Here is a 288,358-nt window from a genome sequence, read left to right on the forward strand (position 1 = left end):
GTGAAGCACTCTAAAAGTAAGTTCGATCCCCCATTCCCACAGACTGCCACTCTGGGTCTCTAAGCAAGACCCTTAACCCCACACTGCTCCCTTGGCAACACACAATGGCAGCCCACTGTGTCCCCAAGGGGATGGGTTAAATGCAGATAACTAATTTTGTTGCTCTGTACTTGTGACAGTGGAATGACAATAAAGTTTAATTATTTTATTATTATTCATTAAAACATATCAATGCCCTCCTGTACAAGCCATACAGATAGCACCCAATTAGTCAGATGGTTAAAGATTCCGTTTATTGTAGCTCATCACTGGTAGTACAGATGAGTATCTGATCAGGAATCCAAGCAAAGCAAATCAAAGATTTGCAACACTAAAATGATGCACTTGCAATTATTCACATTTACAAAACTATACCTCAACACACACTCAAAATTGATGTTTTTGAACATAAAACATCATCCTTTCTTTAACCAGACCTGAGTTGCTCTGTAAAAAGATAAATGATTGTTCTGTTTTCCTGCCATTCAATATCAAACATCCCTTGGGTAAGCCATTTACTTCATTGGGTAAGGGCTGTGCTTACCAGGGCTTAAAACGTCCAATCTTCCCTAGATCCTGTACCAAAATTTCTATGCTTAACCGTGGGTTCATGGGTCCAATGGAAGCTGATAGTACCCTGGGAATAAAGGTACACTTCCGTAACTCCAAATACCCCAGGGTCCATTTTAAGGATTTTTTCTCCTCATGAGTCAAAGTTTTATCCAGTTGGGCTTTTTGACTAGATGTGTATCTTTTTGGGGTTCCGGAGCTTGAGTATGCTGGGTGCCAAGACCCCTAATCCCTGAAAACCCAATTTCCATTTTATAGACCCTTCGTCCTTATGATACAGGAAAGGTTCTCACAAATAATTTTTACAAGATGAATCAAGTGTTAGTTAGTTCAATCTCTAACGTTCTGCTCTCTCTGCTTTTTCTCATAGTAGCTTCATCTGGTCTGTTCCTGTTTGGCTGTGACTCCATCCTGGAGAGAAACATCAGCTGTGCTGCTTCCATCAACTCCTTTGTTTATAGATGCTGGAGATCAGCCTGTTTTTCAGTGTAGTCCTGTTTTTCTGACCGTGACTAACTGGATGTGCTCTCTTCATCCTCTGACATGGGAGCTGGCTTGGAGCTCGTCTGCCTGGCTGTGTGTTTCCTGAACGAGGCCGCCTTTTACAGCTGCTTTTTGTGTCTCTGCTTCTGTCTCCTTGAACCCCAGTCGGCCTCAGCAGATGGCCGCCCACACTGAGCCTGGTTCTGCTGGAGGTTTCTTCCTGTTAAAAAGGAGTTTTTCCTCTCCACTGTCACTACAAGCATGCTTAGTGTGAGGGATTGCTGAAGTGTCAACGGGTTGATGCAATCAACTGGTTTTCCTTAGATAGAAAACTTTTAACCAATCTAGCTGTATGATCTGGTTGAACTGGAAAGTTCCTTGAGATGGCATGTCGGCGCTATAGAAATAAACTGAATTGAATTGAATAAGTGAGGTTTTCCTCTCCACTGTCGCTACAAGCATGCTTAGTGTGAGGGATTGTATTTGAGTCAATGCAATCAACTGGTTTTCCTTAGATAGAACACTTTGAATAAATTTGACTGTATGATCTGGTTGAACTGTAAAGTGCCTTGAGATGACGTGTTGTGAATTTGGCGCTATATAAATAAACTGAATTGAATTAAACGGTTTATCAATTTAACAGATCAAAAACCGCACCTACCTGCCACCATTTTTATTGTACATAAGATACTGTATATATAAGTCACCTTAAAACTCTCCTTCATTTTTACCATCCACCGTATACATCTGGATGCACCGTATACATCTGGATGCACTGTATACATATGGATGTTTACTTCTGGATCTTTCAGAAGTTTGAATTTGGAAAATGACCGGACTTTTTCTGCATTTTCATTCAAATGCAGATGGGTTTAACAAACGGAGAACATACTTTTATTTCTAGTTTACACTGTTTTTAAGTTACAAGATTCACCGAGAGATTCAGTTTCTGATTGCACAGGTTTCTGTCAATACTTGTCCTCCATGAAGGTGGCAATGACTGTCTCTTTGGATACTGTTTTTATGTTCACAAGACTCATATTATGCCAAAAGAGGATCAGTTTCTGGTCCTTTCCCATCCCCTTTAGAATTCCAGAGTGCCTCTTGTATATTTCACTACGAAGCTTTAGGATCAATAAAAAAAAAACTTGCACATTTTCTTAAAGTTTGGTCATATTCAGAAATCACACTTCTGAAAGTACTTTGAAAATTAAATTATTACCTACTGTTCAATAAATTATAATTTTTTTTCATTAAGAGTAATTTTCATTTTTACTGGAGGCATCCATGTTTGTCAAAGAACACTACTGCCACCTACTGGTTTGTGACGTCACGGTGCGGTATCGGCTGTTGATCAAGTCCCAGTGCTGTATCTGGTGTTTGTCACAACGCGCTATTATCCAAGTCATCTTGAAAACATTCTTCTTCCAAATGTTGGCTACATATTACGTGTTTTTTCTCTGGCCAGAAGTTCGATGGCAAATCCTCCCTCTTCAAGTTGGCAATCCAACGACCAACCCGTCCGTGGAGGATCAGGAATCAGAAAGGTGAAATAACACTTTTTTTTTTCACTTTTACCCGATGTATTCCAACATCCAGCTGCCATGCACGTGGACATTGTCAGTTTCACTATAGCTCTGGTGAATTTCAATGGTGAAGTCCTCTGGAAATCTTCAATAATTGTTGTTGATTGCAGATGTGTCTAGTAGTTCCCACTGATTTTGCTTGTAAAGGGGGGAGAATGGCGCTAGGCTTACCGCACCGTGACGTCACTGTGAACGTATTAGTTTTAGGTATAAATAATGATCCATTGATCATTGCTTGCTGACCAGAGTTTTCCTTCAAATCTAAACATGTAATTTTGTTATGGAGTACCTCTGAGACAGCTATGCAGATTAATAGGAAAAACTGTTCCAGAAAAGTTAACCAATAAGTGCATTAATAGAGAATAACCTCTATTAACGCAGTTATAACCTCCATTTACAGATGGAGGCAGAAAGCTTTGGAGCAGCCTGGTGGTTCCATTTTTTTTCATGCCATTATTGTTTCTATGGTACAAGTTTATTGAATTCATGGAGAAGGTATGAAGAGTTGTTTAAATATTTAGAGAATGCAAGTAAGGAGGGATTTTAAAGAGTCCCCACAGAAGGTGTTCTTCAATCACATGAGGTCCTCTGAGATCTGGATTAGGATTATTTAAACACTGGCCATGAACTCTGCTAATGCTGAGTCTCAGGTATGCCCAATCTGAGACTTTAAGTTTGATCATCAACTTCTGCTTAGTAGAAAAACAGGCCGTTTCTGGACCAGCGAGCAAGTAGTTTGACTTCCTTTGTTTGTATAGATTGTTAATATTGCTGTGGCGTGACCTCAAGATTAATATATATGAATAGTAAAAATATGAGCAAACATTTAAATCAAATGCACAACAAATGAAATAAAAATTATGCAACTAAGATAAGAGTTGACGTTCATGAAAAAGCAGATGTCCATATTTACCGGAGTCAGCAGTTTCTGCACTTCTAAGGCTGAAAACTTCTGCTCAAATGTAAATATAATATAATGTAAATCATCATAATGCATCAGACAACTCCATCCACTTCCACACAAACATCTAAAACCCACCTAGAACTGGGCCAGGAGAATTAGCATATTCCACATCACTACTACATGTTTAAGTATTATCATTAAGAACATCCTAAATTACAAAGATAAGAAAACAACAGTTGCCTTCTTTTATCAACTACCTTTATTATCAAAAATCACCGTAAATGCATACTGGAATTCAGTATTTCTCCCCTTTTAAGCTTTACAGTCAAATGTTATTGGACACATCGTCATATTACAGACTAGCTTTAGTAAGGATATCAGCGGAGAAAAAGAAGAAGGGAATACATTGGAAAGCAGACTAACCAGAAACAGATTATAAAAAATAAAAAAAAGAAAGACCATAATTCCAGGTTTCTGGAGAAATGCTTAGGAATTCTTCTGTGGAATCTTCATTGTCACCTGAAATCAGAGCAAAGCAATAATTATAAAAGGCAGATCATACATTTCATCACGCATCACTACTAATGCATTATATTGCCTCAGATGGGAGTTTCACTAAGGTTTTGTTTTAAAAAAAAACATCTTTCTGTAAATAGGAACAAAAGGCTTAAAAGGAATATCTCCATTGACCTTTGTATATTAATCTTCCAGAAAGCTTTGATTTGACCTTGTGGACCTGCTGTAGAGATCATACTGGATTTGGTTCTGAATTCAGTAAAAAGGAACAACCTGACACCCAAAACCCATGCCAGATGAAAAGAGCCAGTCTCTCAGTAAAGGAGACATCCCTAACAGAGAGGGTGGACTCTCAAAAACCTACAACGCAGCGATACAATTGAAACGTCTTCAAACTTGGAACATTTTTTTGTTTTTTTAACTTTAACTTTTTAGAATGATTGTGACCTGGATGACTGAGAATCTCCACCAACACCCCAAGGCTGGTTTGGACAGAATGAAACTTCCCGTCCACCGAGTCTGAGGCGTGAAGAACCGCAGGTCCAGGGACCCGCTTTGATTCAGTGAGGTCCAGCTGGACCTTTATTTCCATCTTCTCCCAAACTTTTCCTGAGACTCACGTCGTATGGAAAGTTGTTCGATTTAACATTCAATAATAGGATAGAAACTAAAACTTTATGTACTCCGAAATGTATTCTTTATTTTGTCTGTATGCATTTGTTTATTATTCATTGATTGATTACAAGAAATGTTTATGTGTTTAAATATATAATGTTTTGCTTTTTTAACACTGTAATTAATGTATTTTGATTATTTTTGTGGGTTTCTTTGCTGTTATTTAACAACCTTTTTTATTTAGGGCTATAAATATATCTTAAAACAAAGTATTATATAAAAAATAAATATTTCTTCAAATTAATACATTATAAGTAAAATAAATATATGGATACCTCGGAGCCCTTTATAGTAAGGGTGTGCAAAATAATCGTCATATCGATGCATCGCGATTCTAATTTTTGTGATCTACTGCATCGATTCTTGCCTTCAAGAATCGATTACTAAAAAAAAAAAAAAAAATGAACAAATAAAATACATGAATGGTTGGCGCACATCAGCCAAACCAAGTGGAATACAACTTCCAGTCCAGCAGATGTCGCTGCGGATGTGTTGACGCCCGCTGCTTTGTGTCACAAGCATTTCCGGCCGTGGGATACTGCGACGAGTCATAATAAAACATGGAGGACACTATGAAAATTCGCCCCGCGGCTCCATCACATTTCAAGTCAGATGCTTGGATGCATTTTGGCTTTAAAAACAAAGAAGGTAAAAACGAAATTGATATGATGCACGTAATTTGCAAAAGGGGAAATATACAGTTGAATGTTTTCATTTTATTGGTTTAAAGGACCACTGAGGCCATGTAAACGGCACTGATTATTCTTATTTTGTTCTTTTAATGAATTTGATGAATCCTAAGATCTTTTTGTCAGTGTGTCCAGGCCAGTAATAGTAATATTTGTGTCCAGTATTTGTTTTCATGGCAACACCTCCAAAAGTCGTTTCAATAAATACAGCTATGTATGAATTCAACTGCTTTCAGTTATGTATCAATTGAAGACACGATCCAGATCATACCCAGCCAGTCAGCCACTGGTAAGGGCTGTATCTTTTTCTTACAGTGTTCAGTGAAAATATCGCAATGCATCACAATATTTCAAGTATCATGATGCATCGTGATAGAATCGCATCGTAGCATGTGAATCGTGATTCGAATCGAATCGTGACTTCTTTTCCAATACCCACCCCTACTTTATAGGGTAAGTTACAGTTTTTGAACCCTTCCACACACCTTCCAAATGGACTTTGACAAATGTTCCTAGTGAGGTATAGAAGCTAAAGAATTGTATCCAGTCATTCAGAAAAGACACAGCTACATGCTATACATCTTACGTTGGTATTTGACCAATTACACAAGCCCTTGAATGATATATTACCTTCTGTAAATAAGTAGAAAAAAAAAGTTAACAAGTCAAGAAAAAAAGGCAAAAAAGCTAATTGAAAAGTTAAAAAGTTAATAAGCCTAGTTAACAGTTCTATTTAGGTTTAGAAACTAAAAAAATTAAGGAGCCAGTATCAGCAATAATGCCTCTAAGGTTATGTTTACCTTTCAGAGAGCAACCTTGATATAAGTGTCTTATGTTCATTATATTAAGCTTTGTTAATGCTTTTATTTGTTTTGATTTTATAGGTTTCTTTTGTTGCTTTAAACTCTTTTGTTTCAGTAAAACTCTGGTGTTTTAAAAAGCTTTATCAATCAATATTATGGAAGTTAAAATGTTTATTTCATTCTGAACATTTAATCCCGTTTCCCATTAACATTCTCTTCAAGTAGTAAGGTTTGATGGTTGTTTAAGCCATGTTCTTTCTTCACTTGGTTTATTATTAAAACATATCAGTCTAGTTATTGATAGAATTCTCTAAATCTTGTTAAACTGTCTATCTGTAGCTTTCAGGACTTTATGTCTGTGTTGGTTACTTACTGTTTTAACTTCTGTGTAGGCCTCCAGCCCATACTCGCCTAGCTCTCTGCCATTCCCTGAGGCCTTGTAGCCTCCAAATGGAGCCTGGGGTACAAACACGTTGTAGCAATTTATCCTGTTGAGAGGGAGGGGGAAAAAAAGTCACTTTACCTCCATATTATACTCACAGTGAGAGTGAAAGTATGTACAACACTTCTGAGCACCAATTAGTAATCATCAAGGAACTTTTGTCAATTTCCTTTTTTGTTTGCTGGCCTTTGTTATATTCCCCGATCCAATCAGACTGAGATCTGGACTTTGACTAGGCCATTGAAAATCCTCACTTTTCTGATCAGAGATTGAGTTTGCTATCATTGTCTTTATTACCAAATTTCTTCACACCCCTGTCATACCTTGCCGATTTAGACCAGCGTATGCCTGACGGACCAAATAAATATGGCAAAAATGGTGGCATACGTCGGATAAGCTATAGGTCAGTCAGGCACATGTCAACATATGGCAAGTAGTGAGCCATAAGTTACAGGTAAGTTATTTGATCGTTGACACACGCTAAGTGTCAGTTACTCATAAGTCGTGGCGTCTAGCACATCCAAAACATATGAGTAACCTGTGCATAACTTCTGCGTAACTTATCAAGAACTCATCTGGTCTGGTGATTGGTTAAATGCATTGGTTAAATTTTGTGGGGGAGTGTTGGCTTGTGGGTTAGAGCAGGGAGCTTGTGCTCTGAGAAGGTTGCAAGTACCCGGTTTGATCCCCACAGCTTCCACTATGGGTCTCTGAGCAAGACCCTTAACTGCAAACTGCTCGCCAGGCGCTGCACAACGGCAATAAGCTTAATTAACAAATCAGGTTGGCATAGTTAAGACTTAACAAAAGGTTCACATACCAGACTGTCCCGGCCCGGAGCCCACTGGACACATAGTTGGCCTTATCAATGTCATTTGTGAAAACCGAAGCTGCGAGTCCATATTTGGTGTCATTGGCTCTGGTTATAACCTCCTCCAGTGTCTTAAACTTCAGAATCTGCATCACTGGACCAAAGATCTGAAAGACAACAGAAATAACAACCGTTCTCAACATGGGCCGAAGTCTTTAATCTAACTGGATCATCTCATTCAGTTGTTTCTCTAAATTGCCTCTCTAAATGTACTGAATGAAATTACAGAGAGCTGCTAAGGAACCGAGGCAGGTTTTTAATACGCTGCATCCTCAGTGGACTGGTTGTATATTGAACAGTCATTCTTGAGCGTCCCATTCCAGCCATTTCGGACGGCCCATCAGTATATTGCTATAAAGTTCTTGATTTCCAACTTCAATCAGAGCTGAATGCCTTCATACTGCTATGAGGGCATCATCTGTAAAGACATAGACAGGATTGGGGTATTGCAGGCTAACAAAAGAAGCCAAACAAACCCCACTCCAAAGGGGTGGACCCGTTCTTCCGTTTCAATTTGCATGTTTCTAAGCCAAAACGAGACTTTGCTGGACTACTGTATAAAGCCTCGAGCACACAGCAACATTTCAGGCATTTTGAATTGAAAAAGCTTCCTGGATGGGAAGCAAAACTTCTTCAAACATGGAAGCAAAGTCCAGTGGATTGTTTGTTTAACTTTTTTGGAATGCCTTATATGTGTTTTTCATATATATTTAGGGCTGAGCACAGAGCAGGCATTAATGCATGTGAGGCTGTACTCAATTATTTACAAATTGGATTGGATGAAAGAAAATTGTGCAGTTTATCATTTCTGAATTTCAGTGCTGCAAATATCCAAATTTCTCCCTAGGGCTGACTTTCACTATAAAGACTTATCCTTCTGTTGTGCATGAAAACCAACGTGATTTAAGTTGCTCTCCTTTTTTTAACTTCCCCCAACACTGACCTCCTCCCTGGCAATAGTCATGTTGTCCTGGACATCACCGAACACTGTGGGCTGTATGAAGTAGCCTCTGTCTGCAGCCACTCCTCCTCCACACATCAGCTTTGCCCCTTCTCTCTTCCCACTGCTGATGTAGCCAAGAATCTTGTTGAACTGCTCCTGATCCACCTTGAAAGTGTCACAGAAGAAAGAGAATCACTTACAGACTATAAGCCTGGGCATACACTGTGCGATCTTTTGCCCCTTTCGGGCCGATTCTCCACTGGCGTGAGAATTTTTTCCATCGGGCCGACTTTCAGTCTGATTGTGTCCTGTAGTATACAGGGGGTAGCTAGGGGCGATTAGCCTCTCACGACCACCTTCCAATCAGGAATCGTAAGGTCGGGAGAAAATCAAAAATGTTTGAAATTCAGTCGGCCGTCGTGAGGTGTTGGTGGGTAAAGCCTGCTGCTGAAGCAGAGCTAAGAGCCGATTTACAAGAACCGCGAGCACTGGACATGTGCAAGCAAGGGAGTAGTTCTTCTTCCAGACGAGTCCGACCAGTGCCGTCTCTCTGCGCTGAGTCCGACGTGTGGTTTTTTTGACATGCAGTGTGAGCAGGTAGATCGCATCAGAGCGTCGGGTCGGACAGTGGAAGAATAAACATCGTGAGCTGGGAACTGTCAAACCCTGCCGTTTCGTTATATAGTTTCAGTTGTAGCTGCGTGCAACGATTAAACATTTGGCACAGTGTATGCCCGGCTTTAAGCCATGAACACATGAAGACCTGGAACCAACTTAAAACATCACAGGAAATGGCGTTACCTGAGGGCCCTGCTCAGTCTTGAAATCAAACGGGTCTCCCACCACTCGTCTTTTAGCACGCTCCACACTACGCTCCACAAATTCATCGTAGACGTCTGCTTGGACGAAGAGTCGAGAGCCAGCGCAGCAGCACTGGCCTTGATTGAAGAACAAGCCCATGTGGGACTGCTCCACGGCATTTTCCACTGGAAAAGTGTTAAAAGATCATTAAACAGCAGCATAGATGAGATCACAGTAGGAATGCACTCAGTAGAGACATGGATGCATTTTGTTAGCAGTGGGTAGACTTTAACAACCCAACAGACTTTTCTTCATGTGTTTATTTCAAACTGGGCGGCCCTAAGCAGCAGAGCTGCCCTCCAACAAAAGCCAGTTGATAAATCAAAGGATATTTGATAAGAAAAGGGTTTGGCAGGGAGCCGCCTAACTCTTGAAACAGTCCAGATTAAACATAAATCCACAGCTAATGATATGAGCTAGCAATGGGCATGAATTGTTTTAAAAGGGGGCTTCTTAAGTCGGGTTCTCATTAGAAATAACCTTTACGACGTCGGAGCAAATGTGTGCCGCTGAATGTGTGCATTGATGACTGAAAGACATCTTCTGCCTCCTTTTATCTGTTTACTACAATGTGTTGAATTCGTGTTAATAAAGACATTTCCCTCCGTCTTAAAGATTATGTCGGTCCATGCATTCCAGAACATGTTCCCTCAGAGCGCTGAAGAACAGAATCCACTAAGCCACAGGTGTCAAACTTGTTCCAGAAAGGGCCGTGTGGCTGCAGGTTCTTTCCAACCAAGCAATAGCACACCAGAATCCAGTCATCTCATCAAGTCATCATGTTCAGATTGGACTCCCTTGATGAGATGCATGGATACTGGTGTGCTATTGCTTGGTTGGAAAGAAAACCTGCAGCCACACGGCCCTTTCTGGAACCAGTTTGACATCCCTGCACTAAGCTATCTGTTCACAGAAGCCATCTGGTTGCAATTGATCTTTAATGATGCCATAGAGCAGGGGGTGCTGTGAAATTGACCATAAAGGCATAAACTCAACTGCTGCATTGTAGGTTTTTGAAAGCTGAAACCTGAGTCCACCCCCTCTGTAAGGTTGGTTTTTCTTTCTTAACATGGGTGGCTTCCTTCACACCCCTCTCAAACCAGCTATCTTCTTTGTCCAAAATGTGAACATTCTGGTCCTCAAAAACAAAGTCCAGCGGGTTGTTTTTTTAACCTTTTTTTGGAATAACTATGACCTGGATGCATCCCAACCATCCCTTCACTGGTTTGGTTCTGAATGTCAAACTCAAAAATCCAAAGAGGAGACAGTATGAAGAACTAAACTTTACAGAGAAGACAATCCACTTGACTGCTACAATTAATGAAAACCAAAGAGCGAGATGAAACGACATGCTGCTGTTGAGAGCACAGAGTCTGGAGAATACATACAGCTGGCATCAGACAAAACGATGTTCGGACTCTTCCCTCCCAACTCCAGCGTGACTTTCTTCAGGTTACTGCTGCCTGCTGCCTGTTGGATGAGATGGCCCACCTGACAGAGAAAAACCAGGAGCTCAGCATATTTGGTGCTCATTAAGTTTAAAAAAACTTCTCTAAACCCAAACTACAGTCATCTGATAACTTAGCTGCTCTGATATATTCTTTATAAACAGAGGTCAAGGTTAAACTGACCTTTAAAGGAAAAGTCCTCTCATATTCAGAATTCAAACTTCTGAAAGTTCTTTAAAAATGAAATTATTCCATCCTGTTCAATAAATGATCAGTGTTTTTAATTCAGAGTAATTTTCATGTGAATGTGCTTTACTGGAGGCATCCATGTTTGTCAAAGAACACTACTGCCACCTGCTGGTTTGTGACATCACGGTGCGGTATCGGCTGTTGATCAAGTCCCAGTGCTGTATCTGGTGTTTGTCACAACGCGCTATTATCCAAGTCATCTTGAAAACATTCTTCTTCCAAATGTCGGCTACATATTAAGTGTTTTTTCTCTGGCCAGAAGTTCAATGGCAAATCCTCCCTCTTGAAGTTGGCGATCCAATGACCAACCCGTCCGTGGAGGATCAGGAATCAGAAAGGTGGAATAACTTATTTTTTCTTCCCTTTTACCCGATGTATTCCAGCATCCAGCTGCCATGCACGTGGGCATTGTCACTTTCACTATAGCTCTGGTGAATTTCAATGGTGAAGTCCTCTGGAAATCTTCAATGATTGTTGTTGATTGCAGATCAGTCTAGTAGTTCCCATTGATTTTGCCTGTAAAGCGGGGAGAATGGCGCTAGGCTTACCGCACCGTGACATCACTGCTGGAAGATGGCAGGAGGGAGGGGCTACTATATTTGGGCAAAAATGGCCGCTCCCAGACTCACTGAATGTGAGAAAATTTATTATTTTTATTTTTTTACTGATTAACCCTAAATTCATTAAATCACTGCAAACGTATTAGTTTTAGGTATAAATAATGATCCATTGAATATTTCTTGCTGACCGGACTTTTCCTTTAAAATCTTCCATTGAAAATCTATGGCAGTAAGCCGTTTTATTCTAAACTAACTGAAGACTATCACTGCAGCGTCCCCTACTGTCCCACTGCCTCACTGCAGTGTGGGATGTTCAGTGGCATAAAAAAAAAAACCCTGCATGTTTAGGGTGATATTGTAGAAAGTAAATAAGAAGAGCTCAACTCATCTAACCTTAACTCATTTCATCTTTACTCCTACGTTAGTTAGTTTTTTTTTGACTCAATTAGGAGTCCCACCTGAGATTACAGGTTGGGCCCAAACTCTTATTAGAAAAAAGCAACATAAAGTATTTTTTTTTTATTCAAACAAACACTGAGATTTAAATGTTAGCACAATGATTTAAAAAGCCTCTCCCACCCAGCATTATGTCCTGATTGGTCCTCTTGCTGCCATTGTTCCTAAGAGATTAGATTACCAGCTTCATCTCACACTAGTGAAAATCTTCAATGCTGTAAACTGATTCAGGAGGTTCCAACAAACAAGCATGGATGTGCTGGGATGGCATCACCACACAGATCTCTGGGGGAACTTTATGGCTAAAACTCAAATGGTAGTAATGCATAATCTTAAAAACAACAAACATTGATTCTAGGAATGTGAGAGATCAGAAGAGGATTAGGATTCAGCTTATCTGAGCAGCAGGTGTTATGTAAATGTTTTGCAGTAAAAGAAACAGAACGGTGTATGGCAAGGACAATGAGGAGAACTTTTTGTCTGATGTGTTTGCATTTAGCAATCATCTGACCACCCAGAATACTGTTGTGGAAAATTTTGTGCATGACTATATGTACAATTATTTAGTACAAGAAATTAGTATGTTTTAGTTAGTGACCTTACATTTCTGTCTAAAGGAGTGAACTTCTGTTAGAACCTTGCAAACAATACCTTGTTGCTTTTAAGATATATGGTGTCAGATTTATTACTCTGGTTATTAAAATGCAATAAGCCTTCAAATAAACGTACAAAGACAAGATTGACCCTCTCTTTTTTGTTGAAACAGTGCCTAACTTCCTGATAACTTCCATAACAGCACAACACACAGTGTAAACATGTGGACATCAGGTATAAAGTGCTCAGACTTAAGAATTTTCAGAGGAAATAAATATGGTGTTTCTGCACTCAACGCAGTGCACCTAAGAATATCTGAAGGAGACATTCTGACCAATATACCTCTGTGGATCCAGTAAAGGCCACCTTGTCCACGTCCATGTGGCCTGCAATGGCTGCTCCAGCTGTCGGTCCCATTCCAGGCAAGATGTTGACCACACCTTCAGGAAAACCCACCTGAACAAAAAGAACACTTATTCAGTTTATTTCTATAGCGCCGACATGTCATCTCAAGGAACTTTCCAGTTCAACCAGATCATACAGCTAGATTGGTTAAAAGTTTTCTATCTAAAGAAAATCAGTTGATTGCATCGACGCGTTGACACTTCAGCAATCCCTCACACTAAGCATGCTTGTAGTGACAGTGGAGAGGAAAAACTCCTTTTTAACAGAAAGAAACCTCCAGCAGAACCAGGCTCAGTGTGAGCAGCCATCTGCTGAGGCCCACTGGGGTTCATGGAGACAGAAGCAGACATAGAAAAAGAAGCATAGATACAAAAGGCAACTGTAAAAGGTGGCCCCAGCCAGGAAACACACAGCCGGGCAGACGAGCTCAGAGCCAGCTCCCATGTCAGAGGATGAAGAGAGCACATCCAGTTAGTCACAGTCAGAGAAACAGGACCACACTGAAAAACAGCCAGATCTCCAAGATCTATAAACAAAGGTGTTGATGGCAGCAACACAGCTGATGTTTCTCTCCAGGATGGAGTCACAGCCAAACAGGAACAGACCACATGAAGCTACTATGAGAAGAAGCAGAGAGAGCAGAACGTTAGAGATTGAACTAACAAATACCGCAGAATGGAAGAATGGAGATAAAGTGAAGCAGAATGACGAAATGAATAAGCAGTCTAAGCCTACAGCAGCATAACTATAGAGATAGCTCAGGATAACCTGAGCCACTATAACTATAAGCTTTATCAAAAAGGAAAGTTTTAAGCCTAGCCTTAAAAGTGGACAGGTGCTCTGTTCGAAAACCTAGGACGCATCCTTAGAAGGCCAGATTTGAAGGCCGTTTACGTCATAGCGCGGCGCCGAGGTCTGGTCGGATTCCAAGAGTCCTCGTTATGCGGCCTTAAAATGCGTCCTTCTTTTTGCCCGATTTGAAGGACGGGTCTGATGTATCCTCGGTATTCTTGGATATCCCAGGATTCATTGGGAGACCAAGCAAGCTGTGATCAGAGGAAATGTCACTCGGCGCCGAAAAGTGGTGAAAATTGGAAGTTCAGTTTAATATAATACAAGTCATTTAATAGTTCCGTCTGAGATTAATGAAAATATTTGTTTTAATGGTTATAGAGTCAGATATGTGGCGGTAATGTTTGATTTATCTAAAGGTTTTAATCTGTTACTGATTAAATGGGTTTGGCTGGAATTTAAAGACAGATTCTAATATATCTGCAGTGTGGGAACTATAAATCTGATAGGAGTTTTATTTTTTTTATTGCTGTTTTGCACAGTATGCTTAGTTAAATATTTTTTGTTGTTGAATATTAGAGATTTTGCAGATAGATTTTTTACACATACATTGTTTAGATTAACTTATCTTTCGACTCCTTTTATAGAATAGAATAGAAAATCCCTTTATTTTCCCACAATGGGAAAATTTACAGCAGCAGAAAGATTATTGAAAATGGTCACACAAATGAGGACCTTAGAAAAATGTATAAGAATAACATAATAGGGAAGAGTTAAAATATAAACAATACAATACTGTAAAGTGTTTTAACAATATAAAACTGAAGAATAAATAACCAATATGCAGCTATGGACATTTTTACAGTAATGGTTATTTGAAAATAGCAGCAACATCAGAGATGTGCAGAATGACAGCAGCAGGTTATTTAACTGACTAAGGTTTCTATCATTACATTTGATTTTATTTGTTCCTGCTCCCGCTGGTTGGAACCTTTATTCCTCTCTGGATTCTTGTGAGTGTAGTCTTTGTTCACTTCAGAATAAAAAATAAATAAATAAACAAACAGTTTTGAAAACTTCGGTTTTCATTCTTTTCCTGCTTTGTGTGTCAACTTTCACGGTTGCTAGGCAACAGAGCATACGGCGGTAAAAACCAGCCGAAGGGTGGACCTGTTTGAATTCACATCCAAAACTCTTCCGGTCTCCTTATTTTCAAGGACTTTGAAGGATCCAGTCTAGGTAGACCGCGTCCTTGGAGGATGCAGCCCACGATTTCGAACAGAGCCAGGGTGTCTGCCTCACGGACTAAAACTGGTAGTTGGTTCCACAGGAGAGGAGCATGATAACTAAAAGATCTGCCTCCCATTCTACTTTTAGAAATTCTAGGAACCACTAGCAAACCTGCAGATTGAGAGCAAAGTGCTCTGTTAGGAACATAAGGAACAATCAGATATCTGATATCAGATGGAGCTTGGCCATTTAAGGCTTTATATGTGAGAAGGAGGATTTTAAATTCTATTCTGGATTTAACAGGAAGCCAATGAAGAGAAGCCAGGATAGGAGAGATATGAAAGAGGTTACACACTTGTTTGGCAACTACTTTCTCAAGAATTTTGGATAAGAAAGGAAGATTGGATATAGGTCTCTAATTGACCAAGTCATCTGGTTCCAAAGACGGTTTCTTAAGCAGAGGTTTAATTCCAGCAACCTTAAAAGCCTTTGGTACAAATCCCTGTAACAGAGATAGATTGATCACATCTAAAATGGAGGAGGAGATCAAAGGGAATACCTCCTTAAATAACCTGGTTGGAACTGGATCTAACATACAAGTTGAAGGCTTAGATGAAGACAATAGTTTTGCTAACTCTGAAAGTTCAACGCAAAGCAGTCTAAACCTGGTTCAGAGTTCATGACTACCTCAGACACTGCCCCACCTTCCACAGACAAAACAATCGCAGAGAGAGGAGTGCTTATGATCTTATTAATAAGATCAATCTTATTTATAAAGAATCCCATAAAATCATTACTTCTAAGAGCAGGTGGAATGAACGGTTCAACAGAGCTATGGTTCTGGGTGAATTTGGCAATAGTATTAAAAAGAAATCTAGGATTATTCTTATTCTCCTCTATTAATGGGGAGAAATATGTTGCTCTTGCTTTACAAAGGGTCCTCTTATACAGCAGTAAACTATTTTTAGACTAGGTAGGATTCCCGTAGGCATGTAGACCGCCATTTTCTAATCCAACCACCACATGGGTTCATTTCCCTAATCTCAATGAAGAAAAATAAACTCTGAGAAATATCCTCAAAAAAGGAAAATCTTCATGTTTGATCTGATTCAAGTGTAAAAATTAAAAAGCAGGATACCTCTTTAATGAGACTGGCCACGTAGAGAGCTGTGAGAGGAGTTTGCTCAGCAACCTTCATCACAACTGTGTTTCCCGTTGCCAAGGCCGGACCCAGTTTCCAGGCTTGCATCACCAGAGGAAAGTTCCACTGTAGCAAAGGGAAGAAAAACATGGATCAGTTTCAGAAAACTGTTGATCCATTCTCTTTTTAAAACATAGCTTGTTTGCATGCAATGGGAAAAATAAACTTAAATCAGCAGAGAATTAAGCCTTAGCAAATCTCTACATTTCTCACAACAGAGTAATTTAATATGCATAATTTAGTTACACAGAAGGCAGATCTCTAATTTCATCACAGATTAAACACGAATGTGACAGGTGTGCTGTTGCAGCTAAGCATGCATAAAACCCACACATACAGGTATAATCTGTCCACAGACTCCAACAGGTTCATGTCTGGTATAGGTGAAGTACTCCCCATCAACAGGGATGGTCTTTCCCTCCCACTTGTCTGCCCAACCGGCATAGTACCTAAAGAGAGGAGGTTTAAAACAGCTTCAGGTTTGAAGAACACTGCTATTCAAAGATAATGCAAAGGCCTGTGTGTTTGGAAAATCTAGTTTCTCTTACTTCATATATTCATTTATGCAATTCACTCACTATGAAAGCCTGCTTCATCTGCAAGGCCACACAGTTCCCCTGAGTGAGGGGTGTTTGCAGACCAGACATACAGTACCTTCTCATGGTTCATTTATAACATGTTACTGCTTAACCAAAGTGTCTGTAATTTGTTCTGACGCTGACAACTTTCCATTATTGTAAGTAAGGGGGAACGAACACTGCCCAGGCAGAACGGGGCTGATTACGGTGCAATCAGGGCCAAATGATGAACTGTTCTCTCCTTGCAAAGATGAAAATAAAGTGCTGACTGAGTGAAATCCATCAATCTTGGTTTATTTAAAGGAATAGTACACCCAAAACATTCCAACTACAGCCTGTCTGACATCATAATTGTCATTGATTTTGCTTGTAAAGCGGGGAGAATGGCGCTAGGCTTACCGCACCGTGACGTCACTGCTGGAAGATGGCAGGAGGGAGGGGTTACTATATTTAGGCTAAAATGGCCGCTCCCAGACTCAGTGATCATGACGAAAAATATTATTTTTAGTTTTACAGATTTACGCTAATCTCATTAAATCACAGTGAATGTATGAGTTTTAGGTATAAATAATGATCCATTGATTACTCCCTGCTGACCGGACTTCTCCTTTAATGTCCACAAATCATGACAGAAACATTTTTAGTACAAAAATTGATGTTTAAAAAGGAATTATATGAGACCAGCCAAGGGCCCATCAAGAAAAGTGGGGAAATTTTGAATGGCTACTGCTGTGGCTCTTGTGTTTTGGGGGAATCGGGCAGCCTGAAAGCAGCGCTCTGAGTCACATGACCCATTTAGTGACAGATCTGATGTCACACAGTGAAGCTTTAAATATATCCTTGGCTTCAGAGGAGGTATGAGCTTTGGCAGCTTAGAGTAGCTGTGAGGGGTGGGGATTCAGGCAGGGGTTGTGCTGACCCCCCAGGTGGCCTGAGCTTCTGCTTGGTACCCTGTGGCCTGGCAGGAAGGTGTTGGGAGGCTGGGTGGGGGTGCACCGGTTACTAGCACCAAGACATGTCTGGCCTGGATAGATTTGGGGGTCTTACTTCCTCCACCAACGTCCAGCAGAAAGAACACCAAGCATAGCTAACAACTGTGGATGGAAATCTGAAACCTTTTCCCTAATTAAAAACCTCATTTCAGTCCCTTTCACGTGCCTTAATAAATCATAGGGAGAGCATTCAGGGCATCGGGCTCCCTCCACACACACAGCTGCAGTCACTGCTCCACTACTGGCTGCTGTAATCATTCCGCTCTCTTTTTATTTACACCCTTCATCTTGTTCTTATGTGGTCTTAATAATAATAGCTCCAATTGTTTAACACATTAATAATAACACAGCAAATCGGACGTTTCTGGAAACAGTCACACTTCCATAAACAGGGCTATGCTGTGGGACGTCTGTATTCTCCTTCATACTCTGCATGTGCAGATAAACAGATATTCTTTCTAAAAACGAAAACTTCTATAATACAGCAGTCAATTTACAACTGGTTTGTTAAATTAACATGAAACTTGAGAAGAGAATTAAAAAACACAAAGCATTGACATAAATATCACCTTTAATCATTTTCCAAAAACCAGCTCAGCTCATTGTTCTGAATTTCTCACCTGAGACATTTCACAACCAAAGGTAAATCAGCCATATAGGCGATGGCATACGGCTTCCCGTTGTCCAATGTCTCCAGTTCCTGAGGCAAGAAAATAGTTTCATGATCAACTGCTGCTTCTTAAACAAACTGCATATAATCTGCATCATATTCAGGCTTTTAACACAGAATGGTGTTTAAAAAAACATCATAAAGTTATAGAAGTAATTATAATGAAGGTAATTCTGGTACAAAAGCTAAAAGTAAAAAAGTCACTTTCAAAAAACTATTTTCCAACAAATAAAAGTGAGCATTAAACTGGAACATTCTCCCACACTGTTTACATTAGATCACTACTGCACTTTATGAAGTGGAAATATTCATTTCACTGCTAAGCTGCTGCTTATTAAATTAATTCACATCATGTCATCTCAGGTCACTTTCCAGTTCACCAGATCATACAGTCAGATTGATTCAAAGTTTTCTATCTAAGGAAAACCAGCTGATTGCATCGACTCAGCGACTCGAAGGCAATCCCTCACACTAAGCATGCTTGTAGCGACAGTAGAGAGGAAAAACTCCCTGTTAACCAGAAGAAACCTCCATCAGAACTAGGCTCAGTGTGAGCGGCCATCTGCTGAGGCCGACTGGGGTTCAAGGAGACAGAAGCAGACATAGAAAAAGAAGCAGAGATATTTTACTGTCTGAAAGCTGAACTAAAATGTCTAAGAGGTCTAGGTCTAACATCCAGTCTGCTTAAGCAAATCTTCCTTAGAAATAAAAATAGACAAAGGGAAAAAGAAATGATTGGTGCTGAAACAATTAATCGGATTAATCCAGATTAATCAACTGCTGAAATAATAGTCAACTAATTTAGTAGTCGATTGATCGTTAAATTGAGTATAGAGACTATGAAACATGCTTTTAGCTGACAGAGTGATTCCACATAGAGCAGTAATTATTAATTTAAAAAAAATATATATATATACAAATTTTGCATTTAAGATAAAAAAAAGGTTTTCATCTGTCAATATCCTCTATCCAGAACTCCTCAAGTGGAAAGGTTTTAGTTTCACCGGATTTAATGTTATAAAAAGTCTTTATTAAGGAACCTTTGGCTATCAAATTATTGATCAAATTAATCGATTTGCAAAATAATCGCAAGTTGCAGCCCTAGAAATTATAGATTTTTGATACTGCATATCAAACAATCTTGTTTATTTCACTTTCCTGCATCAGGACTTTAGGATTTCTGACAGTTTCAGAAACTTTTAGTAGTCATATGTTCCAGTTTCAATCTTACTCAAAATCTAAATCAATAAAAAAAAGAAAAATTGCCTTAATAATTTTCAGATAAAGAGAAAAAATATATTTTTGTGTTAAAAATAAAAAAAACAGCAACTCTTTAGAGATAAGTGTTGAGGTGTGAACAGACAGTACTGGAGCATACAGAGGAAAGTTTCCAGACATCAGTATTTAACTAGCTACTTACAGCGAGGTAAGCAGAGTCTCTCTCAATAGCATCAGCTAGTCTGTAAAGGAGCAGACCGCGATCAGACGCGTCCATACGGCGCCACGGGGAGCCCAGCCTGAAGGCATCACGTGCTGCTTTCACTGCCTTGTCCACATCGGCCTGGAAAGGGGCAAAGGATTTATTCTGTTTTCTGCTAAACACTGAGAGGATTAAAAGAAATGCAGAACAAACAACTCTATACAAAAACCCGGAGAACAAGAATAGATTTTTTTTCATGCATATATTCCCTTACAAAGGAATCAGGTGGTAAGTCAGGAAAAAGGCATTTCTGTCCTGCCAGCATTACCTTATCAGCCTCTGCAACCTGACAGATGACTTCTCCAGTGGATGGATTGATTGTAGGAAAGGTTTTCCCACTCACAGCATCCTGCCACTCATTGTTGATAAAGAGCTGAAGCAGAAAACATTGTAAGAAATCTCACATTTTCTACAGTAACATTTCCAGTGAGGTAAAATAAAGGTTCCAGTGAAACAGGAAACACACCGATTACATTTCTGTCGATAAGAAAACAAGATAAGAAAATGGCCTTTTAACAGCCCCCCCCCCCCCCCCCCCCCCCGGGAGTGGGTACAGGTTGTCCATGTGCATTTACTTATTTTATTTATTTATTTTTTTTTAAGCGGAGAGGTCGGTTCTTTTCAGAAATTCTTGAAAATCCTCAACTGTACCTTTAACATTAAAAATTGTGTCTTCCACATTAGGACCGGCCTTGGGTCCCCACAAAACCTGTTGTTCCTCAAACGGTTAGAAACTATACCATAAATGGTCCTAACTAGGTAACATAAAGATGAAAAACGTGTTTAAATCCAGGAACAATCAGCTTTTAGTGGCAGCGGGAACAGCTCATTGATGCGTTTCTACCCGGATCAAACGACTCGACAAGCGACCCACGTTAAAATCTCCTCGGCTCTGATCGGCATGCTGCGGGAACACCACACCCGGGTTGACCCGCTAATTTACTTGACACCATTGAATGAAACGTACGGACGTCGACACACCGCACCAGTGGCTTCTGTTTACATTTGATAAACATGGAGCAGCTCTGATGAGAGGGATCAAGACAGATAATAGAGTGAAGCAATAAAGCACACTGACTACGCCCTGGCTTTATTCCATGCTGCTCTACATTGTTTACTTTCCTGATATTTGTCACACTGGTGACAGCATCAAAACTAACCCAGTTTTAGGAGGCAGCATTAGGAGGTCAGAGGCCATGCAGCTGCCACCCAGATTTTTTTGCCAAATGCCGATTGTTAGCTGGTCGACCCGTGTTAGAATAAACAAGCGTTAAAGATTTCAGGGGGACGGAGACTATACATAAACTTTTCACGCTATGCCTATCGGGACTTTCTCTTCATTTGCCACTTATTTCTATGGCCAAACCCTGACTGTTACCAACACGTCTAAACTTAAGCTAAGCTTAATTCACACCTTAGTCCTTAACACAACCCCATCCCAAGAAGAGACCTTCTCCTCATGGGGTCCAGTCATTGGCCCCCCATCAGGGACTATTTTTGGGAAATTGTCCCCACATGGTAACCAAAACATGGCCCCACACTCAATCACTCGCTCACTCCTAATAGTCATGTTTTTGGACAGTAGGATGAAGCTGAAGCACCAAGAAAAACCCCACAGACGTACCGGGAGAACATGCAAACACCAGGCGGATAAACCCTTAGCTGGGAACGGAACATAGGAGCCCACCGCTTCAAGGCAACGATGCTACAACCTGTGCCACCGTTCAGCCCAAACAAATCGATCCTAACATTTTATCTTATTTATGTATTAGTTTTGAATTTCTTGGCTAACTTAACCCCAAGAGAGGTTTTCTATCAAAGAGTCTGCTACCTTACATCTGCATAACAACACTCCATTTTAATTCTTCCTGTAAAATTCTGTGGATATAAGCTTTTTACCCAGATTCTGGTTAACGCCAGGGATCTTTAATCATGTAAGTCACCATTTTTGGTAACTTGGCTATAAAAACCACTTAGTAGAAAATACGGCAATGTTATTGTTTGTAAGCTCAATAAAAAAGGTAAACAGCCAATTCTAAAAATTAAAAAGTTAGGCTAAAAAGTGGAAAAACTGTAAGTTCCTGTATCAGCATAAATGCTCTGATGGTTATGCTGTAGTATAAAATGTGTTTCTTTCTTTCTGCATTTGTTTTTTTTGTTTTTTTTCCCCTGAATTTCTTATTGAAGCCCTCTCTGGATTTATATTTTTTTTTACCATATTAGGGCAAGTGACTGTTTTTAGTCATTATTATCATCATGAATATATATATATATATATATATATATATATATATATATATATATATATATATATATATATATATATATATACATATATACACACAGGTGCTGGTCATAAAATTAGAATATCATGAAAAAGTAGATTGATTTCAGTAATTCCATTTAAAAAGTGAAACTTGTATATTATATTCATACATTACATACAAACTCATATATTTCAGATGTTTATTTTGTTTAATTTTGATGATTACAAATGACAACAAATAAAAATCTCAAATTCATCATATCAGAAAATTAGAATATTACTGAAGACCAATAAAAACAAAGGATTTATAGAAATGTTGGCCAACTGAAAAGTATGAACATGAAAAGTATGAGCATGTACAGCACTCAGTATTTAGTTGGGCCTCCTTTGGCCTGTATTACTGCAGCAATGCGGCGTGGCATGGAGTCGATCAGTCTGTGGCACTGCTCAGGTGTTATGATAGCCCAGGTTGCTCTAATAGTGGCTTTTAGCTCTTCTGAATTGTTGGGTCTGGTGTATTGCATCTTCTTCTTCACAATACCCCATAGATTTTCTATGGGGTTAAGGTCAGGAGAGTTTGCTGGCCAATTAAGAACAGGGATACCATGGTCCTTCAACCAGGTACTGGTAGCTTTGGCACTGTTTGCAGGTGCCAAGTCCTGTTGGAAAATGAAATCTGCATCTCCAAAAAGTTGGTCAGCTGCAGGAAGCATGAAGTGCTCTAAAACTTCCTGGTATGTGGCTGCGTTGACCCTGGACCTCAGAAAACACAATGGACCAACACCAGCAGATGACATGGCACCCCAAACCATCACTGACTGTGGAAACTTTACACTGGACTTCAAGCAACGTGGATGAAGTGCCTCTCTTCTTTTCCTCCAGACTCTGGGACCTTGATTTCCAAAGGAAATGCAAAATTTACTTCATCAGAGAACATGACTTTGGACCACTCACCAGCAGTCCAGTCCTGTTTCTCTTTAGCCCAGGCAAGACGCTTCTGACGCTGTCTGTGGTTCAAGAGTGGCTTGACACAAGGAATGCGACAGCAGAAACCCATGTCTTTCATACGTCTGTGTGTGGTGGTTCTTGAAGCACTCACTCCAGCTGCAGTCCACTCTTTGTGAATCTCCCCCACATTTTTGAATGGGTTTTGTTTCACAATCCTCTCCAGGGTGCGGTTATCTCTCTTGCTTGTACACTTTTTTCGACCACATCTTTTCCTTCCCTTCGCCTCTCTATTAATGTGCTTGGACACTGAGCTCTGTGAACAGCCAGCCTCTTTAGCGATGACCTTTTGTGTCTTGCCCTCCTTGTGCAAGGTGTCGATGGTCGTCTTTTGGACAACTGTCAAGTCAGCAGTCTTCCCCATGATTGTGTAGCCTATAGAACTAGACTGAAAGACCATTTAAAGGCTTTTGCAGGTGGTTTGAGTTAATTAGCTGATTAGAGTGTGGCACCAGGGGCCATCAATTTTGAACCTTTTCACAATATTCTAATTTTCTGATATGATGAATTTGAGATTTTCATTTGTTGTCATTTGTAATCATCAAAATTAAACAAAATAAACATCTGAAATATATGAGTTTGTATGTAATGTATGAATATAATATACAAGTTTCACTTTTTAAATGGAATTACTGAAATCAATCTACTTTTTCATGATATTCTAATTTTATGACCAGCACCTGTATATATATATATATATATATATATATATACACAAAAGTAATATGGTCTTGTTCTGTCCAATAAAACTATTCAGGGTTAACACTATAAAGGGTTAAGGCTGACTGGCAGCACTGCAGGTTTTTTATTTTTAGGAACGGTGGTCAGCTGCCTTCCTGTTTCCAGTGAAAACTCTCCTTCTCACTGAGATTTACTGCTGAAACCCCCAAACAGCTCTGATCCTGTGATTAAAGTCATGGGATCAGGGACATTTATCACAGGATCATTTCACTGAAACTATCACTCCCTAATCCTGTAAATAAATTGAGGGATTGTTTACTTCCTATATACAGCCAGTAAGCAAATGTCTTGAATAGCATCAGTTTAAACTAGAACTAATCGCTGTTATCTGTCATGTGGACGGCTGGCCTTCTTCCAGGCAGCTTTGAACACAAACCATGGTGAGTTACTGATTAACTCCCTAGCTTTCAGTCCTACTGCGCACAAATATGGGGCTGAATGCCCACCCTGAATGAACGCCTGTTGTACCGTTTCTGCATAAAAAAAGTTTTAATTTGTCAAGATTTTATTTGAAACTAAAATCCAAATATAGACCAGAATAAAAACAGATAAACGCATGTGAAAAGTGAATTCAATTGATGATAAATTATTACAACTGCGTAACATTTCAAAACAGTACATCATGTAAGCCTTTTCTTCAGTGCAACTCCTGCTGTTTATATTGATAACTGCATATTCCTGCTACTTTGTCATTTCTTATTCCAAAAAAGTAAAAAAAAAAAAAAAAAAACATAAAAACAATCCACTGGACTTTGTTTCCAAGTTTGAAGACGTTTCTCTTCACATCCAGGAAGCTTTATCAATTCAAAATGTCAGAAATAGCGTTGAGTTCCAGGTTTTATTCAGTAGCCCAACAAAGCCTGGTTTTAGTTTAGAAAACATGCAAATAGGAACAGACGAACGGGTCCACCCCTTTGGAATGGGGGTTGTTTGGTTTCTTTGTTAACCTGCAATGCCCCAAACCTGTCTATGTCTCTGAAAGGGGGGGTTGTTAAAGGACAAGTCCGCTCATATTCTCAAACTTCTGAAAGTACTTTAAAAATGAAATTATTACATACTGTTCAAAAAATGATCAGCGTTTTTCATTTTTAGTGGAGGCATCCATGTTTGTCAAAGAACACTACTGCCACCTACTGGTTAGTGACGTCACGGTGCGGTATCGGCTGTTGATCAAGTCCCAGTGCTGTATCTGGTGTTTGTCACAATGCGCTATTATCCAAGTCATCTTGAAAACATTCTTCTTCCAAATGTTGGCTACATATTACGTGTTTTTTCTCTGGCCAGAAGTTCGATGGCAAATCCTCCCTCTTCAAGTTGGCGATCCAACGACCAACCCGTCCGTGGAGGATCAGGAATCAGAAAGGTGGAATAACTCTTTTTTTTTCACTTTTACCCGATGTATTCCAACATCCAGCTGCCATGCATGTGGGCATTGTCAGTTTCACTATAGCTCTGGAGAATTTCAATGGTGAAGTCTTCTGGAAATCTACTGATTAAAGCTAAATTCATTAAATCACCACAAATGTCTTAGTTTAAGGTATAAATAATGATCCATGATTATTCCTTACTGACCGGACTTTTCCTTTAAAGGGAATTGTTGGCCTGGTTCGGAGGTCGGCAACCCGCGGCTCCGGGGCCGCATGCGGCTCTTTAGCGTCCCGCTTGCGGCTCCCTGGACATTTTACAAAAAGTTCTCAAACTCTTTTTTTTTTTTTATGGTGTGCAGAAGGTCAAACAAAAAAGTATTATGTTTTCCAATGCTGTAAACATTGGTATAATAAATACATTTAAATGATAGTTTGCGTCAAAGCCATAGAGATCAGTGGTCATAACTGGCAGCCAGTGTGGCACGGTGCCAGGCTAACAAAGCTGCAGGTGTGTCTCGGACCCAAAGGGAAAAAAGGAAGATAGCTGATGAGAAGAGAGGATATAAAGAATTATCATTATCAATGTGGAAGGATTGCCTGCATTTTTGCTTTGTGATGAGAGGTTGTCAAAAAATAAAAAGAAACATTTCCCTGGCCATTTCCAGGGAAGGCTAAATATGCAGCCAATCACAAAGTTGGGAGAGAGAGAAAAAGTGGGATTGCAGAACTTCTGGTTAATTAGAGGAGAGCAAAGATAGATTTAAGAAGTGGATTACATCTCCAAACTCAACTACTGCTGCTAGTTTGGTTGCAAGGATGGAAAACCGTCCACAGATCTAACAGGTAGAGCTCTGATGCTGGGATGGGAACTTTCTTCCATTTTTCCCCAAATCCTAAACATGTAAATCACACCAAGGAGCGCTGGGATGGGGGATTTCAGGGTTAGAGAGCTCTGCTCTGATGGATGTCAGTTCCTGCTTGGTTCCTCATGACTCCATCAGCTCTTCCCAACAGAAACACGTCCTCCATAGAAAGATTCCATAATCCAGTTTCTATAATTTCATCAATGCAACCAAAACTTAAACCGCGCGGTGAAGCGCCGCACAGTGAGAGCGTTCACTGCTCCTCCCTCACCTCATGCTGCCATGTGACACTTTCTCCAGGATAAACATTTAATCATGAATGAAGCTTATTATATATCTAAGCCGACATAGTCCTTTTCTATAGTGGGATAATACACTTAGAGCCCGTAGTGCCAAACCAGGCATATATAAGACTTTTACATGTTTGTGGCTCCAGACAGATTTATTTTCTCTTTTTTGTCCATTATGGCTCTTTGAGCAGTTTGGGTTGCCGACCCCTGACCTGGTTGAACAGGCGAGGTCTTCTGCTCTCCTGTAAAGCTGTCGCCATGATAGCAGGAAGGGATGAACTCAGTTCCTGCATTGTACGTTTTTTAAACCTGAAATCTGAGTCCACCTCCTCTGTTTAAGGTGGGGTTTCCTTATATAGGTATAAAGCCTGAAACTCAACGCTATTTCTGACATTATGAATTGAAAAGCTTCCTGGATGGGAAGAGAAATGTCTTCAAACTTGGAAACAAAGTCCAGTGGATTGTTTTTCATTTTCTTTTTCGGAATGACCTCGATGACTGAGTACCATCACTTACATTTTATGCTGACTGAAGCTCCGCCCCCTACGGTGCTATTAAATTATATGAAAAACACTAAACTAACCACGTTCCTCTCATGTTATAAACGTAAACAGCTACAAACTCTTCCTTCTTTCCACTTTATGGTGTCATGTTTTTATCAACCTAACGTGACTCAGTAATCCTGACTCTGAGCCAATCACCTGAACCTGATCACCTAAACCTGATCACCTGAACCTGATCACCTGAACCTGATCACCTGAACCTGATCACCTGATCCGCAGTGTCCTGATCACCTGGACATGATCACCTGTGTCCTGATCACCTGTACCTTATCAACCGTGTCCTGATCAGCAGTGTCCTGAATACCTGAACATGATCACCTGTGTATTTATCAGCAGTGAGCTTTCAGCTCTACCGCCACCTGCTGGGGGAAACGCCCACCTTTTCCACCAACAGGTGATCTTAGAGCTGGACTTTGAACCTTCAACCTCTCCGCTCAACGAGCTTCCTCAGAAATAACCCAAGTCAGATAAAAGTCAGTTTCCTGCTGAGCATTAACTCCTTATTGAGTTGCATTCATTATTGCGCCTCTGTTTGTGAGTTTCGCAGCGTTCAGCAGCTGCTGACTTTACCTTGTTATAATGGACCTCCGGCTGGGTGCTCGGAACAGGAACGGCGGTTCCATAGAGGCGGGCAGGCGGCCGGATCAGGCGGGGAAGCAGCGGGGAGAGCACGGTGCGGAGCATGCTGACTTTCCCTGCAGTCAGGCTGAATGTGGATCAGTGCAGATTTCACTTTGATTCTTCTTCTTTGGAAAAACAGGCTGGAGTTAAAGCGAGGGGATTCTGCTGCCCCCCTGTGGACAGGCAGCGCAGCTCACTACTGACTTTTAAAGGCGCAGTAGGAGATCTTTTCTGACGCATTTTTAGCATGTGGCTTAAAGATCTCCCCACAGCCGCTTAGCAAGCAGTGAAATAGAAGGTCTGGAAGTGAAACTAAAATAAATGGTCCCAACTACAGTGAGAAATCAATGAATAACCCCAACCAATCACAAAAGACGGCCTGTTGTACACGATTGGTTCCTGACACGTCAGAACACCATGGCTGGAAGCTAGCCACGCAGCGAGAGATTGTAGAAGGTTAGTTCTGACGCATGGCTGAAGAATCTCTAGCTGTGGGTCTGATGCGCATCGGGCCGAGCTACTCTATCCTTTCTTTGCCTGGAACAATGGCAGCTATATTTGCTGCGATCAGTGGGTAAAAAAATAGTAAAATAAAAAAAAACACTGGAATATTTAATCACATTTAAAGTATGTGTATAAGTGTGTGTATGCATGTGCATATACACACATGTACATGGATATCAATATGCAGATTTGTGCATACCATTGAGGTATGTATTATTTACTTCCCTCTGACATCATTGATGACCACACTAAAAAACAAAAGAAGAAGTTCCAAACAGACAGCAGCAAATCATTTGAAAAGAAACCATGCAAAGAGCAGTGTTGCCAACTTAGCGCTTTAGTCGCTATATTTAGCCTCTTTCAGACCCCTCTAGCACTTTGATTTCTAAAAAGCTCCTAGGGCCTAATCTAGCGACTTTTTTCTGCTACTGGAGACTTTGGCGCCAACATCTAAAAGCAGCGAACTCTGCTCTCCAGAGCAAGTAGATTGGTAACCCCGCCTCCTGCTCTCCTCTATCTTGTCTGCTGTCATGATTCATGCAGCTATTATTTCATCCAAATGAAAAATGGAGAACAGATAAGCAGATCATGGCTTGTCTACAGTGAAAAGAAGGACTGGGTTATTTACTTTGGCCTTTTTGGAAACACAGGAAGGAGCAATCAGCTAAGTGAGCTTAGTGCTTGGAAAAAATCTTTCATTCCTTTAGAGACAGCATGAAAAGTCAGCTGAGTACAAAACATGGAGAGGAAAACCAGAAGAAAAGGGACAAGAAGAGAGGGACAAAACCTAGAACAGATAATGGATGTCTATTCTATTAACATTTCTCTATCTGTAGAATGGGTCTGTTTTATGTGTTGTCTTCTTAATTCAGAGGGCCCCCTGCCTGTCTTTGCCTAGGGCCCCACATTTCCTTAATCCGCCCCTGATAGTTTACATATGCTGTTTATTCAGTAATGTTTTCCAAAGCTCTAATTTCTTCACAAAGTTTTCCCTCGAGCCCTGTGGTCAACAGTCCGCCGCTTCAAATAAAATACGGCGCTCAGTGCTGAGGAAGCCGGTTAGGGGAGCAGGTCGACCTCCCCAAGATGGCGCCCGTATTTTCTGCGCCGCGACTGTCAATGCGGAGTCTGCTCTTATACAGGTAAAAGCCAGTAAATTAGAATATTTTGAAAAACTTGATTTATTTCAGTAATTGCATTCAAAAGGTGTAACTTGTACATTATATTTATTCATTGCACACAGACTGATGCATTCAAATGTTTATTTCATTTAATTTTGATGATTTGAAGTGGCAACAAATGAAAATCCAAAATTCCATGTGTCACAAAATTAGAATATTACTTAAGGCTAATACAAAAAAGGGATTTTTTAGAAATGTTGGCCAACTGAAAAGTATGAAAATGAAAAATATGAGCATGTACAATACTCAATACTTGGTTGGAGCTCCTTTTGCCTCAATTACTGCATTAATGCGGCGTGGCATGGAGTGGATGAGTTTCTGGCACTGCTCAGGTGTTATGAGAGCCCAGGTTGCTCTGACAGTGGCCTTCAACTCTTCTGCGTTTTTGGGTCTGGCATTCTGCATCTTCCTTTTCACAATACCCCACAGATTTTCTATGGGGCTAAGGTCAGGGGGGTGGCTGGCCAATTTAGAACAGAAATACCGTGGTCCGTAAACCAGGCACGGGTAGATTTTGCGTTGTGTTCAGGCGCCAAGTCCTGTTGGAACCTGAAATCTCCATCTCCATAGAGCAGGTCAGCAGCAGGAAGCATGAAGTGCTCTAAAACTTGCTGGTAGACGGCTGTGTTGACTCTGGATCTCAGGAAACAGAGTGGACCGACACCAGCAGATGACATGGCACCCCAAACCATCACTGATGGTGGAAACTTTACACTAGACTTCAGGCAACGTGGATCCTGTGCCTCTCCTGTCTTCCTCCAGACTCTGGAACCTCAATTTCCAAAGGAAATGCAAAATTTGCTTTGGTCAAAAAACATGACTTTGGACCACTCAGCAGCAGTCCAGCTCTTTTTTTCCTTAGCCCAGGTGAGACGCTTTTCGCGCTGTTTATGGTCAACAGTGGCTTGACACGAGGTATGCGGCAGTTGAAACCCATGTCTTTCAAGCGTCTCTTGGTGGTGGATCTTGAAGCACTGACTCCAGCAGCTGTCCACTCCTTGTGAATCTCCCCCACATTTTTTAATGGGTTTTTTTTTTCGCAATCTTGACTAGGGCGCGGTGATCCCCATCGCTTGTACGCTTTTTCTGACCACAGTTTTTCCTTCCCTTTGCCTCTCTATTAATGTGTTTGGACACAGAGCTGTGAGAACAGCCAGCCTCTTCAGCAATAACCTTTTGTGTCTTTCCCTCCTTGTGCAATGTGTGGATGGTCGCCTTTTGGACAGCTGTCAAATCTGAAGTCTTCCCCATGTTTGTGTCGGCTTCAGAACTGGACTGAGAGACCATTTAAAGCCCTTTGCAGGTGTTTGGAGTTAATCAGCTGATTAGTTTGTGGCAACAGGTGTCTTCAAAATTTAACCCTTACACAATATTCTAATTTTGTGACACACGGAATTTTGGATTTTCATTTGTTGCCACTTCAAATCATCAAAATTAAATGAAATAAACATTTGAATGCATCAGTCTGTGTGCAATGAATACATATAATTTACAAGTTACACCTTTTGAAAGCAATTACTGAAATAAATCAAGTTTTTCAAAATATTCTAATTTACTGGCTTTTACCTGTATGTGTGTCAAACTTTTACGGAATCCATCGTAAGTATTCTGGTCTCAGTCCGGCAGGCGGCGCTATAACTCATTAAAGCGGATGTTAGTGACCCGGAAGAGGAAAGAAGGAGTCAGCGGCCGAAGAAGAAGCTGCGCTATCTGAAAGCTCGCTTAAAGCTCCTCAATAAAGTAAGTAACCAGCTGTTTGAGTGATTTACTCCCATCTGAAGCACCTTTAGCCTTCATACTAATGAGAAGTGTTAGTTTATGGTCTCCCTGTTATGTATAAATACGTTAACTGATAAAAAACAACTTTGTTTTTATCAGGCTGGTTTGGCGTCGGTATTAGCCCGAGTGGTAATCCTGAGTATTATGGGATTCTGAGGGTTTTTATGAACATCTCTGCTGTCAGTGATGATGATGATGTTCAGCAGCTTCATCCCAGTATCCATGCTAGCTGCACTGATCTCTAAACCTGCCTGGATTGTGTTTTTGCAGCATGGCGGTCAAGTCCGGGGAGGAACGGCTGAAGGAGATGGAGGCTGAGATGGCTCTGTGAGTAGCAGACCTGTCCTCTGATCATAGCCACTGACATACACCTCCATCAACTGGTTTCAGTTCACTACATAAAGCGTTCAGTTCAGGGCTATATGCAGAGCTGTAGCTAGAAAATGTTAATAATAATGGTGGCCAGGCAATAAGCATGTAGACTGAGGGATGGCAGAAGCTCTGCATCAATCTGCACTTTCCAACAGGAACAACATCCATGTTTTCTAAATAAAGACAAACTATACTCAACAACAGCCTAACAAATATATTTAACATCCATGCTGTCTAAATTAAAGGTGTAGTGGACAAAATTCTTTCAAGTTTCAGATGTGGGGAGAACAACTTACGGTAATCATTTAAATCTACTCATGTCTACATTAAATTTATTAATTACTGTTTTTAAAGTTATTATTTATCTATGATTTGACTGAAGACTCTTAGATGACTTGCAAAGACATCATTTTCTCTTTACTCCATAAGACAAAATCTAGTTCTGAAAACAGCATCAATTCTGTATCTTTTTGTGTTAGTATGTCGATGTGCATAATTAAAATACTTTAATAATCCCAGAGGGAAATTACTTTTGTTACACGCTCCAGTTACAGTTTTATATATACATATATACACACATCCAACTATACACGATAATAAAGTTAAACATAAAAAAGATACAATATATACACATATAACTCTTCTGTATATATATATAAAAAACTAAATCCAAGTACGGAGCGGTGTAACTGCAGAGTGTTGCTTTCGCTCATGCACACTAGTTGATGATTTTTTGTTTTCAAGTAACTTAAGATATAAAAAAAATAAAATGTTAAATAATTTACAACAATTCACTTTAGAGTATTACTGCTGCTACCATCTGAATTAGAGGAAAAAATTGTGGAGGTGGCCAATGATTGGCTAAGGGTTTCCATGGCCACCCCTGGCCCCCCATCTAGCTCCACCCCTGGCTATATGTAGCCTCTAACTCAACGCTATTTCTGACATTTTGAATTGAAAAAGCTTCCTGGATGGAAGAGAAACGTCTTCAAACTTGAAAATAATGTTTAGTGGATTTATTTTTATTTTTATTTTTTTTACTTCTTTGGATTGACTATGTCCTGAATGACTAAGAATGTTCACCAGTTCATCTACTGGTCATTCTCCTAACAGCCCTCCCTTTCCTCACCTCCAGAGACACCATTGGTCAACTATGACCAAAGGATTTAGCAGTGATGCACGTTTATTTACAGATTTTTTGTCTCACAGTCTAAAAAACATGCAGCTGGCACTGATTAGCGTCCGCTGACCTCACACACAGAAAAATGTCGGCAATGATAAGCAGCTTTTCAGAGAATTGGGTGGTTCGAGATAAAACTTTAATTCAAGTTTATTTATGGTGTCACTTCACAACACAGTTAATCTCAAGGCACTTCAATTTAAATCATTTAGACAGATTGGTTAAAAGTGTTCTTTTGGAAGGCCAAGCGTGATCCCCAAATGCTGTCTTCTGTTGAGGAGTTGCCTAGTGTTGCCACCAGTGCAGAGCTTGCTTAGCATTGGTTGCATCGGGATGGACTGTGACTTGATGACTTTAGACAGCAGATTTAAGGCACGGAGCGCATCAGACATCTGTCTAAGATAAAAGTACAAGATAATATTCTGCAGCAATGACAGAAGGTTGGGCTGAGGAAATGGGAAATGTTCCACAATCTTTACAATCCATGATAGAAGTCTGATCTCACCTAAAGAAGTATCCTCTCTCATACTCTTAGTCATGATCACTGATAAAAAACGAGTCCAAGATCAGAACCATAAATTTTATTAAAGCATCTGAAAACAGGTTCACAGAAAATTAGACTTCTCCCCTTTGGTGGCGGGAATTGCTTAATATTCTTGACTTTAGTGATGAGAAATGGCTAATAAAAGCCACAATAACTGTGTGGCTTGAAGACAATTCAGTCCCAGCGCTGCGTGTCACGAGCCCGTGACATCATCATCCCCCCACCATGGACTGGGAAGAGGCTTCCCAGTTTTCAATGCAGCAATACAGCAGATTCTGCAACAGCTTTTCCATCAATGCCATCAGACTGCTGAACTGTTGGGGGGTGGAAAATAAAACATAATCAAGTCCCGAATGGAGACTCTGCATCACACTGAACATCAGGCCATATATCAACTTCTACTGCATGTTTGCACCATATAGAGTTGTCTTAGCACTGCTCTGAACTTCCATATCAGTGCGTTTTGCACCATGTTTTTCTCCCACGCTGTTTACATTCGATCACTGAAACACTTTATGAAATGGAAATGTTAATTTCACTGCTTAGCTGCTGCTCATACACTGTCTGAAAGCTGCACAAAACAAAACTTTGTTTTGTATTCACCCGGTTTAGAAAAAGACAATAAAAGCCTTCTAATGTGAAGGCTAGAAACCTGGATCACTGTTCAGGAAACTTTACTAATCTTTGCCAATCTGTGGTAAGTTCTGATGAAGCAGATGGATATTCTGAAGCCAACAAACTAGGATGGATTAAATCAGATTAGTGTCGGGCAGTATTTGGCCCAGAAGATAAAATCCAGCCTGTCAAACGTTCACATGAAGTGACCAAATCAGAATTTTTTTTTTTTTTTTTTTTGCCCATGTCCAACCTGTACCTGGTGTTTTCATGACAGTCTGAACAACACAGATCCAAAGTTAGTCCAGTGCGACCCAGGCCACTCGGCTCCTGAATCCAATACGTATCTGATCGTTTCAAATGTGACCGGCTCGCATTCATCTGACCCAAACGCCATTAATACTCAACAAAGGTCCATATTCTGTGTCTTGCTACGCAGAAGCAGGAGGAAAAAACAACATCCATGGCGGAGGATAATGTACAGAGCAGTCTTTTTATTTTTTTTAAACCATCTTTTTAAGGTTGGGAAAGATCGCTAGTTGCATTCTAGCGCTACCATCCATGTTTACTTCTGTAAAAACAGCCCGCTAGCTTGTGACATCACTGCGCCCTCTACTGCACATGCAGGACACTGGCATCTTATGACTGCAGTTCACACAGGAGATCTCATACAAGTCACATATGTTTGGAAATGTGAACGGCACCGCAGAAAAAGGTGGATTTCACAAAAAAATTCAGATTTGAGCATCAAGATTCGATTCAATTTGACCTATAAAATGGGCAATATTAAAATAACTCTAGACCAGACCTAGAAGTTAAGTATAAAGGAAAATATCTTTGCTACCTGCAGAGCTGTTTGTCTAAATAGGCTGAGATCTACATGTAGGGAGGGGCTATTAGATTTCTATCAATTAATAATTTATTTTATTTTTGAAGATTAATTTTTTGGAAAATCTGGATTTTTTTTTTAAAAATTTTCACTGATCAGAGTGACATCAGTTCATCACTTATAACTGTACGTATTTTACTATACTATACTGTGTGATTCCACTAGCTGCAAATTCTAGAACATGATTGTTTTAAAACATTTTTCAGTTTTAATTGTGTTGCCTTTAAAATGAAGGTCACCTGATTGATAAACCTAAGCGAGGGAGAAAAAAAAAAGATTTCTCAGATTTGCTAGGAAAAAAATGGAGATTAGCCTTTTTAAACCATGTTGCCCAGAGAATCCGAACCACTTCCCAAAGCAGTCATGTTGTACAGCTGGGAAGGTGGGGCTTTTTTTCTACTCCTCCTCTCCATGAAGCATCAAAGCTAACATCACAAGCAAACTTGCTCTCTAACATCCAGCAGAGGCTTCCTTAGATCTGCTGAAACCAGGCTCTCAGCAATAATGACCAGTTTGAATGATTTCTAATGAAAACAGACCTGCTGGGTTTTTCCTTTCCGTAGAACCTTCAGTAACCGTACAAATGATTTCCTTCTTTCTCTGTAACTCTTTGTAGTTTTGAGCAGGAGGTCCTCGGTGGATCAGGGAGTCCTCCTCTGATGGAGTCCATACCTGTGGCCTTGGCGGTCCCTGCTGTGCCGATGGTGCGACCCATCATAGGAACCAACACCTACAGACAGGTAGGTCCTGAAACAATAACCATCCCAGTTGGTTCAGATGCAGGTTTTCTGTCTTTTATCAAGATTAGCTGCATTTTTCATCAGTTAAGTTTAGGGGGGAGTATCAGCATGGGTGCTGCGATACGATATGCGCCACGATACTTGAGTCATGATTAGAGACAGCCCATTTTCCCCCATTGGTTTATAGTATTTTTTTTTATATATTTATTGATATTAGGAGGTAACAAATTTATATTAAATGTGGAACACAAAAATCACAATATATTGCCCAATTGTTTTTGTTTTTTTTCCCACACCCCTTATCGAGTTCAGATTTTAGAGACCAGTTCGGCAACATGGATCCATTTCCTGTTTGTTTTTAAATGGAGGAGGAATCGTCTTCATAGTGGAAGATGACCGTCACCACTGCAAAAAAACAAAAGAAGCTTACTGTTATAAACCGTTAAAGAACAGTGGAGAATAAATCAAGTCACTAGTAGTTACATTTCACACCTAAAATGTCTTTAAACTCTCTGCTCTCCTTTCTCGTAGGTCCAGCAGACATTAGAGGCCAGAGCCGCTAGTTTTGTTGGTCCTCCGCCGCCTGCATTCGTGGGACCAGGTATTATCTTTACTTTAACTCATCAGATCAGAGGAAACAGGAAAACCAGCTGAATGTTGGAAAAACTACATCATATCTCAATCTTATTTTTACATTTGATCACTGTTTATAGGTTTTATCATTGCTGCACTTTTTAAGAAACTAAAATGTCTTGAGAGCTTTACTGAATGAAATCTCTTTTTCTATACGCCGTGTGTACAAAAAGACAATAAAGTTTGTCTTAATTTAAGCTAGAGGCTGAGGCAGGCAAGGCAAGCAGGGAACAGTCAGTGTAAGAGTTGAATAAATGTCTCTAGATTCATTATTTTAGTGGGAACTCGACATTAACATTTCAATCAAGTTAATTACAGGGTCTGTAATTAATTAGAATTAATCATATTTAAATAAATTCAAAAACCCCTTTCTCTCCTATAATTGAATAATTATATAAGAACAACAAATATATACGGTCTTTTTAATCTGACTGTTTACATCATTTTCATCAGATTATTCGAAAGACTGTAAACTGAAAGTCTTCTCTAAAAGTGACCGTTCCATGAACATTCATTAAACTAGAGCTCCTTCCACTAAATATTGTAGAAAAATATCTAAACACGGCGACCAACATGGCCTGGAAACAGCCGTTTCTCAACATGAGTACTTGTGCGTTCTCGTGTGCTCGTGAAACCATCAGCCCACTGCTCCAATTCACAAGAACAGCAGACCGATAACGGACAAAGCGTACATAATTTACCCAGCATGCATCAGGGCAGACTTGTCCGTTTTCCAGACTGACAGCTGTCCCAGCATGCACTGCAGCAGCTTCCAGGATAGCGCTCAGAGGATTAAGTTAAAGGTTCACTTTTCTTTTGCTGTTCTAGAAAAGTTTTTTTAAGATCATTTGAGGCGAGAACATTTTACTTTAAGCTTCATTTAAGTCCATTTACTGATTTATTGCATAATTTAAAAAAATAGATGTTTAGAGGACCGCAGCGACCATGAGATTTCAGAGGCTAACAGCAGATGGGCTAACGTTAGCAGCAGCTCTCTGCATAGCCGTGTGTAAAGAACCGCTGGCTCTGCTAGTGATTTCTGTTTCTCTTTATTTGGCAAAATATTTATTTGATTTATGTTTATGTGACTGAGTTCATTATTATTCCCCCAATAAATGAAAAACATCATTTATTATTATCTAGAGCCTATTAATAACAGGAGGTGAAATGCAGCTCCAGACGAGCTTTGAATGTGGTGATGTCATCAGTACGCTTCTGTTCCAGTTAACACAGATCTATGCTGCGCGCTCCGTTCTCACAGTGTTCAGACTTTTGTCGAGGACGTACTTGGTGAGGGTAAATCAAACAAGGATTCTTCCTCTCAGAGGGAAACACAGCAGCATGGCGGGGGGGCAATGAGTGAAATGGAGTTCTGTCAAACTGACAGACCGTAGTAGGCACGTTTGTTCAGCCATGTCTTTGTCCAAAAACGACGTCGCCTTTTCTTTTTAGGGCTTTAAGCACAAATATCCAAGGCAGCATGTTTCACTCTAGTGAGCTTCATATTCCTCTTCTACTGGTTTGGCTTCTGGATAGACGAGTCCCAGTAGCGCCATCTCACTGCGGCGCTGAGTCCCACCTGGTTTTTAGACGTAGAGTGTGAGCAGGTAGATCGCATCAGAGCGTCGGGTCACAGTGTGAGAACAAACATGGTGAGCTTCATCTTACCGTGTGAGCTACGCATTAAAGTTCCTGCCCTAATAAATAGATAAATATAAATGGCATATTTTAAGCCTGTTTACCTTTTGATTACCAAATTAGATCCTTTAAATAATCAGTTAAAGGTATAGTGAAGGATTTTTGCGAATTTTTTTAAAGACCTGCCCTCTTCACTTTAAAAAAACAGAGAGAACGCGTGATAGAGCGTGCATGAGCCCATTTCTCCCCGTGCACACTGTTTAATAGTTGCTGTTCTCAAAGCTCATACTAGCTTACTGGGTCTGACCGCCCTAACCCCTAAATCCCTCCATCACTATATAGAGCAGGGATTATATAGTGGACTTTATAGTGAACTCAGTTAACTGACCGTTCAGACAGATGATCAGTATTTTTTTTAATCCCCCGTTGGTCACGCAGAGGAATGACCGACTGTTATTGAGATGATCCACCTGGAAAAACAACATCCTCCACTAAACCTTTATCTATGATTAACGTTGCCTGAGGAGTGATGGGTGTGCAGGTTGGAGAACCACTGCTCCATGTTTCTTTGCTTTATTCCAGAATCGCTAACCAACCTGGAATGGTCTCATTAGCTGATAGAAATACTTCTGTAACTGAAAATGTTTCTCAGTTTATCGATTCAGATGCTTGGACAGTAAGACACACAGCTGGTTGGTTTGATCCTGCTTCCTTCAGGCGCTAACTATTCACTCATCATCTGACTTCTCTGTCCCAGTTCCACCAGTCCGCCCCCCTCCACCTCCCATCATGAGACCAGCCTTCGTTCCGCATATACTACAGAGACCAGGTAGGATCAACGCCTGCTATATTAATGTGTCTGTGAGTCAGAGTGATGATGAGGAGGGATTACAGGAGAGTGAAGAGAAACCGAGGCTGTCGGGCCTGAAGGATCAGATTCTTCCATTAAAGCTGATGTGATGCATTTAGGGAACAACGCAAGGCTCGGACATCATAGCTCTGTAGAAATTTAGTTTTCTAACACATTTTCCTTTCCATTAATATACAGCCTTTCTCTTTGCCAATAACCCTGGGGGGGTTTATCCTGCAGGTCCATGACTGCCTGTCAGATATCCGGAATCTTTCCTGGCATATTTTTAAAGGAATAGTACACCCAAAACATGATTAGCCTTCTTTTTCTACTCACCCCCATGCTGAACAACACTCTGGAGTACTTTTTTGATATCTCAAATGCATCTGGAGATCTGGGAGGCTTCTTGCTGTCTGCTGACATTCAAATAATGGAGGTCTATGGCGCCCGAGGCAGAAAGGTCCATAAAAGTCCACAAAAATGTGTCAATATTCCTCCATACTGCTCGTCCAATGTAATCCAAGTGTCCTGAGTGGGTAGCGTCCATAATTTACTCGAAACGAAGTCATTTAGAATGTTTTTAGAGCATAAACAGTAGTGTATAGGATTTCCTGAAAGCGCGCACATGCGCGATCACGATGCTACGGAAGCCGGCAGACCAAACCAGCGCATTCAGCTCGGCAAAGAACTCATGCTCTTTCTCAACACTGAAGTCCTCAGACATTTTTCTTTCGTTGTTTCTTTCTTTGCACAGGTAAACAGCACATTTCTTCTTCTACGCTTGCATTATTGGAAGAGCAGACGCTGAATGCGCACTTTCATCTGGTTTGGTCTGCCGGCTTCCGTAGCGTCATGAACGCGCATGTGCGCGCTTTCAGGAAATCCTATACACTACTGTTTATGCTCTAAAAACATTCTAAATGACTTTGTTTCGAGTAAATTCTGGATGCTACCCACTCAGGACACTTGGAATACATTGGACGAGCAGTATGGAGGAATATTGACACATTTTTGTGGACTTTTGTGGACCTTTCTGTCTCGGGCACCATAGACCTCCATTATTTGAATGTCAGCAGACAGCAAGAAGCCTCCCAGATCTCCAGATGCATTTGAGATATCAAAAAAGTACTCCAGAGTGTTGTTCAGCATGGGGGTGAGTAGAAAATGAAGGCTAATCATGTTTTGGGTGTACTATTCCTTTAAACGACTTTGTTCTCATTGGTCTCCTGAAATGTTTTTGGGGTTTTCTGTTTGTAGCAAACAGAGTTTATATTTTGGAAGTTATTCTGGAGGTTTTTCTTTTTAATCTTTGTCTCACTTTGTGCTGCTAAGGTGGTCAGAGAATGCCAGTGATGAGAGGTCCTCCTGTAGCTCCTCCCATCCCTCGACCTCCTCCACCTCCTCCCATGATGGTTCCTCCGTCTATGCAGGGCCCCATACCTCAGGGGCCAGCACCGCCCATTCAGCACATGCCAGCGGCTGCCCGGGTCAGAGTTCAAGCCTGCAGAACATTACTGTTGATAGAACTTCCCTTCATTGTAATCTGATTACTAAAAGCTGACCGGTTGCTACTGCGTTTAGGTGGGGGACATGGTCGGTGTCCCGATGGGGCCCCCTCCTCCTCAGAGACCAGCAAATCCTTCCTTGGCCAAACCCACGCCGTCTATCATCCAGGCAGCGCCCACCGTTTACACGGCTCCTCCAGCTACGGCGGTCCAGAGGAAACCGGACGCCCAGGCCCAGAGACAGGCCAGAATGGTGCTGGAAGCGTGACGGCGTCTGATCCCAGGTCTGCTGGAGCGGCTGCTTCACTCTCCTGGTTTCTGTTTCAGGAAGAACTCGCAGCACGAGTGGCCAAGCAGCAGGCGGCCGTGATGGCAGCAGGACTGCTGGACAAGAAGGAGAGGGAGGAGAGCGGCTCTGTGATCGGCCCCAGCAAGCCCGACCCTGAGCCCCCCCACACCGAGGTGACGGTAGGTGTCTCAGCTCCACCGTGCTTTATAGAACCAGAATGTTGATTCAATTCTATTCGGTTTATTTCTATAGCTCCAATTTAAAATTTAAAAACCAGCTGATTGCATCGACTCATTCACTCTTCAGCAATCCCTCACTCTAAGCATGCTTGTAGCGACAGTGGAGAGGAAAAACTCCCTTTGAACAGGAAGAAACCTCCAGCAGAACCAGGCTCAGTGTGAGCGGCCATCTGCTGAGGCCCACTGGGGTTCAAGGAGACAGAAGCAGACATAGAAAAAGAAGCATAGATACAAAAGGCAACTGTCAACCAGCTCCACAGGCGGCCCCGTCCAGGAAACACACAGCCAGGCAGACGAGCTCCGAGCCAGCTCCCATGTCAGAGGATGAAGAGAGCACATCCAGTTAGTCACAGTCAGAGAAACAGGACTACACTGAAAAACAGGCCAAGCTCCAACATCTAGAAACAAAGGTGTTGATTAGTTCAAAGGAAGGATGTCGAAACCTAAAGGAAAACCAAGAAGGTTTCCGGATGGAGTCGGAGGACATGAAGGTAGCTGGTGTGACAGAAACAGATAAACTCAGCAGGGTTCGATTTAGGCAGATAGCAACTCCTGAAAGGTTGGAGACAGATGGGTTTTATCACCGCCTCTAAAGAGAAAAAGGTCTAAAACAAACAGAATAAACTGTGTGAAAAAATAGCTGTAAAAGTTAGAAACTGTTCTGTGGTCATATCTTCTCTGCCTGAGGTCATTATGCGATGTTTGGTTTTTTTTCCCAGCCTGTGGAGAGTGTTACAGAGGACAGAAAGAGAGGAAAAAACGAGAAGGTGAAGAAGTGTATCCGCATCGCTGCAGGGTCGACCTGGGAGGACCCCAGTCTGTTGGAGTGGGAGCCAGGTAATAAAACCTGCTGCTGGTTCAAAGCTACCACTGTCATTTTATTTACATTTTTATCTACATCAACCACAAGCAGCTAATATGGACGCGTCTCTAGAACAGGTTCTAGATAATAAAGGGAGTTTCTTTATTGATCAGATTTGTTATTTATTAAAATGATAGTTTTACTTGTTACGCATAAAGTTCAGCTAATGAACCAGTGAGGAACATTATTCAGGGAAGTTACTCAACATTTATGGTAGCGATGACACCTGAGGCGGCACACAGTCGCCCTCCTTTAAACCAATCTTATCCTCATGGCCTTGAATGCACGGTCCGTCCAGACTCCATCTTTGTGGGTCTTTAAAGCAAAAGTCTGGTCATTATTTATAGCTAAAACTAATCTTTGCTGTAATTGAATGAATTTCTAATGAAGACCTTGATCAGGGGTGATGATCCGAATGTTTCTGAGTTCTGGTTTCTACCTTCTGCTGCTGATCCTGTTCTGTTGCAGATGATTTCCGTATATTCTGTGGCGATCTTGGGAATGAGGTCAACGATGACATCCTGGCTCGAGCCTTCAGCAGATACCCATCATTCCTCAAAGCAAAGGTAGGATTTTTATTCATGTATTCACATTATCTTCCAGAACAAATGTGATGAGACTATAGAAAGTTGTGATTTCACTTCACAGCAGGTCTCACCTCCTGATCTGATCTGTGTGAATGAATGTCTGAATTCAAGGCAAAAGCCAGGGACTATAAATATAGAACTAGATAAACCAGATGGGACAAAGGTAAAATAGCTCCTAAGCAAAGGTTTAATGTTATGTTTAATATGAAGTGTTTATGAACATTGTGAATGTAAATAACTGTGAAAAATACTAATAAACACTTAAATGTTAAATAAAAGGAATGCATTGATTGTCGTCCTCAGGTGGTGAGGGATAAACGGACTGGAAAAACAAAAGGCTACGGCTTCGTCAGCTTCAAAGATCCAAATGACTACGTTAGAGCCATGAGAGAAATGAACGGTCAGTCTCCATCACTACAGCAGTTTGTTCCTGATTCATTTCCAGGACACGCTTTGCTGCTTATGCCACATTTTTTTATATGAAGTCAGGATGTGATTCTCCAAACCTCCTCTTGTTCTTCCAGGGAAATACGTCGGGAGTCGACCGATCAAACTGAGGAAAAGTATGTGGAAAGACAGGAATATTGAAGTGGTCCGCAAGAAACAGAAAGAGAAGAAGAAGCTTGGCCTCAGATAATGTTTAAGCTCCTGGAGGCGCGTTTATGTTGGAATGACTGACCTTATGAGTGCTAATGCCATCTCAGCTCCGGGGGAGAACTGTGGTGTCGATAAAGGTTTGGATAAATCAAAGCTCTGCGTCGGTTCTCATAAGGATAGCAGCTCCTGCTAGTGACTGTTTATAGAGATGTTCCCTCATCCTGTGTGGAAATCCGCTCATCTGCACCCTTTATGTCAGATTAACTGGTTGTTTTAAACTTTCAAATAAAACTGTATTGTCGTCACTGTGTGTCTTTTATTCTAGTGTGCTGCACGCCTGCATCAGTGTCCAGGTTTGGCTGAATTAGCTCAGAGTTTCATAACGCAGAAGAAAAAACTGGGAAAAAATATACTCACTCGATTTTTATTGTTCAATAAATCTGTTCTTCCTTCAGTTAAAAATAGATATATTTAAAACTCTTAAGCCTGAAAGTAGAAGACAGCCCATGGCAAACTGATTTTATGAACAAAAATAAAGGGAAACCTAAAAGAGAAGGATCCAATTTAATGGAACGAATTTAACGAATGCCGTGAACGAATGCCTAACGTTGAGGGAGGATACTTCCTCTCACAAAACGTCTCACAATCGCAGCAGTCTGGCTTTAGGATGGCAGCTTTATCCATAAACATTTTCATGTTATGACCCAGCTCAGCTAAGGGGAAGTAACATTTAAAGACCAGATGTAATTCAGTTGATAATTTTAATGTGTTTTTGTCAGTTTACTTCAGAACAAATTGGGAAAAGGGAACTAAAGGAGTCAAGAAATACAATCCAAAAAAATCCAAAGCTTAATCTAAGGTTCTTGAAACTCCAAATGAAACTCCAATGACCCAAGGCCACGAAGTCCCGGTAAAGCAGACACAATCAGCACTTAGATAAACATCAGGAGGAACTCTGAACAAAACAGTTGAACCGAATAACACAACCAACATTAAGGGGTTTACATTGTAAATTTACAGCTATAGAAACTATAGAGCCCTGAGGAGCAGCTCTCCTTTGATTGGTTGGACAATCAGACCATTATCCAATCCAGATGAGTCTTGCAACAGGAAAGAAAATGCAGGAAATAGGAAATGACAGGAGGACTGCAAGTTCCCTTAGTGATTCAAAGTGGACCGCTCTAGCCTATAGGGGCTGATGAGATTTAGGGGCGCCATCTTGGGGCGGTCGACTGCTCTGCTCAGTGTAATGTGTTGACCAGGCACAGAATCAATTTTAGTTAACTAAAACTCGCTGAATATTGAACTAATTTTCACATTGTTTTTTTCTGAAAAGTTTAGAACTATAGTTATACCAAATGGTTCAGTGCATTTAAATATTCTTAATGTGGTTAAAAGTAATATAATATTCAGACAGGATGTATGTATGTTGCAAATAACAGCCACTCATACATTTTAACCTTTTTTTTACTACCATATACAAACACACAGTTGTACGCAAACATATATACACACACACACATATGTATATATGCAGATATATATTCAATTCAGTTTATTTCTATAGCACCAAATTCACAACACAAGTAATCTCAAGGCACTTTACAGTTAAACCAGATCATACAGTCAAATTGCTCCAAATCCATCTGCTGAGGACGACTGGGGTTCAAGGAGACAGAAGCAGACATAGAAAAAGAAGCATGGATACAAAAGGCAACTGTAAAAGGCGGCCCCGTCCAGGAAACATGCAGCCAGGCAGACGAGCTCCGAGCCAACTCCCATGCCAGAGGATGAAGAGAGCACATCCAACCAGTCACAGTCAGAGAAACAGGACTACACCAAAAAACAGGTTGATCTCCAGCATCTATAAATAAAGGAGATGATGGCAGCAGCACAGCTGATATTTCTCTCCAGGATGGAGTCACAGCCAAACAGGAACAGACCAGATGAAGCTACTATGAGAAAAAGCAGAGAGAGCAGAACGCTAGAGATTGAACTAATACTACTAATAAAGTAGACAGGGTGTCTGCCTCACGGACTAAAACTGGTAGTTGGTTCCAGAGGAGAGGAGCCTGATAACTAAAAGATCTGCCTCCCATTCTACTTTTAGAAATTCTAGGAACCACTAGTAAACCTGCAGATTGAGAGCGAAGTGCTCTGTTAGGAACATAAGGAACAATCAGATCTCTGATATCAGATGGAGCTTGGCCATTTAAGGCTTTATGACTTTTTCACAATTTTTCGGCCTCTTTTATATGTTAATATTACCGTTTTGTGCTTGTCCCACACCCAGACTTTTGATTTTCAATGATAAAAATGATAAAACATTAGAAAAAATGTTTTAGAATACCGTTGAATAAAATATCAGTAAAATAATGAAACTATAATTGGAGTATTTTATGTCATACAACTGTTTATCTGATTTTCTTAACCAATTGTTGTTGTCCCACACTATTGTTGTAATTTCCACCACAACACTATAATGTCCCTTTAAAAAGTTTGTATGAAAGTTGTTTGGGTAGTTGCATGGAGATGAACAGTGACATCACAGCAGTGACATGGTGGGATTTTTGACTTCATCCATCAACTTTTGAAGTAAAGCCAAGGTAAATATTGCTTGAAATGAAAATATTTTTATTGTATGTAATTTCCAAACATGCTGTAACATCAACTCAGTTTGGAAATTAATTGTTATTATAACACACATAGCCAGAGTTCTGATGAAAATGAAAAATAGAGATCATATCTCTCCTATCCTGGCTTCTCTTCATTGGCTTCCTGTTAAATCCAGAATAGAATTTAAAATCCTCCTTCTCACATATAAAGCCTTAAATGGCCAAGCTCCATCTGATATCAGAGATCTGATTGTTCCTTATGTTCCTAACAGAGCACTTCGCTCTCAATCTGCAGGTTTACTAGTGGTTCCTAGAATTTATAAAAGTAGAATGGGAGGCAGATCTTTTAGTTATCAGGCTCCTCTCCTGTGGAACCAACTTCCAGTTTTAGTCCGTGAGGCAGACACCCTGTCTACTTTTAAGGCTAGGCTTAAAACTTTCCTTTTTGATAAAGCTTATAGTTAGGGTGGCTCAGGTTATCCTGAGCTATCTCTATAGTTATGCTGCTATAGGCTTAGACTGCTAGAGAACATGCTTCATTCTATCTCTATTCTCCCACTCTGCAGAATCTGTTCAATCTCTAACGTTCTGCTCTCTCTGCTTTTTCTCATAGTAGCTTCATCTGGTCTGTTCCTGTTTGGCTGTGACTCCATCCTGGAGAGAAATATCAGCTGTGCTGCTGCCATCAACATCTTTGTTTATATATGTTGGAGCTTGGCCTGTTTTCCAGTGTAGTCCTGTTTCTCTGACCATGACTAACTGGATGTGCTCTCTTCATCCTCTGACATGGGAGCTGGCTCGGAGCTCGTCTGCCTGGCTGTGTGTTTCCTGGACGGGGCCGCCTGTGGAGCTCGTTGACAGTTGCCTTTTGTATCTATGCTTCTTTTTCTATGTCTGCTTCTGTCTCCTTGAACCCCAGTGGGCCTCAGCAGATGGCCGCTCACACTGAGCCTGGTTCTGCTGGAGGTTTCTTCCTGTTAAAAGGGAGTTTTTCCTCTCCACTGTCGCTACAAGCATGCTTAGTGTGAGGGATTGCTGTAGAGTCAATGAGTTGATGCAATCAGCTGGTTTTCCTTAGATAGAAAACTTTGAATCAATCTGACTGGATGATATGGTGAACTGGTAAGCACCATGAGATGACACGATATGTTGGCGCTATAGAAATAAACTGAATTGAACTGAATAGAATAATTACAACAATGTGATAATATTATAAAATAACACTTTTTTAGATAACTTTTGACATGTTTCTAACTATAATTTACATGCTAAGCATTTTGCGGTGCATTATTATTTATTATTATGCTTCATAAAGTTTTTAAAAAGAAAGTTTTGTTGTCTATATGTCCATTCATTGTAATTTCCACAGAAACCAGTAATTTCCACCACGCCATTTGTTTTTAAATAAATTGTTACAAAATTCTAATCACTCATTAAAACTGTCTTCATAACTTAAGAGATAATGTTCCACTTTAATTAAAAACACAAGTATTTACACCTTGAAATGTATCTTGCGATTCCAATGCTCTATTATGGCGAACATAAGATTCGCGTCTTGTCCTCATCACAATTCATTTACCTAATCCATAAATGTATGTGTTTTACAATAAAGGCATGAACAGTTAAAACCAAATATGAAATTGTTCTTCCAGTAAAAAACATTATGTGTATCATAGTATTTTAGAATAAAAGACAAATATTTATATGTGATGGAAATTACATTTGTACCAGCCGAGTTGGGAAATCTGTTAAAAAAACAATTTGTCTTTAAAAAAACATTTTTTTCTTATGAATCTTCAAACTAGACTAGTTATGCTAACAGATTAGATTGTGAGAATTTATAGTTTATTATACTTTTTGTCTTCAAGTTTGCAAGGCCAATAGTGCACGTTGTTAAAGAATCACCCATATATATTTAGTTATATATACACTGCCGTTCAAACGTTTGGAGTCACCCAGACAATTTTGTGTTTTCCTGAAAAGTCACACTTATTCACCACCATATGTTGTGAAATTAATAGAAAATAGAGTCAAGACATTGACAAGGTTAGAAATAATGATTTGTATTTGAAATAAGATTTTTTTTTACATCAAACTTTGTTTTCGTCAAAGAATCCTCCATTTGCATCAATTCCAGCATTGCAGACCTTTGGCATTCTAGCTGTGAATTTGTTGAGGTAATCTGGAGAGGTTTCACCCCACGCTTCCAGAAGCAGCTCCCACAAGTTGGATTGGTTGGATGGGCGCTTCTTGCGTACCATACGGTCAAGCTGCTGCCATAACAGCTCAGTGGGGTTTAGATCTGGTAACTGCGCTGGCCACTCCATTACTGATAGAATACCAGCTGCCTGCTTCTGCTCTAAATAGTTCTTGCTCAATTTGGAGGTGTGTTTAGGGTCATTGTCCTGATGTAGTATTAAATTGGCTCCAATCAAGCGCTGTCCACTGGGTATGGCATGGCGTTGCAAAATGGAGTGATAGCCTTCCTTATTCAGAATCCCTTTTACCCTGTAAAAATCTCCCACCTTACCAGCACCAAAGCAACCCCAGACCATCACATTACCTCCACCATGCTTAACAGACAGCGTCAGGTATTCTTCCAGCATCTTTTCATTTGTTCTGCATCTCACAAACGTTCTTCTTTGTGATCCAAACACCTCAAACTTAGATTATTCTGTCCACAACACTTTTCCAGTCTTCCTCTGTCCAATGTCTGTGTTCTTTTGCCCATCTTAATCTTTTTCTTTTATTGGCCAGTCTCAGATATGGCGTTTTCTTTGCCACTCTGCCCTGAAGCCCAGAATCCTGCAGCCGCCTCTTCACTGTAGATGTTGACACTGGTGTTTTGCGGGTACTATTTAATGAAGATGCCAGTTGGGGACCTGTGAGGCATCTGTTTCTCAAACTACAGACTCTAATGTACTTATCTTCTTGCTCAGTTGTGCAACGCGGCCTCCCAATTCTTTTTCTACTCTGGTTAGAGCCTGTTTGTGCTGTCCTCTGAAGGGAGTAGTACTCACCTTTGTAGGAAATCTTTAATTTCTTAGCAATAGCCTTCATTTCTAAGAGCAAGAATAGACTGTCGAGTTTCAGATGAAAGTTCTCTTTTTCTGGCCATTTGGAGCGTTTAATTGACCCCACAAATGTGATGCTCCAGAAACTCAATCTGCTCAAAGGAAGGTCAGTTTTGTAGCTTCTGTAACGAGCTAAACTGTTTTCAGATGTGTGAACATGATTGCACAAGGGTTTTCTAATCATCAATTAGCCTTCTGAGCCAATGAGCAAACACATTGAACCATTAGAACACTGGAGTGATAGTTGCTGGAAATGGGCCTCTATACACCTATATAGATATTGCACCAAAAACCAGACATTTGCAGCTAGAATAGTCATTTACCACATTAGCAATGTATAGAGTGTATTTCTTTAAAGTTAAAACTAGTTTAAAGTTATCTTCATAGAAAAGTACAGTGCTTTTGCTTCAAAAATAAGGACATTTCAATGTGACCCCAAACCTTTGAACGGCATCCTTCGTCTGACTAGCTTAAACCAGCAGGATAGGGTAGAAGTTCGACCGCACCAAGATGGCCGCCATAATTCCTGCACCGCAATCGTCAATGCGGGGTTTACTCTTTATAAATGTCTATGATCTGTACCACAGGGAGGACATTGTGCTGGTCCTTAACTTCCTTTATTTTAACATGTCCTTAATTTGATGGTGAAATTGGGGGGGAAAAAAGTTCCTCGCTCTGTTTCACAAACCTCTCAGTGTTGTTCCTTATTTTGCATCCTGATGTGAAAACCAGAGAGTTTATTCCTCGATCAGCCCCCCCCCCCCAAAAAAATGTACTGACACTAAAGAGATCAAACTTAATATATAAGTCAATACTTTATTATAAACACAAAACTACAATTTCCAACAGCAAAGGGAAACATATTTATTGTTGAATGTTTTACTCAGAAAATAAAAATAAACCAGCTTTGCATTTCCAGATGAGAATATGATCAATTGCTCATGTTGCTTCAACTGAACCTCCCATCAACTCTGCTACTGCGGTCCGTCCGCTGAAGACGACATCGTTCACAGAAACGCCATCGTATGCTGAGCCAACCAGAGACAGCGGCAGATTATTGGTCCTAATGAAGCCACGGATGGAATCTGGAAGAAGGCAAACAGACTTAAAGGAAAACTCCGCTCACATTCAGAATTCAAACTTCTGAAAGTATTTAAAATATCAAATTATTACATACTGTTCAATAAATGATCAAAATAATTTGAATGAAACACTCACCTATTCTCTGAAAGTGGCCGAGGTAATACTGAGGTATGCAATCCTGTGAAGACAGACAAAAAAACCCATCAAAGGATAGTAATAAATGTTGAAGAATTTAGGATTCATATTTTAGGAAAGCGTTAATCCTGATGTACCGTGTGAAGCACCACATTACTCCACCGGGGGGCGCCACTGACTCCCAGGTGGCAGCGAACCGCCTCGGTGGCGCGTGTTAGAAAGACCTCTGTTGTTACTTCCTCTGGATGCCCAAACTCATTCTGGAACCAGGCGCCCCCCATCATGACCTAGGAGACATGAGGGGAAGATATTAACATGTAGCTGGAGCCGTCTGAGGGGAAACCTCTGGATGTCTGAACCATCAGCTGTTTAAAGGTTAAATATCTCCCTATATATACACCCCACCCCTTCACCTTTCTACATATTAATGGGTAACAACCTCAAGCATATATTTTAGGAGGAAAATGATTCATGCAGCTATTATTTCATCCAAATGAAAAATGGAAAACAGATAAGCAGATCATGGCTTGTCTACAGTGAAAAGAAGGACTGGGTTATTTACTTTGGCCTTTTTGGAAACACAGGAAGGAGCAATCAGCTAAGTTAGAATGGGCTTAGTGATTCAAAATTCTTTAAGTCCTTTTGAGACAGCATGAAAAGTCAGCTACATTTCCAATATGAAAAGAAAAAGGGACAAAAGAAAACAGAAAGTAAAACAGCAAGAAAAGGAATAAGAAGAGAGGGAATAAAGGTAGAACAAATACAGTGTGTCTATTCTATTTAAAATTTCTGTATCTGTATAATGATCTGTTTTATGTGTTGTATTCTCGATTCAGAGGGCCCCCTGCCTGTCTTTACCTAGGGCCCCAAATTTCCTAACTCCGCCCCTGGCTGTTGGCACCAAACAGACCCTCAGAGCAACATACAGCTCAGTTTCTTTAATTGTTTATTGATTTTCACTTTCTTATAAATGCAATCACCACCTGTTGCTGAAATGCTTAAAGAGAGCAACACATTTTCCAAGTGCAGACGACGTCTAACAAACTACAGACTGAACATGTGCGTGTTTGTACCGTCAGTCTTGTTGACTGTCCATTGGGTCTGTTGTGCTGAGGGAAAGGCACAGAATCGTAGACTATTCCAAGCAGACCCGGGTCTTCCCATGAAGGAATAAGGTGTCCGAAACCCTGAAAAACAGCATGGATACAGTCCATGTGGAAGACAGTGATTAAAAAACATTCAAAGCTCCAGCAATACCTTTCATTTCTTAACAAATCAAAGGATTGAAAATGCGGCACAGCCAGTTCCTAAATAATGATCCGTTTGTTCTCCATCTTCAGAAAATGAGATATTAGGTTATTAAAAAACAGCAATGTTTACATTTTCCTGTAAAACCCCTCATTTAGATCAGAAACTGATAAATTCATCATAATGAACCATTTGTTTCTAAGAGTAGTTTAGTTTCTCTGCATCTCTTTTTGGTTCTATTGGTTTAAGGTCAGAATTGTGCTTTATACGACACAATCTCACTGATGAGGACACAGATAATGTGTGTGTGTGGGGGGGTCACCTATTTGTCCAGAACACCAATTTTGAGGCCATTCCTCTCAAGATTTGGACAATAAATCAATAATAATACATTTTCCCCTTACCATTGCCAGGATTGTAGCCTAAAAAGGCCTAAAAACTCCTCCCCAAATTCAACTTTTATAGCTCTTGAGCCATATGGAGGAGAAATAATGTTCTGGGCTCCATGAAATAATACACTCTCTAGTTTTCCCCTGTACATTCTGATTTACTGTGTGTATTTGGTTTCATGCTTCATAAAACAGCTCTGACTGTAACAAAACAACGCTCGCCTTGATTTTCTATTTAAAAAATAATTAAAGAATTTAATCCCTGCAGGCAGGAATGAACTATTTGACCCAACAGAAACGCTTTCTTATAACTCAGGCAAGCAGCCTTCCAAATCTGATTGGAAAATCTACAAAAATAGTATTTCTATTCTATAGTATAGCACTAGGCCATGCCACCACAGCTGCATACTTCAACATAGAAACATCAGTGAGATCTCTTTGGAAATATAACACTTAGAGGAATCAAACTAAACTACTAAATCTTTCAAACACACTTTTTTATTGAAAAAAAAATTATATAAAAGGCAAAAAATCTGAATACAAAATCTGTAGAGAGTCATCTTGAGTTATCTTTGAAATATTAGGTTCCGCCCATATAAAGTATTTATCATTGTAAACAGCTGTTCACATTGATTGATGTCACTCCCATGGAGCTGAGTTTTTACTGGTTGGAATAGCAGGTCTGACAAGGAAGTGAAAACGTTTAAGCATTACTGAAGCCGATTGGCTTTCTGCTGTTCCATCCTGCCCCCATTGTCCTGTAACTGGTCTAACAAGGTGTCAATCAAGCCAGGACTTCCTGTTTGAACCTGTGGTCGCATTGAATGCATGTCACTACCTGATCCGTCCTACGCAAACAGATATACATCCGGGTGTCCATAAATAATATAATTATGGTACTAAAATTATTTACTCCTATCCTTAACGTTCTAAAGAATGCCAATACACAACTTTAAAAAATTTTTTATAAATTTTTGAGATAGTTTGGATTTTCTTCATTAAACAGCTTCTCTGAAGTCATCATCGGACATGCTCTGACAAAATCTGATTGAACCATGTTTATCTGCAGTTTACTTGTTTCTTTCTTAAGACTACGCCCTATATACCATAATCTTAACACGGAAGGAAAACCTAAAACTCCAAAACACTAGATTTAGGTTTGAAACCAAAGCCGAAAAGTTATTTATTTCTTCAGAAAATACATTATCAACGTTTAACACACTATATTTTATTACGCTTACTATAAAAAAAGGTCATTTCAGTCTTTTTAGCCAAATAAAATCGATGGTGACCCAGATGCATCTCTGGATTCCCAAGTGAGCTGATGGCGAATGACAGATCAGGTAGTGAGATGCTTCTTGCAGCAGGGAATTTGAGTGAAAATAGCTAAATGTGGTGGCTTTTTTTTTCTTTCCTGGAGATGAGAGTTATCCTGCAATATTCGTACCTTTTTGGATTTTATACGACATTCAGAACCATCATTTTACCAGATTATCTTTTTTCTGGCTGATTCAAGCAAAAAGAGATCAAACTCGGAGGGAAATATTGGAGATTTCCCCTTTGGAACAACTAAAAGGTAGGAACACAAACTTTATGACTTTTGTTTATCTCTCACTTTTTTCTGGTTAAAATGTGCAGCATGCTTGGTATCGTTGGAAAGAGGAGAACGAGAGCTTTCTGTAGATGTGTGGACATGCTATGTTGATATTGAAATACTTATATGTACATGCGCTGAAAGTTCAAAAGTCGCCTCTGGGTCGCTGGCGGGTAAGGGGAACTCAGGGAACTTTAAATCGCCTTTCAAAACATCCAACCCATGAACTATCTTTGTGAATTGGAAAAAAACTTTGTAAAACCACAGCCTGAGAGGGACCATATCATGATGTCATAGCTCCTGTGTCTGTTGATGTGAACTAATTGGATGCTTCGTGTGATTGCATCACTCATGCAGAGGCCTGTTGATCATTCATTTAGGCCAGCTGTGTGAGACCCTCACCGTTACAGGCAGGATGGAGCCGTCGTACTCCAGACTGACCACAGCCACCGTCACTGCTGAGATGTCCTGCAGCTGCTCGGTAAGACTCCGGCAGGACGGGGGGAGTACGCAGGAAAGGGCTGCAAGGACAGAAAGACAGAACAGCAGCTTTAGTGTCTTTGATCATTTCCTCCTGGATCTTTGTGTTCAGTGTTTCAAAGCGCAGCAGAAGGTGTTTGATCTCTGATCATGAGGATTTATCAGGCCGGCGTTCCTGAAGATGAGCTTGTTAACAGCTCTTGAAGGAGAACTGAAATGTTGCCCAATAAAAAGCCACTTGCCTTTGGCTGGTAGAGCAGAGATGACGTGATCAGCTGAGATCTCTCCATCTTCTGTTTTGACCTGCACACAAAGTTCAAAGGTCAAACTGATGTGAAAACAGCTTTTTTACAGTTAGCTGAGTGTATCTGGTCAGGCTTTTTTATCTATCTATCTACTAAAGAAAGCAAAAAAAATAAAACCAGAACCAAGTCTTTGGTTTCCATCCCTCCAATTACATCATCAGTTAATTTATAATAAAAAATACTTTAGAGGAACTAGAATAGGCAACAGCAAATACAAACTTCCCTGACTAAAGTGATTGTGATATTTTTACCTGAACTAATAATTGAAGCCTTTTGCTTGGGCAGAAAATGATCTGACTGTATGCTCTGGTTGAATTCTCTGTAAAGTGTCTGCAGATGATATATGTTGTGAATTGGTGCTATAGAGATAAACTAAACTGAAATGATCCGTCAGAAAGTTACTTTTACATAAACGTATTTTAGCCAACAGGAATCATAGATTTTAATAGACTGTCTGACATCATATTTAGGGCCATTCTCAAATCAGTATTTTTCTCAGCTGATCTCTTTTTTTCTTTATAGCACTAGTGGGCAGGAAAGGGGGAAGATACATGTGGCAAAGGACCACAAGTCCAATTCGAACCCGGGTCGGCCCCGTCACGGACTTAGCCCTACGTATATGGGTCGTGCGCGCTAACCACTGCGTCACCTGCACTCTCCTCAGCTGTTCTCTTGAAATGAAAAATTGTTGGAGCTTGGCCTGTTTTCCAGTGTAGTCCTGTTTCTCTGACTGTGACTAACTGGATGTGCTCTCTTCATCCTCTGGCATGGGAGCTGGCTCGGAGCTCGTCTGCCTGGCTGTGTGTTTCCTGGACGGGGCCGCCTTTTACAGCTGCTTTTTCTATGTCTGCTTCTTTCTCCCACTGAGCCTGGTTCTGCTGGAGGTTTCTTCCTGTTAAAAGGGAGTTTTCCTCTCCACTGTTGCTACAAGTATGCTTAGTGTGAGGGATTGCTGAAGAGTCAATGAGTCGATGCAATCAACTGGTTTTCCTTAGATAGAAAACTTTGAATCAATCTGACTGGATGATCTGGTTGAACTGTAAAGTGCCTTAAGATGACGTGATGTGAATTGGCGCTATAGAAATAAGCTGGACTGAATTGAGACTCCTGATGAATTGCTGTAAACGACCTGGACAGATCTAAATTCAGACGTGTTGGTCCTCCAATGACTGACTGACATCCATCAACACCAAACCCACAGATGTTTCCTCTGCAAAATAACACGCAGCTTCTTTTGGCTATTTAAAAGGACCATTTGTGAGAAAAGTTGTTCTTTCCATACATAGGACATTTCCAAAGATTCTTTTATTGTTTCATTAGTTCAACAGCTGTTGATTAAAGGGGTCCTCATGCAGCACTGGAAGATCCCAGGTCTTCCTGGGATTGCTAATCAGGGTGCGTACTGCCGCTGCTGTTAGCATCAACTGGTACATGAAGGGAAACACCTTCCTTTATACAAAAATGGCCGTTTAAAGCCACATGACTGCATGCTTAGACTCACAGCAATGCTGAAGGCGATCAGAACTCACCGAGTGTTTTACACACTGACCAACAGACTAAGATACAGAAGTATTAAGAACAACTAAGAAATATAAGTGGAAGAAAGAAGTGGGAGCCTAGTGGTTAGGGCGCTGGGCTTGGATTCCAGAGGTTCTGAGTTCGAGCCCCAATCCCAAAGACTGTCACTCTGGGTCTCTGAGCAAGACCTTTAACCCCATAGTCCCCCCCAGGCGTCGCACAATGGCAACCCACTGCTCCCCAAGGGGACGGGTTTAATGCAGAGAGTTCATTTTGTTGCTCTGTACCTGTGAGAGTGTAATTAAAATAAGCTGGAAAAAAAGGGTGCTATGAAAACGTGTAGCAGCTACAGGGAGACCAAATCAGCGGTTTGGGGTGAGGCTGGAGTCAGTTTACCAAGAAACACCAGATCTAGACCTGAACTAGAAATGTCACGTTCCTCCTGTCCTCAATCAGACACAACGGCAGAACAGCAGTACCTTGGCTAAGGAGAAAAAAAGCTGCTCAACGGTACAAAGTCCTTTTTTTACAGCTTGGCACCAACTCAGCGCACACTCCCAACTGTACCAAAGGCTGGATCATGGACCTTGGGAGTTCCTGTTTCTGATTGGCTAGACCTGATCTGAAGCCCAAAGAGACTCTATGGACTGTTGTTAAGAAGAAGGTGAGATACACCAGAGCAGAGAAGGCAGCTATAAAAACAACCTGGGCTTTAATCAGAACCACACAGAACTGCATCTACCACAGAGATGGCATCCGTCTGTGATGCATGGCATACAGAGAAATGGAAATACTTTCAGGAATGTGACATTTTGTTCCAAATGTGAAATTCTATTTTCTTGAAACGTGGAAATGTGGATTTTCTTTGTGAACCAGTCCAGTTTCCGTCAGGCTTATCTCTGCTGTGGTTAAGAGGGGTGCAATGGGTGAGAGGCGGAGTCCGCCCTGGGCAGGTCGCCAGTCCATTGCAGGCCAACCAACCATTCACACACGCACTAACACCTGAGGACAATTTAGAGAAGCCAATTAACCTAACAGTCATGTTTTTGGACTGTGGGAGGAAGCTGGAGTACCCGGAGAGAACCCACGCATGCTCAGGGAGAACATGCAAACTCCATGTAGAAAGATCCAGAGCCAGGAATCTAACCCGGAACCTTCTTGCTGTAAGGGCTACACGGTGGAGCAGTGGTTAGTGTTGCTGCCTTGCTGTGTGTGTGTTTGTCTCTGTGTTGCCCTGCCATGGACTGGAGATCTGTCCAGGTAGATAGGCACCGCCTCCACCGCGACCCTGGCAGGGACTAAGCGGGAGAAAATGGATGGATGGATGGATGCACATATAAACTTTATTTTAAAAGGATCATTGTACAGTTTGAACATAAATGGCAAAGATGCTTTAATCACTACGTACTTTAGAACCTGCTATCATGGGATCCCTCATTATTAGAAGACGCTGTTTTATAATTACTAAATGTGCCTTTTAAGCTCTAAGCTGGGAGTCTATCAAATATTGTCATTCTTTCATGACAATCTCCATGACAATGACTATTTTGGCAAAGATGTCATGAAAAATAAATAATGAAAACCTTTTATTTTTATACTTGTTTTTCTACTCTTCCTACCAACCTTCCATCCAGATGTTGTGGGGATCATTTGTTTCACAGCTGCATTCTTGTGAAGCTCCACTCTGCCGCTTTGTTGGAGATACTCAGTGATCGCTTCTGGGAAGGTTTCTACTCCCCTCCTTAGAGACCACTGAGCCCAGGACTCCTTCTTCGCTCTCTGGGCCAAATTACCAGGATGGATCACAGGAGCCGACCCTGTGGAGGTTTCAGACCTGTCATCTTCGTTCAATCAAACTTTTCAGATAACATACAGCAAATAAAAGTTCCCTGTTTGCTAAACAAACAGGGAACGTAGCTGTCATTATGCTGCATTCACTGGCAACTGGGAACTTTCATTTCAGATCTTCCATAAAGGAATGAGGAAAAGGTCCACAATAAGTTGGACTTATGCAAACCAGCAGCTTAAGCCAGACATACACTGTATAATTTGTATAGTTTTTAGACGTACAGTGTGAGCAGGTAGATCGCATCAGAGCGCCGGGTCGCACAGTGTGAGAACAAACATTGCGAGCTGTGATCTAACAAAGTACGACGAAACGCTGCGGTTTCATCATAAAGTGTGAGCTGTAGCTGCATGCAATGATAAAATCCTACAGTGTACCCCTGGCTTTACAAGGTAAAGATGAATGCTGGTTATCACTCATCTGAGATGTTTTAAGACAATAAAAGAGGGATGTTTAATACCTGCTGTAATATAAAATAATTGATCTACATTTTGAGTGCTATGGTAACTCAGCATCATAGAGATTTAAGAACTCAGAGAATTAATTGATGTACCTGAGCTCAGCAGCATGCCCAGAGTCAGGGAACCTCTCTGCTGCTCAGCGTTGTAGAGGGCAGGGAAGCAGGAGCGCACACTCAGCTTCTTACAGTCACCCGCAAACACACCCCGACACATGCTGTCAATGGCTATGTCTGCCACCTGAACACAGAGGAAACAAGATCTAAGGAAGTTATTTAAAATGCAGGGAAATGCAGCTGATCAGGCCTGAAATGTGTCTTATTAATCTGTCATAATGGACGCCTGAACAGACACAGCTTCTGCAACAACATATTAAAAAACGGGTCCCAGCGTTCACTGCAGGATTCTTTTCTTTACCTGTTTGACCAGTTTTGCCACTAGGAGAATCAGTGCAGTCACATGGACGTATGCTTAACACCTAAGAGGAAGTGGACTAATGTTTCAATGAACTCCTCTAAGAGATTTGCATCAGCTTCAAATACTTATTGCCGAGGCTCGTACTGACCCAGGAAACAGCATTCCTCAGGCATGAGAGGCTTCAGCTATAAACCAGCACATCTGAAGCAAGGCCAGCTGACAGCTTTGCTAGGGCTCAGGATAACACAGCCCCCCCTACACCTTCCTTTTTTAGGATTGATAAAGCATTATTGAACTGAATTCTGAATTGAACCCATTTAACTAAAGGCCTAAAGCATGAGGAACGCTCAGCTTTCATACCAAAAAGAGAAGAAGAAAGTACAGAAAAGATGCAGATGTATAAAACCTTTCATTCTACTTCCCCAAAGCAGGTGTGTGGGTCACCAGGTGTGGACACTTTTCGGGCCACTTAAGCAATATTATGTCTTTAAAGGCCAGTTTCAGTTGTATAATTTGTTGTATTTCATCATTTTATCTAGAAAGTGCACATTGCTCTAGTTTTTTTCTCTGTTTTTTTCTAACTACACCCATCTGTTTAGCAGTTTTAGCCCCTGTATAAGCTTGAGTTTATACAGGCGCTGAGTGAGTGGAGTGGCTGTCTGGAGTTTAACACAGGCCCCCCCACCTTATTCAAATCAGACAAAATCGGTGTCAAACGTTTGTGCCGGTTTGTGCAGCAACATGTTCGTTTGTGCCGCCACCATTTTAAAGATATAAAGAGATGTTTCTAGAGGTCATCAAAGGTCAACCAGCCCCCCCACTTTCTTCAAATTAGTCATGTTTGTGCTGCCAAACCAGCACAAACGGAGCCGAGTTAATTGAAATTTTCTCTAGAAACATTTCTTTATATCTTTAAAATGATAGAGGCACAAACGAAAATTTAGCTGCGCAAACGTAGCACAAACGTTTGACATCAATTTCATCTGATTTGAAGAAGGGGGCTGGTTGACCTTTTGACCTTTACCTTACCATTAATACCTGTGCCAAACCAGCACAAACGGAAATTTTTGCTGCACAAACGGAGTTGAGTTAATTAACACCCATTTTGTCTGATTTGAAGAAGGTGGGGGGGCTGGTTGACCTTTGATGACCTCTAGAAACATCTTTAACCTACATGATCTGTAAAGCTGAATCCAAAGAAGCAGTCAAGCTCTCCTCACCTCCTTTCCAAGCCTCCTAGAGACGAATGAATGGATGGACTCGTCTGCTTCTTTTCCTTTTTTTACCAGGAACTCCTTCATTAAACTGAACGCCAGTGGACGGGAGAACGGAGGGACTGTTTGAAAAATTGTCCTGAAGAAAACAAATAAACATCAATAAAAACATAGGGAGAACGTGATCGATCTAATTCTCTACCTCTCTGAGCATCTCTTTACCTCATCTCAGAGGGCAGCCGGTGAAGCTGTCCGTTGATGTACAGGAACCGGTTCTTAGAGGCATCATGGCTGTAGGAAACTGGAAGAATTTCTCCATCCAGACCCAGAGCTTCCACCTGCCACACAGAAACAAGTCATTATTAAAACAACAGCTGTAGATTCATTCATCAGTTCAATGCTGTGAGCTGCAGGCAACATCCAGGGTTCATTTATTGATATTGATTACATTACATTGATTACATACATTATTATTGACATTGATTTATTAATTTCACCTTTCTCTAAAATCCTTCTTTAGGTTTTTTGCTTCTGAATTATTTACTTTAACCTTTAATAATACAAAGAAATAAAATATTATAATTTTGGGGGTGAGAATCCTCAAAATGTAAAAAGGATCTGCACCCAGAGAAACACACCATAAAGTTAGGAAACGCAGAACAGGTCAGAATATTCAAGTTAAAGGAAAAGTCGCCAATATTCAGAATTCAAACTTTTGAAAGTTCTTTAAATATGAAATTATTCCAATAAATGATCAGTGTTTTTAATTCAGAGTAATTTTCATCTGAATGTGCTTTACTGGAGGCATCCATGTTTGTCAAAGAACACTACTGCCACCTACTGGTTTGTGACGTCACGGTGCGGTATCGGCTGTTGATCAAGTCCCAGTGCTGTATCTGGTGTTTGTCACAATGCGCTATTATCTAAGTCATCTTGAAAACATTCTTCTTCCAAATGTTGGCTACATATTACGGGTTTTTTCTCTGGCCAGAAGTTCGATGGCAAATCCTCCCTCTTCAAGTTGGCAATCCAACTCTTCTTCACTTTTACCTGATGTGGAGGGAGGTGTTACTATATTTGGGCAAAAATGGCCGCTCCCAGACTCTGTGATCGCAACGGCAAATATTGTTTTTATTTTTTTACTGATTAACACTAAATTCATTAAATTACCGTGAACGTTTTAGTTTAAGGTATAAATAATAATCCATTGATTATTCCTTGCAGACTGGACTTCTCCTTTAACTTAGATGATGCCACGTGTCTAAACCCTCATCCTGTGAGGCTGTCATCTCCCAAGGATCAAAGTTTACTCCTTCCGTTCCTGTTACATAAATCCCTCCTGATCTGTTTATCAAATATAAAACAAGTGGCGTTACCATGGTTTCCTCCTTTGGATCTAAAATCCATATAGAAAAACTGCAGCAATAAGCAGCCTTCATGGGTTAATGATGCAAACAAGCAGCAGGTGCAACATAACCACTGAGGTGTTACCAACCATATTGAGTGTGTTGCGTCCCACTGCTCCGGCGGGTCGGATCCCCCTCGGTCCCAGTTCAAAGACCGCTCCATCGGACCGCCTCAGCGACCAGAGCCAGCCGCCAAAACGACTGCTGGACTCCAAAACGATTACCTGCACATTGATGGCAGATCAACACATTTTAATGTTCTGGGATTACTACACAAAGCATCATTTCTAAAGTCAAGAAGTTTGTTTAAACAAAAATCTATTCAGAGGTTAAAAAATAAGCTTTGTTGAGATCTTCTATTTAAGAGAGAGGTGTTACTTTATCCATCAATCCAACCAACAGCTAACCCAAACCTATTCAAACCCCCGCTGTAGGTACCAGCTCTGCTCGATCCTGCTTCCTGCCAGTGACGTTACGCTACATGATTGGCTGAACGTATCATTGTGGTTGCCCGGACAACGATAATAACATCACGCACGCCCGTGTGCCGAGTCAGAGCATCTGTAGCATTAGCGTGCCTAATGAGTTTTACCTGATTGATAAAAAACTGAATAAATCTGTTTCTGGGGAACAAAGTAACTGTTAGACCCTGATATGAATGGGGAGAGCTGGGTAGCACTGTGGCTAGCTGTGCTCAGTAGCTAACAGGTTAGCCTCTTTTAGCTCAGTCAGTTAGCCATATTAAGCTACACTACTTTTCAAGCATATTTAAATATATATATATATATATATATTTAGTTAGTTACTGTACTCCAAAATTCAATATTTTTATCACAGATATTTTCTGAAAAATGAGTTCTGCCTTTATTATTAATGGTCAGAGTATCAATTTTAGCCCCCCTCTGTCCTGGGCCTGGGACAATGAACCAGTTTGTCCCCCCTGTCAGCGGGCATGATCCCAGTTTTCCAAAATAGGAACCATTACCAGGATGTTCTTCCTGTTTCTTCCAGAGGAAACTCAACCCTGAGGCATGATGTGAAAAAACACATCCATAACAGTGAAACTACTGAACAGCTACAGAGGAACAATGAACCACGTTTATTTAATAACAATCTGGATGCTTCTTTCTTTCTAAATGTATTAATTTCACCGTTTTCTCATATTGGTTTTATTCCTGTTTATTTGACAGTGAAAGGTTTCACATCATCAATCACATCAATGTGGAAGTTTTCACTGAGATACTGCCCTAAATCAATAAGGACTTTATGAAACGAGTGTAAAACTGGTGTTTGCTGCGTTACCTTGGTAACCTGGGGGTTCTTGCACAGGTAAAACGATGCGGCCAAACCCCCAATGCCTCCTCCAAGGACTGCTACTGTTTTCATTGGCTGACTGAAAAACAACAACATCTGATGAGAACAGAGCTCTGCAGCGAGTCGACGCCTGGCAGGGTGTGTCGTCTAAAGAAGGCATGATAACAATGATAGGAAGAGCAGTTGCATTATCAGAGGAGGGCTTCTGGCAGCCAACCGTCAGTCATGCTGTCCACAAAGTTCAATTCAGTTTATTTCTATAGAGACAATTCACATCATGTCATCCCAGTCAGATTGATTCATAGTTTTCTATCTAAGGAAAACCAGCTGATTGCATCGACTCAGCGACTCGAAGGCAATCCCTCACACTAAGCATGCTTGTAGCGACAGTGGAGAGGAAAAACTCCCTTTGAACAGGAAGGAACCTCCAGCAGAACCAGGCTCAGTGTGAGCGACCATCTGCTGAGGCCGACTGGGGTTCAAGGAGACAGAAACTGAGAGTCAGTCTGATATGGTGCTGGAGCCGACCGATCAAAGATTTCCATTCTGTCACATTCCTCTTCCCTTAGGAAGAAAAAAAAACCCAGGAGCTCTTAGAGACGGTCATGCCTTTAAATAACAGCACTGGCCTATGAGCTCGCTGGCGTCATTTCAACAGATCTGCGTTCCAGCGTGGTTCTGCAGCTTGGTCCCCTGCATTGTTCTGATCCAAACAATCACAGAATGAGCGTCTGCAGCAGAAAGCTGCTGGATGCTCTATGTCTCACTAGGTTCTGTTGGACAGCGCCGCATCCGTCAGCAAAAACAAAGCATCTTACAGTCAGGACAAAATAGAACAAACTGGGAAAACAAAAGCTGGAATAAACACACAGAAGAATAATAAATCATATTTTAAGGAACCTGAAAACATGTTGGGAACATTTGGAACATACATTTAGGAAAACAGAGGAAAAAATATTGGAACTGATAAATAAAAGACAAAACTCTTCACTGAAAGGGTCTGTGGAGGGAAATAAACAGAGATCATCGGCCTCCATCCGCCATGAATGAAAGATGTACTTCGTCTAACAGAGCTCAGCAGATTCTCAATCCAAAAAAGTTAAAAACAATCCTCCGGACTTTGTTTCCACGTTTGAAGACGTCTCTCTTTCATCAAGGAAGATATTTCAATTCAAAATGTCAGAAATACGTTGAGTTCCAGGTTTTATACAACAGCCCAACAAAGCCTTGTTTTGGCTTAGAAAACATGCAAACTGTAACAGACGAATGGGTCCGCCCCTTTGGAATGGGGGCTGGAAACAAAGACCAGTGGATTGAACTTTTTTGGAACAACATAACCTGGATGACTGAGAATCTTCTGCAGCATGGTGAGCTCAGCAGATGTTCCTCGGCCACAGCAGACGGTCATCTGTCCAATCAGACCAAAGCCGAACCCATTATCATCATCATCATCATCACCACCATTATCATCATCACCATCATCATCATCATACTCAGCGGCAGAAGCATCTAATTAAGAGAAGATAATCCAAGCTGGGACGCTAAAGTTGGTCTTTGATTCGTATTCCCTGCTGTTGGATTTAAAGGCTCATTTAACAACTTTAGACCTTTGAACAGTTTGGCCCAAATCTAAAAAATGCAAACAGTCTAATTCAAACAGTTTGATAAAAATGATGAATGTTTCTTCATCAGCTACTTCAGTCTACATCAGTTATCTAACCGTCACTTGATTGTAAAACATCTGAACAGGAAAGCTGATCAGGCCTTTCCACATTCATGACTGTTTTATGTCTTAGATTTCCTCCACATGTTCATCTGCTGGGAGACTTTATGTTCTCAACTAGAGCTGATCTTCCTTTCAGAATAACAGGGGATATTTAGTCTAAACATTTCTGAATTCATTTTAAACAGTTATTTTTTATCTAACATTTTATCTTGATGTCAAGGATTCACATGCTGGTTAAATAATCTAAGCTGTGAGTAATGTCTAATATCATCCAGAGGCTTTTTTAGTCACTAAGTTATAACAGTTGGAAGCTGCTATTAAAGATCTGAGTTTGCACCCATAGGTTATTTTTCCCAATGAAAAAAAAAAAAAAAAAAAAAAAAAAATATATATATATATATATATATATATATATATATATATATATATATATATATATATATATAAATAACTTTAATATTAAATAATTTGTCGTCAATTTTGTGGTTATGTTGCACCTGCTGCTTGGTTTTAGTTTTCCAGTTGAAGTCCTTCTAATGAGACAAACTTTTTCCTTTGTTAGTTTTCTTCATTAGAAAGTCGCCTTCAGATGGATGGAGGACCGAGACCAGAGCAGGACAAACTGCAGCAGATCAAAGGGACCGGCGGTCAACAGATTAAAGAAAAACACCGACACTCTAAGTAATTACTGCAAAGGCTCAGAGCTGGCAGACTGTCAGCGGCTGCATCATATGAACTTTAAAAAAGCTTCATATTCGTCATGTTTTACCTTTCAGTGCAGCAGCGTCTCCCTGACCCTTTGGCAGACTGCTGCTTACGGAACTCAGCCTCTTCTTCTTCTCTGTGTGTTTGAGGCGGTGGGCGGAGCCTCTATCAAGCTCCTTACCGCCACCACCTGGTCTGGAGGTAGCAGAGAAAATTAGCCGGAAATAAAAAAAATTCCCTTAGGTGTCAAAAGTATTAATGCTTATAACTCCAGTAGAAGTATAAATCCTGCTGTTTAAAAACAGCTTTGTAGAATTTTGAGGATCAATTTTATGGTTTTTACTCAAATAAAAGTGAAAAATATACATATATTTTTTAAACTAGATTATAAAAATAAAAGTATTGGTATTTGGTGAACAACAAGTTGGGGCAGCACCAACCACAAAGAAATGAACTGGCTGGATGAAACTAATTATTTTCATGGGTTTTTATTTTTATTTTTTAAATACCAACAGGCTATAATGAAAATGAGATTAAATCAACCTAAACTACTGGGTCTATTTTTAAAATCAGGAGTAGAAAGTAAAAGAATGTCTAAAAAAGAATTACTCCAAAGTATAGATAGCCAATATTTCTACTTAAGTAAGGAAATTAAGTATTTGTACTTTGTTAAGTGAAACCTCTGCTCTCCAGAACTCCTGAAGGGGTTCGGCTTAAATCCTCTGGTTCTCTGCAACTCTTCTATCACACTATTTCCTTACAGCTATATTTCTAATCAACTTTCTTCTTATGTTCTTTGTGATTGATGATCATTAATAACTGGCCACCAAAGCTGTTGTTTGAACTCCACACACCACAGATTCTCTTTAGTAAAAGGAAAAAACTTTTAATAAAATCCAAAGTCGGTGTTTTCCAGCTCTGGAAAATTGAATGTTGGTTTCTCTTCATCTGTAAGCCATGGACTCTGAAAACATCCTTTAGAGTGGGATGATTAATCTAAATGGAGTTTTCAGATTTATTTTATTTCTTCTTTCTGAAATAAATACATTTCTCAGTGATATTGCTTTCAGTCTGTAAGCTGTTTGTGCTGCTGGAGCAGAGCCCTGTCCATGATGTATACAGATCTTTCTGTTTTTCTTTCATGCTCATCTTAATCTAATCTCTGTTTAACAAACAAAATGGAATAAGAATCTAAAATGTCACCTTCATGGATTCACCAACTTCAGTGACTTTATTTCACTTTGTTCTGAATAGCTATGAATGTTCAAACCTGGACAAAAATACAAGGCAGGATATGTAATGCCAAAAAAAAAAAAAGTAAAAACCAAACTGTTCCCAAACTCATGCGTGCTGCTGCCCCCAAGCAGCATTAGCTTCTGGTCCAGGATGCCTTCTAGAAACCAAAACATTACTCTACCAAATATATAAAGAAAAAACAAATTTTAAAATGTTTTAGTTGGTTTATCCCTTTTAAATTATAATTACATATGATTGGCATAAGAATACCATAAGAACTCAACATTTTCAGCATTAGTTTCCAACTAAATAAGGATTGTTCAACCATGTTTATAGTGCAAAAATAATGGTGCAAAAAAGGCATTAATTTGAAAATCTCAGCGTTTGCACAGTTGTGTACTTTTAAGTTTAAAACATTATAGAAGTGGTTCAATTTGGCCATAAAGCTCAGATATGTGCATGTCTGAGACAGAGTCCAGTTTAGAGTTCAACAGTCTGATGGCGACGGGTGAAAAGCTGCTGCAGAACCCGCTGGACCTGCAGTGGATGCTGGGAAGCCTCTTCCCAGAGGGCAGCAGGGAGAGCAGTCCCTGGTGGGGGGGTGAGGGGTCACTGATGATCTTATGATCAGTGATGTGGTGTTCACACACCTGGAGAGGTCGTTGGTGATGTGAACCCCCAGGATTTTGGTGCTGACCAAGCATTGGAGGCGGGTTCTTCCGGACGAGGATCTCCTTCATGTTCTCTACATTGAGGATCAGGCTGCTGCCGCTGCTCCTCCTCTCTGTAGCCCAGCTCACTGTCGACTCTGATGACGCCCACCAGCAATGTGACATCTGCAGACTTCATAATGTGATTGCTGGTGAACCTAGGGTGTCGATGTGCAGACCTGACCTATGGTCGGTTTATGTACCTTTAAAGTTGAAAAGCCAAAACATGAAAATTGCTAGAAAGACATTTCTTTGCCAAGTGAGTCAAGGGGAGATATTCCTTCAAATTCAAAACTTAGAAATTCCCACGAAGTTTATGATAAACAACATTGAAAGAAAATCTTCAGAGCATTTTGTTAAATTTCAATACTTTAAATCATCAAACAAATGTTAAAATTAGCCAAAGTGAAAAACTAAATATGGTTCTGAGACCACGACTTCTCTTACAAAGTGAAAACGCTTTTTTAACGCACTCCTTCCAATATAGGAGGTTATTAACGCAGCTGTTATCAGATCATTTGAGATGCATTCAAATCGACAACAATAGGGTTATTAGGAATGAACGTGGTGTTCAGGGCCAGGCTAAAACATCTAGAATCAATGTAAGGATGAACTTTGATTAGGCCCAACTATAACCTTAATTTCGTTCTTTTCCCTCAGTTAATCGGCTGTAGGAGTAAAACCTCAGCCTACTGCAACTAAACTGATGGCGGGACATTCCAGAAAGTTAAAAAACAATCCCCTGGACTTTGTTTCCAATTTAAAGACATTTCTCTTCCCATCCAGGAAGCTTTTCAATTCAAAACGTCAGAAATAGGGTTGAGTTCGAAGCTTTATATTCCTCCATGCCCGTCTCAAACCACCTGTCTTCTTTATCCAGAATGTGAACATTCTGGTCCTCCAAAGAATGTCCTCTGTCCATAAGGTGTAGATGTACAGCAGAGTCTTTTCCAGAGGAGGGCGCTCTTCTGTGTTGGGCCATGCTTCTGTGGAAAGGTTGTTTTGTTTCTCCAATATAAAGATCAGAGCATTCCTCACTGCATTGAACTGCAGACACCATTTGGTCTTAGGGTTTTGTCTTTAGGATGCACCAGTCTCTGTTTAGTTAGAAAGCCATCTATGTTAAGAAAGAAAAACTAACCTTAAACAGAGGCGGGGGGGACTCAGATTTTAGCTTTCAAAAACATACAATCCAGCAATAGAGTTGATTCCTTCCCGCTATCATTGCAATCCGAACCACTTTACAGGAACAGAAGACATCACCTGTTCAGCCAGGCCAACTTTTCCCTTTAACGACCCCCCTTTCAGAGACATAGACAGGTATGGGGCATTGCAGGCTAACAAAAGAAACCAAACAACCCCCATTCCAAAGGGGTGGACCCGTTCGTCCGTTTCTATTTCCATGTTTTCTAAACAAAAACAAGGCTTTGTTGGGCTGCTGGATAAAACCTGGAACTCAACGCTGTTTCTGACATTTTGAATTGAAAAAGCTTCCTGGATGGAAGAGAAACGTCTTCAGACTTGGAAATACAGTCCTGTGGATTGTTTTTAAACGTTTTTGGAATAACTATGACCTGGATGGACTGAGAATCTTCACCAGCTAATGTCGGGACGTTTCTCCTCAGCAGACCGAGAGCCGGAGGCAGCAAAGCAGGCCCAGACCATCATACCGCTGCCGCTGTGTTTGTCCCTTAGTGCTTCATCATCAGGTCAGTGTGAACCAGGCTTTTTCACCATCATCTCTCTCAGATCCCACTTTAACACGAGCTCTGTAACGGCTGAACAGAAGAAAATCCAGCTTGGTTTCAATACGTTTCTTCCTCAATAAATAATAAAAAAACAAGGATTTTTGGGAGGAAATGTAAAGCAAGAACAAAAAAGTCAATCATAGCCCTGAACAGCGTATAACTAAAAATACACGTTAAAATCCAAGTAAGGAGAGCAAATAAAAAAAAAATCATTTAAATGTTCAGGAGTCTAAAGACTAATCTGAGAGAAAGAAAAAGTAGCTGAAAATTGAAGAGAACCTTTAAAATTTAAGGAACGTTCCAGATATATTAGTCCACCACTGATCACCTGATCACCCCTGTGTGTTAGCATGATGCTAGCCATTAATAACAGACACCTCGATGGTTTCTGTTAAGCACAGCTTCTCCTATTAGCAGGGGCAGATTTACCAGTAGGTAATACTAGAGTGATGCCAAGGGCCCCAAGTTCCTGGGGGCCCAAAAAACTTCATTTACATGTAACAACTATTCCTTATTGGTGCACATTGTTTTTGATAAAAACCCTTTCTCTAAAATGCCATCAGAACACTTATAATGTTAAGTGTGTCTCAGCCCCCCCCCCTTCAGCGTCCACCATATTGGATCAGTCCATTTGCTGCACATGTTCAGAAAGGTCCAAACAGACAGCAGCAAACCATTTGAAAACAAACCATGCAAAGAGCAGTGTTGCCAACTTAGCGCTTTAGTCGCTATATTTAGCCACTTTTCAGACACCTCTAGCACTTTGATTTCTAAAAAGCTCCTAGCACCAAATCTAGAGACTTTTTTCTACTACTGTAGACTTTGGAGACATCTAAAAGCAGCGAACTCTGCTCTCCAGAGCAAGTAGATTGTTAACCCCGCCTCCTGCTCTCCTCTATCTTGTCTGCTGTCATGATTCATGCAGCTATTATTTCATCCAAATGAAAAATGGAGAACAGAGAAGCAGATCATGGCTTGTCTACAGTGAAAAGAAGGACTGGGTTATTTACTTTGGCCTTTTTGGAAACACAGGAAGGAGCAATCAGCTAAGTGAGCTTAGTGCTTGGAAAAAATCTTTCATTCCTTTAGAGACCGCATGAAAAGTCAGCTGAGGACAAAACATAGAGAGGAAAACAAGAAGAAAAGGGACAAGAAGAGAGGGACACAACCTAGAACAGATAATGGATGTCTATTCTATTTTCTCTATCTGTAGAATGGGTCTGTTTTATGTGTTGTCTTCTCATTTCAGAGCCCTTCCCTGCCTGTCTCTTTGCCAAGGGCCCCAAATTTCCTAAATCCGTCCCTGCCTGTTTATTTTTTAGCTGAAGTGTTGTGTTGCTGCTAAACAGAGGGATTTTCTTCTGATCACCTCCAGTAGAACTGGGCTTGTTGTTAAAGATGATTTTTAGACCTTTCTTATAAATAGACATTATTTACAGCCCAACAAACAGAAAAATGCAGTTATGTTCGGTTTGTTAAAACTTATTGGGAAGCAGCTCTTTAACCTTCCAGAATGTCTGTCTGTGGAAAAAATAACATCTTGATGTAAACATTTAGTTTTCCTGTCATGCGACGCCCAGCATGATGTCCAGTGTGAGGTGAAGAAGGGACTCGGCAAGATGGCTTCTCACACTGAGCCTGGTTCTGATGGAGGTTTATTCCTGTTACAAGGGAGTTTTTCCTTTCTACTGTCGCTATAAGCATTGAAGAGTCAATGAATTGATGCAAGATAGAAAACTTTGAATCAGCCTGACTGGATGACCTGGTGAACTGGAAAGTGCGTTGAAATGTTGTGAATTGGCGCCATAGAAATAAACTGAATAGAATTGTGAGTGAAAGCCGCGTTTGAAACAAGTAGGAAGAAAGGCAGAGATCTGATGTTTGTTGACTTTGGTGTGCAAAAGTATACTCTTTATTCGTATTATATATCCAACTTTATTTTGCCCCGACCCTTCCCCTTCACCCAGCCCCCACAACCAGTGACATTCCCATGTCACCAGTTACTGTCACTGTTACAATAGCCAATCAGAGCTTACCTGCAGAAAGAAGGCAACCAAACAAAGAAGAGCAGAAAAAAATGTTACTTTCAGTTTGTTTTTCTTGTTAAATAGTAATAAATACATTGAGATGCAGTGGTTCTTACTTTATCCTTTTTTTCTTAAGCACAAGGGTTAAAAAGTTTTTCACTTGTTTCTATTTGTTTTTATTTCATTTCTTTATTGATCTGTGTTGGATCTTTAGCAGCAATCCAGACCAGTTGTCATGGTGATTAGCAGCACAGAGAGGAGGAGCTGTCTGGAGGAGAAACACAACAGGAGAAGAAGGAGATCAAGAAGAGTGCAGGGAGTGGATGAAGGATGAGGAAGAGAAGGAGATCCGTTTTGAAAGCTGGCAAGGCATCACTGTCCCGTCGCCTTCTCCGCCCACCTCCACCTCAGCCGCCGGCGGCAGCAGGCGGGCCGCACGGCGACAAACCGTGCTGAACAACAACGCATGTTCAGCCTTTCTCTCTCACAAACCAGCTGCTGTCCTGATGCGTAGACACTTATATATATATATATATATATATATATATAAATAACTACATATATATATTTATATTTTTAAATCCAGGTGTTTCATAAAGAAATGATGACTGTTATATCCAGGTGGGGCGTTTTGCAGATGAAAAAAACAGATGTGTGTGTGCGTTAAGTCTGCTGATAGACGGGGATGGAAATCTAAATCTTATAACGTTAAAAAACAATTGTTTGTTTGTTGAACAATGCTCCAGTATGGAGGAGAGTGGGAAAACAAGGCCCCCTTCATCCCGACTTAAACAAGAAAAAAAAACAACACAAAACTCCTCAAACCTTAGAAAATTCAAATAATATTAATCAAGAATATCTGTTAAAACACACTTATCAATCATTCCTTACAAATTACAGCCGTAAGAACAACAAACAAAGCAGGATAAAAGGAAAAGTATTCCCAGCATCCTTCTCCTCCTTTCTCCTCCTCTCATGCAGAAGAAATCATCTCCTCCAGCTCAAAATTCACCTGTTTGTCTCTGAACTCTGGCTGTATGTGTGTATTTGTAGTAGTTGTAGTTAAAATTGTATGGCTTTAGGGCATGGTTCAGGTTTTATCAAGAGTTGGCCGGCCCTTCGTCTGAGTCCGGCCTCCCTCTGCCCCCTGCAGCAGGGTTATTGTTGTTGGAGGCAGGGTAGTAGTCCTCTGAGGGCGGGGCTTGAGGCCCTGGGGCGGTGGGGGCCGTCCGAGTCCGGAAGGCAGACAGTCCGATTGGCAGAGTGAGGGGCAGAGATGCAGAGCCAAACTGAGAGGCCTCCATGGAAGACACCGCCCCCAGGTGGTGCAGCCCTAGGGACACGCCCACATCCATGCTGTCACTCATCTGGGGAGAGGATCCCTGCTGACCCCCGCCTCCACCCATGCCTGTCTGTCCGCCCTGCCGTAGTCCCCGCCCACCGTTTCCGTGGTGAGAGTAAGTCGGGTGCGGGTGGTGGGGAGGGTCCAAAAAGTGGCGCTGGTGTTGTTGGGTGGCAGCTGGTTTGTGGAGCAGCAACTGGGTGTATGCTGGGTCCTGACCCCCACTTCCACCATCACTGCCCGGCCACATCCTCATCTGCTGCTGGGAGGGAGCCTGTTGGGGGTAGAACCAGAGGGAGGAGACACGGTTCTTATCTGGGTCGGAAAATATTTACAATCCTAATGATGATCATGATAACATTTCTGCCATTAGCGCAAAACAAACAACATTTTACCACTTCAACCAGTAACGAGGAGCAACTGGTCCAATTTAGCCACACGCTGGACTTTTTATCTGTGAGGAAAACTGATCCATAGCGGTAGCACCATCCGTACATAGATCTGCTGGGACCCTGCGCACACTACTGACGTTACGTTACATGATTGTAAAACATTGTGGTTGCCCAGACAACGATAATAATATAATGCAGCGTCTGTGTGCCGAGTCAGGAGCATCTCTAGCGTTAGAGAATCTAATGACCCATGAAGTTTTACCTGATTGATAACAAAACTGAAAAAATCTGTTTCTGTTGAACAAAGCAACTGTTAGACCGTGATAGAAAGAGCTGGGTAGCGCTGTGGCTAGCTGTGCTCAGTAGCTAACAGGTTAGCCTCTTTTAGCTCGCTCAGTTAGCCATATTAAGATGAACTACTTTTAAATTTGTGTCAAAATCAACCGTCATTTTCTACAAGTAGGATAACTTTTTCTTTGTCTAAAATCTCTACAAAAGTCATTTTCAAGATGTTCCATTTGTCCTTCCTGCCCTCAGATCTTAATAAAACAAATAAAAATAAGCTGAGACTTTTTTTTATCACCTTCTTAAATAGCAGAGCTCAGTCTTAGAAGGCAGAACTTTCCTTCAAGACTGATGATTGTTTTCAACTTTGTTACTTTAGATCGCCAATAAAATTTAAAATAATAGCAAATATAGGTAATATGTTGAAACTCCAAAATAGATTTGATCCTTAAGAAACAGGTGCAATACAGTTTGTCCGAGTGGAGTTGCCATATGATGACGTCAGAAGAAGGAGCGGGGCCCCGTGCAGATCTGTACCTACACCGTTTCACCCTTGATTTTACTTTGTAAATAAAGACCTAAATAATTTTTTTTTCTTCCCTTCAAATATTAAGAGTACTAAACTCTAATGTGTTAAAGGTTAATAATGTATCACCTGAGAAAATAACTGCATTAAAAACCTGTTTCATCACTGGTCTGTGCTGGAAAGGGGATCCTACGCTACTTCCCGGAGCTAACTGTTTTGGTTTTGGATTTGAACAAAAATCAAGTCTTTTTTAGTTTAATTTTTTCCTTTGGTGTTAACATTATGTTATATAGCGAGTAATCTAAAGAAAGAAAGAAAACTAAAACACAGGTAAACATGGTGTAATTATATTTTGCTGGACTGCTCTGAGCATGTCTGATGATGACGTCAAAACACCAGTTTAACAGAGAAAATTCTAAAAAAAAGTCACAACAAAAGATGAAGTTTATCATTCTTTTGTAATTTAAGCATAGAAATAAGTACTTTTAGTCCCATAATTACATTATTTATAGCAACCTGGATGAATATCTGCCTGCACATGTGCAAATGAGCTGATGGTACGGATCGTAGTGACACTCATGTCAGAAAGATGAGTGGCACTATGCCTCCAGAAGCTAACGCTAAGTTAGCATTAGCTTTAGCTGAGTGTTTTGCTCTCTACTGCAGAGTCTGGGTGGTCTGTTCCACTTGTTGTTTCTATGTCTGCTTCTTTCTCCTTGAACCCCAGTCGGCCTCAGCAGATGGCCGCTCACACTGAGCCTGGTTCTGATGGAGGTTTCTTTCTGTTCAAAGGGAGTTTTTCCTCTCCACTGTCACTATAAGCATGCTTGGTGTGAAGGATTGCCTTTGAGTACATGAGACGATGCAATCAGCTGGTTTTCCTTAGATAGAAAACTTTAATCCATCTGACAGTATGATCTGGTTGAATTGTAAACTGCCTTGAGATGACATGATGTGAATTGGCGCTATAGAAATAAACTGAGTGAATTGTTGCCCTTAATAATAAATATTATTACCATTGATAATAAATAGTTCTTTGTGTGGTTGTCAGCGCTCATATCATTCCTCCATCTTTTAGTGTCCTAACAGTCACTCAACTGCTTAAATCACTGTAAGTGAAACTATTTCAGCTGTGAGTCTTTTTCTTTCTCTTAATGAATTTTATTTAGTTTCCACCGATTCCACCATTCAGAACTCCACAGAAATAAATGCTAATTTTCTCCTGCTGCTCATGCCGAGCCTCTGACCAAACACTGTTTTCTTGACTAATGTGTGTTTTTTTTTTTTAAGTTGGATTTTTGTCAACAAGTAAAATGATTTAATACTTTTACTGTTTGGGAACTTTAATTGGACATTTTTTGAAACTCTCCTGTTTAGTGGTAAAACGGTCACTTGTTTCCAACTGTGCTTCAGTATTTTGATAAGTACAGAAGTTCGATGGCAAATCCTCCCTCTTCATGTTCGTCCATGGAGGATCAGGAATCAGAAAGGTGAAATAACTCTTTTTTTTTTCACTTTTACCCGATGTATTCCAACATCCAGCTGCCATGCACGTGGGCATTGTCAGTTTCACTATAGCTCTGGTGAATTTCAATGGTGAAGTCCTCTGGAAATCTTCAATAATTGTTGTTGATTGCAGATGTGTCTAGTAGTTCCCATTGATTTAGCTTGGAAAGCGGGGAGAATGGCGCTAGGCTTACCGCACTGTGATGTCACAAAATTTAATGTTTTTATTTTTTTACTGATTAACGCTAAATTCATAAAATCACCACAAATGTCTTAGTTATAGGTATAAATAATGATCCATTGATTATTCCTTGCTGACTGAGGTTTCCCTTTGAAGAAGAGCTTTAAGTTGTGGTTGAGCTGTTCTTTCAGGATAGCTGATAGCTTTTAGCTAGCCATGGCTGCAGCATGCCTACCTGAGGACTGGTCATCTCATAGTCTGAGTGGGTGACAGCAGAGTTGTAGTAGCGGTTGCTGTAACGGTAGTTACGGTTGTCATTGGAAGAACCACTGGAGCCACCTGCAAACAAACAGGACTTACATCAGGGTCATTGTTGTCTTCATTAAACCACATCCATCTTTTAGCTTGATTGAAAACATTTCTATCCTGAACCAGTGAAGCCAGGCAGCCTCAGAGCTCCCTCTGGCTGTTCATAAACCACCAGCGGAGACGCCGACATGCAGCCCAGCTGATAGCAACATGAGCAGAAATATGGAAACATCAGCCCTGCTGATTAGTAAAGGAGGTGGCGACAGATAAAAGCAGCATTAATGCGTTCTTAAAGTATCTGATTGGTTTTTGTATGGATCTATGTCAGAGACCTGATTCTGCTTAAACTTTTCCATCCAGGATCGGATTTTCATACATTTTCCTCTCAGCCGCAGCAGCACTGTGGCTATTTCATGGAGTCATTCCTGCACCAGAGGTCAGGCAGAACGGGCAGAGTGTGTGGACTTTTACCAGAGCTAGAAACAGAGCTAGTAGTGGAGGTTGAATGCGAGTGGTCCATGGCAGGAGAGGTGGATGTAGATGAGCTCGTGTTGGTTCCTTCATCTGTCGTTTTCTTGAAGAAATTGTGCTGCAGGGCGTAAAATGGCGTAATTCGGCTTTTAGGGTCGTAGTCCAGCATGCGCAAGATCAGATCTGGAAGAAGGAAAAAAAGCACCATCAAATGCATGACCGCTTTGGATGGAAACTACATTTGGTTTGATCAGAATCCTGATAAAAGGAGCCACTGTTCTAAATAATCATGCTGAAGCCTGCACTGCCCACTTTTTAAAAGTTTTTTTAAAAGTCATCTCAGTAAGAATGGTTATATATGAAAACAGCTTTCAAAATGAAAGGCTCCCACTTTAGTTTACCTTCTGCAGCATTTTGAATCCATGTGATCACATACCTTTAAACTTCAGGTAGTCGCAGGGGGCGTGTCCTGGCTCTCCTGCCCTCCGCCCTCCTGGGCCTCCAGTCTCTACACCTAAAATCTCATGAAGACGACGTGTAGCTGGAGGTTTATATTCCTGGAGAACACAGACACATTAAGGGATTTTACTTCCACAGAAGTTCAGCCTAAACCTTTAGATGCTAAAATATTTTCCTCTCTAGATAACAGAGCAGCTATTATCTTAGCATTTGGCAATGATTAATAATCGGATAGTCAAAGGTTCCTAAAAGAAGACTCAAATTAAATCAGGTTCTCTCTTCATCCTCTGACATGGGAGCTGGCTCGGAGCTCGTCTGCCTGGCCATGTGTTTCCTGGACGGGGCCGCCTTTTATAGTTGTCTTTTCTATCTCTGCTTATTTCTTCCTGTTCAAAAGGAGTTTTTCCTCTCCACTGTCACTATAAGCATGCTTGGTGAGAAGGATTGCCTTTCAGTCAATGAGTCGATGCAATCAGCTGGTTTTCCTTTGATAGAAAACTTTGAATCAATCTGACTGGATGATCTGGTGAACTGGAAAGTGACCTGAGATGACATGTGTTGTGAATTGGAGCTATAGAAATAAACTGAATTGAATTGAATTAAAGGCACATTTTACAGTCACTATAATCAAGTTAGCGATTAATCGATCACTAACTCGATCAATCTGATTTACTGTTTCAGCCCTACTAAGATACGGATGGTTGAGTCCTAATGGCGTCCTAAAGCAAGGATGCGATCAGCAGCAACTAAGCTCCAACCCAGAAGCCTCTGAGGATGCATATCTGAACTGATCAGACTGTGATGATCCATCAGAGGTCAGAACCACTGCTATCATGGCCTGATTCAAAGCTGTGCAGCTAAACTAACAACATGACTTCAACTCTGGAATCTGAAAAATAGTATTTTCCTCCTAGAGTACTTTTCTATTTCATAAAACAATAGGTGTCAGAAGGGAGTTTTTCCTCTCCACTGTCTCTAAAAGCATGCTTAGTGCGAGGCATTGTCTTTGAGTCGATGCAATAAACTGGTTCTCCTTAGACAGAAAACTTTGAATCAGTCTGATCATGTGAACTGGAAAGTGCCTTGAGATGACGTGTGTTGTGAATTGGTGCTATAGAAATAAACTGAATTGAATTTGAGATATATGAATATTTAGATAAATAAACATAATAAAATTTGGGAGGGAAGGCAGATCAAAACCATTCTCACCTTCTTGACATCCTTGTTCTTCTTCACGGTCCATAAGCCATCTGACAGCTTGTCAAAGTACTTCCTGGCTTTAGGAGCTGCATCCAGCATGTGGCTGGGTGGGACCCCCAAGACCTCCACAATCTTGTTCATCTGGTCGACCTGTTCAGGTGAACGAACACTAAGGCTCAGTCTGGTGGAGGGAAGCTATGATGCAGTAGAAAAGGTTCAGACTGTTTCATCCACTTACCTCGTTGGAGCCGCTGAAGAGAGGCTCTCCTGTGTGCATCTCTACCAGGATGCATCCCAGAGACCACATGTCGATAGCCAGGTCATACGGCATTCCCAGAAGGACCTCAGGAGAGCGGTAAAACCTGCTCTGTATGTACTGATAGATCTGGGGAGAAGAGACAGATGGAGATGGATGGTTGGAAAAGCCCACAGTGACGGAGGCCGGCTGCTTTATCCAGTTTTTAATACAAACAATAATCTACTTTTTATTTTTATTTTAAAGCGCTCTGCAACAGATGAGCAGCAGAATGTAGCCGAATGTGAGCAAGATTTAATGGAGGAGCTCTAGTTCTACTCAGTAGGGGCGGGCAGACAGTAACCAGGGAAACAAGCAGCATGTATGAAGGCTGAGTATCTGCAGGTGACCCAGGAATGGAAAGAGACCCCAGTGCTTATTGGGAATAAGCTGATATTAGACTGAATGAACTACATCTTGTATTTGCCACCAGGTGTTTGTCTAGGACCAGCCTTAATGTTATTGATAGAAATATATAATCCAGATTTAAACCATTTCCTAGAGCTGTAACAGATAGAGCATCCAAACTCAGCCCCACTAATGCTCTGTTCTGGTAATACTTTGCTGTGCGGCCTGTGGATCTCGAAAGGCTCCAATGAAACCAGTGAACCCGGAGAATGGGAGACATGATCTCTACTGGGTTTTTATCCTCAGACAGAAGTTCTGGTTCTGGTCCGGAATTACTGACATGCGTAGAGCTTATTAACACCGACGAGGCTGAAGCTCAATGCTCAGAAGCAAAGGTGTCATTAGGTTTGGATGAAGCTGTCAGAGTTTAATGGAAACCACAGAAACCTCACAGCTCAATATGTCCCAGATTTTAAAGCTGACCTACAGGACTATCTAAAGGAAAGTCCGCTCATATTGAGAATTCAAACTTCTGAAAGTTCTTTAAATACGAAATTATTCCATCCTGTTCAATAAATGATCAGTGTTTTTAATTCAGAGTAATTTTCATGTGAATGTGCTTTACTGGAGGCATCCATGTTTGTCAAAGAACACTACTGCCACCTACTGGTTTGTGACGTCACGGTGCGGTATCGGTTGTTTATCAAGTCCCAGTGCTGTATCTGGTGTTTGTCACAACGCGCTATTATCCAAGTCATCTTGAAAACATTCTTCTTCCAAATGTCGGCTACATATTACGTGTTTTTTCTCTGGCCAGAAGTTCGATGGCAAATCCTCCCTCTTCAAGTTGGCGATCCAACGACCAACCCGTCCGTGGATTATCAGGACTCAGAAAGGTGGAATAACTCTTTTCTTTTTTCACTTTTACCCGATGTATTCCAACATCCAGCTGCCATGCACGTGGGCATTGTCAGTTTCACTATAGCTCTGGTGAATTTCAATGGTGAAGTCCTCTGGAAATCTTCAATAATTGTTGTTGATTGCAGATGTGTCTAGTAGTTCCCATTGATTTAGCTTGGAAAGCGGGGAGAATGGCGCTAGGCTTACCGCACCGTGACGTCACTGCTGGAAGATGGCAGGAGGGAGGGGCTACTATATTTGGGCAAAAATGGCCGCTCCCTGACTCAGTGATCGCAACGAAATTTATTGTTTTTATTTTTTTACTGATTAACGCTAAATTCATTAAATCACCGCAAATGTATTAGTTTTAGGTATAAATAATGATCCATGATTATTCCTTGCTGACCAGACTTTTCCTTTAAAAAATAAAAATTTAATCAGGGAAGAACCAGGTTGCAGCTCAGCGAAGCACAGGCTCATTTTTATTGCTGTTAATGAACACATTTAATTGGGAGGAAACTGAGCTCGTTATAAATTCAGGACCTGGAGGACAAAAGAACCAGGAAGTCTGTCACCTAGCATGCAACGCTTAAAGCAGTTTAACGCCTCCCCCCACCCGGATGGGAGGACTTTAAAGAGAGGACGACTCTCACCCTCTGTCCCAGCTGACAGGAGGATCCAAAGTCGACTATTTTGATTGCAGATCTTTTGGGGTTACACAGAAGGATATTCTCTGGTTTCAGGTCGCAGTGGATGATTGACAGCTCTGGAGTTGCCAGGAATAACAATGCTGAATGCAGAAAAAGGAAAACATGATGCACATATATTAAAAACAGAGTTCTTTCTTCATCCATCCATCCATCCATCCATCCATCCATCCATCCATCCATCCATCCATCCATCCATCCATCCATCCATCCATCCATCCATCCATCCATCCATCCATCCATCCATCCATCCATCCATCCATCCATCCATCCATCCATCCATCCATCCATCCATCCATCCATCCATCCATCCATCCATCCATCCATCCATCCATCCATCCATCCATCCATCCATACTGGATTATATCGTCCTCTGGTTCTCAGCTGCTCAGTTTGACTGTTTTTTTTTTTTTTTTACCATTTCAGATCTCAACTTTCAATCATTCTGGTTTTATTTGAGTCTGTATTCAGTTTAAAACGGGCTGCGTAGTCTTTAGGAGGTGGTCTGTGTTTCCTTCCACCCACCTGTGCAGAGCTGCTGTGCAAATTTCCTGGTGAGGTTGAGAGAAACTCCTCTGAAGTTGGTGTTCCGCAGGAGATCATACAGGTTGTAGCTCAACAACTCAAACACCAAACACAGATGGTTCCTAAACATAAAGTGACGCTTCAGGTGGACTGCACAGAGACAGATTGACAGACAGACACAAAGATAGATGGGAGAAAAGGATGCAGGTTAAGAGACGCAATAAGCAAGGTGGGCAGAACTGTTAAGCATCAGGAATGGTTTCAGCTCTAATGCTGACTTAGAACCGCCTCTCTCTGTGTCCACAGGTTTATAAAAATCATCAGAATTTGAATACAAAACACTTCATTTCGTAATAATTCTTGAATTATACAAGTGTTATATAATCTATTTCTTTTCAGTTTTAATCCGTGTGTTTCAGGTGCCCTCCTGCTCTTTAAAAAGGGGGCTGCAAACCTTTGATTACTTATTAGGCTCCACATGTTTGACCAAATGCTTTGGAAAAGAGCTTTAGAGTTGATTCAAAGCCCCCCATCATAAAGAGAGCACCAGGAACGGCCCTAAGCTGAGTGAATGGAAGCAGCAGGTCGGCTGCTCTGGTATTACAGTTTCAAGCTGCAGCCACTAGGTGGCAGTATTGCACCGAGCTGTAACCCAGTAAGGCAGAATCAGATGCTGCCAGCAGCCAGTGGCCCTCACTCTGGTTCAAAGGGTCAAATGAAGTCATGAAGTGGTCGGTGAGGAAAACACTTTAAAGGACAAATCCTTTCAATTCTCAGCTTCAAATTATTTTCTATGAATGTTTCTCTTTCATTCCAGGTTTGTCTGTTGTTATTCAACCTTTTCTATGCTGGTTTGTCTTACATGGTAGAATCTATGATGTTTTTTCTTTTTCACACTTTTAGGTATAAAGATTTAGAAAAGCTGAGGAGCAGCTAAACCTTTATGGATCCAAATCCAAGAACTGGGAGGAACTTTTTTTACCTGAACTCTGTGAAAAACTAAAAGGTGAAAACAGAGCCTTGACCGCAGATCCAATTTAATCTCAAAATAAAACTCCCCACATGGAAAAGCTGCTAAGCAACAGGCTCTGAAGTGGATTTCATATATTTTAAGCATTAGAATTGAAGCTCATCATCAGAGAAAGCTGAGATAGTAAAAACTCTGTGTTATTAAAAGCAGTAAATAAACTAAGCAGCAGCTTAGAGCCTTTTTCAGGCGTCCCCACTTTTACAATCTGACTGGACTCTTCTAAAGTCGCCAGATTATTGGCAGGAACTTGGAGGCTGCAGCGATCATAACTCATCTGGTTCTACATTTCTAAACCAGCTGAATCCTTCCCAGTTAAAGAAGCCAACCCTGCATTGACCGACCAGCTCTGTTTGAAGCAGCCTAAACCCCTCATGCTGGATGCTCTCTTACCAATGTAATATTTCATCTCCGTGTCATGCTTGTTCATGAGCTCCAGCAGGCGTAGTTCAATCTGTGCCTGGTTTAGAAATGCCTTCTTGTTCTTGATGATTTTAATGGCGACCCACTCCTGCTCGTGGTGGTCGTAGGCCTTCACTACCTGGAGACAAACAAAAACACAGACCATGTGTTTTTATTACCTGCTAAAGAGATGTGGCAGCAGTGGTTTCTACGGAGCCATAAATGACGGCGTAGGCACCAGATCGGCAGATATGGCAACCCCACTCGGACAAACTGTATTGCACTCGTTTCTGAAGGATCAGATCTATTCTGGTGTCTCAACATATTATTACCTATATTTGCTATTATTTTACATTTCATTTGCGATCTAAAGTAGCAGAAAGTAGGAAACAATCATTGTCAGTCTTGAAGGAAAGTAGTGCGTTCTAAAACAGACTGAGCTCTGCTATTTAACAAGGTGACAAAAAAGTTTCAGCTTAATTTTATTCTTTTTATTAAGATCTGAGGGCAGAGGAGAACAAATGGAACGTCTTAAAAACGACTTTTGTAGAGATTTTTGACAAATAAAACAAGTTATTCTACTTGCAGAAAACAAACTCTTGTCGTTAAGGCAAAGTTAAAAGTTATGTAGCTTAATATGGCTAACTGACTGAGCTTAAACAGGCTAAGCTGTTAGCTGCTAAACACAGCTAGCCACAGCGCTACCCAGTAGAACTTCGCTGCGTGATGTTATTATTGTTGTCTGGGCAACCACAATTTTTTACATCATGTGGCAATGTTCAGCCAATCATGTAGCATAACGCCAGTGGCAGGAAGCAGGACCAGAGCAGATCTGGGATCTACACCAGCAAACCAAATTTGGGAAGAGTTGCATTTCCATAAGTGGCTTAAATCATTATCTTCAACATTTCAGAGCAGAGAGATCGCCACAGCTTCTGTAACGCCTGCTATTCAGCTGGCAGCAGGTTGAAAAGCGGAGGTGGTGTCATTAGTTTAAGGTTAAACAGTGGAGCGACGGGGCAGGTTCCTCCCCGAAACAGCTGCTGTGGGCCCTCCCATCCGATGCTCTCACCTGTCCAAAGGAGCCCTTCCCAATCAGTGAGTCGATCTCATAGCGGTCCAGCCACTTCTCTCCGTTTTTCACTATGTAATCGTAATTGTCGTCATCATAGCCGTCATTGTAAACTTTTTTCTCCTTTTTCGTGCTGCTATCCTCAGGAGGGACTTGCTGGGCCCGCCGCTTCTTCTTCGTATAGTATACCTGTAAACATGAGCAGAAGTTAGGCAGCCCCGCCTTTAAACCAGGTCATTAATGATCACTGATCTGAAGACCGTCAGTAAACCTGACAACCTTATCATTTAGGAATCACTGACCCAGAACCACATAAAGAGCTCATTTCAAAGCTTCCTCAGAGCGAAACTGGACAACCAGCGCTCGCATTAGCAGACCGTAAAACTCTTAACAGATCGTCAAAAACCGGACTTCATATCAGAATCAGCTGCTTCTGTTTCCTACCTCATTGATGTGCTTGTAAGTTTTGATAAGGTCAACTGAGAGTTTCCTCAATGGGGCGCTGGCAGGGTCTCTGAAACTAGGGGGGATCCTCCGCTGGAGTATGGTCATATCAGACAGCACCTAGAGAGACAGAAACAGGTGGAGATCAGACCACATGGGACCGGTGGAGGGAAACCAGTGGTTCTGGTACCAGGGTGGACGTTTCTACCAGGAGACGACGGCACACGAGGTCAGAACCTACAGTCCTGGCCAGTAAACCTGTCCTACTGAAACGTTTTGGCAGAAATCAGGCCACCTGGTTTAGGATTTTTGATCCGTTTGCTTTTCTCTGTAAAACATTCAGTCCAAACTCCTAAGCTTTGCTGGAAGTTTCTTTAGAAGAGCTTGAAGACCAAACTTGGTGAGGAACATCTCGTTCTTCTCCTCTCTGTCCATCCTGGATGGATTGAGATCATCCGATGTAAACAAGCCGCATGGAGGCGCTTCCAGGCTTTTTAATCCTCTACTGTCATGAGATCATGGTCACAGGAGTCCACACTTATTAGGTCAAAGAACTGGGACAGGTCCAAATGTGCCGTGTCCTGGATGACTCAGAACCTCCGCTGGCAAACTGGGACAGGTTCTCTGTATCCAGCGCCTCATGACACGGCAGGAAAGAGCTGCTGAAGACCCCTCTGCACTTCTTTGTTGAGGGGCTTTAGAGATCCTCTGATGTCCTATATAGACGTCTGGCGATGACATCATCAGCAGCCGCTTCATTGGTCCGGCCGGGTGATGGCAGGAAGTAACGTACCTGGAGGGGTCCTCATCTTCACTGTTTTCATGGTGTTTTCTTCTATTGCAGCAGTTGAGCTGGATGGGAGCTCTGAAGAAACGCGTCGTTTCCGTGTCCCTAAAGGCCTGAACACCTGAGGCTCAGAGCTGAAACTAAGGGCCCTGTCACACCTGGCTGATTTATCCAGTGTGTGCCTGACTTTCCACAATCTCCTAAAACACTGGCAAATGCTTTCTATAGATTTTTTTCAATTTTTGGCATATAAACAAAGTATTAATAACGAGTCCAGAACTTGTTTCCAATGACAGCCTGACTTATGCATAACGCACCGCAGCGTAACGCCATGAAGCGCCCTATCTGCATAAAAAGATTTATTTGATCATATTAACCTAGCTGCTGTTTACCAACCGCCAAATAAAAAAAAAAGAATAAATAAAAAGAAGGAAGGTTTTTGGTGGCAGCAGATTCAGCATCATGTCTGCTAGGAAGTGTGTTGGTGGTGGGCGTGAACGCAGGAAGGATCCATCACCCTCACCTTCTGGCTCACCCTATGATGGGGATGAAGTCTGGAGGAGAACTGACGGTTTCCTCCTGTGAATCTCCTTAATACCAAAACGCTGCTAATACGCCATTATACAGTAGCTGGAAGGTAGAAACACGTTCAGCGCTCGTCTGGAACACGTCAGATACCTTGATATGCATTGGAGAGAAGTTCTGGATAAGTTACGCTGAAGTTACTCAGAGGTTTAGGATAAACTAGACGCCACGACTGATGAGGAACTGAGACTGAACGGATGTCAACCATCAGATAACTGATGGCACACGTCGGGAAATTTTGAACTCCCTCAAAATTTCTCGATGTGTGCCAGCATGCTTCAGCTTGTTTCATTGTGCTCATAACTTATACAATACGTACCCATAACTTATCCTACATATGGAAGCATTTTTGCTAGATTTTTGCTACGTCAGGCATACGTTGGTCTAAATGGTCAAGGTGTGACAGGGGCTTAAAGACCTGAGCCTGTGAGGCTCAGAGCTGAAACTAAGACCAACACGTAAAAAGCAGAAGTTGGTTCCTGGCATTCAAGGAAGGGTGGGACTGACGAACCTCACAACAACGTTAAACAGGACCACCTCCTGCTTGAAACTGCAGAGTGGACGGTTCTGTGTCTGTAGATCATTAACTGACCCCATCCCCAAAACCAAAATCACACTGTAGATCCTTTACCTGCTGCTGCTCGGCCATGGAGTGGATGGAGCTGAAGGAGGGGTGTGTGTGTGTGTGCTGGCTGGTCATGGCTGGCTCAGCGAGGGAGAAGCCCTGGGCAGTGGAGGAGGAGGAGGAGGTGGAGGAGGAGGAGGAGGAGGTGGGTGGACATCCTGAGCTGCTTGCACCTGTGGAGAGAAAAAAGCGAAACCCTGAATCCTCCTCTGTTCTAACTCAGCTCCTACCAGCCACTCGTCCCACAGACGTCTGAGAGGGAACGTTACAGGAAGCGGCACGGATGCAGTAGCCGTCACCATTAAACGCTTCTTTAAAATGGATTTGCATGCAATTGTTCGTCGAATCATTTGCGCATTCAGCAGCCGTGCTGTAAGATCACGTGAAGCGCATGCATCGCCGCTCCCTCTCCTCCATCTGTGGGTAACATTTAGCTTATTTCATGTTTAAAGTGAAACATTTGTCATTGTTACTTTTATCATGTGAGTGGCAGCTAAAACAGAAAAAAAAACAAGTGAAACAGCAGCTAATATCGGGGATCGATTTGACCAATGTCAGTGTCGCCATCAATAAAGCTAAATTAGCTCCAACTTTGTTTGGTTTAGTGGTTAAAAACTTATCTTCCTGCTCTCTACTCAGAAACTCAGGAAAGAAAAAAAATATATATATAAAAAGGCAGGAGAAGCTTCAACTTTGATTGGAAAATGTTAAAAATCTAAAAATTTCATGGAAAGTTTATCCTTAAGATGGTAAAAACATTCAAATCTGCAAGGGGAGTGTTGGCCTAGTGTGTTAGAGCAGTGCGGTGAGCAAGACCCTTAACCCCCGACTGCTCCCCGGGCGCTGCACAATGGCAGCCCACTGCTCCCCAAGGGGAGGGATCAAAATGCAGACAACGAATTTCCCCATTGTGGCCCCATAAAGGGATTTTCAAACAACTCGGAGGAGTGAATAATGGCCGCACATGCCAAGGATACAACAGACCCATAAAAAAAAAGTTTTATTTTCTGATAGAAACGTCTCTGGGCGTTTTAGTGTCCACATCACAAACCAGCAGCTGGAGCATGATGGGTCCATCATGACAGGCCTCCTCCACCTTCAAATAATCCGGACCAACTGGACTGACTCCAACCATCTTAAAATCATAGACCTGACATATATTTTGGAAGATGATCCCGGTTCAGCTGGAGGTTTCTTAATATTAAAAGGGAGTTTTTCCTCTCCACTGTCGCTACAAGCATGCTTAGTGTGAGGGATTGCTGAAGAGTCAATAAGTCGATGCAATCAACTGGTTTTCCTTAGATAGAAAACTTTGAATCAATCTAACTGGATGATCTGGTTGAACTGGAAAGTGCCTTGAGATGACATGCTGTGAATTGGCGCTAAAGAAATAAACTGAATTGAAATGAATTGAAATAAGGACTGAAAATGGGGTCTAAATGTAACCAACATCCCCGTATTTGGCTGTTATGATTCAGCCCCATTGTTTAACAGCAGTCTAAACCAAACCTAGAATGCATTTTGCATTTGGCTTGGCTGAACAGGAGAGGTTTTCTGTGCCCCTGTAAAGGGGTTGGGGTTTTTAGTAACGTTTTGAAATGAAAAGCTTCCTGGATGGGAAGCGAAATGTCTTCAAACTTGGAAACAAAACCAGTGGATTGTTTTTTACTTTTTTGGAATGACTGTGACCTGGATGACTGAGAATCGATAGGAGACGAACACACTTCAAGCGTTTTATCGCCATCTAAAGGGCTGGAGGGAGAGATTTAGCATCTTACTCTTGAAAATTGTGTTTTGTTAAATTGCGATTATTTTGCAAACGCAATTAATTGGCCAGCCCTATTCTGAACCGTCACCAAAGCCTCTTGGCAATACTTCCCTATTTGACCTGCAAACTCTGGGGAGAAAAGGCAAACATTATCTGACCCCCAATGATCCTTAGTTTAGTTCTAGCTGTAGAAACTGAAACCATCTTCTGATTTTAAAAATGGTCGTCCTAAAACAGAAACGGGGGATGACTGGATTGATCCAATATGGCTGCTCCTTTAGGCAGCAGCTTAATACAGCTCTCTACCCCTCACCCCCCCCCCACTATGGACTGGCTTCCCTGCTGCCCTCTGGGAAGAGGCTTCACAGCCTTCTATGCAGGTGGAGCAGATCATTCTGCAACAGCTTTTTCCCACCACCATCAGAAAGCTTAACTGATAAAAGAAACTCTAAATCAAGCAACAGATTCTGCATCACACTGATGACACCAAACCAAAAAGAAATTAACTAAAAAAATGTTTTTATACTGTATTTTGCACCATATATATTTATCTTTGCACTAGGAGTCTGAGAAAAAATCTTTTTGGTGATATATCGCGTTTTTGGCTGCCCGATATAATATCCATCTTTCAGTTCCTAGTATTGTTTTTTTTTTTTTTTTTTTTAAATATGTGACCTAAAACAATGATAGAAAATGGGCTACCTCTGTGCCGCCACTCTTGCAGGTAGCACTGGGCAGCCCTTTTGCTGTGCGCATAGCGCCATATCTGTAGTTGAGGCGGTCACAGTGGAAAACATGGACTGACTCAAACCCCCAAACAACATGGATACCAAAATACCTAAATGATCATTATCTTCTGATGAACATATACAGCACTCGCTTTTTTTTATCTATAAATTAAATTTTGACAGAAGGGAAAACTATTAACATATAGTGATATTGCAATATTGTAATAATACTGCATCGTGACCAAAGTATGGCAACACCCATGCCGATACTCATCCCTACTTTGCACCGCTCTGAACTTCCATATCAATGCATTTAGCACCATGTTTTTCTCCCACACTGTTTACATTTAATCACTGCTGCACTTAATGAAATGGAAATGTTCATTTCACTGCTAAGCTGCTGCTTATTTCACTGCCTGAAAGCTGCACATAACCAAACTGTGTTTTATATACACTCTGAGTACAAAATAACAAAAAAAGCTGTCCAAGTCAGCAATGGTACGTGGCTGCTGGCCTCTCTTCTTTCTGAATAATGTATTTTTATTCTCTCTAGATCCTCAGTGTCCAATCCAACATTTTACAAGTTTTACAAGTATTTTTTTCTAAGAGAAACTACAACTTTTTTATGAGCAGACACGTAGCATCTCAACATGACTCTGCTCTACCTCCTTCAAAAAGCTTTACGGACTAAAAAAAAAAAAACAACGGATGAAAACTGTCCTGACTCCAACAGCCGATGATAAAACTAAATTATTCATCTCAGGATCTTTCTCTTCCTCTACATTAGCAATGGATTGTTCACAATGTTTTTGTCCTTAAGTAGAAATCCTCCATGAATATTAACTGGTATGGGTATTTCTACATGCATTCAGACTCCATCCAGCCTTTTGGAGATACACCGGAAACAAAAGACCAACTTTCCTCCTTGGCATGTCTGTAGGTTTAGCAGAGCACCGGTCGTTCACCGTTTGTCTGTGTCAGGTGTGTTAAAAAAGGGATGCATGGAAAAGCTGTAGGGCAGTGGAGCACCAGGACCAAAGATTGGAAACATGGGACTTCCTCCTGCACATCTGGGAGAAACACTGAGGTTGCAAAAAAAAAAACCTTTCCAAGGAAATCATGTCTACAGTCAGATGGATGAATGAACCAATGATGCAGAAACAGTTATTCAGCATAGAAAATACACTCAAGAATTTAGCTGCGGTTTTGGTTTACTTCCTGCAGAATACTGAGCCTTGTGCTACCTTCAGACCGCATGCAGCAGGAGCAGCAAAAACGCGCGTGCTGCTTCGTTTTTGATGCTTGTACAAGATTAGTTCTGATACGCGGCTGAAGCATCTCTGCTGCTCTGGCTGCGTGGTCAAAAAGTGGGTTTGATCCTATCCTAGACCCTGTACACTAGCGGCGTACCCCGTGTAACATGCCCATCAGATGCTCAGAAGCTCATGAAGCACTGCACCTACTGCTCAAAGCGCTGCAGGACCTTTTGCTGCGCCTTGATGTGCGTCAACCATTGACTTTGGATGTAAACTAGCTACTTCTGCTGCTCGCAGTCTGAAAGTAGCATTATGGTCCAAAGATATCAATGCATAGTTCCTGTAAGAATTAATCATGTCTTCACTGTCATCCCATCAAGCAGCAGCATAGCTGTGTAACACCAGAAACCAAACTGTTTTAGAACTTATCTGGACCAGGGGCGTCTGGGCGGGAATATCAGATGAGAAAGAATAACTTACAGAAACAGCAGCTGCTTTCCAGCTCTTTAACAACGAGCAGCTTGTTTCTCAAAGTGGCATCTTCAGGTCTGCTTGTTTCCTTGTTTTTAAGAAGAGATTAATAACCTGATGGCAACAGGTGTGTCACAGATTTCTTTATTAAATCTGAACCACAAACTACGACGCTTGAGGAGCTGAGAATAAAAAATATTTAAAGATAAAGAAGGTTTTTATTCTTTAATCCAAACGGTATATATTTCCTGCAGTTTTGCCCAAATCACTGCTCTAAGTGAGTTTGTTTACTCCACTGAATAATCTGATCACTAAACTGTTGATTAATACAATGGCTACTGAATCTGCAGAGACAATTATCACATCAGATGATCATGGTAGAAATCTTTAAACTAGGACTTGTTTCCCATCAAAGCCTTTTCTTTTCACTTTGCTGGTTTTAATGATGGATCATCAGGTGTCCGATGTAACCAGCAGGTCCTGAGATCATCATGTCTACAGGACGACTGAGGAGCAAGCTAAACTTAACTTTGGACTGGACGAGGCAGGCTGTGCACCTACTGCAACACTGAAAAGGGGTCAGCAAACAAGCAGCCAAAACAGGACATGTGAGGCCTGCTGTCCAGCTCGTATTACAGCTCACCTACTGACAGGAAGATTTACAGCAGGCAGGGAGCAGCCGCATGGAGACGGCTGAAAAAACGCATCCCCCCAATTATATGAAGAGTGGTGTCTTTAAACTGCCTGCAGAAAAAGATGTCTGCAGGTGTGCGAAAGAGAAAAATGACAGCAAAAATTAGCTAGGAAGGAATTAGATGGGGAAAGATCTTCTGTTTTTACTTTGAACCAAAAAGGATGCTGACACAAACAGTGACGGCGTCCTGTAGCATTAACCTTTTCAAAACATGGTGTGGATCGTGAAAAAACACTCAACCGCCTGAGACAGCTGACGCGTTGGCCCTGAAACCAAATTTAAATTGTTTTCATATCGTAGTTTTACCTTTGGATCGACACTACAGATCGTCTTAGTGAAGCCAGAAGAAGAAGAAGGATGATAACAGCAGAGAAAACACAGCAATTCAAGGAAACATGAAGGATTTCCAGAACATGATAAAGTTCACAGAGCGGCATGTGGGAGGGTCTCTGAAGAAAGGAAACAAAGTGCTGGAATCAAACAGACCAAATGCTGGGAACTTTCACAGAACAGAAACCTGTTCACACTGCTAAAGCTAATCTGGTTTAATGGAGCTGGTTGGGATGGCATGGGGTCAAACTCCAGTCCCAAATGCACTGGTTTACCTTCAAACAAACACATCCTGAATCTAATCAGAGTTTTCAAGGCAATGTGGCGGGAGAAAGCAAAAGGCGGGGCCTTTAGGAGGAAGCACTGCAGGTTTTCATTCAAAAACTCCACCGGAGCTTCTACTACGTCTGCTGAACACGTTTCTCTAAACTTCTCCTCTTCATCTTATACAGGAACAGGTGAAGAATGTCAACAACCTAAAGAGTCCATTCCCACCAAATAAATAACTCAATAAAAAAAAGGCTTTAGAGGCAGATTAGTGTTGATTATTTTGTAAGTCATTTAGAAACCTGGTGTCTTCAAACTTTCTACTGAACATTTTTATCAGGGAGCAGAGAAATCTGCCTGTTTGTCCAAACAGGATTTTGTTTATTTAATGAAAATTATCATGTTTATGTTGACAGGTGAGCTGCTTCGCATTCTGTTGGCAGAAATGACACTGCTGGAGAGAGAGAAGATCTGCCTAGTACTGAGAAATCTGGACTGTCTCTTTAAGAGACTCAGGCACATTCACAGCACTTCCTCAATCTGGCATGCCTCTTCCTGCACTGCCATTGGTTAAAGGCACCTCCTTCCCTGACAGCTCATTCGTTGTTGGTATCTAAGGACTGACTAGCCATCACTCTATAAATAAACCCGGTGCTGTCTCAGCAACCAGGCCACAATACTCATTAGCTACTTCTCTCTCTTCTCTGCTTCTCTCCTGCCAAGCAAGTAGCTTCCAATAGCAGGCCTGGCTCTCAGCAACAGCCTGACATACCCTAGCAACTCAACCCATCCTACCAGCCACCCTCTCCTCCCCCACCCTTCCCATTCTCTGCCTCTTTTTCTCCTATTGTGATCAAGCTCGCCTTTTTCCACCCATTCTCAGCTGCTTCCAGCCTTTCCGTCCAATACACGCTTTTACATGAACTCGTCCTGCTCTGTCCGACATATTTTCTTCTTATAAATGTATCAGAGTCGTGTTTGAGGGCAACATGGAATAGTCACATCAGTAGGAAATTGTACAGGGTCCAGTCGTCAGGCAACGCTGCCTTGAAAGAAGTTTTTATTTAGTTGCATGTAAAAATAAACCAGTTCGTATAAAGGCCGTTTTATGCCGAGTGGACAATAAAACCTAAGAAACAACTCGATTATTCTAAATAAAAGTTATATTTTTTGATTTTCTGACTCTAAAAAGGTTGATATGGATTTATATCAAAGCTTTATACAGAGGAAATGTTTGCATTATAAAACACAGGAAGAACTGGTCAAAGCCGGAAGAAACAGCCAGTCCAAAACTTGACAGGATGCTTATTTAGGCCAGCTGAGCTGGACAGCTTTTGGCGAGGCTTCGGCCTCCTAATCTGAACCATAAAATGTCCTAAAACCAAGGAAATGATGGAAGTTATGCCTGGGGTGCATCTTTAAGGTTTACAGACAATTATTTCAGATTTTTGTCACAGTTGTCAGATTACACTTTAATTTGTATGTGATAAGGGAGCAGAGATGCAGCAGGTATTGGCATTTTGATCCAAACATTCAGGGATAATTCAGACCATGATAACAAAACACCCTTTATAGTTTAAAGGAGGATTCACTACATGTGTTTTAAGAGTAGGCTTAAAGCTTTTCTTTTTGATAAAGCTTATAATTAGAGTGGCTCAGTTTGAGCTATGTCTATAGTTGTGCTGCTATATGCTTAGACTGCTGGAGGACATAGGGACCCCTTTTCATCATTCTATCTCTATTCTCCCACTCTGCATAATCTGTTAGTTCAATCTCTAACGTTCTGCTCTCTCTGCTTTTTCTCATAGTAGCTTCATCTGGTCTGTTCCTGTTTGGCTGTGACTCCATCCTGGAGAGAAACATCAGCTGTGCTGCTGCCATCAACACCTTTGTTTATAGATGTTGGAGATCAGCCTGTTTTTCTAGTGTAGTCCTGTTTCTCTGAATGTGACTAACTGGATGTGCTCTCTTCATCCTCTAACATAGAAGCTGGCTCAGAGCTTGTCTGCCTGGCTGCGTTTCCTGGACGCCTGTGGAGCTGGTTGACAGTTGCCTTTTGTATCTATGCTTATTTCTGTATCTCTGCTTCTGTCTCCTTGAAGCCCAGTCGGCCTCAGCAGATGGCCGCTCACACTGAGCCTGGTTCTGCTGGAGGTTTCTTCTTTTAAAAAGGGAGTTTTTCCTCTCCACTGTCGCTAAAAACTTGCTTGGTGTGAGGGATTGCTGAAGAGTCAATGAGTCGATGCAATCAGCTGGTTTTCCTTAGATAGAAAACTATGAACCAATCTTACTGGATGACTGGATTTAATTGTGTCTGTATTGTATTATAAGTGTCCTGAGATGATGTGTTGTGAACTGGCGCTATTTAAATGAACTGAATTGAATTGTTTTGCTCATAAACATGTTTCTTACTGGAAACTCACATTTTCTAACAAAATCCACACAAACAATAAAAACCCAATGACAATAATACAAAGGACACAATCTAGACAAAAACGAAATAGATCTGAATCTAGTCTTTAGCTTCTCTATCCCACCATCATGAGAAAACCATGATGGCAGAATTAAAGGAGGCGAGACGACCAGCGCTTCCAAACCATCTCTATTCTCAGTGAGGTTTGCTTTCTGTTCAGTACATTTCATCATTGAATACTTGAGTCCAGTGGAGGCCTTCTCCCAAAGACTTAAATGTTCATGAATGATAAAAAAACATGGGATTTAACAAGGACACACATACCCAACGTCCAGTCCCCTCACGTTACGTAGAACAAAGCAGACTAGAGAACACTAAAGCAGAGATCTCCACCAATTAGCTGGTTTCCCAATCTAACAATGGAACTCAAGCTTGGTTATTCAGTGATTGGGAACGCCATATATGGGGGAGTTTATTGTAGTTTCTGTTTCCATCACATACAACATAAAGTCTGAGAAAACTGCCCATAGTATACAATGAATTCAGTATTAATTTAGTAAAAATGTTTTTAATGTACGTTATTAGAAAAAATGTATAAAAAAGGTTCATACAGCTTAACGGGGGGCTGTATGGAAGTAAATCTGTGTCGCTGGGATTTGAATTAAAAATGCCACTGAAATTTAAATGTATGTTTGTACTTACTGTTTCAGTGTTAAAATATATTCAGAACACATTTTTGACCTAAAAAAAAATTCATTGTCATTATTTCTACACAGTAGAAATTTCATTTGTAATTGTCTCTTCAAGCTAAAAATTCACATTACTATTTCAAAGTGATACATTTTCAATACTTATTTTTCAGTTTAATTTTTGAGTGTTAAAAAAAAATCTGCATATAAAAAAATTCAACCTTTCAAAATTCAAACTCAATATTTTCAGCCTCCTGAGATTCAACTGGCTCTATTTCACTGTCTTAAATAACGCTAACTCAACTACAGAAAAATGAAAGTAATAAACTCACCGTTGAGTTAGCGATAGCTTGCATGACCGGCTCCGTCATGCTGGTTTTCCTTCAGTATGAGCGCCACAAGCGTCACGTCACGTGACTAAGAAACCGTAACGGGATTGGCTGGGTGTTGGACGCCACAATCCATTGCTAATGTCTGTGACCTGAAGTAACCCTTCCCTTTTTACACTGAATTTAGACGCCGAATTTAAGACAGTGAAATAGAGCCAGTTGAATCTCAGGAAACTTTATGCAAGAAGTGTTTGTATGAACAGGTTCTTCAATCGTTCGTTAAAGTTATTTAGGAGAAAATGTCGCATTTACCGTTTTTCTCCTACTTCTAATCTTCTCTCGGGTACAATCAAATCTTATTAATTGTCCAGACTACACAAAGGAGTCTTTTTCAATCAGTAAGCTGTTTTCCAAACCAAGTTTTTCCCTAAATGACTACGTTTGTTTTACTTTACTAAGCAATTGTTCATTTTATTAGGCCACATTATTATTTTATTAGGCTACACTATAACATTTTATGCAACTTTCCAATTTTCAAAGGACACTGGTTGAGTCTGTTGTCATCTTGTCCAAAGAGAGAACAGTCAGTGATTCTATGTGAGATGAAGCTACTACTAAACTAACATCTGGAACAGAAAATGCATGGAAATCTCATTGTAGGACTTTCCTTTTGCATTAATTTCGCTCCATTGCAGCGCCTTGGCTTCATTATTACACTAAATGTGGATGTTTGGGTCCGTCTGACTTTGTTAAATAAAGAGTTTTGTTCTCAACATTTTATAAAAACCATGAAATAATAACCTGAATAAAAGCACAAATCTCCTGAAAAATCTTGTGTGAATGTGTCTGTGGGAAAAGTTAATCACTTCCTTTCTTTATTTTGTTTCCAAAACATTGGCCATATTTCTGAATAACTAGCTTTAGTTAGCCACGCTGAGGCTTAAATACTGTTAAACCTTTAGAATGAATAAATCACTGAAGTAGAACCCATTTGGCAACATAAAGTAGACTAAAGCCTGGATTATGCCTGATGCCTTATGTTATTTTTGGTCTTGTAACTATGCCAACAGTTCCACGTGGAAAACCATGCAAATGATCCTACAATAGAGAATATAAATATTATAATTTTCAGGATAATAATCAGATTATGAAAAACCCTTAGAAAGACAAGATTGTCAAACTTTGGATTTAGAGGAGGCTTTACAGATGCTGGTAAGGCCACACGCTTCCTTCCAACCAACCAAAGTTGGGGTGTAGCGGGGTCACTTTGATCATCAGGTCTAGAAGCAGCTGAAGCATCTCCATCTCTAGAGCTTAAAAACAAAATGACCAGGTGGATCCAAATAGTCTCCTCCACAATCAGATCATTATGAGGCAGCCATTGATGCACGCCGCCCACCCCCCACCCCCCACATGGATGAATTTGAGCAATCCTCTAAAGAAGAGCAACCTAAAATAACAGAACTCACAAGACAAGATAAATTCAGTCATGAGAGGAAAAAAAGACCTTAAATGAAACTTTAAAGCTCCGCCCGCCAGCCTTTCAAAAGAACATTTTACAGACGCTTTTCTGCAAAGCTCCCAGCAGAACTTTAAATCAACAGGAGAACGGTCATTTAAAGGTTGCATGGTCTGGAGAGGAGTGAGACACACCTGTGAGGGTGTCACCAGGAAAAACCGTCCCAAACGCCAGGGAGAGGAATTGGGCTGCACTTTTCAGAGACATGCAGAAGCCAGAACAATGAAACAGCCTTAAACAGAACGGTATCTAGGTCCTCGGCTCTTTAATTGTTTTTATGTGTTATTGAGTATTTCTAAGTTGTACTTGATAGTTACAACAGCAACCCTTCTTGTTAAATTTTCCATGTGTAAGTACTTTATGTAGATTTTTTAAATACAAAAATTGTATATATAGTACATATCAAATGTTGCCATTCTATTTAATTGTTCTGCTGGATGTGCGTTTGTTTTCAGCAGTCTTATTGCTGTGACAGAGTGCATACATACACAGTAGTGCCAAAATTATTCACTCACTACTCTGGTGAGTAAACTTGCCTGACCTCCCAACCATTAGAACCCCTTTGGGATGAAATAGAGCAGAGATTGAGAGCTTGTCCCAAAATCACTCTATGACCTATATAGCATCATAGCATTCCTACATTTGCATGATATAGACCAACTTTATAACACTGCATCCAAATGTCCACCCATTAAAAGCCTCACCCAAAGCAGACAGAAGTTGGTTAATGGAGCCAAGAGGAGGAATATAAAACAGATGATCATCACCTGTGTCAGTGGATCATCATCTCAAACCACCCTTTCCCACGGTTACATCGTTTTAACACTTCATATTTACCAAACTGATCTTTAGATGCAATAAAATCCAAAGCTGTGATGAAATCTCAGCTAATCAAGTAAAGTTCTGTGAGTCAGAGGAGTAACGAGATGTGGCATGAGATAACACAAAGAAAAAGTACGAAGATTTCTCCCCGTGGGGTGCCTTCCTGTGTGCTACAGTTAGCGCTCAGTCACAATAAATCGGAAAAATAAAAGCACCGTAACAGATGAACGGGGAGAAGACCAGAAGATTTTCATGGCTGAAAAATCCATCGTACAGCTGTAGAAAGTACGATCTATCACAGCATAGATCTTCGAGTAACAGATCCACACAGACGCTCAGTGCTTATATTAAATAAAACACATAAACATACCTAAATAAAAAAAATAATAAACCAGGACTACAAAGTCAAGAAGACTAAAACCTTTTCCGCAGGTTGTCTTTCAAAATGAAATGCTGGATCTAAAGATGAAGGCAGGAAGAGCAGCAATGTTTGGTGGCTGAATTAAAATCGTTACAGAGGTTTTGAATTTAAAGAAACCAAATGAACGGGAAAACTGTCAATCTTTGGGCAGAATAAAATGATTGTGGATCTTTGCAGCAAGTTTCTCTAATAACTTTAGATGGGATGGCAGCTTCTGGTTTTCCTAATAGAAAGCTCCAGACTGAAACCAACCTTCTGGAACTTCCCTACAACTTTGTTTTTCACCGTTCTGAGCTCTGCTGCGCCCTGACTAACAGGTGCCACTTATTAAACACACTTCAGGAGAAATAAACCAACACCTATCAGGAGGGTGTCACCTGTAAGAACGTTACAAAGCTTTATTGCTGGGAATCCTGTTTTAACAGCTCTTTTTCATTTATTTCCTGAGGGAATAAACTGATCCAAACTGCATAAATCTACGGCAACAATCATTAAAGTCAGCTAAAAAATATATATATATATATAGAAACATGCTGCTGATGTAAAAAGAAAATGGGTGTTTGGAGTATTTAATGCAGATCATGTCAGGAACTGAACAACCAATAAAGAAAATCTCTGAACACTGACCCAGATGTGGGATTTCAGGTTAGAACCCCCCCCCCCCCCAACCGTCACAATTGATCTTTTGGTGTCGAAATGTCTTAAAAAAAGAAAAACTGACAAAAGTCTGGCAGCCTTTCATTTGAAGCCTTTTTTGTGGTTTCTATGACCCTGAAGACTGAGGATTAACAAAGGAAAACCCCTATAAAGTTAAACACTTTGTTTCTACATTAGCCAACACCTGAAAAAAATATCAAATATAGCTTTATAAAATAATCACAGGGTAAACAGTCCATATTCTAATGAGAGTCCTAAAAATCTGTTCCTATTCAGGCAAGCAGCTTCTCCAGAATGACAAACAGTCTTAGATGACTTTAACGATCACAATCAGGACTAGAAATACAGCTGCTTAGTGTTTTAGTGGTGAGATTTTAATGTTTAATCCATTGTTCAACACAGAAGACAATAAATCCAGATATTTAAAAGCAAATGAGAGATTTTCTTCAGTAAATTCCCAACATACTAATAATTTTGGAAGAGGAAGGCCCTTCACCACAACAACATCACCATCACCAATCAATTAACCCATTCATAGAATGATCTAGCTTGGAAATATTGAATATTTTATGCATTCATATGTTTTAACAAAAAAACAACAAAAAGAAAACTAGAAATAAACATTATTTACAATTTCCAAAAATTTTTTTCCTTACATTGGACAGCCTTAATGCAAATCAGAAAAATGAAGATAAAAGAAAACTTGTGATCTCATCAGGAAGGCCACGAGGAATTTAAAAGAAAAGTCTGGTCAGTGAGAAATAACCGAATGGATGATTATTTTTACCTAAAACTAATACGTTTTTGGTGATTCAATGAATTTAGCGTTAATCAGTAAAAAAATAAAACCAATAATTTTCGTTGCGAAAAAATCACGCAATATGTAGCCGACATTTGGAGGAAGAATGTTTTCAAGATGACTTGGATAATAGCGGAAAATATTAATGCATCCTTAAAACAGGCCTGCTATTTTCTTTCTACACAGAGAAGCTGGCCTCGTCTTTGACTATGTTAGTTTTTTTGATCATCTTTAATGTCAAATTGATAGAAATTACCAGAATTATCACCCAGAATAGAACTAAAATGTTGGCAAAGTCAAGACCAATAAAAAACGGCTCCATTGTTCTTGGGATTTCTAGTACAGGAAGTAAAAGAGGGCCGGCAGAAAGCGGGCCGCTTGCTAAAGAGTTCACCAAGTAAAAATTAGGTGAAAATGAAAACTTTGCCTGAAAATGCCAAGCAGTGTTGTTGGTAAAAGAACAAAAAGGTTTCAGGCATGGCAGTAGTTGGGATTTATGCCATCAAAATACCCTGGCTTGTTTTTATTCCACATAAATGCTTTAGGGCTGAAACAATTAATCGGATTAATCGATTATTGAAATAATCGTCAAATAATTTCCTAATCAATTAATCATTAAGTGGAGTATAGAGACTGTAAGACATGCTTTCAGCTGAAAGTGACCCACTTAGAGCAGAAACTATACCAAGATTGTAAAAAAAACATCAGTAAACATTTTTGCATTAGAGATAAAAAAAAAAAACTTTTTCGTCTGTCAATACGCTCTATCCAGAACTCCTCAAGTGGAAATGTTTTGGTTTCAACTGGTTTAATTTCATAAAAAAACTATTCTTTAAGGAACCTTTGATTAACTGATAATCAGTCGATCAAAAATAATGAACAGATAAATTTATTTCCAAAGTAATCGTCAGTTGCAGCCCTAAAATGTTTGCCAAGCTTCACTAAGCTAACTGCTGGCTCTTATTACGTGTTCACACATACATCGTTGTCTACTAATCTCTCTTCGCTGTTTTTGCTGAAAAAACTAGAAAACCCAGACAAATTGTTTCACCTTAATATCTGTACTCACAGAAAAAAATTTGAGAATCCTAATAGTGATCCGGAGGTGCACCTTAAGTAAGTACAAGAGTTAAAATAGGTGAATAACTTTTTGCGAGGCAGATCTTTTAGTTATCAGACTACTTTCGTTTGGAACTAGCTCTCTGTTTAAGTCCATGAAGCAGACCATGTGTGCTTTTAACATTCCTTTCTGATAAAGCTCAGAGTAGCTTAGGTTATCTTCACTCATTTCTGTAGTTCTACTGCTAAAGGCTAAGACTGCTGGAAGACATAGAGACCATTTTTCCTCATGCTCCTACCTTCTACTACTCTTCAATTCTGCATAATGTACGTTGTTTCCTCTTTTAACTGTGTTTTCTCTGCGGTAATTCTATCTGGTCTGTCATTCTGAGACATTTTCCTGGGGGCAGGCTATAAACTGAGCTATGGTGATACTAACTAGATGTTTCTGAATGGATGACATCAAAGAGGCCATCTCATGGAACTAGCTACACTTTATGTACAAACCACATACTACACTTTTATGCACATATTTTTTTCTACTGAGAATGTTTAATATCTCTCTGTATTAGGGATGGGATTTCGGTGTAACAATCAACATATACCGAATCGAACCGAAAACAGTGACCACGAAACCGTGAATTGAACCGAACCGTGGATTTTGTGAACCGTTCCACCCCTACCCTGTATATAAATTGACAATAAACGTTGTCAAAGTCAAATCTTGTAAAAGTGTCAATTTTGTTATGAAAGTGTGTCCTCCAATTATTTTGCCGCAATTGGTGTTCCGTATCCTCTAAGTGTTTCTTTCAGTTCAATGTAGTTTATATCTATAGCGCCAATTCACAACACATGTCATCTCAAGGCTCTTTACAGATCATACAGTCTAAGTAAATCCAGTTGATTGCATCAACTCATTGACTCTTCAGCAATCCCTCACACTAAGCATGCTTGTAGCGACAGTGGAGAGGAAAAACTCCCTTTGAACAGGAAGAAACCTCCAGCAGAACCAGGCTCAGTGTGAGCGGCCATCTGCTGAGGCAGTTTCATCTTCTAGACTTCAACAGTCTCAGAGCTGATCTGCTTGGCTCCTAAATGAAAGCACTAAAGGGAACGTCTACTCCCACCAACTTTTCTTCCAAATAAAGTTCTGGCAAGTCAATGCTGCAGTGTTTGTTTTGTGGGTCTTCAACTCCAAGTCGGTTTTGGGATAAACCTGCTTACACTGAGCCTGGCTCTGCTGGACATTTCTTTCTGTAAAAAAAATGAGTTTTCCTCTCTACTATCGCTGCATGCATGCTGGGTGTGAGGGGTGCTGCAAATTCTACGACATAATGCCAGTTTGCTGTTCAGCAGCCATTTATGCTCAACCAGGAGAATTGAATGCTGCAACAAAATGACTTGATAAGATCAGCTGGGTTTTCTGCAGCCCCCAATGTGACTAAATTATAACAATTCTGCAAAGATGAATGGGAAGGCATGTCACAGTAATCAAATTATTAGCGAATAACTAATAAATGCTCAAAAATGTATGCTAGCATGCTTTTTAGTATGTTGTTCTTGTTTCTTGTTTTCTTTTACCAAAGAGACTGGAAGACAAAAGGTTTGCTTCCAGTGTATTGTTCCCCACTCCCCCCTCCCCTTCTAATTTCTTTACTGTAGCGAGGAGTGAACTCGTGGCCCAGGTACTTCCAATACACATTCCCTATCAGTACCTAAGAGTGTAGAGAGCACCATTGCATGCATAAGAAACTGTAGTTGAGATTTGGAAGAAAAGATATTGAATTGGTTCCAGAGGCGAACGTGAGAGCCGGTGTGTGGGAGCCCTTTAGATGTGAGCGACTGACTGGTTAAACATTTAATCTTTTGGAGTTGGTATATCTAATTTGTTATTAAATAGTGGGAGCTGAAGGCTGCAATACCACAAACATGCATCCGCACCTAAAACGTGATAATTCAATACATTTTCTGAGCTGGGAAGAAAATTAAAAAAAAAGACAACTGACCAGTTTATCTTCCTGACAAACATCGTTCCATAGATGATGTAACTGACACACGAAATAAACAAGCAAAAGGGCTGTTTGATTTTTTTTTTCCATTCACATTATACCAATGAAAATTTGTGTCTAAACAACAATATTATAATTTATCGTGATAATTTCTCCGACAATTTATTGTCCAGGAAAATTTTGGTAAAAGTCAAAATTAAGGGGCAATGGCTTTGTTAGACAGGGTCTGCCAAAGCCATTGCCCCATTGGTTTGATTTTGTTTCTAATAAAACCTTAATTTAAAAGGTTTGAGGACCCAAATGCAGAGGCAGGTAGGCAGAGGTGAGTTTTTTGTAGATTTAAAAGAGGTTCAAAAACAACTGAGGCAGGAATCCAAAAATCCAACATGAAAAAGTAAAACCAACCAGAACCATGGAGACATCAGGGGAAAACCATAACAAAGTAAGACGAGGTATGACAAGGAACCAGCACTGAGGAACTGCAAAAAGAGAGTATTTATGGGAGATGAACAAAGAGGAGTAACGAACTGACTGGGAGCAGGTGTGAGGAGAGCAGTCTAGAAAGGAGCTAGGGAAACAGGAGACCAACACAAGAGGGCAACAAATAAAAACCTAAGAACTGAAATATAACCAGAAAACACAACAAAATAGGAATCAAACCAATAAAACTAGAAAACATTGATCAAAGTAAAACTAAATACTCAAAAGAAAACATAACAGAACCAAGACTGTGACACTTCCATTATTCTGGACTAATAATTAAATTGCCTGATATTTAGAAGGACTTAAATGTGGAAAAACATGCAAACAAAAAGAAGAGAAAAGGGCAAACACGGTTTCAATAAACTGAATCAAACTGAATGGAGGCTTATGCAGGAAAGTTTCGGCTCAATAAAGGCACGGATTGGGTCAGGGATGACATCACTAGTCACAGCACAGACATCATAACATCTACCTGCCCAATGGTTGAATGCTACGGCCTAATGTATATAAACCCACTGTAGCAAGCTAGCATTTTGTAGTTAGCATTCCCTCAATCATCCTCTGGCTCGTACTCTTTGGAGATACCGCTCCACGGCTTCCCAATCTGTCCTGGCATTTCCCAGAATGCATCACACTGCCACCTTCTCTGATTATTCCTTCATTTAGATTCCAGCTACTGCTTACAGCAGTTCAGGTGTGAACCACTCTCATTCAGAATACAACCTCAATCCTGAGGTTGGTGGATTTCTGATCATGATATTCAGTTTTATTTTAGAAATATATGCTCATTGAAATAAACCCACTGAAAAGAAGTTCAGCCGTATCAGAAAGCAGACCAAAGTGTGAAAAATATTGCCGACCTGAGAGGAGCAGATCACAGCTGATGGGCCCTGAAGGTTCTGTTCTTACTGTCTGTCACTCTAAACCAAATGATGCAAACCGAAAAAAACATAACTGTGCGTCAACACTGTCTTTTTTTTTTTTTTGCTCTTTGCTTCATTTTGCAGATAAATGTTCAGAAAGAAAAAACAAATTAGCACAACTTATCCCTATATAATTTAAGCGTTAACCAAGCAGCTCAACATTTCAATAAATTATATTTCTTAAATAAAAGAATGTAACCTTAGGAAGCACCGCTGGGACAAAAGAAGCCGATTCTGATATCATTACTAACTTCTACCCATATGTTATATTTCCCTGCCATTTCAGCAATGTTAAAGAGCAAATGCTTCACTAAAGAACCACAGTACTGTACTGCTTAAACATTATGGTCACATGACCAAACAAACAGCATATGGTTTTCAGAAACTGGTGCATAAACGGTTATTTATTCCTGCCTAGTTTTACTCATCAGGCCAACACTGCAATTGGATATTTGGTCAAAGTCGCATCAATGGGGAAATATTAGGAAATAGTTTAATAATAAGGGGGATTGGCGGCCTAGTGGTTAGGGCATAGGGCTTGGAATCCTTGTGAGTTTGAAACCCACTCCCACAGACTGCCACTCTGGGTCCTTAAGCAAAGACCCTTAACCCATGATTACTCCCCGAGCGCCGCACAGTGGCAGCCCACTGCTTCCCAAGGGGATGGGTTAAATGCAGGGAGATCATTTCTCCATGGTGAAATCAATAAAGTTCAATTTATTATTACTTATAACACCGTGTAACAATACAGTGTAGGGAGGGAGGAAAATTAACGTGTATCGAGTACTTATATTGAAAAGGAACAAATATTCTTTTTTTTTAATACTTTGTGAAAAGAGGTGATAAATTCAGCAGGAAAAACAATCAACTTTTGGGCTGTGGTTCACCAATGACCATTCAGTCAGCATGGTACAACATCGAAGTGTTTTCATGTATAATTTCCATAGATGAGGAGTATGTGGATAGTAGCTTTACACCACTCTAAGTCTCTTTTGTGTTGATATGAACATGGATTTTAAAGGAAGTCTGATATTCAAAATGGGAACCAATCAGAAAAAGAGCCTCTCTATCTCTCTCAGATACAAACCAGGTACAGCAAAGCTGTTGTGATTGGATCCAGGTCAGTCCACCCACCACAGCCCTGTCAAACACAGACCACCATACATTAACACTGCTCAGCCTGAGCTAGCTGCCCACTTCCACTGCAACATTCACACACCAGGCGGATTTAAAGATGGCAGCAGAGCAGCACAGAACCGAGACCGAAGGAGACAAAAGCCAACATGGTGTTTGTGCGACTTGTGTGTGTACTAACTTTTGTTTTTACGAAGCAGAGCTGAAGTGATCCAAGGCTCCGATTGGACCATCCTGCAAGAAGGTACAGTCTTGTCGTCCACTGATGATGACGTGACAACCATGGGAGAGCTTGGCAAAGGTTCGGTCCAGACGAGAAATAGTGTCAATGGAAATGCTCTGACGGAGGGGCAGAGCTTGTGGGGGGTGTGGGGTGGAGGAAGGTTTCCAAGCCCAGAGTTCACTTCAACACTTTACATCCAACTAAACATTTCAAGTCTGAAACGGTGGGAAACGATCCGACCAGTCCAAAGGCACCTTCTTCTCTTTCTCCCTCTCCCAGTTTGTGTGTGACGTCTTTCTAAGGCAACCAACAGGTGTACAGGCAGCTTGTCTCTCTGAAGTAAAAATATAAAAGATGTAATCTCTGTTTTATGTGGATTTACACTATAGATATAGATCTCTCACTCTACATATATATTGTTTCTCTGTGGATTTGGGAACTATAGGGAAATAAAATATTTGGCTTGTAAGTTTAGCTTTTTGTGGTGAACTTGGCAGTTTCATGCATTCTGTCTGTGGGTGGGAGCTTCCATGTCGCTGGTGTCTTATCTTTTAGATAGTCAAAAGAATAAAAAAGCAACCTTTTTAGGGTGGTAAAAGTTTGACCAAACAATAAATAAAGGCATAGATTCTAGTTGCTGATATGTTCACTCAGTCCAGGGTAGATTCCCAATCCAGAGCAGGTTTACTGAGTCCACTGAGCCTAAAGGAGAAGATCCTTTGAATTTCTAAGGCTACATGGTCAGTATGGTTTCCAGAAAAAAAATGAAAAAAAGACCAGATGGGATCAATCTTTTTTTACTCCTCTTTGAAGATTCTAGGTTCTTTAGCTCTAGGTTGTGTTGGTGCTATCCAGGCTTGCCCTGCATTTTGCCAAACGGGCTGAGTGGGCAAGTGCAATAGCTTTTGGAAAAGAAAAGGGTAAGGGGGGAGTCAGATTTCCTGCTGCCTGCTTTTACCCCATCCCTAACACTAAAAATAGCTCTGATACTGGGACTTTCTGGGAGACTGCTTGCTTGGATTAATCCGAAGACCCAAATGAATCCACGAAGCTCCGTGTGGGTGTGTGGGTGGGTGTCCACTCACTCAGCTTTCATTCACACATTCAAACCCTGCGCCGGGAGCACAAACCCCGCTGCTGAAGCGATCCCCGGATGTTCTCTGTGAGCGACGCTTGCATAAACCCATGTAAACAAAACCCAATCCGATGCAAGTTGTTGCTACCAGCGTGGAAAGAGTTCCCCTCGCTTCCACGGTCACGAACCTCGTGAAAAAAACAGTCTGCCGCTCGCGATAGTCCAGTTCCTGGGTGTGGAAGCCCAGCAGAGTCTGCTGGGATGAGCCGAGCCCCAAACTCCGCCGCAGTTTTCAAAAATCAGCCGAACATCAAACAAAGTCACGATCTGAGGTAATCATCAGCACGTTAATCCACGCAGAAACAGCAGAGCTGCCTTCAGGGAAACAAAAGAAACCAAATCCAGACTTCCTGAGCTCGCTGCTCCGGGATGAAGCTCCTCCGATCCGGAGGCGGTCACTTTATTCCCTCCGGGTGGAAACCATCACAGGGCGGTCAGGAGTCATGCTTCTCGCCCGTTTCCCATACCCTGCTCCGCCGTAGACGGAATCTGTGCTGCTCTGCCATCCGGCTCCCCCACCCTGCAAAGGGACCGTACCACTCCCCCGCAGTGGGGGTCGGAGCGCCGTCAGATGAAGCAGCGTTTGGGGAAGTCATGACTTCCCGATAAGCAGGCGGAGGAATGACACGTTAGACGATGAACAGAAATGATTAAACTAAAAACAAGTAAAATGTAACCGCGGAGAAATAAAGCGGCATCATGAGCGCAGCTAACGGGAGGTATGGGCCCCTCTGGCTGCGGTAGTCCGCTCCAAGCAAACCTCTCCCGTTCTCTCCATTTATAGTAACAGCGGGATAAATATACTGGAACTTTATATACAAGCATGTAGGAGCTCTGTCCTCCTCACGCTCAACAACCAGCAATCTGGGAAGAGGACAGTTAGACGTTAGGCTGATTAGGTCTGAATTTAGACTTTTCCTGCAATCTCTGGGAAAAGAGAGAAAATATATTTTAAAGTTTTGGATGAAAGGTTTGTTGTGGTCTCTGCTGTGTAAAACTCCCCCCATAAGTCAGACACCTGAGACAGTTTTTTAAATGTTTTTCCAATTCAAAAGGAACAATGTGAGACAAAACGGACAACAAAAGAAAGCGCGCATGTGACAATGTTTCACTTTGTTCAGAGGACATTGAACTTCCCTGTACTCGGTTAGATACAGCCTCTACCTTCAATCACCACGCATCCTCCCTCGGCCCTGTTGCTACCCGGCGCCAAGGCAACTCCCACCCTATTGGCTGCGGAAAGTCCCGTCCCTCACTGTGATTGGGTGATGACCAGGTCTGTGGGCGGAGCTCTCAGCTCAGTTTCCCCCATGTCTGCTTTAACGGCGCGAGTCAGGAGCGACGCGGAAATAGTTTGAAGATATCAGGTAGAAATGGAGACGGAGGGGGGGCTCCTCTTTAGTGACTCTACAGCTCAGATGTTTGACTTCTCCTCACCAACCAGCCAAAGCTAGATGTTACTGTTGCTATCCGAGCTCTCCATCTAAATCAGGCCCAATGCTGCCTGGGAACAGCTCAGCGGTGTCATCAACCAGCTGACAGCCGCCTAGAGCTAAACTCACCCTGGACTGCAGCTCAGCCTGCACCCGCCAACAAACACCTGCCACCTAATATCCAGGCTATTTATGTTCATGGAATAATAAGGAAAGTCAATTTATGGAACTTTACTGAAAATACTGCATATGACTGCTGAGCCAATAAAGAGCAGGCTGTTTACATCCTGCTAATAGGGGTTTAACTGTTAAAAAGGATTGTAATTTTTTTAGCTGTGGCATAGAAATATTTAGTTTAATGCCACATTTATATTTTTTCACAGTAATATATTACTTACTGTAATAATAAGCCAGTTTATGGAACTTTACTGAAAATACTGCGTATAACTGCTGAGCCATTAAAGAGCTGGCTGTAAAGATCCACCTAATAAGTGTTTATTTTAACTGTTAAAGATTAATGTAAATGTTTTAGCTGGGGTATAGAAATGCCACATGTTTATTTTTTTTTTTACATTAAGTTAAACATAAAGGAGAAGTATGTTACTATACATCATTAAACTATACAATGGAAAGTCTGGTGTTCAAAGAACAAGAACAAAAAAATTAAAAGGTTAAGAGATCTGTGGTTTATCAGTAAATACAATTAAAACCAGATACAAGCATCCCTGGGAATAAAATCTGTAAAGATAGAAAACTTTTTTGAATAATTTTATTTTTCACAACCAATAAAAAGTAGTTCTTAAACTAAGACTAATTCACTGCAAGCAACTGATAGTTTTTAGAAAGTCTATTTTTATGGGGGGGTATATCAGAGACGTTTAAGTGAATAATTTAAGAGGACGGATGTGGTTTAGACTTCATAAGAAATTTCTTTTTTTCTTTTTAAAGTATATTATTAAACTTCTTTTGTCCATTAGAATGACATTCTTCAGGACACTAGCTGGTTAATGAAAATAGGGGTCAGCTCCACTCCTAGTCAACTTGTTTGAATGAGAAGAGGCATTTGAATAATCCAACTCCCCACTACATAAACCAAATGCTACGTTCAGACCGCACGCTGCAGAAGCAGCTAGCTTACATGCAAAGTCTATGGTTGCCGCGGCTCAAGACGCATCAAAAGGTCTTGCAGAGCGGTTTGAGCAGCCGAAGCAGCACCTTACGAGCTTCTGAGCATCTGACACGCAATGCACTGCAAAGCATCAGCTGCTGGAGTTGGAAAAATTTAGGTTTTTCTGCTCGATACGCCACATCAACCAATCAGAGAGAAGCTCCGCCTCACTACGTTGCTGTTTTTTCAGACGGGAGGGAAAGACCGAGAAAACCCGGGAATTCTTCAACAATAGAAGAGAGATTGATCATCGCTGTTTGCTCTCTTTGGGTTATTTCTGTTATCAGTATAGAGACAGGAGCAGGAAGGACCCTGACTGGAGGAGGATTAACGAGGAATTCTGGCTCTCTGGTAACTTAGCCAGGCTTCTATGATGGTAAACATAACACTGTCGATCTACTGCTGCTCAATAAATGTGTTTATTTAGAGGATGTATGCAGGAAGTGGTGGAAGGAAAGGGTAGCTCTGCCCAACGCGCATCAGAACCACTTTTTGACCATGTAGCTAGTTCAGCCGCGCGTCAGAACTAAACTTGTACAAACATCAAAAATGAAGCAGCACACACCTTTTTGCTGCTTCTGCTGCGTGCGGTCTGAACGTAGCATTATTGTCTTACCTCTACCAAGGAGGTAAGCTGATTGTTTGATTTGTAGAATAGCAAGATTACAAAAATAGTCATGAAAGGTTTCTCTGAAATGTTTACCACAGGGGTTTACTATTGTCAGATAATAAAAACTAGCTGCTTGGTGGGTATCTGCGCTCTCTGAGTACTTTCTAATTTGTTCTGTTTGTGTGTATGTTACTGATGAGAGGGTATTCACAGGAAACTACAGAGGGTTTCCCCCCCGAAAGGTAACTTCAGTCTCTGATTCAGAAACTGCTTTCAAAGAAACCACAGGACTGGAATGACAAATAAACAAAGACAGCAAAGGATTGATCAAGAAAAATGCCAGCTTAGATTTAAAGGTTTTGCATAGTTAAACATTCCCTCATACAGGCTGTCATGAGCGATGCATGGAAACACAGAGGCACCTCCAAACGTCAGGCTTCCTCCATGTAAACCTGCAGCATAAATCATCCATAGTTTGCTCTATTTATCCTCAAAAGGTTTCTGCTTTAGCAGTGAAAAAAAAAATTATTTAATCTGTAAAATATCTAATTTCATGTTTGTTACTTATTTTGGTTTCCTTTTATGAAAAGTAAAAAAAAAAAAAAAAATATGTAAATAAAAATTCAATAGCTTCTGCCTTTTTGGGGGAATGCTTCCATAAAATGCTGTTCTTCAATTACTGAATAAAGTTTAGTATTTCCCTTCACGGATTTACTGATTGGCTTCTATTAAATCACATTCAACTGTACTAATGGCCAGACAGTGGAGATTACAACGCTAGTTGGAGGAGGCAAGCAGACTCTGAGACTCACGTGCCTTGCAGCAAAATTCCACCCGGCAACTACACACTGTACCATGGCAACAGCCCTGCCATTGGTCCCCCGTGCGTTTTCAAATGACCAATAGAATGGCCAGCCGCGGGTGATGCTTGTTGCTAGGTAAACATGATGCAGAGGAAAGATAGAGCAGAATTACCATGCAACTACTGCAGGGTGCTTTCAGCAAGAAGTGGAGGAACACTTTACACGCGGAGATAACCTTCTCCTTCTCAGCACTTGGTGGAGCCACAGAGCCGAAAGCAAGAGCAAAGAATGACACAGGCAAATGGAATTAAAACAAGACTGGGCAATTGATGGTGACAGTTGTGCTGCCAGCAGAAAGTTACCTTCACAATTTAAAGGAAACATTTTTACTAATGCACACACACATTATATATGGTGTATGTGTGTTAAAAAAAAAAAAAAAAAAGTGCATTCAAAGGGGGGAGTTCACACATTGCTGATTTTTGAATCTCCCTAGGAACAAAAGTGAACTTGGCAACCTGGGTGATAAAAAAAGATTAAACAAATATTTCAATTTTGAATTAAAGAAAACAGGACATCCTCCTAAAATAATTAGTTTCACCTCATTTTGTTAAAACTCAGAAAACATTAGTGAGAGAATTCCCTTTTCTGTCGACCAGTTTCTGACAGCGAAGCTTCTCTTCCTCCCTTTTTAAGATGTTGTGTCACAAGCAGCCTTTTTAAACAGTCACATAGCAGGCAGGCAGCAACAGTCGGAGAGTCTGGAACTGAACCCGAAGGCTACTTCCAGAACCAATCCTCCATGAACGGGTCATCCGACCTGCTGCCCGCACAACACCTCCTCTGGGAGCTGCAGTGGATTCATTTTAAAAAGTTTATATTATTCTTTATTATTATATTATTTTTATTTCTTACCAAAACATCAATATAGATAAATGGGAATATAAATGAATTTGAATAACTTCTGGCAAAGTGGGTCAAGATTACATCATTTAAATTACATTTTTAAGGTGAAAATGTAAATTTCTACAAACAACTGAAAAACTGACTTGATGGGAAAAAACAAAACTTTGATAACAGTGTTATGGAAAGCGTAGTTATTGTGTTTGTTTATTTTTTCAGGTTGTACTCAGACCAAAAAAGTTCAAAAGATTTGTTTCCAAGTTTGAAGACATTTCGCTTCCCATCCTGGAAGCCTTTTCACTTCAAAAAGTCAGAATTAGCGTCGGAGTTTGAAGCTTTATATAGTAGCCCAAAACTAGTTTTGGCTTAGAATGCACCCCCCTTCCAGAGCCATAGACCAGTATCAGGTATTGCAGGCTAACAAAAAAAAAAACTACTACTTCTGGTCCCATTTAGGGGCAAATATAGCCGCCATTGGTAGAGGCAAAGAAAGGATAGTTTAGCTCCATCCAACGTGCATCAGACCTACATTTCGAACGCTCAGCCAGAGCAGCAAAGATGCTTCGGCCGCGCGTCAGAACTAAACTGGAACAAGCATCAAAAATGAAGCAACATGGGTGTTTCCGCTGCTTCTGCTGCGTTCAGTCTGAACGTAGCATTAGAAGTGAGTTTTTTTCCTAATGACCAATGCCAACACAGATTAGAGTCTAACCCATTCTGATATGTGCTGCAGATAATTGGGCAATTTTCTTGAAGTCAATGTTGCTTTTTCTTCCCCCATTTGCAAGATAAAACTTGCACAGTGATAACAAATGTTATATACGTCTACATTTCAATAAGAAGAAACCACTGCTAACTAATCAAACAAAACATTAAGAATGTAAGGCAAACAGAGGGAGCATCACGTCATCTCAAAGCATGGCTTCTTAGCGCACCCATGAATCAGCATATCGGCTGATACCAATATAAGAAGGGAAAAAACACAGACACTCATAATGGCCAAATAAATCGACCGGCCGAACTATCAATCCATCTCTACTTAGAAAGATTTTACTTCATAAAAAGTACACCACTACATGCTGATGAGCTAATATGTGTTCTCTGTGGACCTCAGAGGCAACAAACTGCCAAAGCTGCTGAAAAATGGATTCTTTTCATATTGAAGAAAATAGATTGACTAAAAAAAACTTCATGACACCTGTTGATATTCTTTTTTCAGAAAAACAAGCAACCTCATAATGATAGGATTAAACATGTATGCATTCTTCCCAACATCACGTTTGGCTCAGACTAAAAACAGGTAGAAAATAAGGAGAATCCGTCAGAAGAAAACTGTGGGGTTACTTTCACCGAGCAGGAAGGCTCCAGCTAGAAGGCTGAAATATTTCAGGTTAAAATGTAACATGTGATAGCAGCCAAAGTGACTGTAGCGCAAACGGTCCTTCTGGATGGAAAAATCACACAGACAGATGTTTGTTTTGGTTAAAGATGCTCAATAATTGATTGCTTCATCCACAGATTCTTCAGCCACATTGACCTTCTTTTATGTCGGTTTCTTTACTGGACTCCTTGATTTAGTGGAAGCCGGCGTAGGCACCAGATCAGCTCGGGGCCCTGCCCCTTCTTATGACGTCATCATATGGCAACTTCACTCGGACAAACTCTATTGCACCTGTTTCTTAAGGATCGAATCTCTTCTGGAGTCTCAACATATTATTACCCGTATTTGCTGTTATTTTACATTTCATTGGCGATCTAAAGTAGCCGAAAGTAGAAAACAATCATTGTCAGTCTTGCAGGAAAGTCCTGCCTTCTAAGACTGAGCTCTGCTACTTAACAAGGTGACAAAAAAAAAAGTCTCTGCCTATTTATATTTGTTTTATTACGATCTGAGGGCAGGAAGGACAAATGGAATATCTTGAAAAATGACTTTTCTAGAGATTTTAGACAAATAAAACAGTTATTCTACTTGTAGAAAACAAACGGTTGTTGTTGACACAAAGTTAAAACTAGTATAGCTTTATATGGCTAACTGACTGAGCTAAAAGAGGCTAACCTGTTAGCTACTGAGCACAGCTAGACACAGCGCTACCAAGCTCTCCCCCTTTATATCAGGGTCTAAGTTACTTTGTACACCAGAAACACATTTATTTCAGTTTCTTTATTAATCAGGTAGAACTTCATCTGTCATTAGACACACTAACGCTACAGATGCTCCCAACTAGGCACAAGGATGCTGCATGATGCTATTATCGTTGTCTGGGCAACCACAATGTTTTACATCGTGTAACAAAGTTCAGCCAATCATGAGGTTTAACGTCACTGACATGAAGCAGGACCCAAGCAGATCTGGTACCTACAGCGGGTTACCATCTCAGCAGAGACTCCCACACTTTCCTCTCCCAGCCTGAGGTGATCCAGTTCCAGCCATGAGACATGGTCCTCCACCAGCATCCTCCTGGTGGGATGGTTCTGGAACTCCTGCCAGGGAACATGTGCAAAAGAGGTCTGACCTGCCACTTCATTCAACTCCTCTCAATATGGAAGAGAAGCAGCTCTACTCCTCGCCCCATCTTTAAGGGACAGTCAAGACAGTCTTTTTAGCCACTTGTATCCAGGATCTTGTTCTTTTTGGTCATGATCCAGATTTCATGGCCTAAGGTGAGAGTAAGAACATAGAGCAACCGATAAATGGAGATCTTTGCCTTTTGGCTCGGCCCTCTCTTTACTAAACAGACTGTCTGCAACATAGCAGCAGCTTCACTGATCCATGGGCAGGACCCCAAGATGCTTGAACTCCTCATACTTCAGGCAAAAACTCTCCTCCAATCTGAGGAGCACTGCCATCTTCTCCTGGTCAAGAACCATGGCCTCAGATTTGGAGGAGTGGTTCATCATCCTGCCCCAGTGCTGCATCTCTTGGCAAAACTTCTATCGGTCCCCAATTTAGCCCCCATCTGGTCCTTGGCTGCTCCTAGAAATGTGGTCCATGGAACTTTTGAACAGGAGCGATGACCAAGGATCCAAGAAGCACCGGGACCAGGTTCCACTTTATGCTGCCCCTGGTAAACGGCCCCCAACCCCGTACTTCTGGAGCACTTCTGGGCGTCCATTGAAACACAGTGGATTGCCTTCTCCAGGTCCACAAAACACCCATGGACTCAGATTTGCATTAATCCCTTTAGTTTTGTACAAAAAAAATTATTTAAAGGTAAGATCACTATAAGCTTAAAAAATGGGTATGCTGGTCTGACAGAACCCTGGGGCTAAAACAACTGTGCTTCTCCTGAAGCCCAGGTTCCACTCTCCTGTCCAGCATTCCTAACCCTGCTATAGACCTGCAGAGCGAGGCTGAGAGGTGGGACCCTCTGAAGGTGGAACACACCCTCCGGCCCCCCTTCTTGGAAAGGGAACCCTGGTCTGCCAGTCCAGGTAACTGATTAAAACTCATCTTCAGACCAGAAGAATCGTCTACTTTCCTTATAGTGCTTCTCACTGATGCACCCAGTTGAGCCAGAAAAGGTTTATAACAGCACAACAAGTTGGGAATCACTGAACTACTTCCCAATGTCTACATCAGGACAAATTATTTCAAACATAATTCATCTGAAAACTTTTGCTTAGAAATAGTGTGAATATTAAGAGTTGAAATAATTAAAATTAGGCTAATAAATTATCTTTATAACTTTGGATTACTCCGATTGTGGATAATACAAAAAAAACAAAGACTTTTGACCCAACAGAAAGAAGAAAAATGTCCGTAGACATGAAAAAACCTGAGTCTGAATTAAAGATAGGATGGCACGTCGGCCAGCTAATATTCAAAGGCCTTCTTCCAGAGCCACCATCTCCTCCATTGTTATATTAAACAGCAGAGGGAGTGAATCTGCTAAATACTAGAAGCGATTTTTAATTCAAGTTCTCCTTTACCTACTGAGAGCACAGGCTGGGGTTCCTAAGAGATGCCTAAGAATTACATTTCCACCGTTTCTCCAATGAACAACACAAAAAGGATGGCATTACTTCCATTCCCACAAAGAACAACATCCGACTGTCCGATTTTGTAAAATGCTATAACAGACATGCCTGTGAATTAAATTAGTGACAGAGGAAATCAACGTTTACAGATGTTAAAATAGATATGAGAAAAAGGGCAACAAACAGATCAGGAAAAGTTAGGCTATCTAACACTATAAAGTTTGGGGTTTTCCATTTACTAATCCTTGTTTATTTAAACCAAAGTTTTAGGATATTGACTTAAAAAAAAAAAAATGTATTCTCCTCTGAGCAGAAGCACATAATGCTTTTCTTGGTTTGGAACCAAATACGAGAAACCTATCAAAGCCACGCCTGTCATCAGTCCACTGATGGCGGTCTATCAACCCGAGCTCCGCCCCGCTCACATACATCATGTGGGGTTCTTGTCTGTCATGTTAATCAATGAGAACTGTTCTACATCCACCACTACTCCTCCACACGTCACCATCCACGTACGTCTTCTCCGTCCGTCACCGTCAAAATATGGAGCCGAGCTACATTATGCTCCACTCAATCGCAATCGTAATTGCAATCGCACTAAACAGGAAAAACAACGTTGAGAAGATCCGGTTTGTCAAACTAAAATATAGTAACGACAGTCCAGTAACTACAAATTAGGGCATAATTCTTATATATTCCCAAAAACTAAGGTTGTTTAATTTAATTATATTTAAACTATTTATACTTCAACATACCAGGAGGCCGATTTTCATCTCTTATCAAAAAATTTAATTTATACTGAGAGGTTTAAAGTTTTATCAAATCCAGTCAAAGCAAACTTTTTATTGCAGGAAAGGATGAAGAAATGCTGAGTTTGGAAGTAGATAACAAACATAGTTATATTAATTATTACAGTATGGAATAATTACATATCTAAAGTACTTTCAGAAGTTTGAATTCTGAATATGTGAGGACAAAACTGGTGACAAAACATCTCCTCTAGAGCTTCGGTCTCCACTCAACCCCTTCCCCATAGTTTTCTTAGCGTAGCAGTTATAGCACAACAGCCTCATGACTGAGGATCAGCAAGACAGAAACGCTGGATGAGAGTTAAAAAAAAAAAAAAAAAAGATATGGGAATGTTTTCAAAGCCTAACCTGCCAGCTGCAGTGTGGGCAATCTGGATTTAAACCTAATAAATCCAACGTTTTTCGCAGGACTTCTTTTGGAACAATTTATCGCCCAGCGAAATGGGCGAGTTCTGATGCGACTTATTTGTCCCCACAATGAGGTTTACTTAACTTTTCTACCACACAAGACTGACATGTAGATAGATTCCTAAAAATGTTATCAGCTCAGATGAATCAAAATAACTGCACTGAAAATTCAGATATGTGAATAAAAAAGGCTAATTGTAACAAACGAGAAAATAAAGATAACCAGACTGCACATCAACACGTCTTTAGAAGGTGAACTGAGAAAACTAAGGCCCCGTCCACACGAAGCCAAACCCTGGCCTAAACGCACAAATTTTTCACCAAACCAGCCTCTCATCCATACGAAGCCGGCGTTTCGGGGGTCTGTAAACGATCTTTTTTTTATTAAGCCTTCAGAGTGGGAAGATTTTGAAACGCTGTTTTCGCGTTTCCATCTTTAAGCTCTAACCGCATTTTTTTTCTTACACACATGCGTCATAGCGTCGCCTCTAAACACGCATGCGCGACACAGTATCACAACAACAATGGCGCCGTACTGTGTTGAATGGTTGCTGCTCATGCTACTCACCCTGCTGTCGGGCTTACAACAGAATCTTCTTCTTCTGGAATATCTCCAGGAAGAACAGAGCAATATCGACCACATAGTTCAGCACCTGAATTTGACTGAACCACGAAAATGGACCCGCAGGGCAACCATGTATAAATATTAGTGCGCATGCCCAACATTTCGTCACCCGTTTTTGCTTTGGCACCACAGCGCCACTTACAGGCCTGGCATACATTTTGCAGCGTTTTCATGCATTCGTGTGGACGATCACATTTATTTTACGTCTCCGTCTTTACGACAAACGTTCTGGAAAATATTAGTGTTTCGTGTTCGTTTTGACTTCGTGTGGACGGGGCCTTAGATTCAGAGGAACATTTATGGACTACTGGCACATTTCCAGTAAAAAATCCCTTTATTCCTGAATAAGGCTGCATAGTACATAACATTTAGATACATTTAGTACAAACTATGGATATTTCAAAGAGTTGCTAGCATAAAATCATAAGGCTAAAAAACTCATGATCAGTGATATAAAATCAGTCGGAGGATGTTAGGGCCATAGACTAGGATTGATTTGAATTCTTTAAATGTTTTCTGATATCTTTCAGATTTGTTGGAAATAAGCAAAACAAAGAGAAAAATTTAAAGGAGCTACAATATGTTCAATCTAACCCATGGCCGCGGAGTTGTTGAGAGGGAGATGAATTATTAATTATGAATATTTTGGAAAATCATTTTGACTTTTTAATTTTACCTTTATGTGTATTTGGATTTTAATTTCATTATTTTGAGGCCTAATCAGCTGTCGTTGGGCAACGTCAAGCAAGCTAGAGCGTGGTTCCCCCTCGCAGACTAGTAAATTTACATCGTCTAATGACTGAAACGAGGAGGAAATATGGCACAGAAACGCATTTCACATTCGTCCGTTTTTGAGAGACTATCTCTACGACCTCAGAGCGCACCTGGACATTTGGACACCTGTAACCAGGCAGGGCACCCTGCCTGTAGGTAGAAGTAAGAGCATGGAGCTGCCATGCACTTTAATATCTATTCATGCAGTTTAACATAGTATTTTAAGTTTTATTTTGATCTTGTGTTCTTTGTGTAACGGATGAAGAGAACCGTTCAATAATGTTTCAATAGTATAATAATATAATCATTTCCTTGTGGTTTGCGTAAAAGGATTGTGGAGCAAATAGAGTCACATTTGACATAAACACTCAGTTTCCTGCCAGCTGACAAAATTGACGCTGTTATAGTGTTATTGTGAAATATAACTAGTAGCGCATATATTCACCTGAGAAATGATGATGTCTGTGTGTTACAGACCCTCTCAATCCATTTACTTATTTATTTTTATTGTATTTTAAATATGGCTGCTCAGTGGTCAGATTCCCGGCCCGGGGTCTTTCTGCATGGAGTTTGCATGTTCTCCCTGAGCATGCGTGGGTTCTCTCCGGGTACTCTGGCTTCCTCCCACAGTCCAAAAACATGACTGTTAGGTTAACTGGCTTCTCTAAATTCTCCTTAGGTGTGTGCATGAATGGTTGTTTGTCTCTCTGTTGCTCTGAGATAGACTGGCAACGTGTCCAGGGTGTACCCCGCCTCTCGCCCGTACACAGCTGGAGATAGGCACCAGCACCCCTCGCACCGAGGGGTGCTACATGATGATGTAATAGGCCTATAGGCTCATGGGTCTTTTTTTCCACAAAAAAAAAAAATAAAAAATACAAAAATTTTCACAGCACCCCCTATTTAAAAGTCCTCCCAGTGATCCTGATCCAACCTGTGAAACATTTGATCTTTTCTGCTTTTTTCGCCCCTCTTCCAAAGAACCTTCTGTATTTATGTTGATGGTTTTTAACAGGAAATAGCAGAAAACTAATGATAAGCATATTAACTTAATCACTGATTTTGTGTTGTTTCTAGTGGATTGCTTTGGCCATGACTGCAACCAGCTGGTATTCTTTCAGTATAAAAACTCTGCAGAACTGAACGCTTCCACTGACTCTGTCTGATTTACCAACAGACAAAAGCTGGTCCTCATTTTAAAGATCAGGGCCAAAACAGCAGAAAGTTTCATATAAAACAAAAGGGCCAAACCACTTTCTATCCTCTGACCAGGGCCAAATTTAGGAAATGTGGGTCTCTATGCAAAGACAGGCAGGGGGCCCTCTGAACTAAGAAGACAACACATAAAACAGACCCATTCTACAGATAGAGAAATGTTAATAGAATAGACATCCATTATCTGTTCTAGGTTTTGTCCCTCTCTTCTTGTCCCTTTTCTTCTTGTTTTCCTCTCTATGTTTTGTACTCAGCTGACTTTTCATGCTGTCTCTAAAGGAATGAAAGATTTTTTCCAAGCACTAAGCTCACTTAGCTGATTGCTCCTTCCTGTGTTTCCAAAAAGGCCAAAGTAAATAACCCAGTCCTTCTTTTCACTGTAGACAAGCCATGATCTGCTTCTCTGTTTTCCATTTTTCATTTGGATGAAATAATAGCTGCATGAATCATGACAGCAGACAAGATAGAGGAGAGCAGGAGGCGGGGTTACCAATCTACTTGCTCTGGAGAGCAGAGTTCGCTGCTTTTAGATGTTGTCTCCAAAGTCTCCAGTAGTAGAAAAAAGTTGCTAGATATGGCACTAGGTGCTTTTTTTTTTTTTAATCAAAGTTCTAGAGGGGTCTGAAAAGTGGCTAAATATAGCGACTAAAGCGCTAAGTTGGCAACACTGCTCTTTGCATGGTTTGTTTTCAAATGGTTTGCTGCTGTCTGTTTGGACCTTTCTGAACATGTGCAGCAAATGGACTGATCCAATATGGTGGACAATGAATATTCTAAGCGTTCTGATGGCATTTTAGTGAAAGGATTTTTATCAAAAACATAATTAATGTGCAGAAATAAGGAATAGTTATATTAACCATACATGTAAACAGAGTTTTATGGGGCCCCCAGGAAGTTGTATTGCCTAATGGTAAATCCTCCTTCCTCTGACAACACTAGGAGCAATGAGAAGTCTTCCCTGAGGCGTTTAAGGCAATAAAACACAACTATTAGTTAGTAATACTTAACCAACCAGCACATCCTAGTGATCCAAATATACCTTAATAGCTACACTAATATAAACGCTGCAGATGTGGCCCATTTTAAAACTCAAAATCTTAACCTAAACTTTGAAGTGCATAGAAGCGACCTATGATGGGGAAAAAAACACACAAAGAAAATAAATTGTAAAGGAGCCAAATGAGTAAAGATGAGGAGCCCTGATTGATCCAAACCTACATCAGCATCTCTGTGTGATGGGAGGAACCATCTCTAGGCAACAGTCCTAGTTCCCAGTCCTCCCAGCCTGGAGAGGGGCTGGGCTGATGCGGTAGCTAAGCTAACGGCTAACGCTAGCTGCCATAGAGGATAAAATGATGGATGTCCACCATCCACAAAGAAGAACCAGGATGCTGGAGTGTGTTTGACGGCAGTTTTAACGCTAAACAGGAATCATAAAGCAATTCCCAGCCGATCGCTGTCCCCCTGAATTACAGCCCCACATTCATCTATCCATCCATCCATCCATCCGCCTCCCTCCCTTTTCCTCCGCCGGCATCTGTCTCAGTCTGACAGGACTTCAGCTGGCGGCTGAATGCCGCTCCTATCGCACAAACCGATCAACCTTTTTCCTGATCAGACCACAGCGTCCATCAAACCCGCACTAACCCCGCAAACAGGACGCAGGGATGCGGGTATTGCTGCAAAGCTCCGCGATGCAAACGGCATCAGATGAAACCGTTGATTTCAAACAGCTCGGTCATCCTTATTTCCATAAGCAGTGATGAAGCCGAACACGCCTGTTCGGACCGTTCATCTGACGGCGGCCGGTCGGCCGTTTCCCTGCCTACCTCCCGGCTACTCTGAGCGACCGCTCTACCCCTGACATAAGCCTGCAGGTCAGCCCTGCTCTGCAGAGCAAAAACCCCGGAATGACCCCCAGATTCTTACCTCAGGCGGTGTGTCGAACCATGTTCCGTGGAGCAGCCATCTTCGGAACCCCTCTCTCCCTTCGTCCACACGAACCGAGCCCCCTCCTCCGGGTCAGGCGTTCGTTTTTACCAGTAGAAATCCAAACCGAATAAAGCTGTGGTTTTTGCCGTGATCCTGGCTATGGTAGTCTCCAACCCAAGTATGGTATATTTTCTCTGGAGCTCAGGATGTCCCTCGACATGGACTTATTGCCGGTGCCGCACAGCTAGTAGAGCCCAGAGGTGGGCTGCCCACCGCTCTGCCACCGACAGCTCCTTTATTCTACGGACTTCATTCAGCTCAACAAGTCTAACCTCTAAAAAATAAACCACATATTAAGAACAGCGAGATAGGTCTTGGTTAATGACCCCGTCCGCCTTCTTATAGCTTTAAAAGGTAAAAAAGCTAACATTAGCTAGCTAACTAGTAGCTAGCATGTTAGCAATTTAATAAAACACTGCCATCGGAATTTGAAGACAGTCCGCGCGCGCTAAGATGCTTGACAGCCAGACTCAACCGGTGGAGCGGCCCTGTAATCGCAATGAAATAGCACTTTGTAGTTTAGCGGGCAGAGCTACGGCTAGCCCCGGTCTGCCCAGCCCCTCTGATGGAAATATCGGTCAAAGGAGAGGGGCTGCATTGAGCGCGCGCTCCCGCTCCGGCGCGCGCCTCAGACATTTCCCACAAAATGGCCGCCAAAACAAACCTGACGCCAACGTTTCCCAGCCGTTAGCAAAGGTAGCAGATGGGAAAGTTAGAGAGGTTCTCTCTGGATGAAGGCGCGCACTGCGGTCAGAAATACGGATTTATCAAGTCAAAAAAAAAATTCACTAAAAATATAAAACGAAGCTGAAATTAAAGGTTTGTTCATCTGATGGATTCAGCAGCGTTCCGCCCAACCCCCCCCCCCCAAAAAAAACAGTAAATTAATGAGCGTCAATTAGTGCTGAAGAAATAACATTCAGAAATGTTTAAAAAAAAGCACAAACATTTATTCAAACATTTGCCTTTCAAACAGAAAAATAAAATACAAATTCTTCACCATATCAATCAGGACATTTTAGAATGAACAGAAAGTCAGAGTTCTTTATACACATTTCACCCATAAAATAAATGTCCTGTTTTCACACGAAAGCAATGTAGAGACTTCTGCAATAAACACAGAAATGCTGAAACCTGTAATTATTTAAATTCTTCCATGAAATTAAATGGGGGGAAAAAAAAAAGTTTCTAGCCTCACAATATTGAGCAATTTTAACAGAAGCCAGTATAGTTTTGAAACAGAAATGTTTGTTAAACCAAACACATTTCCAAAGGTCGGCCTCCCAGTGAAAGTTATAAACGCACATCGTTAAATTTAACCCAACTGACATCGTTCTATTCCACTTCCTCTCAAAGCATTTAAATGTAATCTGACACTAAATAAAATATAATTTGATATTTCTATGCAAATGAACACTGACTGCAGTAGAGACCGACCCTGAAACAGTTCCTTGAATTAACCAGTCAGTAAATCTAATCCGTCTTTCATCAGAAATGATGAGAACTAAAGGACTGGGGCAGGACTGTAGATCTGCCTCCTTCTAATCTTTGAGAAATCCAGGCCAGCAACTGTAGGAGAAAAGTGCCAGAAATGACTTTTCCCGACGTTTCTAAAGCAAAGTTCTCACAGTTATCGGTTTCTACAGTGCTGTACTTAGACTTTGGAGAGAATACAGATTTATTCATTTAAGATCCAAATCTATTGTATGTTAAGGTTTAAGATATATCTTAATTACCATGTATTAAACACAATCTAACCCTCAAAGTTATGTCATCTTTTTTTTAAGGCATAAAAAGCAGATGGGTCGAACGTTATTTTACATCAACATGTTAAAAATGACAAACTAAAGCAGCCTATTAAAGAACATGAAGGTATTCCTGCGATGGAATCAAGAGTTGGAAGCGTATTTCAGGTAGACGGGGTGACTTGAAGGGGATTTCTTTGGAGTGGACAGTGATGGTGGAGTCACCTTCTGTCCATTTTCCACTCATTTCTTCTGTTTAGGTGGAGGTCTAAAAACAAAACAACAAAAGTATCATTATAGGGTTCACCTACTGCAGCCTGATGAAGAACACAGTAGGCGGCTCTATAGCAGCAATGCATTGTGAACCATTCTGAAAATTAAAGTTTTTAGTGAAGTTTAAATCCCCATATCAACCTCCAGGGACGTGGCTTTACCTGTAGATGCCCACCACCACAGCATGGTCCCTCTCATAGGGCTCCAGAGTCAGCTGTTCTTGAGGTTTCATGTTCTCAGCGCTCATTTTCTTCACCTCAGAAGCAAAAACTGCTTCTGGTGCTGCTGTCGAGTCGATGCAATTAGCCTAAAAGTAAAATAAAAACCTTTAAAACTGTTCACAATTCTAAAATAAAAAAACATCCAGTGAAGCCAGGGCCCTGAAGTAGCACCTTATAAGCAGAGTTCATCGCTTGTAGATCGGCTTTCTCAAGGTTTCATTTTTCATTAGACAAGCTAACTGCTAAAAACAGAGTCCTGCAGCGTATTACATCTACTGGTAGAAAAAAAAAAATCCTGATATTTCATAGGTGCGAGTACAGGTATAAATTGATAAATGCGTGCAGTTATCATAGGGAGTTAGAGCATGATCAAACACTTTCTATATTTTCTTATTTACCAACTCTACATCTAAAAAAATTTATTGATTCAAGAAGCATACTGCGTCAGGCCAGCATACCCTTAGCAATAAGCATGCGTGCATGTTAGCGTCTATCAGTCCCATAGATTGTGCCAGTAGGCTCAGTAGGTTGTTATGACCAAGTGAATCCTAATTCTTAAGTAATTCCTTTCCAAATTCCAGTTGGGTTTTTTAATCTGAAAATAATTTCAGTAGTTCTTCATGTTGCCTGGCTATAGACTGGCGACCCGTCCAGGGTAGACCCAGCCTCTCGCCCGTAGACAGCTGGAGATAGGCACCAGCAGGGAGAAGCGTGACGGAAAATGGATGGTTCTTCATGTACTGGAGAAATAAAAATGTTCCGCATGTCGTTCATATTAAAAATACTAACTATACTAGAATCTTCTCCCTATAAACATTTAACTCTGAAAAAAATGCAGATCCTTCTTTAATAAGATCCTGTTCAAACACAGTAGCAAGTTTTTTTTGTAAACTAATCTGTGTGGTCACCTTTTCTTGTTTAATGCACAAAACAAAAACAGCATGATTGTCTGTAAGGAGAGCAGACATGTCTTATGTATAGGTATTACTATGGGTATGCCGGCCTGACGCGGTATGCCGAGCTGACAGAACACCGGGTTGCCGAGGTAGCAGCCTAAGCAGAGATGCCCAGTTAGATCCACAGGCGCCTCCTCCAGCTGCTCTGGGGGAGCAGGAGGCGACACCAGCCCAGCTCAGAGACAGTCCCTTCATCGTGTCCTGTGGCTTCCACAAGGCCTCTTCCAATGGGACATTCCTGGAGGGAGGCGACCAGGAGGCATCCGGAACAGATGCAACCTTAGCTGGCTCGTTTTGACGCGGAGGAGCAACGACTCTACTCCAAGCCTAACTGAGCTCCTCACCCTGATCTCATAGGGTGCGCCCGCCCACCCACCCACCCTGCGAAGGAAACTTGTTTCGACTGCTTTATTGTTGATCTTATCTAAGAATATCCAGATAATTTTTTAAGCAGCGACTTCGGTCAATTTCCATCTGTGAATCAGTGAGCGCATCGTGCTGGTTGTGAGCATGAGGCAACGATCTTTACTGACTGCAAAGCTGGGCATATACTATTTGTTTTTTTATTGTTACAAGCAGCTACAGCTTAAACTGTACAACGAAACCACAGGTTTAAAAATTCAGTGTTCACAATGTACATTATATTGCAGATCGAGTAATGATTACTCACAGAAAATGTATCTAATCTAATACATTATCTAGTTCCTTATAGAGCAGATTGACAAATGAAATAAGATTTCTTTTATGTTAAAGGTATATATATTTTTACAATCTTAGTATAATTCCTGCTCTAAGTGGGTCGCTCTGTCATCTAAAGGCTTGTTTCACAGTCTCTAATCCCCAGTTAATCAATTACTAAATTATTCCAATAATTGATTAATCTGATTAAATGTTTCAAACTCAAAAATCACAAATCATCCTCTGCTGCACATCAGTTACTGGATCTGAATCAAATGTTTTTAAAGACATTTGAAACCAAATAAGAGTTTATTCTCAACCTCCAGACATTCGTCTGGAGGTTTAATCTTCGTTCCACAGAGCTGTAGACAAACCTTTATGGAGATGACAAAGTGTCCTCCATTTTTCAGGAAGTTGTGAGCGTTCAGAGCAACAATCCTGGTCTGGTCAGGCTGCGCCACGTCAGCAAAAATCACATCCACCATGCCTGGAAAGAAAGGTTTCACTCAATATAGCACATGATTTGGTACCAGAGAAAATAAATCCAACCAGTGATCATCTTCAGATGCAATCATTCAATGAGTGAAATCCCAAACGTCCCTTTAAATGGGGACCCATGTATGAGAGGCAGGAACGTTGCTTCTACGTACCGACCAGCATCCGGTATTTGTGCGGATGCCTGGCGTCTTCTATGATGGGAATGATGTTGGTGCGTTTCTTTGCCACATTCAGCAGATCTCGACCGGATCGATGGGAGAACTCCACTGCATAGACCAGCCCGTCCTGTGACGCACAAAGCAGCAGACCTTTAAACTAAAGCCTTTTAGATTTAAATCACAGAGCGCCATTGGTACCCAAACAGCAGGCAGGTTAGACTGATGATGGTTAGTAGACATTCAACAGCTTCTCTTTAGTTAAAACAAGAAGATTTAGTGTAAAATAATGGTTAAACATTTCTAAGTGGAGCTACACATTTTGCTCCATTGCCAAACTAAAATCCAAACACAGGAAGTCCTGCTAACATTAACAGAAGAGAGGAAGGGTTTAATAAATCCAAGAATACAATGAACCAGTCTTTGCATATTTCGGGGCGATTCTCCAGTCGTGTGAGAATTATTTGATCAGGCCGACTTTACACCTGATGGTGCGTAGTGTAGCGTACAGGGGGTAACGAGGTCACAACCACCTCCCCATCAGGAATCGTAAGGTCAAGGGAAAAATTTAGGCGGACGTTGTGAGGAGGTCGTGGACAAATCCTGCTGTGGAAGCAGAGCTACAAGCCGATTTAGCAGAACCTCAAACACTGAACATATGCAAACGGGAGTTCTTATTCCAGATTAACAAATCCACCCAGGCCCACCTCTCAGCGCCGAGTCCAACGTGGGTTTTGGATGTGCAGTGTGAGCAGGTGGAACGCATCAGAGCGTCGGGTTTCGTCTTACTGTGTGAGCTGGAGCTGCGTGCAACGATTGAAAATATCGCACAATGTAAGGCGGCAGAAAGGTCATCATTAACGGTTTGGCGAGTGGAGAAGGAAACTTGATTAGCAGCAAATCAGCTGCAACGGAATCATGAAGATGTAGTCAAAAAGGGACAGAGAGGTGGGTTCCACTGCTTCATGTTTTGGATTTAAATCTATACGTTCAGTTTTAGGCGTATGATGACACGAGGCTCTGAGATAATGACTGCAGCTCTGCTTTCTAGTCTAACTGCAAGGTGAGGAGGCGTTCTGGTAACCTGTGTCACTACCCGATCCGTCCCGGAAGCATTATCCCCTCTGCGCCATCAGCTCATAGCGCATTCACATCCAGATATACATCCGAGTCATCCTCGATTTTATTTTGTTAAAAATACCTAAATGACGTTTTCTCTCCACAGAAATACTGTAAACATACTAAAACATAATGTGTTAATGATTAATCATGTTATTCCTGACAAAAAAAATGCTTTAAAAGCGTTTGTTTTATCACTCGTCTCTTTTCTACCTGCACCAGAAATGGGATCCTACGCTACTTCCTGTCACTAACTTTTTCAGCTTTGGATTTAAACATAAATCTAGTCTTTTTGAGTTTTGTGTTTTCGTTTTAACCTTATGCTATATAGTGCGTAATCTAAACAAAGAAGCAACTAAAACGCAGATAAACATGGTTTAATCATATTAAATCATGTTAAGCATGTCCCATGATGACATCAGAGAAGCAGTTTAACGAAGAAAATGTAAAAAACATAAAAATTGTCTCGCAAAAGTCATACAACATTTTACAGATGTGTATTACTATTCTTTAGCGAGTTATGGATAGAAATTAGTAGTTGTAGTACCATAATTATATTACGTATGGACACCCGGATGTATATCTGTTTGCGCAGAACGGATCGTGCTTCCGGGACGGATCGGGTAGAGACACCCTGGGACTCTTACATTAAAAAACCTTTATGAGCCATCTTTCCTGCAGCAGAGCATCAGTGCTTTAACTGTCCTGACATCATTCCAGCTTCCACCATATGGGAACCTACATCCAGACCACACGCTGCAGAAGCAGCTAGTTTACATTCAAAGTCACTGGTTGCGGCGCATCAAGGCGCAGCAAAAGGTCCAGGTTTAGAGCAGCAGGAGCAGCGTGTAACGAGCTTCTGACCTGCTTCAGAAGCAGCAGATGCTGGAGTTGGAAAAATTGAACTTTAGCTGCTGGACGTGCCACTTCAACCAATCAGAGAGGCTGATCTGGGAGCTGGCAGGGAGACAGACACAGCACTGCTGATGCAGAACACTATGATCACTCTAACACCTATATTTACTTAAAATGTAGAAAAATGCCAGCAAAACATGTTTGCTTTTATTATCCTGCTGCCTGCAGCTTGGATTACACACATTAAGAACGCCTTCCGTGAACAGCAGTGGAAAACCGCAAATATGCAACGGAGCGGAGGATACTGTTGAACGGGATTCCCTGAGAACCGCTGGTGTACGGGGGTCTGATGCTCCGACGGTGAAATAATATTTGAAGGCAGGATGGTTCTCTGGATGAACTGACTGCACAGATGGAAAACATCCTCAGACTACTGTTTACCCATTGATCACAGCAAATATAGCTGCTGTTGTTCCAGCCAAAGAAAGGATAGCTCCGCCCAACGGGCATCAGACCCACCTTCCACCCTGCAGCAAAGATGCTTCGGCCGCGCGTCAGAACTAAACTTGTAGAAGCATCAAAAATGAGTGGCACGCCAGTTTTTGCTGCTTCTGCTGCGTGCGGGCTGAAGGTAGCATGAGTGAGAGGGAGTGTGGAAAACAAGTCTGGGTACTTAACTGTGTGCTTTGCTCTGCAACCTTTGGTTCAGACCGTCTGTGTTACTGTTACTTAAGGCTGGATTATGAATTCATTTACAACTATTAAAATTTGGCATTTATGAAAATTACACTCTGAAAAATCAGATTTATCTTCCTTTACCCATTCAGTCCTTTTCTAAACGGGCTTACTGGGTAAAACCAGCAGCATTGTTTAACTACAGGACCGACCAGCTGGTTCACAGCCTGGATTTAAAATTGGGTTAAACTCCCAGCAGCGTCTCCAAGTCATTTTCGGGGCCGTTATTCTTATACTCACTGGTCCAACAATGTCCGACACGTGGGACACGGTGGTACCCGAGGCAGCGCCCAGGTACATGACCTTGGCTCCGGGTTTGATGTGGATCTGGTCAATTCCTCCTAAGATGGCTGCCGCCAGCTTGGAACGAAAAGGATTCCAGGCTCTGTATTCGATTTTTGTCTCTCCTTCCTGCAGAAACGGCATCAAATCAAAGGTCTGCAACAAAAAATCCCAACATTCTTTACTGGAGGTCAGACTTTACCTCGACGCTCATCCTCTTTTCTCCATACACCGATTCCCCCACCACCATGTTTTTGGTTACCAGGGCATCCTCCTTCCCCCTGCAGATAAAGACCCCTGACCCACACACACACACACACACCTATTAATGCAAACCTATGCACTTTCACAGCATCACAAACAAACACAAAATAAAACAACATAGCTACATTTTGTTTCTACGCCAGAGTCAGAGTTAATGATGAAGACTGGAAAAAGCAGGTTCATAAACCGATATGTGACTTTAGGCATGGTACATCGATTTAAACATTATGCTGCTATAGGCTTAGAATGCTGGAGGACATAGGGACCCCGTTTCATCATTCTATCTCTAGTCTCCCACTCTGCTGAATCTGTTAGTTCAATCTCTAACATTCTGCTCTCTCTGCTTTTTCTCATAGTAGCTTCATCTGGTCTGTTCCTGTTTGGCTGTGACTCCATCCTGGACAGAAATATCAGCTGTGCTGCTTCCATCAACATCTTTGTTTATAGATGCTGGAGATCGGCCTGTTTTCCAGTGTAGTCCTGTTTCTCTGACTGTGACTAACTGGATGTGCTCTCTTCATCCTCTGACATGGGAGCTGGCTCGGAGCTCGTCTGCCTGGCTGTGCGTTTCCTGGACGGTGCGGCGTCTACAGTGAAGCGTGCGCCGTACCGGTCTGTTGTTGTGAAGAGAGCTGAGCCAAAAAGCAAAGCTCGACATTTACGGGTTAATCTACAATCCTACCCTTATCTGTGGTTGTGACCGAAAGAATGAGATCCCTGATACAAGCGGCTGAAGTGAGTTTTCTCCATAATGTGTCTGGGCTCTCCCTTAGAGATAGGGTGAGGAGCTGAGTCATCCGGGGAGGACTCAGAGTAGAGCCGCTGCTCCTCCACATCGATAGGAGACAGTTGAGGTGGCTCAGGCATCTGGTTAGGATGCCTCCTGGACGTCTCCCTGGTGAGGTGTTCCAGGCACGTCCCACTGGAGGGACTATGTTTCTCTGCTGGCCTGGGAGCACCTTGGGGTTACCCCGGAGGAGCTGGACTGGGGAGAGGGACGTCTTGGCCTCCCTACTGAAGCTGCTACCCCCGCAACCTGACCTCACATAAGGGGAAGAAGAGGGATGGCTTCATTTTCCATCTCTGCTTCTGTCTCCTTGAACCCCAGTTGGCCTCAGCAGATGGCCGCTCACACTGAGCCTGGTTCTGCTGGAAGTTTCTTCCTGTTAAGAGGGAGTTTTTCCTCTCCACTGTCGCTACAAGCATGCTTAGTGTGAGGGATTGTATTTGAGTCAATGAGTCTATGCAGCAATCAACCGGTTTTCCTTGGATAGAAAATTTTGAATCAATCTGACTGGATGATCTTGTTGAACTGTAAAGTGTCTTGAGATGACATGATGTGAATTGGAGCTATAGAAATAAACTGAATTTAACTGAAACATTTTGACAGGATGTAAAAATATGAGATCATAATCACTTTCTCAGGTATAGAAATATGTTGGATAAAAACCTTCATGTCTGTGAGGCTCAATCAGGACCTTCTTCCCTCCTCCAAAGCCTCCTCTGCCACCACCCCTTCCTCCTCCTCTGCCTCCTCTTCCTCTTGGGGTGCCTCTGCCACCCCCACGGCCACGAAATCCTCCACCGTCTGGAGACCTAAATCCACCACCTAAAATAAAAACACATCATAGTGTCTGATGTCCACTGTGCATCATTTCAGGGAGGATATGTATACAAACAAGTCTGCTTCCAGAAAGGTCTGTCAGACTAAACTTCCTTCAACTCACCTCTTCCTCCTCCACGTCCACCCCGGTCTCCAAACCCGCCTCTGAAGCCGCCGCGGCCCCCGCCTCGTCCTCCTCTGTCTCCACGGGGAGTGAAACCTTAAACACAAAGGTGTACGTTTTAATTGGATGAACATGAGCTGCAGCCAAGCATCAGATCAGATCGTCTCAGTTTTTTTAACTAAATGTTTTAAAGTCATTTTCTGCCATCTAGTTATTGATTATTGGACCGAAATTAAAAAAGCAGATCCATCACAGCTGAATAAATCAAAGCCTTGTTACCCGGATGTATTTAAACTTGATGGCATGCCGTTTGATTTGAATTGGCTGTGACGGAGCAGGGCTGCATCTAAACCCTGCAGGACGGTAGATCAACAAGACCAACGTTGGAGGAAAGAAGTACTTTACAAGAACAAGATCCTTCCTGCCTACAGCTATGAACACCTAAAACTGCTAAAAAAAAAAACAACTAACATTTAGTTTAATTTCTCTTTGGGATTCATAAGTATTTTTTAAATGAATGGCATGAGGTACAGGCACAGCCCACTTAACAGAAATAAAAATGTTTTGGTTTGTATGGTGGTTCATTAGAAAAAAGAAAATCCCTTTATTGTCCCACAATGGAGAAATCGTAGTGTTACTGCAGCAACTGATTGCAGCAAACATGGTCACAAACGCGGGCCTTTAAAAGTGTATAAAAATAACAGAATCAATTAAAAAAAGAAATAAAAATAGATAAAACACTGTACAACGTTTTACAAATATAAATACTGTGCAGTCATCTGAATAATAAATAATCAACACACAGCTGCAGACATTTCTACAGTAGTAGATATGAGAAAAAAGCAACACCAGAGATGTGCAAAATGACATCACATGTTTTTAGCTTTAGCTTTTCAGGAAGTTACAGTTTTTACTGCTGGGTTTGAACATCTGGATTCAGAACAGAGGTTCAGACACCACATGGGAAGAGTGGCGGCTTTCCGTCAGACCAGCAGACCCATAGCCAATACCCGTTTATCCCTTTAGTTTTGGATGGAAAATAGATTTTAAAGAACCTCAGTGAGCATAGATCACTTTAGTCAAGCAAAAACACACAAAAACTATTCAATTACACTTAGTTTCTGGTGGGGTTTTTTAAGCATATGGCGATCTGGCCTTAAACTGTTTTATTATGTAAATGACTAAAGGGATACACGCCCATTGAGGTAGTTTAAAGTCTATTTTTCGTACAAAACTAAAAGGGATAAACAAATCTGAGGTCTTGTGTGTTCATTATAGGTATGCTGGTCTGACAGAACAGTAGCCCAGTGGTTAGGGCATAGTGTTTGTAATCCTGAGGTTCTGAGTTTGATCCCCCACTCCCACAGACTGCCACTCTGGGTCTCTGAGCAAAGACCCTTAATTAAATAGAAATATTCACACGTTGACAGATTTGATACTTGAGGGAACAAAATGTAAGAAAAACAGGTACACGTGTAAAAGGCCCAGAGTTAGATTAGCTTTAATCCAACCACAGATGTTTGGTTTAGATTAGGAGAAATCAACCGATGGAGATTAAATTAAATGTAAAAAAGAAAACCAGGTTTTATTCAACTTTTTGCCATTTTACACCGTCTACATTTATCATAGATTTCCTACATAAAGTTGGTCCACTATCTGGACCCTGTATGTTTCATTTAATCATTACAGATTAACTAAGGAGATTTAAATAAATTAGTTAATTTATGTTCTGGCATTCAAACAGCTAAACATCGGCTCCCTTTGAAGACAGAAGGACAGGTTTTAATTTCATTGTGGCCCTCAGAGGCCCCAAACATTTCCACCGGAATCCTAACAGGCTGCCCACGTGCTCAGCAACACGAGGGGCCCCTGGCCCCCAGCCTAGACTTTACTTTACCGATATAAACAGGATAAAAACGATTAAAAAACTTATTCAATAGTATTCAAATCCCAGCACGAGACTAGGGTCACTATGCCGCGACTTATTTTCACCATTAAACACTTTTCACCATGTTTAGGGGGGCTGCCTGGTAGGCCGTCATGTCTGCAGCCAAACAGCCTGAACACCGTGAGACTAAAGCGGCCTCGCGCGCAGCTACTTTACCTGGTTTCATGTTAGCTGAAGATTAGCGACCAAGCGACGGACTGGAAACTTCTCCTGATGCCGCTTCAATTCTGCCTCCAACACTCAAAGAAACACGTGTGGAGCTCCTGAAAGGAAGGACTTCTTCTTCTTCTTCTTCTTCTTCTTATGGGATTTTATGGCGGTTGGCAGACTTGTGAATTGTGCATTACCGCCACCAACTGATATGGAGTAAAGCAAGATAACAGGAAACGATTCACCCCCCCCCCCCCCCCCAAAAAAAAAAAAAAAAAAAAAAAAAAAAAAAAAAAAAAAAAAAAAAACCTGTGTAACTTAAACCAACATAATACTAAATCACATTTGCCCATATAATTTTAATTTACTCTAGGTCATCTTAACTCTGCCAGTTTCTGATGGTCCCATCGGTCCTCCCATCATACTTCCAACCATCTCCCAGTTCAAATCTTTAATGTCCAGATATTTTTCTGCAGCCTTCACTATTATTTTGATTTTTTCCGTTTTTTTTGTTGTCTGTGCAGTACAATTAATTACTTCTACCATGAAAAGAACAAAATTTGTCTTTTTAACAATAAGTGAGTCTTCATTAATTTTTGGAGATTTCTCTAGAGGTTTGGAATTTGCTGTGTGTTGAACTGTAGGTTTGGGTTTTTCTGACTGAGATGGGATCCTTTTTGCAGCTTCAGCGTAGGTTATTCCGAGCTCAAATTTCATTTTTTTAATTTCCTCAGACCTTTTGCTTGCTTCACAGCCGCGATAGGCAGCAGTATGTTCTCCACCACAATTACAGCATTTTATTTTAGCTTCTTTTCCACATTTTCCGTACTCATGTTCTCCTGCACACCTTCCACACCTCTGTTTCCCTTTACAAACTGCTGCAACGTGACCGAATTTTTGGCATTTGAAACATCTCAATGGTGGAGGATTGTAGATTTTGACATTATAGCTTATGTAACCGATGAATACTTTGCTTGGTAATTGCTCTTCTTCGAATTTAATTAGCACAGATAAACTGTCAGATCTTTCTCCGTTTCTTGTTGTTTTTAACCGTTTTACTTCTTTTACTTTTGCACCGCTTATGTTTTCCAGAATCTCTTTTTCAGAAATTTTTAGAGGAACTCCTCCAATGACTCCCCTGCTGATCTTTTTGTTCTCCATTAGGCTGCACTGAACTCTTATCCCGTCAATTTTGTTGATACGTATTGCTTTGCCTTGCTGGGCGCTGTCTCTGCAGTTAATTAGCAGGTCTCCACTGTACAGAATTCTGGCACCTTTGACTTCTCCGACAAGTTTATTGATGGTTTTTGTTAAGTGAACCGGATTCCAATTTGTAAAAGAGTCTGCCTGATTAACGACTTTGAATATGACTTTGAATTCATTTTGTTGTGCTGTGGAATGTATGGAATGATCATCACTGGATTGTTCTGAACTAGATTCCCCTTGAACTGATCTCTGTTTTTTTCCGCTTTTTCTCATTTTTTGATGTTGCTATTTTCCAACCTTCATTGTCACTATTTCCCTCTTCCATCCCACAAGAATCGCTTCCTGTTTCCTCACTACTCACGGCCCAAGACATTTCTCCATAAGCAGCTTCAAAACACGCGCCATGCACCAAACGACCATCCCCGACCACTGTTTGTCTTCTTCTTCTTCTTATGAGATTTTATGGCGGTTGGCAAACTTGTGAAATGTGCATTACCGCCACCAACTGATATGGAGTAAAGCAAGGAAACAGGAAACGATTCACCCCCCCCAAAAAAAAAAAAAAAAAAAAAAAAAAAAAAAAAAAAAAAAAAATACAATAAAATAACCTGTGTAACTTAAACCCACATAATACTAAATTATACTAAATTACATTTGCCCGTATAATTTTAATTTACTCTAGGTCATCGTACCTCTGCCAGTTTCTGATGGTCCCATTGGTCTTTCCATCATGCTTCCAACCATCTCCCAGTTCATATCTTTAACATCCAGATATTTTTCTGCAGCCTTCACTATTATTTTGATTTTTTCTGTTTTTTTTGTCGTCTGAGCAGTACAATTAATCACTTCCACCATGAAAAGAACAAAATTTGTCTTTTTAACAATTAGTGAGTCTTCATCAATTTTTGGAGATTTCTCTAGAGGTTTGAAATTAGCCGTGTGTTGAACTGTAGGTTTGGGTTTTTCTGACTGAGATGGGATCCTTTTTGCAGCTTCAGCATAAGTTATTCCAAGCTCAAATTTCATTTTTTTTATTTCTTCAGACCTTTTGCTTGCTTCACAGCCGCGATAAGCAGCAGTATGTTCTCCACCACAATTACAGCATTTTATTTTAGCTTCTTTTCCACATTTACCATATTCATGTTCTCCTGCACACCTTCCACACCTCTGTTTCCCTTTACAAACTGCTGCAATGTGTCCGAATTTTTGACATTTGAAACATCTCAATGGTGGTGGATTGTAGATTTTGACATTGTAACTGATGTAACCGATGAATACTTTGCTTGGTAATTGCTCTTCCTCGAATTTAATTAGTACAGATAAACTGTCAGATCTTTCTCCGTTTCTTGTTGTTTTTAACCGTTTTACTTCTTTTACTTTTGCACCGCTTATGTTTTCCAGAATCTCTTTTTCAGAAATTTTCAGAGGAACTCCTCCAATGACTCCCCTGCTGATCTTTTTGTTCTCCATTAGGCTGCACTGAACTCTTATCCCGTCAATTTTGTTAATACGTATTGCTTTGCCTTGCTGGGCGCTGTCTCTGCAGTTAATTAGCAGGTCTCCACTGTACAGAATTCTGGCACCTCTGACTTCTCCAACAAGTTTATTGATGGTTTTTGTTAAGTGAACCGGATTCCAGTTTGTAAAAGAGTCTGCCTGATTAACGACTTTGAATATGACTTTGAATTCATTTTGTTGTGCTGTGGAATGTATGGATTGATCATCACTGGATTGTTCTGAACTAGATTCCCCTTTAACTGATCTCTGTTTTTTCCGCTTTTTCTCATTTTTTGATGCTGCTATCTTCCAACCTTCATTGTCACTATTTCCCTCTTCCATCCCACAAGAATCGCTTCCTGTTTCCTCACTACTCACGGCCCAGGACATTTCTCCACAAGCAGAGCAGCTTCAAAACACGCGCCCGACCACTGTTTGTCTCCCAGAATGCAAAGTCTTCAAGGACTTCTTCTTCTACTGCCTCTTCTTCTTCTACTGTTTGTTTTAGCGGCTGTTGAGCAAACAGCGTAATGGCGATTTACCGCCACCTACTGGTAAGGAGGGGGTAACGAATGTCGCCTAAGAAAACAGAAAAGAAAAGAAAAGTTCCTGGCCTGATCCTGGATCCTTGCTTCCCTGAGCAAAAACCAGACCATTGTTTGTGGCTGTCCAGCCTGGACCCAGAGAGAATGGTTTTATTCTGGACCACAAAGCTCTTTACCAACAGCTGCACAAGAGCAATAAACCAAAGACATCTTCAGAACCGGCCGGTCTGCATCTGGACAGAAAAGCTTCAGATAAAAGCCCCCAGTGGAGGACTTTATACAAACCTCCAATCAAGAAACGATCTGGTGATCTCCAATGGAGGTTTTTACACGGCGCCATCATCACAAACTCATTTGGTCATTAATGGGGTGTTTTAAACCAGTGTCCTTTCTGTTGTCTGTCTGAAAATGTGTTCCACGTTTTTATGTAATGCACAAGACTAAAGACCATTTTCAGCCTTTTAATTCATGTTTTTAATGTTTTTGGGAAGGTTTTTACAAATGCTCTTTTTATAGGAGGAGTTTTCAAGAACAAAAGAAACAAGCTAAAGGCCCGGCTTTTACATTTTATAATCTGTGAAGCAGAGATGGATGTTTATCTGTCCTGCAGAGCAGGAGTGGATTTAGGAAATTTGGGGCCCTAGGCAAAGACAGGCAGGGGGCCCTCTGAATGAAGAAGACAACACATGAAACAGACCCATTCTACAGATACAGACATTTTAATAGAATAGACATATATTATTTGTTCTAGGTTTTGTCCCTCTCTTCTTGTCCCTTTTTCTTGTTGTTTTCCCTCTATGTTTTGTTCTCAGCTGACTTTTCATGCTGTCTCAAAAGGAATGAAAGACCCAAATCCAAAAATCTTCTTCTTCTTACTGTTTATTTTAGCAGCGGTTGAGCAAAAGGCTTAATGGTGTGTGAGGGATTTCCTTCAAGTCAATGAGTCGATCCAATCAGCTGGTTTTCCTTAGATAGACAAATTTGAACCAATCTGACTGGATGATTTGGTGAACTGTAAAGTGCCTTGAGATGATGTGTTGTGAATTGGCGCTATAGAAATAAACTGAATCATAGCACTGAAACAGCTCTAGTTAAAGTCACTAATGATATTCTCATGGCCTCAGATAATGGACTTCTATCTGTACTTGTCCTGTTAGATCTCTGTGCTGCATTTGATACAGTTGATCCTAAGTGAAGGCCACATGTGAAGTTCTGACATCTGCATATACTCCACCTATACATATGTGTTATTTGGTCAGTAGAATATCTCTATATTAATGTAGCGGCACACAAAATTGTTGCAAATACAGTTGCCCTTGCAAATCACTTTCCACCCTCTTTACAGGTCTGCTCTGCTTTGCACAAACCTTTTGAAGATCGGGTAACAGAGTCATCTATATTATAGTAAAAATCTACATTATGCTTCTTTTTGCATCTAAGTGCATTATATATTATAATTACAAATAAAATAATGACTGAGGTCATGTTGTTTCTTGATTTATTTTTGTTATAAATTTATTTCCTGTCCGTCCAGTTGTTGGTTGTAGTGAGACTATTGTGTACCTGGAGAGCACCATTAAAGTAAACAAGAAGGCAATAAGGACTACAATGGATAGAGGAAGCAAGACCAGATAGAGTAGTTTTTGGTGGTGATTCTTTGGCAGCCCTTCACAGTATCCAAAATATAAAATCAGAGAGAGAAGATCTGTTATTTAAAATTCATCAAAGTTTGTTAAGAACACAAAAACTTTATATTAATGTAACATTTTATTGGACATGTGAGATGCAAAACAAATGAAAAGATGCTGGAAGAATGCCTGACGCCATCTGTTAAGCATGGTGGAGGTAATGTGATGGTCCGGGGTTGCTTTGCTGCTGCTAAGGTGGGACAGCGCTTGATTGGAGCCAATTTAATCCTACAACAGGACAATGACCCTAAACACACCTCCAAATTGAGCAAGAACTATTTAGAGCAGAAGCAGGCAGCTGGTATTCTATCGGTAATGGAGTGGCCAGCGCAGTCAGCAGATCTGAACCCCATTGAGCTGTTGTGGGAGCAGGTTGACCGTATGGTACGCAAGAAGGGCCCATCCAACCAATCCAACTTATGGGATTGGTTGCAGATTACCTCAACAAATTAACAGCTAGAATGTCAAAGGTCTGCAATGCTGTAACAGCTGCAAATGAAGGATTCTTTGACAAAAGCAAAGTTTGATGTAAAAAAAATCTTATTTTAAATACGAATCATTATTTCTACATTGTCAATGTCTGTAGATGGATATTATGCAGAAAAAGTCAAAAAAAATTATCAATATTTCTTTAAATATTTAATAATAACAGAAATAATTAGGAAGATTTAGTATTTGTAAAGTAATATTATAGATATATAGATAAATAAATCTTTATCTGTCTGTACAGTGTCCTTGGGTGTTTTGATAAGGCACTTTCAAATAAAATGTATTATTATTATTATTATTATTATTATTATTATTATTATTTATGAATAGGGCCATTCTGATCCACACTCCTCACCGGTTGGTAGCAGTAATGCACCGAAAAGTTGTTTGCCAAGACAAGACCATCAAATGAAAGGCTTCTGTTATTAACAGTACTGAAACAAAAAACAGAAAAAAAAAAAAATATCGTGAAAGGGGCAGAACAATTCTTGTCTGCAAAGGATCTTTCTTGGGAATTAATAAACAAAAAGCTTGAGACTGACGGTAAAACAGGGGGAGGGAGAAAATGATTCTCCTTCAATGAAATGATAGGAGCTTAATAAGCAATGGACCAGAGTTTAAATGTTCTATGAATTATTTGAAAAATAAACCCGATATATTATCTGTGGCTTAAAAACAGCATTAGATTTTGTGATAAAAGTAAATGATAGTGTACGAAGGGACAGGGAACAGGGAAATGGGGTGGATGTATAAAACAGGGAATTCAATATAGATTTATAGGAAAAGGGAAAAAAATTAGAATGGATAGCTGTAGAAATTTTGATTAAAAATTGAATTATTAAAATATTAAATTTCTATAATCCTTTTAAAAAACTTTGTTTAGAGGAAATTGGTGAATTAAGTGAAAATATAAATGGTAAGGTTATTTGTTGTGGAGATTTTAATGCTGACAGCACACTTTGGGATAATAGGAATGATTCAAATGGAGAAGAAATAGACGAAATAATGGATATAAAGGATCAGGTTTGTATTAATGATGGAAGTATTACCAGAATTAATATTAGCAACGGATCAGAATCAGCAACAGATCTTACATTATGTCTAAAGATATTGCAGGAATCAGTAATTGGAAAGTTTGAAAATACTAAACCATAGGAAGTGATCATTATCCAATACTAATAAAAGTGGGCTTTGAGGTAGAACAAAGTTATATTGAAGGTTTTTTTTGCAAATGCTGATTGGAAAAATATAAGAGAATAAGCGAAGTAGAAATGCAAAAGGTTCATATTAATTCAGATGTTGATAACATAAATGTTTCTGTTTGTGAAGCTATATTAGTTGCAGCTCGACAATCTATCCAATGGAAAGAAGGAAGCGGGAAGAAAAAAAATATGAATGAACTCTTGAAATAAAGCATTTCGAATGTTAAAGAAAAATCTGAATTTTTTAGTCGTTTATTGAATATAAAAGATCACAAGCTCTTGCCAAAAGAACTGTAAAATGTGCAAAAAGGATTTACTGGCAATCTTTCTATGATTCCGTTGGTAGAGAGACTAAAATTTCAAATATGTGGGTTATGATAAAAAGAATGAATGGAATTAAGAGAGAATATGGACGTCCGGTTCTGAAAGATTTAAATATATATGCTGTGACAGAGGAGCAGAAAGCAGAGATGTTAGCGGAGAAGTTTGCTAAAATTCAATGCTTAAATAAAAACTGAAAAAGAAATAAGAGGAAGAGAATGCACAATTAATGAAAACAGTCAATTATTTGTTAAAAGTGTAAACAGTAGTGACTTATTAAATGTTCCTTTTTCTTTTGTAGAACTTAAGAATGTTTTAGAGAAATCCAAAAATTCATCTCCTTCCTAGTCTGGAAAAATGGTTTACTGCTGTATAAGAGGACCCTTTGTAAAGCAAGAGCAGCATACTTCTCCCCATTACTAGAGGAGAATAAGAATAATCCTAGATTTCTTTTTAATACAGTTGCCAAACTCACCCAGAGCCATAGCTCTGTTGAACCGTCCATTCCACCTGCTCTTAGCAGCAATGATTTTATGGGATTCTTTATAAATAAGATTGATCTTATTAAAAATAAGATCATAAGCACTCCTCTATCCGCGATTGTACCTGAGGTAGTCATGGAATCTGAACCGGGTTTAGACTGCTTTGATCCAGTTGAACTTTCTGAATTAGCAAAATTATTGTCTTCATCTAAGCCTTCAACTTGTATGTTAGATCCAGTTCCAACCAGGTTATTTAAGGAGGTATTCCCTTTGATCTCCTCCTCCATTTTAGATGTGATTAATCTATCTCTGTTACAGGGATATGTACCAAAGGCTTTTAGGGTTGCTGGAATTAAACCTCTGCTTAAGAAACCGTCTCTTGACCCAGATGACTTGGTCAATTATAGACCTATATCCAATCTTCCTTTCTTACCCATAATTCTTGAGAAAGTAGTTGCCAAACAAGTTGGCGATCACTTCCACCATAATGAACTTTTTGAAGAGTTTCAGTCTGGCTTTAGAGCTCATCATAGCACTGAAACAGCTCTGGTGAAAGTCACTAATGATATTCTCATGGCCTCAGATAATGGACTTGTATCTGTGCTCGTCCTGTTGGATCTCAGTGCTGCATTTGATACAGTTGACCATAATATTCTTTTAGAAAGACTTGAATATTTTGTTGGAATTAAAGGAACAGCACTAGACTGGTTTAAATCTGATCTATCTGATCGAATTCAGTTTGTTCATGTTAATGTCAAATCGTCCTCACACTCAAAGGTTACCTGTGGAGTACCACAGCGATCAGTGCTAGGACCGATTCTCTTTACTTTATACATGCTCCCAATTGGTAGAATTATTAGACAGCATGGGATTAATTTTCACTGTTATGCTGATGATACCCAGCTATATCTGTCTATAAATCCAGATGAAGCTAACCCATTACATAGATTACAGGCATGTCTGAAGACATAAAAACCTGGATGACTCTTAACTTTCTGCTTCTGAATGCAGACAAAACAGAAGTTATAGTCTTTGGACCAGAGTCTCTGAAAAATAAGCTGATTAGTCAGTCACTTCATTCGGATGGGATTAAACTGATTTCAGATAATAAAGTAAAAAATCTTGGTGTTGTTTTTGATCAGGACCTGTCATTTAAATCCCATATTGTCTGTATTAACCTGTGCTCCCCTAATTTCATGCTCCACGTACAGAACAGGATCCATGTAATTTCTACCTTTTCTGAATCCACTTTGAAATTTGGATAAATATTTTATCTTTTCTCCTTGGGTTTGATCTTTCTTCACCTGACTTTAAAATAGGAATAATAATTGTTTTCTTCCAAGCTTTAGGTAAATGACACTCTTCCCAAATCTTGTTTTAAAAATCCAATAAAACACTTAGAAGAATTACTTAACTGATTTATCATAATCTATGAAATTTGATCTTTACCTGGAGGTTCAATTCAATTCAATTCAGTTTATTTATATAGCGCCAAATTCACAACACATTTCATCTCAAGGCACTTTACAGTTCAACCAGATCATACAGTCAAATTGATACAAAGTTTTCTATGTAAGGAAAACCAGTTGATTGCATTGACTCATTGACTGAAATACAATCCCTCACACTAAGCATGCTTGTAGCGACAGTGGAGAGGAAAAACTCCCTTTTAACAGGAAGAAACCTCCAGCAGAACCAGGCTCAGTGTGAGCAGCCATCTGCTGAGGCCGACTGGGGTTCAAGGAAACAGAAGCAGAGATAGAAAAAGAAGCACAGATACAAAAGGCAACTGTCAACCAGCTCCACAGGCGGCCCCGTCCAGGAAAAACACAGCCAGGCAGATGAGCTCCAAGGCAGCTCCCATGCCAGAGGACGAAGAGAGCACATCCACTCAGTCACGGTCAGAGAAACAGGACCACACTGGAAAACAGGCCGATCTCCAACATCTATAAACAAGGGTGTTGATGGCAGCAGCACAGCTGATGTTTCTTTCCAGGATGACGTCACAGCCAAACAGGAACAGATGAGGCAAAGCTACTCTGAGGAAAAGCAGAGAGAGCAGAAGGTTAGAGATCTAACAGATTCTGCAGAGTAGGAGAATAGAGAGAGAATGAAGCAGAATGATGAAATGAGGGTCCCTATGTCCTCCAAAAGTCTAAGCCTATAGCAGCATAACTATAGAGATAGCTCAGGATAACCTGAGCCACTCTAACTATAAGCTTTATCAAAAAGGAAAGTTTTAAGCCTAGCCTTAAAAGTAGACAGGGTGTCTGCCTCACGGACTAAAACTGGTAGTTGGTTCCACAGGAGAGGAGCCTGATGACTAAAAGATCTGCCTCCCATTCTACTTTTAGAAATTCTAGGAACCACTAGTAAACCTGCAGATTGAGAGCGAAGTGCTCTGTTAGGAACATAAGGAACAATCAGATCTCTGATATCAGATGGAGCTTGGCCATTTAAGGCTTTATATGTGAGAAGGAGGATTTTAAATTCTATTCTGGATTTAACAGGAAGCCAATGAAGAGAAGCCAGGATAGGAGAGATATGATCTCTATTTTTCATTTTCATCAGAACTCTGGCTGCAGCATTTTGGATCAACTGAAGGCTTTTAACTACAGTTTGTGGACTTCCTGATAGTAAAGAATTACAATAGTCCAGCCTTGAAGTAACAAATGCATGGACTAGTTTCTCAGCATCACCCCTGGACAGGAGATTTCTAATTTTTGCAATATTCCTCCTCAGATGAAAGAAGGAAATTCTAGAAACCTCTTTTTTCTTTGACATCGAGAAAGGTTACGATATAAGGTGGAAGGAAGGATTTTTTTAATAAAACTAAGATGGGAATCGCCGGTTCAATGTTCAAGTAAGAAAAGGAAAACAATTTTCCGGAAATATTTATCCTGAAAATGGTATTCCCCAAGGAAGCATAGTTAGTCCATTATGTTTTTCTTTAATGATTAATGATATGTTTGAAGATGTTGAGAATGAAATGGGAGTTTCTTTATTTGCTGATGATGAAGCAGTTTGGAAAAGAGGTAAAAAAAATGTAATTTCTTAGTTAAAAAAGGTTGAAGAAGCCATTCATAAAATAGAAGACTCGTCCTTTAGATGGGGATTCAAGATCTCTGTAGATAAAACAAAAGTTTTGTTTTTTTACTAAGAAAAAAGTTTCTGAAGATATAAAGATAAAAATGTATGACTTAGAAGGGGTAAAGCTATTTAAATTTTTGGGCATATGGTTGGATGAAAGACGTACTTGGAAAGTTCTAATTAAAAAGATGATTGATAAATGTAAAAGAGTTCTAAATGTTCTGAGATGTTTGATTGGGAATGAGTAGGGAGCTGAGCGGAAAGCATTGAAATCAGTTTATACAGGTTTAATTAGGTCCGGTTTTGATCATGGATGTAGTGCTTTTGGTTCAGCATTAGAGTCATTACTTAAATTGGATATTGTTCTGTATCAAGCATTGAGATTATGCACATAAGAACAACATCAGCATCACAGGTAGAAATGCCACTACAGTGGAGGACATTACAATTACTTTCTACTTGTTGGTTTCAGGTAAAGAATCATTGTGAAACTCATCCATGTCAATATATTTTAAAACCATGTTGGAAAAAAGGAAAGAAGAAATTATATTCCTTTGGATGGTCAGCAGATAATATTATAAAAGATCTAGAATTACCTCATATAAATGTCAGTAAAACAGTTATTAGGTCATTAATTCAGCCACCATTGTTGCCTAATATAGTTACTGATTTAACTTTGCTGTTTAAACGGAAAAACAAGGAGAATATCTCGGATTTAAATATGGTTCAGCAATATTTAGATGAGAAATATGATGGGTTTGTTAAAATTTTACGGAGCTTCAAAAGATCCAAATAATAAGAATGGTATTTCGTTTGTAGTTGCAGAATTTTATATTTAATCAAGTAAGAGAGTCAGTGACGGAGTTTGAGTCTACACAGGAGAAATGTTTGGGATCATGTTGGCTTTGGAAGGGAATGAAGAAATCCGTCCATTAAGAAGCATAGTTTTCTCTGATTCTAGTTCAGCGTTATTTTCATTTAAACACAGTCACTCAGACAGCAGACCTGATATATTAGCAGAAATTCAGCAATTATTATTTAGAATTCAAGCAATGTGATTAATAGAATAATAAAAATAATATTTTATTTGGATTCCTTCTCATATGGAATAGAAGGGAATGAGATGGCTGATAGATGTGCAAAACAAGCAAGCAAACTTATGGTAGTTTAATTGATATAATAAGTCAATTTAGTAAAGTTTAAATAAAATCAGTAATTAAGGAAAGGATTAGATCAAGATGGCAGAAACAGTGGGAAGAAGAAATAACTGGTAGATTGTTGTATAATATTAAAAGAAACTTGGCTTTATTAGAAAAACAGAAAGGAATAGAAAGGAGAAAAAGATGATATGAAGGTTATGGTTTGGCCATCCAGGTTTAAACAGCACATTGTTTAAAATAGGGAAACATGATACAGCGAAGGGTGATTTTTGTTTTCAAGCAGAAACAGTGAAGCACATTATACTGTTTGGCACTAAATATGTCAATCAGAGAAATTAATTAGTAAACAGATTGCAAGTCAATGAATTAAAGTTAAACTTAAAATACATTTTAAACTTGGATTCTAAATCTAAGGGTTTTTTATGGAAGCCCATTTCCGCCACTCTGTAAAAAAAGAAAAAAAAAAGATCTCATAATAATGAGATAGTATCTCATTATTATGAGATACTATCTCATAATAATGAGATAGTATCTCATAATAATGAGATAGTATCTCATTATTATGAGATACTATTATAATGATTTTGTCTTTTTTTTTACAAAGTGGCGGAAACGGGCTTCCATAGTTTTTCCTTATTATTGAACTTTCTTAAAAGACACATTTGTTTAGAGGATTTATTTATTATTATTTTTTTTTAGTTTACTGGATATTGAATTACTTTATTCACGATTCCCCCTCCAGTTCAGTTGGTGGCAGTAATGCACCAAAAAGTTGTTTGCAAACCACCATAAAGCACAAGAAGAAGAATAGAAGAAGAATGAAATGAAAGAAGAAGAGGAGGACACGTCACTGAGGTTAACCAGGAGAAAGAAGATGGCTAGCTCTGGCACTTTCCGCTTGTAAGTATGTGTAGTGAGTTCACTGTGTGTCCGTGGTGAGTCAGGCGGTCAGGGGGCTATTGGGGGGGCCTCACCGGGTCGGTTCCGGCTCTGCTGGCCTCACTGTGGTTAGAAATGGGGGGTTTCCTGCAAGGCTAACGGAACAGCTGACACCGGAGAAAGTTTGGTTTCTACAGGTTGTTTCTGTTTAAAGTCACCAGTGGAGCAGAAGGTTCCTGGAGCTGCTGGGTTCCTGCAGTCCAAGCAGTGGGAACCAACAGCTGCTCACTATGTTGTCTGAAACAGTTCCTGCTCCTCGCAGCTGTGGGACTGAATCCCAAACATTGTTGTTGATGTGTTGCAGGTTCACCACAGCAGAAAGCTTCTTCATAGAGCCATGTGAGGAGGCCTGCTCTGATGTCCTGCTCATTGACAGGGTTTCTACTGACATGTGTCTGACCGGTAAGCCCTGCTTCTGCTCAGCTGCTTCAGTCCTGGATGCTTTCAGCAGGAAACCTGCTGCACAGCCAGCAGCTCACTGATTCACACAACAACAGGATACATAGAATCTTTTTCACCTTTAACATCCCTTTATTTACACAATCCAAACAATAGAATCAATTGATGCAAAACAAAGTCAGTTAAAAATCATAAAAGCAAGTTTTGGCTGAAAATCATGAAATGAGGAGCTTGTTAAATCGTGGTTCTCCATCATCTGACGAAGTAAATAAAATGTTGTTAAAACTCCACAGCTGAACAAAATCCTCCATGTTCTGTGGAAGTGAAACCAGCCTTATTCTGGCTTTGAAGGGGTGATAGAATGATTATATGGGGTATTTGGTCCTTTAGGTCTCTGAATAGGGTGTGTAACATTGGTTGGGCTGAAAATGGCATATTAGCTGTTCTATGAGCCCTAATGCAGCCTGGTTAAAAGCCCTAGAATGAAACCACAGGTTTTCTTCCTTTTATTGTATGAATATTTAGATGAGCTGTGCTCTGATTGGTTGGTTTACAACGAGCCAAGCTGCTGAGCAAAGACGCATCAGAGCAACAAGCACTCACTCACTGAAACATCAGATTGTTATAATGGTAGGGTGACCAGACGTCCTCTTTTTCTTAGACATGTCCTACTTTTCAGACTAGGCTTGTCCCGATCCGATCCACGTATCGGATCGGGACGCCGATATTGGCAAAAAAATGCGTATCGGCAAAGCATGTAAAATGCCGATCCAGTTTAAAAAAAAAAAAAATCCGGTCCGTATTTTCCAGTTTCGCCGATTGAAACGATCCATTCCATTATTTTGCGCCAGTGTTTCCCTGTTTTGCATTTTTATTAAAACTTACAGTAATACTTGCACCTTTAACTGTTTATGGTTTTACTGCTCACTGTGCAAGTGCAGATTGCTATTCATAATTTTGTCCAGTTTGTGTTTATCTCTTAATAAACAGGTAAGTTTGTTGTTACCAATCATCGTGTTTTATTCAGTCTCACCTAATTCAGCTGGCTAGATGTTATCAAGAGTATTAAAACCCTATTCAACATGAGTCTTACAACTAAGGCTAAATACTTTAACTTAAACTTAAATACATGCTCGGATAGGCTGGTATCGGCCAGTATCGGTATCGGATCGGAAGTCCAAAAACAATATCGGTATCGGATCGGAAGTGCAAAAACCTGGATCGGGACATCTCTATTTCAGACCTAAAGAAATGTCGGGGGGAATTTTAAAATCATCTGGGATTTTGGTCGCCTACAGTGCAGCAGAACTGTAGGCTGATCCGGGAACTATGGGGGAAGGGGACAGGGGGCCAGCGGGGGACGGAGCGACCGAACCCGACCCAGTGATGGTAGCCTAGACACCGGCGACCCCTTGCTTCCCCCGCCTGCACGGTAAGGTAGGTGGGGGGGGGTGCATACCGTCCCAGACTGGCTGCCTGCCCTCTTCTGCTGGGGTTCCCGGACCAGCCCTAGAGCTGACGGCTCGGTTGGAATGCCTGGTCTGGTCCAGTCAGAGCCCCAACAAATTGAAATTGATCTGTATGTCAATGTCGGGGGGTGACAACAGTACAGGCCAGAAGCAAATAAGGCAACATGCCCTAATTCAGTGGTTCCCAAAGATTTTCTTCTGGGCCCCCCTTTGGATTACAATAAAATGTCCACGCCCCCCCCATAACCCCCCGACCCCCAAAAAAAACAAAAAAAAAACAGATATAATAAACCTATACACATATTTTGTTTTCAAACTCCACTGAAGTTTATTTCACACTTCAGGTTGCAACAAAACAAACACCATCTTTACGGTGGAACACTTTTGTGTAACAGTATTTTTTTCATAGTTCTATAATGTAGATTAGAAGAGGATTCTTTGTTGTCTGTGTTATTTTAAACATATTTCTTTTTTTTTTATCTGTAACAATATTTAACTTTGCTATAATCTATACATTAAAAAAGCCTCTGTGCAAAATGGAGTGAAAACATTGAACAGCTCCCTGAGAGTTTTTTCTTTGTACTTTAATCCTCCCATCTTTTCAGTGGCTGTAGTGAGCCTGCTTTTTGCTGTAGATCTTCTCAAATCTGGGTTGCAGTGTCACAACTGTCCATTATGCTCAGTCAAGCAAGCGCTGTTTTTATTTTTTTATTTTTTTCTTCACTCATACCGCTTCCCGCGCCCCCCCTGCAATGGCATTGCGCCCCCCATAGGGGGCGCGCCCCACACTTTGGGAACCCCTGCCCTAATTGATGTCAGTGTGGTGCTTCGTTTAGATTCGCCTGTTTTATGATGGAAGTTTAGAATTGTGAGATTTTCAGGAGGTGTTGATGTGGTTTGAACTTCTCTGTACGTCCATTTCACCCCCTGAGCTATCGTTATTCATCTATCAAAATGGAAATTCTGTTTTGCATTCTATGACTCCTTTAAAGTTGCACTTCCACAGATCCACGGCATCAAGGTGAGCTCCCTCCTGCAGTCTGTCTCTGCAGAGACGTAGACGGCCATCTTTGCTTCACAGATTATAAAATGTAAAAGTCGGGCCTTTAGCTTGTTTCTTCTGTTCTGGAAAACCCATAAACAGAGCATTTGTAAAAATCGTCCCAAAAAGACTAAAAACATGAATTAAATGGCTAAAAATGGTCTTTAGTCTTGTGCATTCCATAAAAACATAGAACACGTTTTCAATGTTTTTTGCGTGTAAAATCCTCCATTGGAGATCACCAGATCGTTTCTTGATTGGAGGCTTGTATAAAGTCCTCCACTGAAGCCTGTCCAGATGCAGAACGGCCGGTTCTGAAGATGTCTTTGGTTTATTGCTTTAATGCAGCTGTTGGTAAAGAGCTTTGTGGTTCATGTTCTGAAAGTTTGACAGAGAAGTTCAAGCAAAATGCCAAATGTTGACAAATACAGTGCAGGAGAAAATAAAATACTAATCATACATGGAAGAAATGTTGAACATTAATCTAAGACCTTTTAGTGATTTCCATCATAGGAAGAGCTAGCTAATGGCTAAAGAGTCAAATGTAGATTCAACCATTGATTGATTGACCTTATTTATATCTCAGTGGAGAAATCTACTCGTTCCATCACCTCAAACAGTCATTGAAGAAGCAGGTGCCAAAGGAAGAAAAACATGCATGGGATATATACAGTGTGTCCACATTCTGGACACACAGTATATGTTGTATATATTCTGGCATTTCAGCAATTCACTTGTTTAATTTACTAATTATTTTAAATCCATAAATTATTTTAAAGGCAAACAGAAGATCTAACAAACAGCAATACACACCTTAAAGTTCTCTGTAGACGTTTTAGGTTAAATCTAAATAATAGACGTGGCCGGTGAACCCCCTAGAAACACAGCGTTAGTGTTGGACTTCTTTCTCAATAGATGCGTTTCAACATTAATCTTCTTTAGCTTTGAATTGCTCCAGATTTTAACCAACCAGAAGCTAAAGTTTTATTTTTAACGGGATTGTTTGGTATCCTGTTTTATTGTAGATTTGCTTTTTATAGAGTGAATATGGCTCAGTTTCACCCTCCTGACTCTATTTGCCAGGTTTTTATTAAACCTTCCCTGCTTTTCTTTATAAAGGTCAAACGCAGGGATCTGAGAGACTGTCTAGTTTTTTTTTTTATCACAATGGGAGCAGATAAGATTGTGTGAATGTAACGCAGTCAAATATCTAATTGGGCCATTTTAATGTGAGATGGGGAGGAAGCTCCTCATAAAGCTGAGCTGTAGATTGTTTGATGTCGATTCTTATAGATCTGGTTTTATAATACCGTAATGTTTTTACTCCATACCTTTCTGGTGTTACTTTACCAGCCAGTCATAGTCTTTAACCTTGACCAGGGGTCTGCAACCTGCGGCTCCAGAGCCACATTTGGCTCTTTGGACTCCAATGGCTCCTAATAGTGGCTAAAAGCCCAACTAAGTAATGAATTATGACAAATACCTGTCTTAGAAGCTTTAGTGGTTTTTATAAAGAATATTTGAATTGAATTTTCACAACAGAGTGACGTGTAAAGAACAAAGGAATATTTTCTTGGAGCTATTTTTCTTTTAATAAACTCAGAAATTATGTTTTACAATTATTTCAAAAGCTAAAAATACAAATATACGGTATGTTGTTTAAAATGCCAACACATTTCCTATCTGAGATATTTTAACCAAAATGTTTGGTTTTGTTTGATTAAAGTCACAATATTTTGCAGCTCTAAGCGACTCTTAATTAAGCAGTCTCAGGGGAAAATGGCTCCTTAGATATGAAAGGTTTCTGACCTCTGACCTGGACCATTAATCCTAAGCAGAATTCATGTTTAGATGAGTTTAAGCGGCTCTATGTCAGCAGAGTCCATTCATCGGATATTTACGACTGCCTTCTGTTTTCATTTGTTGAATGTAATAAATAGTTGATCCTATCGTTCTAATGAATCTTTCCCCTCTGGCGGCGCTCAGTGAGGAGCGCGGTTCCTGTGTCGGCTGAAACCAGGCCAATATGTGGAGTTATGGGAACCATTCGTTTGCCAGCAGGTCAGCTCAGCACGTTCAGGTCAAACTGTCTGTTTTATTAGATAAGGAATCTCTGTTTTACTTTTCCTCTCGGTCTAATTTCCAAATATCTGCAGGAATGTACCTGATAATTATCACAAAGAAGACGAAGGCGGGGGATCTACTGGGCCATGATGTTTGGAAAGCCCAGAGTTTCGACATCATTTCTTACAAAAAGACGGTTCTGCACCTGAACGAGGACCAGGTGGGTTTGCTTCTGTTTTCACATAAACAGATTCATAGAAAATGAGCTACCTGCTAAACCAGCAAGCCTTCTGTCTTCTTCTGTCAAAATTAGTTTATGCACTTTGATACAGACTGGAAGGTAACATCAAGAGGTTTTAATCAGTATTTTCTCATATCTAAGGTACTTTCAGAAGTTTGATTTCTGAATATGAGCGAACTTTTACACTTCATGTTTGAGGCTGTGTAAGATCAATATAGCAGAAATAAACAGAAGCTCTGGGATGGACGGCTGAAAAGCATTTAGTTTCTGTTCTTCACATGAATCCCTGTAGATGGCAGCAGAGCTCTTCACGTTTTTAATGCATCACTTCTTTTCAAACAGCTGCTTGGCTGGAGTAATCCCCTACTAGACTAAGACACTCCGTCTTATTTTTACATTTAAAGTTTTCTAATAGCTAAAATGTCTTTAAAGATTCGATTAAGTTTCTTAAATATTAGTTACATTTTGTTAGCTAGTGTAGAAAATCTATTGAACTCCAGATGAGTTGCTTCACTTTAAGTCTCTCTGTTAAAGAGTGACATATTTTAGTCGTTTGTTTGTCTTTATGACTGTAGATCCCTGTTAATGAAAACCAAGGTTTTAGTAGAAACTTCTGTAGAGACTGTAATACCAGGAGCTATAAGTTTGTGTTTGTCTGCAGACGACCATAAGAGTGTCTGTTTATCTCATGGACGGTGAAAAGTATCGAAATTACATTAAATAAAACATATTGGAGCTTCAGTCAGAATACTGACCTGGTGACTGATTTCCCATCATCATGCTAGAATCCTAAACAACAAAAGTAAACCATTCTATAGTTTATTTTTAAATGGAGGAGAGCATGATCTTTGCATGTTGGGGTAAAATGAGAAAAATAAATGGAAATGACACATGAATTAGACCACCGTTTTAAAACTATTTTCACTTTTAATGCCTTTACGTCTTTAAATGATTAAAAAGCAAAAAGCGTTTTAAGTTGCCAGTCTAAATATCTCCGATCATTAGTTCTTTATGTGATGTCACTGACCTCTAGCTAAGGTGGAAAAACCCAAAAACCATTCTTGTCTCAGAGTTGCATGTTGTTGCGTCCTCTGTTTCCTTTTGCTTCGTCGTTATCTGGGATTTTCCATGACATCTCATTGCTAAATGTTCTATAAACTACCAAGGTTTCTGCCTTCTGGTTTAACCCAGAATATTTCCAGATGATTTGTGACGTTTTTTAGTGAAGTTTGTTTTATGCGATGGATGATGTCAGAAGTTCAGTTCAATCTGAACGCCATTTTCACTCCATAAGCAAAGTTCTGATATTTGGTCATTTAATTTTTTTGAAAGTGATTTTTAACAGTCTTTTTTTTTTTTCTTTGTCAAACAGCAGAAAACTAGTTATTGTTGAGTCCTTCCTCAGCTTTTTAAAGATAATTTTATTCAGAAATCTCTTTTTTCTCATTTCTTTTTAATTCCTGTTTCAGATGCAAGACAATAAAACCTTCCTGTCAATGATCAACAGTGTGCTTCAAACTGACGGCTTCTACTTTGCAACAGACTATGACCTCACTCACACTCTGCAGCGCCTGGCGAACACGAGCCCCGATTTCCACGACCTGAGTCTCCTGGAGAGGGTATGAGACACCAAGCAGCCTCCATTGGCTTTTCATTCAAAAATAACATGATTATTGCATTAGGTTTGTCAAATTTGTCCTACCTCCACAACAACCACCTAATCACATGCAGATACATGCTCACCTTTTACAGGACTTACAAAAAAGTTAAAAAACAATCCACTGGACTTTGTTTCCAGGTTTGAAGACGTTTCTCTTCCATCCAGGAAGATTTTTTCAATTCAAAATGTCAGAAATAGCGTTTAGTTCCAGGTTTTATCCAGTAGCCCAACAAAGCCTGGTTTTAGTTTAGAAAACATGCAAATAGGAACAGACGAACGGGTCCCCCCCTTTGGAATGGGGGTCGTTTGGTTTCTTTGTTAGCCTGCAATGCCCCATACCTGTCTATGTCTCTGAAGGGGGGTCATTAGAGGGAATTGGCTGAATAGGTGAGGTCTTCTGTTCCCCTGTAAAGGGGGTGGGGGCTGCAATGATAGCGGGAAGGAATCAACTCTATTGCTGTGTTGTAGGTTTTTGAAAGCTCACCTGAGCCCCCTCAGGTGAGCCCACCCCACCCAACACCCGCCACCCCTAAATGAATGCTCTATAACCAGCATTCGTTGACACTCGCCTAGCAACGAAAGAAGAATAAAACGGGGTAACGAGGGGCGATCAGCCTCTCACAACAATCTCCAGATCAGGAATTGTAAGGCCTGCAGAGAATCAAACATGGTTGACATTGAGTCATCGTAAGGTGGCATCAGAGCGCCAGGCCGCACAGTGTGAGAACAAACATCGTGAGCTGTGAACTGTTAAAACATACAGTTTCGTCGTACAGTTTGCGCTGTAGCTGCGTGCAACGTTTGACAGCATTGCACGGTGCATGCCCTTCTTAACACACACTGATGTAAACCTCTTCCACTCAAGTTGCTTTTTTTTATTATGATTTAAAATAAATCAAACACAACTTAACATTATGTTCGTTTTTGAAAAATCTTCACAAAAGTTATGCAGCACTGCAGCTGTTAGCCTGATGCTAATTTGCACTGGAATACTATAAAGATATTTCTCTTCAGATTCTTTGAACCTATTAAAAACCGTTCTTAGAGGTGTCTTAAACAAGTCAGACATGTTATAAACACGTCACAGAGAAAATATACCAGGGTGGGTTAACTCTGCAGAAAACTGGTTTCTGCTATGGAGCTCTAAGAAGAGGATTTCTATAGCGCCATTTCACAGCACATGTCATCTCAAGGCACTTTACAGAGACACTAGATCATACAGTCAGATTGGTTCTAAGTTTTCTATCTAAGGAAAACCAACTGATTGCATCGACTCATTGACTTTTCAGCAACCCCTCACACTAAGCATGCTTGTAGTGACAGTGGAGAGGAAAAACTCCCTTGGAACAGGAAGAAACCTCCAGCAGAACCAGGCTCAGTGTGAGCGGCCATCTGCTGAGGCCGACTGGGGTTCAAGGAGACAGAAGCAGAGACACAAAAAGCAACTGTAAAGGCGGCCCCGTCCAGGAAACACACAGCCCGGCAGACGAGCTCCGAGCCAGCTCCCATGTCAGAGGATGAAGAGAGCACATCCAGTTAGTCACAGTCAGAGAAACAGGACTACACTGAACAACAGGCCGATCTCCAACATCTAGAAACAAAGGTGTTGATGGCAGCAGCACAGCTGATGTTTCTCTCCAGGATGGAGTCACAGCCAAACAGGAACAGACCAGATGAAGCTACTATGAGAAAAAGAAGAGAGAGCAGAACGTTAGAGATTGAACTAACAGATTCTGCAGAGTGGGAGAATAGAGATAGAATGATGAAATGAGGGTCCCTATGTCCTCCAGCAGTCTAAGCCTATAGCAGCATAACTATAATGATAGCTCAGGATAACCACTCTTACTATTATAGCATATGGTTTAAAGGAACTAGAGGTAGGATGAGGAAATGTGACACAACAGGCGCTGCGGTAACTGCAGCCACCATTAAAGCGGGACAGAAGTGAACAGAAACATGCCGTATGCCCAGCCCCGTAATGTTTTTTATTACCTCGCTTTTCAGTAGGCTCATTTATTGCCTGCAGAAGAATCCATTTCTGTCCCCGAGAGACTGAAACAACCACTGCTGCTTCTACTGAAACAATCGTGAACTTCTGTAACAAAGCTGTCGGGGCGTGCGTGCAGTATAAATTGATGTCACGTTCATACTACTATGATTGTTTTGTTGTCACAACTAGTTTAATTTTATAGCCGCCTGTGTTTGGTCTGTTTCAGGCAGATCAGCGTTTTGTTTGGAACGGCCACCTGTTACGAGATTTTATGACCCAGCCGGAGGTAAGAGACGTACAGGCAGTTTATAACCAGTAGGTCTTGTAATTCACTACTTCTGGACCCTTAAAAACAGTTTGTGTGAGTTGAACTGTTGAGTCATCACTGGCAGCTTAGCAGTTTCTAGGTCATTGAGGTAGTCTGCTCCACCTGCTCTTTAACTTCCTCTCCAAGCTCTCCTGCTTTCTAAAGTGGCTTTGGTAGCAAACAGAATCTAATCTCTAAACATTAATTAGATGGTTCTAAGTTCCAGTTATTTCCACAACTCCTGTTATTTTACTCTGTGGTGTCTTTTCCTGTAGAATTGAAAGATCCAGCATTTTGAAAGAGTTCTGGACGTTTAAAGGAAAAGATATTTGAAAAAAGCAAAGATTAGTCATATTTTAATGGAATCCTCCATCAAAGGGAACCTGTGAACCATAGACTGCAAATGTGATAATAATAGGAAAAAACTGGTAAAAAAAAAAAATCTAAATCTGTTTATGACAGAACCACAGCTTGAACTAACAATTATTCTGCAAATCGATTAATTATCCATTAATAGAAAAGGGTTCCATAAAGAAGATTTTTTTTTTAATGAACTTAAACCTGATGAAACTAAAACTTTTCCACTTGAGGAGTTCTGGATAGAGCAGATTGACAGACGAAGCAATTTAAAAAAAAAAGTTAAATGCAAAATGCTTATATAATATTTTTTTTGTGGCAATTTTGATGTAATTACTGCTTTAAATGGATTGCTCTCTCAGCTAAAGGCATGTTTTAGAGTCTCTATTCTCTAGTTCACCATTAATCGTTCAATAAACTAGTTTCAATAATCGATTAAGTCAATAGTTTCAGCCCTATGCAGAAACTCAATGCTTTCATCAGCCTCACAAATAGAAGTAGAGCAGTTAGACTGTCCTCTGGGGGAGCGGGGGGGGGTTTGGGTTCTTTCTTGATGAATTAGAGCCGCAGTAATGTTTCACCTTCCTGCTTTACAGCTGCACAAGTTTGTGTTTCCGGTTCTCCACGGCTGTATCCTTTTCTCTGGCTGTTCATATAAAACCCTCCTGGTACGAAGTTTAACCAAGAAATTCTAAACTAGAGACTGCATCAGAGAAGGAGTCCAGCTTTTCCACCTGGAAAAGGTGAAGCTTTATCTGCTCTAGACTGGATTGTTAACTGATGGCAAAGCGGAGCAACCTGTTGGCACAGATGGTGACGAGGTGGACCCAAGTCAGATTTTGAGCAACTATAATTGGATATTTGTTGCAACCCCACAATTTAATCTGGCTTTTACAGCAGATAATTACATTGTTTTAACACTTTACTGAACATAAGCGGTGTAGAAATTGAAAACCTTAAGAAAATTGGAACATTTTTAAACTACAAGTTACATGTTTTCCAAAATACCTGAAAAGCTGCAGAGCTAAAAGATAAATATGATTTGTTCTGGTTTTGTTTTTATTGAAAATATGCTGTTATTTATTTACTGTATATTGTTGCTTTACAGCATCAGGAGGTCAAATGTAACAGCGGTGCATTGACTGAAGTGTAAAGAATGTTTGAGTAGAAATATGTTGTTTCCTGCATTGAGTTCTCCTGATTCCATCAACAAGTTGGTTCCTTAACACATCTACTGCTCAGTCATTAGCATTAAATCCAGCTCCATCAACGGGAAGAAGTTTGAGTGGATTATAATCTCCAGAAGAAGCTGTTTCAGAGCGGGGGTCCGGTACTACGTCAGAGGTAACCTCTGCAGGATCTAAGAGGGCAAAGATCTGCGTCTCTGTTTATCATTTTAATTATAGGATAGACTTTATGAATATTGGACTGTAAAGAAGAGAATTTATCCCCATTTATGCAAAATGTCAAACTTCGTCCTGTGTGTTTTTATTTTTTTTTTATTTTTTCTTATCCATTGCACTCTGTATTAATCTGTTGGCTGGATGAAGGTTTTTATGGTAACATGTTCACATTAGCAGATGAAGTTTACTGTTCACACTGTTATCTACACGATAATTTAGAACAGCTTGGGCAAAATTGGCTTATTTATTTGTAAATGACTTTCCTACCATGAAAGAGAAGCCTTGCCTGCTACCTGCTTACGTAATATCTCACTATATCAGCATCTTTTTGTTATTTTCACACAGGTATTGACTCAGAAGGCCACGCTGCAAACTTTGTAGAAACGGAACAAATAGTTCAGTACAACAGTTTCAAGGCTTCCTTCGTCCAGGTGAGTCAACCTACCATCACGTCATTAATGGGACAACTTTAATATAGAGACTGAATAAAGGGGAAAATCCACCAGACACCATGCTGCGCATCAAAGAGGCATCCATGCAGGTTTGCACAGCTTACCCATTGGACAGCTTTGTGTTTGAAGCTGTAAAACCATTTAATAATTGATAATAATTTATAATTGAAAGTTTATTGATCTCACATTAGAGAAATTTACCATTTAACCCATCCCATTGGGGAGCAGTGGGCTGTTGTGTGGCGCCTGGGGAGTTGTGTGGGGTTAAGGGTCTTTGCTCAGGGACCCAGAGTGTCAGTCTGTGGGAGTGGGACTCAAACTCAGAACCTCTGGGATCCAAGCGCAACGCCCCAACCACTAGGCCTCCTATATTTAAATATAGACCTTAATAATTTTTTTCCCTCCTTAAAATGAGTAAACGTACTAAACTATAATGTATTAAAGGTTAATAATGTATTTCCTCAGAAAATAATGCATTTAACGGGGTTCCCGCGGGTCCTTAAAAAGTCTTAAAAAGCATTGAATTCTTCAAAATAAAACTAAGGCCTTAACTGGTATTAAAATGTCTTAAATCAATCTTTCGTAGGTCTTAATTTTTAAAACATCCTAAATAGGATTATTTTTATTACAATTTACTTTTGTAATCTAAAAAAAACGTTAAAATTGAAAATTTATTTATTTATTACCGGTATTTTTTTTATAAAAAAAAAAAAATGGCTCGCGATTATTGGTTCCGTCCCGATAGCAGAACCAATAAAACGTTGTTGTGGCCGGAACATTTGGGAGATGTGTTCTGGTTAAGTTGTCGCAAGCAGGTTTTTCTTGTGTTTCTTGTGAATTTGGTCTTAAATTTTTATTTCAAGTGGCATTAAAGTCTTGAATTTAACTTGCCTCATGCTGTAGGAACCCTGTTTAAATGCTTTCTGTTTTATCACTGCTCTGTGCTGGAAATGGGATCCTACGCTCCTGTTTGGGCTTTGGATTTACACAGAAATCTCTTTGAGTTTCATGTTCTCCTTTTGTTCTAACATTATCGAATAAAGTTTGTAATCTATAGAAAGAAACGACTAAGATGCAGATAAAGGTGGTTTAACTATATTTTGCTCTGAGCATGTCTGATGTTGATGTCAGACAGTTTAACAGAGAAAATGTAAAAAGCATCAAATTATCACAGAAAAGTCATAAAAAAATAATTAAGTAGTTTAGCATTCTTTAATTATTTAATTATTAAGTAATTTTAGTACCATAATTACATTCATCCAGAGGATGAATATCTGCTTCTGCTTACACATGTGCAAATGAGCGGATGGTGTGGATCGGGTAGTCAAAGCGCTGCTTCCTCCACACGCTGAAAGGTTCAGACATATTAGCATCTTACAGGATGCTAATGTTGCATCTTATTTTCAACATGGGGCTTCAAAGTTTACTAACCTGCATGGCTGCGCCTGTTCTGACCTCACTTTCTGCCTCTAATGACCTGAAATGTTTATTCTGTGAACTGCTTTGTCTCTTCAGGCTGCTATCGGCTGTGTTTTCCATTTAGCCATGTTCACTGGCATACATGCCGTTGTAATGCACTGCTGCTATCATGTGTTAACAGAAGGGTTGTAAAGTCGGGGCTTTACAACCCTTCTGTTACCTTTAATCTGTCTTTACATGTTTCTGATAGAAGAGCCAATGTGTGTGAGCCCTTCATGCCATGTGTTTATTTTCCAGACCAGAGGCTCCATCCCTTTCTACTGGTCTCAAAGGCCTAATCTGAAGTACAAGCCAAAGCCACAGATCAGCAAGGCGGTTAACCATGTCAGTATTTCACTCCCAGTTTACATAAAACCACACTTTGTACTTCTTTGTTGTATTAAATGTCTGATGGTGTTTCCTCCTTGATGTTCATCCCAGTTAGATGGATTCCAGAGGCATTTTGATTCTCAAGTCATTCTCTATGGAAGACAAGTCATTTTGAACTTGGTGAGTTATGTTATCACAGGTTTTAATGATTTCAATTCAGTTTATTTCTATAGCGACAATTCACAACACTTCATCTTAGGTCACTCTACAGTTCACCAGATCATCCAGTCAGATTGATTCAAAGTTTTCTATCTAAGGAAAACCAGCTGATTGCATCGACTCATTGACTCTTCAGCAATCCCTCACACTAAGCATGCTTGTAGCGACAGTGGAGAGGAAAAACTCCCTTTTAACAGGAAGAAACCTCCAGCAGAACCAGGCTCTGTGTGAGCGGCCATCTGCTGAGGCCGACTGGGGTTCAAGGAGACAGAAGCAGACATAGAAATAGAAGCATAGATACAAAAGGCAACTGTCAACCAGCTTCACAGGCGGCCCCGTCCAGGAAACACACAGCCAGGCAGACGAGCTCCGAGCCAGCTCCCATGTCAGAGGATGAAGAGAGCACATCCAGTTAGTTAGAGTCAGAGAAACAGGACTACACTGAAAAAACAGGCCAATCCCCAACATCTAGAAACAAAGGTGTTGATGGCAGCAGCACAGCTGATATTTCTCTCCAGGATGGAGTCACAGCCAAACAGGAACAGAGTAGATGAAGCTTCTTTGCGGTATTTGTTAGTTCAATCTCCTACATTCTGCTTTTTCTCAGAGTGGGAGAATAGAGATAGAATGATGAAATTGGGGTCCCTATGTCCTCCAGCAGTCTAAGCCTATAGCAGCATAACTATAGAGATAGCTCAGGATAACCTGAGCCGCTCTAACTATAAGCTTTATCAAAAAGGAAGCCTTAAAGTAGACAACTGGTAGGTGGTTCCACAGGAGAGGAGCCTGATAATTTCATAACCGAAACATGTTGAGGTGGAGGTTCTGCTGATAAAATGTTCAGATGAACTGAACTATGAGAAAGCTGAACTTCTCATTCACCTTCTGGCTATTCTCCCACAGATCAACCAGAAAGGTTCAGAAAAACCCTTGGAGTTGGCGTTTGACAAGATAGTAACCAGCTCGGGTAATGGGATGATCAAGTAAGCCTTCCGATCGGTTCCAGAGTTGCTTCTACATCCATTGACCCTGATCTGGTGCAGTTTTGGTTGACGAATGGTGCTCTGCAGGTACATCGCATTTGACTTTCATAAGGAATGTAGTCGGATGAGGTGGCACCGCCTTCAAATCTTGCTGGACGTCGTTTCTGAAACACAGGAGGACTTTGGGTCAGTGTTATTCAGGCACTCGGAATGATCATATAGGAGGTGCAGGGTTGCTGTTCAGCTGATTCATGATGGGTTTATGGTTTCAGGTATTTTCTCGTGGATGCTGAGGGGAAGGTACAGTTAACCCAGGAGGGTGTATTCCGGAGCAACTGCATGGACTGTTTGGACCGTACCAATGTGATCCAGTGTCTGCTAGCGCGGCGCGCCCTTCAGTCTCAGCTGCAGGTATCGTTAACATCCGTGATATCATTTCATTTGAAATGACTCTTAACCAATTTATGCCTGTTGTTGAAGAAATGCATCAGACTGCTGCATGAATAGCCTAGATCATGGCTCACCCAGGGGCCCTCAGGGACCACATGGGGCCCTCAGTATGTTCTGAAAGCAGCACAACTCACCAATGGGCTAAGTTTAAACACTTATTTTTTCCATTGCTCTTCTTTTTTAATCAGATCTCATTTCTACAGATTTTAAAATCACAATATTAGAAAAAAACAATGAAATTAATAGTTTGATCCAATTACTTGTTTATTTACTTTATGTTCAGCAAGGACTGATGTTAAATATTCATATCAACACAAACAATTGTTCAATTTATTGTTTGAATTAGAAAGAGCTGCAGGTCAGAGGTCACCAGCCTCTCTTAAGGCTGAGGACTACTTCATGTTTATAGACAATGTTGTTCCAGTTCATAGTTAAAAAGCACAAGCTCAAAATTTAGTTCAGACGGATGGAAATGAACTAGTTCAAGTTTGTTTCACACTTAAAGTGTCTGATCATAATATATGGAAATAAATAGAAAATATAGGATGCTGTCAATGTTTGCTGGATGTGCAGTGAAGCCTTTATTTAGCCAAATTACACAGATCATTCAGGAACATTCAGGTCCTGCTGAAAAGATCTGGATCAAAATGATTTCTTCCGTTCTTCATTCAGTAGCAGATATTTCCAACGACAGCTCAGATGCTTTAACTTCATGCGTCACTTAATTTAAAAAAAAAATTATTTTTGATCATACAACGAACATACAAATAAAAAGGAACAAAGTACACTAATATGAACATGTCTGGGTAGCACCTTCTTTCAGTTTTTCTGTTTATATAATGTCCATTTTTCCCATTTTTTTTTTTTTATCTGTGGTTCTTGTAGTCTCAGTCTGTGTGTTAGTCTTTCCATGAGGAATATGTCTTCAATCATTGTGATCCATTGGTCCTTTGATGGCACGTCTGACTTCCCCCATTTCCTTGTTATACATTTCTTTGCAACTATCAACATCACTTTTTCCAAATAGTTATCCTTTTCATGGATAGTATCATCACCAAAATTGCACAAATAGAGAATTTCATGTTTTATTGGAATTACATACCCTAATACCTCTGCAAACCATTTCCCAAAACTCCAAAAGTTTTGAAAACTTCCAAAAAACATGGGAATGGTTGACATCTATCTCCCCGCTCTCTCTCCAACATTCTTGATGCTTATGCATTTGTTTACTTTTGGACTTGGGCGTAATAAAAAATCTCATTCAAATTCCCTCCCATGTCCGAGAGCCAGTAGTTGTACGGTGTAGTTTCCACATGTTGAGCCAATCAATATCTTCAATTTCTAAGTCAAATTCTCTTTCCCATTTTCCCTTCACATAGTTAGTTGTATGTTTATTAAGGTTTATTAGGGCTTTGTATAATGCCGTTATTATTCTAATATTACTGTCTTTGTATGCTTTAATTATAATTTGGACCACTTCGCTCTCTTCCACGGAGGGCCTCGTTTGTATTTCCTTTTTGTAATAGTCTCTCATTTGGAGATATCTGAAAAATTCATGTTTATCAAATTGATATTTATGTGCCAGAGTTTGGAAACTCTCCAGCCTCCCATTGTTTTCCAGAACACACCAAGCTGTAACTGCCTTAGTTGCCCAGTATCTATAATTTTGGTCGATTTTTAGCGGGTGTAAATTTGCCATCATACGCTACCCATTTTAGTTTTGTTGTATGTTTTTGGATTTTATGCAGACGCACTATTCTAAACCAGATATTAAACGTATGTTTAGTTATCAAGTCTAAGTGTGGCTTAATTTTAAAATGGTCCCGGTGCAAAGTTTACGCAGAAACGCGAGTCTGCATCTTCCTTTGTTGGTTCATAAAATTCTGCCAAGCGCTCTGCTAAAGTGGAATCAAAAATACCATCAGAAGAGTCTGAGTGGAGCAGACTGGTTCTAGCAGCAGACATGCTGCTCTGTCAGACTGTTGGTCGGAATAAGTGCTGTAAAACCTGATATTATCCAATGAAAAGTGTCGTTATCAACTGAATGTGAACATGAGCTTAGTGTCGCTCATGATTCTCAGAGTGAATGTCGCTCTTATTCACGTTCATTATTTCAAAACTGATCCGTTCACTAAAAATAGGAAATTATTCATTGAACGATTTCATGCATGACACTGGTCATAAGAAGGGCTCCTAATACTGACCTGTGAACTGGAGGAGTCAGCTTTCACCTAAACATCAAACAGAATAAACATTTATTATTTCTTTAAATTTTCTTTTACATGTTTTCATTTTGAAATCTCTATAAATGCTGAAATTCTCTACATCAGTGGTTGTCAATCCTTTTCCTCAGGGCCCATTGACCTGTTTATTTAGGTCCCTCCTTGCTGCCCGTCTTAAATAAAACGGCCACCTGCAGCACTGATGAGTCTGTTGCAGCACACCTGCTTCAGATGATTGCAGAGAGACGTCTTAAACATGCAAGGACCAAACAGCGAACCACTTGATGATTAACACCATGAGATCCTCCATAAATGATTCACAAGAGAAGAGCAACACAATAAAACAAGATTCCAGACTTAGCCTACTGGTGAGCTGTTCTGTTTTCAGAAGACGCTGAGCGCCCTTTAGTCCCTTTAGTCATTTTAACAACAATTTAATTACTTATTTTTTTGTGGTTTTTGAAGCGTACGGCGATCTGATCTTTATTTTTTTAAAATCTTTTTCGTATATGACTAAAGAGATGCACGCCCATTGAGGTAGTTTAAAGTCCATTTTTCATTCAAAAAAATAAACGGATAAATGCAAATCTGATGTGTTGTGCATCTTCTTGACTATGGGTTTGCTGGTCTGCAGAGGTATGCTCATTTGACAGAACAACGGCGCTTGATGTGGAGCGTTAGAGGAGCTTAGGGGCCAGTCTGAGATTCAGTCATGGAATCCTCTCCATGCCATGAATTTGTTCTGTCCAGCCACTGAAGCTCAATTGAATTCAGCAGTGAATTGAGTTGTACAGACTGGACTCAGCTGGGTCAGTGGCTGCGCTGTGGCATGGAGGTGACTTGGTGAATCCATCTCCCACCTCTGGTTTTACTACAAACATGTATGCAACATCTTTTAAGCAGCCATAACTCTGCAAGTCAGACACCTAAAGCATTTATTTAGACTTTAAAGTCGTAGGTAAGTTATACTTAAATGTCAAATCATTCTGGCTTAAACATGTATATAAATGTTCTCTTTATCAGACAATATTGTCCCAAAAATTTCTATATTTAAAAAAAATCCTGTCTTAAAATCTGTCCTTTTGCTTTCGTTATCTTCTGCAGGCCAGTTAGTTATATATCAACGGTCATCTATCAATCAAATATTTTCGGTCATATCATCTTGATTCATGTGTCGCAGCTAATATGCGCAAAGGTTGAAATCCGAATCCTTTCCTTTCCCATTGAGTTGCGTCCCAGTGTTCACGGGGATGGACGTCTGTGTCTTCAGCAGGCGTAGAGCTAACAGAACTGGCAGCGTTGCGAGGCAAGGGCTCAAACATGTACGGCTGGAAGCCTTCTACATCAAACCAAGCTTCTGCCGCCCTGGCGTCCTCTTCCACAACATCTTCATCCCCGCTTTCCTCCTCTAAATAAAAAAATGTATGATGGAGGAGACTCATCCACGACCTCCGACACTAAACTCTCCTCCTCTTGCATGTTTCCTCTGTCCATAGCGTTCCTTGACAGTGTCGTTTCTAAGTCACCAATTTAGTGCTACTTGGTCCCTATGGAATTTCCCATTGGGAACCTACTAGCACTAAATGGTTAGTTATTATCCCTGCAGCAGTGTGTCACAGTGAGCTTGACGCAGACATTTATTATTTATGCTAAATTTTGAAGCGTGGTCTGCTCTATACCCTGAGGCTTTAGATGCGGCCGAGGCGGTGAGGAAATGGGGGCAAGTTTGTCCGACAACGGAGGGATATGAGGGCTTAAAATAGCGGGGATCCAGGTGGAAAAAGGGTCCCAGCGTTATCACGCACTTCGCTCTTCTTGCTGGGTCAACTTCACAAGTTGTTGTATTTCAGTCATAAAAACAAAACAAGCCGGCCTCCTGTCTGCAGTCACCTACAGTTTGGGCGAGGTGCAGCAGAGTGTCTACGGAGGGGGAGTAGACGTCTTTTTGTTCACTGCGACACCTACGCAGACCACCTAGTTTCAAAGTATAAATCAGCCTTTAGTTGCTAACTGGTTAGCAAGATGATTCAGACAAACCAGCCAAACATGCTTGTAAACCTTCTGCCACAACAATCCCGCCCCCTTAATAAACGACCAATCACATTCACTTTATTCACTTGTGTAAAGTCGGACACCACTCGGGACAATTTGGAAATGCAAAGGTTGGAACAGCCACTTCCCTATGACTTCAAACTACCTCAACCGGCGCATATCTCTTTAGTCATGTACAAAAAAAAAATAAAAATACTAAGGTCAGATGACCATATGCTTCAAAAAACACCAAAAGGTAAATAATTAAATTGCTTTTTTGTACATGATTAAAGGCTGTTGAGGTAGTACATTTTTTTTTTCAAAACTAAATGGATAAACAGGTTTTGACTATGGGTATGCTGGTTTGACTGGGTATGTTCATCTGACAGAGCACCAGCCTGAAGGGGTGTGGTAGAATAGGTGATAATGTGGACACTTTATGAGAGCAGGAATTTATTGTAAACAAGAACAACAGAAAACATGTTTTAATCTGGTTTCCTCTATAGAAAGTTTTATCCTGGATGCTTTATATTATGAAACACAATCAGCATTTAAACCCAACATGTCAGACTTCTGAAGAAACTTCTTTCTTCTGACAGAGAATGGGACTTCTCCATAAGGACCAGAAAATTGAAGACCAGGCAGATTTTGAGAAGATCTACAAGAATGGTGAAGTTTTCAATATATCCTCCATTTTCCATCATGCATTATTAGGACAATAACATCTCATAATAATAGACAGTCAGACTTCTGTGTTGCTGGCACAGTTTCAAGCATCTGAGGAATGCAGTGGTCAGGGTATCTGTGGGGCCCTGGGTGTCTGGCGCCATGCTGTCCTCAGCCTCTTACATGGCACATATTAAACCTTCCATGTTGCCTTCACGCAGGTCCAACAGAAAACTGGACATTTCATTGAGTATGGGAATTTATCCTAATGTCTCCGCCTCCCTTTGAGTCCCATGATCTTGCTTGCAAAGGTTGTGAGCAGTGACCTTTTCCAACTGTTAGGATTATTCCAGTGAGACGGTAACTTTGGACAAATTGATCCCAAGATGGAAAAAGCAAAGATATGATGTTTAGCTGTAGTTTCATGGAGCTCAGAATTTCAGATTCCTGATCTGGAGCCGCTGAACAGAAGCCTTACCATGTTTATTTCCCCTCCATGGGACTCTGATGTCACAGTTTCTGTAGCTTTTCTGGACTTAATATTTAACTTCAATGAGAGCCTGAAGTTTTGTGAAGACAATTAATTACATTTTTAAGTTTACTAGCATCCCGTTTTATGTTATGCCTTGTTTATAGCTGTGCACATGCAGGGAAAGAGGGCTGTAGAGATGGCACATCTGCCAAAATAGTTGATAGCTTGATATTATCAATATAAACAATTAACTATTCAAAGAAACACATAGACGTCAAATCAGTATTCCAAAGAAAGCTTAAAAAAACAATCCACCGGGTATCCACAAAAGCCATCTTGAATATAAGGCTTGGATTGTTTGCCTGGTTGGACCCATTCAACATGGACGTGCTTGATGTCACATGTGCAGAAACGGAGCAGAAGCAAATGCATTCAGGGAAATGGGCTACAGGCTGATATATGCATCGGCGCTGAACTACTCAGGCGTCAGTCTGCTCATCTCACTATGTTTTAGTCATAAAGGGTCAAATAGAAAAGCTGCTTTAGATATTTTTAATAAAAATGTACCTAATGTCTCTTTAATCTGATCTGTCCAATGCTTTTTGGTTTACTGACGCATATAATGTATTTGCTTTGTCTCTGAACTCGTCTGCAGCCTGGGCAGACAATGCTGATGCTTGTGCCAAGCAGTACGCTGGAACTGGTGCCTTAAAAACAGACTTCACCAGGTCAGTATTCTCTTAGTAGAGCTCCTCCTCTGTCTGTTCCTTTCTCCGTTGTTTTCAGATGCAGCTTTTTGTTCCTTTTTATATGTCCTCTTAAATATGTCAGTTGTTCTGTCTGAATGAGCTGACGGTGGGGTGTCAGCCTAACAAGTTTTGGCTGATGGCTTTAGAAAGAATCCATTGATTTCTGTCACACTAGTCTGGGATGCCTCCATTGCTCCTCTGTAGACTGAGGTGGTTTTCAATTCACTTTATTTCTATGGCGCCAATTCACAACACGCCATCTCAAGGCACTTTCCAGTTCACCAGATCATCCAGTCACATTGATTAAAAGTTTTCTGTTTTAGGAAAACCATTTCATTGTATTGACTCAAAGGCAAAGCCTCATACTACGCATGCTTGTAGCGACGGTGGAGAGGAAAAACTCCCTTTGAACAGGAAGAAACCTCCAGCAGAACCAGGCTCAGTGTGAGCGGCCATCTGCTGAGGCCCACTGCGGCTCAAGGAGACAGAAGCAGAGATACAAAAAGCAGCTGTAAAAGGCGGCCCCGTCCAGGAAACACACAGCCAGGCAGACGAGCTCAGAGCCAGCTCCCATGTCAGAGGATGAAGAGAGATCATCCAGTTAGTCACGGTCAGAGAAACAGGACTACACTGAAAAACAGGCCGATCTCCTACATCTTTAAACAAAGGTGTTGATGGCAGCAGCACAGCTGATGTTTCTCTCCAGGATGGAGTCACAGCCAAACAGGAACAGACCAGATGAAGCTACTATGAGAAAAAGCAGAGAGAGCAGAACTTTAGAGATAACTTAAGTTTTTTGGATGAGGTATAACATTCCAGCTAAGGTAGAGCCAAGGACTCTGAGATGCAAGTTTAGGAAGTGAAATATAAGGAAACTGGTCCGGCTTAATGTAAACACTGAGAGACGGCCATATGTGTACAGCTTATATGATGATTGAGGGCAATATCCAAAGACAACTTATTAGGATTTATTTTCATGTTTTACTTTGGTATGTAATGTCCAGTTGTTGCTTTAATAATGTTCTGTGGGTTTTTAACCAACATTCTGTTTTTCAGGACGGGAAAGAGAACTGTTCTGGGTGCCATGATGGATGGCTGGAACTCTGCAATCAGATATTACAAGAACAACTTCTCAGATGGCTTCAGGCAGGTGAGTTCAGACGGTTCTTTGTTTGGGGGATTCATGTTCAGTTACTAAATCCTCATGAAGGCATAGAGTGAGTGAAGCAGCTCTGTTTCCTGCCAGAACTACCTGGTCAGTCACTCCTCTGGAGTAACGGATCAGTTGTGAGTCACGAAATGGGGAAGTTCCTCTCCAGGCTGGAGTTCTGTCGGATGAGCATACCTACAGTCAATACCGATTTATCTCTTCAGTTTTTGTAGGAAAATGAAACTTCAACAGGCATTTATCCCTTTAGTCATGTACATAAAAAGCTATTTAATGACTTACTTTTTGGTGTTTTTTAAGCATATGGTGATCTGACCTTAAATAGTTTTTTTTTTCTTCATGACTAATGGGATACACACCCATTGAGGTAGTTTAAAGTCTATTTTTTGTACAAAACTAATGGGATAAACGCTAATCTGAGGTCTTGTGCATGCGTATTGACTATAGGTATGCTGGTCTGATGGGGTATGCTCATCTGACAGAACACCGGCCCACTCTCAGAAGGTTCTGACTGTGATGAAAGTGATTCTGTGAACATTTTCATGACAGACCAACACTATTCAGCTGCATCCAGGTCTGTGTCTGTGTGCAGGACTCCATAGATCTGTTCCTGGGGAACTACGCTGTGGATGAAGCGGACTGGACCACCCCACTGCAGGACCGCAAAGACTGGAAGTTTTTAACTGTAAGAAATAATCTAGAATAATGCAGCAAGATATTTGAAGCCGTTTTAATTGTGACTCTTCTCTGTTTCTGTTTTTCTAGCTGCCCATCGTCATGGTTGTAGCTTTTTCTATGTGCATCATCTGTCTGCTGATGGCTGGTAAGACGCGTCTGTGAAGCAGAAACTAAAGTTATTATTATTATGATGAAGCTGCATCATCGGGTTGGGTAACGACCAGACCACCTCTCAGAATTAGCTTTAGCTGGGAGACCTGAGGGGTTGATGAAGCCTGAAGTGTCCTGATGGATCATTACTCTCCTTTCTTTTTTAGCTGCTCAGTTCAGCAGTTGTTTTAATTATCTGTCAGGGTTTCCTGTCTCAGATGATATTTGTTCCAGAAAGCATGCAGACAGTTTCCCTCTACTCCATACGTACGTAGACTCAATGGAAATAACTGTGCATTATTTCAGTGTTTTTTCATGGCCACCATAGACTAAGGCAGGAAAGCATCAATTGTTGTGGAGGGTAGGTGGGGTGTGAGCAGAGCCCAGGCGAGCACCCACTGAGGGGTCTGTCACTAGGGAGCTGAACTTTATTCATAATGAGTCCAGAACTTATTTCCAATGACAGCCTAACTTATGCATAATGTACAGCAGCGTAATGCCCATGAAATGATGCACAAACATCATTTTTATGGTCATTACGCTGCATGAGTTAAAGCTGCTCCCCTCAGGTGCAGCGGAGCAGGGATGCACCCAGAGGCGCCCGGTCTGCATAAAAAGATGTCTTTAATCGCGATATTAATGCCCAAATAAAAAGAATAAATAAAAAGAATGTTTGCAGTGGCAGCAGATTCAGCATCATGTCTGCTAGGAAGTATGTTGGTGGTGGGCGTGAACGCAGGGAGGATCCATCACCCTCACCTTCTGGCTCCCCTATGATGGGGATGAAGTCTGGAGGAGAACTGACGGTTTCCTCCTGTGAACCCCCTTTATACCAAAACGCTGCCAATACGGCATTATACAGTAGCTGGAAGGTAGAAACACGTTCAGCGCTCGTCTGGAACACATCAGATACCTTGATATGCATTGGAGAGAAGTTCTGGATAAGTTATGCACAACTTACTCAGAGGTTTAGGATAAGCTAGACGCCACGACTGGCACTCCTGGAACTTTTGGTCCATGTATGGCATATGCTGGCACACGTCGGGAAATTTTGAACATTACTTAAAATTTCCAGACGTGTTCCAGCGTGTTCCATTGTGCTCATTACTTACACAAACCGTACCCAAACTTATCCAGCGTATGTCAGCGTTTTTGCCAGATTTTTCATAGGTCAGGCATACGCTGGTCTAAATCATCGAGGTTTGATAGGAGCTTGAGTTAGAGACTCTTTAGTGTTTGTTTAAATATCTGAAAGAACAAGTTCATTTAAACCAAACAAGACAGTCTTATGCTGTGTTCACATCCAGCATCAAAGTGTCAGATTTAAATTCAAAGTCTAGAGTTCCAGTCTGAGCACTGGGAGCGGCGCATCCGAGTGTTCAACGCTGGAGTTCCCAAAATTGAGTTTTTGTTGCTGGACGCCGGAGATTCAACCAGTCAGAAAGCTGATCCTGGAGTTTTTTGGAGGAGATGGACACTGCCTGCAAGGTGTTATTGCTTCTGCATATGAAAAATAAATATCAAGGAGGTTAAACTCCGAAGGTTTAAAAAAACAAACTTTGGAATAATAGATTATGTAGAAGGAATAGAGAGCCAGCTCTGATCCTTATTGCTGCACTAAAAAACATTTTTGTGAACAATGGGCAAAAAAACGTATAAATACCCAAATTAACTAGAAATGTTAAAACCTGCCGACAAAAAAAAAAATTAAATTTCATATTCTGGCCCTTGCGTTTTTTTTTTTACCTCAAAGTTTAAAAACTTTCTATTCACTTGCAGCTGGGAAATCCCCCACAGGCTGGCCACAGCAGAGAGCTCTCAGCGGGGATTTCCAGTGCTGCCTCCCAGTGTTCTGTCAGACCAGCATACCCATAATTAATACCTGTTTATCTCTTTAGTTTATCCGTTTTATTTAGTATGAAAAATAAACTTTAAACTACCTCAGTGGGCGTGCATTTTTTAAATAGTTTTTTTTGTACTTGACTAAAGGGATACAGGGATAAAGTCTGTTTTTGTACAAAACTAAAGGGATAAACGCAAATCTGACGTCTTGTGGACTATGGGTATGCCGATCTGACAGAACACGCGGTATGCTGGAGGACTGGAGCTCCGAACAACAACTGCATATTTTATTGGGATCATAATCCTGATGAACAGAGGATGGTTGGAGATGGACTTTCTCAATTAAAAACAATTTTTCCAGCTCATAATTGAAATAAAACCAAGCTGCTCTCTAGCTTGCAGCTACAGAGCAGATAAACAACCAGAACCTCAAAGCGTCAAAGACACTTGACCCAGCATCCAAATTTCGATGTTTAGGCGTTTTTGACGCATAAAAAGCTTCTGGCGGGACGCAGCATTACAGAGATGTTCTTGAAGAGGACATTGTCAGACCCTAAAATGTAAATGTAGAAATACTGATTGTTGAGCAGGGGCAGGACTGATGGGTTTGCTGTGTTTTGCAGGCGACACGTGGACTGAGACCTTGGCTTATGTTTTGTTCTGGGGAACAGCCAGCGTTCTGACGGGAGGCCTCATCTTGTTTAACGGCCGGGACTTTGTAGACGCTCCCAAGCTGGTCCAGAAAGAGAAGCTGGACTGAATGTGTGCGTGTGGAAAGCAGCTCGGCCCTGGCGAAGCGAACACGTCGTCCCTCCTCCCCCATCGGCATCAGCAGGCCTGGAGCCTTTATTAGCCAGCGTAGCAGCAAAGGAGGGCGATGGACCAGAACCAACCCAGGTTCAAACGGCAGAGAACCGGGAGCGGCAGCGCTGAGGCCTGCTGCTATCCACACGGCACTCGTTATGGTGGACAGGACTCTGTTCACAGGTTTTAGAATAAAACCACAACTTGTTGACTGTCTTCAGTTAAGAAGAATGATCCTTTGTGTAAAGGACCTTTTTTTCCTCTTTATGGATCATTAATATCTGATGATCAGACTCCTCTACATGTATGTTCATACTGCTCATGTTTTATACTTGCATTTGTCCAATAGTTTCAATATTGTTCAACCTGGTTGAAAGTCTGGAACATTATCTTTTGAAGATTCTCAGAAAAAGCCTTGAACTCAACACTGTTTCTGACATTTTGAATTGAAAAAGGTTCCTGGATGAGAAGAGAAACGTCTTCAAACTTGGAAACAAAGTCCAGTGGATCGTTTTTTAAAACTTTTTTGGAATTATATTTTAGTAGAACAGCACTCGGAAGGCAACTATAGTTCAGTGGGTAAAGCAGCCATCTGGCAATCAGAAGGTTGTTGGTTTAATTCCATATTTCTTTCCCATGTCAGGGGAACAAGATGGAGATCTTGGTTTATTAAATGTCACATATAATGTGAAAGCATCAAAAAATTGCTGTAAAAGCTCAACCAAAACTTTCAGATTCATCTCATCTTAAAGCTGGAAGTATGTAATGGCTAATGTAATGTAAAGTCAGACATCTAAAGAAACCAGTCAGTCTAAGAGATTAAAGTTTAGAACTGAATGCTGATCATTTCTGCAGAGTGGTTGTTTTTCATGCTGTGTTTGAATATAAAATGTTCCTCTTTTCAAGGAGATGCAAAATTTATTTTCATTCTGAAAAAATAAAGACTTTAATCCTATTGGGGAATTATGAAGGTGTGCTTTGCCCGATGGCTGGGAGACATGGCGACTTTGGGAATTTAGGGATCCAAGAGCATTGTGCTGCAAAAAAATTAGCAAAAGATTTCTTGAAATAAGTGCATTTACCCTTAATTTGAGTAGGAAATAATTACATCTGCCAATGGAATCAGCATTTATACCCCTAAAATGAGATAACTGCACTTGAAATGAGAGAATGCAGTTGTTTTTTTATTGTTTTAAATGTAAATTGTATTATTCCATTTAGGGCTGAACAATTAATCGCATTTTCAATATAATCGCGATTTTAAAAAATGCAATTTTCAAATCGCGGATTTGCAATTTTTGGCTATGTAACAATTAGTGAATCAGACGCGTTCTTTAGGTGTCAGTAAAATGTTTAAAGTGAATTTGCCTCCACATGGAAGGGAAGACAGTTGCAGCAGTGAGATAATCTAATTTTATTGTTTTAGAGTTTATATATTCATACATAGCACTAAGTACCAGTTAATCAGTTTAATACATAGACTGGTTTGTTGGTTGCACTTTGGACTTCATGTTCAACAAGGACTGATGTCCAAATCAGTTAAAAGCTGTTCTCTTGAATAATATTCTGATTAATAAAAACATTAAAAGTTCTTGATTTAAATAGTCCTTGTTTACAATTTTCTTTATTTAGAGTCCATTTTTGTTGCTTGTGGTTATGTAGAGAAAAGTTAAAATTAAATTGCAATTTTGGTTGAAATATATCTTAGGCAGAACGCGATCATTAATTAGGACACAGCGTGTCTTTTAGCACCTAATCTGCACAGCGATGAAACAAATTAATTTGTTGTTTGTATATGTTTAAAAAAGACATGATCAATTAAACTGGGGGGGAAAATGCATTAAATCGCAATATAAAGAAAAAAAATTGCAATTAGATTATTTTCCAAAATCGTTCAGCCCTAATTCCATTGGCAAAGTGTCTCACATAACTGCTCAATTTAAGAAAAATGCACTTCTTTTAGGAACAAATGACTTGCTTTACATTTTTTGTTGCAATGTTGACAGTTTATTGTCCTCAAAACAGAGCAGCTCATTGTTTATGGGGTGGTGTCCATTCTGCCATGGTCTGTTACTACTTCAGACTGTTGGACCAAAGGAAGAAAAAATGCTGTTTGTTTGCGTGTCTCAGCTGGAGCACCGTGTCCCTGTGGTTTCTGGGGCCCATTCAGCCTCCACAGCTCATGCTGAACTCTGTCTCTATTTTCCTCTAAAGCACGTGTGAATGTTTCCAGTCACAAACGGATAATCTCACAGATTAATTTCAGGTTTTCTGGGCTGTGCTGAAGGTGACTGAGCCAAAAAACAACTCAAAATCATGAAATGAGTCGCGCTGCAAACCAGCATGGATTCCTGCCCCCTTCTAAAGTAGCTGCAACAAACTCTGTTTCCATTGGTTCATGTGGGACAACAGATGATTTAGTTCCTCAATAAATCTTTCTCCTATATTAACCTGTTAAACGTCTACAGGTGGTAGTGAATTTATAAGTGCTTGCTTTTTATAAGGATAGTGCAGATTTTTTTTCCAAACGGTGCACTGGATGTCAGTAGCTGCTTTCTTTCATGAACTCCTTGAACAACAACAGGTTGAAGATTTACAGAGGGAGGGTTTGGAGTGAGATAATAGCAAGTCTAAGCAGAACTAATCTGGCTTTATTTATTCATTTTGTATTTCCGTTAACTACATTTGATTTAAATGTGTTCATAAATGTATATATATAAAAAACTTGACAACAATAAACAGTATTTATTTGCTTTGGAGGTGGGTTATCTATAGTGCGAGCAGTGAGGAAACCATAAATGAAAGGAATAGAAGCTCCATTTCATCACATTTATTTCAACTTAAAATAATCTTCAAACTGTTAAACAGGGCTACTCTAGCCTAAATAAAGATTTTTTTTCTTTTATAAAAAAAAAAAAAAAAAATCCTGCTTAAGATGTTTAAAACAATTGTCCAGCATAAAATAAACAAATTGACTATTTTATTTCCAGAACTTTGTTCAGAAAACGGTCATGTTCTTTTATTCTAGGTCTCTTTAGTGTTCATAAGTCACCTTAAATTTTAACAGCTTCTTTGACCATTTTAGATTCAAAAACAGGAAGTTGTTAAAAAGTGAAAGTGCCTCCAAGTATTGGTTGGACCATTGGACTGGCTCTGCCTCTGGGAGGCCGATACCAAACACTCCGTTTGAGCTCTGGTTCAATAAGCAGCAAAGTTTTCTAAACCAAAAATCAGGGAAACTCTGAGTTATGTTTCTGATGCTGTAGTAACATTCTCCCCCTGCGAGTCACGTTTAATTTCCTGATTTAATCAGCAGATTTCTGTCGTAGTTTTGTGGGAAAAATCAGTTGTTAGCTCTGTTAGACACATTAGGTGTTAGAAATAAAACTATGGTCCGTCTGATTAAAGAATGAACAGAGAATTAAATATAAGGCAGGGGATTCTCAGACCATTTATAAATGTCCTTTATAATCAGAAAGTTATCTTGTTGAGTGCTACCATTTCACCTCACAATCCATCTCGGGCCTCTAGAGCTCATCTGTCCTCATTAGCAGCATTATACAGACTTATTTATCAGGTATATAAATTAAATCCAATTTCAATTCAGTTTATTTATATAGCGCCAATTCACTACACATGTAATCTCAAGGCACTTTACAGTTCACCAGATCATCCAGTTAAATTTATTCTAAGTTTTCTGTCTAAGGAAAACAAATTAATTGCATTGACTCATTGACTCTTCAGCAATCCCTCACACTAAGCATGCTTGTAGCGACAGTGGAGAGGAAAAACTCCCTTTGAACAGGAAGAAACCTCCAGCAGAACCAGGCTCAGTGTGAGCGGCCATCTGCTGAGGCCGACTGGGGTTCAAGGAGACAGAAGCAGAGACACAAAAAGCAGCTGTAAAAGGCGGCCTCGTCCAGGAAACACACAGCCAGGCAGACGAGCTCCAAGGCAGCTTCCATGCCAGAGGACGAAGAGAGCACATCCAGCCAGTCACAGTCAGAGAAACAGGACCACACTGGAAAACAGGCCGATCTCCAGCATCTATAAACAAAGGTGTTGATGGCAGCAGCACAGCTGATATTTCAGTCACAGCCAAACAGGAACAGACCAGATGAAGCTACTATGAGAAAAAGCAGAGAGAGCAGAATGTTAGAGATTGAACTAACAGATTCTGCAGAGTGGGAGAATAGAGATATAATGAAGCAGAATGATGAAATGGGGGTCCCTATGTCCTCCAGCAGTCTAAGCCTATAGCAGCATAACTATAGAGATAGCTCAGGATAACCTGAGCCACTCTAACTAGAAGCTTTATCAAAAAGGAAAGTTTTAAGCCTAGCCTTAAAAGTAGACAGGGTGTCTGCCTCATGGACTAAAACTGGTAGTTGGTTCCAGAGGAGAGGAGCCTGATAACTAAAAGATCTGCCTCCCATTCTACTTTTAGAAAATCTAGGAACCACTAGTAAACCTGCAGATTGAGAGCGAAGTGCTCTGTTAGGAACATAAGGAACAATCAGATCTCTGATATCAGATGGAGCTTGGCCATTTAAGGCTTTATATGTGAGAAGGAGGAATTTAAATTCTATTCTGGATTTAACAGGAAGCCAATGAAGAGAAGCCAGGATAGGAGAGATATGATCTCTCTTTTTAATGTTTATCAGAACTCTGGCTGCAGCATTTTGGATCAGCTGAAGGCTTTTAACTACAGTTTGTGGACTTCCTGATAGTAAAGAATTACAATAGTCCAGCCTTGAAGTAACAAATGCATGGACTAGTTTCTCAGCATCAGCCCTGGACAGGAGATTTCTCATTTTTGCAATATTCCTCAGATGAAAGAAGGAAATTCTAGAAACCGCTTTGATATGGGATTTAAATGACAGGTCCTGATCAAAAATAACACCAAGAGTTTTTACTTTATTATCTGAAATCAGTTTAATCCCATCCAAATGAAGTGACTGGCTAATCAGTTTCTTTTTCAGAGACTCTGGTCCAAAGACTATAACTTCTGTTTTGTCTGCATTCAGAAGCAGAAAGTTAAGAGTCATCCAGGTTTTTATGTCTTCAAGACATGCCTGTAATCTATGTAATGGGTTAGCTTCATCTGGATTTATAGACAGATATAGCTGGGTATCATCAGAATAACAGTGGAAATTAATCCCATGCCATCTAATAAGTTGTTTTATAAGTTGTTAATATCAGTGAGAGCGCATTGATGTGTAATAACAGCATTATAAACAAGGACTGCACAGTCACACAACCCCTTAATTATTGTTTATTAGAAGACAGGATGAAGATGAGGAGGAACCCTATGAGATGATGAACAGGTCCTACCTGTTAGAACGTTTTTATTCTTTATCTTCACCTGCTGCCAGGTGATTTCACCTAAATAGGATACATTGATAAACTATAATTCTACAATTCAAACAGAAAACTATTTTTCCACTGAAGAGTTATCATGATTAGAACAGTCCATGGCAGGATATTTAAATTTTTATTAGTTTATCTGAATAGGTATGCTTGATACCCAATTTTTTTTTTTTTTGTAAAAATAAAGCTTTTAAACAAAACTATATGCACCTTCTAGATGTGTAGAAATGATTACTGGTCTTACTTTTAATTAATTTGATTGTGAAGAAATGTATTTCAGATATAAATATACGTATATTCAGTCAAGCTTATGAATTTCAAAACGGCCACTTAAAATGTGTAAACATTTCTAGGTATATAAAACTGAATTCTTACTAGTATAATTTTTTTTCTTTGGCTTTCTGAAATCCAGTTACTTCTGCAAAACTGTAATCTAGAAAATCTATTATTACAGTTCCGATTAGGCATGTGATTTTGACCATTTTAGTGATCTACAAATCGAGCTACACAGAGAAGCATGCTTTTAATAAATGTAAAAATTGCCTGCCGAAACATGCTTCATATAAACCTACGGTACGCATAAACTTGATCAGCAATCTTATCCTTTACCATCTACCTCTCCTTTGCAGCTGTAGCGCTGTTGCTCGTTCTTTTAAACACATTCTCCATATTTTTCTTTTCCATTTCTGTATCAAACACTGTAGTTCCAATGGGGGGAAATAAGCACTTCCTGCTGCCATGCTGACTCGTCAAATCTTGGCTCCACAGATAATGGTTTAACATACGGTACTTGATATGCACGTGTTCAACTCTAAGTGGACATACTTAGAGTTGATTAAACTAAATCACAGCAGCTTTTATGAAACCAAAAACTCAGTTCCCAGCTTTAGGCTAGATCAATTCAGAGTTGTGGATTTAAGTCTGTTTGTTAAAGCTGCTTCTTAAAGCGGACCTCTGAGCTCATCCTATCCGAACTGGATATGAGTGGTAGCCTATTCTCCCTGCCCTGATCTTTTAGGAGCTTTGCCAGTTGAACAACATCGCTGCTAATCATTCACTCCAGATTATGGAACAACTTGTCCTGCAGGTACTTTCTCCTCAATGTTCGGTGTCACTGAGGGATTTGAACAGCCAGAAAACCATTGAATTTTTTTTTTTAAAAAAAGGTCTTAATTTATTCCAAAAAAAGTGAAAAAAAATGATAAACTGAGCCCAAAAAACAGAGGTCTGCAAAACAGATTTTAATTCATGTACCAACATAAAGAACACAAGCACAAACTGACCTAACAAACAAGACATGAAGGAAACTTAAAAAGTGGCTGATCAGACCACTGTTGACACACAAGGGGGGTAACGGACTAACTAACAAACATACTTAATTAAACAGATAAATACTAGCCAGACACAAACTACTTTTTAAATTTAACAAATTAACAAAATGACCAAAACTAAGAATATTTAAACAAATGATAAACAAATTTCCCTTCCCATTAAAAATGGTGTGACCGGCTGATTAGCCTGCAACCACCAATTGTGAAAAGCTGGAGCTCATTGCAGCCCTCCATCAGCAGATCCAAAGGAAAATGGCAGCTCAAAGGAAAAAAAAATTAATCCACTGCATCTGTGAACAAAAACAAAACTGATAAAGTAAACTAAATGTGTGCACTGCAAAAAGTTAACTTAACGTCAGGCTAATGAAAATATATGAAATGCGCAACTCATTTTGAAAATGAAAAATGTAAAAGTTACCACAGAGCTTCAGAGTGGCTGTCACGGTCACTAATAACCAGTTTGAGATATAATGACCTGTATGAGTCTGTACTGTAGATAAATGATTTTGCCTTAAAGGTAAAATTGTGCCTTTTTTGAAAAAAATTTAAACCATTTTCAAAGCCCTTTCATGTACTTTCTTCTTTTTTTTGCTTTCCTTTTCGGGCAATCTTGACCTCTGGTTCTCTGTGGTGGGTTTGTGTTCACGTAAAAAAAAAACAACTGCCTTTAACACGTCTTTGTCTCTGAAGACATAACATATCAGCACATTGTATTTCCATTGTATTTTAAATTGTAATCATAAAGCAATCTTTTTATTGTCACCTAGGATTTGCACATATTTTTCTACACTAATAACATTTCTATATTTTATGTATTCTGAAGCCCTTAAGAAGCCCTTGTCTTCCTGCTTATCTGACACCATTTCCCCACGCCCAGGGTTTATTTTTGTCTTGCCTATTGATCATCATGGTTTTATTTCCCTTAATCATTTACAGCTCTTTTTGTAATTACATGACCTCTGAACAGATAAAAACATTGTTAGGTAATTGCAGGAGAGTTTATCACTTTACCTGATGCTTTGAGTGGAAAACAGTCCAACCTTGGTTTTTAATGGCTCACTTAATGTATATGCGCCATAAAACTGGAAGCACACAAACAGAACACGATAAAAAGATGCAAACAAACTTCCATCGTGACGAGGGTTCATAAAAATCCACAAAAAAAGTGGTTCCGAAGCAACAGGTCCTGTAGTTTGTAAAGCACCTTCACTATCTTTCTCATATTTAACGAGGCTTAAAAAAAACAAAATAAAACAGAGTGACCTGGAAAGGAAATATGGTTCAGTTATTCACATACAATTTTACCGCTGCTCTTTCATTTTATGAGCCAAGTTTATAGTGAAAGCCTATTTCAGGGTCACATTATCAGCTTGATTAGATATGTTAATCATTACGCTATTTATCACAGGTAGGCTACTCTGATGATACTTTGAACAGCCTTGATTTTATAGTATTTGATGCACTTTAACTGCTTCCTCTCTTATCTTTTTACTGTATTTGTTATGCTTATATTTTCCACCTTGTGCATTCTTATCTTTTATTATGCTGCATCATATGAGGCTATGTCTTGTTGTAAGTTGCACAAATTACCATATTTCAGAAGCTCCTGAATCCAGCCTTGCTATATTTAGTTTTTATTATATCACATATCACAGTTATTCCAATCATATTTTAATTCAAAGGTTTGTTCTGAATTCTAAAGGGAAATTAGATCTTAAAAACAGATTTAACAGGTATTTATAAGTTGTTAATATCACTGAGCACACTGATATCTGATTACAGCATTATAAACAATGACTGCACAGTTAGACAACCCTTTAATTATGGTTTATTAGAAGACAGGATTAAAATGAGGAGGAACCCAATGAGATGATGAACAGGTCCTACCTGTTAGAGCAACATTTTTATTCTTCCTCTTCACCTGCTGCCAGGTGATTACACCTAAATGGAATACATTGATGAACTAGCATTCAAACAACAATTTTTCCACTGTAATGTTATGATTAGAACAGGCTATTGCAGGATGTTTAGATTTTTACCAGTTTGCCTGAACAGGTATGTTTGATACCTGAATTTTCTTTTGTCAAAATAAAGCTTTTAAACAATATATTCTTTACATCTAAAAATGTTGTAGTTATTCACGCTACCCAAGAGAAATCCAAGAAGATTGTTGCAAAAGGCAGGAAGTTACTGCAGAGAAGAAAAATAGTGTTGTCATGATTTTATCTAAAGGTCTGACCCAAAAATGCAGAAAGCCAAACAGAGAGACCAGGGAAAAGTTTAACAGGTTTATTAAGAATATTGAGAGGGTTCCAGTGCTGCTCAGAACACTGCTCAACCAGAACTGAAAGGTGAGGGGAAGACACTGCGGTTAGTTCAGGCTCATTGGTAATTTGAATCTTTGGTTTGAATTGGAGGAATAGGTTGGAGATTCACTTCTCCAGGAAAAGGTGTCCTTTATGGAATCCAGTGTGTGTGGAATGTTCCAGAGATTGTCTTGTTTGGTGTTGGGTGGACTGGGTTACTCAGACTGCGGTTGTTCCTTGGTGAATGGGGAAGCTCACTGCCACTCAGATTTCCTGCAGTACTTGAACGGGCTGTGGTGCAGATGAAACCTTTGCTCGGTGTGAAGCTCAAACAACCTCTTGGGGAGAGTTGATCCAAACTTCCTGTTTGGAGTAAATGGAGAAGCTCACTGCCACTCAGATTTCCTGCTGTACTTGAACTGGCTGTGGTGCAGATAAAACCTTTGCTCGGTGTGAAGCTCAAACGACCTCTTGGGGAAAGTGGATCCAAACTTCCTATTTGGAACCCCAGCTCAGTTAGAAGCTTAGTTGATCCTTTCAGAGAGAGAAGGTCTGAACAAATCCAGTTGGCAGGATGACTTCCTGCCGAGAGGCAAAGACAAAAAAAAACTAAGTTAAGACTCAGGTTGACAAAAATTCAGTTTGACTCAGCAAAACTCAGCTTGGCTAGAGTACCCAAAACTGGCAAACAAAACTCAGGTTAGACTCTGCTAAACTAAGCATGGCTAGAGTACCATGTATTGGCAAACACTCTGGCCTCAAGGTAGTGGCAGTCAGCAGCTTAAGAGCACTCCACAGGTAATGAGGCAATGAGCTGCAGGTGTGCAGGGAGACCCAATGAGGACGGGGCACCACCTGGTGGAGGAGGAAAGGAAACACAAAAACAGACCACACAAACTGGATTCCTGACAGTTGTTGAATAATAGTTTGGTGAGAGGGTTCAGTTTTGTCTGTAATGTCATTTTAGAAGCATCCTTCTGTCATCTCTTCAGACTCCAGAGCAGAGCATTATGCTATTTAAGTCACTGACTCCATTGCTGCTACATTGACAGCAGAAAGGATCAAAATCTCAACAAACTTATATGGAAAATAAAGAACTCCTTTGTTTGCTTCACCATTCTTCTAAATTTTTTTGCATTATGAAAAACATATTTGGAAATAAAAATAACATTAAAGGGACTGTGAGTAATATGAGTATAGACACAATCAACTAAATAAAAACTAAATGTATCAAATGTTTCTTACAGTCGTATTTGCCCTACTCTTACACCTTTGATCTTTTTAAATCATTACCTTAGGAACACATTAGTGGATAAGTTCAGCTAAACAGGATTATGAATTGATTACAAGTACTGTAGAAAGATAATGAGTAAAGGACCAGACATGCAGATACTGCCCTATTTGCAGTTTGTGCTATCAGCAGAGTTTCATGATGTTGCACTTTACAGAGTTGAAAGGACTTGAACTGGACTAACCTTAAAAACGGTAGCAGTGGTTGCCCCATAACCTAATAAATTGAGGATATAAAAACACTTAATCAATTTCAAAGTAAACTAATCTATTTTAGCCTATGGGAATACTGCTTGTTAAGAGTAAAGTTCGTTTACAGCAAAGAACATTTATTGCAATGAGTAATGCAATTCCTTTCAAGTGATATTTGGCACTTGTGGCCTTTACAGGATAATAATTTGACAGAAAGGGAAAGGCATGCAGGAAATGTTCTGGAACTGGGAACACAACTGGAGACAGGGCAGATGGGAACTTTAGCCTGTGCACATGATGATCTGAAAATTATCTCCTAAAAGCCAGTTCTGGCAGTGATGAAGCCAAGAAGGCAGAACCAGGTACAACTTCATATGAACAAGATGTAAATCTTTTCTGGAGTCTAGGGTGGTCCTCTGGAGACTGGAACACAGGGTAAAACTTTGAAAACTGGAACCAAGGGTGGATTTTCAGAGATTGGCACCCGGTATGGAGTAGGGGAAACCTCTCAAAGCCCCAAAAAAGGAGGCGATGTAGGTTGAAACGTTGGTCAGTCTTAAAGTCTATCCTTTAAACTTTTTACCTCACCAGCAGCCAAAAAGGCTGGTGTTCTGTATCATCATTATAGGAGTGATTAGCCTTCTCCAGCTGCTACTGGGTCTAAGTTTTCTATTTAAGGAAAACCAGCTGATTGCATCGACTCATTGGCCCAAATGCAATCCCTCCCACTAAGCATGCTTGTAGCAACAGTGGAGAGGAAAAATTCCCTTTTAATAGAAAGAAACCAGCAGAACCAGGCTCAGTGTGAGCGGCCATCTGCTGAGGCCGACTGGGGTTCAAGGAGACAGAAGCAGACATAGAAAACGAAGCAGAGATACAAAAAACAGCTGTAAAAGGTGGCCCGTCCAGGAAACACACAGCCAGGCAGACGAGCTGTGAGCCAGCTCCCATGTCAGAGGATGAAGAGAGCACATCCAGCCAGTCACGGTCAGAGAAACAGGACCACACTGAAAAACAGGCCGATCTCCAGCATCTATAAATAAAGGAGATGATGGCAGCAGCACAGCTGATATTTCTCTCCAGGATGGAGTCACAGCCAAACAGGAACAGACCAGATGAAGCTACTATGAGAAAAGGCAGAGAGAGCAGAATGTTAGAGATTGAACTAACAGATTCAAAAAAACAACATACTCACTAAATGCCTCAACCTAACAATCTAAACCATATAATGGTCCAAGGATGTATCTCAAACATATGTTTTGGAATAAAGCTTTTAATGTTAAAGCATCATATAATAAATTATTTTGTTCATTTTCTTTATGCACTGAGCTCGTATTTTATTATCTGAAATCATTTTAATCCCATCCAAATGAAGTGACTGATTAATCAGCTTCTTTTTCAGAGACTCTGGTCCAAAGACTATAACTTCTGTTTTGTCTGCATTCAAAAGCAGAAAGTTAAGAGTCATCCAGGTTTTTATGTCTTCAAGACATGCCTGTAATCTATGTAATGGGTTAGCTTCATCTGGATTTATAGACAGATATAGCTGGGTATCATCAGCATAACAGTGGAAATTAATCCCATGCTGTCTAATAATTCTACCGATTGGGAGCATGTATAAAATAAAGAGAATTGGTCCTAGCACTGATCGCTGTGGTACTCCACAGGTAACCTTTGAGCATGTTGAAGATCTGTCATTAGCATGAACAAACTGAATTCGATCAGATAGATAAGATTTAAACCAGTCTAGTGCTGTTCCTTTAATTCCAACAAAATATTTAAGTCTTTCTAAAAGAATATTATGATCAACTGTATCGAATGCAGCACTAAGATCCAACAGGACGAGCACAGATACAAGTCCATTATCTGAGGCCATGAGAATATCATTAGTGACTTTCACCAGAGCTGTTTCAGTGCTATGATGAGCTCTAAAGCCAGACTGAAACTCTTCAAAAAGTGCATTATGGTGTAAGTGATCGCAAACTTGTTTGGCAACTACTTTCTCAAGAATTTTAGATTAGAAAGGAAGATTGGATCAGATGCCCCCTGTCTGCTGTCACCTACAATTTTGGGGAGGTGCAGCAGAGTGTCTGAGGCAGGGCAAGAGGCAAATTTGCATTCAATGCGACACACAAGCAGACAACCTGGTTTCTGAGTATAAATCCACCTTGAGCCTGGTTCTGCTAGAGATTTCTTCATGTTAAAAGGGAGTTTTTCCTCTCTACTGTCGCTACAAGCATGCTTAGTGTGAGGGATTGCTGAAGAGTCGATGCAATCAGCTGGTTTTCCTTAGATGGAAAACTTTGAATCAATCTGACTGGATGATCTGGTTGAACTGTAAAATATCTTGAGATGACATCATGTGTGCTCTACCTGCTCTTTGCAGGCAGGTTTAGAGCAGACATGGGTGGTCGGAAAAACAAGGAACGTAATGCATGAACCTGCTGCAGAGTTAGAAAGCTCCTTCAGTAAATGAATCCTGCGTTCTAAACGGACTAAGAACCATTATCACAGATCTTTCCTCCCAGGATCAAAACACCTTTTAATCTCTTATGTTAGCTTTTCTTTTTTGGTTTATGTGCAGTCATACATGAGAACTATTTGGATTTTTTGAAAAAATTCTACTCTTTTACACCTTTCTTTTTAGTTGAGTGCCCTGAACTTTTTCCTCTACTTCCTGTTGAGAAGCCATTCATTTTCCTGGTTTTATGAACCTTAAGGGAAACTGAAATCCAAAAAGGAACCACATGCTATAAACCTGTCATTTAAGAAACACAAAAAAAAATTCAAGAGCTAAATAAACACAAACAGTCCTTTCAACATCAGTTTTGTATTTATTTGTAAAAGCAACCCCCCCCCGCCTTCAAAAAAAAAAGAAAAAAGAAAAACGAAAAACAATAACAAGGTAGTGTAAAATGTTTAGAACATTTAACAGGAAATCATTCTCAATAGCTGCTGATTGTCTGTGATGAATACTGACTTCTTATTTCGCAGACTGAATAAAAAAAAAAAAAGCAAAATGCATTTCTTTACAAGCAATCAAAGAGCAACTGATTCATATTTTGAATACCAGTAGCTGGGAGTGTCGAAGACAAACAATTTAGTTTTGATAATCGGACACAAAATCTGTGAAATGTAATGTAATGGATTTTCTTTACTAAAAATGGCACATGTACAATTACTATAAGAAAACTGATTCATAAAGAACAACAATTTCTGACACATTCTTTAAACAACAAATATATAAATCTGCTTTTGAAAGTTTTTACACAGTTTATCATATTACTGCAATATTCAGTCTAAACATTTAATTCTTTCTCCAACATATTTTCTCACTGTGATCTTAATTCAGCCGCTCTTGTGTAATTTTTCCAGAAAACATACAATCCTATTGTATATTTGTTTAACATAAAAGGCCCAACTGCTGAAATAATAATAATAAACACATAAAGCTAATATGAAGAACACATACGAAGAGCAAAATTATGTTTTTTTGTTTGATTAGAATTAAATGGATGGTTATTTAGTTTCAACCATTTTTAAAACAGCCGCTGGCGTTAGAGTCGTTGGAGGCGACTGTGTATTTCAGGAGGTAACAACCACAAGGTAGGCTACTTGTTTAACACTTGATCACCGTGACGACACAGTTGAATAAAAAACCCTATCACATTAAAACAAACAAGACCAATTAATGTGAGATCCAACTCTATGAGCCAGGAGATCAATGCACTCATGTAGGAAAATGTGCTTTATACAAAAATACCTCAGCTATAATTTGAACTAGTTCACATCATGCTGTGAGGCGACAGTGCAGCCCTAAAAAAAGTATAAAATATATTTATAAAAAAAAATTAGATATGAAAATAAAATCTAAAAGCCTACATTCAATAGCTCCTTGTTTTGGGAACAAAGATACATTCATTTCATTATCACACAAATAGGGAACCAAATTCATATAAAATACTGAATACAGCTATATTTGTTAAAAACGTCTGACAATCAGACAAACTACACTTTATTTACACCAATGACAAAACCTACATTAGGTTCCTCAGTTTAGATGTGTAAACTAGTTAAAAGGGTTTAAGGAGTCCTTCTTGCTCTGTACAGAAAACGTTAGACTCAGACCACAGTACTGGTTGTTGATTGGCTCAAAGCAACAGTTGATTCAGTGAAAAATATATCTGATAAATAAAGAAAGATCTCATGCCTGCATCTGGATTTCTCCAGCAAGCCCACGTTATTCAGAAAACACCTTTACCTTCATGACAAATCTTGAAAAGCTTTGGCTCACGTCAAATTGAACTAGCACAGATAATATAATACAAAACATAAACGGGTGCTTATTGCTTGCCATCTTTTCTTTATACAATCCACAGTCTCATTTTTTCAGTCAGAACGGTTGTGGTAAGAAGTTCATCCCTGTCCCGCTCAGTCTCTAAGCAGCAACTGTATTCACAGTGAGCTGTTGCTTATGTTGCTGCGCATGTTTTTTCCTTTGGCAAAAGACGTACAAAGCTGTGAGAGGAATACAGCTCACTGACGATACCAGGAGCAGTCCGATGAAAGCCTGACCAAAGACTGGATACTCCGTCTGCTCAGATTTCCCCTGGAGACACAATAGCAGGCAGTTAATGCCAAACTCTATTCACAGCTCAGATCAGTCAAATTTAAACCCGCTTAAGTTCACAGACATGCAAATGTGTTTTTCCATTGCTTAAACACTGGTAGATTGCACTTTTCAAATAAAAAGAACTCACCAGGTCTTTGTTCCATGCTTGGTAGGTAGGCGTTCCACCTTGGATGTAGTTCACAACATAGAACACGAATAGGCAGATGAGAAGAAGGGGGCTGACTCCTGCCCACATGATCTTCCAGTACCAGTTAGGACGATGACCAAGCATGTCTTCTATATCTTTTTCAAACCTTGGAAAAAAGGACAGAATGTTTTCAGAGTAGTTCAAAATGACCTCCTCCTCCTCCAGGTAAGAGGACCTGATCCAAGCAAAAAAAACATTGGTGCAGCTGTAAGCATCTATCTCAGTGAAAGCACTTCTTATCAGGAGGGAGCATCAATAGGACCTTTCTGGTTGCTGTCATCTATCTTAACAGTTGGAGCACAGTTCTGTCTTTTAAAGTGATGTTCCTCATTCAGGCATATAATTATTTTGGCTCAATAAATTATTCTTGAACTGCATTTTGAATTGAATTATATATATAGAGAGTGAAAAGGCAGGAATGGCTAGTTTACAGAGTTGCGTGCCAGACATCTGATAATGTTGGGCTCTGAGTGATTGAGCTATATGTGGGCAGAGGTGAGTGGTTAAACTCTACTGTCTTTAAGTTTACAGTATCTAAAATAATTTTTACCCTTAAAGGGCTGGATGCTGGTGCTGAGAAGATCTGTGGAACAGGACTGACTAATAAATAAACATTCTTAGTTCTAATCTAAGCTCAGGTATGATGCTTAGAGGCACCAGGGTCCTCATTCACACAGAAACAGCCCCAACTGGCGGGGTAGAATTTCACTCCAGATAGAGGTTACTCCTTGGTCACACTGTAGCTACCTTTATTATTCCTCACCCAAAATACTTATGTCATCCTGCGCTCTCTCTACAAATATGCTGCTATAGGCTTTGACAGCTGGAGGACATGGCAACCCCTTTTCCGCATTCTATCTCTATTCTCCCATTCTGCAGTGTTTGCCTGCTCTGTTCCTGTTTGGCTGTGACTCCATCCTGGAGAGAAATATCAGCTGTGCTGCTGCCATCAACACCTTTGTTTATAGATGTCGGATTCCTGAATGATTCTAGTCCTGTTTCTCTGATTGTGACTAACTGGATGTGCTCTCTTTCATCATCTGACATGGGAGCTCGTATCTCTGCTTCTTTTTCTATCTCTGCTTCTGTCTCCTTGAACCCCAGTCGGCCTCAGCAGATGGTCGCTCACACTGAGCCTGGTTCTGCTGGAGGTTTCTTCCTGTTAAAAGGGAGTTTTCCTCTTCTCTGTCGCTATAAGCATGTTTGATGTGAGGGATTGCATCCGAGTCAATGAGTCGGATGCAATCAACTGGTTTTCTTTAGATAGAAAACTTTGAATCAATCTGACTGTATGATCTGGTTAAATTGTCTCTATAAAGTTCCTTGAGATGACGTGCTGTGAATTGGTGCTATAGAAATAAACAGAACTGAACATAGTAACATTGCAAAGCTGTCAGGTAAATGGACATAATGTACATTTGGCTGTAGATAATGGAACAAAAACGGAGCAGAATATAGAGAACACAAAAATTCTTCTCTAATAATTTACAAACCTTCTGATTCCATAAATATAGCTGACCGCTATGACCTCAATGAGGACGACGAACAACAGGGAGAAAGTGGCTCCATAGTCATTGAACATGGTAAACCAATAGTTTCCTGATGTTGTTGTGAAGCCCAGGCCAAGGAGAAGACACAGCAAACACACCCCACCTGAAAAAAGAAGGAAATTAAGAGTTAAGAATTCAGAGGTAACATATTTAGCTCTAAATTGTATGTTTACAATTATGCTTAAAGGAATAATACACCCAAAACATGATTAGCCTTCATTTTCTACTCACCCCCATGCTGAACAACACTCTGGAGTACTTTTTTGATATCTCAAATGCATCTGGAGATCTGGGAGGCTTCTTGCTGTCTGCTGACATTCAAATAATGGAGGTCTATGGCGCCCGAGGCAGAAAGGTCCATAAAAGTCCACAAAAACGTGTCAATATTCCTCCATACTGCTCGTCCAATGTATTCCAAGTGTCCTGAGTGGGTAGCATCCAGAATTTACTCGAAACGAAGTCATTTAGAATGTTTTTAGAGCATAAACAGTAGTGTATAGGATTTCCTAAAAGCGCGTTCACGAGTCTACGGAAACCGCGGCAGACCAAACCAGATGAAAGTGCGCATTCAGCGTCTGCTCTGCCGATAATGCAAGCGTAGAAGAAGAAATGTGCTGTTTACCTGTGCAAAGAAAGAAACAACGAAAGAAAAATGTCTGAGGACTTCAGTGTTGAGGAAGAGCATGAGTTCTTTGCCGAGCTGAATGCGCACTTTCGTCTGGTTTGGTCTGCCGCGGTTTCCGTAGACTCGTGAACGCGCTTTTAGGAAATCCTATACACTACTGTTTATGCTCTAAAAACATTCTAAATGACTTCGTTTCGAGTAAATTCTGGATGCTACCCACTCAGGACACTTGGGATACATTGGACGAGCAGTATGGAGGAATATTGACACGTTTTTTGTTGACTTTTATGGACCTTTCTGCCTCGGGCGCCATAGACCTCCATTATTTTAATGTCAGCAGACAGCAAGAAGCCTCCCAGATCTCCAGATGCATTTGAGATATCAAAAAAGTACTCCAGAGTGTTGTTCAGCATGGGGGTGAGTAGAAAATGAAGGCTAATCATGTTTTGGGTGTACTATTCCTTTAATGTAAATCTGCTCAAATGTTAGAGTTAAAAATCATTGTAAAATTTAACAGCCATGCAGTGTAACTTTTATAATTTATATGGTGTCAGTTACTCACCAGTCTTCTTGATTTGACACTAATACGAATAAAATCAACTGAAAATCTGACACTATCTATAGAGTAAATTTTACAGTAATTTAAAGTCGGACCAAATGTTATCTGAAACAGAGTTATATTCAAGTTTGTGGGCGATAGAGTAAGACTTGTTTTTGTATTTTGATAACTAGTTGAAAGTTAATAATGGAACTTTATTGATCTAACATTGGAGAAATGTATCTCTGCACTTGACTCGTCCCCTTGGGGAGCAGTGGGCTGCCATGGTGCGGCGCCCGGGGAGCAGTGTGGGGTTAAGGGTTTTGCGCAGGAACCCAGAGTGGAGACTGTGGGGATTGAACCAGGTGCTAACAACCTTCTCACTGCTCCACCCAGCAGGCCAGACTGCTCTCTCTCCAGTGTAGAGCATCCTTGTCACCCTGACACAGACCTTTGGTCCACCTTAGTCACACACAGTCAGACAAACGTACTTCTCTCTGTAGTTGTTCTGTTTTTTAAAGTTGTTAGTGGAATTAAGACTTTCTGAGTAGCTTCATAGTTCCAGTTTAAAAAACTTATTGTTGTTGTGTTTTTAATACACATCCAAACACAATCTAGGGTAGAAACCTTACTTAAAGATTTACAGGATTTTTTCCCCTAAACAAAGATGTGTGTTTATCTGATACGAAAAATTTTCTGCTATGTGGATAATTCATAAATATCAACAGGGCGGCTGAAATGAGTGTGTTTATAACTTCTTTCTGTGTAAACAGCAGTGTGAAGTTATAAACCACATTTTTATAAGACCGATGTGTGCAAGGGTTGGCCTCACGTTGCTTCTTACCGTTAAAGACCTCATCGCTAATGCGGGCCACAACCTTGAAGTCTCGCAGCGGGGTGATAATGGCTGTGATGTTTCCCAGCATGCTGCCCATTCCCAACAGCAGAAGCATGAAAAAGTACAGCACGGACCACAGCTGGGACAATGGCATGTTCTTTATGGCCTCACTGTAGACTATGAAGGCTAGACCTGCCCCCTCTACGGCCTGAAACAGACAGAATATCAAGCACAGATGAGAAACTGGAAAGGCCTCTGCTTCAGTCTGTGATAGACAAACCAATCATGCCGTGTTACAGCAGAAGAATACTTTGATGCCGAGATATTCATGGTACTGCTGATGAAGTACCTAAAAATAACTATTTTAAGACATTTTGTCGTTAACTATTTTTGAGGATATAAAAATTGATATATAAACATATGTACCAAGAATTAACCTACATTTTGTCAAAGTTAATTTTACATTGGTCAAAAATGTTATTTATTTTTTTGCCAGATAATCTTGTTTAAAGAGTAACAGCTAACAATTGGACGTGTTTTAATCTTCTTAATGACATTTATTGTTGAGAGCAGGAGCTGCCAAAAGCAGTAAAAAGCAGCCTGAATTGTGAGGTACATTTCTTGGCAATGACTTGAATCTTCCTAGTTACCATTTGGAGTAAAGCTGTATCCACAGTATAGACTGAGTTACCGTATGTTTATATAACACAGCCACTTATACACTTAAATATTATGCAACCTGCCTCAAATTTCCTTAAACAGAAAGTAACAGATGTCGCACACTAGATAAACATATAAATAAATAAACATATTCTGAACTAAATAATCTGTGTTTTAATCAAGGACCCCCAAGTAGTTTTGTCTTTGTAAAAAATATTATCTAAAGCTTTTATACTTCATTATTACCCAAAATAAAGTAACTCAAAGCCAGCATCTGATTTCCATGGACAACTTTGAAGCTTTTAGTCTAACTTTTCTTAAAAGGAAACGTTGATAATCACTTCACTCAGGTTACTTATGCTAGTTCATCATAGCGCCTCCCTCCTGATCAACATGCAAACCTAAAGGTTTAGCTGAAGGTGTTTGTCTCAGATTGGTTCAGCTGTGGCTACCAGAGGAGGGACTGGAGTCAAATATGAACTATGGCAGAAACTTGACAAACATCAGTAAGTAGGGTCAGATAGTCTGATTAAAGGAAAATCCGCTGATATTCAGATTACAAACTTCTGAAAGTTATTTAAATATTAAATTATCCCATACTGTTCAATAAATGATAAGTGTTGTTAATTCAGAGTAATTTTCATGTGAATGTGCTTTACTGGAGGCATCCATGTCTGTCAAAGAACACTACTGCCACCTACAGGTTTGTGACGTCACGGTGCGGTATCGGCTGTTGATCAAGTCCCAGTGCTGTATCTGGTGTTTGTCACAACGCGCTATTATCCAAGTCATCTTGAAAACATTCTTCTTCCAAATGTTGGCTACATGTTACGGGTTTTTTCTCTGTCCAGAAGTTCGATGGTAAATCCTCCCTCTTGAAGTTGGCGATCCAATGACCAACCCGTCCGTGGAGGATCAGGAATCAGAAAGGTGGAATAACTGTTTAACTGTTAAACAGTTTCACTATAGCTCTGGTGAATTTCAATGGTGAAGTCCTCTGGAAATCTTCAATAATTGTTGTTGATTGCAGATGTGTCTAGTAGTTCCATTGATTTTGCTTGTAAAGCGGGCTTGTAAAGCATGCTTACTGCACCCTGACCTCACTGCCGGAGGGGCAAAAATGGCGACGAAAATGATTGTTTTTAATTTTCTACTGATTAACCCTAAATTCATTAAATCACCACAAATGTATTAGTTTTAGGTATAAATAATGATCCATTGATTATTCCTGGCGACCGGACTTTTCCTTTAAAGCATCCTTCTAATTATTAAAAATGATCCAACTCAAACATAAATGATTACAGCATTAGTTCTAAAGATAGCTGATTAAAAACTGGGAATAATAATGAAACACTTATTGAAACACAGCTATTTACACTTTACTGTGTAATTTTGTTCCAAGTGAAGTTTAATAAGTTTTAAGCTCTACATTAACAAGTGATTCAATGTTTTTTTTCTATTATTATTCTAGTGTTTAAATATACATACATTAAGTTTTTGAAAAATCCTAAAATGTTGTTGGTTATATTGGGAAAAAAAAAGACTTAATTTACACAGTCCTATTTAAAAGAGGAAATAAACAATAAGCTACGTACAGTGCTTAGCTCCTTCTCAAGGCTGCAGTCTTCCAGTTTTAGTTCAGCGAACTGCACTGGATATGTAGAGTTCAGCTTCTCAATCATTTCAAAAATATTGTCAATCGTGATGTTGGCTTCAGGTAGACTGAAAGTGTTCAGCAGCAGAATGCGAGTCCTGAGAATGAGGGAAAGTGGGATAAACATAGGAGAAAAAAAAGAGTTAATGAACATACAGATGTTTGATCTGCAGATTAAAGGTTTATCTTTATAATTATCTACTAGGAAAAACGCGACAGCCAACAATGTGATGCCCCGTTTACTTTTAAAGATAGGCTTAAAGCTTTCCTTTTAGATAAAGCTTATAGTTAGAGTGGCTCAGGTTATCCTGAGTTTTCTCTATAGTTACGCTGCTATAGGCTTAGACTGCTGGAGGACATAGGGACCCCCATTTCATCATTCTGCTTCATTCTATCTCTAGTCTCCCACTCTGCAGAATCTGTTAGTTCAATCTCTAACGTTCTTCTCTCTCTGCTTTTTCTCATAGTAGCTTCATCTGGTCTGTTCCTGTTTGGCTGTGACTCCATCCTGGAGAGAAATATCAGCTGTGCTGCTTCCATCAACACCTTTGTTTCTAGATGTTGGAGCTTGACCTATTTTCCAGTGTAGTCCAGTTTCTCTGACTGTGACTAACTGGATGTGCTCTCTTCATCCTCTGACATGGGAGCTGACTGTGTGTTTCCTGGACGGGGCCGCCTTTTACAGTTGCCTTTCTATGCTTCTTTTTCTATGTCTGCTTCTGTCTCCTTCAACCCCAGTCGGCCTCAGCAGATGGCCGCTCACACAGAGCCTGGTTCTGCTGGTGATTTCTTCCTGTTAAAAGGGATTTTTTCTCTCTACTGTCGCTACAAGCATGCTTAGTGTGAGGGATTGCTGAAGAGTTGCTGAGTCGATGCAATCAGCTGGTTTTCCTTAGATAGAAAACTTTGAATCAATCTGGCTGTATGATCTAGTGAATTGTAAAGTGCCTTCAGATGACGTGTTTTGAATTGGTGCTATAGAAATAAACTGAAATGAATTGAATGTACACATTACAGATATGCCTGTTTGGCCCAAACTGGGGTACAATCAAGCAGTCAAAGATGTTTCCTCAAACCCATCACAGCACCAAATGATATGTACCTCTCCAAGCAGGTCTCATAGTTGACAGTGGCCTTGAACCCATATATGGAAAACGTGACAATAGCGGAGAAGATGGAGGTTCCACTGTTGATAAAAGAGACAATGATGGCTTGACGCTCAAAGTTGTTGTGGTACTGGTTGTAGCTGGCAAAGGCGATGAGCGAGCCAAAGCCCAAACCCAGGGAGAAAAAGATCTGAGTGGCTGCATTGATCCAAGTGGTAGGATTGGCAAGTTCTTCCATCTAGAAGCAGACAGAGGCAAATAGATAATCAGCAAACCTCCACTGGTCTTAGTCCACAGGTCTCTGAGGATATTCCTGCAGTCAATCAAAGCTCACCTTAGGTGTGAACATGTATTTGACACCATTCAAAGCTCCATGAAGAGTCATCCCTCGGATCAAGTAGATCAACATGACAAGGTATGGAAATGTTGCAGTGAAGTAGACAACCTACCAAAACCAAACAGCATTACAAACCTAAACCAAGGATCACAACACCACAGTGAAAATCCAGTATATGAGCAACTATACAACACATTATCATTTTATTGGGTCTGTAAATGAGGAAGCTTTCTTACCTTTCCAGTCGACTTTATGCCCCGGACGATGAATAGATAAGTTATCACCCACGCAAGCAGGAAGCAGAGTGCCTGGCCCATATGAAGGCCTCCATTCTCCTCAATAGAGGGCGAGATGTTAAGGGTCTCTCTGTAGAAGAAATACTGAGTGGGTGTTGCTTTTTCACACTCTTCTAAAGGTCCGGTCAGGTTGGAATTGGCAGGGCAGACTGCCCAGGGCAAGACTGACTGCATGAAGAAGAAACACAAAGGAGCAGGAAGTGAGCAAAATAGCCAAAGTATCACATTTCATCAGGATCTTTGGTTATGATTTTATCACATTTTCTCATGAAAAAAGAAACTAGTTATAAAATAAAAATAACAAAGAAAAGGCGTTTTAGCAAACAAAATATATCTTTACTGATTTAAATGTATGCCGTTTTGACAACAATTTAATGTGTTCACTATTTAAGGAACTTTGTGTTCTATTTTCTTGATTAAAGAACTTTTAAGTTAGTTGACATCTTAGTTTGAGAAATTAAAACATCAACTGTACTTAGGTTAAATGTATGGAGAACCACTTCTGCCATCTATAGAAATACACCCAAAATAAAATAAATGAGCATGTAAAAATTTCAGGGCCAAAATGCAGCTAGATGTATAATGTCAAAAAATGAGCGAAAGTAATAAAAAGAAGATGCAACAATTGAGAAAGAAAAAATTAAATATTTTTTTTTTATCTCTAACTATTGTAATTACCACTGTGCTTATCTGTAATTGAAACCACTCATTTTGATTCATGATTTTTTTTTCTTAAACTTGAACAAAAATTAAGTTTAAAATATAATAAAAGTATAAAGATGAATCAAATTGTGCATGACCTTCAGATGGAAACACGGCTGGTGATGCATGAGGAAACTTAAAAAGTAGAAAAAAAGAAAATGTGAATTAGATGTGCTTCCATTCAGAAGAGCAAACTAATACCAAAGCCATGGGGGATTTATCATTAGGCAATACTAGGCAGTTGCCAAGGGCCCCAAGTTCCTGGGGGCCTCATAAAACTATGTTAACATGTATGGTTAACACAGCTATTCCTTAGTTGTGCACTTTACTTATGTTTTTGATAAAAAAAATCCTTTCGCTAAAAGGACAGCAGCAAACAATTTGAAAAAAAATTATGCAAAGAGCGACGTTTCAGGCTCCTCTAGCACTTTCATTTCAAAAAAGGGCCTAGTGCCAAATCTAGCAACTTTTTTCTGCTACTGGAGACTTTGGCGACTACATTCATAGGGCCCCCTGCCTGTCTTTGCCTAGGGCCCCAAATTTCCTAAATCCTCCCCTGTCCAAAGCTAATGTCGTCATTAGTTGACGTCACTCTTTATTATATAGAGCAGAAAAGTAGGAAGTAGAGTTAGCAAGCCCAGATCAGTGATGGACCAAGGTTTTAATAACTGCTGAATCAGCAGGTATTAGTAATGGTTCAAGCCATCGAGAGAAATGTGACTCTAATGCTGCGTTTAGGTGCCAGTGGCAGAGAAACCAGCTCATAAGCCATGGGGGCTAAATATTCAGAACTTATTTGAAAAACATGTTTCCATTTTCCCTTTAGTGAACTTCTGAAAATCTGTTTTTGAAGATAACACAACTGGGATACATTAGAGGGGTAAACATCTCCGTATTTAAAGTTTAAAAGGACTGTACAATGATTTGAAAAGTAAATACTGTTGACATAAAAACTTATATTTGGTGGTGAAAAAAAAACACAAAAGAAGAAAAAAAGTGAGGAAAATTCTACAAAAATCATGAATTTAGTAAAGGAAAAATAAATCACTGATTTTTTTTCCATAAGCAAATAAACTTCTCCTTTAATCTCTGCATGTATTCCCAATTATTCCACAGTTTGTCTGTCTTATTGGTGCACCGTTGATACATAACATTTAAAACTAGAGAAAAAGGTGGCAAATAAAACTGATATTTAAATGTTTACAACATGATGTGCTGTACAGATGTTACCATCAGCAGACATGAAAAACTAGAACATCTAAGAAGCTTACTTGAAATGAGTGAAAGAGGTACCAGAAACTCCAAGCATTGATAATGTTGTAATAGAGACACAAGTACAAAGATGTCACAACGCTGGCAAGGCCTGAAAAAGATATGAGAGGAGATTCCATGTTAAAAATCTACCGACTGTGCATTAGAGTTAACATCATCAAAGAGTCAGTTTGTAGCCAAGACTCTCACCAACTCCTCCTAAATATGGGCTTATAGCAGTCCACGCCCCGATGCTGCCTAAACGCATCTTCTGACCAATGGCGAGCTCCAGGTAGAACAAAGGCACGCCCTCCAGGACCAGCATGATGAGATATGGTATCAAGAATCCCCCTGGAAGCAGAAATAAATGACTTAGACAGAAAAACAGGTGGACTCTCATTGCCAAAAACAGGCAGGGGGGGCCTCGAATTGAGAAGACAACACATAAAACAGCCCCATTCTACAGATAGAAAAATGTTAATAGAATAGACATCCATTATCTGTTCTAGGTTGTGTCCCTCTCTTCTTGTCCCTTTTCTTCTTGTTTTCCTCTCTATGTTTTGTACTCAGCTGACTTTTCATGCTGTCTCTAAAGGAATGAAAGATTTTTTCCAAGCACTAAGCTCACTTAGCTGATTGCTCCTTCCTGTGTTTCCAAAAAGGCCAAAGTAAATAACCCAGTCCTTCTTTTCACTGTAGACAAGCCATGATCTGCTTATCTGTTCTCCATTTTTCATTTGGATGAAATAATAGCTGCATGAATCATGACAGCAGACAAGATAGAGGAGAGCAGGAGGCGGGGTTATCAATCTACTTGCTCTGGAGAGCAGAGTTCGCTGCTTTTAGATGTTGGCGCCAAAGTTTCCAGTAGCAGAAAAAGGTTGCTAGATTTGGCGCTAGGAGCTTCAAAAAACTTTAAATAAAAAAGCTCTAGAGGCGTCTGAAAAGTCACTAGTTATAGCTGAGACACGCTTAATATTATAAGCGTTCTGCATTTTAGCCAAAGGATTTTTATCCAAATCATAATTAATGTGCACAAATAAAGAACAGTTGTATCAACTATACGTGTAAACAGAGTTTTATGGGGCCCCAGGAACTTGGGGCCCTAGGCAACTGCCTGGTATTGCCTGATGGTAAATCGCTCCCTCTGTTAAAGCTGCAACACAGTCTGCTGAGTATCTTAGCATGACTTGTAGAAAATGGCCAAAATAGCATTAGGAATTAATGTGTGAAAATCATAACCCTAAAAGTAGACCTAAACCACATTTCATGTATGAATATTTGGGGTCTGTGGAAGCGTCTGGTGAAAACACACATAGGCTCAAACCCAGGACCTTCTAGTTGTCAGGCAGCAGTGCAAAAACAGTGTATGTTAAACAAATCAACACTGTAACATCTACAACTGTGTACTAAATGAAAACTACTGGTTTAAAGGATTTTACAAGCATATTAAAGCACATAGATAATGAGAATTAATAACATTCTCAACAGTGAATGCTGTTTTTACAGAAGCAGATTAATAAAATGGTTGTTTTTTATGGGCTAACACTTCCCACAGTGGAAATGGAAAATATAGGGTTTTATTATTATGACAAATGTCACACAATGTTAGAGTATAAGGAAAGATAGTCAACATTCATGATGTGTAATTAATGACTGAACAACTTTCAAAGGTGATGACCTTTGAAAGTTAATCTTTTTCTTTTTTACTGCCTCCAGGAGTTAAAACTACAGAAACATTGCTTCCTGTGGTTATGTAAAGTAGATGTTTAGCTGTCTGCATAAAGGAGCAGGGATAATGCTGATTTTTTTAATAGAATGTTTAGAATCCTGATACTAAAAATTAAAATTTAAAATCCGTAGTGTCCTCCAAGGTTATGTTTTTTGCTGATCAAGCAGTGCGGTGCAGTCAGGGATGTAGTATGCCCTGCAATTAGTGCACTGGTGGGAAACTTTTTCATGTAATCAGCTGTTTCACACAATGGGGGCAGCTTTGCCAGATATTAAAAACTAACAAAAATCAGAGGGTGACAGAAAGCAGAGTTAGCAATCCATCCATCCATCCATCCATCCATCCATCCATCCATCCATCCATCCATCCATCCATCCATCCATCCATCCATCCATCCATCCATCCATCCATCCATCCATCCATCCATCCATCCATCCATCCATCCATCCATCCATCCATCAGTCCGTCCATAATTGTAATTGAAAATGTTCTAAAAAGCTCTTTTGAATAAAATGAATTAATATTATTATTTCTTATTAACTTCTACTATAGTTTTGTGCGAACAACACAGGTTCAAATCCCAGTTGCAGCAGGAAAGGCATCTGGTGTGAAAATCCGCAGAATGTAAACTGTCATCTAGACATCAAGAACAACATAACTGAAACTGATCACCCTGGTCTGTGGCAGCAAAGTCGGTTTGTGTCCTTATAACACTGAGCTTTGTATTTTGCCTACCTCCTAATGTAGAGAGAAGATTAAAGCCTGAAATTGCAAAGCCTTAACATAAAGGTTGGAGCTGACTTCTCTGCGGCTGGTTGGTTGAATTAACTCAGCCATCAGGGAGCAGATATCAATCTTAAACATGTGTTTCCTAACTTTGCTCCTCTAGGATTTCCTTTTTTACCCCTTTGTCTTCTAATTAGCTTATTTGCGCTGAAACTGTGCAGAAAGGATTTTTCATAAACACAAAAAATTACCTAGTTCTTAGAATTTTATAATCATTGCCAACTTCAATAGGCTGCAACATTTCACAGAGTCAGTCAACCTGAAGTTTGCTCAATAATTCCCGTGAAGCTTTGGTAGCATGTTGCCCCATCATCGCTGCTTCCTGGCTTGGAAGTTTCACCCCAGGAGCGTAATTACAGGAGATGTGTTCACATTGTTCAGCGATCTGTGAAATATCATTAAGACATAACTGTTCACTATTAAACCACAACCACCTGGAACTTTTTCCAATTTCTGGTCTTTGTTTATTTCTACCTGCGGTTTGCTAGTCCATCGCTGCAACAACACTGTTTTTAAAAGCAAATTGTGTCTCAGGTACTTTTTTCTAAATGCATGTAAATGTTTTCAGCCTTCAGTAAACATTTAATGTTTATGTTTATTCGGATGTGTTTAAATGGGCAGCAAGAGCACTGCTGCTTAAATATACCAAATTTAGCTTCGATATTTCATACCTTACAATTTATGATTATATTTCCATATTGTTAAGATTATTCAAAGTTTGTACCTTTAGATGGGTCAAAAAAAAACTATTCACAGTGAATTTTACGTAACATGTCTTGTCTTATTGTTCAAAAGTATGGAGAAACACAAATAAAACAATTATTGATGGGTTAGTTAAGATGCAAAAAAAAGCTATAAGGCTTATTATAAGGTGAGATACTGTGAACCAACGGATAAACGCTTCATTCAAAGTAACACATTAAAATTCAGAGATATTCTTTATATTAAAATACTGCAAATAATGTATAAAACAGTGAACAAAAGTCTTCCTTCTGGTATTCAAAAATAATTAAAGTTAAGAGAGAATAAATATAATTTGTGAGGTTTGTGTATATTTGAATGTGCAAAGAGGAAGAGCCAGTTGGTGTGAAACTGTGGAATGAATTGAATGCTGATTTTAAGTTATGTCATTTCTTGGTGAATTTTAAAATGTAAAATTATAAAATCCTATGTTATTATGTAGATTTGAATATTGATATACGTATGTACTGTAAAGAACCTGGTAGGTTGTAAAGGTTGAAAGTATAAAACAGGGTATGCTAGAACAAGCTTTGCCTATTCCTTTTTTTGGTAAATTGTGGGTTTGTTTGTTTATTGTTTCTTTGACTGTTTTCTGTGCTTAATGTTTGATAATTTACCAAAAAACAAAGTGAAGTGAATTGGAATAACATTAGAGTCTGATCAAATGAAGAATAGTCAAGTTTTACCAATCAAAATCAGAACTCTTTTGCTAACTTTGTGTGCATAAATAAGGCATATAACCTTGGTTTCCTTTGCTCAGTGGTAAATAAAAATAAATCCTAACAACAACCACAGTGTTCACCTTTATTTTTTTCCTGAAATACAATAAATTAGTTAATAGTAATGAATTCTGATCAAATCTTCTGAGTCCAGGCAACTGAGAGCAGAAATGTTTTTTAAATCTCCATACTTGTGTTTCTCATTCAAAGTAATCCCTGAAACTAGACAGTTTAAAACTCTTAAGTATTCTTGCGTAAGTGAACCTTTGAACAGAGTATTTGTGTTACGTGTCCTTGCTTTAATCCCACTACCACAACACAGAAATACCCCCCCCCACCCCCCCAAAACACCATTTATTTCATGCTTTTGTTCCTGTAAGCAGCTAAGGAGCTAATAAATAACAGACTTAAAGGGAAAAAGGTGAAAAATAAGAGATTTTTTCTAAGTTCTAGAAGACAACCCCATTCTGAAACACTGCAGGGAGTACCATTACATAACCGTTTAATTAGGTCATGTAGAGGAAAACAACTTTTCTTAATTTTTAAGAAATCCTAACACCAAATTAATTTACTCAAAGATGTAAGAATGTTTATGTAACTTACCAGCAATGGGACTAAACGTTTTTTTTTTCCGCTTTAAGCAATTTTTTTGAAAATATATACATATATATAATTTGTGGCCCTGATATCCTTTGCAGTATTAAACTAGTGTAATTAATAATAAACAAATTGTTCACTCAGATACACATGTGTAACTTTACCCGTATTCGGATATCGTTGTGATATCCATTTATTCTAGTTACTGCAGTTTTTTAAATCCTGATGACTTTTCTAACCCTTTGACCAACTATAAACCTTATTTACACCATAATCTCTTACCTCCAACCACTAACCCTGAGTAAACAGGTTCCACTGCATTAAAAGCAAGGTTTTGTTATCATACGATCCAGAAGATGAAAGTACCAAAATTAGTCCTCACTAGTGAACATAAGCAGATCCAAACACACCATAGTTACTAACATGAAACAAACACAGGTCTGACGGTCAATGATTTATTCAGTCCTGCCAGGAAGACAATTTGAAAATAATCAAAGCATTTTACAACAGTAGATTGATTCTGCTATTGACACATTCTGCTAATGCAGAGCATAGTGCTACTCTATACACCATAAAACACGGTCAGATAAGACTGCACCTTTAAGGAAACTAAAGCAAACTTACAAAGCCATGCACCACTGGACTACGAGCTCAGTGAAAAAAGAGAATGGATAAAATAAAAACATTAAGAGGATTCATTAGATGATGCTTTAACATTAAAAGCTTTATTCTAAAACATATGTTTGAGATACATCCTTGGACCTTTATATAGTTTAGATTGTTAGGTTGAGACATTTAGTGAGTATGTTGTTTTAGACTGTTCAAATGTTAAACCAACAGCCTACCTTTCTCCTTCTGAATGCAGACAAAACAGAAGTTATAGTCTTTGGACCATAGTTTTTGAAAAAGAAGCTGATTAGTCAGTCACTTAATTTGGATGGGATTAAACTGATTTCAGATAATAAAATAAAAAATCTTGGTGTTGTTTTTCATCAGGACCTGTCATTTCAATCCCATATCAAAGAGGTTTCTAGAATTTCCATCTTTCAAGGCTGGACTATTGTAATTCTTTACTATCAGGAAGTCCACAAACTGTAGTTAAAAGCCTTCAGCTGATCCAAAATGCTGCAGCCAGAGTTCTGATAAAAATGAAAAAGAGAGATCATATCTCTCCTATCCTGGCTTCTCTTCATTGGCTTCCTGTTAAATCCAGAACAGAATTTAAAATCCTCCTTTTCACATATAAAGCTTTAAATGGCCAAGCTCCATCTGATACCAGAGATCTGATTGTTCCTTATGTTCCTAACAGAGCACTTTGCTCTCAATCTGCAGGTTTACTAGTGGTTCCTAGAATTTCTAAAAATAGAATGGGAGGCAGATCTTTTAGTTATCAGGCTCCTCTCCTGTGGAACCAACTACCAGTTTTAGTCCGTGAGGCAGACACCCTGTCTACTTTTAAGGCTAGGCTTAAAACTTTCCTTTTTGATAAAGCTTATAGTTAGAGTGGCTCAGGTTATCCTGAGCTATCTCTATAGTTCTGCTGCTATAGGCTTAGACTGCTGGAGGACATAGGGACCCCCATTTCATCATTCTGCTTCATTCTCTCTCTATTCTCCTATTCTGCAGAATCTGTTAGTTCAATCTCTAGCGTTCTGCTCTCTCTGCTTTTTCTCATAGTAGCTTCATCTGGTCTGTTCCTGTTTGGCTGTGACTCCATCCTGGAGAGAAATATCAGCTGTGCTGCTGCCATCAACACCTTTGTTTATAGATGTTGGAGCTTGGCCTGTTTTTCAGTGTAGTCCTGTTTCTCTGACTGTGACTAACTGGATGTGCTCTCTTCATCCTCTGACATGGGAGCTGGCTCGGAGCTCGTCTGCCTGGCTGTGAGTTTCCTGGACGGGGCCGCCAGTGGAGCTGCTTGACAGTTGCCTTTTGTATCTATGCTTCATTTTCTATGTCGGCTTCTGCCTCCTTGAACCCCAGTCGGCCTCAGCAGATGGCCGCTCAGACTGAGCCTGGTTCTGCTGGAGGTTTCTTCCTGTTAAAAGGGAGTTTTTCCTCTCCACTGTCGCTACAAGCATGCTTAGTGTGGGGGATTGCCTTCGAGTCAATGATGCAATCAACTGGTTTTCCTTAGATAGAAAACATTTAATCAATCTGCCTGGATGATCTGGTGAACTGTAAAATGCCTTGAGATGACTTGTGTTGTGAATTGACGCTATAGAAATAAACTGAATTGAATTGAAAATTAATATATTCAGAGAGATGATTCTCAGAGCACGACCTGATACGATGAAGCAGGTTCAAAATATCTGGAATATTTTTCTTCAGGTCCAGCTGAGGTACCACTAGCATCATATATGTTTTATGCATTATTCTTGTAATAAACATAAAGGCTGGTTGTATGGCAGCTCTACTTCTGTCAGTCTGCAGCTGTGGCTAAAGCCTCGCATACAGCTGAAGGATTTTTTGCCCTTTTGGAGACGATTATCCAGTCGTGCGAGAATTTTTCAATCGGTGCGACTTTCAGCCTCATGGTGCGTGATATAGTGTGCAGGGGGAATCAGGAATCGTAAGGTCAGGAGAAAATTTTTGCTTTTGCTTTTGCCAGATTTACCCTGTTTTGTAACCATAACAGTCAAGACTGCAGCTGCAACAGATCAATGCTATAACGATGCCCTTCATTATGGCCCAAATGAGCCAATATATCTTTTTTTATGGTTTTTCTTTTTATAGAAACTTACATCCAAAGTTTTGTGATTGAGCCAAGCCTGTTTTGGTAGACTGATAATCTTGCACTGGCCCCGTCTACCAGCTTCTTTCTATCTGTGTCGGTCAGACTAGCTGTGGCTAAAATGTAATCTTCACCATCAGTGTGTGGGTCTGTGTGTGAAAAGGTGAATGACTGATAGTAGTAAGAGGTGTTTTGGAGTCCTTGGACTTGATAAAATCTCTACACAACAACATGATATTTACCATATCACACTTTAAGCAAACTGCTCTTAGTAGATAATCCAGAGAAATGGATGTTGGCCTGGAAAAGGTTTATTACATTCCCATAACAGCTTTTACTGCTTTACAGGCTTAATGAGTTACCTGAACGCATCCTATGCTTATACGGATACGGATGGATCTGACTGACAATAACACACTATTGCCCCTTTCACAAACCACTTTTAGTAAGTCATTGTTTTTTTGTAATCTCCATGTGTATTGTTTCTGCAACGCCGCCTCTGGTAATTTGTGGTACATAAAGCTCTGTATCAGTTGACCTGCAGAAGAGCTGTCCAGCTTTGAAACTAAAGCTTAAGATTAATGCATGGTTTGTGCAACCAGCCAGTAGCAAAATTCAAAAAGCATAAACCCTATAAAAAATTATTTACTACAAGCAGAGTAAATGGCAGATTATACTTCTGCAAACGCACACATTAAATGTCGCTTGGGTCTTGTCAGGAACCAGTTTTGCTGGTATGTTTCTGCACCATCAGTCTGGAATTTCTAGGGACGAACAGCGGATTCCCGCCAAAGCGCTAGGGGGAGCCTATTCGAGAACTCGTTAGAGCCAGCAGGAATGTTTAACTTCCAAAACAACAATGGCACGTCTGCAAGATATCACAGTCACAGATGGATCTAGAGTTGCTAGACATTGAAGAGGTACAGGTTCTGTTAATGGAGCTGGCAAAAAGACCGATTAACCTTTTGTAGTTGTTGTCCATTGTAGTTGTACCTCAGTTTTTAAAAATAGCGCGCCCTGGCTTGAGGTCTGCGCGGGTTTGCGACCGTCCGACGCGTAGTCAGTATTTTTTTGAGGTACGCGACAACGGTTGCAGACCTCTGCGCAGGGGGCGGGGTCGCACACACAGACAGATTTGACGGTTGCGGAGGCTATGCGTCAGAAGCATAAATTGGACTTAAGAGAATAAGATATGTTGCATTGTGTTGTAGGTTGCAGACGTATATGTGTCACTGAAACACACATGGCTCAAAACATCGTTTTTTATTTTAGCCTAAAAAGTTACTATTGGTAACTTTAGGAGTATGTGTAATGGAAATGTAAATCAATGTTTCTTTAGGTCTAGGGTAAGGGAGAGGTTAGTGCAAATCTATACCTTTGCAGTTAATAGAAATTTTTTTGCTACTCAATTCAATTCATTTCAGTTTATTTCTATAGCGCCAATTTGCAACACGTCATCTCAAGGCACTTTACAGTTCAACCAGATCATACAGCCAGATTTATTCAAAGTTTTCTATCTAAGGAAAACCAGATGATTGAATCGACTCATTGACTCGAATGCAATCCCTCACACTAAGCATGCTTGTAGCAACAGTGGAGAGGAAAAAACTCCCTTTTAACAGGAAGAAACCACCAGGAGGACCAGGCTCAGGTTCACCTGGAGGCTTGGTGATCTGCCGAGGCCAACTGGGGTTCAAGTAATTCCTGCCACAATCTGTTTATGCACCCTGTACATCACTAAAACCTCTTTCCCACTGAAAGTAGCGGGTTAACCCACGTTTTTCAAACACTAGTTGAACAATCGGCATTGCGGTCCCTTCCCATTGGCAAAAAAAGCTGGGTCTGACCCCCTGCTGCAAGCTGTGTGGCCTCTGTTGATCCACCACTGCATGTCTAAAGACACCATGACGTTGGGTTGATGATGTCACCAATGTGACAGAAATCAGGAAAGTAAACAATGGAGAGCAACATGGAAGGAAGCCAGGGGGTAGTCATTGTTCTTTATTGTTTCAGTCTATTATCTGTCTGAATCTGTCTTACCAATGCTGCTCAATGTTTATCGATTATAAACAGAGTTGTTCTGGCTTGTTAGATCAGAAGCGACTGGCGTGGTGCGTTGACGTCCGTACGTGAAGCTCAATGGTATCACGGAAATTAGTGGGTCGCACTTGGTCTGGTGTTCCCACAGCATGCTGATCAGAGCTGAGGTGCTTTTAACATGGGTCACTTGCCGAGTCGCTTGATCTGGGTAGACACACGCCAGTGAGCCGTTCTCAAAGGAATATGCTGGAGTTTGTTGGTGTCTACATAAGATGCAGTGTTTTAGACAAGTCCAGTCTGGATATAAATTCAGATCTGCAGAAAGGCTATTTAAAACTTCCTAAAATCTTTAAACTTCACTGTAACAAGCTTTAAATTGTGAAGCCCCCTTCCTATGAAAGAAAAAAACATTTTAAACTTGAAAAACTTAAGTCCAGTTCTTTTTCCCTTTTTCAAAGCTTTTTAAGGCTGCCTGTTTTGACATTATTATTTATTTATTCTCATATATAAAATACTTTTTCTTAGTACATCTTCGGTATGTGACTGAATGTGTTGTTTTATATTGATGGGGGCTGCTTTAAAAATTGGGCATGATACAGATCTAATTTGAAAGTTAAAGGACAAGTCTGGTCATATTCAGAATTCAAACTTCTGAAACATAATGTTTAATAAATGATTAGTGTTTTTAATTCAGAGTAATTTTCATTTGAATGTGCTTTACTAGAGGCATCCATGTTTGTCAAAGAACACTACTGCCACCTACTGGTTAGTGATGTCACGGTGCGGTATCGGCTGTTGATCAAGTCCCAGTGCTGTATCTGGTGTTTGTCACAACGCGCTATTATCCAAGTCATCTTGAAAACATTCTTCTTCCAAATGTTGGCTACATATTACGGGTTTTTTCTCTGGCCAGAAGTTCGATGGCAAATCCTCCCTCTTCAGGTTGGCGATCCAACGACCAACCCGTCCGTGGAGGATCAGGAATCAGAAAGGTGGAATAACTCTTTTCTTTTTTCCCTTTTACCCGATGTATTCCAGCATCCAGCTGCCATGCACGTGGGCATTGTCAGTTTCACTATAGCTCTGGTGAATTCCAATTGTGAAGTCCTCTGGAAATCTTCAGTACCGTATTTTCACGACCATAAGGCGCACCGTACTAAAAGGCGCAGTCTCAGTTATGTGTCCCATTTCTGTATTTAACACACACATAAGGCGCACCGGACTATAGGGCGCGTTTTTTATATACCGGTACATGTCCTCTACTACCTTAAAATACCTCTACTGCGTATTTAAAAATACAGCGGGGGCAAAACTGAGTATGACTGTGCTTTATTCATGTATTTATTACAAGTATTAATCAAACCTGGCTGCTGGCCGTGAGACAGACACATCGCAGATGACACAGCGCTGTGATCACTCCTAAATTAACTTAAAATCCTGAAACCTGCCGACAGAATATGTTCGCTTTTATTACCGGTATCCTGGTGCCTGCAGTTTAAATTATTTAGATGAAAAACACCTGCCAGCCGCCGCGGTGAACGAAAGGATTTCTGCTGTCGGTGCACCGCTGGTATGTGGGGGTCTGAGCGCCTCCGACAGAAATAGATAATCTGGATGAACTGACTGCAATTATTAAGTTTTCAGGTGGACTTTCTCACTTAAAAACATATTAAAACTACTTTATTCCCACTGATCACAGCAAATATAGCTGCAAGATTAAGATTATTTAGATGAAAAAACACCTGCCAGCCACCGCGGTGAAGAGGAGGAGACGCGCCCAGAGTCTGCTGTTGAATTAAGTTTTCAGGTAGAAAAATAGAGCGGGAGCAAAACTGAGTATGATTGTGCCATCAAAGTCATCATCCTCTGTTTCTGAATTAAACAGCTGCGCTAAATCAGACATGCCAGTTTCCCCTTCTTCGCTGTCAGAGTCACTTTCCGTGCAGCGCAGCTCCTCAGAAATAATGCCGGCTTTTGCGAAAGCTTGAAGAACAGAGCCAGCAGACACGTTAGTCCATCTACAATCCATCCGCAAACTGTGGCGTAACTTGCCCGGCGCTGCCTTCCACTTATCCTGAAACTGTGGTCTCTGTCGGTCATCCATCGCTCCCACGCCGCTCGAAGCCTTTCTTTGAACGGGCTCTTCACAGCAATGTTGGGCGGTTGAAGTTCCTTTGTCAGACCCCCCGGGATAACGGCGAGCACAGCGTTCATTGATTCACCTTTTTTTTCACATCGGCTGTGAGATGGGCACGCAGCGATGGTGATGCGTGGAAAAAAACACCTGTTCTCCTCACATAGGCTACACCTCCCTCAGCCACGCTTTCATCATCTCCTCTTTCATCAGAGCGCTGTGTCTGTCTAGCTGTCAGCTCCCAGATCTGCTTCTCTGATTGGTTGATGCGGCGCGTCCAGCAGCAAAGCTTAAAATTTTCCATCTGGAGCAGCAGCAGCGCGTTGGCGGTGCATCAGATGCTTAAACGATCCCGACGTGCTGCACCTGCGGCTCAAAACGCGCTGCAGGACCTTTTGCTGCACCTATACGCGCGTCAACCATTGACTTTGCATGTAAACTCGCTGCTTCTGCTGCACCTGCTGGGTCCGGTTCACACCGATGTCGAGTGGTTGAACAGCGAGCACAGCGTTAATTTGTTTCCCCATGTTTTTCACATCAGCTGTGAGATGGGCACGCATGGAGTTACAGATTAATGGTGATGAGTGGGAAAAAAAACACCTGGTCTCCTTACATTCAGCCACTCTTTCATCATCTCCTCAATGAGGTGGTCTCAAAAGTCGCAGTTACAACACACATAGGGCGCACCGCACCATAGGGCACACCGCACATTTTGAGGGGAAAAAAAGACGTTTAAGTGCGCCTTATAGTCGTGAAAATACGGTAATTGTTGTTGATTGCAGATGTGTCTAGTAGTTCCCATTGATTTTGCTTGTAAAGCGGGCTTGTAAAGCATGCTTACTGCACCCTGACGTCACTGCCGGAGGGGCAAAAATGACGACGAAAACGATTGTTTTTAATTTTCTACTGATTAACCCTAAATTCATTAAATCACCACAAATGTATTAGTTTTAGGTATAAATAATGATCCATTGATTATTCCTTGCCGTCTGGACTTTTCCTTTAAAGCATCCTTCTAATTATTAAAAATGATCCAACTCAAACATAAATGATTCCAGTATTAGTTTTAAAGATAGCTGATTAAAAACTGGGAATAATAATGAAACACTTATTGAAACACAGCTATTTACACTTTACTGTGTAATTTTGTTCCAAGTGAAGTTTAATAAGTTTAAGCAAAAATGGCCGCTCCCAGACTCAGCGATCACGACAAAAAATATTATTATTATTTTCTTACTGATTAATTCAATAAATCAACGCAAATGTATAAGTTTTAGCATAAATAAAGATCCATTGATTATTCTTTGTTGAGTGGAGTTTCCCTTTAAATTAGCACTTCTTAACTATGTTAACATGTTCTTGCTACACTTAATTTAGTTTCTTTAATACTCATTTTAATACAACTACATATCTTTCTGCCTGTTTATCATCTAAAAATAAGCATCAGAAATATCTAGCTAATAAAATTCAGACAAATAAAAAAACTAAAATGTACGCACCTGTCACAAAAAGAATAAGTGAGAATGGACAGAATAAGCTGTATAGACAAGGCCACAGTGATCTAGTAATAAGTAAAAATTCTTTAAATTAGGAGTATTTACTTTACCAATGGAATCAGTATTTTTCCTCTTAAAATAAGATAATGAGATACTATGCACTTGAAATGAAAGACTGCAGCTGTTTTTTCTTATTTTAAATATAAATTGTCTTGTTCCATTGGTAAACTGTCTCACTTACCTCCTCAACTCAAGAAGAAATGCACTTATTTTAAGAAAAAAATTGTACTTATTGAGAATAAATTTTTACAATTTAGTACAATTGATCTAAATCCTAATTTCTAGGTTCTGTTTTTTATTCCATATGTTCAAAAGAGGCTGAACAAATGATTGATTCACATTTAATGAAACATTCCTTCTATATTTTCCAAAATAACATTGCTTTAGAGCGACCCTAAAGAAGATGTTCAACTCTAAATATAATTGAGTGACAATGTAGATTTAGTATAATGTTTTTATTGCGGGTTTTTAAACTACCAAAAGTTGTTAAAAAGTTGATATTTTTTTCTGTCCAATTAGATAAGTTTAAAATACTAAATCAGTTGTAACAATTTGGAACTTAGTAGCCTTCTTATCAACAGATGTGTTTAAGTAACTGAGTAACAGCCTGGTTCTGCTGGAGGTTTCTTCCTGTTCAAAGCGAGTTTTTCCTCTCCACTGTCCCTACAAACATGCTTAGTGTGAGGGATTGCTGAAGAGTCAATGAGTCGATGCAATCTACTGGTTTTCTTCAAATAGAAAACTTTGAATCAATTTGACTGGATGATCTGGTGAACTGTAAAGTGCCTTGAGATGACATGTGTAGTGAATTGGTGCAATAGAAATAAACTGAATAGAATTGTAACAAAGTACAAATACTTTGTTACCTTACTTAAGTAGAAATTTTTAATTTACTGGAGTAATTATGTTTTAGAACGTTTTACTTCTTCGCCTTACATCTAAAAAATAGACTCCTTCATTTAAGCTCATTTTCGTTATGACCTGTTGGTATTTAAAAAAAAACAAAAAAACATCAAAATAATTTGTTTTATCAAGACAATAAATTTCTTTGTGGTTGGATTTGGCGCTGCCCCAACTTGTTGTTCAGCACATACCAAAATAAATAGTTTTTCAAGATGATGCAAAGTTAAATTAGACACTGTTACCATTAGTTATAAAACTAAGAAAATTAAGTCTAAGGATGTTATCATCCAGATTTGAAGAACATTTTTCCTTTAATAGGTCAGTGCAGTAAAGCGTCTGTCCTTAACAATATCCTGCATTACTTTTACACTTTAAGTAAAAAGCTTGAATTGATACTCTAACTTCTGCAATAGGGTTTTTAAACAGCAGGATTTTAAATTCTGCTTGAGTAATACATATTCAGCCTTTTGACACCTTATCAAATAGTTTTTTTGAAATCTTTCTAGTGTTATTTCTCAGTTGGCAACTTTTTACTTAAACTTGAGCATAAATAAAATGAAGTATTGCTATTTCTTGTGGAGAGGCTATAGAACAAGAATGATGGACAGAATCTGTCAATCACACAGCATCCTGATGCTCCTTCTGCAGGTGATCAATGGGGTCTAATACCTTCTCCGGAATAGGAGCTCTGTGGTGTATAGCGCCCCCTGAAGTCACATAATAACACTGACATATTTTAAATATTTAAGATCAATAATGTAATGGTGTACAGAATTAGTCTGAAACATTCAGTTCATAATCCCAGTTCTGAAGTCTGCTACTATCTACTCATTGGTCCCTCCAGATATGTTACATAGGGGGAGGGGGGGGCAGATGGGGCACACTGAAACTAAAAGCCATCATTTCAGGGTTTGAATCAACTATTGTGGTAAACCTGCCTGTAGAAAGACTAAAGGAGAATTCCGGTTTTTAACACTTTTAGCCCATTTTCTGTAGTGTCCAGGATGAAATCGAATGATCGACACCAACATTTTGACAATTGCTCCTGTCTCTGCTTTTTGGCTCATTTAGAATCCACCCCTGGCTGCTTCAGAATGGCTTGCATAGAGCATGTCCGATAATGTCCTTAAAACAACCTTAAACGCTCTTTTTTTAAAATATGCTACTCACTGGGTCGTCAGCGCTGTTCAATGACGTTCCAAAAAAAGTTTCGTAAAGAAAAAACGTTCCTGTAGTGTTTTATTTAGCATTTTGTAAATCCCATTGAGTTCTGTTGGAATAGTCAATATCCCTCCGCCACCGGAAACGGAAATGGGGCCTGTTTACACAGTTGTAGTCTTTTCGCTTCACCCTGTGTACTCCGACGTCGAGAATCAAGAATCCACCTTTCGTATTCCATTTTCAGAGTTTTTTAAAGTGTTTAACAGAGACGTTAGCACCTCGACGTCGGAGTACACAGAGTGAAGCGAAAAGACTACAACTGTGTAAACAGGCTCCATTTCCGTTTCCAGTGGCAGCGGAATATTGGCTATTCCTACAGAACTCAATGGGATTTACAAAATGCTAAATAAAACAAGACAGGAACGATTTTTCTTTACGAAACTTTTTTTGGAACGTCATTGAACAGCGCTGACGACCCGGTGAGTAGCATATTTTAAAAAAAGAACGTTTAAGGTTGTTTTAAGGACATTATCGGACATGCTCTATGCTAGCCATTCTAAAGCAGCCAGGGGGTGATTCTAAATGAGCCAAAAAGCAGAGACAGGAGCAATTGTCAAAATTTTGGTGTCGATCATTCGATTTCATCCTGGACACTACAGAAAATGGGCTAAAAGTGTTAAAAACCGGAATTCTCCTTTAAGTAAAAATCTACTGACATCTTGGTTTATTCTGTGATTTTTAATGTTATGTCGCTGGGTGTGCTTAATGGGCTGAAATGCTAAACTGATGCTACTACAATTTTGGCTGTTTGGTGGCCATTGGGGGGACCTGTTTGCTGGCCAATGGAGCCAGTGGGGTGGCCAGGGCATTGCACAGGGTGGCCGTGGCCACCCTCTGGTGGCGCCACTGTTGATTTTCCCCCCAAAGTGAATAAGTGTTACAGAGATTCAATAAATCTTGAGTTTTGTTTTTACGTTGCAAGGGAGCAGACCACAAAGCGCTGCGTTACAACCGGGACATGTTCAGATGAGGCGGTTATTACGCAGAAAGAGTCTGCGCCGCACCGCGCGCCGCACCGCACCGCACCGCACCGCCCGGTGCGCAGCAGGAAGGTGAAAAAACTGAAATTACTGCCGGACACAGTGACAACATTCTGCCAGAACGGCTTCAAAATCAAATAATAAACGCTTCCTCCGACTTTACAGGATCACTTAAAGGAAGAACTAAAAAATAAACATAAAGACGGTGATTCCGCCTTCATTCGTCCATCATAACTAACCTTCTGTAAAGTATAATATTTCATTAAAATCTCCCAAAATCCTCCATCTGATCATTTGATAGGAGTGATTTTGGTCGTGAGCAGCCTTACAGTGATGCGCTCCGTGGTTATTCTCAGCTGGCTGTTAACAATAGCGGCTCTGGGTTCCTGGTGGAAATTTACCACCAAACAGACGTCCTACATGAGTCCTTTAATCAGCGGCGGTTGCCTCTGCTCACTGTAAGACTTATTCACTCTAAACATTCTGCACAGCCAACCTTTCTCAACACTTTTAAAACATGACTGATGTATTTATTTTTGAACATCTCACCTGACTACATTTAAACGGTGATTATTACGCAACACCTTCGCTTCGGCGCGACCCTTTAGGTGCGCTCAAATGATGCAGGTTCCACTAAACCAATGAAAGTCAATCAGCAATCAGTCACAGTAAATAAATCAAACAGATCATCCCGCTGACAGCCGCAGCATATATGGGCATAAGAATATGGAAAGTAGCGGAGCTTCCTCTGTGGGAACCAGTAACTCACCTCCACCGTGCATTTGACAGAGGTAAGGAAACCTCCACACGTTTCCCAGTCCGACGGCATAGGAAACACAGGCCAGAACAAACTCCATGGGGCTCCCCCAGCTGTCCCGAGCATCTTTCGCCATGTCTGCGATCTGAGAGAAGAAGGAGACGGAGAGGTTCACGCGCAGCCAAACTCCAGCAGCGCCGGTCTGACGCGGCAGCGGCTTTATAAACTGGGATTGAATAGCGGTCCAGGGAGGAGGGTCCTCCGCCGGGGGGGGGGGGCGGAACAAATGACTACAATACCCATGAACCGTTAGCTGGAAGCCTGGCCTAGAGCTTCCGGGAAGATGTAGTTTTCCAAATATGGATGTTTCCGATCGATCTAACTGGGATTTAAAGTCACGAACATTGATTAAGAGAAGCCCTCCTCTGGTTTCATATCTGTTACATTTGTTTTAAATCACGATCTAAAAAGCGACATTTAGACAAAATGTGAAAGTGGGCGGGGCTGCGTGTAATCACAGTGAATATTTAAATAAACACGTGAGGCTGCGCGCTCATTCATCAGTGGAAAATAACCAACCTTGTAACGAAGATTACTGCAGCCTGCTATCTATCTATCTATCTATCTATCTATCTATCTATCTATCTATCTATCTATCTATCTATCTATCTATCTATCTATCTATCTATCTATCTATCTATCTATCTATCTATCTATCTATCTATCTATCTATCTATCTATCTATCTATCTATCTATCTATCTATCTATCTATCTATCGTAGATTATTCGCCCAGGAAAAAAGAAGTATTTCTGCGTGGGGGTCTGCTTCTATGACTTCTTTGAATGTATATATTTGCCCCTAAACACCAGACTGTGTTTGGTCGGTCTGATTTTATCCCACTTTAGTCCAATAATAGACATTGAAAAGACCTTGTATACTCAGCTTTCCACATCTGCACAGTGACCTGAAAATAACGGGTATTCAATGTCTTTTTAACCAAAGTTTGGTAGTAGTTCCAAACTACAATGCTGGGATTTTAGCACCTCAGTGAATGAGGCAGAGTTAGAAAAAAACAGTTTAGTCTGACCTCCTGCATATAAGCTCAAACCAAGTAACACTGTGCTGTGCAATATAACTTCCTGCTTAAGCTCCTTACATAACAGGCTTTAGTTGGGGCTCCTTCCACAGACCACGTCCAGACCTAACTCTCTGCTCCCCTTGTAATATTTGTTTAATGAAAGATTAATCTTTTTTTTTTACTTCCAGTTGAGTCTCTATGTTCTGCTTTTGGGTCATACTGAATCTAAGTTACCAATGCATTTGCTTCAAATTTATGAAAGTATCATACGGCATTGAATACATTTTCTTTGCTATTCTAATGGTACTTAGATAAATTCAATTCACTTTATTTATATAGCGTCAATTCACAACACATGTCATCTCAAGGCACTTTACAGTTCACCAGATCATAAAGCTAAATTGATTCAAAGTTTTCTATATAAGGAAAACCAGTTCATTGCATCATTGACTCAAAGGCAATCCCTCACTCTAAGCATGCTTGTAGCGACAGTGGAGAGGAAAAAGTCCCTTTTAACAGGAAGAAACCTCCAGCAGAACCAGGCTCAGTGTGAGCGGCCATCTGCTGAGGCCGACTGGGGTTCAAGGAGACAGAAGCAGAGATACAAAAGCAGCTATAAAAGGCGGCCCCATCCAGGAAACACACAGCCAGACAGACGAGCTGTGAGCCAGCTCCCATGTCAGAGGATGAAGAGAGCACATCCAGTTAGTCACAGTCAGAGAAACAGGACTACACTGGAAAACAGGCAGATCTCCAAAATCTAGAAACAAGGGTGTTGATGGCAGCAGCACAGCTGATATTTCTCTCCAGGATGGAGTCACAGCCAAACAGGAACAGACCAGATTAAGCTACTATGAGAAAAAGCAGAGAGAGCAGAACGTTAGAGATTGAACTAACAGATTCTGCAGAATAGGAGATAGAGATAGAATGAAGCAGGATGATGAAAAAGGGGTCCCTATATATCCATACACCCTGATTAACACAGTCTCTTAAAACATTAGGCATATCTTTCAGCCATTAAAACATGTGGGACCTTTTATTTTCTGCTTCTGGTTATGAAGCTAACCCATTACATAGATTACAGGCATGTCTTGAAGACATAAAAACCTGGATGACTCTTAACTTTCTCCTTCTGAATGCAGACAAAACAGAAGTTATAGTCTTTGGACCAGAGTCTTTGAAAAAGAAGCTGATTAGCCAGTCACTTCATTTGGATGGAATTAAACTGATTTCAGATAATAAAATAAAAAATCTTGGTGTTGTTTTTGATCACGACCTGTCCTTTTAATCCCATATCAAAGAGGTTTCTAGAATGTCCTTCTTTCATCTGAGGAATATTGCAAAAATGAGAAATCTCCTTTCCAGGGGTGATGCTGAGAAACTAGTCCATGCATTTGTTACTTCAAGGCTGGACTATTGTAATTCTTTACTATCAGGAAGTCCACAAACTGTAGTTAAAAGCCTTCAGCTGATCCAAAATGCTGCAGCCAGAGTTCTGATGAAAATTAAAAAGAGAGATCATATCTCTCCTATCCTGGCTTCTCTTCATTGGCTTCCTGTTAAATCAAGAATTGAATTTAAAATCCTCCTTCTCACATATAAAGCCTTAAATGGCCAAGCTCCATCTGATATCAGAGATCTGATTGTTCCTTATGTTCCTAACAGAGCACTTCGCTCTCAATCTGCAGGTTTACTAGTGGTTCCTAGATTTTCTAAAAGTAGAATGGGAGGCAGATCTTTAGTTATCAGGATCCTCTCCTCTGGAACCAACTACCAGTTTTAGTCCGTGAGGCAGACACCCTGTCTACTTTTAAGGCTAGGCTTAAAACTTTCCTTTTTGATAAAGCTTCTAGTTAGAGTGGCTCAGGTTATCCAGAGCTATCTCTATAGTTATGCTGCTATAGGTTTAGACTTTTGGAGGACATAGGGACCCTCATTTCATCATTCTGCTTCATTCTCTCTCTATTCTCCTATTCTGCAGAATCTGTTAGTTCAATCTCTAACCTTCTGCTCTCTCTGCTTTTCCTCAGAGTAGCTTTGCCTCATCTGTTCCTGTTTGGCTGTAACTCCATCCTGGAAAGAAACATCAGCTGTGCTGCTTCCATCAACACCCTTGTTTATAGATGCTGAAGCTTGTCCTGTTTTCCAGTGTGGTCCTGTTTCTCTGACCCTGACTGAGTGGATGTGCTCTCTTCATCCTCTGGCATGGGAGCTGGCTCGGAGCTCGTCTGCCTCGCTGTGTGTTTCCTGGACGGGGCCACCTTCTACAGCTGCTTTTTGTGTCGCTGCTTCTGTCTCCTTCAACCCCAGTCGGCCTCGGCAGATGGCTGCTCACACTGAGCCTGGTTCTGCTGGAGGTTTCTTCCTGTTAAAAGGGAGTTTTTCCTCTCCACTGTCGCTACAAGCATGCTTAGTGTAAGGGATTGTATTTGAGTCAATGAGTCGATGCAATCAACCAGTTTTCCCTAGATAGAAAACTTTGTATCAATTTGACTGTATGATCTGGTTTAACTGTAAAGTGCCTTGAGATGACATGTGTTGTGAATTTGGCGCTATATAAATAAACTGAATTGAAAATTGAATTGAATTGCTTCTATATTCAGACACAACAACCTTGCTACGTTTAGACAGGAGACGGCCATTGGTGATGGTCTGTAAGACATCTTTCTTTCACCCCTACAACATTGCCAAACTGGAAAGATCCTGTCGAATATACACTACCGTTTTACAATTTTGTGTTTTCCTTTAAAGTGACACTTATTCACCATCATATGTTGTAAAATGAATAGAAAATAGAGTGAAGACAGTGACAAGGTTAGAAATAATGATTTGTATTTGAAATAAGATTTTTTTTACATCAAACTTTGTTTTCGTCAAAGAATCCTCCATTTGCATCAATTCCAGCATTGCAGACCTTTGGCATTCTAGCTGTGAATTTGTTGAGGTAATCTGGAGAAATTTCACCCCACGCTTCCAGAAGCAGCTCCCACAAGTTGGATTGGTTGGATGGGCGCTTCTTGCGTACCATACGGCCAAGCTGGTCCCACAACAGCTCAATGGGGTTCAGATCTGGTGACTGCGCTGGCCACTCCATTACTGATAGAATACCAGCTGCCTGCTCCTGCTCTAAAGAGTTCTCGCTCAATTTGGAGGTGTGTTTAGGGTCATTGTCCTGTTGTAGGATGAAATTGGCTCCAATCAAGCGCTGTCCACTGGGTATGGCATGGCGTTGCAAAATGGAGTGATAGCCTTCCTTGTTCAGAATCCCTTTTACCCTGTACAAATATCCCACCCTATCAGCACCAAAGCAACCCCAGACCATTACATTACCTCCACCATGCCTAACAGATGGCGTCAGGCATTCTTCCAGCAACTTTTCATTTATTCTGTGTCTCACAAAAACGTTCTTCTTTGTGATCCAAACACCTCAAACTTAGATTAATCTGTCCACAACACTTTTTTCCAGTGTTCCTCTGTCCAATGTCTGTGTTCTTTTGCCAATCATAATATTTTTCTTTTATTGGCCAGTCTCAGATATGGCTTTTTCTTTGCCACTCTGCCCTGAAGCCCAGAATCCCACAGCCGCCTCTTCGCTGTAGATGTTGACACTGGTGTTTTGCGGGTACTATTTAATGAAGATGCCAGTTGGGGATCTGTGAGGTGTCTGTTTCTGAAACTACAGACTCTAATAGACTTATCTTCTTGCTCAGTTGTGCAACGCGGCCTCCCACTTGTTTTTCTACTGTGGTTAGAGCCTGTTTGTGCTGTCCTCTGAAGGGAGTAGTACACACCGTTGTAGGGATTCTTCAACTTCTTAACAATTTCTCGCATCTTGTTCATTTCTAAGGACAAGAATAGACTGTCAAGTTTCAGATGAAAGTTCTCTTTTTCTGGCCATTTTGAGTGTTTAATTGACCTCACAAATGTGATGCTCCAGAAACTCAATCTGCTCAAAGGAAGGTCAGTTTTATAGCTTCTGTAACGAGCTAAACTGTTTTCAGATATGGTCCAAATAAACTGTACAAAGACCACAAATTGCTAAAAGGGCTGTTTCATTGTCTGAGGTAGGTTCACACAATGTTAAAATGGGACCCTGGCTTGGTGAAAGAGCACTATGCTTGCAGTTAGGATGCTGGTTCCCTCCCAGTGTAAAAAGCAAAAGCATAAAGAGATTATGTATATTCAAAGAGGAAGAGGAAAAGCAATAAAAGAGCATGAATCTGAAGGCGGTAGGGTCTCAAAATGACTCAACTTGCTACCAGGAGTAGTCATGAGGAACACACAACATTCAAGCAATAAAGTAGCAGCAGAAACCACATGAGATGCACTTTCTTCTCTGTAGATTTTCGCTTTTTGATATATCACTAACAGCTTCCAGAGGTCACAATAGGTCTTTCACCCCCCTTTAACAAAAGTTTAAAAGGTCAAAAGGCCATCCAGCCACTTTACATTAACCAATCAAACAAAATTGGTGTCAAGCATGGTGCCTATTTGTGCAGCACCTATTTTGTTTTGTGCCATGTCTTTTTATAGGTATTGATAAAAGTTCAAAGGCCCTCACACCCCCCACAAACATAGACCAAATCAAGTCACACTACCTAAAAGCAATTTTGGAGTGAAGTAATTTGATGCTATCTTTTTCTGACAAACAGAGCGCACCCCTACCATCATCTAAAGGTGCTCTATTTAGGGGTTAACAGATGCAATCGTTGGGACATCGGAGCATAAAGAGTCACAGCTTTTTGCTTTAAGGTGGGTGCTGAGTGACTGTTGAGTCTATGTGTGCACAAAGGCAGCAGAGGTACAGTTCAGCTGTTTGCACAGATAAGGGTTGTTTTTCTCTACCTTATGGGGATGCATGTTAGTAATTCAGGTCAATACTTTTTCCGTCACTTTGAATTTTACCCCATTTAACTGGTGGGGCCCCCCTCTCCGGTGGGGCTCTCGGGGAACGGGGGTGCCTATTGGAGCCAACGGGGAAGATGGCTCCCTGGAAGTGCAATAAGCACTCCAATCCTGTCTCTCCAATCCTCTGACCACAGTTAGAGGGAGCTTAGGTGTATATTCAGTCTAGAAGACTCTCAGGCCTTTCCTGTATCTCTCAACCTCCGCCTCATCTGGATCTACCTCTGCCAATCTTCGCAGCTCTCTCAGTTTCACAGCAATGAGAGTCCAAGACCCTTCTCTTCAAGCCACCTGATCTAGTTTCATTTTCCATTACAAAATGGGTATATTATGGTCTTGTTTCTACAATGAATGCAGAATTCTTAAAATTAGATATTCAGGAATTAAAGCACTCTATTGACCAGTTAGCTGAAAGCCACAGTGTGTGATTTTGAGTGACATCTTATGGTCAGACTGCAGTATCATGGCTCACCACCGCTTCTCCCCTTCCAACAATCTGGTTGCCGTCATGCTATAAAACAGCTTCGGCAAGGCCTATCTTGTCAAGTGAAGAGGGCTTTGTTTCCATAGATATTTTTATGAATAGTATTTTATTAGTCTGTGCAGGATATACATTTTATGTAGGTCTAACTTGTTGCAGTCACATTCAAGTGTAATGGCGATCTCTACAGTCACCAGCTTATGAGCTCTGAGCTGTCTCCATAAATACGAGAACCGCTCCTATATAATTATAGATAGCAAGTTCTAATGCAACACAGACTGAGACTTTCAGTTCGAAGATAATAATAAATAACATACATATGCATAAGATATTACATTCTGTCAGAAAATTCTTGTATTTATTATACATTGCAGCAAATCACATTTTTGGATTTAAAATACTGAGTTCTATAATGTTTTTAGATGTGAGATGAGGCTGTTAAATGTTTATTAGGGACCTTACTTTTAATTTAATTATCAATGATTTAATGAGGTGGTATGGATACATACAAAAAAATTTTATTTAATAAATTAGTTTAATCTATGTATGCTGGTGAAGATTCTCAGTCCTCCGAGTCATAGTCAGTAAAAAAAGAGTTAAAAAACAATCCACTGGACTTTGTTTCCAAGTTTGAAGACGCTTTGCTTCCCATCCAGGAGGCTTTTTCAATTCAAAATGTCCAAAATAGTGTTGAGTTCGAGGATTTATAGAGTGGAGCAAAAACAAAGCCCTGTTTTGGCTTAGAAACATGCAAACTGAACCTGATGAGTGGGTCCACCCCTCTGGAATGGGGATCATTTGGTTTCTTTCTTAGCCTGTAATGCCCCATACCTGTCTATGAATCTGAAAGGGAGGTTGTTAAATGGAACTGTTTGCCTGGCTGAAGAAGCGAGGTCTTCTGTTTCCCTTTAAGGAGTGGGGGTTGTGATGATAGTGGAAAGGAATCAAATCAGTGGCTGAATTGTAGGTTTTTGAAAGCTGAAATCTGAGTCCAGCTCCTCTTTTAAGGTTGTTTTTTGCTTCTTAACATAGATGGCTGTTCTGTGTTGGGCCATGGGTCTGTGGAGAGGTTGTTTGGTTTCTCCAATAAAACATCAGAGCAGATCAATTGCACTTCAATGCAGTGAGGAATACTGTGATCTTTATATATAGGAGTGAGGCAAGACTCTGCGGTACATCTACACCTTATGGACAAAGGACATTCTTTTGAGCACCAGAATGTTTACATTTTGGAGAAAGAAGACAGGTGAAGGCGTGAAGGAAGCCATGTATGCCAAGAAAAAAAACAACAACCTTAAACAGAGGGGTGGACGTCAGCTTTCAAAAACCTAAAATGCCGCAATTGAGTTGATTCCTTCCAGCCATCATCGCAATCAGAACCTCCACAAACATCTTCAAACTTGAAAACAAAGTCCAGTGGGTTGTTTTTCTTTTAATTTTTGGGAATTTAACATAAGTAAATGATTTGATTTAGAAAAACTGAAAAACAAACAGCACCAAGTTTAGAATCATGGCATACGTACAGTGTGAGCAGCATCAACTACTCTAATAACTGATTCAGTTTTTCCAGCTGCCTTTTTGCTTGACTGCTAGAGACGGACAGATGTGGAGTGTTGGCCTAGTGGAGAAGGTTGCAAAAGGTTCAATCCCCACAGCCTCCACTCTGGGTTCCGGAGCAAAACCCTCAACCCAACACTGCTCCCCGGGTGCCACACAATGGCAGCCCAATGCTCCCCAAGGGAATGGGTCAAATGCAGAGAATAAATCTCCCCATTGTGGGACGCTAAAGGGATTTACATGACATCATATGGAAGAGGGAGGGAGCAGGGAAGATCTGGGTCAAAGGAGGGCAGGGTGTCTGTTTGACCATGGGCAGGAGAGAAGGATGCTGAGCTTAGCCCCTTTTTCACTGCCTGGGACTGAAAGCCCTAGTACCATTTCCATAAACACTTAGCTGGATAATCTCCCTTTCTTAGGGATTGATATGGGCGATACTTCAGAACTGTGCTTTCTAGTGTTCACTGAGCTTTTGAGGGGTAGGGTTATGTAAAGCTGCAGTTCTTTGTTTCCCGAGTCGCAGCAGTAACCCATCAGGGTTCCGAATGATATTTTTTTCCATATCACATTGATTGCAGAGGAATATAGAGGCTGCTGCCTGTCTGTCTGTCCGTCTCTCTGCCTGCCTGTCTGTCTATCTATCATCTATCTGTCTGTCGGTCCATCTGTCCATCCTTGTCCGTCTATTCTTCCATCCATGGTTAAATTAAGATAAAAACTGTAAACATATACACCCTCTCTGCTTGGTGAACAAAATGATGGACCTCATTTTGAGTGACTAAATTTCCAGGAAAATGTGCCTGAACTCATAACTATTTGACCTTAAATGGGAGTCACTATGTCACTGAGTATTTTTTTTTTTTTTGGTTTTGGTTGCGTCTTTTCTGAATGTTTTTTATGGTAAAATACACCATTCCAAAGTACATTGTGATTAAAAGTTTCATATCGTTCACTCAAGCTAAGCTTTTAATGTTTTCTCATTTTCTGTTATTTATTGCACATATCCCTTTCCCTGGCTATGATTGCCTGTTGCAAGCTAACTCAACAATACAAAGACTGTCATCAGGCGCTCTATAGAGGGGTTTTTGTTTTTACATTAAGGTTCTTATGTAATTTTTATTGCTGGAAGTTTTAAATAATTTTAACATAGTGGAATTTGTTTTTTATAAACTGAAATACACAATGTTTATGTAACAAACGGTGTGTTTATTTTATGTGTACTATATTTAACCTGTTGTTCAAATCTGTATTACAAATGTGAAGTGGAATTGGGCTGCATATTGTGACTCTAGTTACTGTAATTGGTGAGATCTGAGCCAAATAAGCCTGAAATTTAAAGAACAACTCTATATCTGTGCCACATCTGGTCTAAACAAAGTGACTTTGTGACACAGAACATAATAAAGTATGACACATAACTAATCAACTTCTGCAGTGACTTTTTAATTACTGATTACATTCTTTATTTCAATTTTATTTAGATATGTTTATCCCAAAATATTTTTCTAATAAAAGGTTTAGAAAATTGTCTTTTTTTAGAGCCTAATTTCGTCACCCATAGACGTGTGCACTGAACATACACAAAGCTGAAATTGATGGGTTTGGGGGAAAAAAAATCAAATAATTCTGTACAATCATTACGAAGTAAGTGTTTGTGAGATCAGCGCATGTTTTGGCACCTGACAGTCTTCCTATGTCCCAGAGGTTGTCCTCTCCTCCCACTTGTTTCCTCCACTTACTCTGTTGAAGCTCTCCAGAAACATCATCTGTAAAATTTGGGTGCATGTGTCTTGCAGCTGAATCAACAGTAACATCTGTGCAGGCCAGGAAGTTGTGTAGCACAATGCGAGCCTTTGCAGTGTCCCCAACCTTATTCTGCAAATATTCAATACCCTAGCCAAGGATCCTCCTTCTTGTTGCCCAGATGCATAAAGCATTTTAAATTACCTACTGGGCATAAGAGTGGCATTATCTGTAGATCAGTTCCTTCACTATGAGATTGAGATCTGTGCTTGACTCATGACAAACTTTCACTATTCCTGAATAGGGACATTTGAAGCCTTGGTCCCATCAAAGTATTGAAATGCAGTTGATAATCATATTTTTTAGCTAGAGGCTACACTGCTCTAGGAGCTTCCAGAGACTAGAATGCAGGGTGTACCAGCTTTCCTGGACAGAGATTGGCAGGCTGTCTGTGGGTGCATGCTAGATGTATGGTTTGTGTTATGATTTTGGCACTGATGGCTGGCTTGATTGCTCATTTCATTCTCCTGTCTAGCTGTGCCCCAGCTCATCATCACTGCTCATCTGATCAACCTGCTCCTGCTTCTAATTAAACTCCTTGGTTCCAGCCATCAGTGCCAGATTATTCTTGAGTCTTTGGTGTTGAGAGTTCTCTAGCATTTCTATAGTGTTCTAATTGTCTGATTCTCGTCCATTTCTGTGTTTGAGCCTTTGAGCCTACTTGCCCTTGTCTGATCTGTTTACTTGGTCTGTGTTTGGACTCCTGTTTGAGTCTTCTGTGGACTGAACCTTGATCTGCCTCTTGACTTCGCCCTGTGGATTATCCTACCTTCCTTTTTAAGCTGGGATCTGATCTCCTGTCAGCTCTGCAGCCTCTGAAACTCTTTGGCAGCATCCGCTACGTCTTGTCAGCCGACTGGCTGGAATCATCCACATTCTCTGGGCACAGCCTAAACTTTCAAACCAGGTTAGTGATCATTCTCCATCAGATTATCATAGTCACAAACCTGTATTTCTCTCCGAGAGACGTTTCTGCCTCAGATAGCCACTGCTACTGCAGATCCGTTCCATCATTGTTTGAATAAAAGGTTTTTAAGTATTCCACTGTCCGTCTTGCCTGAAATCTGGGTCCTACTTTAGGAGCCATTACAGTTTGATCCAATCCACAAGGTCATCCAGTGACTGGCCAACATCCTGAAGTATGGTAAGTGTTAATGTGCATTAAGTCAATTTAATTCAATTCAGTTTATTTATATAGCATCAATTAACAACACCTAATTTCAAGGCACTTTACAGTTCACCAGATCAGTTATTTTTAATGCAGGTTGTCTCTAAAAAAGTAGCTTACATTCTGAGAAGAGAAAAAGAGTAATTAGTGTTACAAGGAGTGTGTAACAAGGACACCAATAGGACCGATGCAGAGTGGGAGGACAGTTTGTCAAAAGAAAGTGTCATTTTGAATTAAACAAATATTTAATGTGTGATAGTGATTAGGTTGGTCTTACTCCATCCATCCATTTTCCATCACACTTTATCCCAGGGTCACGAGGGGTGCTGGTGCCTATCTCCAGCTGTCTACGGGCGAGAGGCGGGGTACACCCTGGACAGGTCGCCAGTCCATCGCAGGACAACACAGAAACAAACAGTAAAAACAATTATTCACACAAACACTCATCAGAAGCCAATTAACCTAACAGTCAGGTTTTTGGACTGTGGGAGGAAGCCGGAGTACCCGAAGAGAAGCCATGCATGCTCAGGGAGAACATGCAAACTCCATGTAGAAAGGCCCTGGGCTGGGAATCGGACCTGGTACCTTGCTCCTGGAGCACACGGCAAGAACCCACGCATGCACAGGGAGAACTTGAAAAATCCTAAGCGGGTCTTACTGTCCAATTATATTTACACCCATAACCACTATTCTACTTGCTGCTTATGTATAGTTCAAACCTCTGCCAGAGTTTCATTCATTGGAAATGTTCAACAGAGTTTTAATTTCCAACTGGAATTAGCTGTTTATCCATCCATCCATTTTCTGACACGCTTAATCCAAAGTGAGCTCGCAAGGGGAGCTGGTGCCTATATCCAGCTGTCTACGGGCAGGAGGCGGGGTCCACCCTGGATAGGTTGCCAGTCCATCGCAGGAATTAGCTGTTTGGTAAACATAATTTCTATTGGCCTTTGCGCCACAAAGATGTGCAAGAGCATGTTCTTGTTTGTTCTGTCTTAGCCAGGAACAAAACCTAGAATTACTTACTGCTGGACTTCTTCAGGTTTTGGCAGTTTCTAAGCACTCTCGGTTCCTTGTTGCTTTAAACATTATCCTCAGGTCACCTACCTCTAGATGTTTTATGATTCTTACTGTTGTTTTGTTTTTCCAAGACTTGTCATTTCATCCACTGGAAGATTAAGTAGCAGTCAAAATTCATCTCCTTACTATGGAAATAACTTAGTACTACTCTCGGAACCAATGTAGTTCTTAGCTCAGGTTTTGCTCCACTGCCCAATGGCCAGACAGATTAGAAGAATCAAGTGCCAGAGGCCACACTCTGAAAACTGTCCTCCTCTGTGTTGTTTATGAAGTCAGTCATTAAACAATGTAGAATTCACAATGAGGTTGTGATAACTTTATTGAACAAGCATAATCATATCTCTCTTACATGTTTAACATTTCTAGTTCTACTGATTTACTGATTTAGTTGACGTTGTATTAATAAACCCAATAGATCCATCTAGTGGGCATATCCGGAACTATTATTTATTGCATTCTGCATAACAACACATCCCCCTTTCTGTAGATCTAATGCTTACTTTACTTACTCACCCCATCTAACATACTAATAGTTACTTTAAACATTGCTCAACCCACAGACACTTCAAATATTGATCAACACATGAACAGTTTTAAACAACCATTTTTTTTAACAAGAAACACAAACTTCCTTATTTATTTTTTTCTTGTGTACTCTTTCTTTCTATTTCTCTTTTTTGTTTACTTTGCTCTTTTTTATGAAACAAGGAACCAACATTCAATACAGGGTATTACAAGTCCAGTTTTGTCTATATCCCTGTGTTGTGCTTGATGTCTGTGTAAAAGGGAAGGGTTGTGATTAATCTGCGGTTCATTAACAGTTCTGCTGGGAATAGACCACATTTAAGCGGGGCAGGTCTGTAGCTTAGAAGAGTTAAGTAAGGATCTGACTTGCTGTCTGTGGTCTTGTTCAGAATGTGTTTGATGATATGCACCTCCTTTTCAGCTTTGCCATTAACCTGCGGATGCTGAGGACTGGATGTGACCTGATTGAAGCCATAGTGGCTCGTAAATTGCTGCCACTCTTTGCAGTTGTAATAGGGCCCATTGTCCCTCACTACAGTCTTTGGTTTTCCATGCCTGGCAAATATGGACTTTACATGGATAATGACAGTACTGGTGTTTGTGCTTGACAGCAGGGAAATTTCAGGGAAGTTTGAGTAGTAATCAATTACTAGCAAATAGTCCTTTCCATTGCAATGAAACTGGTCAGTTCCAACTTACTCCCAAGGTGCAGTGGGAAGGAATATACAGTCAGAAATATAATATATTATCCATAACTATGTTATTTATCATCATCTACGAGCTCAGCCTCTTAACCTTAACATTTGCGTTGCCTTAGAATTCGTTATTTATAATTACATAGGAGCGGGTCTCGCAGCCATGGAGGCAGACATCTTTGCGCTACGGCAGCGCAGAGCCAACAAACTAGCAATTGCGAGATCGCCAAAACGTCACAACGAAGTAGAAAAAATAATGGGTATATTTATTATCTTAAGTCTACATGAAATCTATACCCTACACAGACTAATGAAATACTATCTGTAAAATTATCTATGTAAACAAACCTCATCACTTGAGAAGGTAGGTGATGCGGACGTCGTGGAAGACATTTTGTCCCATAACGCTCGCCGTACTGTTGGGGGGGAGAAGCGGTGGAGGGGAGATGTTCATGTTGCTGCGTTCTGCAGTCTAACCGCTAGATGTCGCTAAAAGTTACACACTGTAGCTTTAACTCAAAATCCTACCTCTGCAGCTTCCTGATGAGTTGCTGGATCCTGGTCAACATCTCATAGAGATTCTTTTTGATGATTGACACCAGAGGGCGATGATCTGTTTCGACAGTGAAAGAGGGAAGCCCGTAGACATAGCAGTGGAATCTTTCTAGTCCATAGGCCTATCCCAAGCATTCTTTCTCTATTTGAGTATATTTGGTTTCAGTTTTGGTCATTGATCGCAAACCGTAGGCAGCTGGCTTCAAGCTAACTCCTTCTGCCTGCAGGAGGATAGCTCCCAGGCCATCTTTCGACGCATCTGTTGAAATCTTTTGTCTCTTTGCTGGTTCATAATATGCTAGAACAGGGGACTTGGTCAGAGCTTCCTTGAGAAAATTCCATTCTCGCTCATTCCTTGTTGTCCACTTGAACTCTGTGGAGTCATGCAGAGTTTCCCTCAGTGTTGATGTTTTCATGGATAAGTTGGTTATAAACTTGCCAATGAAGTTGATCATCTCCATCACTCTGAGCACCCTAGCTAAGGATTGCTTTTATTTTCATGTCATCTGGCTCATTTCCTTCAGCTGACATCTTGTTTCAGAGAAGTGTTATTTCTTGTACAGCAAACAGACATTTTGCACGATTCAATTTCAGTCCATTATCAGACTTTCATCAGTCTTTTGCCAGTCTGTCGTACTCTTGTAGGATGGACCCCCATTTGATCACAACATCTATGTAGCAACACACCCTTTCTAGGCCCTCAAGCATGTTGTCCATCACACGATGATAGATCTCTCATGCTGAGATTATGCCAAAAGGCATGCACAGAATCTGTATCTACTGTAAGGCGTAATGAATGTGGAGTATCGTAAACTTTTGTCATCTAACTGGATTTGCCAGAATCCTTGTGCTGCATCTAACTTGGAAAAATACTTGCCACAAATTTTTGTTGCAAGTAAAATCAAATCAAGTTAAATACTTGTCAGGAACTACCCGGAACTACTGTATTATTGAATACATTCTGCATATCAACACATCCTCCAACATTAGAACTCTTAGTTGCCCCATGTAGCGTTGGCTCCAAACCGCCACATCTCTTCTGCTTTTCAAAAATACCTTGTTGCAGTCGAAGGGAGCTATAGTGCATGCTGGAACTTCACACTGGAGGTTTCTTACAAGTCTTCTTCGTGTGATGGATTGCTTGTGTGTTACTTCATTCTTGTGGCCAGTTTTAAAAAGACAGTATATATACAAAGCCATTAAGACAAGGCTAGGACTAAAGCGTGATATCCTACAGTGGTTGTAGCAAACATCACACTAGGTTGTTTCTTTGGCTTTGTGCCTTTTATTCTCTTACATTCAGACAGCAACCCTACATGCCTCTAGCCGTAGCTTGATCTCCCTATCAACTAACATATGTCCCCATAAGTCTTGCCTTATCATAGGTATACGGCTTCCCCTAGAGGCGTTAGCTATAATTGTTAAAGACTGTCAATATATCTACCATAAAAAGGTACAGAATTTTAATTTTCATCAGAGTATTTAACTGAGACTCCATCCAGAAGAAGCTGGGATTTAGTGGATATGAAAAAATTATTTGTCAATTATGGTGATGAAGCAGCTGTGCTGCCTGTCATGGAAACTGGTAATCAGAGTAAGGAATAAATAATTTCTCTCAAGGTTTGGACCCGCTGCGGTAGCCTGTGGCTAAGGGACCCTGTGCTGCATAGATATGTTCATCCTGGTGGCTGCTGTTGGACCTATAAAAAGTGGGATATAAAGAGACTTAAATGGGGATAAAGTTAGAGGTTTAAGTTCTGTGATAGCAGTTTCTTTTTGAGTTAGGAGCATACAGTAGTTGATTGATAAAGCAAAAGTCCAGTCAGCAAGGAATAATCAATGGATCATTATCTATACCTAAAACTAATGCATTTTAATTTTATGAATGATTTAATGAATTTTGCATTAAATAGTAAAAAAGCAAAAATAATAATTTTTGTCGCCATAACTGAGTCTGGGAGAGGCCATTTTTGTCAAAATTTAGTAACACCTCCCTCCTGCCATCTTCCAGCAGTGACGTCATGGTGCGGTAAGCCTAGCGCCATTCTCCCCGCTTTACAAGCAAAATCAATGGGAACTACTAGACACATCTGCAATCAACAACAACTATTTAAGAGGACTTCACCATTGAAATTCACCAGAGCTATAGTGAAACTGACAATTCCCATGTGGATGGCAGTTGGATGTTGGAATACATCGGGTAAAAATGAAAGAAAAGTTAGTTATTTCACCTTTTCCGATCCATGGACGTGTTTGTTGTTGGATTGCCAAGTTGAAGAGTTGGCAATCCAATTCTTCAAGTTTGCCATCAAAATTCTGGCCAGAAAAAAAAACATTTGTAAGAAGAATGTTTTCAAGATGACTTGGATAATAGCGCGTTGTGACAAACCAGATACAGCACTGGGACTTGATAACCTCCTTCCAGAAAGTTTGAAGCTCTCTAAATTGCCACATACAATAGAAAAGGGTACCCTTATCTATATTACACTTAACACAAACATCAGGAATATTTGAATTGAAATGGTAAGGTTTTACAGGAGTGATATGTGTTCTATATAACCATTACCGTAGTATTGTAATAGTCTAAATCTTGTGTTAATAGTTTGCGTTTGTGCCAATAGACATGAGTTATTTCACTCATCCTCAAGGATTTCCATTTATAGATCAGTTTTCCTTGCTTGTAAATATGAGAGACTACTTTCTTTTAAAGCTAAAAGTAAAATATTATAGAATTTGGAAAGTAGATCCAGCTGTAGATTTCAGTGAGGCAGTAACAAAGCTTCTAATCTGTAAATACCTAAAAAAATGCTTTTGGGGCAGATTGTATTTGTTTATCAGTTATTGAAATGACATCAAAACTCCTTCACTATAAAAGGTCCCCTATTTTATTTAACCCTTAATTCACCCATATTCTAAACCCTCTGTCTGCTCTTCCTGGTTTGAATTTATCATTTCCCCAAATAGGCGACAGACATGATATCTTGGACACCTCATCCAAACCTGAATGGGAGTGGTACCAAACTGATATTGTGTTTTTAAGGAAAATATTTTTGGTGTCTTTTAACAGATATTTCAGTTCACCTGAGTAAAGATAGGATGCCAATGGTAATGTTATAGAGTTGTTCTCTATTTGTACCCAAGAGGGTATGTCACCTGTGGAAAAATAACATGTAGCATTTTTTTTTTTTTTTTTTTAGTTTAATACTGTGTTTACTGTTTCTGTATGTTGTTTTAATTTATATCAACTTTTTATAAATTTGTGCAGCACTTTGTGACCCTGGTCTGTGAAAAGTGCTATAGAAATAAAGTTTACTTACTTACTTACTTACTTAGCAGCACAAAGCTGCACTCCACAATAGTACAGCTTAATATTCGGTACTCTAAGCCTGCCTCGATCATAGGGCAGATAAAGAAGAGAAAGTCGCAGTCTGGGATTTTTATTGTTCCATATAAATTTGGCAAAGGCTTTATTCATAGAAGAAAAGAAGGAAGCTGGAATGTATAAAGGAATGGACTGAAAAACGTATAAGAACTTTGGGAGAATGGACTTTTTAATAATGTTAATACGACCTATCATTGAAATTTGCATCTCATTGCATCTTTTTAGAGAATCTAATATTTTCTGCATTAAAGGATAATAATTTATAGAAACAATTTTCTCTATATCTGGGTTAATCTTAATTCCTAGGTAGGTAAAACCGTCATAGCTACATATGAATTGTGTTTGCAATGGAGGTTTATTTCTATTCAGCAATAATAAGGAGCTTTTCTTTTGGTTAACTCTATATCCTGAGAATTCTCCAAATTTCTTCAGAATTTTATCAACAGCCTGAACAGACTCTTCCAGATTAGTTAAATACAAAACAATATAATCTGCAAAAAGAGAAACAGATGCTCTACATCCCCAATTCGAATACCGGTGATTTCAGCGGATTTACGTTTTGCCATGGCAAGTGGCTCAATGGCAAATAGGAACAGAAGGGGGGACAGCAGGCACCCCTGTTGTGTCAATCTTCAGAGGGTTATACATGTTGAAAGTTGACTGTTTGTTGCATCTTTAGCCACTGGCTCAGTGTATAGTAATTGAATCCACTTTAAATATTTTTCTCCTAGGCCGAATCTCTTAAGGGTATCAAAGAGATAACACCATTCGATCCTGTCAAAAGCTTTTTCAGCAAGTAATGACAGCAAGGCATGATCCATAGCAAACTGTTTTGCATATAACATATTTAGTAATTGGGGGGTATTGTGAAAGGCTTGGCGCCCAATAACAAATCCATTTTGGTCATTTGAGATTAAATTAGGAATGTGTGTTTCAATCCTTCGAGACAAAGCTTTGCATAGAATTTTTGTGTCACAGGACATTACAGAAATGGATCTAGATGAACCCATTTCTGTTGGGGGTTTACCTGGCTTTAACAGAAGAGAAATAGTTGCCAAACGTAATGATGGGGGCAGGATGCCTTTTTCATAAGATTCATTGAATGCTTAGAGTAGAGCGGGCAGTAATGTATCTGGAAATTTCTTGTAAAGTTCAATTGATAGGCCATCAGGCCCGGGTGTTTTATGTGGCTTAGAGCCATTTTAAGTTCTTCAATACTCAGCTTTTCATCCAAAATGTTCTTACTCTCTTTTGATAGGGTTGGAAATTGAAGTTGGTCCAGAAACTGTTTCTCTTTATTTGTGTTGTCTGGATATTAGGAAGTATATAAATTTTCATAATGTGTTGCAAATGCATCATTTATATTTTTGGATTCATCAGATTCTCACCATTATGTAATTTGATTAAATTGATGGCCTGATTTGTCTGTATCTCTTTAAGCCTCCAAGCTAAAAGTTTTCCTGTCTTCTCACCCCGATCATAATATGATTGTTTTAACCACAGCAGATTAGTTGCTATTTTGTTGTTAGTAAGCACATTATACTCTGATTTTAGTAAAAGAAGTCTCCTATATTTGTCATTGTCAATGCAATGATACATCTGTTCTTGCAATTCTTTGATTTGCTTTTCAATGTTTTTTAGTTTATTCAAATGCAGTCTTGATTTATGCCTAGTATAACTCATTATTTCCCCCCTTATGCTTATGCCTTAAATGCTTCCCATTCTATTGATGCACTGGTTTGGTTTGTATTAAAATTGAAGTATTCAGTTATTTTCTCTTCAAGGAATTCCCCAAACTTTTTGGACCTAAACCATTTAGCTTAAATTGGAAAGGGGTTTGAAGATCGGCAATAATTTGGCAATTTTATTGATAGGGGCATGATCAGAGAGTAGAATGGCTTCATACCAACATTTTTGAACTGCATATAATAGACCGGAGAAAGAGACCAGAAAAAAAGACTATTCGCGAATAAGTTTTAAAGGTGCTTAAAAAGCACGAGTACTCTGTCTTACTCGGATAAAGTTGTCTCCAAACCGCCACTAAATTAAGATCTTTCATATATTTGTTGATAGTTTTCCTGGTTTGTTGATGGGACATGACAGAACTATTTGAACAGTCTATTGCAGGATTTAAAACACAATTGAAATCTCCACCAACTATAAATGAACCACTATAAGCTGACCTGGTTAAAAACAAGTTTTGGTAAAAGGCAGGATCATCCCCATTGGGGGCATATAGACATACAAAGTTGACCAATGTAGAGATTATAGTCCCACTAAGAATTAAAAATCTCCCTGACGGGTCAAGGTATTTATTTTTTAGTTAAAATGGAATTGATTTATAAATCAGTATTATGACTCCCCTGGCATGAGTTGTAAAACTAGAAGAAAATACCTGACATGGCCACCTAGATCTAATTTTATTAATATTCTTTTTAATCAAATGTGTCTCTTGTAAAAAACATATTTGTTGGGATCTGGAGATTCTCCACCTTTTTCCATTTCCAAACCAGAGCGTAAAACCATGGAAAAATACAGCAATGAATCTCTAGCTGCTGGAATAGTTCGCCCATCTTCATCTCCTCTCGGTGCTGGTTTTTTCTTTGTGGGTAAAAAGGATGGTTCCCTGCCCCCCTGTATTGACTACAGGGGTTTGAATTAGATTACCGTCAAAAATAAATATCCCCTACCATTACTGGCATCAGCTTTTGAACCTGTACAAGGTGCTACAGTGTTCACCAAGCTCACCACCTCCTTAGAATAAGAGAAGGGGATGAATGGAAAACAGCCTTTAAAACCCCCTTAGGGCAATTTGAGTACCTGGTCATGCCTTTTGGCCTCACGAACGCTCCTGCCTGTTTCCAAGCTCTTGTCAATGACGTCCTCAGAGATTTTTTTGAATGTTTTTGTTTTTGTCTACATCGATGATATTTTGATGTACTCCAAGAATCTCTCAGACCACAGGAAACATGTTCGTTTAGTCCTTCAGAGACTTCTGGAAAATAAACTTTTTGTGAAAGCTGAAAAATGTGAATTTCATCAACATTCTGTCACTTTCCTAGGGTTTGTGCTCAAGGGCGGGCAGGTGAAGCCATCAGAAGACAAGATAAAGGCAGTTCTGAATTGGCCTACACCTGAAAACCGCAAGCAACTCCAGAGATTTATTGGTTTTGCAAACTTCTATAGGAGGTTCATAAGAAACTATAGCCAGACAGCTCTACCCCTCACGGCTCTTATCTCTGTTAAAAGAACATTCCAATGGACCCCTGAGGCCGAAAATGCCTTCAATAAATTAAAGAAACTCTTTTCCAGTGCCCCCATCTTGGTTCAGCCTGATCCTACGAAACAGTTCATCCTTGAGGTTGATGCATCTGATTCCGGTGTAGGAGCTGTTCTATCTCAGCAGTCAGATTCTGACCAGAAAACTCACCCATGTGCTTTCTTTTCACGCAGACTATCCCCAGCCGAACAAAATTATGATGTTGGTGACCAAGAACTTCTTGCCATTAAGCTCGCCCTGGAGGAATGGAGACACTGGCTCGAGGGGGCTGAGCATCCAGTACTGGTTTGGACAGACCACAAGAACCTGGCTTATATCAAATCGGCAAAAAGATTCAACCCACGGCATTCAAGGTGGTCCTTGTTCTTCTCACGCTTCAATCTCATCATTTCCTATAGACCTGGTTCCAAGAACGTCAAGCCCGACTCTCTCTCTCGTCTGTATTCCACCGATCAACCTGAGACACCCGAACCTGTTCTCCCTGCCTCATGTACCGTTGGAGCCGTTTCCTGGGAGATCACTGATCTGATCAACTCTGCCCTGGCTTCTGAACCTGACCCAGGTAATGGTCCTCCTAATAAAATGTATGTCCCGTCTTCCGTCAGATCCCGCCTCATCCAGTGGATGCACGCAGCTAAATTCTCGGCCCATCCTGGAGTGAGCAGAACCATCGCCCTCATAAACAGCCGATTTTGGTGGCCGTCTCTGCATAAAGACGTCAAAGAGTACGTTCTGGATTGTCCCATCTGCGCTAGAAACAAGACCTCCCACCAACCACCTTCTGGTCTGCTGCATCCTCTACCTGTTCCAACCCGTCCTTGGTCTCATATTGCTGTCGATTTTGTCACTGGTCTCCTGATTTCTAGAGGTATGACTACAATACTAACCATCGTCGATCGATTTTCCAAGGCCTGTCATCTTATTCCCCTCAGAAAGCTCCCCACTGCATTCCAGACGGCTCAACTCCTTGTGAAGCATGTTTTCCGCCTCCATGGTATTCCTCAAGAAATCCTCTCAGATCGTGGTCCCCAGTTCATCTCACAGGTCTGGAAAGCTTTCTGTTCTGCATTAAATTGCAAATCCTCTCTCACCTCTGGTTATCATCCTCAATCTAATGGGCAGACGGAGAGGATGAACCAGCAACTCGAGTCCACTCTCCGCTGCCTGACTTCGAACAATCCCACTGACTGGAGTCAGTTCCTGACGTGGATTGACTATGCTCATAACTCCCTTAAATCTGCTTCTACTGGTTTATCCCCCTTTCCAGTTTCCATAGGGTATCAGCCTCCACTCTTCCCCGCAGACGAGAGAGAGATAACGGTCAGATCAGTCCATCATCACATCCGCCGCTGCCAACGTATTTGGAGGGATACCATCACCACCCTCACCCGCTCGTCAGCCTCAACCAAAAATTTCGCTGACTCCAAGAGACGTCCTGCCCCTGACTACCGGTACTCTCCAGGCCAAGAGGTTTGGTTGTCGACCTGAGACATTCCCCTGAAGGCTATGTCCAGGAAACTTTCACCCAGGTTCATCAGTCCATACAAAATTGATTGCATAATTAACCCCTCTGCTGTCCGCCTGCACCTGCCACCTTCTCTGCGCATCCACCCGACATTCCATTTTTCCCAGATAAAGCCTCTCTGTGCAAATCTTTAATAAACTCTGTTGAACTTTTTATCAGTCTCCAAGTGGTGTTCTGCATGTGGGTTTGATTTCTAAACCAACCATGACAATATTGTAGTTTTCAACTGTTTGATCCTGCCCAACACTTATTTAAGCTTGACCATTTTGTTCAGACCTCTAACATTCCAATTAGATATATTAATTACAGTACAATCAGACATAAATCATGTAGTTGGAGATGCAAATAAATAATACCTTGGCCCCTTCTTATTCTCACATCCAATTCATATAAAATCAACAAAAATACAGTACCCAGAGTGAGCCCTACATCCCAAATCTCCACATTTTCCCCGAACTAAATGTGGTGTTTACCCCTTCTGAACATTGAACTTGGGTTATATGAAACATTGTATCCACTAATTGGGTAACGTAAAAGCCAACACGCATAATGAAAGTTAGGCCAAGGCTGGCTGACTGAAACAAAAACAGTTTTGACCAAATTATTAATAGTTAAGGCTAGTTTTGCTAACCATATAAAAGTATAGTAAATAAATATTAGCAGCAGTGTTCACATTTTCACACACATAAACAACACGTTTTGAAAAAAAAAACTGAGTTACTTTTAGGATTCATGTCAACAAATTTGGCAAAAGAACGAATTGTCAACTTACAACCTTTTCCAGCGATGTTTGTTCTTTTCATATCCACTGCTCCACAGCGACGTACCAGCTAAAAGAAAAAGAAGCAATGAGTATAAACTATGTCTTGGTGTTGCCCTCAGCCTTATTCCATCGATATATTTCTCAGCCCATTCCACGATTGTCATTGTGGGTGATGATCAAAAGGGCTGGATACAGAATGCCGTACCGAACTTTAAGGGCACGAAACCGGATTTTCACCCCATCAAAGCGCCTCTGCAGCTTACGGATCTGGGCTGAGAAGTCAGGAAAAAATGTGACGCTGTGGTTTTCATAGTGTACCTCCTACATTTTCCTGGCGGCTTTCAGAGTTGTTTCCTGGTCCCGATAGCTCAGAAACTTCACTATAACGACCCCTGGAGCAGCAGCTTTGGAGCTAAGGGGCCCAATGCTGTGAGCACTCTCCACGAAGCGGGACGAGGTGAAGTCCTCACCTAATGACTCTCGCAGCCACGTCTCCAAAAAACCCCTCGGATTTTTCAGGCAACCCGACCAGTCTTAGGTTGGAGTGCCTTCTCCTGTGTTCTTGCTCAACAGCTCTGTCACAAAGCAAGGATGGATTACCTCTTCTTTCAGTAGCATCCAAATGAACAGAGACACATTTATTTGGTAGGTGATTAATAATATCTCTGAGAGACATAGCCTAAATTACTAAATTGGTGAAAGACAAATGGATTTTTAAAAGCCGGATTCAGGAGTCTAACCCTTTTAGGGAAGGGAATAAAACCCTGGTCATTAAGCAAATTACAGTTATAATCATTCAACTGATAATAAATGACTAGCTTTACCCTTGATTTGAATGACCTATTAATTAACTAACTTCCAGTTCTAGTTATTTAATACATTCATAATCTTCTGGTGCAGTGGCACAACAATAGAATTAGAGTCGTACAGATGTGGGTACTTCCTCACTTCTTCGCAGACTTGCTCTTCTAGCTGATCCATCTTCACAAGATGCATTTTCCACAATGGCAGTCATACAAACAAAACAAGCTGGTAAGGTACCAAATAGGAAATACGCATAGAGTAGAGCGGATGTAGAATTGACCAATCAGAAACGAATTGACACATGCTGATGACCTGGTTTCTGAGCATAAACCAGGCTTAAGGCTTTAATGCTAATGCTATGTGGTTATCGATTAGGTAGCTGGCTTTCACCGCAGCATCAGTAGCCTCTCGACTCTGGTTGAAAACAGACTGCTGTTCCTCAGAACCATCAACATTTCATTTATCTCCTGTTATCTCAGTTCTCTGCTTGTATTTTCTGTTTCATAGTGCTCCCAAATATTGTATTCCTTAAGCACACCTTAAGCAAACCGTCTGCAGGCACACAAGACACACGGCTTTTCCATTCACCTCCGTGAACGAATAAGAAGAGGATTCTTTCTTGAAAAATCCAACAATCTGTGTCTATCTTTCTCTTTTCTGTCAAATACCTTTCTTTGAGGAGGTTCCAGGGTCAAAATAAAAAGCAGGAAAACCGATGGAATCAAAGCCGTTTACAGACCCTGAAGCTCGGTGCTAACTCTGCTGTCAGTTCCGATGCACTGTTGCATCACAGCGCCCATTTAAACAAAGTACTTTTTTTTTTTCAATAATCATTCTTGAATAATGATATTCATACATTAATGCGGCCCATACATTTGACACATCTGGTTTATGGGCTGGATACTGTGGGAACAGTGTTGTGCATGAGCAGATCTTTGCTTTCTCAGGGAGCTTTGGGTCTATTTGGTACTCTAGCTGTAAATCCAAGCTGTACACACTGTGTATTTTAGGAACACACATCTTTGCTGAGCACTAGAACAACAGGGAATCAATTTACTTCTGAGCTGGGAGATTTTAAATCACAGCTAAAAATATCAGTTTAGATGAGCATTTGACAAATAATTGTTTCATCTGTCACTTACCGAATGTCCATTCAGATATCTTTACGACCGACCCTTAACAATCATAGACAGGTTTCAGGTATTACAGGAGACAATCCCCCCCTTTAATGACCGACCTTCAGAATCATAGACAGGTTTCAGATATTACAGGCTAACAATGGAACCAAACGACCCATTCTTTTGGTTACCATTTGCATATTTCCAAGCAATACAAGGCCTTGACTATATAAGGCTCAAACTCACTGCAGATACAGACATTTGAATAGAGAAAGCTTCCTGGAGAGGTGGAGAAACGTCTTCAAATCTTGGAAACCAAGTCCAGCGGATCTGTTTTTTAAACTTTTACTGAATAACTATGACCTGGATGACTGAGAATCTTCATCAGCATATCTTTACTTGTTCGTTTTTATGTGTTTATTACTTTTTTCTGTAATTTTAACACAAGCTTTGTCCATCCCATCCCGGGGTCTTTCTGCATGGAGTTTGCATGTTCTCCCTGTGCATGCGTGGGTTCTCTCCGGGTACTCCGGCTTCCTCCCACGGTCCAAAAACATGACTGTTAGGTTAATTGGCTTCTCTAAATTCTCCTTATGTGTGAGTGTGTGTGTGAATGGTTGTTTGTCTTGTTTGTCTCTCTGTTGCCCTGCGATAGACTGGCGACCTGTCCAGGGTGTACCCCGCCTTTTGCCCATAGACAGCTGGAGATAGACACCAGCACCCCTTGGTACCCCAGCTGGGATAAAGCATGAAGGAAAATGAATGGATGTATGTTTATGACATTGATAAAATTGGATAAATGTTACAGGCAGGTAACATTTTTACAGACAGGTAATCTAAAATTGAGAGATAAATAAAGAAAAACCTTTTCTAGAAGTCTAGGGGAATGATTCAAAAATGTCTCACAGTGTTGTCGTTTATCAGAATGTGGACCAGCTGCTCCTAGAGCATTTTAGGTCATGTCAAATCAAATATTTACGCTGCTGTCTCTGAGTTAAACCTGGTAAACTCGGACATCAGTAAAGAAAGGTGGGAGAATAAAATGCTTTCATTTAGGGGCTTAACAAATTTTAAAATTCAACACATTCAGAAACGTTTCTGGTTTTGCTTTTTATTCTTTTAATGTTTTAACAGAAGATCATTGGAGTAATGTCATTAACCTACTGACTTTGCTTTAAAATATGAATGTTTGGAAAGGTTTTAGTTTGGACCTTTAAGAAATTTCTTGCTTAAATTAGCATAATTCATGAAACACATTAGTGTTGCCATAGTGTGATTGTAGTGTTTGTATTAAATGCAATCAGGGATATCAAACATTGATAGAGAGATTTTTCTAGACTTATTACTGAAGGAGTTTGTATTCTGTGCTGATATTATCTTATAGTAAAGATAATAACAATAACTTACAAATGCACTGCACATTGTCATTTTATTCTGCTGCTTGTATTAAACTGGTAACTATTTTTCATAATCAGGAACAAACCAGATTGCCTGCCTACATCATTTCAAGGAAAACTTTCTTTCATCTCCTCCTATTTTCAAAGAGAGCCATAAACCTGTAACTGATCCTGCTTTTTAAAGAAGACTTGGAGATTTCGTAGCTTGTATAGCTTGCTACTGTAAGTAGATATGCATTGTGTCACAGCGAGGTGCTGACCAAACCTAGTCTCATAGAGGGCCGCAGTACCCGTTTGATGTTGAGTTAGCTAGTTAGTTTGAGGAACCACAACTATAGCAGCAGAGGCTGGAATCTCCTGCTGGTGTCATGAACCGAGGACAGATGGACCCAGTATCCAAGGAGACACAGTCAGTAGGAAAGTTCAAAAAGGTTTATTAAACAAAAACTAAAGTGGTGCTGTGGCTCGGACACTGCAGGCGGGGGAGGCGGGGCACCGCCCAATCTCAGACACTCTGTAGTGGGAGAAACACAGGTAAGTGACCACGATCATCTGACAGAAGATGATTATCTGAATTGGTCACTTACCTGGTTTAACAGTCCAGACCAAGAATGTCCCCAAGTGCTGCAGTTCCAGAGGTCATGCTGGAAGCCGATCCTGGTCAGGGATCCAGAACAGACAGGAACAGACAGGGACAGGATCCAGATCAGGCAGGAACAGAAACAGGTGGCAGGATCCAGACCTCCAGGCATCCACAGGCTCCCAGCAGGGTTCAGAGTCTGACTGGGACCAGAAGCATGACCAGTTGGTCACGCACAGGAGCAGACAGGATCAGGTGCAGACAGGCAGGCTCAGTGGAAGAGGGTAGCCGAGACAGGACATAGGAACCGGAAGCAGGACTTTAAACTGGTCTCCTCCCTGGAGCCAGGCTTACTGGATAAAACCTGAACCTCCCCACATATTGAGCCAAAAACCCAGAGGACTCCGCGGGGGAGGAACAGTGGACGATCAGGAGACGAGACAAACACAAAAACCCTCTTTCCACTGGCTGCTAGGATCCAGGACACTAACCAAGGAACAAAACTAACAGACAGGTTAACAGGAAGACAAGTAATGATCTGGCACTGAATGCTCAGGCTGAACTGAATATAACCAACAGGAAACGGGTGAGAGGAATAAATTATAATTGAGGCAGGGAGGGAAAAATGACAGGTGAAAGGAATGACTAATTAAGGGAGAGCAAACAGGCCAGATCATGACAGCTGGTTTGAATACAGCAGGAACCAGATGTTTCTGTCATTGCAATTTTTTTTTATCCACGTTACTTTAAATTAGGGCTGGACACTTCATTGCTTTTAAAATATAATCGCAATTTAACAAAACGCAATTTTGAAATTGCACAAGCACCCAGTTTCAATCACACCATATTTAAAGGAAAATAACGGTCATATTCAGAATTCAAACTTCTAAAAGTACTTTAAATATTAAATTATTACATACTGTGGAGATGTAATACTGTGGATTACATGGATGGATGGAATTAAGAGTAATTTTCATTTAATGTGCTTTATCGGAGGCATCCATGTTTGTCAAAGAACACTACTGCCACCAACCGGTTTGTGACGTCACGGTGCGGTATCTATTATGGTTCTCCCCTTTTGGGACTCTGAGTTTTTAGTTTTCAGTTATTAGTTATTCTGCTTTGTTGATCTTTGGTCTGTTTTCCATTATATTCAAGCAGTCTGTATTTACTCTCTGTTGCCCCCCTGTGCTTGTTTCCTTTCCCTTTGGCTCCCTTGTAGTTAGTTCCACTCACACCTGCTCCATATTCAGCTGATTAGAACATCCTTTGTTCTGTTCCCCTTATATGCTCCACCTCTGCAGTCACTCAGGGCTGGTTACTTGTTGCTATTAGTTGCTTCCTCGTTTCCACGTGAGTTTTCCCTGATGTTCTCTGGTTATTTGGTTCTGTCTATTTTGAATTTTTCAAATGATTCCCTCAGTTATTTATTAAATCAACAAGAACTCATATATGCTTTACTTATCTCTGCATTTGGGTCCTCAAGCAACCACTGGAACCATCAAGTCCCAGTGCTGTATCTGGTGTTTGTCACAACGCGCTATTATCCAAGTCATCTTAAAAACATTCTTCTTCACAATGTTGGCTACATAGTCATATCAAAAACACTCCTATTAATCTTAATTATTTCTATTTCTAAATATTTGGGTGTTTTTAACAGCTATTTCAGTTTAATATATATCTAATAACTGGTGGACACAGTAATATGTCAGTATTGAATCGAGGTGTATTGGACTAACAGAAAATGTGCAATATGCATTAAAACAAAATTTGACAGGTGCAAAAATATGGGCACCTCAGCAAAAAAGAGATCAACAACCTCTAGTCGCTTCCTGTAGCTTTAATGAGTTCCTGATTTTTGACCATTCTTCTTTGCAAAACAATTCCAGTTCAGTTAGGTTTGATGGTTTCCCAGCATGGACACCCTGCTTCAAATCATCCCACAGATGTTCAATGATATTCATGTCTGGGGATTGGGATGGCCATTCCAGAACAATGGAATTGTTCCTCTGCAGAAATGCCTGAGTAGATTTGGAGCGGTATTTTGGATCATTGTCTTGCTGAAATATCCATCCCCGTGTAAATTCAACTTCGTAACTGATTCTTGAACAATATTCTCAAAAATCTGCTGATATTGAGATGCAACCGTCAACTTTAACTAGATTCCCAGTGCCAGCATTGGAAACGCAGCCCCAAAGCTTGATGAAACCTCCACCAAATTCTACAGTGGGTAGCAAGGGTTTTTCTTGGAACGCTGTGTTGTTGTTTTTTTGCCGCCATGCATAAAAAAAGGCTTTTTATGACCAAACAACTCAATCTTTGTTTCATCAGTCCACAGGACCTTATTCCAAAATGAAGGTGGCTTGTCCAAATGTGCTTTTGCAGACCTCAAGGGATTCTGTTTGTGGCTTGCTTGCAGAAAAGGCTTCTGTCGCATTTGCAGCCTTGTCCTTGACAGTTCTTCTATGCCTCTCTGATATTTTTTTTTGGCCTGCCACTTCTGGGCTTAACAAGAACTGTCACTGAGGTCTTCCATTTCCTTACTATGTTCCTCACAGTTTAAACCTCTGAGACAACTTTTTGTATCCTCCCCCTGAACGACTTTGTTGAACAATCTTTGTTTTCAGCGTTTTTTTGAGGTGCCCATAATGAATCTTCAGAGGAGATGCAAACAGTATAACAACTTGCAACTGGCCACCTTAAATACATTTTCTTATGATTGGATGCACCTGGCTAAGAAGTTGAAGTCTTAATGAAGTTACCAAACCAATTTTGTGTTTCAGTAATTCAGTGAAAAGTAGTTAAGGGTATTCTAATCAATAAAATGATTAGGGTAGCCACATTTCTGCACTTTCTGCATTTTCTGTTAGTCCAATAAACCTCAATTCAATACTGAAATAATACTGTGTCCATCAGTTATTAGATATGTATTAAACTGAAATAGCTGCTGCAAACACCCAAATAGTAAGAAACAAAATTAATTAATAGGAGTACCCAAATTTTTTAATATGACTGTATACGTGTTTTTTCTCTGGGCAGAAGGTCGATGGCAAATCCTCCTTCTTCAAGTTGGTACTCCAATGACCAGGACCACAGTAACACATAAAAAACCCAGTATGTGTAGGTAAGCTTTAGCTCTAAAGCTACTAGTTAGAAGTCAAAAGGGAATACTCTTTTTTTGGGGCAAAAGAATTTACCTTTTTTTTTATTCTTTTGAGAAAGGTTCAAGGAAATCCTCTAGAAACTCTGGAGATGATTTCTAAAAAAAAAATCCTTTATAAAATGAAGCATTATGACAGCAGTAGGGCAGGAACTAATGATTATTTTGCAAATTGATTAATCTGTCAATTATTATTTTCATTTATAATCGGATAGCCAAAGATTCCTTAAAGAAGATTTTTAACTAAATTAAACCACTTGAAAACTTTTCTACTTGAGGTGTTCTGGATAGAGCAGATTGACAGACGAAACATTTTTTTTTTTTTATCTTAAAGGAATAGTACACCCAAAACATGATTAGCCTTCATTTTCTACTCACCCCCATGCTGAACAACACTCTGGAGTACTTTTTTGATATCTCAAATGCATCTGGAGATCTGGGAGGCTTCTTGCGGTCTGCTGACATTCAAATAATGAAGGTCTATGGTGCCCGAGACAGAAAGGTCCATAAAAGTCCACAAAAAACGTGTCAATATTCCTCCATACTGCTCGTCCAATGTATTCCAAGTGTCCTGAGTGGGTAGCATCCAGAATTTACTCGAAACGAAGTCATTTATAATGTTTTTAGAGCATAAACAGTAGTGTATAGGATTTCCTGAAAGCGCGCGCCGGCGCGTTCATGACGCTACGGAAGCCGGCAGACCAAGCCAGATGAAAGTGCGCATTCAGCGTCTGCTCTGCCAATAATGCAAGCGTAGCAGAAGAAATGTGCCGTTTACCTGTGCAAAGAAAGAAACAACGAAAGAAAAATGTCTGAGGACTTCAGTGTTGAGGAAGAGCATGAGTTCTTTGCCGAGCTGAATGCGCTGGTTTGGTCTGCCGGCTTCCGTAGCGTCGGGAGCGCGCATGTGCGCGCTTTCAGGAAATCCTATACACTACTGTTTATGCTCTAAAAACATTCTAAATGACTTCGTTTCGAGTAAATTCTGGATGCTACCAACTCAGGACACTTGGAATACATTGGACGAGCAGTATGGAGGAATATTGAGACGTTTTTTGTGGACTTTTATGGACCTTTCTGTCTCGGTCACCATAGACCTCCATTATTTGAATGTCAGCAGACAGCAAGAAGCCTCCCAGATCTCCAGATGCATTTGAGATATCAAAAAAGTACTCCAGAGTGTTGTTCAGCATGGGGGTGAGTAGAAAATGAAGGCTAATCATGTTTTGGGTGTACTATTCCTTTAAAGGCATAATATTTATATATATATATTATTTTTTTACAATTTTGCTATAATTATTGCTCTAAGTTGGTCGCTCTGTCAGATACAGGCATGTTTTACATACTCTATACTAGTATTCCTATCAATTGTTTTAGTCCTAGAGAGCAGTAAGCACCCTCTTCAGAAGGTTGCTAAACTGTCAGGATTCTGGTCTGTCAACTAGTTGCTGTTTCCTTTACTTTGTGCTTCCAGCTCTGCTTGCTTATTCAGCCCACCTGAATGTGTACGCTAACCACTGCGCCACAAAAGCACGTCCATTGAAAAAGAATATTGAAGAAGAACTAACAGTAGACGAGTACCCAAAGTCACATAATGATATGGAGGTTTTAACAGGACCAACAGAATGTCGTCTGTTTAAGAGGAGGCGAGAGAGGCATTAACAGGAGGCAGTAGCTCTGACTAGGTAGTCGGTTCCAAACTCTAGGTTTAAGTTTGATTTCCGCCCCTAACTTCTACCTGACCACATGCTGTTAGTTAGTACAATGATTTAGCTGGAGGAACATAACTGAAGGAGGCAGTAGAACAAGTGTTTCTATTGTGGAGGAGATGCTCATCCAGTCACGGGATTTTTCTTAAAAGAAAAGTCCAGTCACATTCAGAATTCAAACTTCTGAAAGTTCTTTAAATATGAAATTATTCCATCCTGTTCAATAAATGATCAGTGTTTTTAATTTAGAGTAATTTCATTTGAATGTGCTTTAATGGAGGCATCCATGTTTGTCAAAGAACACTACTGCCACCTACTGGTTTGTGACGTCACGGTGCGGTATCGGCTGTTGATCAAGTCCCAGTGCTGTATCTGGTGTTTGTCACAACGCGCTATTATCCAAGGCATCTTGAAAACATTCTTCTTCCAAATGTTGGCTACATATTACGTGTTTTTTCTCTGGCAAGAAGTTCGATGACAAAACCTACAACTTCCAACATCCAGCTGCCATGCACGTGGGCATTGTCAGTTTCACTATAGCTCTGGTGAATTTCAATGGTGAAGTCCTCTGGAAATCTTCAATAATTGTTGTTGATTGCAGATGTGTCTAGTAGTTCCCATTGATTTTGCTTGTAAAGCGGGGAGAATGGTGCTAGGCTTACCGCACCGTGACGTCACTGCTGGAAGATGGCAGGAGGGAGGGGTTTCTATATTTGGGCAAAAATGGCCGCTCCCAGACTCAGCGATCACAGCGAAAATTATTGTTTTTATTTTTTTACTGATTAAAGCTAAATTAATTAAATCACCACAAATGTTAATTTGTTTTAGCTATAGATAATGATCCATTGCTCATTCCTTTGGTCAGTAGGCAGTAGAGGATCTACTGAGCCGTACCCAGTCTTCAACCTCCTCTTCTCCTCTGTTTAAACTTATCTCCTCTACCCCCATCAAGCCTCTGTGTTTACTGATTATGGATCACTGAATGTAATTCCAGTTAAAACTGTATACCTTGCTGCCGATGAACTCAACATTCAATTAAATTGAAGATCTCAAACCTCAACTTATGATATTCAGTATAGACACTTTTCCATTTGAAAATAATGACATGAACACGAGATCAGTGGTTTGCTTTGTCTTTGATTCTTTTTCTGGCTTGATCCAGCTCAGCCATCATGGGTAAGATGCCTTCATAGGTGTTGGTCTCAATAGCTCTAAGTTTCTCCTGGTACTCCTTTGGCAAGCCATTTTGCTCTGCTCCCATTACAATCACCTAATGTGAATGACAAAAAAATATTGGCTTTCTAGTAGCAGAAACACTGTTTCAGTAAAACATATCAAACATGAACAATAGTCTGAGATTAAATAATATTATGTCATCAAAAGAACATGGAAAAACTGAAAAACACATTCTCCTAAACATGAACATAAAAGGTCGTTTGAATGCTGGATTTTTATTGAATCACTGGACCAATGGGCATTAAAATTTTTATACTATAGGTCAATTTTTATTATATCAACTACAGAATATAGTAAGCTCTTTTAATGAAAATAGAATTATGCATTTCAGAATAATGTATTTTATATATAAAATTATGTATTTTAAACAAACAACAGCAACAGGAGAGTAACAGAGGAAAAAAAATAGATGATGCAATAGAATACAAATGGAAAACTGTGAAGTCAGAAGATGTTTGGTTCGTAGTTAAGTAGGGGGTTGTGTCACTATTTTCCTCACTAAAGCAAATTGTTTTGCTGGGATCAGACTCACAATTTAACGGTTGCTGAGGACATTTTAATTTAAGGAAAACAGAAACACCAAAATCAACAAAATGGCGCAACGAAGAGTTGCAGAGATTTCTGTGCATGTTGGCTGATAGGAAGACGCAGAGAATGGATGGAACCACACCAAATGAAAGAAAGTAAAGTTTCAGAAAGAGAGACTTTAACATAGAGACTAAGCATAGATACCAACTCTATGCTCAGTTTGAGCTTGTGCTGTAAGGTGACTGTGTCTTTTTCTATTTCAAGATGTGTTTTTGTCTGTAAGGGGTGTTATAAGAAAATACGTAGGCACTATGTCTATACATTTTTTCAGTCGTTGTACTTTTTTACCTCTATTGACTACATTTGAACACAAATTTCTGTGCTCTGTACATATTGATAATGACAGAGATCACTTTTTTTATTTTTTATTGTTGATTGTGTTTGAGGTTCTATTTAAACCATTCACAGCTTCATTGATGTACATATCCAAGCTGTAAAAGTAAACTGCTTAGGCATGACGTCTGCTGTGCCCACGGCTGGGGCAGGATGTTCTGATTGCAATTTCGTGATGCCTAGTTTCTTGTGACAGAACCTGCTCTTATCATACGATGTGTTGTACTGTATAACCCTTGGGGAGGGGGGGGTTATGCAGTCATGTCATGAAACCTGTTATACAAGCAACGTAATAAAAAGAAGCTTCGCAGGGAGAGCTTTCAGAGTTGAACAGAGGCTATTAACATCTAATCAGCTCTCTCCCCTTTTGCAAAAGCTTTGAAGCTTACATTGTGGCTCTGTGGTCTCTTAATATAGACGGTTAAAGGCGTTTGAATCTAAAAAGGATCACGCAAACTAATTTTCAATTTATATATAATGCATGCTGATTATGCTTACATTAGGCTTTTTAAATTTGTGAAGCTACTGCTTACAGATCTTCTATTGATCTTTATGTATGCTTATGTATGATGCAACTGAATGGCAGCTGAACTTAGCTTTGGTTGACAGCATTGTCTTTGCAGTATTTCATTTTGAGAAGTTCCTTTTACACTTTAACCAATCACTTATGTGTTTTCATTGAAGTTGCATTATTTCCCTAAGGGATGGGATATGTTTGATATGTTAAAGGAGAAGTCTGGTCACATTCAGAATACAAACTTCTGAAAGTACTTTAAACAGAGGCATCCATGTTTGTCAAAGAACACAAATGCCTCCTACATATTGGCTACATATTACGTGTTTTTTCTCTGGCCAAATGTTCAATAACAAATCCTCCCTCTTCTAGTTGGCAATCCAACGATGAACCCGTCCGTGGAGGATCAGGAATCAGAAAGGTGGAATAACTCTTTTTTTCACTTTTACCCGATGTATTCCAGCATCCAGCTGCCATGCACGTGGGCATTGTCAGTTTCACTATAGCTCTGGTGAATTTCAATGGTGAAGTCCTCTGGAAATCTTCAATAATTGTTGTTGATTGCAGATGTGTCTAGTAGTTCCCATTGATTTTGTTTGTAAAGCGGGGAGAATGGTGCTAGGCTTACCGCACCGTGACGTCACTGCTGGAAGATGGCAGGAGGGAGGGGCTACTATATTTGGGCAAACATGGCCGCTCCCAGACTCCGTGATCGTAACAAAAATTATTGTTTTTATTTTTTTACTAAATTCATTAAATCACCGCAAACGTATTAGTTTCAGGTATAATGATCCATTGATTTTCCCTTGCTGACCCGACTTTTCCTTTAACAATAAAACATGACTGAATAAAAACTAAACACATTTTCCTCTCATAAGGTTGGGGTTAATGCTTAGTAGACTAGTATGTACATTGCGAGCATTAAAACAAAGCATAAATGTTAACTTTCTTTTTCTTGACTTAACATTCTGACTCCTACTGAAGTAACAGGTCAGTTATAACCAGCACTAATGAAATGTAATAAATTTTACCTGAAGATATTGAGGGGATGGCTGGGCATACACACAGCTGTTCATTATATAGGTGCGACAGTTGATTTCCTGACCTTTTGTCATCACTTGTAGCTCCACTGGTCTGTAGGCACCTAACATCACATTCTCTTGACTGAATGTGTGAGCACACAAGAGTGTACATTTTTTTTAAGCTGAAACACATGCAGACATACACAAATTACATTTAAATACAAACAAATGATCAATTTTTACTTGTCTAGTGACTGTAGATCAGATATGTTCATCCTCCACACTACACCCCACACTTCATCCCCTGGGCTGTGCTCTATGCTGGCCACACCCCCATGCCAGCGATCACTGGCCAGGCCTTTGTAGTTACCAAAAACCAATCTATAGTCCTAAAAAAGAAACAAAAAATCATTCATCAGGCTTATTTTTCCATTTGGTAAAAACAGATGCTACTGGTATTTAACAACATACCTTGAGCCTGGCCACACAGTGCACTGTTGCAGAAGGATTCCTGAGCTGCAGACGCTCTTTCAGTAGGTTACTACCATATGCAAAGTACAGAAATGTTTGGTTATTCTCCATGTCCTTATGAGTGAAAAATACTATGAACTGTAAACAGAAGTCATTAACAACAAAGCGCTCAATTAGTTGAGCCCCAGCTGTGTGTTTGGAGAAGCTACGGGTAAAAATGACAGAGCCTGAACAGCAGAATCACATAAATGAAGAACTGGCCTTTCAGCAGCTAAACCCTATTCTTATGCTAATCCTCTAAACTGCCACTGAGTGCTGTTCTACAAGCATTTGTTCTACTGCAGGGGTTCGGAGAAAGGCATAGAAAAATAGGGGAAACATAAAATACACACATCACACAACAAAATCCAAGTCTGAGTTAAAACTTTAGTTTGGCCTTCATGTTTTTACCATGTAGAGAAGTTTCCTCCTTTCACACCTCTCTTCAAGTTTTCATTTGCACACATTTTTAAAATTATACAGTCATGTAATTTCATTTAATCGGGAGAAGGAACCCATTAAGTACTCGTCGGGCATCATTTCATCTATAGCTCTCCAGCTCTATGCTCTCCTTACTAAGAAACAGGACCCAAGATACTTGAACTCCTCCGCTTGAGGCAAGAACTATCCTCCAGCCTGAAGAGGATAAGCCCAGGGCTGGGGCTAGACTTTTAAAACAGGGGTGGTATGTCATCTTTAATGGGGAGGTCAATATATAAAGGGTTCAGTTACACTACAAACAATAACCATTTTCTGCATTTTCAGCAAAAATAGAATAAACAAGTACTTAATGTGCCCCTTAGACTAATCAAATCCAGTAGTAAACAAAAACGTGGGGTAAATTAGGACCTGTCAAAACAAGCCAGGAGAAGCAGTTGTGCAGATTTAAATGTGTACCACGAGAAGAATAATAGAACAACAAAACAAAAAACAAACACACAACCCTTTAAAACTTACTATAGTTGACCACTGCCCAGTGACATCACAACACCAAGATCACAAAAATGAGCAGAACATCAAAATTTTGCGGTTCTGGTGAGATGAAGCCAAATGTTTTACAAAGACTTCCATGTATAGGAAATATGCCCTCCTTGAATCAACACCAAGTATGCCCAAGTCTATCATCAGCCATTGCTGACTTAAGGAGGGTTTTTATTCTTTTAGGTTCAGAGAAACTTCTTTTGCAGGATGCAGTGCTAAGTGGAATCACGAGCCAAATTTTACTCAGATTAAAATCAGTTAATGAAAAACCTCTTTGTAAGGTTCCAAAAACCAGTGGTGTCAAAAGTTCACACATTTGTTACTTAAGTAGAAGTATAGATACTGCAGTTTAAAAACATTCTGGTAAAAGTTGAAGCATCAACTTGACCTCTTTACTCAAGTAAAAGTGAAAAAGTATGTGCTCCAAACACTACTTAAAGTATCAAAGTATTTTAAAAAACAGCCAGATGCCACTATATGAAATGAAAGCTCAATTTTTCGACTACTTTGAAAAATTCTCTGAGATAGGTCCAAGGATGAGGGAGGCCTTGTTGATCTCCATCTCCCGATACTCTCTCGCCTGTGTCCGACCTTTCAGACATTTCAACATCTTTTTCTGAATCCCACATTGTAGCATGGCATAGACAATTCGTGTTTGAAGAACACCTGCTTGCTTCTGATGATTTCCTTTAGCTAGCCAAGGAGTGTTTGCGTTACATGACTCATCCAATGACACTAGTTTTCACTAGATGCGGATGGCGCATCTATCAGTGGAATTATCAATGAAAACTACACTGAAATAGCTCATTTGTGCTCAAATTTCTTCAAACAGCTTTATGAATCAAACTTGTCTCAGGCTTCAGCAGACTTCTTCATGAAGTCCATCACAACCAAGACGCTAAGTCAAACTGATAAGGAATTTTGTGATCAACCTATTTCACAGCAAGAGGTATTGAATGCTATTAAACTTCTCAAAAACAACAAATCTCCTGAAACTGATGGACTAACAGCAGTATTTTACAAAACATTCACCTCTGAGCTGACTCCTTTTCTGTTTGAAGCTTATAAAGAGAGTCTTAGTGAAGAAAGTCTCCCAACCACAATGACTCAGGGACTGACTGCACTGATTCCCAAACCTAATAAAGATTGTTTATTTCTGGACATTTGGCGTCCCATTTGCTTGCTTAATAATGACTATAAACTTTTTGCTTTAGCCATTGCAAAAAGGCTTAAGTGTTTCTTAAACTCCATAATAGAAGAAACGCAATCAGGCTTTATGACCAACAGACACATAACCAACAATATACGATTAGTGCTAGATATTTTAGATTATTTAGATCTATTCAAAGATGATGGATTTCTGTTATTTGTAGAAGTTTATAAAGCCTTTGATCCTGTGGGACATCAGTTCATCTTAGACTCCTTGTGTAAATTTGGTTTCAGATATTATTTTTCATCGTCTGTAAGAACCCTGTACAAAATACCTGTAATAGCTCGGTAAAGTGAACTGGTGGAACCTGTTCTAGATTTGATCTTTTAAGAGGAATTAGACAGGGATGCCCAGTTTCTCCTTACCTTTTTCTACTGGTTTCTCAGCTTTTAGTAGACCATATTAAAGCCAATGATATTCAAGGCATCCCTCTCTTAGATAGTAATCTTATAATCACTCAACTTGCAGAGGATGCAACTCTCTTTTTGAAAGATAAAAATCAGGTCACTATTGCTTTGCAATCATTAAAAGAGTTTTCACGAGCTTCTGGATTATATGTCAATGTCAACAAATGTGAGCTCATGGCTATAAAGGAATGCTCCACCAGCTCCATTTGTAATTTACCGGTTAAAGATGAAGTGAGGTACTTGGGTATAATAATTACTAAAGATCAACAAAGAGGAGCATCCTTAAATTGTGAAGCCATTATTCAGAAAAGTCAAATAAAGCTAAATTAATGGCTCTTAAGAGATCTCTCTTTTAAAGGGAGAGTTTAATAACCAAGGCAGAGAGACTTTCACGTCTGAGTTTTACAGCTTTATCTCTCCATTTAGAGAAACAACTTCTAAATGACATTGACAAAATGTTATTTACCTTCATAAGTAGAAATAAGACTGACTATTTTAAAAAACCTGCTCTCATGAATCCGTACCATGAAGGTGGTCTTAACTTCCTAGACTTTACTACTCTGAACAGTGTTAATTTCGTCAACCATGACGATGATGAAAATATTTCGTCAACGCCCCTTTTTCCCGTGACTATGACGAGACGATAACAAAAAAAAATGATTCCAGAAAATAAAAATATGACGAAAACAAAAAATGATTTTCGTCAACGAGACTACGACAGACAAAATTTACGATCCATTGACGAATGGACATTAAGAAATGTAATGTAATTGTTTATGATTGTTTGATTAATTTGTAATTGTTAATATAAGCGTTTCTTGAGCGTCATAGAAGATTACGCGTTGTTGCGCCGTTTGTCCCACACGGCGCCTGTCCCACAGTGCCTCGTGCCGCTCAGTCGGTAGTAGCAGAGGGCTTATACTCATAGCTCAACTTCGCAGTCATTGCGGATACTGGTGTGCGGTTTGCATCTGGCTGTATGTGTGTGTGCCTTCCTGTGCCTGTGTCTGTCTGTCTCTCTGTCATAGAAGAAAGATGTTCTACTGATAAACTGGATATTAATTGTTTAAATTTCTTCCTCCCAACTAGATACCTGTCACAGTGACACCACAGCCAAATCAGAGGTTGGGGTATGAAGGAAAGTCTGTTGCAGAGATGCACCCCCACCCCTGACGCCAAAGAGCAGAAAGCCCTGGAGAACTCAATGGCAAAGTGGATTGAGCGTTCTGGCCTCACTGCAGGGACCATTGAGGATGAAGACTTTATGGATATGATGAAACAAGCTGACAAAACATTTAATGTTTACAGTGTGATATATGTTAAAAAGAGAATCCGTGTGTGAAGTTCTATTCTGCACAGTGTTATATAAATAAAATAGAGAAAAAGAGAAGCAGTGTGTGGTGAATTTTTATTCTGTACAGTGTGATATATATGTTTAAAAAAGCAGTGTGTGGAGAAGTTCTATTATTTACAGTGTTGACTAAAACTGGACTAAGACTAAAATTGATTTTCGTCATTTAGACTAAGACTAAAAATAAATCGGGAAGGCAATGACTAAATATGACTAAGACTAAAATTGATTTTTGTCATTGTGACTAAGACTAAAGACTAAAGACTAAATTTAAAAAAGCTGAAGAAATTAACACTGACTCTGAACAGCACTTTTAAAATTAATTGGCAAAAAAAAATATAAAAATATCCTAACTCTATATGGAATGCTATACCTTTGCATATGATTTCTAAACTTGGTGCATTAAACTTCTTCTTAATGTGCATTTATGATATTGATAAAGCTCCCAATTAGTTATCAACTTTTCACTGCCAGTCCTTCCTGTCATGGACTCTCATCTATAAACACAACTTTTCCCCCCATAGGTATCTTATATGGAATAACAAGGACATTCTATACAAGCATAAATATATTTTTATTGAGTATTGGTTCCAAAATAACATTACACACGTGGCTCAGTTATTTAACAAAGATGGTCGCCTTTTCTCATATGAGGAGTTTTTGCAAAGATTTTCTTTTATTTTGCAAGACTATACTATTCGGGATTAAGGGAAATTGCAAGGTTCAACCAAAGAGATCAGATAAGATATATGTAATTGACTTGATTATTATTATGGCCAAGTTCTTTAGACATAAAAGTAAATATAGAGGCTCCAAACCAGCATTACTGCTTTTAAGCACGAACTCAAACAAAACATTAACACCATACACTTATCATAAAATAGGAACTCAATCAAAACTCGAGAAGCCTTTGTCCTTTTTAATCTTCTTATTTAGACAGCTGTTTCCCCCTAGTGTTAACTTTTATTTAATAGATGTACTTGTTTTGCACAAAACAAGGACATCTGAATTTATTCTGTTGAAAATGTCTGTAAAAAATGGTTGTTAAGAATACCTATAGTGCAATATGATTGCTCTGTAAAGTTCTTTGCAGAAACAAATAAAGTTGTATTGAAGGAAAAATAAATAAATAAAAATTAATTACCGCCACCAACTGGTAAGGGCCAAGTTTTATTGTTTTCTGTTAATGTTGTTTTGTGATATGTAAACAATGCAGTTTTGTATTGTTGTGTATTGTAAAAAATAAAGTTTATAAAAAAAAAAAAGGAATAAGTGACCTCCGACCAGCAGGGGGCGGAAGATTTGATCGGTAATCAGCAGCTGAGCAAACAGTCCTTGACTGAACCTCAGACTGTTGTTCTAGTAATCTTTATTATTAGTGTTTGCATCACCGCTGTAAGCTAGAATAAGGCCGAAGGAATGAATGTTTAGGTGCTGTCCCTTTCAGGTATGAGTTTATAATCTGTTTAAACTTCAAAAGTTAAACGGTGTGAGGTGGATATTGGAGATGAGCTGGATGTTTGGGGACATTTCAATCAGGATGGACTGATCTCTGCTCAGAACCCAGGTTGTTTTTAAACATCCACATCGACTTTAGAGCCAGCGGAATGGAAAGTCAGTTGAGGTCATCCAGATTGTTCTGTAAAGTTGATTGTGTTTTTTGTTGTAATTTAGCAGCAGCTAGCATCCTGTTAGCTCGCGACTGAATCCTTAAAGGTCCTTAAAGGCTGCTTTTCTTTACTCTTTTTTAATAATCTGTACAGAGATGGTATTAAACCGTGATAGGAGGGTCCATGTTGGAAAAACAGAATTAAAACAGGTTTGCAGAGGGATTTTATATAAAAACATAGGATTATAGAAAATACAGTTTTCAATAAATGTAAACAAAACAAGGGAATGGATTTAGTCCTGTTAGCATGGTTAAAGCTGGGCTCTGTGGATGCACCTGATGCTTCTTCTTCAAAGACATTCTGTTGCCCTGTTTCTGAAACTCATCAAATGAAATAAAGAAGCGCTTTTTGGACTGAGGCATCAAATTATGTCTTTGTCTTCATAAACATCCCAATCATCACAGCATTGCTGCAGGCTGCTGTCAGTCTTCAGCTCCCTTGGTTCACTGCAGCAGGAGCAGCTCCACCCAGTTTATAAGGCATCATTTACCAGGTGGAATAATGTAGAAGAATATCCTTTCCCCAAATCCAAAGGTCACCTTTTCCATTTGTAAACTGAAGAGACAGAAGTCCAATGGATTGAGGTCAAGGGCCAATTGGATGCAATACATTCTTGCAATTAATAAAAGTCGATACATCATAGTCATTTAGTTTTATCAAATATTTATCTGAAATAACCCAATGCATGTTTTCATTTGATCTCTGCTTCTGTCTCCTTGAACCCCAGTCGGCTTCAGCAGATGGCTGCTCACACTGAGCCTGGTTCTGCTGGAGGTTTCTTCCTGTTAAAAGGGAGTTTTTCCTCTCCACTGTCGCTACAAGCATGCTTAGTGTGAGGGATTGCTGAAGAGTCAATGAGTCGATGCAATAAGCTGGTTTTCCTTAGATAGAAAACTTTGAATCAATTTGACTGGATGATCTGGTTTAACAGGAAAGTGCCTTGAGATGACATGATGTGAATTGGTTCTATAGAAATAAACTGAATTTAATATTATTTTATTTTATTTATTACTCTGTATAAACCCTCTGTTTCCCATTGAAATAGAAAAAAAAAAACAGAATTTCAACTGCAAAGTGAGTAGTATATTTGTTTAGTTTAGTTGGTTACATATTTATTTCCTCATTAAACAGAGATGCTTTTATAAGTCAGTTAAGTTAATTGGATTTATTTGCTCCTAGAAGGGGCTTCAGACAGAGGGTTAATGAATTGTTGCTTATGTTTAAGACCTGTTGGGAAATTCATGTTGGAAAGAGTCTGTTACCAGGAACCCTACAGCTGTAATTAATTAACAAAATAAAAGATAAAATGGATGAAGATCTAGATAAGCTGCAGACAAGCTATTTATGGGATTTAATCATAGCAAATAATGGCCGGCTACACCAGTTTATTTTTTATTTTTATTATTAATTTTCAGATGTTTCCTAATTTCTTGTAAATAATCTTGGGTCTTTAATAAACTGCACATAAATGCTAATTTCTGTATAACTATAAATTTTGAATAGAAGTTATATCTAATCTAATACTGGTTATCCATGTTTATTAGTCTTTAGAGTCGTTTCCCCAGATAACCTGCTGCTTTTATCTACATTAAAACACGGCAAAAAAATCAAAATCTAGTTAAGTCATTTTTTATGAATTGAGGAGTTAAGTGAGACACTTTGCCAATGAAATAAGTAAACACAATTACATTTTCTTATTTCAATTGCATATTATCTAATTATCTTATTTTAAGAGTAAAAATACTCATTCCATTGGAAAATCATCTTATTTACCTGCTTAAATTGATGGTAGATACGCTTAATTTAAGATATTTCAGATACCAGGCCAGGTTTTTGATGTGTATTAACTAAGGCTGAAACCATTAATCGGATTAATTTATTGAAATAATTGTAAACTAATTTAGTAATTGATTAATCATTTACTGGAGTATAGAGACTCTAAAACATTCCTTTAGCTGATTGATTGTCCCACTTAGAGCAGTAATTATACCAAAACTGTTAAAAAATATAAACATTTTGCAGTTAAGATAAAAAAAAATGTTTTCCTCTTCCAATCTGCTCTATCAAGAACTCCTCAAGTGGAAAAGTTTTAGTTTCACCTGATTTAACTACATACCTTTGGTCCTCCGATTATTAGCTTAATCAAAAAATTATTCAACAGATGAATCGATTTGCAAAATAATCATTAGTTATAACCCTAAAATGAACCTTTGTGTGAAAAGCGGCTCCATTTTGTGCTTCATAAATGAGACCCAATGAGATTTAACTGACTGCATGAATGTTTTATTGCCGTTTTATGAGCTATAGAGCAAAAAGAAAGGAAGAGTAGTATATCTATATGACTGTTCTGAGTGTTAAACTACGGTGGCCTGTGGCCTGAATTCCAGTAAACTATTAAAACACTTGTCTTTGTTTTTTTGAGAGATCTGACTGTTGAAAATATTCTGATTTCAGGACTCATGACCTGGTTTCATGTTCATCTCTGCCCAGCAGTGATGTCTGTTAACACTCTGCTACGATGCAGCACCAGGTAACAGTTCATATGTTTGTAGAGATTCTTGAGTTAAGCTTTTTAAAGGAGAAGTCCGCTCATATTCAGAAAACAAACTTATGAAAATACTTTAAATATGAAATTATTACATACTAGCTCTGTAAATCACTCTCATCATGGCGATTCGATTCAGTATCGATTTTCTGACCCATCGATTAGATTATTTTCGATACTCAAGATACATCACCATACGATTCGATTCATTTTATTATTTTTTTTACCTTACAGGCTGGCAATGTTTCAAATTTGAAATTTATCAATTTTTATTTTAAACCTGCCTGTTTGGAGAAGCTTCTCACTCAAGACATTTTGTTGGTGATAAACAGTCAGATGAAGAGGATGCTCACTGTCCATAATCTTCTTTATTTTATAAGGAAATCTTTGTGAAATCATCGTCAAAGGAGTTCCTAGACCAGAGCTGGCCTTCTTTATTAGCTTGTCGAGCCTTTTTAAGACTTTTGCTCTGATGCTGTTACCCCGCAGATGATGGAGAAAGAGATCGGACTCTCCACAACAGACTGATAGAAGATATGAAGCATATTTCTGCAAACACTAAAGGACCTAAGCTTCCTTAGAAAGTACAATCTGCTCTGTCCCTTTTTGTAGACGGCTCCACGTTTGTGTCTCCAGTTTAGTTTGTCGTACAGGTGAACATCAAGAGATTTCTACTCCTGCACCTTCACTTCTTCCTCAATGATGTTTGTGAAGAAGGCGTGGGTTTAAAATCTAAACTTGTGACCTCTCAAAAACTCTATAGACAACTGATTTAATCCTCAATCTCCACAGGTTGTTGAGCCAGAACAATGGTGACAGACGTCAATTGCACTCATGCCGCTCTTTATTGAAGTTATGCTGATTTAGATGAGAATGGTTGTTTGAGCTTATTATAGTTTATGGTTTCTACAAAATACAGAAGTAAATTAAAATGAATAAACAATACAAGCATATAAAATCTACCTCGAATAGAAATGAACAAGCAATGTATACAAAAGGCAAATAAAATCAATATGTTAAAATAATTATTGATAAATAAACTTAAGAGTTAAACAAAGAGAAAACAGGGCTATTTCTGCCAATTTCCAACAAATACAGTAAATTCCAACAGCACTTAAACGCCTTACTGGATGCAAGGGAAAATAATGAGAAATGTAATCTTTCCAATGGTACATAAATGCATCATCGGCACATCTTATGTAAGATAAAGAAGGCGACCAAATTAGAAACAAACAAGCTACATTAAAAGATTTCCAATAATATGATAAAAATAATCATTATTGTGTCAAAAAACAAAGAACAGTTTAATTAAGTAACAGACCAGACAACTTAGAACAGGGAACTCAGTATTTTACTATAAGTCTTCAGTTAACCAGGCAATAAAAGAGGAAAAGGTATGGGCTCATAGATGCCTTAACCCTTCTGAAAAGAAGATGTGAAAGTCCACACTTATACAGAGAAATGTTGCCGTCATCTGCTGAACGTTACTGAGTGATAATTGAACTGGAGGGAAAAGTGAGCTCTGATTGGTTGTTGCCTGGTAGCCAAGTTTCATAAATTATTATAGGATTGTGATTCATTTAAAGTGTTTAGAAACCAAAAAAACATCAAATCCTTCTGAATAATGTTAATAGGATTCAACATTTTCCAGTTTCTTCTGAAATCTCCAATCATCTCCTTGTTTTTTTTGACATTCAGAATCAGATGATTGTTTCCACACCATGAAACAAAGCCGTTCACCAGCTCTCTGTATTCAGCTTGTTCATCTTTTCTGCAGATGACAGACTGTCTTTTATTCTTTTCTAATTTTCCAGTCTTCTTTAAATCCCAGTCAGAAAGCTTGGCTGAAAGATGCTGGAGTCTGTGATATGATCCTGCAGTCACGTTTCAGTAAAACTCATAATAATACGTTGCCCATATTCTAGCTGGGTTCTTGCTAAGGTTTGGAGTCCTTCTAATTGTTTTCTAAAGATCTCACATTGCCCATGATGATTAAAGGAAAAGGTGGCTTAAATTTCTTGTTTCCCTCTCTTCTCATTGCTAATGCTCTATATTCCTTGTCCTTTTCAACTTAGCTGTTAGTTGCAGAAGTAGCTGAAGTATTATTAGCTGAGGAAGAAGACTGTCCACAGGACAACAATCAGTCCATACTGCACAAACCGATCTGTTATTGAAGAAAGCCATTTCTTAAAGATATCCATAAAAAAGTCTAGTTTAAAATTTGCCACAAGTCACTTGGGAGACATGGCAAACGTGGAAGAAGGAGCCAAAATAGGCAACAATGCAAAACCTTATGCAGTGTTGTTTTCGTCATGGATGATGAAATTTTTTCTTTGCTCCTTTTTCAATGACGATAACGAAAACTGAGGGGATAAATGTGGATCTTTGATGACGAAAACATGACAGTCATAGGTGTGAGTTTTGGTTAGCGAGACAACACCAAATAAAAATGTTAGCGGTTAGTCGGTCAGACGTGTAAAATGCATCATTGTTCTGTAATCTATTAGACAAGCTAAGCAGTATCAGCCATGCAGCTGCATCTTGTTTGGTCAGGCAGCCCACCTGGCGTGCAGCGGTGCACTTTCTGCATGACCACAGATGCATCATAGCAGCAGCGGCAGGGGGGAAATAAGCCGAAATCATCCAGTACTCAACAAAAACAAAGAGAAAGATGTCATATGCGGACGCACTGTAGATACTGCATATTTCCCATTCGCCTTTTTCTTCCTTTGGAAACTTCTCCTTCGCCTGTTTTTAGCTGATGTAAGGAGTACATTTCTCCACTGTGAGATCAATAAAGTCTATTAATCAACTCTGATAAACTCTCCTCTTTTACTGGATGCACAGATGCGCTTTATGCTCCACACTGATGGTTCACTCTCAGCAGTACGGCTCTTCCTGCTCTTGCTACTTTATAAACTATGTGGCTGATCATTTTCTGCCAAGTGTAAAAATCCCTTTGTCTAGCTATCAAGATTTTATTTCTTCCAGCTAAAAAGAGGTGATGCGAAACATTCTTAAATTTCTATCAAAAGGAATCCCTAAATTATATCCAAATAAAATATTTCATTGCAAACTGTTTATCTTTGGATAAAGAGCCAGATGAAAAGGTACATAGATCTCTGAATATTTCTCATTGTTCTCTTTTCTATCTATTTAAATATGATGTAAATGTTTCCCTGTATTTTCATTAAAACATTTTCTCTGTTTCCTTTAAACATGTCAACATTTTAGTTAACATATTAATTTAGGTTTGGATTGCCATGGCATTACAGGCAATTATGTAGGTTCTCTCTTATTAATATTAGTATTTATTTTTTATCAAAACCCTGTGAATTTAAATCTACTTTACCCCTGAGATGCAGTAACAGAGGGGCAAACTGAAGAAAGAAGTAGAAAGAATAATGCTTTGTTCTTTGCTTTTTTGGAGCAGTGAAGATTTTATTGATCTTTGTGTAACGTTAATTCACCGTAGATCAGGAAGTGTTTTCCAAGGGATGAAAAAACATATGTCTAAAACTATTCCTTTTTTGTATATTTTGTTAGCTGGTCTGTCTGCTATATTAACCGGTATGATGTCTTGAAGGAGATCTGCTATTTTCACAACTTTTGTGAGACACTTTTGTAAAAAATAGAGCATTATATCATAAAAAAGTTTATTTTAATTCTATAAACTACAGTTTTCAGCCCAACAGCAATGATAAACTGCATGGCAGCATTCTATACCCAGCCATTGTAGTATCAAGGCTAGAGCTGTCAGTCTGGGAAAGAATCTGGTTTTTATTCCAAATTGTAAAGGTGAATTATTTTTTGCAACATAAAACTGACTAAAACTAGACTAAAGCCTTCTTTAATTTTTTGTTGACTAAAACCAACTAAAACAATCACATATAGTAACGACTAAAATGCGACTAAAACTAATTATATATAGTTTTCGTCCTGAAGACTAAGACCCATTTACACTACCCATTTGAAACCATAGCAATGGTAACCGAGATAACTGTTGAGTGTAAATAGCAGGCACAACTGAACCGGACAGCACCAGACATAACCGAACCACACTAAACTAGCTCATCAGTAGAGTTCAATAGCATCACAGGTCTTCAGTTAACAAAGAGAGCATGAGCAGACTGCATCATCTCCTTACAGTCAGCCTCCATAATCATGAAGTTTCAGACATTCATAAAAACACAAGCTTCCCTACAATGTCACACGATTTCCAGTGATGGTTCTGCTTAGCAGTGTGATGAACCTCAACATCTATTGTTTCCTGTCGGTAAGCCCTGATTAGACTATAGTTTGTCGTATCCATTTTCCAAAAGCCGGCTCTGTCAAGTAAATTCACTAAAGGCTGCCTTTTTTGTTTGACTCTCCACAAACGAAATATCACCATGATAAAACGTAAATTCCTGAATGTTATGGGCACCGCCATAACGTTCAGGGACATGGAAGAGGGTTAAAATTGATGGGAAGGTGGATGGAGCCAAAGAAAGGAGCATTCTGAAAGAAAACCAGTTGGAGTCTGCAGAAGACCTGAGACTGGGAAAGAGATTTATCTTCCAACAAGATAAAGACCAAAACAATAATAATTTAACTTTATTGATCTCACAATGGAGAAATTAAGTCTCTACATTTAACCCATCCCCATGGGGAGCAGTTGGCCACCAATTTGTGGTGCCCGGGGGAGCTATGGGGTTAAGTGTCTTGGTCAGGGACCCAGAGACTGTGGGGATCGAACCGGGTACTTGCAACCCTCTCAGAGCACAAGTGCAATGCTCTAACCCACTAGGCCAACACTCCCATTCAATAGATTTCGTTTCGCTTCGTGATTGTGTCCCCCTTGAAGAATTATGATTTTATATCTTTGTGTCTGGAGCCTGAAATGCTGCAAAAGGTCGAAAAGTTCAACGGGAACAAATACTTTCGTAGTGTACAGTAGCTCCAGCAGGTAACAGCTTTAGGACAAACGATATAAATACGTATTCTAATCGGTCAGATTATGATCACTTCCCCGATGGTAGTTTGGTCATCTCATTTTTCTTCCTAAAAAGCCAGTAGTCCAACAAAGCAAGGCGGGCTGATGTTTACACCCTTCCATGGATGACTTCAATCAAAGAGGAGGACCAAAATTACGATTTGTGGAGAATGCACTCTTCTGGCCCCTCCTGGTTTAAACAGAAATATACCAAGACACTTTGACACTCCCAATATAACAGCAGGTTTAAACTGGACGGTTAATCTTTCAAGCGCAGAATTTCCTCTTCCCACATTGCATCCTCATGTAATGTGTTTTCTAGGGTCACCATTCATGTGGTATAAGCACATGATGATGATGTCACAGGATGAAGAGAGCACATCCAGTTAGTCACAGTCAGAGAAACAGGACTACACTGAAAAACGGGCAGATCTCCAACATCTATAAGCAAAGGTGTTGATGGCACCTTTGACCTGTGTGGCTTATTAGCCCTGTCAACTCAGCTCCTCCAGTGGGTTGTTTTTGACACCTAGAACACCACAAGATCTGATGTTCTAAGCCAGTCAACAAGCCTTTACTGTTTGGTCATTAGCCACCTTTTTTTCCTAATACCTTAGTTAAAGGTCAGAACTGTGAGTCAGTGTATACTGTAGCATCTACAGTAATTACTAAAATCATCTATCCTTTTGTTTCTTCCTATAATAGCAGATTAAACAGGAACATAGAGATTAATATTTCTGTCTTTTGTTGTTTAAGGTTACAAAGGAAGCAGATCACCTCATTCCTCGTTCAGCAGAGAGCTCTGTCTGGTGCAGAAGCTGTCAACGCTCTACGGCCATTTTATTTTGCTGTTCATCCAGACTTCTTTGGTCAATATCCCAGAGAACGGGTAAGTTATGCAGCTAAAGCTCTAGTGTACGTCCCTAGATGGATGGATATTCAGCATGCACACGAACCATCGGCAGTGCAGGTATAATCCTGCTGTTTGTCACAGAAACAGTGTCTTTTAATATCAGTAAATTATATCCGTGGAATTGCTAATGCCTGATAATTAGCCTTAAAGCTAATATTACACTACATAAACATTTGAAATTTGGGTTTCAACTTCTCTTAAAATAGTTCTTTTTTTCAATTGAGCAGGTAAGTGAGACAATTTGTCAATTGACTAAGATACTTAAAATTTGAAATAAGGAAAAACAACTACAGTCTCTTATTTCACGTGCATAATATCTAATTATCTTATTTTAAGAGTAAAAATGCTCATTTCAATGGCAGATCCTCTTATTTAGCTTCGCAAATTAAGGGTCATTACAATTATTTTAAGAAATTTGTACATTTTTTTTGTACACTGTTTTTGCAGTCAAACAATAACAAAGATTATAGATACCTAATATATTTTTATACATGAAACCCTATTTCCCACACAAATGAACTATAAATACTGTTTATATTTTATTCTAAAACTTTTAATATTGATAATTTTCCTTTCTGTACACAATTATATGCCACTTTGTATGGTGGATTATTACAAAGACATTATAAAAAGTCCTTGATTTTACGGTTCTAATACGGCAAAAGGTAAAAACATCTAAGCATTTTGATTCTGTTTTTTTGGACAGGAAGTGAATGAAAATTCTTTGAAGAGATTGAATGGCTACTTGGAAAACTTGCAGAAGCCAGGCTCAAAGGTAGTCCGGCCAGTGAAGCTCACCTTTTATGTGAGGGACACAAAGGAGACCGCCGAGAGGCAAGCAGGCATTTTCCCTTCAGGTACTGTTCTTATATTAGTATTTTTTTCTATACTCTAAAGCAACGGGTTAGGGTTAGGGTTCAACGTTTTCCAGGCCAAGGACCCCCAAACTGATGGCGAGGTGTAGCAGGGACCCCTAATTATATATATTTTATGAAACTGTGTTCTATCAAACTGGTCCTATAGCCACTCTATTACAGATGGAGTAATGTAACTAAAGTAATTTCTCCCTGGGATTATTAAAGTATTTCTGATTCCTGGTTGATGGGACAGGTGTTGTGAATGAAACGGTGCCCAGCTTGAAAGAGCTCCTGTGTGTCGCTGAATGTGTGCATTGATGACTGAAAGACATCTTCTGCCTCCATTTATCTGTTTACTACAGTCTGTTGAATTCATGTTAATGTGGATTTAAAGACATTTCAATTAGTGGAAAAAATTGCAGGGAGGAATAAAAAAAAAAAAGTCTAATCAACCAAAACTTTGGTGACCCCCATGCAGTACCTCCAGGTTCCCCCTAGGGGTCGCGGACCCGCTGTTGAAGACCTCCACTCAAAGGGCCTGATCTTTAGAAGGTTTATGTGGCTTAAAACAGGTGTAAATATGTTTGTACGTGCAGAGCAGATCTTTGAAGAAGGTGCAAAGTGATTTGCGATTGTAGTTCAGCAGAGTAATTAACCACAAACCATTTTTGCCTCAGTCAATATGCAAATGATATTATAAAGGTCATTAAGATGTATAAAGTAACTTCTCCAAAACTGAACCTATCATTTTTGCATCTTAGTATTTCTGAAAGACACATACACACCGACATGAAAAAAATATCTGGCATTGCACCAATGCCAGATACACCGTGTGCATATAAATATATTTTGACCATCAGAAAAAAAAAACAATAGTTTTATAATGGATAAAAAAATGCCTATTCCGATGGGCATAAATTAATGCAGCAGGATGACAGACAATCTATACAATTGACAAAAACAAAGAAAATGGATGAAGTAAAATTTTATTACTATGTTTATTAGAAAAACAAAAAATATAATGAGCCTGCAAAGAGACATGTGGAGGGGTCAAAGTGCGCATCTCTTACTCCTTGCAACAGGTATTTTTTTCTCCCCCAGTTCAACAAAGTACAAAAATGAATGTTATTACTTAGAGCTATAGGCTACCTACGTAGAATGCTCCATAAATATGATCTATTATAACTATTGTTTTTTTATTTATATCATTTTTGTAATACCTTCCAACTACATGGCTTAGAACCTCATCTTTCTTTTATGAAAGCGGCCTCAGTGTCGTGCAACTTTTAGATGTGTATTCTGCTTCCACATCTGCTTCCAATCAGAGCTCATGAGCCGAGCTGGGCTGCTGCTGCTGCTGCAGTTAAGCTGTTTGATTCAGGTATTTAGGGAAACATCTAACAGTAGCAGGACTCCAGGATCACAGTTTAATGGGGACTGGTATGTCATCTGATCATTTGCGCAGCATTTTTTTTAGATCACTTGCTACACGCTGACTTATTCCAACTACTAAAAAGGAAGCTTTGCAGATCAGGCCCTTGGGGGGCTTTACTTGACTCGTTATAGTTGCTGAAGCTTTATACCTGTATTTTCCAGGTTTCCGGTCTGTGACGTTCATGCTGCAGACTAATGATGTTCTGAGCACTGTGACAAACATCCTGACGTCCTGCAGCTTGCCCGTGGAGCACATGAAGGAACTTAAAGAAGGTTTTGGAACACCTAAAGGTCTGCCGAATGCAGGGGTACCTATTTATAGACCAATCAAATGGGATAAAACCTACTACACCTTCACTGGTTTCCGAGATCCAGAGCAGGAGCTGCAGGAGGCCAGGAGAGTCGAGCCCACGCTCCAGTAAGTAACACTCATCCTAGCTTCTATATATGGGTTAAATCTACAGGATAGATATTTTGAAACCAAATGTATATTTTCTGTATAGGACACATTTCTTTTTTGTTAGAAAAACATTTAGACACATTTTGTTTTCCTCTACAATAGTCTAATCAAAGCAAAGAAAATTGTCTGTTTTTTTTTAGCATCCTTTCATTCTGTTGTCTCTCTTTCAGCCGCTGGCTTAGAAACAGTGAACCCGAGGCAACAAAGAAACATAATGCTAGTCTTCCACGGAGAGAGGAGCTCAACCGATTGAAGAGGGAACTGTGTGAAAACTTTCATTTGTCAGATATCAGGTATGTTTGGTTCTTCTGTATCCTCTAACACTGACTATAACAGACTTTAAAGGAATAGTACACCCAAACCATGATTAGCCTTAATTTTCTACTCACCCCCATGCTGAACAACACTCTGGAGTACTTTTTTGATATCTCAAATGCATCTGGAGATCTGGGAGGCTTCTTGCTGTCTGCTGACATTCAAATAATGGAGGTCTATGGCGCCCGAGGCAGAAAGGTCCATAAAAGTCCACAAAAAACGTGTCAATATTCCTCCATACTGCTCGTCCAATGTATTCCAAGTGTCCTGAGTGGGTAGCGTCCATAATTTACTCGAAACAAAGTCATTTAGAATGTTTTTAGAGCATAAACAGTAATGTACAGGATTTCCTAAAAGCGCGCGCCTGCGAGTTCACGAGCCTACGGAAACCGCGGCAGACCAAACTAGATGAAAATGCGCATACATGTTGTCCTACTCCAAGCTGTATAGGCTTGAAAGCCAACTACCAATTAAGTAAATCAGGTGTTGTGCATCTCTGTAATGAGAAGGGGTGTGGCCTAATGACATCAACACCCTATATAAGGTGTGCTTTATTATTAGGCAACATCCTTTCCTTTGACAAAATGGGTCAGAAAAGAGATTTGACAGATTCTGAAAAGTCAAAAATGGTCAGATGTCTTTCAGAGGGGTGCAGCCGTTTGGAAATTGCCAAGCTTTTGAAGCGGGATCATCACACAATTAAGCGTTCATGGCAAATAGCCAACAGGCGCGCAAATTAAAATAAAAAAAAAAAAAAACGCAAAATAACTCCCCATGAATTGAGAAGGATGAAGCGTGAAGATGCCAGGAAGCCATTAGCCACCAGTTGGGCCATATTTCAGAGCTGAAACATGTCTGGAGTGCTGAGAAGCACAAGGTGCTCAATACTCAGGGACCTGGTCAAGGTAAGGAAAGCCGAAAAAAGGCCACCTTTGAACAAGACACACGAGACAAAACGTCAAGAATGGACCAAGAAATATCTGAAGACTGATTTCTCCAAGGTGTTTTGGTCTGATGAAATGAGAGTGAGTCTTGATGGGCCAGATGGATGGACATGAGGCTGGATCAGTAAAGGGCAGCAAGTTCCTTATTGACTCAGACGCCAGCAAGGTGGAGGTGGGGTAATGCTTAGTGTTGCACCGATACCGATACCAGTATCGGACGGGGCCCCGATACTGCCCTAAAATGGTGGTATCGGTATCGGCGAGTACCAACAAATAGGGTTTATTCAACTATTGTCACCCACTCCTGGTAGGCAATAAAAACTTTTTATTTTTATTATCCAGTAGAACTTTTTATTGAAAAATTATACTGGATTTACTTTGTATTAGATTTTTTTCCTGCTTCACAAAGGTAGGCAGCAGCTTGACAAAGCCATGATGGCAATTATTTTACATTATTATGGTATCGGTATCGGCCAATACTGCACAGCCAGGTATCGGGTATGGGTATCGGGGCCAAAAAATGGCATCGGCGCAACACTAGTAATGCTATGGGCTGCTATCATCAAAGATGAGCTTGTGGGACCTTTTCGGGTTGATGATGGAGTCAAGATTAACTCCCAGATCTACTAACAGTTTCTGGAAGACACCTTCAAACAGTGGCACAAGAAAAAATCGCCATCATTAAAGAGAAACCTGATATTCATACAGGACAATGCTCCGTCCCACGCATCAATATACACCACAGCGTGGCTGGCCAGGAAAAAGTCAAAAAGGAGAAAAAATAATGACATGACCCCCTTGTTCACCTGATCTGAGCCCCATGGAGAACCTGTGGTCCTTCATGAAAGGTGAGATCTACAGGGAGGGAAAACAGTGTCTGGGAGGCTATGGTGGCTGCTGCACGCAATGTGGATCGCAAACAGATCAAAACACTGACAGAATCTGGAAGGAAGGCTTTAGAGCGCCATGGGGAAGAAAGGTGGCTATGTTGGTCACTGATTTGTTTTTTGTTTTTTTATGAATGTCGCAAAAGTTTATTTCTGAATTTTGGAGTTGTTACATCGGTTTACCTGGTGAAAATAAACAAGTGAGATGGGTATATATTTTTGTCTCTTTTTTACGTGTCCTAATAATTCTGCACAGTAATATTAACCTGCACACAGTTATCCTTATAAAATGGCCAAATCTAAAAAAAAAACACATCAACTTCCAAAAATATGAAACTTTGATATTAAGGAGTCTTTTGGGTTGATTGAGAACACAATTGTGGCCTAATAATAAAAACAGTCCTCAAAAATACAACTTGCCTAATAATTCTGCACACAGTGTATATTTTGAAATATTTTAATTTTATAATTCAATTTAAATTTATTTTTCATGGGTGAGTGGGCAGCGCTCTATCGCCCTCTATTGGCCAGCCGCCACTTGTGCTGATATTAGAAAATGTAATTAGTACTTTTGAAAACCTTACTGCTTTAAAAACTGATTGCTTTAATACTTTTACTTAAGTAGAAATTTGAGAGTAACTTTTATTTGTAATTGAGTAAGATTTAAGTGTCAATACTTTTACTCAAGTATTACTGTTGAGTACTTTGTTCAATTCAGTTTATTTATATAGCACAAATTCACAACACAAGTCTTCTCAAGGCACTTTACAGTTCAAGATCATATCATACAGTCAAATTAATTCAAAGTGCACCACTGGTGGGGAGCACTGAGTTTACTATACTTTGGGTGTAACAAAAGAATTAGGGGGAAACAAAAGGTGACTCTGATCCCTCCACCATGGGAGGGATCAAAGTCACCCTTTTTAACGTCAAGTCCAGTTGCCTAAACCTTTCAAGCTTGACTCCGACCTGGATGACTGAAAATGTTCTCAGATAGTTAGGTCTTGTTTTAATACACTTTTGAGGATAAGACCATTTGATTGCACTGCAAATTAGTTTTCTTTAGAAGATAAATCTGTTAAGATTAAGCTTAAGGGCGGATCTGGACTAGTAAAACACAGCTTAATCTTAAAATAAGGATTGTTTGTGCCTTTCCAGGTGGCAGCGCAGCTGGGGGGTGGCTCACAAGTGTTCTCAGCTTCAGAGTCTGAGTCGACTGTCACACCAAAACCCGGAGGCCCTCACCCACCTGCAAGGTAAAGTCTGTTGGTATCTGGGCTAGCATTGTCAAAGTGCTGTTAGAAAGTTGGACTCATGGCAGCTGAAACAGATTATCCTTGCCTGTTCTAAAAGCACAGGTTGTTTTTTTGTTCCACTTTTTGTTTTTTAATACTTTAAGCCCAGAGGGTCTTGGAGGAAATCCCTCCCCTTAAATTACATATGTGTATTAAAACAAGTACAGCTCCCAAATTATAAATTGTATATTAACAATTGTTTTTATTTGTATAACATAAAGACATTGAGGAATATTTTTCTGGTGGAACCACTATTTTAGATTTTACAATGTCTGATTTATAGGTAATTAATCAAAGAAAAAAAACATTAGCCTCGCCAATTTTTTTTCCAAAATAAACACAGCAGATATGCTGATTTACATAATTGGAGACCTCCTGCATAAGACAAAGCCTTTCCTCCTGAGATTTAGCCGTTGCTTCATCGGAATTTCATAGAAAATAAGAAAAACAGAGCAGCTTATGTAAGGTATGCCGGTTACATTACCTGAAATTCCTAGCAACCAGTCGTTGAAAAGGTCAGAGCCTCTAGTTTCCAATGATGACCCTGCTTTAGGGGGTGTGGCTTAAAATGAAAACCTGTTGTTGCATTACTCCCGCAGTCACACATTTCAGGTGTAATTTAAAATCTAATTTTATTTGTTTAAACATCTATAAAACAAAACGTTCTTGTGAAATAAATTTTTTAAACATGTTTTAGAAATTTTAAGGCCCCATTTTAAAGGTATGTGGGTGAAACACCATGTGACTGTGTTTTGGCCATTTCTATAAATAGATATAGATCAGCTGTTGGCAGCTGGGGCCTGTACTGGACTTAAGGGGTTAAGCTTCAGTCACTAAAACAACAACAACCCCAGTCAGCCTGGAGGCTGGCAGAGAAGCCAATAACATGGAGGAATCTGCAGAACTGAGGAGCTGTTTAGTGACGGGATGTTTCCCAGCCAGCCGCCATATCGTTGCTCCCAAAACAATCAATTGTTTTACATCCCTGCTATTTCTGCTCAGCTGTTTGCTCTTGTTAACCTGTTTTAAACACTTTCATACATTTAATTAATTTTTTTTCTTACATTAATATAACTGTAAAGTATATTATAATGTAAATATGCCTTTAGTGTAGTCATTTAATTTCATAATATATATTTTTTCTATTTTATCTTTTTGTCAGCATTTCACTTGTCATATAACTGCTGATAGACAGGATGTTTCTTTTAATTTTATATTTGATATAGGCAACAGTTTGGGCTAAAAACTGAATAAAACTTGTGTAAATACACAGAGCATATCTCAACAACATGCCTACTCTGGATAACCAGAATCCAAAATATATAAAACAGAGGAGGGATTTACCATAAGGGCAATATTAGGCAGTTGTCTAGGGCCCCTAGTTCCTGGGGGCCCCATAAAACTCTGTTTACATGTAGAGTTAATACATCTACTTCCTATTTGTGCACATTAATAATTGTTTTGATAAAAATCCTTTCTCCCCCCCTTCACTGTCCACCATATTGGATCAGTCCATTTGCTGCACATGTTCAGAAAGGTCCAAACAGACAGCAGCAAACCATTTGAAAACAAATGATGCAAAGAGCAGTGTTGCCAACTTAGCGCTTTTGTCGCTATATTTAGCTTCTTTTCAGACCCCTCTAGAACTTTGATTTCAAAAAAAGCTCCTAGCGCCAAATCTAGTGACTTTTTTCTGCTACTGGAGACTTTGGAGACAACATCTAAAAGCAGCGAACTCTGCTCTCCAGAGCAAGTAGATTGGTAACCCCGCCTCCTGCTCTCCTCTATCTTGTCTGCTGTCATGATTCATGCAGCTATTATTTGATCCAAATGAAAAATGGACAACAGATAAGCAGATCATGGCTTTTCGACAGTCATGGCCAAAAGTTTTGAGAATGATTCAAATGTTAATATTTACAAAGTCTACTGCTTCAGTTTTTATAACGGCAATTTGCATAAACTCTAGAATGTTTTAAAGAGTGATCAGCGTAACAGCAATTAATTGCAAAGTCAATATTTGCCTAGAAAATGAGCTTTATCCCCCAAAACACATTTCAAAGTCATTGCAGGCCTGCCTTAAAAGGAGCAGCTAACATGGTTTCAGTGATTGCTCCATTAACACAGGTGTGAGTGGTGATGAGGACAGGGCTGGAGATCAATCTGTCAGGATTAAGTAAGAATGACACCACTGGACACTTGCATCATTGTTTCTCTTCTGTGAACCATTGTTATCTCTAAAGAAACATGTGCAGTCATCATTGCACTGCACAAAATGGCCTAACAGGAAAGAGAATCGCATCTAGAAAGGTTGCACCTCAGTCAACAATCTATCGCATCATCAAGAACTTCAAGGAGAGAGGTTCCATTGTTGCCAAAAAGGCTCCAGGGCGCCCAAGAAAGACCAGCAAACGCCAGGACCGTCTCTTAGAAATGTTTCAGCTGCGGGATCGGGCTACCAGCAGTGCAGAGCTCGCTCAGGAATGGCAGCAGGCCGGTGTGAGTGCATCTGGACGCACTGTGAGGCGGAGACTCTTGGAGCAAGGCCTGGTCTCAAGGAGGGCAGCAAAGAAGCCACTTCTCTCCAGGAAAACCATCAGGGACAGACTGATATTCTGCTAAAGGTACAGGAAGTGGACTGTTGAGGACTGGGGGAAAGTCATTTACTCTGATCAATCCCCTTTCGCATTGTTTGGGACATCTGGAAAACAGCTTGTTGGGAGAAGACGAGGTGAGCGCTACCACCAGTCTGGTCTCATGTCAACTGTAAAGCATCCTGAAACCACTCATGTGTGGGGTTGCTTTTCAGCCAAGGGAGTCAGCTCTATCACAGTCTGACCTAAAAACACAGCCATGAATAAAAAATGGTACCAGAATGTCCTCAGAGAGCAACTTCTCCCAACTGTCCAAGAGCAGTTTAGTGATGAACAATGCCTTTTCCAGCATGATGGAGGACCTTGCCATAAAGCAAAGGTCATATCTAACTGGCTCAGGGAACAAAACATAGAGATGTTGGGTCCATGGCCTGGAAACTCCCCTGATCTTAATCCCATTGAAAACTTGTGGTCAATCATTAAGAGACGGGTGGACAAAGGAAAACCTAGGAATTCTGACAAAATGCAAGCAATCATTGTGCGAGAATGGACTGCTATCAGTCAGGATTTGGTTGATTGAGAGCATGACAGGGAGAATTGCAGAGGCTCATAATATGATTGCAATTGTATTTCTGTATGTGATGCCACAACTGACATACTCACATGAAAACCAGAGAATTATTTACTTTTGCCGTCGCCTTTTTGGAAACACAGGAAGGAGCAATCAGCTAAGTGAGCTTAGTGCTTGGAAAAAAATCTTTCATTCCTTTAGAGACGGCATGAAAAGTCAGCTGAGTACAAAACATAGAGAGGAAAACAAGAAGAAAAGGGACAAGAAGAGAGGGACACAACCTAGAACAGATAATGGCTGTCTATTCTATGAACATTTCTCTATCTGTAGAATGGCTCTGTTTTATTTTTTGTCTTCTCAATTCAGAGGGCCCCTGCCTCTCTTGCTTAGGGCCCCAAAAGTCCTAAATCCTCCCCTGATATAAAAAATACCAACAGGACTGAAAAGGAACTAAAATATGGATAATTTTAACACGATTCCTTCACTGCCTGCTGCTCATACACCTTTGTGAATGAGGTATTTAGATGTAATTGAATCTAATTGCCCTATTATGAGCAACTTTAAGGGGATTTATAGGTCAGAAAACGGAACAAAAAAAGCCTAATTAAAATGTGTCATGAAATAGGCATGATCATTTAAATAGCTGACTCATTAAAGGCTGTCCAGATTGTTTTAGAGAACAGGGTCTCCTTAGGGCTGAAAATTATTTTTCACAGAAACATTTTTTGGGGGAAGTAAAAGCATAAAGAAATCAAATGTCTGAGGAGTGCGACAGGAAAACAAACTGATGATGTTGAGAAGATTCTCGCTCAGCTGATGGGATTGCAGTCGCTGCTTAAAGGGGAACACAGTTTTTTTTTACATTTAGCCCTTGATTTTAGGTTATTACATCATGTTCTACTCACCCATATGAGTTTTGTGTCATTTGGAGCCGTTCTAAAGATATTCGGTTCCAGTTATAAGCGCCACTTTGTTTTTAAAAGATATAAATAAAAAAAAATATAACCGTGGATGTCTGGGGGACAGTGATTGGCCTCCATTTTCTGAATGCTGGCGTACCATAAATGATAAATGATGAACAGTTTAGTTTGTGCCTTCAACTCGTTGCCCATAGGAAGACGTTACTGGATATAACCTAACGGAATATCTTCAGAACGGCTCCAAATGACACTAAACTCATATGGGTGAGTAGAACAGGATGGAAATAGTAAAATCAAGGGCAAAACTAAAAAAAATGGCTTTCCTGTTTAAGGACCAGCACCAAATGCCTTATAGAATAATTCTGTGACCCCTTTAATAAAAGAAATAGTGACAAAGAAGTTATAAGAAGAAAACTAGTAAACACTACAGGTACCATAGGCTAGGATAAAATGAGGCATGAAACCACATGGATGCAGCTTGGATGGAAACCATTTAAATGCTGTCCCACCTTCCCATCAGGCCATACTGTTGTGTTCGCTGACCAGTCGGGCATGAACGCCTCTGGAGATGTCATGCTGGGAACCATGGATGTTCACCATCAGTGGACCAAAGTAATGCAGCTGCAGTTGTCCCACTGCAACATGTTCCTTCTTACGCTACTTTTCCTAAAAACTCCTCTGAATGTGCTTCCAGTTCTTTCAGCAGCTGCCCAGCTATCGGCGCCTTCAGCAGCAGACAGATTGGTTGAAGGGAAGAATCAGTGACCTCCTGGGTGGATCTGAAGTCATCCAACTGGAGAAGCTGGGACCCATCCAGCTAATCGCTGAGCACTACAGCACGCTCACTACTTTTCACAATAGCCTGATGTCCAGAGGGCTGCGACTTCATCCCAGGAGCCTGCATGGTCTCACCGTGGTGCTGGAAAAGTATGTATTCATTTGACTCTCTGGTGTTCATTTTGGACCCTGTCTGTGTTATTCAAACGCGACAACATTTTTCATTTGGCGAGTTAATTCCAGAGTACCATCCGCCACAGTACGAGTAAATGTCCTTTCTTCTTTTAATCCCCTCCGTCCCTTTGTTCCTTACACGCTGGTAGAGAGAGAACACATCCCCAACAGTTGGAGCAACCAATCCTTCTAAAAGACAAAATGCTGATGAGGAGGAGGAGCGAGGATCTACTGTCCCCAGGGCGAAGAGAACGTTTATTTTTTTTAAATGGGGCTTTCTGGAAAATTCCAAGAAAGTATTAAAAAAAGATAATCCTCTGGGCCCTGTTTTCAAGTTTCAAGACGTTTCGATTCCCATCTAGGAAGCTTTTTCAAATCCAAACATCAGAAATGGTGTTTAGTTTAAGACTTTATAGAGTGGACCAAAGCAAAGCCTTCTTTTAGGATTAGAAACATGATGAGCAGGTCCACCCCTTTGGAATGGGGGTCGTTTGGCTTCTTCTGTTTGCCTGTAATACCCGAAACCTGTTTATGTCTCTGAAAGGGGGGTCGTTAAAGGGAATTGTTGGCCTGGCTGAAGAGGCGAGGTCTTCTGCTCCGCTGTAATGGGGTGGGGGTTGCAATGATAGCAGGAAGTAATCAACTCACTCGCTGAACTGTAGGTTTTTGAAAGCTGAAATCTGAGTCCTTCCTGAGTTCCTTACAGGAAGACTGTTTCATTAGAGACTAGCTTGTTTAGGACGATGCTAAGCTGCTGTATGGAGCAAATATGCAAAACAGAACAGATATGATTAATTTGGGGCTGCTGTCAGTTTATAAAACTTATGGCCGGGTATTAGCGCCAGGCTAGAGATTTAAAAAAAATAATTTTATTCTAAGAATGAAGTTACAAGAATAAAGTCGTAACATTAAGAGAATGAAGTCAGTACCCCTTTCAGAAAAAAAGCTTTGAGCTCTGACCAGCAGATGACGTCCGACCAGCTCCAGCAACCAGAGTCCACTTTGACATCCTGCCCAGTTTGATGCTGCTGCTAAAAGATTTCCTGATTAGTCAAACTGATGCTAAAGTATAACTTCACATGATGCTCCACATTTCTTCCTTTAGGGAGGACAGTGCATCTTGTAAGAGTTGTTTCTCATAATATTACGACTTTTGTCTCGGGATTTTATGACTATTCTTGTAGTTTTAGGACTTGATTCTCGTTGTGTTATGACTTTTCTCATAATTTTATGACTTTATACTGATAATTTTATGACTATTCCCGTTGCGACTTTATTCTTGTCATTTTATGACTTTATTCTCGCAGTGTTACAACTCTTTTTTCGAAATAGAAATAAAAAATCTCTAGCCTGGCTATAATACTCTGTTGTAGAAACTAGAGAGCATCAGTGAACACAAAACGCAGTAAATGAAACATTCACTGGATGTTCACGTCTGAGGCTCAATATAAACAACCCAATGCTGCAGCAGCTGTGAGAGCATTGATGGCTTTATCAACACAAAGAGGAGGATATTGTTTTGCACTGCCCATGCCACTGGAACACAGCCTACGCATTTATTTATAGACAATATAACAAATGAAAATTATTTGCTGTTTTTATGGATGGTTTTATTTATGGTCACTATCAGATAAAATAATTTTGCACTTTTTAGAATGAAATTTACATTTGAAATTATTTTATTTAATTAAACTACATTACCTTTTACTGTAACTTTATTGCAAAATAACTTAATGATTCAGAGTAGTGATGGTTAATGAGGCATCTTGAAGCCAAACTGTATTGACGCTGCATTGATACTGCCTCACACAATACTGACACCCGCTGGACATTTAAAGACACTACAGGCAACTGATTGGAAAGACTACCCGGTACACTGAATTGATTTGATGACCTGGTACAATGATAGAATTTACGTTATTGTAGGTTATATTATATTATTTCATATCCATGTTTAAATTAAAAATATTTTTGATATTTTCAGATGCATTCAATAAATAATGTGAACATATATCATAATGTGAACATTTAGTGGAAAATTTGAATGAGGATCCTTGTGGACTAGGATTTTAAGTCATATTTTTAAAATGATACAAATCAGTTATACAGTAAAAAGAGTAAATAAACTAAGAGTCAATTTGAAATTAACTTGAATTCAGATAAGCTGGGTGATAACTTAGAGGAAAAGAATGATGCAGTGAGAAAATTAAAATAAACGCAACGGCTGGAATGTTCCTATTGCTTTTAGGCTGCTCCAAAATTTTGATAATTTTATTGATAAACCGCAAAAGATGAGACATTTTTTTGGAGATGCAGTTTAGTGAGTCAGTCACTTAGAAACAACTCCTGTATGGGTCACACGACTGTCTTGAAACGACACTCACACCGATACAGTGTTTTGCTACGTGGGCTCGACACATGCACTGCTGGACCACTCCCACAGACTGCCACTCTGGGTCTTAACTGCTCCCTGGGTGCTGCACAATGGCAGCCCACTGCTCATCAAGGGGATGGGTTAAATGCAGAGAGTTCATTTAGCTGCATTGTACTTCTCACAATGTATTGACAAAGTTTAATTCTATTTTATGTCCCCTAAAAATATGAGGACATTTTTTTTGTTCTGGCTTGTAAAAACATGCTTGACCTGTGAGTCAAAAGGATAATTTTGAGCCCTGAACACAGATATAAAATCAAATTTGAACACATGAACTAGAAATGTTTAACATAATAAAGTTTAAAGACAGTTGGAGTCCCTGAGTAACATCTTTAGCCCAAGAATGCTTCCTGGGCTGCTTGCTGCTCCCTAAGAATGATGGGTTATAAATGAGAAGACAGAATGTACATTTGCAAAGACAATAAAACAGATAAAGCTTACAATTATTATCAAATATTTCAATAAAAAATAGAATAGTCATGAAATAAAACCCTTTTTATGAATGAGATAAATGTAGATTAAATACATAAAATTTTATCTTCCCAATAAGTTGTAATGAGCAATAAATTCAAATCGAATATACCTCACAATTTTCAGAGCTGGGACAGAAAACTCTTCATCAATAAGTTTATTTTTTTAATAGCAGCCAAAGCTGAAGCCAAGATCAAAGATAAAAAAAACAAAGAAAAACAGAAAATCATTAGATTAATAAAGCTAAAAATGTAACAACAACATATGAAGATTAAAACCAATGGAATAAGACAGAGAAATAATAACAATGAAAGAGAAAATAAAGTAAAATCTCATTTGTGTCTCAAGCCATTTAAGCATTGATTGCATTAGTATCTATATTATAGAAAAAGTCCGGTCAGCAAGGAATAATCAATGGATCATTATTTATACCTAAAACTAAAACGTTCCTGTTGATTTAACGATTATTAATCAGTAAAAAAATAAAAAAAATAGTTTTTGTCACGATAACTATGTCTGGCTGCGGTACGCCTAGCGCCATTCTCCCCGCTTTACAAGCAAAATCAATGGGAACTACTAGAAACATCTGCAATCAACAACAATTATTGAAGATTTCCAGAGGACTTCACCATTGAAATTCACCAGAGCTATAGTGAAACTGACAATGCCCACGTGCATGGCAGCTGGATGTTGGAATACATCAGGTAAAAGCAAGAAAAAACAGAGAAAGACAGAGAAAACATGTAATATGTAGCCAACATTTGGTAGAAGAATGTTTTCAAGATGACTTGGATAATAGCGCGTTGTGAAAAACACCAGATACAGCACTGGGACTTGATCAACAGCCGATACCACACCGTGACGTCACTAACCAGTAGGTGGCAGTAGTGTTCTTTGACAAACATGGATGCCTCCAGTAAAGCACATTCAGATGAAAATTACTCTTGATTTAAAACACTGATCATTTATTGAACAGTATGTAATAATTTCATATTTAAAGGACTTTCAGGACTTTGAATTCTGAATATGAGCAGGCTTTTCCTTTAATAGGAACAGTTTGGTGTGATTACAGTTGTTGATTTTGACCTGGCTGGACTGGAGCAGAGCAAAATAGCTCTGCTCTGTATTTTGACGGTGAAGGACGGAGAAGACGAACGTTTGGAGGAGTAGCTGTAAATGTGGAACAGTTCTGATTGATTAACATGACAGACAAGTACGCAGCATGACATACATGAGCGGGGCGGAGCGCTGGCAGAGTACAGGTGCTGGTCATAAAATTAGAATATCATGAAAAAGTAGATTGATTTCAGTAATTCCATTTAAAAAGTGAAACTTGTATATTATATTCATACATTACATACAAACTCATATATTTCAGATGTTTATTTTGTTTAATTTTGATGATTACAAATGACAACAAATGAAAATCTCAAATTCATCATATCAGAAAATTAGAATATTGTGAAAAGGTTCAAAATTGATGGCCCCTGGTGCCACACTCTAATCAGCTAATTAACTCAAACCACCTGCAAAAGCCTTTAAATGGTCTTTCAGTCTAGTTCTATAGGCTACACAATCATGGGGAAGACTGCTGACTTGACAGTTGTCCAAAAGACGACCATCGACACCTTGCACAAGGAGGGCAAGACACAAAAGGTCATCGCTAAAGAGGCTGGCTGTTCACAGAGCTCAGTGTCCAAGCACATTAATAGAGAGGCGAAGGGAAGGAAAAGATGTGGTCGAAAAATGTGTACAAGCAAGAGAGATAACCGCACCCTGGAGAGGAAAAGAAGAGAGGCACTTCATCCACGTTGCTTGAAGTCCAGTGTAAAGTTTCCACAGTCAGTGATGGTTTGGGGTGCCATGTCATCTGCTGGTGTTGGTCCATTGTGTTTTCTGAGGTCCAGGGTCAACGCAGCCACATACCAGGAAGTTTTAGAGCACTTCATGCTTCCTGCAGCTGACCAACTTTTTGGAGATGCAGATTTCACTTTCCAACAGGACTTGGCACCTGCACACAGTGCCAAAGCTACCAGTACCTGGTTGAAGGACCATGGTATCCCTGTTCTTAATTGGCCAGCAAACTCTCCTGACCTTAACCCCATAGAAAATCTATGGGGTATTGTGAAGAAGAAGATGCAATACACCAGACCCAACAATTCAGAAGAGCTAAAAGCCACTATTAGAGCAACCTGGGCTATCATAACACCTGAGCAGTGCCACAGACTGATCGACTCCATGCCACGCCGCATTGCTGCAGTAATACAGGCCAAAGGAGGCCCAACTAAATACTGAGTGCTGTACATGCTCATACTTTTCATGTTCATACTTTTCAGTTGGCCAACATTTCTATAAATCCTTTGTTTTTATTGGTCTTCAGTAATATTCTAATTTTCTGATATGATGAATTTGAGATTTTCATTTGTTGTCATTTGTAATCATCAAAATTAAACAAAATAAACATCTGAAATATATGAGTTTGTATGTAATGTATGAATATAATATACAAGTTTCACTTTTTAAATGGAATTACTGAAATCAATCTACTTTTTCATGATATTCTAATTTTATGACCAGCACCTGTATGTGGAATCTACGGGTTAGGGTTAGGATTCCAGGTCCTAGCTCCCTCCCATTTGCAACTTTGCTTCTTATGGTGACTGACCCACTTCCTCCTTGTCTTAAGTGTCCTTGCTGATTGGAAGTATTCAGATCAAAACAACGTCTTTCACAAATGTTTGTGGAACCTTCGTGAGCCTGTTTATAAGTTTATAACATCTGCATTTCTAGCCTGAAAGGCACAAAATAGCTTGTCTGCTGTCAGACTACTTTACTGTTTAAAGTTGATCAGAAAAAAACAGGTTAAAAAGTTTGGCTTTGGTAAAATATTACAACCATTTGTTCACATATTTGTGAATGAACCTAAAAGAGTGAATGTTATATATTCCTGTTTCAGTTTGTAAATCTGCTTGTGCATCAGAATTAGATCAGATCTAATAAAAAACTGTTGCGGATCCTTTTTAACTGATTATGTGATTGGTTTCCTGAGCCTCCTTAGCATTACTGTTTCTGTCTTTGCAGTGACCGCTCTGCTCCTAGCCTCCATGAGATGGGGCACTTCATTATCCCCACCAGCTGTGACCCTCGCAAACTCCAGCTGTTCCTGCAGAGACACGCCTCCGAGGCTAGAAGTCGTGCCCTTCACAGAAATCGGTAAGCCACTGTCGTTTCTCAATTCACAAGAACGCGAGTATGAACTTCTGTCCTCTCCAAGTACGATCTTGAGAAGAACACAGGAAAGTATGGGGAGAACAGGAGCAGACCGTATAAATATGGATCAATTGGAACAGAAGCGATGACATCACCACGCGCTCAGATCATCTGGAGCTGCTTTTCACGTTCTGTTATTAATTAGTCTTTAGATCGGAGGTCATCAACAGAGGGTCCACAGAGGTACTGCATGGAATCTTGGTCTCATCAGACCAGAGACCAGATAGTCTGGGACTAAGCATGCTTAGTGTGAGGGATTGCATTCAAGTCAATGAGTCGATGCAATCAACTGGTTTTCCTTAGATAGAAACATTTTTTGGCTAACTCTATGCAGGCTTTCATATATCTTACACTGAGGAGAGGCTTCCGTCGGGCCACTCTGCCATAAAGCCCCGACCGGTGGAGGGTTGCAGTAATAGTTGATACTTTGCTCAGTCACAGTGATCGTTGGGCTCTTCTTTACCTCTCTCACCAAGGCTCTTTTCCCACCATTGCTCCGTTTGGCTAGACGGCCAGGTTTAGGAAGAGTTGTGGTCGTCCCAAACTTCTTCCATTTATGGATTATTGAGTTCTTAGGCACCTTGAATGCTGCAGAAATTCTACTATAATCTTGGCCAGATCTGTGCCTTGCCAAAACTCTGTGTCTGAACGAATTGGGCAGTTTCTCAACATTCTGGTTTGCTCTGACATGCACTGTGAGCTGTAAGCTCTTATATACTGTAGACAGGTGAGTTCCTTTCCTAATCAAGTCCAATCAGCATAATTAAACACAGCTGGACTCCAGTAAAGGAGCAGAACCATCTCAAGGAGGATCGGAAGAAATGAACAGCATGTGAGTTAAACATGAACGTCACAGCAAAGGGTCTGACCAGTGATGGGTTCATGAGGCGTCATGAAAGGTTCTGACACGTTGGCAAACTGTATTGATACTTGTCCATTCTGTGTCACTGAATATTGACACCTGCTGGACATTTAAAAACACTACAGGCACAGACACTGATTTGATAACCTTTATTAAAATCATTTAGAACCATTGTTTGCTTAAATTTATATTTCATATTTTCGTTTAAATTGAGAACATGTTAGATTTTTTCAGATTTTTAGACAATACATAAATTTGAACGGATAACGAGAAAATGTAAGTGAGCATTTGGGATTAGGATCTATTTATTTATATAACATATTAACAGTAAGAACAGCAAACTAAGAGTCAATATCAATTTAGATCAGTTGAGTGATATCTGAGATATCTAGTTTTATAAGCCACAAAAGATCCGAATTTGTTTTTGATGCGTTGACAGATGCGCTCATAAACACAGTTTACTGTGTCAGTCAGTTTGAAACAGCTACAGCGCACGCTTCACAGCAAAAGCTGCACCAATCCACCTATTGATCTCCCGCTCCATCTTCCCCTCATTCGTGAGCAAGAACTCAAGATACTCAAGAATCTTGTTTACACAAGATTAATTCAACATTTGGACAAAAATAATATTCTATATGCACACCAGTATGGTTTTAGGAAGCAACACTCTACGTACATGGCACTTGTCCAATTTTTGACTAAAATATACAAAGCAAAAGATAGAAAAGAAAACACTGTAGGTATTTTTCTGGATCTTTCAAAAGCATTCGATACCGTTAACCATATTATTCTGTTATGGTATTGGAAATAAGTCACTACTCTGGTTCACTAGTAACCTTTCAGACCGGTATCAAACTGTCAACTATAATGGGACAGAATCTCCTCTCCTTCCTCTTCAGTGCGGTTTACCACAAGGTTCCATCTTGGGTCCCCTGTTATTTTTAATATATGTTTATGACCTCCTAATGTTTCAGATAAACTTTCTAAAATCTTATTTGCAAATGATACAAGTGTGTTTTACTCCCATAAAAACCCTGACATTTTAATAAACGTAGTTAATGAAGAACTTGACAAATTATCTTCTTGGTTCAAGTCCAATAAATTGTCACTTAACATAAAAAAAAAAAACAAGTTATATATATTTTTGGTTATAAATTTGATACATTTAAATCTCCAATAAAAATTCAAATTGATAATACTTTTATTAATAATGTTAGATCTGCTTGTTTGCTCGGTGTTATTCTAGATGATTCTTTATTCTGGAAACCTCATATTAGTGCCATAAGTACAAAAATAGCCAAAGTGTATACTCGGTATACTAGGAAAAAATCTGGCACCTGATTAACTAAAAAGTTGCAATTATTTTATATTATTCAATGTTATATCCATATATTAATTACTGTAATGTTGCTTGGGCTAGCACCCACCCAACTAAACTTGAATCTGTTTTTCGACTTCAGAAGTGAGCTTTAAGACTAATATTTTGTGTAAATCGTAGGCACCCCTCCCAACCACTGTTTGCTCAGGCAAGTATTCTTAGTGTTTATCAAGTGAATCAACTTCAAATAGCTTTATTCGTTTATAGCTTTATAAAAAGGGTAGTTTCCCAGCAGTTTTGTAATATTTTTACTTTTAATAATGAATTTCACTAGTATCCAACTCGTAGTAGTTGTCTTATCAGGCCTCCTTACTCTCGTACAACTCAAACACAGTTTAGTGTATTATACAGAGGATCAAGGATATGGAACAGTCTTCCCACATCACTGATAGATCTTTCTAAAGAACAAATTCAAACGGAGATTAAAATTGCTGTTACTAAGTTGTCTGAACTTTTCATATGAATTTGTGGTCTAAATTATATGTTAAATTGTTTTATTCAAAGAAATGCTGTTTTGTTTTGTTTATGTTTTTTACACAATATCATATAGATGTCTGAAATGGTGAAATATATTTATTTTTATGGAGACTGCCACTCATTAAGCCCCTTGTGGGGTTTTTGGCAGTTGTCCATCACATTTTCTTTTTTAGTGAAACATTATTCTGTTTTTATGTTTTTGTTGTGAAAATAAATAATATAAAAATACTTAAACTCCTTACTTAACTTAAATACTCAAAGGGGCAGTAGGAGAAGGCACTCTACCCTTTTCCGGCTCAAGACCATTGTCTCGGATTTAGAGGCACTGATCCTCACCCCGGCCGCTTCACATTGCTCGAGTGTGATCTGTTGATCTCGCTCTGATGAAGCCAATGGTTCTAGAAACACTCCTAAATATCCTTTTTATCAAAGGGTTTTTTTCTTGACATGTTGGATTAAATATTCTGTTTATTCACCCAACTTTGGGACCCCTTCTCTAGGAAGTAGAATGTTGTGTTATTGACTGTCCTTGTGTTTTTCTGTCTTTGTGTTCTGTTAAGGTTGCTGGCAGAAGAAGAGGCGGTAGTAACTTCATGTCTCCAGCGGCTGTCTCTGAGGGGCCTTTCCAAGGAGCCCAGTGTTAGCTCCACACAGATGATCCTCTGTTGCAGAAGGCTAATGGAGCAGCACTCCCCACTCATGCAGGGGCTCCATGTCTGCGTTTCTCATTTTTATTCTGTCATGCAGGATGGGGACTTATGTGTCCCCTGGAATTGGAAGAGCTGAGACCAACCCTGGGTTTTGCCAGTGATGGTTGTCAGATAGTTTTGGTTCTTCATGTGAGGCACTTTATTTTGATTTTCATAGCAACAACATTAACAGAAAAGGGACAGACAGAAACTGCTGCTTTAAGGCTTTACTGGGATCACCTAGGAAGGAATATTTTAAATTTACACAATGATGTAAAGAAAAGACTTCTATGTTCAAGCAAAGATGTATACATACAATAAAATATTTGCCGTTACAAATGACTGTCCTGTTGCATGAATAAAGCCTCATTCCAAGAGATTTCCAACTGTAAATCAGCAGGAAACTGTCCTCAAGAAGCTCCACATCTCTTCGTCCAGTGCTTCCAATACTGAGGAGGAAAAGCTTATACATTCCCACTTATTGTTGTTCACTTTATTTTTCTGACTCTAACTAGTCCTGTAGTTTTCAACCGATTTCAACAATTTTGGTATCAAAACTTTCAGCTTTTTCAGGAGAATCTTGCTATGTCTTTGGGTAAAGATATTTTTTGTAGTTTTTCGCGATATTCAGCTTTTTCTGCGTTTTTTTTGTCCCATTGAAATGCATGTAGAATTCTTACATTTCAGCAAATTTCAGCTGAAACTTCATCATCTTTGACCTTTAACAACTTCAGCATACTTTCAGCTAGAAACACCATTCAACTTTTAAAATGTTTCTGTATCTTTCTGCTATTACTGTTTAACTCGGCTTTTTGCTAACTTTTACAGTTTTGCTTCACTGAAGCTTCAAATTTTAAAAGAAATTTTAAAGATTTTCAAATTTATAATGGAAGTCTGGACGGAATTCTTCAACTGCTAGAATGCGTGCTCTATCTTGTGAGCTGTTCTGTTTTTTCCGAACAAATTCTCACTCTCTCATTTTTCACTCAATTGAAATTAATTTTACATCAAAACGTAGGTTTTTTTTGTCAGGATTCAGGAGATAACCCTCATTTGTGTGGCATTTACAGTTTTCCGACAGTTTGGCCCAGACCGCGAAGAAGTCCACACTTCCCCAATAGAACTCCAATGAGAGACTTTCTAAAAATCACAGACAAAATCCAAAACGATACATATTTTCGTATTGCTCCCATTTCTAAACTGTTTGATGTACAAACATGAAACTTGGTATAGAACATCTTCAGACCCTTCTAGCACTCACATTGAAGGAATTTTTTCAATATCATTTATGGTTTAGCTGTCTTGTTCAGGCATAGGAAAACGTTGATTCTGAGAAAAATCCTCATACTCAGAAAAAACAAATTTTTACATCGTCACCGTGGCCAAATAGTTTTTAGTAGAAACTTGAAAGTTGGCACAGTGGAAGCAGAAGGATGGCTGACACCAACAGTGAAAGAATTCTTTGAATACCTTTTACGATTTTGCCTCAACGCTCGTTTGTTCGGAGGGGAAGTCTTGCTTTTGAGAGCTCTGCTCTACCATGGAGCTGCATGTTATTTAATGAGACCAGCAGGAGTGACAAACCTTTTTATTTCTCCTTCCCATTAAGGTTGTTAATGAGGGACAGCCATGAAAGTTACCCAAATCGGAGACAAAAGATAGCTGTCGCTTAGACTGGAAGAATTTTTTAGATACCATTTACGGTTTGTCTTCAGCACTCGTTTGTTCGGAGCTGATTTTCCCCCTCAAAAAAGCCTGAGAGGAAAGGAACAATACTGCTGAGCTTTTTTCTCTGTCACTGACAGGTTCGTTAAGCGTTGTCAAGGTAACCGAGCTTCAAAGGGATTTTAGCCTCCCATTGCCACTTCATCTACTGCCCTAATAACATGGGAAAAGAGTGATTTAACGATTGGAAAGTCATCAAGTATCACTGCTGGGTCTGACCCTTTTTTCAACACACAACCCTGCTAGACTTTCAAAATAAGACTCCAGTGACCAAGGGCGTAGGTTTGATTTTAACTTTGGTAGGGACACAATTGGTCAGGTGTCATTGGTGCTATGCAATATGCATGCCCTTTTTTTATGCTCGATGTGAGCATCCGTGCTGATAAGAGCAATTCAATGTTAAAAGAGAAAAGCATAATTTTGCTACATTAATAAAAATGTTATAAGCACTACACTCATTAGATGCTGTTTATCAATGTTTGAAGTATCACCAGCTCTGATGAATGTGGAATTAGGACTGTTTTCCACTTTGAAAATGGTTTCATTTAAATGACTAAGAGAGAAGGTAAATACAGTATTTTCTTTTGAAGATATAGAATTATGCAGAGGTAAACCCCACTCTTATATTTTTACCTACTATGCTCTCTTTGTATCAAGTAAAATAATACATTCATTAAAATATTAACTTCACTATAAAAGTTGAACATCTGGGCTGTAGTTACTCTGTGTCGCCCATTTCATCTGGGGCTCAAAAAATGAATCGTATTAATTGATTATTTCAATAATCGTCAACTAATTTAGTAAGTGATTCATCATTAACTGGAGAATAGAGACTCTAAAACATAATATAAATGTAAAATGTGCCTTTCCTCGGCAGAGCAACCCACTTAGATCAGTAATTATACCAAAATTGTAAAAATACTATATATATATATATATATATATATATATATATATATATATATATATATATATATATATATATATATATATATATATATATATATATAAAAGATAAAAAAAAAAATGTTTTTGTCTGTCAATATTCTCCATCCAGAACTCCTCATGAGGAAATATTTTAGTATCACCTGGTTTATTTAGACATCACCTGAAGCACTGAAGGGTAGCTGCTTCACCTACAAGCTGCCCTGCATCATTATTACTGGATATCTGTGTTTCCTATAATCATATAATGTATAAGTGCATTTTTAATAGTAAAGGATTAAATGTAACACAACCTTTTATCACCATCCTATATTGCTACTGTCTGACTGTTTAAATAGCTCCTTATGTCTATTTTCTTTTTTAGTGGCATCATCTACAAACACAACACTGAGAATGAGCCTTAGTTTATTCAAATATAAAATCACTATTAACAATTATAAAAGACAATATAACACTATCTTATCTGTAATTTAATAATATCCAAAGTAAACAGCCAGATTCAAGCATTTTTACCAGACATTAATGTTTATAGTAATTTACTTGTAAAATGTGTGGAAATCTATGTAAGATAAAATCAATGTTAACATTCTGCCTCTGTTAGTTCTTGTCTTTATCCTATTTCTAGAAGTAGAAATAGTCAATAAAATAGAACTATTATTATGTGGAACCCTAATTATGCTTTTAGACAATAAACAGCAGATGTTTAGGTGCCATTTCTTGTTGTTATACTCTATAAGAGAAATAACACCTGCTAATAATTATACCTGAACTTCCTCAAAGAGTCATCAAAAAATGAAAACAGTAATAGCAACTAAATATTGGTAAAAAGGAAACCGTCACATTTTCTTTTTAGTTGGCTGTGGCTAAGAATCAGAAATGTTGATGGCTTACAGCCTTTATTTGCCCATTTTTCCAGCAGTCTTCAGAACTCCTGGCTGACTCAGAATATTTCGTTTTAAAAAGAAAAAAAAGTTTTTTGTTTTTTAGTGTACATGATATACATTTTTTTTTATCGGGACTAGTTTTGTAGCCTAATATTAATTGTAGTAACCGCAGCATTCTAGTGTGAATAAATTTTCAATGTTGTGCTCCAAGCACACTCGGACTAGAAAACAGCCAATCAGAGAGAGAGAAGGCGGAACCTAAGGCAGAACAACCAATGAGAGTGGAGTTAAACAGCGCAGCACAGTTCCATGCGCTGCTGCGTAAAAGGGACAGGAGAGACCAGCAGAGGAGCTGCGAGAGGAAAAGCAGCCACTGCTGCAACAACTACTGCTGTAAATTATAAACATGTTGCTCACATCCAATTATTGGTAGGGTCGGTTCAAAATGTTGGTAGGGACATGTCCCTATGGTCCCTATGCAGGGGCATTGCTAGGCACAAAGCTTTACTGGGGCACTGGCCCCCTACCGCATGTGCCCCTCCTTCATACACAAATACAGACAAGCACACTGCCTCAACCCTGATAAATTCCTACCAAAATTACCAGTTGAGATAATAATGAGTGTAAGAGCATATTTGTTTTAACAAACATAAACAATTTCAACATTGCAGCTATAAAAAATAAGACATCACCAACTTTAAAAATAAAAAGTTTCCTTATACACATTCTGAAGTAATCATTAATTCCTAGGTTTCAGAGTTTTAGTTCAGGGGAAATTTTAACTCATCCTGAACTAAGTTTTTCTTTTATTTTTTTGAGCATTAAAGTGTACCTCCTATTAATCATTTTTGCAAAGCGGTCAATCACTAGACTGTGACTCAGCTTAGAAAGTTCTTCCTTTTCAACTGATAAAATAGCCAGATGATGGAGCCTGTCTTGTCCCATTGTGCACCTCAGCCAAGTGTGGATCTTTCTCAACACACTGAATGACCTTTCACAACTACAGCTGTAGACTGGGATTGTGAGGGAGATCTGGATGACCTGCGTTAGTGTGGGGAACATGATGTTATCAAGCAAGTTCAAAACACACTGCATATCCTTGATGACAAGGCTTTCTTTTTAAACCATAAAAAGCTTTCAAACCATTTTGAATTAAATGAAAATTTTTTTAACTCCAAATTTGTACTGGGGATAGTGGGACAACTTCACTTGTTTAGGACCATCATGTTTCCCCCTAAGTCACTAATGTCCCCTTCTTGTTTGTGGACGCTGGTTGTTGCTCCCTCATCACCTTCATGGTCCTGTCTCTCCTGTCCTTCACCTGTCTCTCCTGTCCTTCACCTGTCTCTCCTGTCTCTCACCTGTCTCTCCTGTCCTTCACCTGTCTCTTGCCTGTCAGTCTCGCCTCCTCCTCCCTTTCCTACTCCAGCACCTTCATTCTCATTCTCTACAGCAAACATTAAAAAACGTAAATCTATAATTATGTAAATATCTATCATATTGCTTATAACATTCCTAATGTAACTAGTTAGCTTAAATCACTAATTCATTACGGGACCTTACTTCCCTCTCTCTCATCTTGTTTTACTGCTTCCCTGTCTCTGCTTCGTCTGAGGAATTTCCTGATATCCATCTACAAACCAATGCAGTAATTTTCAGTTAGTAGCCTATAAATCATGTGGTTTCACTGGGAAAATAATAAAATTGACAGGTAAGAAACGTTACCAGAACTAAAAATGCGTCGTGGCCGCACAGTGTCCCATCCAAAACAGCTGAGAGCAGCGCGTTAGTTTACCTGCAGTTCATGCAGTGACAAGCGCTGACGTGGGGGCGCTAATACATCCTCAATTTGGAGTTAACAACACACTTGCTGCGCATTTGAGTAGAAATATACGTCTCCTCCCGTTGGAATTATCTAAATTGATGCATTAAAAAAATGTATCACTGTTGCAAATATTCATGAGATTTATACTGGGGCACAGCTCATTTATACTGGGGCACGTGCCCCAGTAAATGGGGTCTGGCGACGCCGATGTCCCTATTCAAACCTACGCCCATGCCAGTGACCCTACACAATAAAAGCCTCTATATTATACTCGTGTATTAATTGATGCAAATGGCTCAGCATTATGACCCAAACTCTACCAGCTTGTTTCTATTAGACTCTAGGGACCTTTTCAAAACATACCCCAGAGTGAATCTCACAATAAAAGTCTCCCATTTACGCTGTAATACAGCATCTATTCACCCAATAACATGGAAAACCAGTGATTTCATATTTAGAAATGGATTCTATATCACTGCTGGGCATGACCCTTCCCTTGACACACATCCATGATAGACTTTCGAAATAAGACTAAAGGAACTCTACAAAATAAAAGCCTCTTCCTTACATACACTCATTCATTGTGCCATATGGCTCGTAGTTATGACCCAAACTCAACCAATGTCTTCAAATTACTATACCAAGGCCTGTTGACCACACACCTCAGTGCATATTTCTTAATCAGGTTCTAAGATTTACACTGTAATAAAGCATCTGCTAACCTCGTAACATGCAGCCTAAGCCTGCCAAAGGTGCTTTCATCACCACAGCGGCTCGTAACATGCAGGTTAGTTTTTTTTTGATAAATTCAGCTCCTTAAGTGGTATTAGCTCCCTTTCTGTAAGCTTCTCTCTCTGTTCTTCCTCTGCTTCTCATGGTCAGTCTTGCACATAGGTTTGTAGATTTTCAATCCTCTAAGGATGACACTGTTTTCTTTATGCTGATCAACCGACACATTTTAAATAATTTCAAATTGTTTTGCCAAGTCTTGACATTTCCACATATGATTTCAAAATTTTGATACTTATTCAATACCATCTTCCTCAACATTTTACTTCCCATCCTTAAGCTACTATTTTTTTCTTCAACCAGATAAGATTAAAGTTTTTCTTAGTAATTTCTTTTCTGATTCAGCTAATTTAATACTTTTCAGCCTATGCTGTGAACTTTGGCTTCATTCTGCTCTCTTTCTGCACAGGAATTAAGCTTTTCTGTTTGCTGCTAATTCATAACACCCCTGACATGTTTCTGGGTAGTAGGTGGCCCCCTTCAAAATTTCTTTATACATTTTTCTAGAAACCTGGGAGCCATTATATTAAGACCCTTCAAGCGCCCACATTCAAGAAATGTTTGATATCATGTATGGTTTGGCTGTACAGCTTTTAAGATGAGTTTGTTTCTGCCATTTTACTGCCAAAATCTACCCTACAAAATCTTCAGATGATTCAATTGTTTTCTGCAGTTTGAAATTTCTGATGACTTCCTATCACATTTTCATGTTCTTCAGGTAATTT

The 288,358-nt window shown here is 39.9% G+C and overlaps 9 protein-coding genes across 11 annotated transcripts; 3 read left to right on the forward strand and 6 right to left on the reverse strand.

Annotated features, from left to right (window-relative positions):
- Positions 1–3,821: 3,821 nt before the first annotated feature.
- On the reverse strand, positions 3,822–27,816 carry LOC119792163 (aldehyde dehydrogenase, mitochondrial-like). Its single transcript, XM_038298663.1, has 13 exons — positions 27,703–27,816; positions 20,306–20,410; positions 19,978–20,118; positions 18,508–18,587; positions 16,655–16,766; positions 16,255–16,383; positions 13,032–13,145; positions 10,771–10,873; positions 9,323–9,507; positions 8,522–8,686; positions 7,528–7,685; positions 6,639–6,753; positions 3,822–4,101 (listed from the first exon to the last, which is right to left on the reverse strand). The coding sequence occupies exons 1-13, from the start codon at positions 27,814–27,816 to the stop codon at positions 4,069–4,071; spliced, it is 1,554 nt and encodes a 517-aa protein (XP_038154591.1). The 3' UTR covers positions 3,822–4,068.
- A 3,240-nt stretch (positions 27,817–31,056) lies between these two features.
- rbm42 (RNA binding motif protein 42) lies at positions 31,057–43,062 on the forward strand. The gene is made up of 12 exons (XM_038298664.1): positions 31,057–31,178; positions 31,488–31,544; positions 35,434–35,557; positions 36,089–36,158; positions 38,586–38,657; positions 40,011–40,165; positions 40,260–40,436; positions 40,511–40,651; positions 41,431–41,548; positions 42,042–42,139; positions 42,464–42,560; positions 42,685–43,062. Exons 2-12 carry the CDS (start codon positions 31,489–31,491, stop codon positions 42,795–42,797), a joined length of 1,221 nt encoding a protein of 406 aa, XP_038154592.1. The 5' UTR covers positions 31,057–31,178; position 31,488; the 3' UTR covers positions 42,798–43,062.
- Positions 43,063–49,242: 6,180 nt separating this feature from the next.
- Positions 49,243–64,438, reverse strand: ppox (protoporphyrinogen oxidase). Of its 2 annotated transcripts, XM_038298650.1 has the most exons (14): positions 64,349–64,389; positions 64,077–64,201; positions 61,842–61,932; positions 60,629–60,763; positions 59,356–59,471; positions 59,140–59,272; positions 57,598–57,742; positions 56,822–57,015; positions 53,618–53,678; positions 53,298–53,416; positions 50,738–50,851; positions 49,802–49,951; positions 49,665–49,707; positions 49,243–49,531 (listed from the first exon to the last, which is right to left on the reverse strand). In XM_038298650.1, the coding sequence occupies exons 3-14, from the start codon at positions 61,923–61,925 to the stop codon at positions 49,386–49,388; spliced, it is 1,440 nt and encodes a 479-aa protein (XP_038154578.1). In that variant the 5' UTR covers positions 61,926–61,932; positions 64,077–64,201; positions 64,349–64,389; the 3' UTR covers positions 49,243–49,385. The 2 variants fall into 2 exon arrangements, with proteins under 2 accessions (XP_038154578.1, XP_038154577.1); XM_038298649.1 differs by lacking the exon at positions 64,077–64,201 and having other exon boundaries at positions 64,349–64,438.
- Positions 64,439–70,136: 5,698 nt separating this feature from the next.
- dyrk1b (dual-specificity tyrosine-(Y)-phosphorylation regulated kinase 1B) lies at positions 70,137–119,836 on the reverse strand. Of its 2 annotated transcripts, none has more exons than XM_038298661.1 (13): positions 119,178–119,836; positions 84,400–84,566; positions 82,397–82,516; positions 81,953–82,141; positions 80,872–81,019; positions 79,452–79,601; positions 78,873–79,009; positions 76,915–77,061; positions 76,686–76,826; positions 75,454–75,574; positions 75,018–75,200; positions 74,473–74,576; positions 70,137–71,621 (listed from the first exon to the last, which is right to left on the reverse strand). In XM_038298661.1, exons 2-13 carry the CDS (start codon positions 84,466–84,468, stop codon positions 71,106–71,108), a joined length of 2,025 nt encoding a protein of 674 aa, XP_038154589.1. In that variant the 5' UTR covers positions 84,469–84,566; positions 119,178–119,836; the 3' UTR covers positions 70,137–71,105. The 2 variants fall into 2 exon arrangements, with proteins under 2 accessions (XP_038154589.1, XP_038154588.1); XM_038298660.1 differs by lacking the exon at positions 119,178–119,836 and adding an exon at positions 103,346–105,114.
- A 1,011-nt stretch (positions 119,837–120,847) lies between these two features.
- On the reverse strand, positions 120,848–130,999 carry fbl (fibrillarin). Its single transcript, XM_038298662.1, has 9 exons — positions 130,853–130,999; positions 128,749–128,844; positions 128,472–128,630; positions 126,960–127,054; positions 126,716–126,886; positions 123,764–123,896; positions 123,488–123,600; positions 121,420–121,565; positions 120,848–121,253 (listed from the first exon to the last, which is right to left on the reverse strand). The coding sequence occupies exons 1-9, from the start codon at positions 130,860–130,862 to the stop codon at positions 121,229–121,231; spliced, it is 948 nt and encodes a 315-aa protein (XP_038154590.1). The 5' UTR covers positions 130,863–130,999; the 3' UTR covers positions 120,848–121,228.
- Positions 131,000–143,342: 12,343 nt separating this feature from the next.
- On the forward strand, positions 143,343–171,375 carry LOC119792166 (phosphatidylinositol-3-phosphatase SAC1-B-like). The gene is made up of 20 exons (XM_038298665.1): positions 143,343–143,426; positions 143,770–143,867; positions 148,362–148,436; positions 148,532–148,659; positions 150,150–150,299; positions 152,557–152,616; positions 153,591–153,624; positions 154,237–154,338; positions 154,743–154,828; positions 156,566–156,652; positions 156,749–156,817; positions 157,760–157,839; positions 157,927–158,025; positions 158,112–158,250; positions 163,142–163,211; positions 164,336–164,408; positions 165,486–165,579; positions 166,190–166,282; positions 166,363–166,420; positions 168,891–171,375. The coding sequence occupies exons 1-20, from the start codon at positions 143,350–143,352 to the stop codon at positions 169,025–169,027; spliced, it is 1,809 nt and encodes a 602-aa protein (XP_038154593.1). The 5' UTR covers positions 143,343–143,349; the 3' UTR covers positions 169,028–171,375.
- Positions 171,376–182,382: 11,007 nt separating this feature from the next.
- On the reverse strand, positions 182,383–210,973 carry LOC119792175 (sodium- and chloride-dependent transporter XTRP3-like). The gene is made up of 11 exons (XM_038298676.1): positions 210,850–210,973; positions 194,148–194,288; positions 193,958–194,049; positions 191,925–192,152; positions 191,686–191,796; positions 191,348–191,589; positions 190,187–190,343; positions 187,938–188,139; positions 185,874–186,033; positions 184,321–184,486; positions 182,383–184,169 (listed from the first exon to the last, which is right to left on the reverse strand). The coding sequence occupies exons 1-11, from the start codon at positions 210,971–210,973 to the stop codon at positions 183,999–184,001; spliced, it is 1,794 nt and encodes a 597-aa protein (XP_038154604.1). The 3' UTR covers positions 182,383–183,998.
- Positions 210,974–243,126: 32,153 nt separating this feature from the next.
- Positions 243,127–246,789, reverse strand: ggctb (gamma-glutamylcyclotransferase b). The gene is made up of 4 exons (XM_038298667.1): positions 246,569–246,789; positions 246,341–246,486; positions 246,107–246,239; positions 243,127–243,674 (listed from the first exon to the last, which is right to left on the reverse strand). The coding sequence occupies exons 1-4, from the start codon at positions 246,677–246,679 to the stop codon at positions 243,522–243,524; spliced, it is 543 nt and encodes a 180-aa protein (XP_038154595.1). The 5' UTR covers positions 246,680–246,789; the 3' UTR covers positions 243,127–243,521.
- A 5,079-nt stretch (positions 246,790–251,868) lies between these two features.
- Positions 251,869–281,824, forward strand: tcaim (T cell activation inhibitor, mitochondrial). Its single transcript, XM_038298674.1, has 11 exons — positions 251,869–252,003; positions 254,681–254,756; positions 260,503–260,635; positions 261,366–261,516; positions 263,113–263,368; positions 263,581–263,703; positions 266,715–266,812; positions 271,454–271,545; positions 271,628–271,860; positions 277,871–278,002; positions 281,337–281,824. Exons 2-11 carry the CDS (start codon positions 254,686–254,688, stop codon positions 281,560–281,562), a joined length of 1,515 nt encoding a protein of 504 aa, XP_038154602.1. The 5' UTR covers positions 251,869–252,003; positions 254,681–254,685; the 3' UTR covers positions 281,563–281,824.
- The last annotated feature ends 6,534 nt before the right edge of the window (positions 281,825–288,358 follow it).

Source organism: Cyprinodon tularosa, unplaced genomic scaffold, assembly GCF_016077235.1.
Source record: "Cyprinodon tularosa strain WSP-4 unplaced genomic scaffold, ASM1607723v1 ctg411, whole genome shotgun sequence".
Lineage (NCBI taxonomy): Eukaryota > Metazoa > Chordata > Actinopteri > Cyprinodontiformes > Cyprinodontidae > Cyprinodon > Cyprinodon tularosa.

Excerpts from the sequence above, each read along its gene's own strand:
- LOC119792163 (XM_038298663.1), bottom strand. The coding sequence starts at position 27,816 with ATGCTCCGCACCGTGCTCTCCCCGCTGCTTCCCCGCCTGATCCGGCCG. Across the intron at positions 16,384-16,654 it reads TCTGTGGACAGATTATACCT|TGGAACTTTCCTCTGGTGAT; the intron begins GTATGTGTGGGT and ends CCTTTGCTACAG. Across the intron at positions 6,754-7,527 it reads CTCCGGGCCGGGACAGTCTG|GATAAATTGCTACAACGTGT; the intron begins GTATGTGAACCT and ends CCCTCTCAACAG.
- rbm42 (XM_038298664.1), top strand. The coding sequence starts at position 31,489 with ATGGCGGTCAAGTCCGGGGAGGAACGGCTGAAGGAGATGGAGGCTGAG. Across the intron at positions 40,166-40,259 it reads ACATGCCAGCGGCTGCCCGG|GTGGGGGACATGGTCGGTGT; the intron begins GTCAGAGTTCAA and ends TACTGCGTTTAG. Across the intron at positions 42,140-42,463 it reads CATCATTCCTCAAAGCAAAG|GTGGTGAGGGATAAACGGAC; the intron begins GTAGGATTTTTA and ends TGTCGTCCTCAG.
- ppox (XM_038298649.1), bottom strand. The coding sequence starts at position 61,925 with ATGAAAACAGTAGCAGTCCTTGGAGGAGGCATTGGGGGTTTGGCCGCA. Across the intron at positions 57,016-57,597 it reads GGGCATGCTGCTGAGCTCAG|GGTCGGCTCCTGTGATCCAT; the intron begins GTACATCAATTA and ends AAACCTCCACAG. Across the intron at positions 53,417-53,617 it reads CTCTGCTCTACCAGCCAAAG|CCCTTTCCTGCGTACTCCCC; the intron begins GCAAGTGGCTTT and ends CTGTCCTTGCAG.
- dyrk1b (XM_038298660.1), bottom strand. The coding sequence starts at position 103,448 with ATGGTTGTCACGTCATCATCAGTGGACGACAAGACTGTACCTTCTTGC. Across the intron at positions 77,062-78,872 it reads CCTGTCAGCTGGGACAGAGG|ATCTATCAGTACATACAGAG; the intron begins GTGAGAGTCGTC and ends TCTTCTCCCCAG. Across the intron at positions 71,622-74,472 it reads ATGAGATGACCAGTCCTCAG|GCTCCCTCCCAGCAGCAGAT; the intron begins GTAGGCATGCTG and ends TACCCCCAACAG.
- fbl (XM_038298662.1), bottom strand. Across the intron at positions 126,887-126,959 it reads AAAAGAGGATGAGCGTCGAG|GAAGGAGAGACAAAAATCGA; the intron begins GTAAAGTCTGAC and ends CCGTTTCTGCAG. Across the intron at positions 121,566-123,487 it reads ACTTTGTCATCTCCATAAAG|GCTAATTGCATCGACTCGAC; the intron begins GTTTGTCTACAG and ends TTTTACTTTTAG.
- LOC119792166 (XM_038298665.1), top strand. The coding sequence starts at position 143,350 with ATGAAAGAAGAAGAGGAGGACACGTCACTGAGGTTAACCAGGAGAAAG. Across the intron at positions 148,660-150,149 it reads TGCACCTGAACGAGGACCAG|ATGCAAGACAATAAAACCTT; the intron begins GTGGGTTTGCTT and ends TTCCTGTTTCAG. Across the intron at positions 163,212-164,335 it reads TGAGAAGATCTACAAGAATG|CCTGGGCAGACAATGCTGAT; the intron begins GTGAAGTTTTCA and ends ACTCGTCTGCAG.
- LOC119792175 (XM_038298676.1), bottom strand. The coding sequence starts at position 210,973 with ATGGCGAAAGATGCTCGGGACAGCTGGGGGAGCCCCATGGAGTTTGTT. Across the intron at positions 194,289-210,849 it reads CTGTCAAATGCACGGTGGAG|GGGGATTCTTGATACCATAT; the intron begins GTGAGTTACTGG and ends TTCTGCTTCCAG. Across the intron at positions 192,153-193,957 it reads ACCTCTTTCACTCATTTCAA|TCAGTCTTGCCCTGGGCAGT; the intron begins GTAAGCTTCTTA and ends TTCTTCATGCAG.
- ggctb (XM_038298667.1), bottom strand. The coding sequence starts at position 246,679 with ATGGAGAATAACCAAACATTTCTGTACTTTGCATATGGTAGTAACCTA. Across the intron at positions 246,487-246,568 it reads ACTGTGTGGCCAGGCTCAAG|GACTATAGATTGGTTTTTGG; the intron begins GTATGTTGTTAA and ends TTTCTTTTTTAG. Across the intron at positions 243,675-246,106 it reads CATCCCCTCAATATCTTCAG|GTGATTGTAATGGGAGCAGA; the intron begins GTAAAATTTATT and ends CATTCACATTAG.
- tcaim (XM_038298674.1), top strand. The coding sequence starts at position 254,686 with ATGACCTGGTTTCATGTTCATCTCTGCCCAGCAGTGATGTCTGTTAAC. Across the intron at positions 263,369-263,580 it reads AGAGTCGAGCCCACGCTCCA|CCGCTGGCTTAGAAACAGTG; the intron begins GTAAGTAACACT and ends TCTCTCTTTCAG. Across the intron at positions 278,003-281,336 it reads CGTGCCCTTCACAGAAATCG|GTTGCTGGCAGAAGAAGAGG; the intron begins GTAAGCCACTGT and ends TGTTCTGTTAAG.